Source organism: Orcinus orca, chromosome 2 (assembly GCF_937001465.1).
Source record: "Orcinus orca chromosome 2, mOrcOrc1.1, whole genome shotgun sequence".
Taxonomy (NCBI): domain Eukaryota; kingdom Metazoa; phylum Chordata; class Mammalia; order Artiodactyla; family Delphinidae; genus Orcinus; species Orcinus orca.
This window is the reverse complement of record NC_064560.1, coordinates 62,729,878-62,949,962: the sequence shown is the minus strand read 5'-3', so window position 1 is coordinate 62,949,962 and position 220,085 is coordinate 62,729,878. Positions and strand designations below refer to the sequence as shown.

General features: G+C 44.3%; 2 protein-coding genes across 6 annotated transcripts; one reads left to right on the top strand and one right to left on the bottom strand.

Moving 5' to 3' along the window:
• The first annotated feature begins 84,145 nt into the window (after positions 1–84,145).
• Positions 84,146–194,310, top strand: ABHD2 (abhydrolase domain containing 2, acylglycerol lipase). Of its 2 annotated transcripts, XM_004278246.3 has the most exons (11): positions 84,146–84,385; positions 108,641–108,739; positions 111,269–111,468; positions 146,302–146,477; positions 149,383–149,550; positions 168,723–168,906; positions 179,309–179,401; positions 181,947–182,057; positions 184,599–184,668; positions 186,157–186,241; positions 188,413–194,310. In XM_004278246.3, exons 3-11 carry the CDS (start codon positions 111,275–111,277, stop codon positions 188,607–188,609), a joined length of 1,278 nt encoding a protein of 425 aa, XP_004278294.1. In that variant the 5' UTR covers positions 84,146–84,385; positions 108,641–108,739; positions 111,269–111,274; the 3' UTR covers positions 188,610–194,310. The 2 variants fall into 2 exon arrangements, with proteins under 2 accessions (XP_004278294.1, XP_033258725.1); XM_033402834.2 differs by lacking the exon at positions 108,641–108,739 and having other exon boundaries at positions 84,253–84,385.
• A 4,210-nt stretch (positions 194,311–198,520) lies between these two features.
• On the bottom strand, positions 198,521–209,273 carry RLBP1 (retinaldehyde binding protein 1). 4 transcript variants are annotated; one of them, XM_049705290.1, is made up of 8 exons: positions 208,511–209,273; positions 206,214–206,306; positions 205,816–205,944; positions 204,375–204,579; positions 202,622–202,800; positions 200,459–200,638; positions 199,403–199,513; positions 198,521–199,081 (listed from the first exon to the last, which is right to left on the bottom strand). In XM_049705290.1, exons 2-8 carry the CDS (start codon positions 206,223–206,225, stop codon positions 198,923–198,925), a joined length of 975 nt encoding a protein of 324 aa, XP_049561247.1. In that variant the 5' UTR covers positions 206,226–206,306; positions 208,511–209,273; the 3' UTR covers positions 198,521–198,922. The 4 variants fall into 4 exon arrangements, with proteins under 4 accessions (XP_049561247.1, XP_033258726.1, XP_049561249.1 ...); XM_033402835.2 differs by having other exon boundaries at positions 200,459–200,617; XM_049705292.1 differs by lacking the exon at positions 199,403–199,513.
• Positions 209,274–220,085: the final 10,812 nt, after the last annotated feature.

Genomic DNA, 220,085 nt, shown 5'->3' with positions numbered 1-220,085 from the left:
AAGGAATTGTTTGTTCTTTGCTTTTTGATTTTTTAACTGTTGGCTTCAGAAAATATGCTAAACCTTATTCATAATAAGAAAAATGCAAATTACGAGTACCATGTTTCAGTTATCAGATTGGCAAGTATCAAATTATTAGCGCACTGTTAGTGCGAGGCTACGGGAACAGGCTCAAGGGAGAAAATGTAAACTGGTTCAAGTTATCAAGAGAGTTGTGTGGTAGTATCTATGAAAACGACAAATGCTGAGACAGTAAGACCTAGCAATTCCACTTACAGGAATTCACTCTACCAAAACTGACACGTATAAAATGACATACACAACGATATCATAGTATATCATAGCGGCATCCTTTGAAATGGTAAGAGACTAAAAAAAAAAAAAAGGAATCAGCATACTTTTTCTGTAAAGGGCCACATAGAAAATACTTGAGGATTTTCAGGCCATAAAGTCTCTGGGGCAACTATTCACCTCGGCCCTTGTAGCAGGAAAGCACCTCAATATTCCAGGAAATGAGCATAGCAGTTGCTCAAGGGGAAGGTAAGCAGGGTGTCAGGGTGGGAAGAGACTTGCTTGTCATGGTTGACTCTTTCCTAAATGATTCTTTTTTATCGTGTGCAGGTATTACATATTTACAAAAAATAATAATAATTTTAATAATAGTGTTCTAGTCAGACTAGACACAGGAAAAAAAAAAAAAAAGAGCAGCCAGATATCTCCCCTACCAGGTATGTTGATACCTAAGTTGGGACTAGAGTCAGACATAACTACTGGCAGGAGGCCCTTCTTAAAACTATTCAGAAGGAAAATCACTACCTATGATCAACTCAATAGCCACAGAAAACGCATTTGGTAAAAAACCGCTTCATGATAAAACAATCAACAAACCAGGAGTAAAAGGGAGCTTTCTCACCTGATATAGAATATCTATGAAAAACTCACAACTAATATCATGCTTAATGGTGAAAGACTGAATGTTTCCCCTACAATCAGCAACAAGATAAAGAGATCTGCTCTCACCCCTTCTATTCAACACTGCAATGAACGTTCTAGCCAGGACAATTAGGCAAGAAGTAGAAATAAAAGACATCGAGGTTGGAAAGGAAGAAGTAACACTATCTCTGTCTGTATTCACAGATGACACACTCATATATAGAAAAATCTAAAGAATCCACACACCAAAAAAAAAAAAAAGTCTATTAAAACCAATAAATGAGTTGAGCGAGGTCACAGGATACAAGGTTAGTGTACAAAAATCTTGTGTAGTTTTTACACAGGAAATGAACAATACAAAAATGTGATTAGAGTTCAGTGGGATGGTATCTCCTTGGCCTGAATACTTTCTTACTCAGTACTAGATAATTTCAGGTCTTAGTTAGTGCTGCAAAGACAACACAACAATATGATGTGATTTGAATAAGGAGGAGGAAAGGGGGACATGTTTAAACAGGGTGGCCCAGAAAGGCCTCTTTAAAAAGGTAATTTTCACACTAACCCTGAATAAGAAGCCAGCCTTAGAAGGATCTGAGGAAGCAAAAGCTCTGAGAAAGGAACAGAACAGAGAGCTCAGAAATTGACCACAATATATACACCGACATGGTCAACTGAATTTTGACAAAGGTGCCATGGCAATACAATGGAAAAAGGATGGTTCTTTCAATTAATGGTACTGGAAGAATCAGATGTCTATATGCCAAAAACATAATAAAAACAAAGTTAAACTTCACATCTTATACAAAATTTAACTCAAAATGGATCATAGACCTAACTCCAAAACAGAAAACTATAAAACTTCTAGAAGAAAGTCTGCATGACTTCTGTTTGGGTGATGAGCTTGAAATGCAATACTAAAAGCAGGATCCATGAAAGAAAAATTGATAAGTTGGACTTTATCAAAAGTAAACAGTTTGCTCTGTGAAAACACTGTTAAGAGAATTAAAGACAAGCCTCACACTAAGAAAACATTTGCAAATCACATATGTTGTAAAGAACATGTATCCAGAATAAAGAACTGTTAAAACTCAAAAATAAGAAAACGCACAATCCAGCTTTTTAAATGGGCAAAAAATCTAAACTGACAAAGGAGGTAAATGGATGGTAAATAAGCATATGAAGAGATGCTCAACGTAATTTTTCACTAAGAAAATAAAAATGCAAACAACCATTTAATACCACTGCAGACCTACTGGAATGGCTAAAATCCAACAAAACTTCATCATACCAAATGCTGACAATGATGCAGAGCAATAGGAACTCTCATTCACTGCCCATGAGGATGCAAGATGGTACAGCCATTTTGGAAGACAGTTTGGTGGTTTCTTATAAAGTTTAATATAGACTTACCATATGACCCAGGAGCAGTTACACTCTAGATGCTTACCCAAGTGAATTAAAACATATGTCAACATGAAAACCTGTACACAAATGTTTACAGCAGCTTCATTCATAGTCATCAAAAACTGGAAGCAACCAAGATGTCCTTCAATAGGTGAATTGGCAAACTGTGGTGTAACCATATGATGGAATAGTATCTGTGATAAAAAGTACTGAGATATTGATTCACACGACAACACGGGTGAATCTTAAACGCATTTTGCTAAGATAGAGAAGACAGACCAAAAAAGCTAAATGTTATATGATTTCATTCACATAACGTTCTGGGAAAAGTAAAACTATAGGGATGAAAAATGGATGAGTGGTTGCCAGGGGTTTGGGGAAGCAGGAGTGGTTAACCGCAAAAGGGAAGTATGGGGGAGTTTTTAGGTGATGGAATATTCTGTATAATACTAGGATGGTAGATACATGATGCTACCCAACTGCCAAATCCATAGACACTATAGCACAAAGAGTGAAATTTAACATACGCAAATTTTAAAAAATCAACCGGGATGCTGGGGGGCACCAGATTGTGACAAAAGAATCTAACTTTATTGCAAATGTATGACAAAACGTCAGTGCGAGTTGTTGTTATATGAGGAGAGAAGTGGAGTGGAGAGGAACTGACCTAAGTAACTTTGGAAAACAGTGTTTTGACTGGAAACTATAAGGCTAAAGACAAACGGAACTTACATAATCCCTGAAACCTAGTCAGTAAAGTCAATAAAAGTCACTAAAATTGTTTTTCATGGGGATTCTGGTTAACACGCGCATGTATGCTGGGGCTTAAACAAGTAAGTAAATGGATGGTTGATGGTAGGAGTCAGACTTCTCACTGTTGGAGAAGGAAGTTATAGATAAGCAAGGGAGGAGGCTGGAATAATCCACATGGTACTACATTAATCAGAGATACCAGTAGGACTTCGTGTTTAACTTAACCTAGATACAGACGGGTAGGTACAGAAATTATTATAGATATGTGTGTATACAAGGGTTATAATACATATGTTTATTTCCTAGCTCTGTCTGCTGAGAGGGACTAGAAACAGTGACACCCCAGTAGCAATGAGCACCTCAGTGTTCAGACCTTGGTCTCCAATACCATTCGCCAATAAAAGGGATGAGAGTTCCTTGGAGAAATGGCTGTTTCTAGGACAGGGAGAATGTAAGATGAGCCTGGAGCATCCAGAAAGTGCTCAAATGCTCTCCAATGACAGCAGCTATGTATGCATTGGGAGGCAGATTGGTGTTGTAGGCAGTGGGCTCCCTGTGACTGGAGAGATTTAAGCAAAGGGCATGTGTCAGGGGGACAGTGTTTGAGAGGCACAGTGAGGACAGGTGATCTCTGAGGTCTACGTTCTCTCAGAGATGCTGGTTTACAATTACGTATTTGTCAACACTGCCCAACTCCATCCAGGTGGAGAGGAAGGAAGAGTTTGCCTGGTCCAGCCCCTCTTCTTCTGCTCTCCAGCTTCTGTGAATGCAGGCATCACATGGGCTGGAGCAGAATAGCACAGCAGTCCCATCCTCACACTCTCCAAATGCACACCCCCTTTCCAAGACCACATGCTCAAAGCACACATCATGATCTATGAGCAAATATCTCAGCCCAGGGAATGAACAACCTCCTTTTGTTTTTAAGCCAAAGGCCAAGGGCCAGGGGCCAGCGCTGGAGAATAAATATGCTTTCAATTTAAAAATGTAAAAGTGTTTTCTCTCTGAAACCAAATGGGTGGGCCAAATTCTGAGGTTCCTTTATGTGATTTTCCTCACTTCTGTTGGGACTTCTGTTGACCACTGTGCTCACTAATTTCCCTGGTGACTTCCTCCACCCTAACTAATTTCCCCTTCTCTGAACTCCTGAAGCTCTGACGCTCAGAGCAGCCAATGGTCTCCTGTGCACAGTTGAGTGGCGCCCTGTGATGCCTCCCCACCTGGTTTGTCTGCTCCTCTGAGACGGGCAGTTGGGTGTTTTACAGAAGATTTAGACCTGGGACCTGGATTTGAGCCCCAGCTTCCCATCTTAGCTGCCTGGTAATTCTACCAAGCTGCTAATCAGGCACATTTATTTTCTTCATTCAAAGTTTGCTTCCTTTCCTCCTTCCCAGGAGGTCAGTGGCATGAAAGGAAGTTGCCTTGCTGGTCCAGAGCAGTTCTACGAGTGAGCATCTTGTGTGGAAAAGAAATACACCCACACCGGGGTTGGGGATTTGGTCTGCAGAGCAGAAAGGACGTGGAAGAAATGCCTTGGAAAGATCTATTTTTAAAGGGCTTTGCTCAAAGCCAGCCGGACATCTGGACAACCCATCTCTTGCCTGCGTCCAGAGCAAGGCCATTTCCGGACGAATATCAAGTCCTTTCTTGGAAATCAACCTAGGGATGGTTGGGCAGATGGTTGGCAGAGCCCCAGGTTGGGCAGGGTCAAGGGGTGGTTAGTAAAGCACAGGCCCAGGAGGGTTTGTCACAGGCTAACCTCACCCCCCCCACCCCCAAGCAACACTCTCTCATCCTCCAGCTGAAAGGACCTCCCTTTAAGGGTAGGGGTTCCTTGTCTCTGACCTGTCTTCTTTCTCCTACTGCTGCCCCCTTTTCAAGTCAGCAGCCCCAGGAGAATTTGTCAGACACTCATTTTGCCATTTCTTCCAAGAAAAAGTCAACCCTCTTGTTAAAAAAATGAGACAACAGGTCCAAAATGGAATCACTTGTGTTAAAGCCCCATTTTAGCAAACCAAGACTTAATACCTAACCCAATTGCAGTTACAACCTCCCCCAGGAATGTAATCTTTAACCAACCTGAAATTACCTGGTCAGCACTAATGAGATATTCCGTTCCCCTTAGGAGGGCAACCTTGCCTGAAACAATGCATTTTTTGCTAATAATTTCCTTTTTCTGCCCCCTCTCTGCCTTTAAAAATCTTTCCTTTTCTCCAGCTCAGCAGAGCTCCTTTCTACTTGCTACCTGGGATGCTGCCCAATTTATGAATCGTTCAATAAAGCTAATTAGATCTTTAAAATTTACTTGGTTGAGTTTTGTTATTTAACTCTCAATGAACTGAGTAGCAGACTTAAAATTTCTGATTGCTTGCTCCAAACCTACTACTCTGTAGCTCTGGCCCCAAAACCTCTTAGCACTCAACTCCCAAGTCCTAGCAGATGTCAGATGAACTTTTGTAAAGTTGCCAAGTGAAGAAGTTGGTCTACCCAGTCTTTGCCAGATTCTAAGTATGCTGCTGAGCCCAGAGGGACCCCAGCTTGGCTGTATGGGGCAACCTTCTCACCAGAGAGGGGAATTTGGACCACACCTCCTGCCCCAATCCCCGGTGTCACACGTGCTTTGCCATCAATCAACATCCTCCCTACCTAATCCCTACTGTGTTCATTCAGTCATTCAAAAATATTTATTGAGCAACTGCGAAGCCAGGTGGTGTGAGGGCCCATTCAGAACCTCAGAGTTGGTATAGAGATTATTTTAAGCTGAAGACGTCTGAAACTCAGTAGATGCAGAAAGAAGCCTTCTTGGAGCTTCCTGATATGACTAAAAGCAGAAAATTTTGAGAAATGAGGATTGCCATAAATGCCCTCTTTGGGGTGGGTCTGCTCCCAGGAAGAGACCAAGAGTAAACCTACCATAAACCCCTCTCTGGAGGAGTTTTAGGGCTCTGAAGAAGACAGAAAGACCACTCACACCTTTCCAGACAATATTATCACCAACATTCTTATGTCCCCTTAGTTCTCCTAGAGAAACCTATTCCTTCCATAGAAGCCTTTTCTCCCTCTACCCTTTCCCCTGCTAAGTTAATACACAACCCCTAATTGTAAGCCCCCTTTGAGTTACTCACCACTGAGCACTCCTGTGTGTAAATAAATTCTTGTTAATCTGTCTTTTGTCAGTTTAATTCACAGGCCCTCAGAAACAGATAAGAGGATAGAGGAAAAGTTTTTTTCCTTGTCATCAATGGTTTGTAATGAATCTTGTTTTACCCTCCAGTTCTCAACAAGACCTAGAGCTCCTAAAGCCCTTACCTAGCACTGCCAATCTCTTGATCCTAAAACATTAAATCCTTCTCAGAGGACCCTTGTGGGGGGTGTGTGTGTGTGCCAGTTCCTAGCCTTGCACCCCTCCCATCCTCACTCTCCAAGTGTTTGCTAACCTCAGCTGAGGAACTCCCTGAGACACAGACCTGGAGCCGGAATCTACTCCTTCCCCAGCATTTCCACAGGTCTAAGCTATTTGTCTTTCTAGAATTACGATTCTAGAGTCTATTTGTCTTTCTAGAATCTAGAATACTGATTAATGCCCTGGGGACTCCTGACAGTGTGGTGGCCTTTGGCTGGGGAAGATTTGGCCCACCAAGCCCAGAACCCTTCAAGGTCTCACGAGCAAGGCGATTTGCAGAAAAGCCCCTTCATTTTCCCATTAATCCAGTGCATCATTGCTGAATCAGATACTCCCAGGTTTCCAAAGGGCAAACATTCGTTCTCAGAAATAGCACCACCCAACCCTTAAGGAGGACAAAACAATGTCCCTAAGGACCCTCAGATACTGAGTTAGAACTTCACACCACCCCGCCCCCAGCCCCTTGGGCTGCCAGGATGCGAAAGCAAGCGTCCCAGCCAGAACAGACTCCTTAAAGGCTGCACTCAGCTACACACACAAAGAGCCGGCTGGAGCTCTGAAGTGACCGCTTGTAAAGGCGCAATTGCATCCTTAACGGAGGGTGGCTCTCCTCCTCCTTCGCCCCTCTATCTCGGGGGTGGAGCGGGGGGGGGGGGGGTAGGGGGGAGATCGTTCTTCCGGTGATCTTTGTGTTTGGGAATGTAAAGCTGAGATGTCCTAAGGCATCCAGGAAGTTGGCAATAAAGCTCCTGAGAGCCATTTGATCCATACAGATAGATGTGAAAATCATCAGCTCTAAGGTGGCAACCCAGGATGTGAAAATGTGGACGTTCACTTGGGGGCAGATGCAGGAAGAAGGCAGAACCTGCGTGCTTTCACCTGCCCAGCTCTGCAAAGATGCTCTCCCTCACCTCAGCCCAGCTTCCCCAGATACTTGGAGAAGAAGGGGCAGGAGGAAATTAAGAGGTTTTGAGTGCCTGCTGGCCTCAAGGCAACATTAGCACACGAGAAGGCCATGGAATTCTGAGTCCTCCAAAGTGAGATGGAACCTGTGGCTCTGCCATTTTTGTGGTGGGGTAACCAGGACCAGCTACATGATGCGCGGGGTCTAGTAGCCTGCAGGAGGCCCCGTCAGATTCATCAAGGTGAGAGTCAGCTGTTTAGGCAGACCTTTCGCATCACCTCTAAACTTGACTTTGCTGCCTTATTATATTTACTAAAAGAACTCTTTTCTACTAGGAGGGGAGGGACTCCTCAAATTACTAGCCACAGTTGATCCAGATTACTTATCCACCCTTGCAAAGTGACCCTGGAAAGTTACAGATGATTCACTGAATTCTCCATCCTCACGCTGAGCATTTAGTAACTGCCAGGCTGGTGCTGAGTGCCAAAGGGACATAAAGGTGACCAGAAGGGGCTCAAAGCCAAGTGGGAAAGCAAGCTTATCCAAGGCTAACAAGGCAGATGGAGACAGGGACCCCGTGACACACTCTAGCAAAGACCACTGTGGCTCTCAGAGACCGGACAAACAGCTGGAATCGCACACCGCACACTCCATGCCTGTCTCCATAAGGCCTCCCGGCTGCAGCTCTAAAGCCTTTCAACGCCAGGGATCTCAGCAGAACTCTGAGAACCCATTTCCTCTTTGAAGTAGCAAGTGGATGCCCACTAGTTGCCAGACCTCCCTGATGAATGTGGAGGGAGGAGTGTCTCAAAGCCCTCCCCCTTCAGCCTTAGCACTGGCACCTGGCTCCTGTGTCCTCAGAGTGACAGTCCCCAGATGGCTTCCCCAGCACTTCCGAGAGAATTCTTGCAAACCTGCTGTCCTGCCATCCCCCCTCCCCGCACCAGAGAATCGACAGGCTCTTTCTTGCCCACACCAATCACCCTGACCATTTTCCCCACTGCTGCTACTGAAATCTCCCGCCTGCGTGACCTCAAGCTGCCACCAGCAGCCCCTTGAAGTGGGCTCGGACCACATCGTGCTGCTCAGTTGTCAGGGGGCAGGCCCTATACTCCAAACACTGGATGCCCCTCCTTGCCATCCCTCAAAGGACAGACTCACTGCTGAAGACGCCTAGGGGTATGTCTCCCTAATGCCAGTTTAAGGACTCACTTCCCCCGGGGGCGAGTGTGGGCCCCAGGCAACACAAAGCCCTCTCCTCTCCCCACCCTCCAGCAGGCCCCCTATTTCTGCTCTTCCAGCCAAACTTCCCCCACAGAGACTCGGGCTGTGGCCTGCCCCCGTCCCCGCTTCATCTGGCCTCCCCCGCAGCCATCAGATCTCCTCATTGTGCCCATTTCACAGTTGGGAGGACAACCCAGACAGACGTCCCACCTGCTGTTTGCTTGGGCACACAGCTGCGGGTGTTTTGCTTGGAAGCCCAGGCTCTGAGGGCAAAACGAATAGATCCTGGTTTGCGACATTGGCTCTCCTGGGAAGAAACCTCATCAGAACCGTCAGCGGTGGGCAGCTCCCAGCCTCCAGCCCGGCCACCCTCCCTCAGCCAGCGAGCTTGGACGGGAGCAGGCTCCCTGGGAAGCAAGTGCACCGGAAGGAAGCCGCCTGCAGCCTCCCAGGGGACCTTTCAGACTGAGTGTTGTTGAGGAGCAGAGAGCCTGGGGGACAGCAGGTGACAGAGAGGCCACCAATGGGGCTCTTTGTAGGGAAAAGCAGAGAAACACACTTAACTACCAAGGACATTTCCTCATCAGCCAGGCTAGCCAGCTCTCTCTGGCCTCCCACCCCCATGCCAACCCCAGAAGTCCGCTTGGCGCAGACCATGGGCACGGAGAGTTCCTTCCCAGCACAGCAATTAGATCCAGACATGGAGCAGATGCACATTCCCAGGGAGGCCAGGTCCCCAGGCCTTGGCAGGGATCCCCGTGGCTGCCCATCGCTGGCAAGGCCATCAAAAGGAGGTAAGGCGTGGGAGCCGGGCCCTTGGAGGGACCACCACAGGACCCGCCGAACTGCCATCAGGTCTTGGCAGGAAGAGAAAACGTTTTTGCTCTTATAGAGAGCAGAGAGAAAGGCAGCGTGGCCGGACAGGCCAACTTCTGCCAGTCTTCAGGGGGAGGAGAACAAAACCCTTTTATCTCCAGGTCCTAGAACCTTCTGCCAGGCTGGGCCACTGGTTGGTTCTTTCCCAGCTCTCTTGGCACCGGGACGTATGGCAATCAGAGCTGCCCAGGCCCATTGAGGAAAAGCCCTGAATAGGCACACCCAGGTGGCCCAGGCCAGTGGATGCTCCCTCCCAGAATCAGCACAGGCTTTGCATTCAAAGAGACCTGATTAGCCATCCAGGCTCCGTAACCCCGGGAATCTCAGGGTCCTCTCATTTAAAATAATGAGGGGAGGGTATATTGCAAAGTAAAGGAGGCGAGGTGCAGACTGCATGGCTAGTGTGACACCACTGGAGAAGGCGGGGGAGGGGACATGATACTTACACACGTTTGCTTGTGTGTGCATGAAGCGACTCTGGAAGGATAAACAAAACGTTGCCGCCAGGAAAGGAAGTTGGGTGGCTGAGGATCAGGGGAGGGAGGGAGACTTTTCAGAGTGTACTTTTTGGAACTTTAAAGTTTTGAATTGTTTCAATTACTATATATTAAAAAATAGAATTTGAATTAGAAAACAACACCCAAGGGTAGCAGTGAGTACCTCGCTGGATTGCTGTGAGGATAAAGTGAGTTAACATAAATAAAATGCCAGCAGGATGCCCAGTGCGTGACAGGAAGTGGTGTTAAGAGTGTGGGGTTTACAAAGCACACGCACGCACACACACACGCATGTGCAGTGGCTCGCACTGCTGAACAAGGAACGGTGCAGAGCAGGCACGGGTGGGACCCTGAGGTCCAGAAGGGACCTGTCCAAGGTCTCACAGCTAAAAGTGATGGATGGCAGTTCTTGGACTGGAATCCTGTTCCCAGGGGCCTTGGGAACCTTTGTAGAAACTAGAAAAACTATTAAGATCTTTGGAGACACCGGCACCAAGTAAAAGTCAGACCCTTCCATGATGACCTGGCTTTCAAGGTCGGCCTTCAGAAGAGCAAGGGGCCCAGACCCTGGCTGAACAAGGCAGGACTTTGGGCTGGGGCCTAACGGCAATGAGGTTGGATCCAGAATCTAGCCTCCTGACAGACCAGGTTCACCCCAGAGGCCCATTTGCAGAGGGAACACATTTCTATCTGTGGTTTCTCCTCCCAACTCCAAGCTCGGCATCAGCTGGAGATGAACCTTTTCAAAATGCCCACGCTCCCTTCCCCACTTCTCCACTGACATTGCATGCCCAGTTAGTTCTAGCCATTCAGCTGTGCCTTGGGGACATCAAGAGGTCTAAGGCACCTCTTAGAGCTTCTAGCTTAATCTGAAGATAGGTCAGGAACAAAGAGGTTAAACGCAGACTAGTATATGTTCTTGGAGTCCTGGCCCTGCCGCTTCCCAGCTATGTGGCCTCAAGTCAGATACTACACTGCATTCAGCTTCCACTTCCTTGTCTGGAAAATGGATTTGATAAAAGCAGCTGCCTGGCTTGTTTTGAGGATTAAATGAGATAATCCATAGAAGGCATGTAAACTGTCCAGAGGAAGCACCTGACCCATAGCTCTATCAGCTACTATTGTTTTGCAAGAGAGAAGGGGAGAAGAGGCATTTCAAGACAGAGAGGACCAAAGGTTGGATGAGTGGTGTAAGTCTATACTGTATAGTTGGGATTCCCAGGGGTGATCTAGCCCCATGAGGAAGTAGATCTTAAATTGAGCCTTGAAGCAGAGAAAAAAAGGAGAGGGCCTTCCACAAAGGAGGATCAGTGACAGCAAAGATATGAGTTGAGAATGAGTTTGGTGTATTCGGCTGGGGAGACCAAGGCAGCAGGCTCTGTCTTTGGGGAATTGGCCCCTCATCCTCCAGATGAGAGTACTGGGGTCTAAAGCCAGCCTCTGCAGTCCTCCCTTAGCAGCATCCAGGATGGGCCAGAGGTCACCCAGAATTCTTGCTCGCAACTCATTGGTGTCAGTTTACCTCTTCCCTTTGGGTCCAGCTGCTCAAATTCAGAGTCAGGATGTTCCATTCCCACTCCTGGGCAAGACCAAGGCAATGGGTTCAGGTGGCCTGATCCTGTGCCCACTGCCCTCGCATTGACTCTACCCCACACAGGAGCATGGCTTCACAGTGGTCAGACTCTTCCCTGGTTGGGCAGTCAATAAAACTGAGCAACATCTTTTCACAAGAATTACATGCTCCTTATCAGGACTTTAGAAAATATGGAAGCATTTTAAGAAGGAAAGAAACAATATCTTAATCCTCTAACCAAGAAGGAACCACATCATCATTCGGCCGCCTGTGTTCTTTTCATCTTTGTCCTATGGATGCAATTTTGACAAAGTTAAAAATTGTGCCCTGTGTGATAGGCAGCCTTCTAAAATGGCCCTCATTGACCCCCACCTCTGGGTGGTCACACCCTTGTGTAATCTCCTCCGCTTGGGTATGCACTGGATCTGGTGACTTGCTTATAATGAATATAGTATGACAAAAGTGATAGAATGTCATTTTCTTTTTATTTATTTATTTATTTTACTTTGGCCGCACCACTCGGCTTGTGGGATCTCAGCTCCCCAACCAGGGATTGAACCCACACCTCAGCAGTGAAAGCATGGAGTCCTAACCACTGGACCGCCAGGCAATTCCCAGAATGTCATTTTCAAGATTAGGTTATAAAGGACTGAATTGCATCTTGCTGGCATTCTCTCTCTCTGGCTCTTCTCATATGCTTGCCCTGATAGAGAGGGCCACCCAGCAAGGAACTGAGGGCAGCCTCATCCCAACAGCCTTGAGGTCCTGAATCCTGCCGACAGCCATGTGAGTGAGCTTGGAAGCAGATCCTGCCACGGTTGAGTCTTTGGATGAAACCACAGCCCTGATTGACACTTTGTAGCTTCTTAAGAAACTCAGAAGCAGAGGACACAGCTAAGCTGTGCTCAGATTCCCAACCCACACAAACTGTGGGATAATAAATGTTTGTGTTGTTTTAAGCCACAATGTTTTATAATAATGTGTTATGCCTTGATACATAACTAATAAACTACATATATAATTTTATAAACGATTTTTAAAGCCTAAACTAATGATGTAAGTATTCTCCTATGTTATCATAACTCTGTAAACATCACATCTGCTTGTTGTCCAATTCTTCATCCATGATTTGTTTAGCCATTCTGCTATTGTGGAACATTTGAATTATTTTCCAGTTTTTACGCTGTAGTTGACATTTTTATGCATAAAGCATCATCCTTAAGATGATTTCTTCAGAGCAGATTACCGTAAGAATGATTGGGTCAAAGAGTATGACACAGGGGCTTCCCTGGTGGCGCAGTGGTTGAGAGTCCGCCTGCCGATGCAGGGGACACGGGTTCGTGCCCCGGTCCGGGAAGGTCGCACATGCCGCGGAACGGCTGGGCCCGCGAGCCATGGCCGCTGAGCCTACGCATCCAGAGCCTGTGCTCCGCAACAGGAGAGGCCGCAACAGTGAGAGGCCCGCGTACCGCAAAAAAAAAAAAAAAAAAAAAAAAAAAAAGAGTATGACACAAGGACTTCCCTGACAGTCCAGTGGTTAAGACTTCATCTTCCAGTGCAGTGGGTGATGGTTCGATCTCTGGTTGGGGAGCTAAGATCCGACATACCTCATGCCCAAAAAAGAAAAATAAAACATAAAACAGAAGCAATATTGTAACAAATTCAATAAAGACTTTAAAAATGGTCCACATCAAAAAAAAATCTTAAAAACTAAAAAGAATATGATACATATCGTTTAACAAGATGAGTTCTGATAAACTCACCACCCTATCTCTTTAAGGTACAGTTTATTCTCTTTTAAACCCTGGATCTTGACAAAGTTGCCGTAAGTTCAGACTGAGACCCAAGGTTTTGGCTGGGGTTACAAGTTAAGGTCTTAGAGAAGCCATAAAACAAGAGGTTCAGGTTCAGTTGTTTTGTTTTGTTTTTCAAGAGCACTTGGTACTGAAGATGACCCAAGGTCACCTTCTAGGTTCTGTTTACCACAAACTCCTGCTGTATGTCTCAGCAAACCAGTGTCTTAGGGTTCCCATCTACTGCTGTGTGACCTCGGGCAAATTACTTAACCTCTCTGTGCCTCAATGTCAGATACAAAAGTGGGGAGTAAAAATAACTTGTACATCACAGGGTTGTTGTGAGAATTAAATGATTTAAAATATGTAAAGTGCTTAGAACAGTACTGGCACATACTCAATGTACATACTCGATGCTACGTGTGTGTGTTCTCATTTGCAGGGAAGCGCAGTGTGACGGTGAAGGGTCAGGCAGAGCTGGCTTTATATTCCCCCTTTGCTGATTACAGGCTGTGTGACCTTCGGCAAATAGCCTCTTGTAGATGTAATTTCTGCATTTGCAAAGCTAACAAAGCTTTGCAACCCTTCATTTGTCAAGGTTCTGGACCTAATTTTGTATTTATTATTATATAATTGCAATTTAATTTTTTAAAGAGGGCCCCCCAAATTTATAAGCTTCAGAGCCTCACAAACCTGGATCCATGCCTAAGAAGAGCAACAAAGTAATAGCTCGCACAGCATGGGGTGGTCGTAAAGATTAACAAGGTAATGTGTTAAATGACTTAAAATCAAGTCTGACAATAGAAAGCCCTGACTGTGTGTAGCAGCTGCTTCCAATTTCCATTTGGAAATGCCTTGAATTTCAGCCTCATCCTCCCCCAAGAACAAAGCCACCACAACTGAACACAGCTGGAGGCCGCATTTCCGGCCAGGGCCTCGTGCAGTGGCCTGCCAAGGAGATGAGCAGACAAGAGTGAGGTCCCTGAATCAGCCGGCCTCGGGCGTACCAGGTCAGAACTCACCCTCTGTCCCTGGGCAGTGTGGGCTGAATGTCCTCACTGTCCCAAAGGCCCTCAAAGCAGCAGCCCCAGACCTGGGCCCTGATAGAAGAGCTCCTCGGAGCATCTCCCTGTGACCAGATGTTCCATGATGCTGGGGGACCTGACCTGAGTCCAGAGGTCGACTGAAATTCTGGGTCAATCCCTGGTTCCCTGGGAAGGGGTGTCCTCTGGGGATAGAAGCGTGGGCCACCACATCCTTTCCAAAACTGCAGAGCCCTCCCTAGTCTCAAAGTAAGGCCCGAAGGGGTCTGTGGCCGAGCACACCCTGGACTGCAGTTCACACCACCTAGCAAACAAGATCATAGCTAACCCTTATATAATAGTCGCTAACTCACCGAGCACTTGGCAAGAGTTCTGTTTTTTAAGTGTGGTATTAGTTTCCTGTGACTGCACAAATAAATAAATAAATAAATATAAATAACAAGCCACAAACTTGGTGGTTTAAAACAACAGAAATTTATTCTCTCACAGTTCTGGAAGCCAGAATGCAAAATCAAGGTGTTGGTTGGGCCACGCTCCCTCCAAAGGCTCAAGGTTGAGAGTGCATCCTCGCCTCTCCCGGCTTCTGGTGGCTCCAGGCATTCCTTGGGTTGTGGCTGCATCACTGCAAGCTCTGCCTCCATGTTCACATGGCTTTTTCCCTGTGTGTTGCTGCCTCTTCTGTCTCTTATAAGGACACTTGTTATTGGATTTAGGGCCCCTGTGGATAATCAGGGATGATCTCATCTTAAGATCCTTACCTTAAATACATCTGCAAAGACCCTTTTTCCAAATAAGGTCACATTCACAGGTTCTGGGGGTTAGGACGTGCACATGTATATTACATGTATTAAGGCTTATCAACCTCACGACAACCCTGTGAAGATGTGCTTATTTTTCTAGATGGAGAACACAGGCACAGACAGTTTAAGGAAGCTGACCCAGATCACACAGCTAAGAGGTGGTGCAGACCACATTTGAACCCAGATGTTAGCAATCACTATACTATGTTACCTCTCCTGTAGGTCCCAGGACCTCAGACACATGATCCTCCGACAGTGATTGCGGGGCAGGGACATAGTAAGCCAAAGCTTGTGAAATAACCTCGCAACCCCATACACACCTAGCCATTTTTATTGAACAACTGAAGTCATATTAAAATGGACAATGTATGTAGCCATGGGCAGGGGTTCAAATAAAAGGGTAAGTGTCCTTTCATTCACATTTTTTATCCAGAACAGTGCCTAGAATATAATAAGCACTAAATGCATGCTAGCTGTTACCATTATTGTTGTCCAAACTCCCAGGAGCCAGAGGCAGGCCCATGGGGGAGATAGTCTCTTACTGGCCTGTGACTGCACAAATAAATAAATAAAAATAACAAGCCACAAACTTGGTGGTTTAAAACAACAGAAATTTATGCATACTGCATACTCTGCTAGCAGTATGACCTGGCACCCCTGTCCTGACACGTGGCTTGGTATCACTCTACATGTATTCTATGGGGAACTGACATTAAAATTAGGATTCGAACTACATATCAAAAATCAAACCAGGATTCTTCAATAAGTTAAGCCGAGAAATATCATACAATCCAGCAATCCCACTCCTAGATATATTCCCCAAAGAATGGAAAACAGGGATTCAAACAAAGACACGTACACAGATGTTCATAGCAGCACTATTCACCATAGAGGTGGAATACAGCCCAAATGTTTATCACCTGATAAATGGATAAACAAAATGTGGTATATTCACGCAATGGAATATTATTCAGCGATAAAAGGAAGTGTAGTACTGATACACGCTGAAACATAGATGACCCTTAGAAATACTATGCTAAGTGAAAGGAGCCAGTCGCGAGTAGCCACGTATTGTATGAGTCTGTTTATATGAAATATCCAGAACAGGAAAATCCACAGAGAAAAAAAGCAGATGAGTGGTTGTCAGGGACTAGGGGACAGGGGAATGAGGAGTGGCTCCTTAAGAGATAAAATGTTTCCATTCGGAGTGAAGAAATGTTCTGGAACTAGACAGTGGTGATGGTTGCACAACATTGTGAATGTACTAACTCCTACCGAGCTGAACACCTTAAAATAGCGAATTTTATGTTATGCATATTTTACCAATACAAACAAAAAATATCAAACCAGAATCACAATTCTGCTCCTTCAACTCAGAAGTGTAATTGGTGGCTATGCCTTTCCAAGCCTAGATGACAGGACCCTACCTTGCTTTTCTTTTTTGTAAACATCCAAATGACTTATTTTTCTTTTCTTTTTCTTTCTTTTCTTTTTTAAGAAAGTCATGGAACGAAGAACCAAAGAAGGTCAGTGTCACTCATAGTAAAACCCCTGGTGATAACACAAGACAATAATGAGGAGGTTTGAGAGCAGAAGTAAACAACAGTAAAAGGAACAATGGCTGATGGAATGTGGGAGGGGAGGACGCAGGAGAGGGGCGGCCCAACAGCGGGTCAGCCTGGAGGCTCAGCATCCCTCCACCCGCCGACCCCTAGTGGAGGCTGGGCTCACAAGAGGGACACGCCTGGTAAACTGGTCAGGATCCAAGGGTCCCTGGAATCCCTTCCTGCACCTGTTCTCTCCCTCCCTATGGCCCCTCCTCCACTTCCAGCCTCCCTTGCTCAAGAATCCAGCCTCTTGCCATCCTAAACCAGAGCCTGTATGAAGAACCCATCTCTCCCGAAGTCAGGCATTTCACACCCAGCTCTGTCCACCCCTCCTGCTTGTGTGGTCCCTTCCAAGCATGCCCACCTGATCTCCAGCTGCACCCACACTTTCTAGACCAAAGAGATCCCCCAAAAGTAAAGATTCCAACCCAGCGATGCTGGGTGAGACAGTGGCAAGGGCACTGACACCTGGGCTCACATCCCCCTCTCCCTTGTGTGACCTTGATGGTGTGACCTTGCTGAGTCACATACATTCCTCTCTCAGCGCCATAAAATGGAGGAAGTGACACCACCCGGCCCACCTTACCTGAGTGTCATGAAGATGAAGTGAGTTGCTGTGTGGGAAAGTGTCTTGCAAATGAAAAGGTGTGTGACAAAGACACATTGTGGTAATAGATTCCCAGCCTGACGTGACACATCCACCTCCCGCAGTGACCTGGAAATACTCGGGGGCCCTCTCCTGTACCCCGGGTGTGTCTGTACATCCCAGGCCACGGCTCAGCGAGGCTTCCTCAGTGCCTGGTTGGACAGTGTCTGGAGCACATCCTCTGACAGCCAGCTCCATGGGACCCAGCTCCCCCACTCCTCCTGACTTCCTGCTGATACCCAGCCCCAGGACCAGAGCCACCCAGGAGGCAGCTCTCTGATGGCACAGACCCAGGCAGGGCTGAGTGTCCCCACAGAGAGAGAGATCCACTTCCCAAAGAAAGGGCTCAGAATCGCTGTCTTGGGACTTCCCTGGTGGCACAGTGGTTAAGAGTCCACCTGCCAATGCAGGGGGCACAAGTTCAAGCCCTGGTCCGGGAAGATCCCACATGCCGCGAAGTAACTAAGCCTGTGCACCACAACTACAGAGCCCGTGCGCCACAACTACTGAAGCCCTCGTGCTCTAGGGCCCTCATGCTGCAACTACTGAGCCCACGTACTGCAACTACTGGAGCCCGTGCTCTGCAACAAGAGAAGCCACCGCAGTGAGAAGCCTGCACACGGCATGCAGAGTAGCTCCGCTAGCCATAACTAGAGAAAGCTTGCATACAGCCACGAAGATCCAAAGCAGCCAAAAAAAATTAAAAAAAATTTTAATTCTTAAAAAAAAAAAGAATCCCTGTCTCACACAATGCTTCAAAGCATAAAAAAAGGGGTTCTATAGTTGGAAAAGAAATTCTGCCGACCCAGGTCTAACCTTCCCCTCTTTCCCTTCCTGACCCATCAAGGAAACACACCAAAACCTGTGGAATTTGGACAACACAGTGGCTAAGGGCATAGTTGGTGGTGTTTTTTTTTTTTTTTTCGGTACGCGGGCCTCTCACTGTTGTGGCCTCTCCTCTTGCAGAGCGCAGGCTCTGGACGCGCAGGCTCAGTGGCCATGGCTCACAGGCCTAGCCGCTCCGCGGCATGTGGGATCTTCCCGGACTGGGGCACGAACCCGTGTCCTCTGCATCGGCAGGCGGACTCTCAACCACTGCGCCACCAGGGAAGCCCGGTGTTGGGTTTTTTTAAGGCAATTTTCATATACACACAGTGAAGTGAATAGTAAAATTAAACCCTTTGGATATATCATCCACTTTCAACAATTATCAACATTTAAGAAACTGGGAAAGCAGGGATCTGGGAATCAAGTCGCTGTTGGAATCCCAGTCTAACCACAAATTAATGCTCGGACCCTGGGCGAGTTGTTCAATCTCTCTGAGCCTGTTTCTTCATGCATTAAGTGGAACTATTACCTCACACCTAAAGGGATTGTTCCGGAGTAAATGAAATAAGGTAGCTCTAAGGCACTAGCCGAATGCTCCCCCACTCCCACTCCCAAGGTAAGCGCTCAATCAATAGTGATAATCATTGCTAGAGGTAATGTGATATAGGCTGAGTGTGGGTTCTGGAGCCTGACTGTCAGGGTTCAAATCTCAACTCTCACTGCCTTCTAGCTGTGTGACCTTAGACAAGTTCCTGACCCTCTCTGTGCCCCAGTGTTTTCATAGCAGTATCTACGTTATGGGCGTTTTGTTAGGTAAGTACATTTAGAGCATTGGGAATAGTGCTTGGCAGGTAGTAAGGGCTCAATAAAGATAGGCTTTGTTACTGTTAACACAACCTGTTGAATTTTATTTAATTTGGCATTTCCTACATTCCATTCCCACCTGTACGCATTCACCTTCTGAAGTGGAATCTCAGAGCACCAGCTTTGGGAAAGTCTGGATGAAGGAAATAGAAGTAAAGTCTCAGAGTCTCACTTCCCCCAGACCACAACATTGACACTTCTGCCATTTCCCCACCAGAAATGCCAGACCCATAGGCCCAGGAGTTAGTGTGCTGATTTGCTTGTTGGGTATGTGGGTCATAGATTATTCACAGGACATCCAAAAATGCTTTTCCATTGAGTTGACACAATCTTGAAAAGCTGGAGTCACAAATCAGGAGAGGCATCACGGTGCCCTTCCCCACCACTAGGTAAACAAAAGGAGGACTCTCAGATCTTGAAGACCTCTACACTGCTGCCTGGTCCTTCACTGGGAGCCCTGTCGCCTGGGAGTCCTGGAGTGGGATCCATGGATGAGTCCACCTTGTTATTCTCTCATTGAGCAAACACAGACCCAGTACCCACTGGATGCTGGGTCCCCAGGGTGACGGGATGCAGCAGGCTCAGTTTTCCCTGGGAGACCTCAGGCTGGTCATGTACCATATCTGGGCTTTCTTTTTTCAATAGGCTGCACCCAGATGATACCCAGCGTCCCTTCCAATCTTACTTTTTATGATTATATAATTCTGCTTTTGATCTGAAATTCTATTCTAACAATCTGATTCTTTTACCAAAATAAGGGGGCAGGGGTGAGGGGAAAACGATAGAGAGAGCGGGGCCTGTGGCTTCCAAAGAGTGCGGTTCTCCTCTCCGTCTGCGTCTGCCCATAGCACCAACTGCATCCAGATGTTTACAGCAGTCCAAACCACAGCACTTCCTGAGGTTTCAGACAGTGTGGCCAGCTCATCCTTTCTGTCCCCTCACTTTGTTTATCAGGGAAAAAAATACCCAAAAGAATCCTACCACCAGGGTCCCAGACAGACTGAACCCATAACCCCAGGGAGGGCAGTGCCCTAAGCCCAGGCCAGAGGGAAATCCCAGTAGCCCCAGGAGGGCTGGGCCTCCTTCTGACACCCTGGCCAGAATATCAGGAACTGGAAAGAGAGCCCTCTGCCCAAGTTCTGACCCTTTCACCCAGTGCCTGTGAGTTAGGCTGGGACCTGGGACCTGGGACCCTTCGCTGCAGTGCTTGCACCTGGACAAACATCTCCTTGAGCAACAAAACACAAAGAACTATAAGGGGCTAAAAATCACAGTATACATGCACAGTTAGGGCAAATTATGAACGAGATACGGAAAGGCCAAAACCCAGCTGCCATTTGTGAGGTGCTGAGAGCAAAAGCTGGGTCCTGTGCGTGATCCCTGCACACAGCACCACAAAGAGGGTGGGCAGACCCCCTAAGCTGTCCCTCCAGCCAGACCCACTGATCCGCCTCTACCGTCACCCCATTTAAGGGACCAGCTCATCCCCCTCCCTCCAGGGAGCAAGCAAGGGTCCTGTTGCTTGTTTTCTCTCCCTCGTGCTGCAGCCAGAGTCCCAGTAAAGACTTGCCTAAATTTCTCATCTGGCTTCTTATCAATTTCTATTGGTTAAAGAGTCCAAGGACCCGGGTCAGTAACACCTGGTTTTATTACTGTGCTCCCTCCCACGGCCTCCCTGGCGTAAAATGATTTTCTTCACTGTCAGCTGTGTTGGTTAAATTATGCTGTTAAAGAGGCCAGTTGTAACTCTGAGAAGCAAGAGGACTGGGCCTGGGATACTGTGCTGTGGTTCCCATTATCTACTGCCCTCCCTTCCTGTGAAAGGATTGTTATCCCCACCATGAAGGGAAGAGGATACCTTCCCCACCACAGTGTCAGACGCGGCCTTGTGATTTAGCACCGCCCGTGAGATGGGAGTGCAAGTGACTGTTGCCACCTCCGAGCAGGGCCCTGAAGGGCCATTGCGTGTTTCTTGCAGCAACCTTGCTCTTTTTTTTTGTCGTGGGAATACCAGGTTCCAGATAGGAGATCCTCCTTCAGCGTGGGTCCTGGAATGAGCAGTCACATGGACAGAGCTGTAGCCACGGACATGTAACGTGAGTGAGGAACAAGCCGTGGCTGTTCCAAGCCACTGAGATGTGGGTGTGGTTTGTTACTGCATCATAACCCAGTGGAAGCTGGCTAACCCAGCAGTGTTCCCCCAAGGTGGTGTTATGGCTTGCCTATTGGCCTATCCTTCCTACTCCTATTAAAATTCAAACACCGGAAATAATCTGAGTCTCCATTCCATCATTATCCAACATCCAGTTGGAAAGCACTGATGCTGGAAAAGCATCAGGGCTTCTGTGAAACCAACTAACCGGCGTTCAAATCAACAGGAGCTAAACCTCAGGAAACTGCTTGACTATCATTCAAAATGGTGAGTCATGTGAAGACACTGCTGTTTTCCACTCCACGTGATTCTCTGCTGCCTTGAAATAGAAACACAAAATCTGCTTGTTCTATTCCCCACCTTACCTACAATGATGGTTAATTTTATGTGTCTACCTGGCTAGGGTAGAGTATCCAGTATTTAATCAGACATGAATCTAGGAGTTGCTGTGAAGCTATCGGCTTGGCCAAAAAGTTCGTTTGGGTTTCCGTAACGACGTATGGCAGACCCGAACGAACTTTTTGGCCAGCCCAATATTTTGTAGACATGATTAACTAGAGTCAGTTGACTTTTAGTAAAGGAGATGATCCTCCATCCTGTGAGTCAGCTCCAGTCAATCAGTTGAATGTCGTAGGAGCAAAATCTGTTTCCTGGGTAAGAAAAACTTCTGCGGCACCAGTTTCCAGCCTGCCAGCTGTCCTAGAAATTTCAGACCCATCAACTCATTCCTTAAAAGAAATCCCGGGCTTCCCCGGTGGCACAGTGGTTGAGCGTCCACCTGCCATTGCAGGGGACACGGGTTCGTGCCCCGGTCCAGAAAGATCCCATATGCCGCGGAGCCATGGCCCGTGAGCCATGGCCTCTAAGCCTGCGCGTCCGGAGCCTGTGCTCCGCAATGGGAGAGGCCACAACAGTGAGAGGCCCACGTACCGCAAAAAAAAAAAGAAATCCCTCTCTCTGCCACCCTGTTCCTGTCCAACCAGAACCAATCCAGGTTTTCCTGGATTCCCAGATCTCAGCCATCCTCACTATCTGTGGGGCTGCTGGGACTGAGGCCCCTGGTTCACATTAGGGATGTGAGGGGGGTTTCGAGAAGAAAGAGGGGCTCCCCTCCCCCCCCCAACTTGTTCTAAAAAGCCCTGCACAGAGTGAGCTGGAGAACTCTTTCCCTTCTTCCAGAACCTCCTCTCCCGGACCTCTCTATGTCCCCCTTCCACATTCAGCCCTCAGCATGCCTGTCGCCCTTTGCTGACCTCTTTTCCCCTTTAAGGCTATCCGTGAGAATGATTTTATCCTCATTCCAACAGTATAAAAACAAGTGTATGGATCCAAGGCCCATCGACAGCCTTCCCCCTTCAGGAATGACCCATCCCCCCAGCCTCTAATCTTTCCTCCCTTCCTACTTCCTTCTCCTCCTCGCTCCTCCCTCCCCATCTTCTCTCTCATTTCCACAAAAATGCGGACAATGGAAATAGTGGGACAGAGAAAGGGAGCCCTGGAGGAGATGATAGTAAAGAACCAGGGCAGGAACAGAGCCAGACCCTGTGGCACGGAAAGGGAGGGACAGGTGCTGTGGGTGTAGGAGACTCCCCCGAGGCCTAGGGGACAGAAGCAGGTGTCTGCCAGTGTCTGAGAGGCTGGGTGGGCGGTGAAGCCATTAACTGACACAGGGGACAAAGGATGTGGAGAGAGTTGGCAAAAGGATAGTGTGATATTGTGATTTATGGTAAGAATATATATTTGGTCTTTCCCCATTTCTGGCACAGTGTTCCTAAAACTCCTGGAATTTCCTAAGTGATAAGACCCATCAAGATGCCTTTCGTTATTCATAACAAGCCCCTTTCAATCACACCAGAGTTTATATTAATGAGGAGACTTTTGGAAAGCCCCTAGGATGGGCTGGTTGGCAGGGGAACGAACCCTGTGATCAGAGGATTGGAGCTTTCAGCCCCACCCCCAACCTCTGCAGAGGGGAGAGGAGTTGCAAAGTGCGTTCCATTGCCCATGGCCAGTGATTTAATCAATTGTGTCTATGTAATAAAACTTCCATTAAAAAGCCAAAAGGATGGGTTGATGAACAAGAGTGCATCTACATGCCAGGATGGTGGCACACTCCAAACTCCACGGGGTCAGAGACGCCCGCGTTCAGGATGCTTCTGCACCTCGCCCTATGAGTCTCTTCATCTGGCTGTTCCTTTACCCTTTGTAATAAACAAATAACTAGTAGGTAAACTGTTTTCCTGAGTTCTATGAGCTGCTCTAACGAATGAATCAAACTCGAGGAAGGGGTGGCGAGAACCTCCAATTTACAGCTGGTTGGTCAGAAGCCCAGGTGACCACCTGGACATGTGACTGGCAATGGGTGTCTAAAGGGGGGGGGGCGGTGCTTCACCTGTGGATGCGATGTTATCTCCAGGTAGATAGTGTCAGAATTGAGTTAATTGTAGGACATCTGGCTGGTGTCACAGAATTGTTTAATATGAGAACCTCCCACCCCAATACCACAAACACACATATGGTGACCGGAAGTGTCAGAAGTGTTGTAGTAGCAAACTGAGAGTAAAGGAGACACACAGGAGTGTGTTGTTTTTCTTTACAAGTGGGAAGGAAGTGACTTTCGTTAGGATTTTAAGTTACCTGTGAAATACTGTGTGGACTGAGCAGGTAGAAGGAAATTTGTGTCTGAACTCCTGAGACTTATGGCACTATAGTTTGGACAGGCCTCAAAATACAGGAGGGAGGTAAGCTATGGGAGTAGATGTAATCATCCCGAGAGGAAGTGGTGAGTGACAAGAGACCCTTTGGCTGGTCGCTGGGGAAACTCCAGCACTTGAAGGGCTAGCCAATAAAGAAATTCCAAAACAGGGGGAAAAAAAAAGTAAGGGACAGGAAAGTAGTCCATATGAAAATTCCAGAGAAAAAGGAGAAAGGAAGGAAGGAGACAGAGAGGATGGAAATAATAGAAGAAAATATCCATAAATTGAAGAAAGGCATGAATCTTCAGCTTGCAAAGACTCATGTGTTAAGCAAGATAAACAAAGGAACAAAACAAAACCCCAACAAAACTCCTAGACACAGCCTTGATGATATTACAGCACTCTAAGGATAATGGAAAAAAAAAAAAAAAGAAAGAAATCCTAAGTTTCTGGAGAGGGAAAAACAGGTTACCTGCAAAAGAATAAATATCCAACTAGCCTAAAACACCTCATCAGCAATATTGGATTCTAGAAGATTGAAACAATGCCTTCCAAGTCCTCAGGGAATGTTGTTTTGATTCTATAATTGTATGCCCAGCCAAAAGATCAAATAAATTTTTTTTTTTTTTTTTTTTTTTGCCGTACGCGGGCCTCTCACTGTTGTGGCCTCTCCCATTGCGGAGCACAGGCTCCGGACGCGCAGGCCCAGCAGCCATGGCTCACAGGCCCAGCCGCTCCGCGGCATGTGGGATCCTCCCGGACCGGGGCACAAACCCATGTCCCCTGCATCAGCAGGCAGACTCTCAACCACTGCGCCACCAGGGAAGCCCCAAATAATTTTTTTTTTCAGATATGGAAGGACTCAGACTATTGACTTCCCATGCACCTTTTCTGGAAAAAAGAAAAAAAAATTCAAGGACAAACTCTAGCAAAATGAAAAAGGAATTCAGGAAAAAGAAATGCACAATGGGGGAAAAAAAATCCCAGAATGACAGTTGTCCACAGACCTGTAAATTAGTGGCTCAGTTAGAGCAAGAGGTCCAGGAGTTACATGAAGAATGCTTTCAAGGAGAAAGTAGATTTCAACCAACAGATAATGTTTATGAAAGAGATGCTCTTTTCTCCCCATCAATGAAAAAAAGGGGAAGCAATTTTTAAAACTCTAGGGAAAACAAAAAGTGGTATAAGGGACTTCCCTGGTGGCATGGTGGTTAAGAATCTGCCTGCCAATGCAGGGGACACAGGTTCTAAGCCCTGGCCTGGGAAGATCCCACATGCCCTGGCAACGAACAGTAGCTTCTGCTCGCCACGGCTAGAGAAAGCCCGCATGCGGCAGGGAAGGCCCAACACAGCCATAAATAAATAAATAAATTAAAAAAAAAAAAAAAAAGGGGTATAAGACAGTCGTGATCCATATATAAAGTGCTGGGGAGGAAAAAATTTCCCTCTGCCTTTCTAGGTTCTTCTGGCTGGTCTAATAATTAAATTAACATGTGACATTAACAGGAAAAAATCTAATTTTAATCTGGTATGTATGGGAGTTCATAGAAATATGAGACTCAAAGAAATGACCAAAGCAGGTCAGCTTTTATATCTTTTAGACAAAGAGACAATAAATTTGTGAAGAACTGACAAGACAAAGGAATTTAGGCTTGGGTACTAATTAGTGAAGAAACAAAGTAGAGTTTGTTTACACAGCCTTCTGGGCGCTGAATCCTTATCTCTGGCGACAAGGGTGTCTCTTAACCTCCTGGTGCAGGGAAGGGACCTTTTGTGTGGGAGATTTATTTCCTGTTTTCAGGGGCACAGAGAGGAGGGTCAGAGTGTCCTTGCACCTGCTGTTTCTCAAGTAACTTTAACTCAGTCAACATGCCACAGTGGCATATTTTGGGGCACCCTGCCCTGAACCCCATCAGAAGCTATTTATTTGTTTCATTTAAAATTGAGGTATAATATACATTTGGAAAAGTACTCAGATCTTAACAGTACCACTCAATCAGCTGCCACAAATGTGTAATCTCATTTAACATCACTTATTTACACCACTATCATGATAAAGTACATTTCTATCACTCCAGAAAATTCCCTCATGTCCCAGTCAGTCCTCTCTGACCAAAAGCAACCACTGATCTGAAACAAGCTCATTTTCAGAAATAGAGGGAGTGTCATAAACAAGAATCCATTTGACCTTGATTCTTAGAACATCTCCTTCAAGCAGCACAAGTGTAGTACAAAGAATTACATTTATTTCTTTATGGATCCAATCATAATTTTGTGTCCTAATACTGTAAATGATATTTATTGATGTATTGGCTTCCTAGCACTACTGTAACAAATTACCACAAACTTGGTGGCTTAAAACAACAGAAATTTGTTCTCTCACAGTTCTGGTAGCCGGAAGTCTGAAATCAAGGTGTAAGCAAAGGCCCGAGAGGATAATCTTTCCTTGTGTCTTTCAGCCTCTGGTGGCTCCAGGCACGCGTTGGCTTGTGTCTGCATCACTCCAGTCTCTGGATCCATGGGTAACATTGTCTCCTCCTCTCCTCTGTGTCTTCTCATCTGTGGGTCTTTTATAAGGATGCCTGTCATTGGAAATAGGGCTCATCCAGATAATCCAGGATGATATCCTCCTCTCAAGATCCTTAGCTTAACTACATCTGTGAGGCAGTTTTTTCCAAGTAAAGTCACATTCACAGGTTTTGGACATGGACATATTTGGGTGGGTGTGTTGACCATTCAGCCCACTATAATTTTTTTTTTTTAAACCCAATATCTAGTCCAGTGCTGCCAATAGAAATATAGTGTGGGGCTTCCCTGGTGGCACAGTGGTTGAGAGTCCACTTGCCGATGCAGGGGACACGGGTTCATGTCCCGGTCCGGGAGGATCCCACGTGCCGCGGAGCGGCTGGGCCCGTGAGCCATGGACGCTGAGCCTGTGCGTCCGGAGCCTGTGCTCCGCAACGGAAGAGGCCACAACAGTGAGAGGCCCGCGTACCGCAAAAAAAAGAAAAAAGAAAAAAAAAGAAATATAGTGTGAACAACATTTGTAATTTTAAATATTCTAGTAGACATATTACAAAAGTAAAAAGAAATGGGTGATATTATGGGCTGAATGCTTGTGTCCCCCGAAACTCATATGTTAAAGCCCTAACCCTCAGTGTGGCTATGTTTAGAGATGGGGCCTCTAAGGAAGTAATTAAAGTTAAATAAAGTCATAAGGGTGGGGCGCTAGTTTGATAGGATTGGTGTCCTTACAAGAGGATGAGATACCAGTGCACTTTCGGTTAGAATGTGCAGCCACTATTGAAAATAGTATGGAGGTTTCTCAAAAAGTTTAAAGTAAAACTACCTTACAAACCATCAATCCCACTTCTAGGTATAATATTTATCCAAAGGAAATGAAATCACTATCTCAGAGAGATATCTGCCCTCCCATGTTCACTGAAGCATTATTCAGAATAGCCAAGACATGGAAACAACCTAAGTGTCCATCAACAGATGAATGGATAAAGAAAATGTGGTTTATATATACAATGGAAGATTATTAGACCATGGAAAAGAAGGAAATCTTGCAATTTGCACCAACGTGGATGAACCTTGAGGGCATGATGCTAAATGAAATAAGTCAGACAGAGAAAGGCAAATTCTGTATGTAGAATCTAATAAAAGCTGAACTCATAGAAACAGAGAGTAGATTGGTTGTTGCCAGGGGCTGGGGATGGGGGAAATGAGTGATGGTGGTCAAAGGGTACAAACTTCCAGTTATAAGATAGATAAGTTCTGGGGATAATGTACAGCATGTTGACTAGTTAACAATACTGTATCACATACTTGAAAGTTGCTGAAAGAGTCAATCTTAAGTGTTCGCACATTGAAAAAAAAAGTATGTGACGTGATAAAAGTTTTAACTAAGCTTTTTGTGGTAATCATTTCACAATATATTTGTGTATCAAATCATGACATTGATGATTTGATGATAAGGTGATCATCACACCTTAAACTTATAGTGTTGTATGTAAATTATATCTCAGTAAAAGGAGGGTGTGGGGAGGAGATACCAGAGCTCTCTGTCTCTCTCTCTATTCACTCACACAAAGAAGAGGTCATGTGGGACTTCCCTGCTGGTCCAGTGGTTAAGACACTGCTTAACCAAGCGGTGTCTTACAGCGCTTCCACTGTAGGGGGCGTGGGTTCGATCCCTGGTCGGGGAGCTAAGATCCCACATGTCGATGATGCAGCCAAAAAAAGTAAATAAATTTTTAAATTTAAAATAAAGAAAAGAGAAAAGGTTATATGAGCACACAGAGAGATGGCAGCCACCTACAAACCAAGAGAAGAGGCCTCAGAATGAAGCTTGCTGGTACCTTGATCTTGGACTTGCCAGCCTCCAGAAGTGTGAAAAAATAAATATCTGTTGTTTAAGCCATTCATCCAGTCTGTTAGTATTTTGTTATAGCAGCCCAAACTGCTTAATACAGGTAAAATTAATTTTAATAATCTATTCATTTAATCAAACATACTCAAAATACCACTTCAACATTTAATCAATATTAAAATTATTAATGAGATATTTTACTTTTCTGTTTTTAGCTCTAAATCTTAGAAATCTGGTGTGTTTTTACACATATAGCACAAATCAATTCAGACTGGCCACATTTCAAGTGCTCAATAGCCACGTGTGACTCATGGCTACCATGTTTGACAGAGCAAAGCTAAATAATGCAGAGAATACACTGCACAGAGTAGGTTTGTATGCACAGAACAGTTTATCATAATTATAAAATAGAACGTACCTTTTTTAAACATTGACAAAGTAGAAATAATGATACAGTCACAGAGGTTGGGAAATGCGGGGGAAAGATCAGTGTCTGAAAAAAAAGTGCACAACTTAAACTTACTGAGGACTTTAGCCTGGGATATAGCGTTTCAGATAGCTTAGAGGGACAATTCCAAAGAGGTAAGGGAAGAGCCAGGATATATAGCAGTTTTTCTGAAAAACAAACAAAAAAACCCCAACCATGTTGTGGAACATCAAAAGATTACTGCTAATCATAAAAACAGACATCTCATGTTAATGACTTTGGTGCTTTTCTATTTATGGAAACATGCAAGAATCTGGGCTTATTGAAATCATTCTTTTGACATGCATCTTAACTATCTAGAGCCAGTATCCTGTTTTTCTCCAGCCTGAATCCCCTCAGACTATACCCTTGGGAGCAGCTGCAGTGGCTGCTGGCTTGATGGCCACAATATCCTTTGTTTAATGAAATGGCAGGCGACATTCTTTGTCCACAACAGGATGAACAAATTTTATGTAGTGGGAAGTGAATCGATAAATAGAAGTTTAAGGATAGAATTTAAAATTATAAATTAACCATGTCTTTCAGTTACCTATTGCTGTATAACAAACGGCTGCAACATTTAGTGGCTGAAAACAACAATCATTTTATTTGCTCATGATTCTATGGGTCATGAATTCAAGCAAAGCGAGGTTGGGCGGCTCTGCTTCCCATGGCATTAGCTGAGGAGCTGGGATAGCTTGGTGCTCCAAAATAGCCTCCCTCACGTGACTAGCTGTGGGCGCTCATTGCCAGCTTAAAGCTCAGCCGGGGGTCCCGGCCAGGGGCCCCTCTTCTCCATGTCAGCCTCTCTAACGTCTGCTTTGGCTTCCTCACAGGATGACGGCTGTGTTCCAAGAAGGAACATTTCAAGAGGTGAAGACAGATGTTACAGATCTCTTAATGTCCAGCCTTGGAAGATACACATCATCACTTTGCTTGCATTTTATAGGTCGAGATAGGTCCCAAGGCCAGCCAAACTTCAAAGGAAGGGAAAAATAGACTCCATCTCTTTATGCAAGAAAGGTAAATTAATATTGCCAGAGAGCATGTGGGATGGGAGATATTGTTGCAATCAACTTTGAAAACACAATCTATCATACCACTAGGAGAAAACAAATAGATAATCAACACTGGGGAGAGGAAAGGTGGGAAGGGAGCTGAGAGTGTGAGCTTGAAAAGTACTTACCCCATATATAGTCAAACGTTGATAAATCAAGAAATATGAAATGGTGGACACAGGTCATTATAAATATGTCTAAACCCATAGAAAGTCCAACACCACAAGTGAACCCTAATGTAAACTGTGGACTTTGGGTGATTATGATGTCAGTGTAGGTTCATCAATTGTAACAAATGTACCACTCTGGTGGGGGATGTTGATAATAGGGGAGCCTATGCATGTGCAGGATGTGAGAGTATGTGGAAAATCTCTGTACCTTCTGCCCAGTATTGCTGTGAACCTAAAACTGCTCTAAAAAAACCCCAAAAAAACAAAGGCCCCAAGACAGAGCCACAAAACAGAGATGTCAAAATGACTACCTCTGGGTTGTGGGTTGGGGAACATAAAGCAGAAGACATTGATATTTCATGTTATAATTTGTTATACTGAAAGAATTACTATTTCTGTATTGTGTACATGAATTATTGTTATAATGTAAGTATATTTTAAGAAGCTGGGTAAAAACTAATCTATTAAGAAAGTAGGTATATGACCTAAAATAGAAAAAAAGAATGCATAGAATCTAGCAACGTACAAAAAGGATTACCCAATATGACCAAGTAGGATTTACCCCAGGAATGAAAAACTGGTTTAACAATGAAAATCAATCAACATAATGCACCATATCAATAGAATAAAGGACAAAAAAACACACACAATAATTTCAACCGATGCAGAAAAAGCATTGGACAAAATCTAATACCCTTTCATGATAAAAATACTCACCAAAGTAGGAATAGAAGTGAACTTTCTCAACCTAATAAATGGCATACACACACACACAAAAAAAAACCCACAGATAATATCATATGTAATGGTGAAAGAATGAATGCTTTCCCACTAAAATCAGGAACAAGGATGTCTGCTCTCACCACTTCTATTCAGCATTGTGCTGGAGGTGCCAGCCAGAGCAACCGGGCAAGAAAAATAGATAAAATACATCCAGATTGAAGAGGAGGAAGTAAAATTATCTCTATTTACAGGTATTCAGAGATGACTATCTCTATTCACAGAAAACCCGAAGAAATACACACACACACACACACACACACACACACACACACAAACTATGAAAACTAATATACTCAGCAAGGTTGCAGGATATAAGATCAATATAAAAAGAGCAACAGTATTTTTATACAATAGAACTAAACAATCAAAAATGAAATTAAGAAAATTCCATTTACAGTAGCATCAAAAAGAAAAAAATACTTAGGAATAAATTTAACAAGAAAAGCACAAGACTTTTACATAAAAAAACTACAAAACATCATTGAAAGAAATTAAAGAAGACTTAAATAAATGGAAAGACATAGCTGTTCATGGACTGTAAGACTTCTGTTGTTCTATTGTTAAGATGGTAATACCCCCCAAATTAATGTACAGGTTCAACTCAGTCCCTATCAAAATTCCAGCTGCCTTTTTGCGGAAATTGACAAGCTGATCTTAAAAGTCATATGGAAATGCAAGGGATCCAGAATAGCTAAAACAATCTTGAAAAAGAACAAAGTTAGAGGGCTCACACTTTCCAATTTCAAAACTTACTTTACAAAGTTACATTAATTAAGACTGTGGTTCTGGAATAAGGATAGACATAAATCAGGGGAATAGAACTGAGAGTCTAGATGTAATTCCACATATTTATGGGAAACTGATTTTCGACAAGGGTGTCAAGACAATTCAATTGGTGGGGACTTCCCTGGTGGTCCAGTAGTTACCACTCCACTCTTCCAATGCAAGGGGCTCGGGTTTGATCCCTGGTCAGGGAACTAAGATCCCACATGCTGCTCTGCATGGCCAAGAAAAAAAAAAAAAAGACCATTCAATTGGGGAAAGAAAGTCTTTTCAACAAATGGTGCTAGGATTGGTTGATATCCACACGCAAAACAAGTTGGACCCCTAGCTTATACCATATACAAAAATTAACTCAAAATAGATCAAAATCTAAACGTAAGAGCTAAAATTAGAAAACTCTTAGGAGAAAACATAGTAGTAAATCTTTGTGAACTTGGGTCAAGCAATGGGTTTTTATGTATGATACTTGAAGCATAAGCAACAAAAGAAAAAAGATAAATTAGGCTTTATCAAAACTGAAAACTGGGCTTCCCTGGTGGCGCAGTGGTTGAGAGTCCGCCTGCCGATGCAGGGGACACGGGTTCGTGCCCTGGTCCGGGAAAATCCCACATGCCGCGGAGCGGCTGGGCCAGTGAGCCATGGCCGCGGAGCCTGAGCGTCCGGCGCATGTGCTCCGCAATGGGAGAGGGCACAACAGTGAGAGGCCCGCGTACCGAAAAAACAACAACAACAACAAAAAAAACTGAAAACTTTTGTACACACACACACACACCACATCTTCCTTATGCATTCATCTTTTGATGGACATTTAGGTTGCTTCCATATCTCAGCTATTTTAAATAGTGCTGCTATGAACATTGGGGTGCATGTATCTTTTCAAATTAGAGTTTTCCTCTTTTCTGGATATATGCCCAGGAGTGGGATTGCTGGGTCATATGGTAGCTCTATTTTTAGTTTTTTAAGGAACCTCCATACTGTTTTCCATAATGGCTGCACCAATTTACATTCCCACCAACAGTGTAGGAGGGTTCCCTTTTCTCCACACCCTCTCCAACATTTATTATTTGGAGAGTTTTCTGGGTTTTTTTTTTTTGCCGTGCCGCTCGGCTTGTGGGATCTTAGTTCCCCAGCCAGGGATTGAACCCGCGCCCCCTGCAGTGAAAGAGCAGAGTCCTAACCACTGGACCGCCAGGGAATTCCCATTCGGAGGCTTTTTATTGATGGCCATTCTGACTGGTGTGAGGTGATACCTCACTGTAGTTTTGATTTGCATTTCTCTAATAATCAGTGATGCTGAGCATCTTTTACATGTGCCTGTTGGCCATCTGTCTGTCTTCTTTGAAGAAATGTCTGTTCAGGTCTCTGCCCATTTTTTGATTGGGTTGTTTGTTCTTTTTGATATTGAGCTGTATGAGCTGTTTGTACACTTTAGAACCTAAGCTCTTGTCGGTCGCACTACTTGCCAATATTTTCTCCCAATCCGTAGGTTGTCTTTTCATTTTGTTTATGGTTTCCTTTACTGTGCAAAAGCTTGTAAGTTTAATTACCTTGTCTATTACATGCAGAGCACGTAAGTGTTTCTTGACCCAGCAGAGGTTCTGTAGCTGCTTATTCAATAAGAAGGCAATGCGTTCTCCTGATTTAGAAGGGGTGTGGGGTTGAGGATTTTAAAAGGGAGAAAGTTTCCTTTGACCCTTCTAAGCACAGGGGAGCACCCTTGGTGTGTTAACTATCCTGGGCTGGGGTGGACCATAGTCTGTTGCCCAAAAGGCGTTTTAAGGGTCAGGAATCCTTTTGATGTCTTCTACATTGGGTTGCCTTGCCAGTGACAACATCAGGGCAGCAATGGAAAAAGACCTACTTCTGGTTCCCTGGTAAAATGTCTCCATAGTCTTGGCGAATAAATTCTTTTGCCATTTTCCCAATAAATGACTCATTGTCCTGGAAGCAACTCTGTGGGCACTTCCTGGACACCCACTCACCTGGAAAAACTGAGGTTGCCCTTCTCCTGAAGCAGGTCTCCTGCTGCTGCCTTCAGTCAAGACAACAAGGCCATTGTGGGTTTCTATCTCCTTCCCCACACTTACCTAATCCCCTCACTGCCTAGGGGACCTGCCTTCAGTGCCTTAATGAGACAGAAGACACACAGATTTGGCTTAGGGGCTGGACAACTGGCTAGGACAAAGAAGCCCAATTTAGAATTGTAATGAAGCTAAGACACATCCCTAGGGCTGCTGGAGCTTAACCACAGAGGGGGAACTTCCCTGGCCTTTCCTGGTAGCGGAAGCCATGAAATGCCCAAAGCACAGTACTGGGTGGTGCAGCTCTGTTCCCACTCATTCACCGCTGGCCCGTACCTTGCTCTCTTATCTGTTAAAGAGGCCCTTCCTCTGGCCTTCTAGATGCGGGGAGGGAAATGCGGCGCTCACCCAAATTTGCGATGTCCTGCTCCCCAGTGCCCTCTAGTGGCTAACAGGGCCCAGTGCTTTCTCGCCTCCCCTTAACCACCCCGGCTGAGGTTCTCGGATATGTGGGACTCGCAAGTCAGAATACTTCACTGAGGGTATCACACCCTCACACATCCACCCGCACCTCCACACATGCCCTGACAGTAAATATGCTTGAGAAAATGTTTTTGAAAAGTTGCAGTTACATAAGTAGATAAAGCATGTTATTTGTCTGCTGACAACGTGTTTGGTGTGTGTACATGTGTGTTGTGTGTGCACCCAGCTCCCTCGCTATAATATCAGGAGCTTCCCAGGACAGGAGCCACTTCTGGCCAGGCCCTTCTGGTCCTTGTGTTAAAAACAGACTGTGGCTGTGGCCACCGCGATTCCTATTTAGGCTCTTACTGCGCAGGGCTACTTTCTTGGGGAAAATTCCAGAAGCTGCTGTCCTCTTTAGCCGGGACTGACTGAAATTCCCTGGCGAGAGGGAGGTGCTGGGGGAAGTCACGTGTACTCTCAGCTTCCAGGGTGGACTCCCGGCAGAAGGGTCTCTGTTGCCATGTGACCTTGTCATCCGTGTGACTCGCGCTGTCAGTGGTGCCAGCGCACACAGCGTGTTTGAGAATGTTACAGTGCACGAGGTTAGCAGGCTTCTCTTCTGATGTGGTCATTACCACCAGCTCAATCCCCAGCATTTTGTGAGTTCTTACTGTGTGCAAAGCACCTTTCAGGAACTTTTAAAAAGTAGGAAACAGTGTCCTCGTCCTCCAAAAACTGTAGTTTTATGAGAGAGGGGGCTGATGACATGCATCCATAGGAGAAAATAACTAAAATTCTGTTTAATTCTGTCAAAACTAGTTGAGTACATGTGTAAGGAGTTGCAGAAGGCATTTTAAAGGTGCCTTAAAAGAGCTTAGCTAGGGGCTTCCCTGGTGGCGCAGTGGTTGGGAGTCTGCCTGCCGATGCAGGGGACACAGGTTCGTTTCCCGGTCTGGGAAGATCCTACATGCCGCGGAGCGGCTGGGCCCATGAGCCATGGCCGCTGAGCCTGTGCGACCGGAGCCTGTGCTCCGCAACGGGAGAGGCCACAACAGTGAGAGGCCCGCGTACCGCAAAAAAAAAAAAAAAAAAAAAAGAGCTTAGCTAGAATCTTGTGAGGACAATGAGGACAAGGAATGGGACAGTATTAAAATGTAAGAATCAATATGATACAAAGTAGTGTAAGTTCGTGCCTATACTAACCAGGACTTATGCTGCAAATGCCAGTTATACAAACTCACACAAACCAAAAAAAAAAAAAAAAAAAATTGGCTCATTGGACCAAAGGAAGAAAGGGTAGGAATGGGCTAGCTTCAGGGACAGCTGGATCCAGACCTGAAATGCCTGGAGGACTCTCTCACCCCTTCCCCTCACACATCCCACCCCTCCCAATCTCCAGGCTTCTCTCTCCCTGTGGCCTACACAGAAGGGCTTTCTCTGCAAAGCCAGAAAATGGCCCCAGGCAGATCTGGATTCACATCCTTGGCTTTCTACCAAAGAGGAAAAGAAATCTTCCATTCTGGTTCCATTCAAAAACAGAAGAAAACAAAAAGGACTTGACACCTCATTCTTCTCAGCGGAGTATTTTTATTGGTAGCCCATTTAGAGCCTAATAGTTGAAGTCAGGGAAGAATGTCCTCTGAAAGAAGGGGGGAATGGTAGTCTTGGCAGACAAAACAAAGTAAGCCAGTATAAGCCATGTGTTCATTTTTCTGGAATGAGGGTCCACGGTTTTTAACCAATTAGCAAAAGGATCCCTAACCCCAAAGCTCAGCTCTAGAAGGAGAGTTGGTGACCAGCCAGTTCAACTTCCCCATTTTATAGAAGGGCATACCAAGGTACAGAAAGTATAGACAGTTTGCTCAAGATCACACAGCTATGGTGGAATTCTACATTGATCTGATGGAGGTTGGGGAAGGGGAAGTGTGAGACGGAAGAGTCAAAACCTGATCTGAAGTTTAAAGTCAAGACAAACATTTTTCAGATGATGACAGAATATCATAAGAAGGGAATGTGAGGGAAAATAAAGCACAGAATGAGGTGAGGTTTATTTTTAAATAAGAAAATTTTAAAAAATCCTCTAAAGTCAACAAGGGCTGCTTTGGTTACATTCTAAGCCCCAGCAATGTTTGTAATCTTTAAGGAATTTTTAAGAATGGGTGAGGCTCCACCTAACTGGAAATAGGAAAATGTTCTTCTAATTTTCCAAAAGAAAAACAAGCAGACTCTAAGAACAGCAGGCTGGTAAACTGGACAAGACTGCACTGTGGGCGTGTTAAGACTGGGTTATGCCAGACAGACCTTGTTTCCATTTTTGAGAAAGTTCTCCCCTGAAAGGTTACTTGGGGGGAATACTCTAGACTCCAAGACTCCTGGCTTGTTAAATCTGAAAAGGATCTTTAGGGATTAAGAAACCAGGGGTTTGACAGGGATTTCACTCAAACTAGTGACTCCCAGCTGAATTCAACCCTCACGTGCTTAAACAAATGAATTTCCCATCAAATCTACCTTTCTGGCTTCATGAGGATACTGGCCTACATTCCTGCCGGGCAATGGGTATCCCTGACCTCAATAGACAAAGCATGTGCTGGCACACTCCAGTTCACCCCAGGCCCCGTCATTCCCTGTTGCCTCACCCATCGCCAGCTTCACCCATCGGTAATCTGCCTACTCCAGCAGGCATTGGAGTGTGTGACCCTGATCTAAACTACCTCCATTATTTTATAGAGACGCTGAGGAAAGGAGTGCAGGGGTGGAATTACCTCTGATTCCTTAAAAGGTGGCAATCTAGCGTGGGCTATGGGTGTCTATTCACAAAATTAATGTTGGAGAAACCGTAGAAGCAGAGAGAAGCTTGGATCTGAGAAACAAACCTCAAACCTTGTGAGCTCCCAGGAAGCCCAAAGGCTGTGGTGAACCAGTATGTGTGTGGTGGGAGTTTGGAGAGTGGGGAGTGGGATATCAACGGGGGGTAGAGAGGCCTGACACATCCATGGGAGAATGGGTTGCAAGAGATCTTTTCATCCTTCCTCTTGCTTCTTCCCCACATTGATTGGGACGGTCATTGCTGCCCCACTCCCTCTGTGTGACAGGAGCTGGAGCAATAGCTCTGGCTTCAGGTGTTGGTAGGGTAATATCAGGGCACCCCAGTAGCTCTGCTGGGGTGAGAAACTGGTGGAAACAGGTGTGGTTGACCAGCTTCCCCCAGACATTCGTTTCTCCCCGCTTCTCTGTCCCACCACCAGGGCTGGTAGTGTTCCGGGGGGGAGCTCCCACCTCACAGCACTGCTTCTTTCTAAGTGTTCAAAAGCGAATCCCTGAGCAGAAGCTTTAGTTGGTGGCCCTGCCACAAACAGAGAGGGGAGAATGGGGATCGGTAGTGGTTGCATGGTGCCTGGGGCTCTATGCCTGGCTTCATCCAAGCCACTCTCCTTAAACTCATCCAGGGGCACAGACTAGGGCATGAACTTGCCCAAAAGACAGTGTTAGATACCACCATGGAAACATGGACTTCAAGGCCAAAATACCAGCTACCTGAGAGGTACATCCCATCAAAAAAGGAACACACACACACACACACACACACACACACACACACACACACACACACAGAAAACAACAAAATATATCCGTTGAAGCAAAGTCAATATGAATTTATTTTAAGAATCTTCAAAGAGTTAAGAGAGGATATTAGTAGGTTGGGTGGTTTTTAAATATGTGTGTAACTTCTTTGATAATCCTCTCTTGAAGGGGTGATTGAGTCCCTGCTCCTTGAGTGTGGATTGGACTTAGTGGCTCACTTCTAATAGATAGACTATGGAGGCAGTAACAGGGTGTGACTTCCAGGACTAGGTCATAAAAAGCATTGTGGCTTCTTCCTTGCTCTCACTCTTTTGGATTGCTTGCTGTGGGGAAAGCCAGCTGCCATCTCACGAGGGCACTCAAGGAGCCCTATGATGAGGCCCATGTGGTGAGGAACTGAGGCCACCTGCCAACAGCCACCTGCCAACAGCCACGTGAGTGAGCAATCTTGGAAACAGGCCCTCAAGCCCCAGCCGAGCCTCCAGATGACTGCAGCCCTGGTTTACATCTTGACTGCAACCTCATGAGAGATTATGAGCCAGAATTACCCAATCAAGCCACGCCTAAATTTCTGACCCACAGAAACAACAACAGTAACAAAAAGGCGGAATTCTTGAAGACCTAAAACATAAAATTGGTAAGCTTGAGCTATTAGGTTATGTAGAACTCTACAACCCAAATCAGAGAGCACACATTCTTTTCCAGCACATATGGGATATTTACAAGACATTTCCTGTGTACTTGGCCGCAGAGGAAGCTTTAATAAATACCAGAGAATCATCATCACACAGACTATGTTTTCTGACCAATAACAATTATAATTGGAGGGTAGGAGAAATAAGTGAACTGTTTTTGGTTGTTGTTGTTTTATTTGTTTGGTTTGTGTGTGTGTGTTTTAGTTTAAATAAATTGAATTTTGGAAAAAAAAAAAAAGAAAGAAAGAAGATGCTTCTCCTCTGTCACACTCTAACCATTTGGACTGGAGTCATGGAAGCTGCCATGTTCTTTCTTATAGACCCCACCCTTCTGGTCAAAGTTGATTGATCTGGGATGGAATCTGATCCAGGTGGCCAGCCAATCAGCAACTTTCCCAGGAGTTGTTGAATTTCAGAGAGAACACAGCTGGTCTTTCTCTGGTGCATGTGCAGTGAAAGAGAATGAAATTGATACACAGACAGAAGCAGAGAAAAGGGTGGTGAGAGTTCTGGTGGTTTTCAAGTCCTTGGTTGGAGGTTTTCTAAGTCTCAGTTTCCCCTCTGACCTTCCAGGGACTTGACTATGTGACACACCCCTATGTCCTTCTGATAAATTCCTCTTTTGTCTAACCTATTTCAAAAACAAAAAACAAAAAAAAAAGTAAAACATAAGTCTTTAAAAGTGGAGAAATCTTTCCTAGCTGCATCAAAGACATGGCAGCATGAGAACGATTTGATGCCCTGTGCTGCCTCTGAGATGCAGAGAGCTGTTTGCAAGCACCAGAGAGAAGCTTCTTTAAAAAAATCAATCACAAAATGATGACTAAAAATCTCATGTTTGGAAACAAAATAACATACTATTTTAACACCTTGGGTTAAAAAATCATAAGGGAAATTATATAATACTTACAACTAAATGACAATGAAAACATTACATGTCAAACACTAAGTGACATTGCTAAAAACAGTATTTGGAGATGTAAATATATAGTTTTACTTATATTTACCAGGGAACAAGAAAGGTTTAAAATAAATGAGTAAACATTTAGCTCAGGAAGTTGGAGAAAGGGAGCAATAGAGTAGGCCTAAAGAAATAAGAAGGAGTCAAAAATTTTTATGTAAGAGAACAAAAGAAATAAAGAAAATGAATAAAACCAAAAGTTGATTCTTTGAAAATATGTATTAGTGAGAGAAGCCTATGGTGGGAATTATCAAGATAGAAGGAGAAAAGATAGAAATAAATGAAACATAGATATATTTTTTTAAAAATAGGCCAATGTATGCATAAGAACTCAATATATAATAAATAATCACCACTTATAATGCAGAAAAAGCAGGGTATTTAATAAAATTGTGCTAGGAAAACTGACTACCTACATAGAGACAAATAAAATTGCATTGCTTCCTAATACTATACAAAGCTGGAAATCCAGTGGATTTGATATCTAAATTTGAAATGGAAAGTAATAAAGCATGAAAATGATAATATAGGAGAATGCAGCGACAGGGAAGCATAGCCATAAGCAAAAAAAAATGGACAGATTATAAAACTAAGGATTATGATTCAATGAGAGACATCATGAAGAAAGTTAACATTCATCTCACAGTCTGACAAAATACATATGCGACGTTAAAGACCTAAAGGGTAGTTATAAACATATAAAAATTCCTTCTAATCAAGTAAAAAGAATCCTATAGGAACTCGAAAGGAAAAATGGGCAAAAATTGTAAATAGCTCAATTCTAAGATTAAAACCCAAAAGGCTAACAAACATTTAAAGAGATGCTCAAACTTATTAGAAATTGAAGAAATACAAAATTAAAACAATAATACACCCCACTGGCATCCCCATCAGAAGGGCAAAAACTAGAAAGCTGGCTAATGTCTAGGCTTGGCAGGGATTTGGAGGCAGGAGAACCCTGATTCACTGTTGGTAGGAGTGCAGACCGATGCAGGGGGGCCAATCTGGTACTACTTAGTTGAGTAATACGCACACTCCATAACCAGCAATTCTGCTCCTAAGTAAATTTCCCAAAGAAATTCCCTTATTATTCCATCTATAAGGATGTTCATGTTAGCATTGTAATAGCAAAGAGTTAGAGGCAATCTAGGTGCCCACCACTGGGTGAGTAAATATGTAAAATGTAGTAAATGCATCCATCAGAAGTAACAAATTAGAGGCATATTTTGCAAAATGGATGCATATTAAAAACAGACTGTTGAGTGGAAAGAAAAGAAATAGAATAAGGCCTATAGCACAATAACATCTATGTAAATTAAAAGCAGATGCCCGTAAAACAACATGATATCTTTTGCAAGAACACACACAAATAAAAGTATACACATCAAACACATTAGAACCCTATTTATGGAGAGAAAGAAGAGGGTGGGAGTGAAGAAGGGAGATAAAAGCAAAGGTCATGGATTCCTCTAAACCTCACCCATAGGCTATTCTCCTTTCCTCCCAAACATGTGGGAGGATTGCACTTCTCTGCCCACCTTCACCCAGAGTTGGGCAGGGTTGTGGGATTAGTTCTGTCCCAGGAGTTGTGAGTGGAAGTCATGTGTGCCAATTCTAGACCAGAGCATTCAATTTCTTGTGGGAGGTCATCCAGTGCTCTGTTTCCCTACTGCAAATGCTCAGGAAAGCACAAGTTGAGAAGAAACATCCATCAGCCAGGATCCCTGAGTGAAGACAAGGTCATGACCCCCTCCCCTCCCTCCACCCTGCCAACCTGCATGGAACAGTTAGTTTTAGTGAGAAATAAACTTTTGTTGTTTTAAGCTTCTGGGACTTGGGGGTGTTTGTTACTGCAACAAAATCCTGGGCTATTCTGATTAGCAAGGGAACTAATCAATTAAATAAAACAACGCGTCTTGTTTGGTACCATTGGTCTGGAGAGGGGTCTTTCAGGGACCAGTGATACCAACCAGAATGACTAACTCAAACATGTGCACCTGAGCTTTCCCTGCCCCACCCAAATGTAATGGAAGAAGACAAGGCAGTTGCCTAAGATCACACAGCCTTGAATTAGGGCATGACAACAACCCTCAAAAGGATGAACAAGAATGAACACTGGGCTTGCCTAGATTTCAGCAAGATTTTCACAGAGTTCCTTGTGCTGTTTCCAGGGACAGGATGGAGACTTACAAGCTGAAGAGTATGGTTATTGGCATTCTCGCTGATAGAAATCCATCATATCCCACGAGGGCCAGTGAGTGGATCCATGTCAGTCTGAAGTGCCTTGCTGCAAAGCTGCGTCCTCAGTCTCTCCCAGTTCAACCTTTTATCAATGACTTAGATGAAGATACAGAAAACAGGCTGGGAGGGACAGCTAATACATGGAGAATGGCATCATGACTCATAAGGACAGGCTAGCTAGACCGATGGTAGAAGTGTACTCCACAGACTAGCACCATCAGCATCACCTGGGAACTTGTTAGAAATCCAAATTCTTGGTCCCCACACAAGATGGACTGAATCAACTCTGGGAATGGGGCCCAGATACCTCTGTTTTCATAAGCTCTCCAGGTGGCTGTGATGTGCAATAGAGTTTGAAAACCATAGTTTTAGAAAAATGGGCTGACACCAACAGCATCCTATTTTACAAGAATAAATATAAACTTCCTCCCTCATCCACCTATCCCTCCACATTCAAAACAGAAGAAAAGGGACTTCCCTGGCAGTCCAGTGGTTAAGACTCCACACTCCCAATGCAGGGGGCATGGGTTCGATCCCTGGTTGGGGAAATAAGATCCCACACCACGCAAGCCATATGGCGTGCCAAAAAAAAAGTATGGATAAGGGACTTAGAAGTTTTAGAGGTTTTGTTTTCTTTTGTTTGTTTTTTTACTATAACCTTGAAATGAACTGTTAGTATGTGAGGGAGCCTGCCAAAACGCCAATTCAATCTTAAGCTACATTAAAAACACGGTCTACTACCACTGAGGAGCCCAAAGGTGACTTGGAGATTTGGGGCTTGGGTCCTGGAATCACAAAGCAGGTCTTGTTAAGATTGGAGCCAGTTAAAATATAAACATATATATATGTTTACATATGTATGTATGTATATGTATATATATATACATATATATATTATATGACATGTTATAAATTTGCAAGGCTCAAAACTCAAAATGCAAATGGGTATACAATGCAATGTCTCTCTCCCAGTCATTCTCCAGCCATCCTGTTCCTTTCCCAGAAGCAACCAATTTTGTCATATTTCATTGACTTTTTTGGGGGGATGTGTGTTAGATTAGGGTATTGTTTAATTTTCTTCTTTTTTTTGAATTTTATTTTATTTAGTTTTTATACAGCAGGTTCTTATTAGTCATCCATTTTATACATATCAGTGTATACATGTCAATCCCAATCTCCCCATTCATCCCATCCCACCCCCATCCCCCCACCCCCCTCCACTTTCCCCCCTTGGTGTCCATATGTTTGTTCTCTACATCTGTGTCTCTGTTTCTGCCCTGAAAACTGGTTCATCTGTACCATTTTTCTAGGTTCCACATATATGCGTTAATATACGATATTTGTTTTTCTCTTTCTGACTTACTTCACTCTGTATGACAGTCTCTAGATCCATCCATGTCTCTACAAATGACCTAATTTCGTTCCTTTTTATAGCTGAGTAATATTCCATTGCATATATGTACCACATCTTCTTTATCCATTCGTCTGTCGATGGGCATTTAGGTTGTTTCCATGACCTGGCTATTGTAAATAGTGCTGCAATGAACATTGGGGTGCCTGTGTCTTTTTGAATTATGGTTTTCTCTGGGTATATGCCCAGTAATGGGATTGCTGGGTCATATGGTAATTCTATTTTTAGTTTTTAAGGAACCTCTATCCTGTTCTCCACAGAGGCTTTATCAATTTACATTCCCACCAACAGTGCAAGAGGCTTCCTTTTTCTCCACACCCTCTCCAGCATTTGCTGTTTGTAGATTTTCTGATGATGCCCATTCTAACTGGTGTGAGGTGATACCTCACTGTAGTTTTGATTTGCATTTCTCTAATAATTAGTGATGTTGAGCAGCTTCTCATGTGCTTCTTGGCCATCTGTATGTCTTCTTTGGAGAAATGTCTATTTAGGTCTTCTGCCCATTTTTTGATTGGATTGTTTGTTTTTTTTAATATTGAGCTACATGAGCTGTTTATATATTTTGGAGATTGATCCTTTGTCCGTTGATTCCTTTGCAAATATTTTCTCCCACTCTGAGGGTTGTCTTTTCGTCTTGTTTATGGTTTCCTTTGCTGTGCAAAAGCTTTTAAGTTTCATTAGGTCCCATTTGTTTATTTTTGTTTTTATTTCCATTTCTCTAGGAGGTGGCTCAAAAAGGATCTTGCTGTGATTTACGTCATGGAATGTTCTTCCTATGTTTTCCTCTAAGAGCTTTACAGTGTCCAGTCTTACATTTAGGTCTTTAATCCATTTTGAGTTTATTTTTTGTGTATGGTGTTAGGGAGAGTTCTAATTTCATTCTTTCACATGTAGCTGTCCAGTTTTCCCAGCACCACTTACTGAAGAGACTGTCTTTTCTCCATTGTATATCCTTGCCACTTTGTCATAGATGAGTTGACCATAGGTGCGTGGGTTTATCTCTGGGCTTTCTATCCTCTTCCATTGATCTATATTTCTGTTTTTGTGCCAGTATCATATGGTCTTGATTACTGTAGCTTTGTAGTATAGTCTGAAGTCAGGGAGTCTGATTCCTCCAGCTCCGTTTTTTTCCCTCAAGACTGCTTTGGCAGGGTCTTTTGTGTCTCCATACAAATTTTAAGATTTTTTGTTCTAGTTCTGTAAAAAATGCCACTGGTAATTTGATAGGGATTGCACTGAATCTGTAGATTGCTTTGGGTAGTATAGTCATTTTCACAATATTGATTCTTCCAATCCAAGTACACGGTATATCTCTCCATCTTTTTGTGTCATCTTTGATTTCTTTCATCAGTGTCTTATAGTTTTCTGAGTACAGTTCTTTTACCTCCTTAAGTAGGTTTATTCCTAGGTATTTTATTCTTTTTGTCACAATGGTGAATGGGATTGTTTCTTAATTTCTCTTTCTGATCTTTCATTGTTAGTGTATAGGAATGCAAGAGATTTCTGAGCATTAATTTTGTATCCTGCAACTTTACCAAATTCATTGATTAGCTCTAGTAGTTTTCTGGTGGCATATTTAGGATTCTCTATGTATAGTATCATGTCATCTGCAAACAGTGACAGTTTTACTTCTTCTTTTCCAATTTGTATTGCTTTTATTTCTTTTTCTTCTCTGATTGCCGTGGCTAGGACTTCCAAAACTATGTTGAATAATAGTGGTGAGAGTGGACATCCTTGTTTTTTTCCTGATATTAGAGGAAGTGCTTTCAGTTTTTCACCATTGAGAATGATGTTTGCTGTGGGTTTGTCGTATATGTCCTTTATTATGTTGAGGTAGGTTCCCCCATGCCCACTTTCTGGAGAGTTTTTATCATAAATTGATGTTGAATTTTGTCAAAAGCTTTTTCTGCATCTATTGAGATGATCATATGGTTTTTATTCTTCAATTTGTTAATATGGTGTATCACATTGATTGATTTGCGTATATTAAAGAATCCTTGCATCCCTGGGATAAATCCCAGTTGATAATGGTGTATGATCCTTTTAATGTATTGTTGGATTCTGTTTGCTAGTATTTTGTTGAGGATTTTTGCATCTATATTCATCAGTGACATTGGTCTGTAATTTTCTTTTTTTGTGGTATCTTTGTCTGGTTTTGGTATCAGGGTGATGGTGGCCTCATAGAATGAGTTTGGAAGTGTTCCTTCCTCTGCAATTTTCTGGAAGAGTTTGAAAAGGATGGGTGTTATGGGTGTTAGCTCTTCTCTAAATGTTTGATAGAATTCACCTGTGAAGCCATCTGGTCCTGGACTTTTGTTTGTTGGAATATTTTAAATCACAGTTTCAATTTCATTACTTGTGATTGGTCTGTTCATATTTTCTATTTCTTCCTGGTTCAGTCTTGGAAGGTTATACCTTTTTAAGAATTTGTCCATTTCTTCCAGTTGTCCATTTTATTGGTGTAGAGTTGCTTGTAGTAATCTCTTATGATGCTTTGCATTTCTGTGGTTCTGTTGTAACTTCTCCTTTTTCATTTCTAATTTTATTGATTTGAGTCCTCTCCCTCTTTTTCTTGATGAGTCTGGCTAATGGCTTACCAATTTTGTTTATCTTCTCCAAGAACCACCTTTTAGTTTTATTGATCTTTTCTTGCTTTCTTTGTTTCTATTTCATTTATTTCTGCTCTGATCTTTATGATTTCTTTCCTTCTGCTAACTTTGGGTTTTTTTTGTTCTTCTCTCTCTAATTCCTTTAGGTGTAACGTTAGATTGTTTATTTGAGATTTTTCTTGTTTCTTTTTTTTTTTTTTTTTTTGCGGTATGCGGGCCTCTCACTGTTGTGGCCTCTCCCGTTGCGGAGCACAGGCTCCAGACATGCAGGCTCAGCGGCCATGGCTCACGGGCCCAGCCACTCCACGGCATGTGGGATCTTCCCGGACCGGGGCACAAACCCGTGTCCCCTGCATCGGCAGACGGACTCTCAACCACTGCACCACCAGGGAAGCCCTTTCTTGAGATAGGCTTGTATTGCTATAAACTTCCCTCTTAGAACTGCTTTTGCTGCATCCCATAGGTTTTGGATCAGCGTGTTTTCATTGTCATTTGTCTCTAGGTATTTTCTGGTTTCCTCTTTGATTTCTTCATTGATCTCTTGGTTATTTAGTAATGTATTGTTTAGCCTCCATGTGTTCGTGTTTTTTACGTTTCATTCCCTGTAATTGATTTCTAATCTCATAGCATTGTGGTCAGAAAAGATGCTTGATATGATTTCAATTTTCTTAAATTTACCAAGGCTTGATTTGTGACCCAAGATGTGATCTATCCTGGAGAATGTTTCATGTGCACTTGAGAAGAAAGTGTAATCTGTTGTTTTTGGATGGAATGTCCTATAAATGTCAATTAAATCTATCTAGTCTATTGTGTCATTTAAAGCTTGTGTTTCCTTATTAGTTTTCTTTCTGGATGATCTGTCCATTGGTGTAAGTGAGGTGTTAAAGTCCCCGACTATTATTGTGTTACTGTCAGTTTCCTCTTTTATAGCTGTTAGCAATTGCCTTATGTATTGAGGTGCTCCTAGTGTTGGGTGCATATATATTTATAATTGTTATATATTCTTCTTGGATTGATCCCTTGGTCATTATGTAGTGTCCTTCTTTGTCTCTTGTAACATTCTTTATTTTAAAGTCTATTTTATCTGATATGAGTATTGCTACTCCAGCTTTCTTTTGATTTCCATTTGCATGGAATATCTTTTTCCATTCCCTCACTTTCAGTCTGTATGTGTCCCTAGGTCTGAAGTGAGTCTCTTGTAGACATCATATATATGGGTCTTGCTTTTGTATCCATTCAGCAAGCCTGTGTCTTTTGGTTGGAGCATTTAATCCATTCACTTTTAAGGTAATTATCGATATGTATGCTCCTATGACCATTTTCTTAATTGTTTTGGGTTTGTTTTTGTAGGTCCTTTTCTTCTCTTGTGTTTCCCACTTAGAGAAGTTCCTTCAGCATTTGTTGTAGAGCTGGTTTGGTGGTGCTGAATTCTCTTAGCTTTTGCTTGTCTGTAAAGCTTTTGATTTCTCCATCGAATCTGAATGACATCCTTGCCAGGTAGAGTAATCTTGGTTGTAGGTTCTTTCCTTTCATCACTTTAAATATGTCATGCTACTCCCTTCTGGCTTGTAGGGTTTCTGCTGAGAAACCAGCTGTTAACCTTATGGGAGTTCCCTTGAATGTTATTTGTCATTTTTCCCTTGTTGCTTTCAATAATTTTTCTTTGTCTTTAATTTTTGTCAGTTTGATTACTATGTGTCTCGGCGTTTCTCCTTGGGTTTATCCTGCCTGGGACTCTCTGTGCTTCCTGGACTTAGGTGGCTATTTCCTTTCCCATGCTAGGGAAGTTTTCGACTATAATCTCTTCAAATATTTTCTCAGGTCCTTTCTCTCTCTCTTCTCCTTCTGGGACCCCTATAATGTGAATGTTGTTGCATTTAATGTTGTCCCAGAGGTCTCTTAGGGTGTCTTCATTTCTTTTCATTCTTTTTTCTTTATTCTGTTCCACAGCAGTGAATTTGACCATTCTGTCTTCCAGGTCACTTATCCATTCTTCTGTCTCAGTAATTCTGCTATTGATTCCTTCTAGTGTATTTTTCATTTCAGTTATTGTATTGTTCATCTCTGTTTGTACTTTAATTCTTCTAGGTGTTTGTTCTTTAATTCTTCTAGGTCTTTGTTAAACATTTCTTGCATCTTCTCAATCTTTGCTTCCATTTTTTTTCCGAGGCCCTGGATCATCTTCACTACCATTATCCTGAATTCTTTTTCTGGAAGGTTTCCTATCTCCACTTCTTTTAGTTGTTTTTCTGGGGTTTTATCTTGTTCCTTCATCTGATACATAGTCCTCTGCCTTTTCATTTTGTCTATCTTTCTGTGAATGTGGTTTTCCTTCCATAGGCTGCAGAGTTGTGGTTCTTGCTTCTGCTGTCTGTCCTCTGGTGGATGAGGCTATCTAAGAGGCTTGTGCAAGCTTCCTGATGGGAGGGACTGGTGTTGGGTAGAGCTGGCTGTTGCTCTGGTGGGCAGAGCTCAGTAAAGCTTTAATCTGCTTGTCTGCTGATGGGTGGGGCTGGGTTCCCTCCCTGTTGGTTGTTTGGCCTGAGGCGACCCAGCATTAGAGCCTACCCGGCTCTTTGGTGGGGCTAATGGCGGATTCCAGGAGGGCTCACACCAAGGAGTACTTCCCAGAACTTCTGCTGCCAGTGTCCTTGTCCCCACAGTGAGCCACAGCCACCCCCCACCTCTGCAGGAGACACTCCAACACTAGTAGGTAGGTGCAGTTCAGTTTCCCATGGAATCATTGCTCCTTCCCCTGGGTGCTGATGTGCACGGTACTCTGTGTGTGCTCTCCAAGAGTGGAGTCTCTGTTTCCGCCAGTCCCATCAAAGTCCTGCAGTCAAATCCCGCTAGCCTTCAAAGTCTGATTCTCTAGGAATTCCTCCTTCCATTGCCAGACCCCCAGGTTGGGGAGCCTGAAATGGGGCTCAGAACCTTCACTCCAGTGGGTGGACTTCTGTGGTATAAGTGTTCTCCAGTTTGTGAATCACCCACCCAGCAGTTATGGGATTTGATTTTATTGTGATTGCACCCCTCCTACCATCTCATTGAGGCTTCTCCTTTTTCTTTGGATGTGGAGTATGTTTTTTGGTGAGTTCCCATGTCCTCCTGTCGATGATTGTTCAGCAGTTAGTTGTGATTCCGGTGCTCTCGCAAGAGGAAGTGAGCGTATGTCCTTCTGCTCTGCCATCTTGAACCAATCTCTCGTTGACTTTTAAATACACAAAAAATAAAATAATAAATAAAATTCATTAATTAATTAAATAAAATTCACATTTTCCCCCAATTTTAACATCTCTGAAATCAGGCTGTGTTTTACAATAACTGTCAGCCAGGTGGCTCTCATCACGTGGATGCCATTGCTGGCACATGTGCAAACTTAGTTTTTGTACTGTCAGCACTTCAAAAGATTTATATGCATTGTGGCTACTACACATGCTGAGCTTAATTGCTAATGAAAGTGTCTTCAGAAGGATTATACTATGATTTGGCATTGAAATGAAAGGTCTTTCTGGATGCAGAAAGTCACAGAAATAGCAGTAAGGTACAAAATTGATATTAGTGAAGCAAATGCATACATTGTTGGAGAAGTGATCTCAATTCCCTATATTGTTGCAGAGCAATCCCAGAGTGCATTTCTTTCTTTCTTTCTTTCTTTTTTTGATGTGGATCATTGTCAAAGTCTCCACTGAATCTGCTACAACACTGCCTCTGTTTTATGTCCTAGTTTCCCGGGCCACAAGGAATGCGGGATCCTAGCTCCCAGGATTCAAACCAGGGATTGAATCCAGAACCCCCACATTGGTAGGTGAAGTCTCAACCACCGGACTGCCAGGGAAGTCTCTCCAGAGTGCTTTTCTGCAGCAGTGCTTCTCCAGGTGCAAAGTGCACATTGAATCCCCTGGGATCTGGATAAAATTCAGATTCTGCTTCGCTAAGTCTGGCATGGGTCCGAGATGCTACATTTCCAATAAGTCCCTTTGTGATGTTGATGCTGCTGGTCCATGCTTGGTCCACTTTGAAGACCCAAGAGAGGAAGATACCCAAAGTAAGTGAAGAGCCATTACATATGGAGATTCATGCAAGAGCCTTGCCAGACAACACAATTTAAGGCCAAGGAAATTGCCAGATCTTGCAAAATAGTTGCCAGAAGTTTCAAAGCAATGAAGGGCTGGTGTGATCAATCATGTGTCATGCAGGACTATTGTTATGGCATCATGCCATATAGTTCATTGGCAGTCTTTTATTTATTTACTTACTTACTTACTTATTTATTTTTGGCTGCTTTGGGTCTTCATTGTTGCACGTGGGCTTCCTCTAGTTGCAGAGAGCAGGGGCTACTCTTCGTTGCAGTGGGCGGACTGCTCATTGCAGTGGCTTCTCTTGCTGCAGAGAAGGGGCTCTAGAGCACAGGCTCAGTAGTTGTAGCTCCCGGGCTTAGTGGCTCCGTGGCACGTGGGATCTTCCCGAACCAGGGCTCGAACCCGTGTCCCCTGCATTGGTAAGCGGATCTTTAACCAATGCACTACCAGGGAAGTCCCTTTTTTTTTTCCAATAGACTTTATTTTTGGAGCCGTTTTAGATTCACAACAAAATTGTGAATAAAGTACAGAGTTCCCCTGTATCTCTTGTCCCGACACATGTACAGCCTTTCCCACTATCAACATTCCACTGGCCTACATTTGTTACAATCAATGAACCTACACTGACACGATATTATCACTTTAAGTCCATAGTTTACATTAGGGTTCACTCTTGGTGTTATACATCCCATTGGCTTTTAACAAACACATAGGGACATGTATCCACCAGTAGAGTATCATACAGAATAGTTTCACTGTCCTAAAAATCCTTTGTGCTCCATCTTCTCATCCCTTACTCCCTCCTAAGCCCTGGAAACTACTGATCTTTTTACTGTCTTCATAGTGTTGCCATTTCCAGGATGTCATATAGTTGGAATCATACAGTACGTAGTCTTTTAAGATTGGCTTCTTTCACTTACTAATATGAATTTAAGGTTCCTCCATGTCTTCTCATGACTTGATAGCTCATTTCTTTTTTTTTAACTTTTTATTTTATATTGGAGTATAGTTGATTAACAATGTTGTGATAGTTTCAGGTGTACAGCAAAGTGATTCAGTTATACATATACATGTATCTATTCATTTTCAAATTATTTTCCCATTTAGGTTGTTACATAATATTGAGCAGAGTTGCCTGTGCTATACTGTAGGTCCTTGTTGGTTATCCATTTTAAATATAGCAGTGTGTACATGTCAATCCCAAACTCCCTAACTATTGCATATAAGAGGAATCTAAAAAGAAATGATACAAATGAACTTACTTACAAAACAGAAACAGATTCACAGACTTAGAGAACGAACTTAATGGTTACCTGGGGGGGAAGGGTGGGGAGAAAAGATAGTTAGGTCATTTATTTTTAGCACTGAATAATATTCCATTGTCTGGATGTACCACAATTTATTTATCCACTTGCCTACTGAAAAACTTCTTAGTTGCTTCCAAGTTTTGGCAATTATGAATAAAACTGCTATAAACATCTGTGTATAGGTTTTTGGTTAGATATAAATTTTCAACTCATTTGAGTAAATACCAAGGAGCATTGCTGGATCATAGAGTAAGAGTGAGTTTGATTTTATAAGAAACTGCCAAACTATCTTCCAGAGTGGCTATACCATTTTCTCATTGCCACCAGCAATAAATGAGAGTTCCTATTGCTCCACATCCTCACTAGCACTTGGTGTTGTCGGTGTTCTGGATTTTGGCCGTTCTAATAGGCAAGTGGGGACTTCCCTGGTGGCACAGTGGTTGACTCCACACTCCCAGTGCAGGGGGCCTGGGTTCGATTCCTGGTCAGGGAGCTAGATCTCACATGCATGCCACAACTGAGTTCACATGCCACAACTAAGGAGCCTGTGAGCCACAACTAAGGAGCCCACCTGCCACAACTAAGGAGCCTACCTGCCACAACTAAGACCTGGCACAACCAAATAAATAAATACATAAATAAAATAGGCATGTAGTGGTTTCTCGTTGTTTAATTTGCATTTCACTGATGACATATGATGTAGAGCATCTTTTCATATGCTGATTTGCCACATGTATATCTTCTTTAGGGAGGTATCTTTTCAGGTCTTTTGCCCACATTCAACATCAGGTTATTCGTTTTCTTATTGTTGAGTTTCAGGAGTTCTTTGCATATTTTGGATAGCAGGCATTTATCAGAAATGTCATTTGTAAATGTGTTCTCCCACTCTGTGCCTCTTCTCATCCTCTTAACCGTTCTTTCACAGAGCATACATTTTTAACTTCAATGAGGTCTAGCTTATCAATGATTTCTTTCATGAATTGTCCCTTTGGTGTTATAGCTAAAAAATCATTGCCATATCCTAGATCATCTAGTTTTCTCCTGTGGCATTTTCTAGGAGTTTTATAGATTTGCATTTTACATGTAGGTTCATGATCCACTTTGAGTTAATTTTTGTGAAAGTTTTAAGGTCTGTGTCTAGATTCTTTTTTTCTTTTTTTTCCATGTGGTGTCCATTTGTACCAGAACCATTTGTTGAAAAGACTATCTTTCCTTCATTGTATTGCCTTTGCTCCTTTGTCAAAGATCAGTTGACTATATTTATGGGAGTCTCTTTCTTGGTTCTCTATTCTTTTCTATTCCATTGATCTATTTGTCTCTTCTTTCAACAATATCACACTGTCTTACTACAACTTGTAATAAGTCTTGATGTCAGGTAGTGTCAGTCCTCCAACTTTGTCCTCCTTCCGAATATCATGTTGACTATGATGGGTCTTTTGCCTCTCCATTTAGCAGTCTTTTTCATTTCTTTTTTGTACACAAAACAATCAAGCAACTTGCAATTGATGGTACCTTATATTTGATGGACTATGATAGTTCTTTATAGATATTTCCAGAGATATCTTGTGCATATAAAAGCAAATACACAAATGTTTTATTTTTCCAAGTCCATTTTAAATGTCTATATTGTGGGACAAATATTAAGAGTCTTTGAAAGAAAATGAGAGTATAATGGGGAAATCTGCCCCCTGTTGGGTGCCCAGGGGAATATTTTCTTGTCAGATATGGCTTTTTTTACACTTATTTCACACTTACTATGTGCAAGGCTCTGAGAAAAAGAATTCCTGGCCCATTAAGCTTACGAACTAATAGAAAAGACACAAAAACATAATAGATTATAGTTCTACATGTTCTCTACTACAAGTTTATACCAAATGGTGCTAAAGCATAAAGGGGAGCGATTAATCCTCCCTAGGACTGAGACTCAGAGCAGAACTCACAGAGTGAGTGCTGTTTGACTGGGTTCTTAAAATATAAGTGGTGTATAGCAAGCAGAGAAGGCAGGAAAGGGCACTACAGACAAAGGGAGCAGTTTGCTCAAAATATCAAAGGGCAAATGCTAAAGGACATGCCATGAGCTTAAAAAGGTGAGATTGACTGTGGAGTTGGTGGAAGAGAAGAAAGTATAATAGGGAATGAGGTTGGAAAAGCAAGTTGGGGGCCTGTGAGTCTGTAAATTGTTTTGAATGTTATTCTAAGTGTTTGGATTTTATCCTGTGGACACTGAGATGCGGCGAGGAGTTTTTAAATGGGGGAATGAAGTGCTCAGGTCTGAGCTTTAGAAAGATCCCTCTGGCTGCAGTATGAAGGGCTGATTAGGAAGAGAAAGAGCAGGGAGATTGGTGAGGAAGCTACTGGAAAAGGCCAAATCACATGATTAAGGAAAGTGTCAGCGACTGGTGGTTGTCTCCTCACATCCATTCTCTTCTTTAAAAATAATATTTTTTACAGAGCATCGCTTGCTGAAAGCTAAGTGTCCTAGGGTGGTTTAGGCTTCTTATGAATATATTCTTTTTCTACTTATATTCAAGAAGAGTATACTATTGTATATATTTATTTATACGTCCATAAGAAGTACATATTCATAGTCATTGAAAACATTAAAGACATTTTCTTTCAAATGGGCAAATCAGGAAATTCAGTAAATTTGGCAAATTGGCTTTAGGTGACCCTTTCTGCTTCCAGAGTCAACAGCTCTTTGAAGGATTTTGAAAGTGAAGGAAAGGAGACAAAGCAGTAGCTTGAGGGAGAAGCAGGACTGAGGGAAACTGTTTGGAGACAGCTGTGATTCAAGTGGTTTGTTGACTAAAAGGGGCGATTCAGTAAAGAGGAAGCAGAGGCTGAGGTGAGAAAGAGACCACTGGGTAGAGCAACGTTTCAGAGGAGTCTGGAAAGGAGGGTGTCAAGTGCACAAAGGGGGAAACTTAGGAAAAATAAGTGGAAGTTGACTGCCGCTTTGGTGGTTTCCAATAAGCCATTCCTCCTGGTATTCAGCCTGTGTGTAAGCCCCCCTACCCTGACTCTGGGCTTGGACAGGTGACAAGCTTTGGCCGATGGGGCATTAGCAAAAAGATGCCAGCAGAGACTGCAAAAGCGTTTGAACACCTGGCCCATCCTTTTGGAGGTGTTCCCTCTCAGAACCCAGCTGTCAGGCTGCAGAAGTCTGATTTAGCTATGTGGGGAGGCCATGCGGAGGAGGCGCCCTGGGCTGACAGCCCCAGCTGAGCCCCAGCCAACAGCTGGCATCAACTTCCAGCCAAGTGAGTCTGCCATCCTCCAGCCTCAGTCAAGCGGCCCCAGACGATGCCATGTGGAGCAAAGATGAGCTGTTCCTGCCAAGCCTGGCCCACGTTGCAGAATCGTGAGCAAATATGAGTTTTGTGGTTTTAAGCCAATGAGGTTTTGGGGTATTTTCAGTGGCATAGAAAGGATTGCTTTTCTTCTGAGTTTTGGGTTAAATTCTGCTTTATTATAATTTATTATATACTTATGATAATTCTGTCTTGGCCCGTCGGCATTTGCCTGCCAAGGGCCACTAAGGCCCTAGAAACTTCCTTGATATCTGGATCTACTGCAGTGGCTTTACGGCAATGGGTAAAAGCCAGACTGCCGGAGTTTGAATCCAGCCTTCGCCGTTCATTGTCTGTGAGATCTAGGTAAGCCTGTGCCTCTGTCAGCCCTTCTGGGTAGATGCCTGGGAATATCACTAAGGAGAGAGCTGAACCAAGTGAGAAGTGGAGCTGGGGAAGCAGCTCTGCCATCACCTGCTCTACTGACCCGTTGTGACACTCCACCTCCATGAGCAGGGCCCACCTCTCCCAGGCCCTGCCCCTGAGCAGCAGGGAAGCATAGTTCAGGGCAGCAGATGGTCACAGAATAAGGAAGCTAGATCTGGAAAGGCCCAGGCATTTCCCCCTACCTGGAATCAGAGACTTAGCTGGAGTCTAACATTAGGGGTATGTGGAGGAGGGCCAGAAGGGGTTTGTGGCCAGAGGTCCTCTTGGGTGTTTGGTTGGTAAGGGAGCCCAGCATCATATTCATCATCTTCATCATCGCCATCATCAACACCAACATTGCTGACGTCTAATGAGCGGTTACTAGGTGCTGGGTACTAATCTAAACTCTTTCTTACATGTATTAATTCATTCGCACAGCCACTTGATGAGGATTATTATCAGCTACACGTTGCAGCTGAGGAATCCATGGGCCAGAGGGGGTTTGTGATTTGCCGAAGGACATGCAGCTGGTGAGTAGCACAGCCAGGATTCGAACCCTGGCAGTCTGGCTCTCAACCGTGCTCAGAACTACTTAGTAATACTATCCAAGATTTTGACCAGCTTCTCCATAACCCCATGGTTTTGCTGTTACTCTAGCCTCTCAACATCCTTTCACCAGGTCAGTACTTTAGCTGAAAATTTGAAAAGCTGTTGCTTTTGGAGCAAATACTCAAGGTGCAGTGCACTGCCCATCTCCCCTCACTCCCCACCCCGGCTCCCCAGCCAGGCCACTCCTGTATCCCCTGCTTCCAATCACATCTAAATCACACTGAACGCCACCTCCTCCATGAAGACTTCCTGCTTACTCCCCTCCTAGAAATTCATCCCGTCTTTCTTACTTTGCCTAGGCTCATGGGTTTCCTCCCTCTTATCCAGGGCTTCCACGATCTGTTTTTCTGCCTGTGCTGACCACTGGGATGAGACCCCGGGCTCTTTTCAGCACCATCAGGGTGGCCATGAAAGTGAGCAACACGGCTGTGGACAGACAGCAGTAGGACATAGAGTGTCTCTCTGAAGGTGGCAGCCCACCCTGCCTGAGCTCTTCCTGGTGCCATAAATCAAGGTATGTTTGCTATCGGTAGAAGAGCTGGGGTCAGGGGCAATCTATAATGTTGGGATAAATGTTTTGATATATTCATCTGTGAGTTTTTTCCCTCCTCCTTGTATTGTTCTCTTTACCATCCTTCCAGAGATACAGGTGTGGGTTCGTTGTCTCTGGGCAGGGCTATGGCAGAAAACAAAAGTCACCCACTAAATACCATCTCCCTTCCTGGACTGTTGCCATGGCTCTTGTCTAAGACTCTGAGGTGGAGAAGATTTCGTGGAGGAGAAAAAATGTCTTGGAGGAAGAGGAAGGCAGCTGGGCATCCCCTCCCTGCTAACACGAGCCTGGGAGGAGGGAGAGGTCATGGGTCCCAGAAGCAGCAAAGACCTGGCCCCGCTCCCAGCAGACCGCCAAAACCTCATACGTGACCCCTGGCACAATGGCTGGAGACTGTGTCTAGGTTGGGGGGGGGGCTAGTTGTGATGGAATTTGCAGTTTTAGAGGCCAAGGGGAGGGATTGTGGACATCTCAGCAGTAACCGTGTGGACATGTGTCCAGTGAGACAGCTCAGCACAGCCTAAGATGTGGGAACTGAAACCAGCCATGGAGTGGGGCAGAGAGCAGGGAACTCACCTCCAAGAAGAACTGGAGTTAAGCTCCCCCCAGTTTAGCAGAGTGCTTGATTCATGAAAAACAAAGTTAAACCTCATGTGCACCTGAGTTTGCAGACTGAAATTTCTCCCCAGCGCACCTGTTCTCACATTGTGAGCCCTGGGGAGACAATCTGTTCCTGTTCTCCTTGGAGCAGGGGAGCCAGCACACTCACTGGAGCCCATCTGCTGAGGTAGGAGGTGGAGAGGAGGGGGCTGGCTTTCCCTCTGACACCAGATGACAGTTCCCCAGGGAGCGAATCCTGCCACCTGCCTGGTTCCCTCAGCCCTGAGGGAGGCAGGGGGAGCTTGAATAACCCATGGGTCTGGGAGCTTGGGAGAGCAGACTCCAGGGGCCAGGAGAAAACTGGGAGAAAGAAGTCTTCATGAAGTTTGTCATAGCAGGGGATTCAATCCATTTAAGAATTATACACTGAACATCTAGTATGTGCCCAGTCCTGGGCTAAGTGCGGGGGGATAAGTAAAAGAAAGTATGCAAGAGTACTGTTTCAGAGCCTGGCACATAGCAGGTGCTTCATAAATGCTGTATCCCTCATACTCTTCCTGGAAGGATACAAGGATGAAAAAAATAGTCTTGCCCTCAAGGATCTTAAGATCCTGTAAGAGGGACTTTCCTGGTGGTACAGTGATTAAGGATCTGCCTGCCAATGCAGGGGACACGGGTTTGAGTCCTGGTCCAGGAAGATCCCACATGCCGCAGAGCAACTAAGCCTGTGCGCCACAAATACTGAGTCCGCGAGCCACAACTACTGAAGCCCGAGTGCCTAGAGCCCATGCTCCACAACAAGAGAAGCCACCGCAATGAGAAGCCCACGCACCGCAACAAAGACCCAACGCACCCCAAAATAATAATAATAATAATTAACTAATTAATTTTTTAAAAAGATCCTGTAAGAGGTCAAGACCCTTGCACACAGTTCTCTAGAACCCAGTCAAAGCAAGGTAGGCACTACAGCCCAGGCCCAAAGGTCCAGGGGTTCAAGGAAGGAGAGAGAGGGTCTGGTTGAGACTTCACAGAAGAGGTACCATCTGAGGGTTGAGTGTGTATAGGGGAGGTGGGAGGTGAGGAAGGGGCCAGGGGACGGGACTCGTGGGGAGCTCTCAGAAGGCTGAGCTACAAGAGAACACATTCTGGCCGTCCCTAACCTCCAGAGTGAAAGTTCATGTGCAAATCAGTTGTTTGGAATTTGGAATGCATTTTCCCATGGGAACAAGGCCATAAATGGAGGCTAGGTTCTTGGGCCAGAGGATGGAAACAGATTTCCCCCGCAACTAGATTACTCAGAGCTAGGCCCTAGTTTAGGGTTCAGAGAGATGGGAGCCCTGTGGCATAACTTCCTTCTGGGAGGCTGGGCTTGCCATAGGCCAAGGACTTTTTGTTGGGGGTTTGTTATGGTTTAGGAAGAGATTAAACCTGAGAAATAGTAAGGCTAGTTTTAATTGTATTTAATAACAAAGCTATCAGCTGACATACATTTATGATTACATATTGAAGGAATAGTCCATTTGTAGGAGGTAGAGACGAAGTAAATTCTAAATTACTATCAAATCAGCAGGCAGGCTAGTCTTAGAATTTCATAGTGGCCAAAGCAGTTCTGTTTGTTGTAAATGCCTCCTAATCCCTAATCCAATATGACTGGTGTCCTTATGAAAAGGAGGAATTTGGGCACAGACACGCACACAGGGAGAACACTGTGTGAAGATAACGGATGTGATCGTGGTGATGCTGTAAGCCAAGGAACTCTAAAGATTGCCAGCAAACCACCAAAATGAGAGAGGTGTGTACAAGGTTCTCCCTCACAGCCCTCAGCAGGAACCAATCCTGGTGACACCTTGATCTCAGACTGATCTAGCATCCAGACATGTAAAACAATATATTTCTGTTATTTAAGTTTGTGGTACTTTGTCACGGCCGCCCTAGATAATGAATACAGCCATTATAGTAGTCACAGATAAGTGACATGCAGCATAATCCCACCACTTTTGTGACAGCTGACCGGGTCAGGGATCTCTAACAAAGGCTGACCAGTGCCCTCTGACCCGGACTGGTGCTAGAGCTCCTGATACTGGCCACCCAATCAGACTGTCTTTCTTGAAGGGTTTAAAGAGAGTGCAAGACTCTCAGAAAAGGGGGACACAGAGAGGAGCTGACACCGGGTATAAACAGAAACCATGGAGGAACTGGTCAGGAGCAGATCCTTCAAGCAGAGAGGAGAGTGGGGTCAGGTATTGGGAGCAGCAACAGAGACGGAGACTCATGGATGAAGCAGAAACCAAGGCAAGAGGCCTGGACCAAGATGCACTTATGAGGGTGTCCCTCTGAGCAAGAGCACCTCCACAGCCCTTGAAGGCTGAGAAGAAGCTCACCCCACCGCTCCCGGGGGCTGCCAGAGACAGCGTCATCCTGAATAATGTGTCAGCCTCCCAGACACCTGGTGTCCTCACCTTTCTGGTGGAGCCTTAAAATAACCTCACCCCTGCCAGGTGAGACACCTGGTCTCTGCCCCCCTGCAACCGGAGAGAGCCTAACACATTACTACACAAGCAACACAGGATCCCTGTAGAAATTTTAGAAAATATAAACAAGGAAAATAAAGGTCATTTATGACCTCACTACTCAGAAATGACCACTGTTAATATTTCAGTGTTCTTAAAATCTTTTATTCTATGCACATATTTTTACAAGATAGGGTAATACTATATAACATGGCTTTTCTCTAAATATCATCTAACAAACATTTTTCAAAACCAATAGAGATTTGTCATTATTTGTAAGGAATGTTCCTTTGTGTGAGATGCGCGCTAATCAAACTCCTACTGTTGGAAATTTAGCTTGTTCCCAGTTTTAATGAGCATGCACTTTGATCCTATGATCCTACTTTTAGGAATACATCCCACAAAGGTAAAGCACTGGTTTCTAAAAATATATCTACAGAGACATTTATTGCAATATTATTGACAATAGAATAATCGCTAGAAGCAACCTGGGTGCTCACCAATAGGGGAGTGATTGAATGATTTATGGCACATTTGTACTATGAAATTTTGGACTGCTATTAAGAATGAGATAGCTCAATATTATTTGTAAAAATGATGATGGTATATTGTTAAGTGAAAAGTAGTTCACAAGCTAATCGTATAAGGGGATTTTTGCTTTTGATTAAAATTTTGTAAATGGCAGTGGGGAACTCCTATATGCATTTTTACAAATTTGCATTTGTATCTCCATAGAGAAAATAATAGGAAAAAAACTCACAAGACTGTTAATATTGTTCACCTTAGGAGGTGCTGGTGGAGATATTTAGCTACAATAATATGTATTGATTTTGCAACTTGAATCATGTGGTGGAAAGCAGTTTAAGAAGCAACAGAAAAAAAGAACACCATGCCCTAGTGCAGCGATTGTGGCAGGGATCTGAATATTTAATCCCTTCTGAGATGCTTGCAGAAGATAGAACAGTGTAAGGAAAAGAGAGAGATCAGGCAATGCTCCTTATTACTGAGTGACCTTGAGTAAGTCATTAATCTCCCTGGGCCTCAACTTCCTTGTCTGTAAAAGGAGAAACATCACAATCTCTACCCGTCAGGGCTCATGTGAGGGCAATGCCAGGAAAGATAGCAAGATTTATATTTTTCACTTAAAATAACGTTCAGCGGAAGGGGGGAAAGACCTATTTAACTCCCTCTGCAAACATGTGAGCTCTGCTTGAGAGGCTGCCCCCAGGACAGCTCTCCTAAGCTACCCAAGCCTTCATCTCTAAGTTACATGGGCACTTGGCGGGGTGGCGGGGGGTTCTGGTGATGAGAAGCAGCAGTGGTTATACAGGGACCATTGGGAAGTTAGGAGCTGCATTCCTTGGGAGCTCTGAGGACTGACTTTTCACCATTAGTAAACAGCTGAGAACCCCTGGGGAGCTTCCATGAGGAAACCGATATTTTTGGTAAGAAAATAAAAAGTAAAACCTCTAATGTAGCTGTGGCTGTGGAATCAGGAAGTGGCAGATCTGGTGCGTCAGGCTCTTAGAGGCCGGCCCCCTTGGGAATCACGCAATGATTCCTGCTGCAGTTCCCACTCTGGCCTCAGGGTGGCACTGCTCCTCTTCAATGATGGTCATTTATCCCTGCTATGCTGTAAGCTGTAAAAACCAACTGGGACTTTCCAACAAGACCGTCCTAAACGCTGAAGAATAACAAAAGGAAAATAGTCTCAGAGGGCACCATGTGTCAGAACTCTAGCTTGCCAGGTTTAGCTTGTTCCCTGCAGCTCACAGCCCTCTTCCCAGTGCACCAGTGACCCCAGGACTACGACTCCCTAGTTCCTCACCTCCAATTTCAGGCCCCACTACATTGGTGGGGTCCTTGGCAAGAGGACAAATGGAGGGCTTGGTGCCAGTTGGTCAGGAATTCTGGGATCCTGGTACCCAGAGTCTAGTCTGAGAGTGTGTATTAGTTTCCCAGGGCTGCTGTAGCAAAGTACCACAAACTGGGTGACTTAGAAAAACAAAAAAATATTGTCTCACAGTTCTGGAGCCTAGAAGTCCAAAATCCAGGCATCAGCAGGGCTGTGCTCCCTCTGAAACTTGTATGGGAGGCTCCTTCCTGGTCTTTCCCTAGTTTCTGGGGGTTTGCGGAATCCTCGGCATTCCTTGGCTTGTTACTGCATCACTCCAGGCTCTGCTGCATCTTCTCATGGCCTCCTCCTCCCATGGGTCTGTGTCTCATGTTAACTAATTACAACTACAACAACCTATTTCCAAATAAGGTCACAGTCTGAGGTACTGGGGGTTAGGATTTCAACATATCTTTGGGGGCATCTCAATTCAACCCATCAAAGGATGGGTATATGGACTCTTTTGCCTGTGGGAAGGGATGCAGCCAGAGGAGGTACAGAGCAGGGGCTTCTCTTGCTCTGGGCCAGGATGGTCCTGGGAATGGGGGCAGGGAGAAATGACATCCTTAACCCCCCATCATGGGGCATGCCCCAAGACATCTGGACTCCTAGAAATCTGGAATGAGAGAGGCCAAGTCCCCTCTCTCTTCCTCTTTTCTGCTGTGGACCCGCCTTGTGTCTAATGATTGGTACCAGGAGAGACCTCACCCTCAGGCAAGACCACAGTAAGTGACCTCAAAGCCTTTCTCTCTCCGCCCTCAATAGTATCTCAATAAAACTGCAGCCCAACCTTCCTGTGAATGATAGAGGCCTACAGTAATGGGGGGTGGGGTAGGAGCTGTCCTTCCAGGAGCACAGAGTGCCCTTCCTCTCTCAAGGGACAGATGATTCCACCTTAATGCAATTCTTCATCTGCTCCATCTCTAGCTGCTGTGAAAGCAGGCTCCCAAAGCAGTCCCAGTGACAGATAAGGGCTCTTTGCCTGAAATGAAAAATTCATGAAGGAAGACTAAGGATGGGGCACTCGGATAGCAGCCAAGTTGTTGTGCTCTGGGGACATGGCAAGAAGCTGGAAAAGCCAAATGGAAATTTTCTCTCCTCTCCAGCACCTCCCTTCAGGCTCCCCTTCCATGTTCAGTAGGGCTCCTTTCTCCACTGTACCCGCATACGCCTCCTCAGTCTCATTTGAGACTCCAGGCCAGCACCAGCAATGCCCATATGCCAGGGCATTCAGGAAGAGGGGTACCTCTCCTTACCCAGACTGGGCATCTACCAGCAGCCTCAACAAAACGTGCGTTGTTTCTAGGACAAGCTGGCACAGTCCTGACCACCTGCACCCCCAAAGCTGGAGGAGCCACAAACTGGCTATCATTTGCCCCTGGGAGGACCCCTCCCGATTACTTCCTGTTCCAATTCCCTGACCCACAAATCTGACCAAAGTTCATAAGATCGGTCAGATGATGATAACTTACAAATTGGGGGGGAAGCCTTGGATCTGTTGTCACCATGCTGGACAGACAATGGTTTCAATAAAAGGGAAAAACCCTCGAACCCTCAGAGTTGGAGAATTTGACTCTAATGTAGAGATGGGTTGAGAAATGTGACTGGCTGGCCTGTGATACGCAAGATGCATAAGATTCGCAGATGCTAGTGCAGAGACGGTGAGCGCTGGGGCAGTGGCTGACCCCCAGAAATCAGGTAGAAGGGCAGGCTGTCATCTCAGGGGAATCAGACTCCACCGTCAGTGGGAAATGGGGAGCTTGAGTTTCCTGCTGCAGAGCTGCGGTGCTTCCTCCTAGTCACAGGTGCCACGGGAAAATCTCACTCCACCATCCCTGCCCAGTCCAGCTGGGGCACTCCATCAGGCAGAGCACAGATAGGCCTATCTGCCCCCACGCAACATAAACAGGCGCCTCTGACAAGACATCAACAAAAAGACAAGTTATGTTTTCCATGTACCACCCTGATGTACTTGAGAGCCTAGCCATTCAGACACCAAGTCCAAGTGTAATTGAGTCATTTCTTCTTCTGTGTGTGGAAAGTCTTGGAGCTTTTTCCTGCAGATGATAAAAGGGATTTGTACTCCCATGGAACACTTGAAAAGTATAAGTATGAAGACAAACAGGGGGAAAAAATGTACCTGTAATCTCACCACCCAGAGGCAAATTATTAATATTTTGACATATTTCTTTTTTATTTTTGTTCTATGACTTTTTTATTTTACTTGAAATCATACCAAATATATCACTTTGAGCAAGCGTACTTTTCCCCTGGCATTAATGATACTCCCCAAACATATTAATGGCTGCATAACTGTCCACAATAGGCATATGCTATAATTTGCTTAATTTGATCAATCTTCTGCTCTTGGACATCTAGGCTGCTTCTGTTGTTTTGCTAACTTAAATTATGTGATTCATATTTATGCTTTAATCCTTGTCCATCCATTTCCTTAGAAGAGAGTCCCAGAAATGGAATTATAAGGTCAGAGTTTCAAAGGCTATAAATATTTTCAGGATCTTCTTTCAAATTGCCAAATGGCACTTCTGGAAGCTTGTATATCCCAGTAGTTTATGAAAAGCCTGTCTCTGCAAGACTTAATTCTAAGCTTCACCTGGTCATAAGGCCAAAGCTGCACAGTAAGGGGTGAGTGGGGCATGACTAAACTTGAAGTGAAGGAAGAGTAGACCCAGCCAAGAGGAACTGGAACAGGCAGAGCTAGCAAGGCCGAGGCTCACAGAGAGCACCAAAATTTGAGGACACTTTTAAGACATGATTTCTGGAGGATGCAGCCACAAATGGAAAGAGAAAAACCTTTGGACCCAGGGCTGGAAGGAAAGACAGCTGGAGTCCGGAGGCCAGGCTGAGGTCCAAGAAAAAGCATAGAGTGTGAAGAAGGGTGTTGAGGGCCCCAGAGCTGTTGCTCATTCAGGAATATTAAAGTTGTTTGGGCATGACGCGCACTAGGGTAAGTCTGGAGGAGGTTGAGGAATTGATTTTAAAGAAAAGACATTTAGGAATGGATAAAGAGAGGTGGTTCCAATGCTGGCAAAGAGAGGATAAGCGTAGTTTCAGATGTTCTATTGTAAAATAGGAATGAATATGTCAAAGAGGAGATCTGAAGCTGGCCCATCTCACCTTATTGATTTCTACTGTTGACTGACTGAATGAGTCACTTTTATTGGAGAATAATTTCCTTTTAATTTTTTTAATCTTGCTTATTTGACTGTGTCATCTCTTTAATCAGTCACATTGCCGCTTCTTTTTTAAAAATTTATTTTATTGAAGTATAGCTGATTTACAATGTTGTGTTAATTTCTGCTATACAGCAAAGTGATTCAGTTAGATACCTGAATACATTCTTTTTCATATTCTTTTCCATTATGGTTTATCACAGGATAGTGAATATAATTCCCTGTGCTTATCCATTCTATATATAATAGTTGGTATCTGCTAATCCCAAACTCCCAATCCATCCCTCCCCCACTCCCCTTTCCCCTTGGCAACCACAAGTCTGTTCTCTATGTCTGTGAGTCTGTTTCTGTTTCGTAGATAAGTTCATTTGTGGCATATTTTAGATTCCACATATAAGTGATATCATATGGTATTTGTCTTTCTGACTTACTTTATTTAGTCCTTCCATGTTGCTGTGAATGGCATTATTTCATTCTTTTCTTTTCTTTTTTTTTTTTTTTGCGGTACGTGGGCCTCTCACTGCTGTGGCCTCTCCCATTGCGGAGCACAGGCTCCGGACACGCAGGCTCAGCGGCCATGGCTCACGGGCCCAGCCGCTCCGCAGCATGTGGGATCTTCCCGGACCGGGACACGAACCCATGTCCCCTGCATTGGCAGGCGGACTCTCAACCACTGCACCACCAGGGAAGCCCTATCTGTAGACTTTTTAATGATGGCCATTCTGACCAGTTGAGGTGGTACCTCATTGAAGTTTTGATTTGCATTTCTCTAGTAATTAGCAATGCTGAGCATCTTTTCATGTGCCTGTTGGCTATCTGTATCTCTTTGAAGAAATGTCTATTTAGGTCTTCTGCCCATCTTTCAATTGGGTTGTTTGTTTTTTTGTTACTGAGTTGCATGAGCTGTTTGTATACTTTGGAAATTAAGCCCTTGTTGGTTGCATCATTTGCAAATATTTTCTCCCAGTCCATAGCTTGTCTTTTCGTTTTATTTTTGGTTTCCTTTGCTGTACAAAAGCTTGTAAGTTTGATTAGGTCCCATTTGTTTATTTTCGCTTTTATTTCTATTGCCTTGGAAGACTGGCCTAAGAAAACATTGGTACAGTTTATGTCAGAGAATGTTTTGCCTATGTTCGTTTCTTTTTTAAAAAATTAATTAATTAATTTTATATTTTTGGCTGCATTGGGTCTTCATTGCTGCATGCGGGCTTTCTCTAGTTGCGGCGAGTGGGGGCTACTTTTCATTGTTGTGCATGGGCTTCTCAGTGTGGTGGCTTCTCTTGTTGTGGAGCACAGGCTCTAGATGCACGGTAGTTGTGGCACACGGGCTCAGTAGTTGTGGCTCGTGGACTTTAGAGTGCAGGCTCAGTAGTTGTGGCGCACGGGCTTAGTTGTTCTTTGGCATGTGGGATCTTCCTGGACCAGGGCTCGAACCCATGTCCCCTGCGTTGGCAGGTAGATTCTTAACTACTGTGCCACCAGGGAAGCCCCTATGTTCATTTCTAATAGTTTTATGATGTCATGTCTTACATTTAAGTCTTTAAGCCATTTTGAATTTATTTTTCTACGTGGTTTGAGGGTGTGTTCTAAATTCATTGATTTACATGTAGCTGTCCAACTTTCCCAACACCACTTGCTGAAGAGACTGTATTTTCTCCATTGGATATTCTTGTCTCCTTTGTCAAAGATTAATTGACCATAGTGTGGGTTTATTTCTGGGCTCTCTATTCTGTTCCATTGATCCATATTGTCCAAGAGCCAATACAATGCTCTTTTGATTACAGTAGCTTTGTAGTATTGTCTGAAGTCTGGAAGGGTTATGCCTCCTGCTTTGTTCTTTTTCCTCAGGATTACTTTGCCACTTCTTGATGAAACATGGGATTCCTTTCTTTTAAAATCAGATTTATTGTTTTCCAATTACACATGTAAAATTTACTCATAGCCAAAGAACCATAGTATATAGAAAAGCATGAAGTAGAAGAAAGAGAATAAAGATCATCTATGACCTGAACAACAAAAGATAAGCATTGTAGACATATTGATATAAATTCTGCCAGATTTTTTTCTATACATTTTCCTTCTCTCTCCCTCCTCTCTTTCTCTCTCTTATACACACACACAGAGAAAGGTAATTATATTATATATTATAGCCATTTCTTATTGTGGTAAAATATACATAACATAAAATTTACCATTTTAACCATTTTTAAGCATATAGTTCTGTGGCATTAAGCACATTCACATTGTTGTACAACTATCACCACCATTTATCTCTAGAACTTTTTCATCTTCCCCAACTGAAATTCTGGACCCATTAAACATTAACTCCACATTCCCCTCCACCATCAACACCCAGCCTCTGGAACCACCATCCTTCTTTCTGTCTATGAATTTGACTCCTCTAAGTATCTCATGAGAATGGAATCATACAGTATTTGTCCTTTTGTGACTGGCTTAATTCACTTAGCAATATGTCTTCAAGGTTTATCCATTATAGCACATGTCAGAGTTTCCTTTCTTTTTAAGGTTGAATAATATTCCATTGTATACCACATTTTATTTATTCATTCATCTGTCAATAGGCACTTGGTATATATAATTTTTAAGCTGTCTTCCCCCTGCCCCCTACCCCGCACTGGGCGGCACGTGGAATCTTAGTTCCCCCACCAGGGATCGAACCCATGCCCCATGCATTGGAAGTGCAGGGTCTTAACTACTGGACCACCAGGGAAGTCCTAAGCTGCCTTTTTCATTTACTATATTATGGACATGATTTCATATCAATAAGGTAAGATTATGTTATTATTTCAATGTCTTGTTAGTATTTCATTAAACAGATATTTTATGTTATTTAACCAGGCTGCTGATAATGAGCACCTGATCGTTTCCAAATTTGTACTTAATAAACCTCTCAGTGATGAACAATCTTTACAAACTTTTATTGAAAAATACTTCACACATGAGAGGATATAATATATATGTAAAGCTTAAAAGATAATAATAAAATGAACCCCTCCGTACCCCCCTCCCTGCTTAAGAAACAGAGCATGATCAGAAGCTTAGAAGCCCCCTGGAGTTCCTGCCCCAGCTTATCAGACTCTCATCCTCCTAGAGGCACTACTATCTTGAACTTTGCATGAATCATTCCCATGCTTTTCTCTATAATTTTATTCTATGAGTATTTATCCTCCACCCCAATAAACTAGATCCTAAGTATAAGCCTACAGGATAAAATAAAGAACAAGAGTGCTGGGCTTCCCTGGTGGTGCAGTGGTTGAAAGTCCGCCTGCCGATGCAGGGGACACGGGTTCGTGCCCCGGTCCGGGAAGATCCCACGTGCCGCGGAGCGGCTGGTCCCGTGAGCCATGGCCACTGAGCCTGCGCGTCCAGAGCCTGTGCTCCGCAACGGGAGAGGCCACAACAGTGAGAGGCCCGCGTACTGCAAAAAAAAAAAAAAAAGAACAAGAGTGCTACGGGCATCTTGATTCCTGGCCTTCCTTTCTAGACTAGGGACCCTGACTTAACTGAGCTCTACAGTCACAGCCTGGAACTTACTATATGATCAGCAACTGTTTGATGAATGAATGAATTTGTAAATGAATGAGTGAGTGAGTGAAAGAACCAAGTTCAGTGGAACTCTCGCCATAAAGACTGACTAAACTTCTACTTTCTTTACCAAGGAATAAGGGAGAATTTCTTTCTCAAAGACCTTGGCCCTAGACTTCATGACCCTAGACTTTTCCCCTTGTAGGACCTTTCTTGTCAGGGCCCCTGCAGGCCATTCTGTGGGCCACCTACCATCTAACATATGCAAACTCACTTTAAAAAGGCCCGTGAAGAGATTTTTATACAATAGATAACTGACACAGTTTTTTTATGTGTATTTCTTAAATTGTTCCAGTCATCCACTGTTACATAACAAACTCAGTGCCCCAAAACAAGCATTTTATTATGCTTATGAGCTCTGTGCATCAGGAATTGAGACAGGATCTATCAGGGGTGGCTTGTCTCTGCTGCCTGATGTCTGGGGTCTCAGCTGGGAAGACTCGGAGGCTGAGGATATCCCAATGGTTGGGGGCTGGGGCCAACTGGAGGCGTCTTTACTCACATGTCTGGCTGTTTGATGCTGGGTGTTGTCTGGAACCTCAGCTAGGCTGTCAGTTCCAACACCTACACGTGGTCTCTCCACGTGGGCTAGTTTGGGCTTGCTCAAATTAGCTTGTAGCTGGGATGAAAGAGAAGGTGTACAAGAAAGCAAAGCACAAGTGCATGCCATTTTCATGATCCAGCCTTAGAAGTTACATAGCCTCCCTTCTTCCATACTATTGATATATTGACTGAAGCAGTCACACAGTTGCCCAGGTTCAAGGTGTGGGGGGGGGGGTGGCAAGTTTCTAGAAGGGTATGTAAACAGGAGTTATTGTGTCCATCTTTGGAAAACATAATCTGCCATGCTTTTGCTTTCGTTTTCTTTAAATTGCATAATCTACACTCAAAAGAAGAAATATAACATCTGAAGAGTCTAAAACTCTCCAATCATGTCTGTCTCCCTTACCTTCAACCAAAGGGAACCACTCTCGTGAATTTTTTTTTTTTTTTGAGGTACACGGGCCTCTCACTGCTGTGGCCTCTCCCGTTGTAGAGCACAGGCTCCAGACGCGCAGGCTCAGCGGCCATGGCTCATGGGCCCAGCCGCTCCGCGGCATGTGGGATCTTCCTGGACCGGGGCACAAACCCGTGTCCCCTGCATTGGCAGGCAGACTCTCAACCACTGCACCACCAGGGAAACCCAACTCTCGTGAATTTTGTGTTAATTATGCTCTTGTTTTCTTTATAATTTTGCCACCCCAGGTTTGTTCCTAAATAATATACTGTTTCGTTTTGCCTGTTTGCAAACTTTACAAAAATGGAGTCATACAGAGGTATACTTATGTAATCTTGTTCATTTACTCTTGTGTCAGGCAGGATTGGCCTGGTTATGCTGTGGTAACAAGCACCACCCAAATATCTCTGGCTTACTACTCTAAACATACTACATATATGTTGAGTTGGCTGCAGCTCTGCTCTGGGATCCAGGCTGAAGGAGCAGCCCCTATCTGGAACATCACTAGTCTCGTGGCAGAAGGAGAAGAGAAGATGGTGGGCCACGAGCTGGCTCTTCAAACTCCTGCTCAGAAGTGACAATTGTCTGTTTTACTCACATTCTATTGGCCAAAGAAACCACGTGGCTAAGCCTAAGGTCAATCAGGTTGCAAATATAATCCTCACGTAGATAGGGACCCCAAAGAGAGTAGCCCTAGAGGGGCAACAAATATTTTGGATAATAATACAGTCTACCCCAACATTCTCCTTTGGTCACAAATATTTATTTCCCTTTTTTCTGTAAAATAAATTCACTCGTCTCACAGGAGACAACCTAAATTCTCATCTAACCATGGCACCAGACCTTTTTTTTTTTTTTTTTTGTCTGCGTTGGGTCTTCATTGCTGGCTTTCATCTTGCAGGCTTTCTCTACCTGTGGTGAGCAGGGGCTACTCTTCATTGCAGTGCACGGGCTTCTCATTGTGGTGGCTTCTCTTGTTGTGGAGCACGGGCTCTAGGTGCACAGGGTTCAGTAGTTGTGTCATGGACTCTAGAGCACAGGCTCAGTAGTTGTGGTTCACGGGCTTAGTTGCTCCGTGGCCTGTGGGATCTTCCCGGACCAGGGCTCGAACCTGTGTCCCCTGCATTGGCAGGCGGATTCTTATCCACTGTGCCACCAGGGAAGTCCCTGGGTGAGTGTTTTAAAGCCTCCAATAGTGAGGGACCCATAGAGAGGGGGAATGAATATTCTGAATACTAATACAATCTACCGCAGAAAGCAAGTCAAAAAACCTCACAGCCCCCAGGAGGGCGTATGCCCTCTCTAGGAAGAAAATAGAATAAGAAGGACCTCCAAGATGGCAGAGGCAAGAACTATGAAGGACAATGGGCTGACAAATCCCCTCTTCCCCTGAGAGCAGGACTAAGACCTAATCAAGAAACATTCCCTCCACCTAGGGTCCAGTGGTTAAGAATCCGCCTGCCAATGCAGGGGACACAGGTTTGATTCCTGGTCCGGGAAGATCCCACATGCCGCAGAGCAACTCAGCCCGTGTGCCACAACTACTGAAGGCCATGTGCCCTAGAGTCCATGTGCCCTAGAGCCCATGCCACAACTATTGAGCCCACATGTCACAACTACTGAAGCCCGTGGGCTCTAGGGACCACATGCCGCAACTACTGAGCCCATGTGCTGCAGCTACTGAAGCCCGCACGCCTAGAGCACTTGCTCCACAACAAGAGAAGCCATCACAATGAGAAGCCCTCACACAGCAACAAAGAGTAGCCCCTGCTCACTGCAACTAGAGAAAGCCCACGCATAGAAACGAAGACCCAACGCAGCCAAAAAAAAAAACTCACCTGATTGATGACAAACTTGGTCGTGTGACCTTTTTGGCCAATGTAATGTGAACACAAGTGACATGTGTCACTTCCAAATAGAAGCTTTGTTAGGGTGACCAAACATTTTGATTTGCCCAGGACTATTCTGGTTTTAGCACTGAAGTTGTGTGTCCCAGGATACCCCCATTCCTGGGCAAAATGGGATGTTGGTCACCCTAGCTTTATGAATCATTACATGGCCAAGCACTCTCTTTTTATCCTTTTTCATGAGACCAGAAATATCATTAGAAACCTCCCATGAGCCTTGATCGCAGAATGAAGAGGAGATGCAGCTGACCTCTGTGGACATGTAACATGAACAGGAAAGAAGTCTTTGTGGCTGTGAGCCGTGGAGATGTGAGGGTTGTTTCTCACAGCAGCCTTAGGCATAACTTAGCTTATCTGACTGAGAACACTGGACATGGTGTTTCTGACATTCAGCCATTCATTCATCTACTTCTTGTTGATGTCCCGGCAGACCCTGCCTCTTCTTTCCCTCCCTAAGGTTATACCAATTTTCTCCTTGAAACTCTGGTACTGTTGTGAGTAGGGTTGCCAAACAAAATACAGAATGCCCAATCCAATCTGAACTTCAGATAAACAATGAATAATTTCTAAACAATTTTTACCAAATTTAAACTGATCAAATTTATACCTTTTATTAGTAAATTCACTAAATTAATTTTTTACTATTGAAAATAATTTTAATAAGTATAATCCCATGCAATATTTGGGTCATACCCATACTAAAAATTTATTTACTATCTGAAATTCAAATTGAACTGGGCATTCTGTAATTTTATTTGCTAAATCTGGCAAGCTAGTTGTAAGGAAAACACCTTCTGAGGTGCCTGGGACAAGGAGTATACTCAGAAAATTTCCTCTTCTGCAGGGAGGCGGCATTGTGAAGTGGAGTGGTCCCCAGACTTACTTGATCATCACACTTATGAGGAACTTTAAAACAGGGACCTACGGCTTCCCTGGTGGCGCAGTGGTTGAGAGTCGGCCTGCCAATGCAGGGGACACGGGTTCGTGCCCCAGTCTGGGAAGATCCCACATGCCGCGGAGCGGCTGGGCCCATGAGCCATGGCTGCTGAGCCTGCGCGTCCGGAGCCTGTGCTCCGCAACGGGAGAGACCACAACAGCCCGCGTACCGCAAAAAAAAAAAAAAAAAAAAAAAAAAATAGGGACCTACGTATGACCTCAGACCTAATGAATTAGAAACTTGGGATACCTAGGGAATTCATACTCTAAAAAACAAACAAATAAAACTCCCTAGTTAATTCTGGTTGTCAGCCAGGTTTGGGAATTACTGGTCTTCTCTCTTTTTTTTTTTTTTTGCCACACCACGTGGCATGTGGGATCTTAGTTCCCTGACCAGGGATCGAATCCAACCCACACCCTCTGCCTTGGAATCAGAGTCTTAACCAGTGGACCGCCAGAGAAGTCCCTGGTCTTCTCAAATTTTAAAGTGCATGCAAAGAACCTAGGGATCTTGCCAAAAAGATTCTGAATCAGTGGATCTGGGGTAGGACCTGAGGTATGGCATTTCTACCACATTCCCAGATGATGCTGATGCTGTGCGTGTGTACATCACAATTTTGTTTGAGTAGCAAGGCTTTTAGAGCAGTGGTTCTCCAACCTGATTGTGCATCAGAGCTACTGGGGGGCTTGCTTTACCAGATTGCTGGGCCCCACCCCAAAGTTTCTGATTTAGTAGGTTAACAAGTAAGTAGGGCCCCCGCTTGCTAGAAAAGTGCCGGGGACCTCACACTGAGAACCACTGCCCTAGGGGAAAGCATTCGGGCTTTGGAATCAGACTGACCAGAGTTGAATTCCATCCCAACATGTGGACCACCTCCAGCAAATTCCTTACGATGGTACTCCACTCTGACTATACATTAGAATCACCTGAAGAACATAAAAAATTCAGATGCCAGCATCTTATCCCAGATCACATTAAATCAAAAAAGCTGGGAGACCCAGAGCCACAGTTTACAAAGCTCCTTGGGTGATTCTAATGTATAGCCAGGGTGGAGAGTCATTGAAATGCTTTGAGCCATTCTCCTCATCTGAAAATGAAGACTGTGGGGATTAAGTGAAATAAAAGATGTAAAGGATCTGGTACAAGGCAGGCACTCCAAGCAGCTGCTATTACTCCTTCTCTCTCTATTGTTGCTTTCTTCCTTGCCTTCTACCTTAGAGGAAAAGTTGTCTCCAGGCCAGTCCAAGGCCCATCTGGTCCCCCTCCCCCACAAAAATAAACCTAGTCGCCTTTGTCATTTTGCTTCTGTCACTGCCCCCTCTCACCAGCCTCTTAAGTCTATTTCCCATGGGCTCCTCTCTATGACTTTTAAAATACTCTGAACACCCTCATCCCTCAATCTTGCTGCCATCCTGTTTCCTGCCCCTTCTCATGAATGTATTTTTTAAGCACGTGGCCTACAACTGGGCCAATTCCTAGGTTCTCCTTAACCCCTGGGAACAAGGGACTCATTCTCTCCATCCCTGAACCTAAATTTTACCACACAGACACCCAAAGATTATCACGGCTGTTTGAATGGTCAACCCCAAAGGTCTTTTCTGAGTAATTATTCTCCTTCACTTCAATTGAACAAACATATTTAGTGCCGTCACTGGGGTACAAAGGTGAATGAGTCACCATCCTTGCCCTCAAGGGGTGGGGTACAGGAATGGCTATTTATGTAAATAAGTCAATAGTATTGATGAGATAAGAGCTATGATGTAAAGTGTGAACCATGTGGATTCTTGACTTAGCACTCAGACTTAGTTAAGGGCCTTGAGCATAAATATTTTTTGAATGAATTAATGAATGATTGAATGAATTAATGAATGATTGAATGAATGAATGAACTCCACAGGAAGGTGAGGGAAGGCTTTATGAATGAAATGACCTCGCAGCAGTGTCCCAAAGGATGAGTAGGGTTTTCCAGGTGGGGAAGTGTATAGGTAGGTGTTCCAGATGGGGTCAAAGGTATGGGAGCAACAAATAGCATGACACATTCCAGAAATGGTGATGATGTAACTGGCTGACAGGGAGGTGTGAAGGGGAATGGGAGGAGGGAAGGCTGAAGAGGGAAGGTGGTTTGGAGGTGGAGGTGTAAAGAGATGCTGAAGGACATCCTGTGCCTCCATGAGAGTTTGAATGTTATCACTTAGGTAATGGAAACCATTCCTGGGTTTTAACAAGGGAATAGATTGATTAAAATTGCATCTTGAAAGGCAGCCTGGCAGCCACTTAAGCTACTGGGAGAGGATGAAACCCTTGGCAAGAGTATATGGGAGAGGAGCAGAGGGTTTAGGAAATAACTCATGGCTGAAGAGTCAGACCCAGGAAGGAGAGTCCACAATACAGACTAATGGGGGAGGTAGGGAAAGCAGAGGTTCCTGCCACCAGAGTCCCAGGCTACCAAGAAGTCAAGAAAGGGGGACTGAAAGCCGACTTCCAGATGTGGGAGTTACAGTGACCTTGTCAGAGCTGATCCCGTGTCTCAGGGATCTGTCTCAGCAGGGGCAGAGACAGAACTACAGCAATGGGCATCACAAGACCACTCCCTGCCCCTGTGATCTCTGTGACCACATGCCTGCTCTCTCCTTGTCTCTCTCAACGGAAGTACAAACTTAAAAATATGAAGGGCTTCCCTGGTGGCGCAGTGGTTGAGAGTCCGCCTGCTGATGCAGGGGACACGGGTTCGTGCCCCGGTCCAGGAAGATCCCACATGCCGCGGAGCAACTGCGCCCGTGAGCCATGGCCGCTGAGCCTGCGCGTCTGGAGCCTGTTGCTCCGCAACGGGAGAGGTCACAACAGTGAGAGGTCCGCGTACCGCAAAAAAAAAAAAAAAAAAAAATGAAGCCACGGGAAGTAATTCCTTTGCTGGGACATTGAATGTAAGTTTTCTTCTTTTTAAAAAACTTCTTACCTAAAAAATGTTCAAACATATACACAAGTAGAGAGAATGTTACACAGAAACCCAGGTAGCTAACTTCCACCTTCCAGAATGATCAGCTCCTGGCCAAGGCTATTTCACCGCTACACTCATGCCCAATGAGTGTAGCAAATCCCAAACATCACATCATTTCATCTATAAACATGTCATTACCTCTGACATATAAAGACTTAAAAAAATTAACAATACAATTAATATACCTAAAATCAACAATTTATTAATATCATCCAAAATACAATGTGTTCAAAGTCCCCGATTGTTTCATTATTTTATTATTTTTACAATTTGTTTTAATAAGACCCATGTGTTGCATTTGGTCAATCTCTATCTCTTACATTTCTTTTACCTTTCTAATTGTATAGGATCTCCTCTACATTTTTCTTTGCATTTTACATGTTGCAGAGGAAACAGGACACCTGCTATCTTGACAGCTCACGGTTAAAAGGGCATGTCCTCAGATCACATGGCCTACTTCTATTTTGCTTTCTTTTGTATGAGTAAACTTTTTATTGATGTATTACCTATTACACAAAAGTATATAAATCATAAGTGTGCAGGTTGATACATTTTCATAAAAGAACACACCTGTGTAACCACCACTGAGATCAGGAAACAGGACATTATGGGACCCCTTTCATGCCCTCTCCCAGTGTCTACTACCCCACAGATGTGACCTGACTTATTCACACCATAGATTCATTTTGCCTCTTTTTGAACTTTATATAAATGGAATTATACAATATGTTCTCTTTCAGAACTGGCTTCTTTTGCTCAACATTATGTCCATGCTGTTCCTTATGACAAGGGTTTGTTCATTCTCAAAGCTGTATAATATTCCACTGAATATGAATATACCAGTTAGCTTACCCATTCTAGTGTTGATGAACATTTGGGCTGTTACAAACAGTGCTACCATGAACATTGGTGTATGTTGCTTTGGGTACACACTTTGGTATGAATGTTATGCATGCCTAGATTTTCATTTTGGCTCGACTGCATACCACTTGTGTGACCTTGAGCACATTATTTCCCCTCTCTAGCCTCAGTGTCTTGATTCGTAAAATGGGGACAATAATACCCACCCTGTGGAGTTATTGTGAGGATTAAATTCAAGAAAGCATGTAAAACAGTTCTTGGCTCTTAGTAAGGGTTTAATAAGGGTTGGCTATCATCATTCCTACCTGTCTTGTGCTAACTTCTCAATCTCCTTACTGTTTTCCTCCTCCTGCCTCTTAAAAGTCCATTTTCCCAAGTTTAAGGTAAACTGGCCTGGTTTTCTCTCTCTGAAACTTATCTATTCTCATGACTTCCACTATCATGTATGTGGGCAACTTTGCAAAGGGTTACATAAAAACTTTGACCCAAAAACTCTTGCCTTGGGTCTTCCCTGGTGGTGCAGTGGGTAAGAATCCGCTTGCCAATGCAGGGGACATGGATTCGAGCCCTGGTCTGGGAAGATCCCACATGCCACGGAGCAACTAAGCCTGTGTGCCACAACTACTGAGCCTGTGCACCACAACTACTGAGTCTGTGCACCACAACTACTGAAGCCCGTGCGCCTAGAGCCTGATCTCCACAACAAGAGAAGCCACCGCAGTGAGAAGCCTGCGCACCACAACGAAAGAGTAGCCGCCACTCATCGCAACTAGAGAAGGCTTGCGCGCAGCAACAAAGACCCAGTGCAGTGAAAAATAAAAATAAATAAATGAAAACCCTTGCCTACAAAACTCAACCTTTCCCCTAATCTCCAATCCTGCCTTTCTAGTCCCAATGTACTATTTGCCCTTTTCCTTGCATATTATCTGTTACCACGATCTCACCAGACCTAAATAAGACTTGTCTTTCCTCCTCCATATTACCATCACCTTGGAATCCTCTCTGACACTTCCTTTCCCCTCGCACCCCAGATTTAACCTGCAGGAAGTCCTGATAAATCTTTCTGTAATCACATCACTCCTTCCTTGCTTTTCCTTCCCTCTGTCAAGTTCATATCTTTATCACTTTACACCTAAGCTAATCAATCGCCTGCTGTCTCTTCTATCTGGCTCCAGTCTCTCCCACAATAAATTACCCTGAACATTGCCTTCAGACTAACTTGACTAAGATAGTACTTGATGACAAATAATCATAACAGAGCATATGACTGCTGGAATGGTGCCATGCAGAGCTCCATGAACCCTCTCCCCAGTGAAACAACCATAATTGGTGAAAACTATTTTAAAAAATTAAAACCCCAAATGCAACAATTTGTAGTCTCTGAAATTTGTTTTAAGAGCACACAGTAAATTAAGAAACTTTTATTCAAGAAAATCTAAATCTTAGCAAGAAAAGTGAGAGTTGTACAACATAATAAATACAATTAACACTGTTGTATGTAATATATCTCCACTAGAATAGTCCAGCCAAGTCACTAAACAAACAAGCAAGCCAACAATAACAACAAGCCCCAAAGAGGAGAGGAATCCATATCCAAAGTTACTACATTACCCAAAATATCCAGTTTTCAACAACAAAAATTACGGTACGTGCAAAGAAATAGGAATGTATGACCTATACACACAAAAATCAGGCATCAGAAACTGCCTTTGAGAGGGCCCAGTTGTCAGACTTACCAAAGCCTTCAAAATAATTGTTATAAGTATGGTCAAAGAACTAAAGGAAACTGTGTTTAAAGAAGTAAAAGAAGGTCTGATGACACATTCTCTATTTATTTATAGAAGTATATTTATAGAAGTAAAGGAAGGTCTGATGACACATTCTCTATTTATTCTCATTAAATAGAGAATCTCAGTAAAGAGAACTTATAAAAGAGAACCAATGGAAATTCTGGAATCAAAAGTTCAATAAGTGAAGTGAAAAATTCATTAGAGTACTCAGAATAGCCAAAACAACCTTGAAAATGCAGAGCAAATTTGGAGGACTCACACTTTACAATTTCAAAACTTACTACAAAACCTCAGTAATCACTGTGTAATATTGGCATAACGATAGACACATAGATCAATGAAATAGAATTGAGAGTCCAGAAATAAACCTATACATTTCTGGTTAATTGATTTTTGACAAGCAAGGGTGACATTCAGGGTGAAAAGTATAGTTTTTTCAACAAATGGTGTGGGACAACTGGATATTCACATGCAAAAGAATGAAGTTGGGCATCTTCCTCACATCGTACACAAAAATTAACTCAAAATAGATTATAGACCTAAATGTAAGAGCTAAAACTATAAAACTCTTAGAAGAAAGTATACAAGTAAATCTTCATGGATCTTGGGATAGGTAAAGTCTTCTTAAATATGATACCAAAAGCACAAACAAAACTAAATAAATTGGACTTCAAAATCAAAAACTTTCATGCTTCTCAACCATTTTTAAATGTACAATTCAGTGGTATTATGCACATTCACATTTTTGTACAACCATCACCACCATCCATCTCCAGAACTTTTTCATCCTGCAAAACAGAAACTCTACCCATTAAATAATAACTCCCATTACCTCCTTCCTGTGGTCCCTTATAACCACTGTTCTTTCTGTCTCTATGAATTTGACTTTTCTAGGCTCTTCATATCAATGGAATCATACAATATTTGTCCTTTTGTGACTGGCTTATTTCACTTAGCATAACGTCTTCAATGTTCATCCATGTTGTAGCATGTGTTAGAATTTCCTTCATCTTAAAGGTTGGATGGTATTCTATAGTATGTATATACCACACTTTGTTTATCCATTCATCCATCAATGAACATTTGGGTTGTTGCCACCTTTTGGCTATTGTGAATGTTGCTATGAACATGGGTATACAAATATCTGTTGGGATCAAGTAGCATGTGGAAGAACATTTTAAAATTTAATAGTTATGAAATTATTATAATGTGGAGTAGAATAACTATAACCAGCACACCAAGCTTGCTGTATTATAGATGTTATTACTTAGGTCCACAGGGATTCTCAACCTCAGCACTACTGACCTTTTGGGCCAAATAATTCTTCATTGTGGGAGCTGTTCTGTGTGGCAGCATCCTTGGCCTCTACCCACTAGATACCAACACCACTCCCTTCAGTTCTGACAACCAAAAAATGTCTCCAGACATTGCCAAATGTCCCTTGGCGGGTGAAACTGCCCCCAGTTGAGAACCACTGATTTAGGATGATACAGAAGAAGGTATTTAATATAAAAAATGAATGAATTTAATGAAACTATTAAGTAAATAATAAGCAGGTAGTAAAGAGATAGGGTCAAAATGATGAAGGTGATATGCAGGTGCCTGGAGCTTAGGATGCCTGGGGCATGCCATGCACTGAGCTAGGATAGCCAAATCCTCAGGCAGCTAAGAGGAAGCCGTCAACTTAGATGAAGTATTAACTAGCCTCTGTCACGGGCCCACTCTATCTTTCCATCTTCTCGCCTATTGATTCTCCACTTGGACTCTTCTCTGGACAAATCAACTTGTATTCTTCCACTTAGGGGCCTCTGTCCCTGTTGTCCTCCCCCAACTGGAATGTCATGCCACCCCAGCCTGACTTCAGCCCATAGACCTTCAAGGGCCAGTTCAAATCTGTAAGAATCCAAATCAGAAGAAATTTTTCCCTCCTCAGAATAATTGTTCATGTTGATTACACTTTATTGCTTACTGCTCAGTCCTTTTTAGTCATCTCTTCAAGTATTTCCCCTTGCCCTACAAAGGGATGGGACTTCACTTCCTGGTTCTCTCTCTCTGATACTAAATGTCTTACTTGGTAAAAATATTTACTTTCTTGTTAACTCAAATATTTGGTAAAACAATATAGGGATCTCTGGTAGGATGTAAACAGCTCAAAAATAGCTCAAGAGGGCTTCCCTTGTGGAAATAAAAAATAGCTCAAGAACATGAAATTATGCAGGAAATGATTGTAAAGCACTTACTTAAGGCACAAGTTTTACTGATTCCTCTTGAGTTAACAGCATGAACAACTCAATTTTTATTACTGTAATTAAGGATGACGTCAAGAAAAGGAATACATGGTGACTAAGAAGTCATCTTTAGCCAACCACCTGTCTGACACTCTGCAGACATTATAAGGCTACAACAGCTTTGTGTGTGTGTGTGTGTGTGTGTGTGTGTGTGTGTGTGTGTGTGTGTGTGTGTTACATGAGAATTTTCAGTTCTGGGTCCTATGTATGTAAGTGTAAAAGTTACCACCCAATTTATCTTTCAAACTGAGACCACTTGACAGTGAAAGACACTCTTTCAAATTTGGGGGACACTATTCAAATTTTGCCAGGACAGTAGGCATAAACCACGACTGTCCTGGGCATAAAACCACCCTATGATTTTACTATAGACAACTTCACATGTAGGTTTAAGGAAGCAGCCTGAATCACAGACAAGGTTATTGTTCAGCACTGTTTGACTAGCCAGAAGGAAGCTTTCCTAATAACAAAAGAGGCTAAACCCTTGAATTTCACCATAGTCTGTTCTCGTGGAACTACTGCATACTGGCACTTAGAACTTCTAAACAAACTTCATCTCTGTTATCAATCAGAAGCTAGCCAGGAGGCCTGGCCCTGGGGCATTCTGAGCTCACTGCCTAGACTTTACACACAGGCAGCACTTGGTGTGACAGACAATAAAGTGACAATTTTGGAGTCCTCAGAGCCTAAGGTATCTCAGGCCTTGAGGGGAATCTCATGAACACCCAGGTTGCAGCTTTTATCACTATTCTCTCAGCTACAGACTTTCCCATTTTCCTCAGAGTGATTATGCTGACGAGGTCTGGTCTCAAAAACCTTAACTTATGGTGGGAATGTAGATTGGCAGCCACTATGGAAAACAGTATGGAGTTTCCTCAAAAAAATAAAAATAGAGTTGCCATATGATCCAGCAATCCCACTCCTGGGCATATATCTGGACAAAACTATAATTTGAAAAGATACATGCACCCCTATGTTCATAGCAGCACTATTCACAATAGCCAAGACATGGAAACAAACTAAATGTCTATCAACAGACGAATGGATAAAGAAGATACAGTACATACATAGAATGGAATATTAATCAGCCATAAAAAAATGAAATAATGCCATTTGCAGCAACATGGATGGACCCAGAGATTATCATACTAAGTAACGTAAGTCAGAAAGAGAAAGACAAATACCATGATATCACCTATATGTGGAATCTAAAATATGACACAAATGAACTTATCTACAAAACAGAAACAGACTCACAGACATAGAGAACAGACTCGTGGTTGCTAAGGGGGAGGGGGAGTAGGGGAGGGATGGATTGGGAGTTTGGGATTAGCAGATGCAAACTATTATATATAGAATGAATAAACAACAAGTTCCTATTGTAGAGCACAGGGAACTATATTCAATATCCTGTAATAAACCATAATGGAAAAGAATATGAAAAAAACCCTTAACTCAGTCCTCTGAACCCTCTCTGGTAAGGGTATTCTGAAGGAAAAGCTTCTCTCACTAGGTGGTAGATATAACTAGTAAAAAAAATCCTGCATGCATTGGGGCAATAGGTAAATGAGAACTTTCTGTACTTGCTGCCCAATTTTACTGTGAATCTAAAACTATTTTTAAAAATAAAGTCTACATAAAACCAAATCCTGAATCCTGTGACCACTACTTCTGAGGGACAGAACTTAGAAAATGAGTTAGCACTTAGAGGAAAAGAAATTTTTTATATTTCTTTTTTTTTTTTTTTTGGCCTTCCCACAAGGCATGTGGGATCTTAGTTCCCCGACCAGGGATCGAACCCACACCCCCTAGCATTAGAAGTGCAGAGTCTTAACCACTGGACCACCAGGTAAGTCCCTAGAGAAAGATTCTTAAATGGGTTCCTACAATAACTAGGGCAAACATTTATTAAGAGCTAGATATGTGGCAGGCACTGTTTGATGCACTTTACATCTATTAACTCATTTGCTCCTCACAGCACCCCATGAGGGAAGCACAAATACTGTCATCTGAATTTTATGGGAAAAAGTGGGCACAGGGAGGTGCGGCACTTGCCCAAGGTCACAAGGCTGGGAGAGGTGGAGTCAGGATTCAAGCCCCAGCAGCAGAGGGGCCAAAGCCCATTGCTCTCAATCATTCACTAAGGATACAGAATAATGAAAATGACAGGCTGAGTGAATCACTGATTTTGCTAGGAAAGAATAAATAGAGCTCACTACCTTCTCTGACCTCTGCTGCTCGCTATCTCTCTGAGGACCTCCAGGACTTTCACAAATCCTGCTGAGAGGCCCCAGGTGAGTTTAGAGCCACTTCTACTTCGGTAAATTGATGGAGCTTTAGTCATTCCGGAACGCGAGTGGGTGCACACCCTCTCCCTTGTTCCCTTTATAACAAGGCACTCTTATGCTTTCAAAAGTGTACTTCATAGCCACGTCCTAACCACTGGTTATCCCAAGCCAAGCCTCACCAAATCCTCAATCCCAACAGGCTACTAAACTTGAGTCCATTCTGTCTCCTAAATGGCCTCCCACAGAAACTCTTTATAGAGGGAAATAGTATGATTCAACAGAATATGGCAAGAGCCAAAGCAGAAGAGAGGAAACAGAAACCAGAGACTAATAAGGAAACAGTTCTATGTGTTGCAAATGGTAATGGTTATTTAAACCAGCCAGAGCTGCAAAGGAGAAGATGCACGTGTCCTTCCCCTCTTTCTCCTCTGCCTGGCCTCATTCTGCACCTCCCTTTGAGCCTCGGTGACACAATTGTGCTTTAGAATTCCCGAATTGGATGGACATCCCTTTCTGGAACTCTTGGCTGAACCTGTGTTCCTGACATGAGTGGAAAAATCCATTGGCACAATGATAAGTCCATCTGCAATGTACTCCCAACAGCTGCTTTCTGTGGCTCTGAATCAAGCTGGAGAAATCTTCCCGGATATCAGGAGCCACTACATGCTTTTCAAGGCCTAACAAGACATCTCAGTCTCCTTCAGCAAACACAAGCAGGAGCAAACCTCTTTCCCCAGCACGCGTGCAGACGTATGTATGGCCACCAAGCAGTACTATTTAAAGACACAACAACTGGAAAACTGTGGAGCAGAACCAAGTGCATGAACACACACGTGCACACACACACGTGCACACACACACATCCAACTGGCCACAGATCTAAAGCTTTTTTCTGGAAGCTCAAACTGTTTTAACACAGAGTCGGAACTATGGGCGTCCCTCACTAAAATCCTTTGGGTTTTTCTTTCCTAAAATAGACGAGAATATAGAGGAATAAATAAATGCTGAGGTAAAAAAAATTTTTTGACAACGGAATGACAAAAATACAGCAATGGCAAAGGATTCTTTCTCCTCCTTCACCCTAGAAAACCACAAGTGTGGGTTCTCTCAAAGGCAGATCCAAAGGATCTAGGGCTAAATTCAGGCTTGAGAGTCTATTTCTGTTCACATTCTAGGACTTCCACACCTTCAGAGTGGGCAATGGGCTTCAGGAGTTCCTGACAGATAGATTTTTATGCAGTGGTTTTTGGTCCAGTGCCGATCAGCCTTCAAAGGGATGAAACATGAGCCATTGGACACTTGGATGGGTGAACAGGAAAAAGGAAGCTCCATTTTTTCTTGTCATAATCCTGAAATGTGTTGGAAAAAATTTAACATTGATACAAATACCACTTCCCTTCTCTGGCTAAATGGCTACTCTCATCTCAACCCCTGCTCTTGGTAGGGTGGCCCTGTCTGCTCTAGAGCAGTTGGCCTTTCAAGACAGTCAAGTGTTCTATTCGTGGTAAAAGCACATGCCATTGCAAAAGCAGTTTCAGACTCAGAATTTTAGAACTGAACCTAATTCCATAAACCAATGTGTAAGTGGGTGGGGAACTAGTCTTGAATGAATGCCTACTGAGTGCCAGGCACTCTTAGCGTTTACCGGAGTTATTTAATCTTCTCATCAACTACTATTGTTACTCCCAGTTGCCAAATGAAAAAAATCAGGATGCAAGCAGAAAGGTTAAGTGACTTGCTCAAGGCCGTACAACCTGTATATGCCAACAGGGAGTTCAATTCTAGATATGATTCCAAAGGCTACATTCTTCCAGGCTGCCTCCAACTGGGAGAAGGTCGTCTTAAGGGCTGAAAGAACAGTGGGACAATAACTGAGGTCCACACTGCCTGGCACGGCCCCATCACCCTTTCCTACCTGGAAGGGGCCAGAAGCCGCTGCCTCTTCATCCTTTCCTCTCCTTGAGGCTTGGTGACTCACTAACCTGACTCCTCTCCCCCGGGACACGACCCCAAATTTTGCCCCTGGTGTCCTGGACTACAGGTGAGTCCACCTGTCGGCCTGGAGCCATCAGACCCGGCAGCTGAACTACCAGTCAGCCTCCCTCCTCCCAACCCCAGACGACACCTTACACCCAATCGTCCAACCCAGCTTGCGGTCACAATTGCCTCCTCCCTCTTTGCAACCCGCCAGTCAACATCAAACAACACCCCTCCAGTAGCCCTCCTCTCTTTTCCCTGCCCCCTCCGGGCTGGCTTTATCCTATAGTGTCTCGGCCAACGGGCTAAAGACGTGAAAAATAACCAATTGTCGTGGAGCTCTTCGCTAAGGGCTCCGCCTCCGCTCTGAGGAGCAGCTCCGTTGACCAATGGGCTACCCTCAGGGTACAATGGAAGTGCGGGGCTAGTAGAGCAGCGGCTGGGCGGCCCAATGAACGGGCGGGTTTCCGTGGCTAGGGGCGTGGCAGAAGCGGTCGTCAGGGGCGTGGCGGCAGTTGCTTGGGCGGGGCCGGTAGCGGCGGGAGCTGCACTGGCCAGGGGTTCCGGCTGCATTTCCATGAGCGCCTGCGGCAGCTCCTGAGCTGCGGGAACCTGACTGGGGGCGAACTGGGCCGCAGTAGTCAACCACAAGCAGGTAAAGCCACGGCGGAGCGAGCTCCGCTAAGCCGTGATTGAGCCCCCCGTCAGTCGGGCCAAACCCCTGAGCCCCGCGGTCCCTGTCGTGGCTCGGCCCATCGCGCCGCAGCCTGAGCGCCCCGGATCCTCGGGGGGCCTGTCACCTGTCGCCGCGGTGGTCCCCAGGGCCGGCGGGGAGGGAGGCAGCCTGGAACGCATCGGGTGGGATACGCCTTCCTGAAAGCCCTTTGTCCCCTTCAGCCTCAGATACCGAGGATGGGGACAACCCCGACTGCGGCCTCCCTACCGGTCATCCCTCCATCAGTGCGCACTCTTGGGACCTCTGGGGTCTGGGGAGGGGCTCTTCCAGCCTTGGTGATGGAGATCCGGGTTCGGCACCTGCAAGGAGAGGGCCGAGGGACCTGATTACAGCCCCGAATATCCGAGGGGCCTCTGCGTTTCTGGGCTCCAAGGGGGCACCCAGGAATGATGGGTTCAAGTTGTACGGAGGCAGCTTTTGACCCACTTGGAGGCACACTTATTTAGCTCGCCCACGTGCCAGGCACTGTTCTAGGCGCTTCGTGGTCTTTCCCCACAGTGAGAACTGTCCAGCAGCGCAGGCCCTGCTAGGCGAGGCAGCCAACACCGCGACCTTGGAAGTGACCAGGCAGAGGCCAGGTGACAGCCACCTGCCAGGGATGCTTAGAAGGGACTCGCAAGGGAGGACTGCATGACCCACCTGTAAGGCCCTTCTCCATTCACAGATGCACTCTGACCTTTAATGCCTACCTTGAGAAGAATACTGCTGGGGGCTCATTAGTTTGAAAGTGGGTGTTGAATTCATCCACAATGAACTTGTGGTCTCAACTCTCAAGAGTGGGTGTTAGCAAAGAGAACGGACCATACCAAGAAGATAAGGTTTCTTTAGCCATTATGAAACCCTTAATTTGAACTACTGTGGGCTGTGTGCGTCTTTTGGTCTTCCTGATTCCTCTCCTTTGGTTGCTTCACCTCCAGTGTGTCAGTTTCACCTGCATTCCAGTAACCAGATCCAAAGGCAGGCTCCAAAATCAGACTCCTGAGAGGTGCCTGGGTGGGACTGTAGGTTTGGCAGAGTTAATGTGATCTGGCCCAGAGCTTTTCGAGGGCCATTTTATTGCAACCACACGAAGTAGAGTACAAAAGAAAAACCATGCAGTACCCCTTTCACTACCCTCTGTCATTTGCCTGAATAGAGGCATAATAGAGGAATAATCTATTATTATTAGAGTAATATATATATATTATATATATAATATATAATTATATATATTATTATATAATAAGAGGAATAATCTTCTGAAGGTCAGGAGGCAGAGGAAGAACCTTAATAGCAAGTTTGCTGCTTGTTTTAGGATGAATTAACCTTCGAATAACCCTTCAGAAAGCAGACCTGTCCATATACTGCTGATTGTCGCATGAACTTGCGGCATTTTAGAGCTGAAGACACCTTAGGTAGAGCTTGTCTAATCTGTCTTCTCAGTGCACAGGTGAGTGAGGAAACGAAGGCCTGGGGAGGTCACAGGACTGACTGGTCATCACAGAACCATGATCTGTTGACCCTGGATCTAGCCAGTGCATGACTTGTATTTCACTCCTAGACTACTTATCTCGCTCTCTGTGTTGAAATTCTAGGGGAGTCTAGAGAGGTTAAGAGCACAGATTTTGGGGTCAGAGTGTCTGGATTTGAATCCTAGCCCTGCTTCTTACTAGCTGTAACCTTGGGCAAGTTACTTAACCTCTCTGTGCCTCTGTTTGTTCACCTATGAAACAGGAATAATAAGGTACTTAGATTAGAAGGTTGTTTTGAAGATTACTATATCTGAGGCATTTAGAACAGTGCCTGGCACACAATAAGCACTATAGATTTGCCAAATACGATCTTCTGTTGCCTTTTTATACAGCTTTTCTTCATACCTACCACCCAGTATTTTCTATCAGGAGCTAATTTTTTCCCCTGCTTCCTCTCCCCCAGTTCATTAAATATATTTCAGATTTCATTGTATTTAGCACATATGTCTGTGGGGTTTTCCAAGTCACGTCGCATTTCATTTCTTATTTTTGTCTTTTATTGAATCAGGTAATTCATTTTCTCTGTTAGTCCTCTCGTTGTAATTACACTCTTCTTAGACTCCAAATCTGATTCTCTTTAAAAGGGGGGTGGGGGAAATCCCTCAAAATGATAAACCAAGTCCCTGATGATACCAATCTCCACGGCATCCTTCCAAATATCTATTCCCTCTGTTTGGCCCTATTTCCCAGTTGTCAGTGTGCTGCAGTGTGATTATAAATGGGTGAACGTTTTTAGATGAAGATTTCATGAGCCACTGTATTAAGTGCTTTTCGGAAGTTCAGGGATCGTGTGTCAAATGCATTGAAGTAAGTTACTTAGTCATTGGAGCAGGGGGTGCACCAGCAACGCCTGCCTTGCCTGGCAGAAACACAAGTGTATGACTGATTCTTGCTGGTAATCTAGCTCTTTCACTAATTTTACTGCATTTTTCCTGTTCTTTTCTTGAGCTTGAAATAAACCAGATGGGACGTGCAGCGGAACGGTCTTTTCTCTCGTTCTAGTTGGGGAAATTCCCTTTCTTTTCTACTTTCACCTTCATTCTCTTTATCACCTTCATGGTTCTGATAAATATCTACTCTCAGTCTGCCATCCAATTCTCTTTTAATCAGAAGATACCTGTCACCTTTATTTCTTGCAGGAATCCGGTCACTTTGGGTTTTCCCTTCTCTGTTTTTACATGTTTTCTAGAATGAAGCAAACTATTTATCGATTGGCACTTTCCTAAGAGTTGATTCTGAGTTTGGGTTTTTTTGTTTAGGACATTCTGGAACTCAGCCATCTTAGAATAATTGTTTTAGTTTCTTTGTGTATTAATAAGGGCCCCTTTCTCTCTCTTGTTCTCTTTTCTCATAACGTCTTGGTGAAAGGGCTTCTTATTTGCTGTTATTCCTTACTTCTACCACTTCCGCCTTCCTCCTGGGAATCTCTGGCAGGGCCCACGAAGAGTGTAGTGGTTCCCCACTGCCCTTGTTCCAAGCTCCTGTCCAGAGCACGAAATAATTTCTTTGGTCCTATGGAAGACTGGGGTGAAGTCTGCCTTGTTCTTTGCCTAAAACCTGGCTCTTTGAAAAGCCCTAGGAGAGAGAGCCTTCCAATATAATGGAATTCACGTGGCAGAATTTCTGCTCTAACCTACTGCTTACAGTTTTCCGATTTTCATTGCAGGGTGGGTTTTGAGTACTCTTTGACCAATTTAAGAGCATAGGTGACTGGGGCAAGGGTTGTTTAAGCCTTCCTGTTTCATCTTGGGCTACGCTGTCCCTAGAGCAGAGCACAAGGAGTTCAGGCCGCCTCTTGATGTTCTCTGGCATTAGGATTTTATAGCAGCTCTGCATGTTCCAACCTCTTTGGCCAGTGCGTGTTGTTTTTAACCCTCATGCTGCTATTTCTGCATTGATACCCTGCAGGTGCTGACATTATCTCCCTTCAGGATCATTTTCATATCTGCATGTTTGTTTTTGTGGTCTTGGTTCCAAGGCATCATGTTTTTGGATTAAACATTTTCTATTTATAAAATGACTGGTGTGGGCAGGCCACCAGACCTATTGTTACCCATGAAGCTTGCGCACTGGACCCAGTTGGGTGCAGGGCTTGTGACCCAAGGACCCATTTTCCGATCTTTTGCGATAGTTAAGTAGCAGACAGGTAAAGAGCTTATTAGAGAATTGGAACACTGATACCCTTGGGTTTGCCTGGTTTCTGATTTTCTTTTGTTGTCTTTGAATGGAGCTTCATTAAGTTCAACAAACTGAGCATCTGGTGTGTGCCAGGAAGACAGCTGTCCAGATTAACAAGGGTGTTTGGTTTGCTGCAGAAAGACTATTTTGTTTTTATTTTACATTTTAAAATTTTCAGTGTTTTTAATTTTAAAAATTGTTTTAACAGGTAATGCATTTACATGATGAAAGAAAATATTCGAAAGGCGCAAAAGTGAAGTAGTAAATACATCTCTGTCCACCCCAGACTCCTACCACCTAGTTTTATTCCTTAGAGGCACCAGCGTTACTGATTTCTTCATCCTCCAGAGGTGTTCCAGGCACAGCCGAGATATTTCATAACATCTATTAGCAAATCCATTATGATTATCTTTCCCTTTAACACAAATGGTAGCAAACGATACATGCTATTTGGAACCTTGCCTTCTTTCACTTAGTGTTTCTTCGCAGTATGGAAAGAGCTTCAGCCTCATTTTTTACGAAGGTGATCTATTTTAGATATTCGATTCTGTTTCTAAGGCTGCTAAGAACCAGTCTTATTTAAGCAACAGCTTCACATGGAGATCCTAAAGCATTTTGTGGATTATTTGGGGGCAAATATTTTTCTTCTCTGTCCTGCAGCTCTGAGCCTGAGAAGAGGCCGTGTGAGGGGGAGGGCCTCTCCTGAAGGTCATCCTATGAGGGGAGAGCGGGGACATTACAAAATGAGGAGCACTGGCCCTCAGGCTTTTCACCTGCCCTCTGGGCAGAATGTGCTGGAATTGCCTGGGAAAGCTTGCTATGCTTTCTCTGGTCTCCAGTGAAAGCTCCCGGCCTTCCTGATACACCTTTCAGCATCTCTACCACGTCGAATCCTGTCTCCTGCACCCCAGCCCCGGCTCTGTTTGTTCTCGCCCTTGGGCATCAGAGAGGAACCCTGCCCTTCATGACGGGACTTCCTGCCTGGAAAGCTTTGTTAAGGGCCCCACCCCTTCCTTTCTCTCACCCCATGAAAAACCAGCTCTCACACCTGTGCCTCTGTGAAGCATTTTTCCCAAACAACATTTGGGAATATGATATTTGTTGCTCTCCTTAGGAGTGTTTCCCATTCTCCATATCACTTGACCAAGGTCTCTGAGCCTCACATGACCTTGCTAAGCTTTTGCTGATGACTATTCTAAGAAGAGAATTTAGGGGGTCTTCACATTTGAATTTTCTGTGGCTGCCCTTATGTTTTGGATAACCACGCTGGTTTAAACATGGTCTCATGGTCTTCTGTGGCTCCCAGTGGTTGCCTGTTGCTTTGTTTCTCACTTTTATTTAAAATGTGTCTTGGGACTTCCCTGCTGGTCTAGTGGCTAAGGCTCTGTGCTCCCGATGCAGGGGACCCAGGTTCGATCCCTGGTCGGGGAACTAGAGCCCGCATGCCACAACTAAGAGTTCATATGCCGCAACTAAAGATACCGCATGCCACAACTAAGACCCGATGCAGCCAAATAAAATATAAATAAATATTAAAAAAATAAATAGAACACAATCCTCCTGGGAATAAGCTATAAAAAAAATGTGCCTTAATCTTCATCTTGTTTTTATTTCCCTCCCAATCTAATTTAGAGTGTTGAATTGCATTGAATCTTTATGGTGTTAGTCAGCCAGTCTATTGAGAGTCATTACTTTCTGATCTTTGCTCCTTGCTGGGTGTCCACGTCATCAATCAGTTGTACCACAGATGCTGTGTTATGTAATATGAGGAGAGGGAGGTGATGTTATCAGTCAGCCTCTTCCCAGTCCGTCTGGGGTAGAAGAGATAGAAGCTTTGAAAAATCTGCCCCATTTCTGCACAGTCACTCCAGGCATGTATTTGTGTACTGTTTACTAAGTCATGTCAATGAGAGCAGTAGAAAACGAATCAGCAAGTCCAACATAGGATTGCCAAATTTTAAGTTTTTCAAGTAAGGCATTAAAAAAGCCCTGTCATCTCCCATCATCGCCATCATTTAAGAAAAGACTTTTTAACCCCAAAAATGTGGGAAGGTCCGTATCCGAGGATAAAGAACAGCCTTCTAAACAGAACATATTTAGATTGATAAAAAGGTCGAGCTCATGGAAATCGAATTGTGGCGTTTGAGTGGGTCTGAGGTAGAGGATTCTATTCAAGGAGGGTTCCACTTTTCAGTTTCCTTAAACAGTGCCAGCTGTTCTTTTGCTGAGAAACCAGGCCATTCACTTAGCCAGCTAACCTAGCCATGGCATCATTTGATGTGGTTTTGTGCCCAGTGTTTTTTTTTAGATGGTATGGACCACACAATGTCGATGTGCAGTTGTAGCATCTTAGATTGATGTGAGCTGTTGGTGGGAGTTGTTCTCAGACTCAGCAGGGGCTGGATGTGTTCATGTCTAAAGTGCTCTGTTGGGACTTCCCAGGCGGTCCAGCGGTTAGGGCTCTGCGCTTTCGCTGCAGAGGCCCTGGGTTCGATCCCTGGTTGCGGAACTAAGATCCTACAAGCCACGTGGCGTGGCCAAAAAAAAAGGTACTAAAAAAAACACAATAATATAGTGCCCTGTTGTAGTTGTTAACAATGAGGAGTGAGGGAAATTGGGGTGGGACCTCCACAACTTGGAATGAAGCCATTTGATGAGATGGGTTTACACATCAGGCTTTTGAAGCGTCTGCTTACACTCCTTAAATTCTTGATGTAATGTGTCAGGTGGTGGCTCCCGTTGTTTCTGAGATATAATGTGACTTATCACCTGAGTCCCCATGGCACCTTTTGCTCTCCTCCAGCAAAAGTAAGTACCACGACATTCCTTCTGTGTTATGGGTATTTCCCAGTCCAAGGCCAAGGGTATATTCTTGAGTTTCTTTGAGTTCTCCTTAAATTCAGAACACTCAGACTTTTAGGTTTCATGTTAATGATAACTGGAAATATTTTAAAAGCATGTCCTGGATCACGGGGATGACCTAATTATATCCAGGTCCAGGCACACACCACCTCAGTGCCCCTTAGGTGTGTGTGAATTTCTGATGAGTTAGAACCAGGCTAACCTGCTATGAGAAAAATACAGAGATGGACTTAGCGTGAAGAAGAGGAGCTAGCATCAGGTGAAGCCAAGTGTGCAAAGGAAGGCTGAAACGGGGGTCCCAGCAGAGGAAAGGGGTGCGAGAACAGTCACCACACTGCGCCTGGTACTCATACAACCTGCCCAGGAGCGGGTGGGAGCACCTGACGTTGTCTTGGGGATTTCAGGTCTGAGAAATGGCATCAGCCTCATTACGTTAGTGTAGTTAACCTGAATTATACTGTTTGGGTAATTGTATTTGTATTTATTTGTACATTCGTTTTAGTCTCCATAATTGTAAAAGTGCTAAGAAAACTTTATGTCTGGTTTTATGTTCGTACATTTTAAGAAATAGTATAAGAAATAATAATCGAATGAAAGTAATTCAATTTAAATTTAAGATTCGAATAAAAAGTCCCCAGAGGATCCGGCGGGACCGTTTTTTTCCTGTAGAGGGGGCCAACTAGCACTTGAGTTTGAAAGACCCCAGCGTAGGAATCTAACCTCATGACTGAGGTTTCCAGTCATGTTTGTGTCATGCATGGCTCCTTTCCACGTGTTGAACACTTTAGAAATATTCATTGAGTCGAAATGAAGAGTTAGTTTGCATCATTGCCGTGCCGCCTGAATGAGATCCTGTTTGTATGTGCAGTCCACACTAAGTGTCCGTCCCAGTGGAGGGGAGCCCTCCAAAAGTAATGTCTTTGATTCTTTTTGTTTAATTTTGGAATTAGTGATAAAGTTTTCTTATTGATATTTACATGACCCACACACTTACCAGGAGGGCCATACCTGGGAGCAGCCTGAAGCTTATTCACCACAAGTAACTCATCAGCCCAGGGACAGTGGAGATTTGACCATAGCTGAAAGCCAGGTGTAAACTTGAACCTCAGTGACTACTGAGACTGTTTGTACTGTGGGTAAATAATCATTCATTCACTTATTAGCTTTTATTATGGGATTTTAAAGGTATACAGAAGTAGAGAGAATCATATAGGGAGCTCCCGGGTACCCAACACCACTGTTTCCTCTTTACCAGCCACTGCCCCAGCTCACATCAATTTTGAATAAATCCCAAATATCATACAGTTGTATCTATATGTATTTCTGTGATATCTCTTAGAGATAGGGATTCCTTTATTAAACCTAACTACAGTACTATTATTACTCTTTAAAAAGTTAACAGTAATTCTTTAATATCATCAGCTATCTAGTCATCGTTCAAATTTCTAAGTGTCTAAAAATGTCAGAAGTACTTTTCTTCAGTTTAACATTTTTGAATCAGGATTCAACTAAGGTTCACACACTGTGGTTGGTGGCTCTGCCATTTATGTCCCTTTTAAACTACAAGTCCATTTCCTTTTCTTTTTTTCCCTGCAGTTTTTTGGAGAAACTGGGTAATTTGCCCTGTAGACGTATTTATTTATTTATTTTTGAACAGGTAATACACTCATACAGTATAAGAGTCAAAAGCTATGACATAGTAAACAGTAAAAAAAAAACCTCCCCAAAGCAATGAATGTTACTAGTATCTTATATATTCTTTCAGAGGTATTTTATGCATATCGCAGCAAATGTATGTATATCTCTATCCTGTATCTTTCTTTTTTCTATAACTGGCCACATATTGTGCTTGTTGTTCTGTTCCTTGCTTTGTTCGCTTAACATGGAATGATGGATTTTAGCAAATCTCCATATGTATTGTTTGGCATCCTATTAACTTTTCTCAAGTATCCGATTATGACATTACTGCTTTTGAAAAATTGAGGGAAGCACAATCATTCCCAGGATGATGTGATTGCACTGGAATCTTTCAACATTTATTGAGCCCTCTCTCTGCTGGGCCTCTGCCATCCAGGCTCTCCCCTGAAGCCTGGACACCCTCTGCCCCACCGTTGGCCCATGCTTAACCCAGAGGTGGTTTTCCATGAATGTTTGCTGAGCTCCCAGCCCCTCACAGCTAGCTAGCTCCCTGTGTGGCCTGGAATGTATTCACACCGGAGACTTAGCTTCTCAGATTCCATATACCCTGGCTACAATTCCCTTCTGTATTCCAATCAGATAAATAAAGTGCTCACTCACTCTTGTCAATGACATTGAAAAATGTGCCCTTCTAAATAGTAAGATGATAGAAAATGCCAAGGAGATTATAGCCAAGGATATTTTTCCCAATTTAGAAAATACAGACCATTTCCCTCTATCATTAATATCACCCATCAGTCTATTTATTGACTCCCCGTAGAAAGCTGGATGTTACACTGAAATTGCAAGAGAAATCTTGACTTTGCCACCAAAGAGTTTATGAGAGGAATGCAAATTTCTTTAAGGCTCTCTTTGGATGGGAGAGGACTTGCAGAGCGTCTGTCAATGGGGCAAAAGGGATCAGGATCCATCCAGCTGTGTGACAGGTGCCTTGTTTCTTTGTATTCCTAGAGCCTTTTCTAGACCTGGCCCAGGGTGGGTCTCCAGGCCTCAGACTCCTCCATGGCATTAATAATAACTCACAGAACTGTCATAAGTACCAAATGAGGTAATGTCTAAGGGCATACTTTGTAAACAGTAAATTACAGATTGGTTTCCATGTCAACACCAATGCGCTTTGTGACATGTTTCTTTTTTTTTTTCTTTTGGCTGCGTTCGGTCTTCGTTGCTGCGTGTCAGCTTTCTCTAATTGTGGCGAGTGGGGGCCACTCTTCGTTGCAGTGCGCGGGCTTCTCATTGTGGTGGCTTCTCTTGTTGCAGAGCACAGGCTCTAGGCACATGGGCTCAGTAGTTGTGGCGCATGGCTTAGTTGCTCCGTCACATGGGATCGGACCAGGGCTCGAACCCGTGTTCCCTGCATTGGCAGGTGGATTCTTCACCACTGTGCCACCAGGGAAGCCATTGTGACATGTTTGAGGAATTACTGAGGTCATGTATTTAAATCACAAGCCTGTGATAAACTGTTGAGCTACACAAATAGGAATTTTATTTTTGTCTAGTTCTGCTCCTTCCTTTTGAAAATATGGTGACTTGTTAGTTGGCATTAGCCAGAGAGCACTTACTGGTTCCCAGGATGAGGGTTTGACCCCTAACCTGTGGTTCACAGACTTAATATTTTCTCTGGGCGGCTGATAGATAAGCTAATGGTCTGGAATGGATGCAGGAACTTGTAGTACATCCGTGATCTACTCATCACCTGCAGAAGATGGTTAAATTGGGGTTGGTAGTGATCGCTCATAGGCAAGTCCAGGACCTGGACTAACCGGGCTTGAAGACACAGACTTTGGTCTCTGCCCTGGGACCCTCTAGCCCTGTTGGATAAAGTGAGCCCCTCTTCTGCCATGTCTGGTGGACACACCATTGCCAAAGATTGTGTTTGCATTTAAAATTTTCATTTTAATAATAAGGCACTCTTTATCATCCCCGTTTTAATAGGTAAGGAAACTGAGGTGCAAAGAGGTTAAGAAATTTGCCCAAAGTCATACAACCAGTAAGTGGTACAGTTGTGATTCAGGCCAGACCTATCTGTCCCCAAAGCCTGTCACCCTACTGTGAGTGGCCTTACTACCCCACCATCCGTGCACACCCACAGGAAGCTTCTCAGTGAGGTAGAAATCTTTGTAACAAGACTTGTTCTGACCTATTTACATAAACCTGTTTCAGATACCACAGATACTTAAGGAAGGATTTTCCCATTTTTCTTAGATATTAAAAAGGATCCCTATTTTTTAATTTCCACTAACCTCTCAATCTAGGTTAACCTTAGGATTAATTGTACTCAAATTTATATTTTCTGGATCAGATAAGCTCACATCAGTTGGAAAATGCCATAGACAGTTTTGTTGTACTGGATGTTTTGGAGTGAAAAGTACAAATCATGAGTCTTCTAATGGTATTTCAGTATTTATCTGAATGCCAACAGTCAATGGATAGTTTTCTGCCTAACTTCTCTTTGGGCATTTTTCCTTCCTTCTGCCACATAGAACAGCCTGTTTTTGCTTTGAATTCTCTTTCTTTCTTTATTGGTGAGCAGTTTCTGAAGTAGATTTATAACTCTGTGAAACTTTAGATAAACAGGGGAAAAGGTGAAAAGAAATATGGCATTGGACGTGAGCTTCTCTGAGTGATGAAAAGTGGAAAACTTTCACTTCGGTGGATAACTATTTGCCTGAACTTCAAAATGTTCTTTAAAATATCCAAAAGCTACTCACAGCCCAGGTCACACTGAGCTTCTTCTCTTGACCCACGGTAGTATGGCAGTTACTCATAATGGCCCTTACCTCTCAGCCTAATGTAATAATTTCCTCATGAGAAAATTCTGCTCAAGGGATCAGAATGGTGATGCGTTGGGCCTTTCCCACAGGCTCAGTCAATCAATAAATATTTACAGAGTGCCCACCCATGCTCCACACCCTAAATTTAAACTAGTATACAATTTTACACTGAGGATTGAATTAGCAGGGCATAAACCGGAATCCCCAACAGAGATCAAAGGGATATGAATCATCACTTTTATGTGGAAATGAGGCTTGCTGATTTTCTAGTTATGAAAGAGTATTTGCAAAATGTGAAGGGAGGAAACAGGATGATTTTCAGGGTCTGGAGGGGATGGCCCTCAAATGAAGACTCCTGTATAGTTGAGCGATTGTATGAAAACTACTTAGCTGTCATGGCGGCTTGGGGTGATTTTCACGTGGTGAATGACAATGTTTGTCCAACACCCCACGGGTCAGGTTACACACAGCCAAACAAAGCCTTCTCACACTTACGAGGCCCATCAGTCGCCCATTGGGCCAGCACAGTAGGCTCTACCAAGGTGCCATCTTCCAGGTTGATGTCTGGAATTCCCCCGGGAGTAAAAACCCTGAAGCTTCTTCCACAGTGACTCACTCCCACTGCTCCCAAACCTGTCCCTCTTGCCCTGCCTGCCACTCTCCTGGCTGCCCAGCATCCTTGGCTGGCCTGTGAGGCTAGCTTGAGGTCTGCACCCACCCCTCCTTTTTCTCTTCTTCTGTTCCATCCCTTCCCATGGTTCTCCAGCTATCTGAGCCCATCTCATTCTTTCTGCCTCCTTTGTTTGAATTCCTCTAGTATTTATAGTTGGAACTTCAGGATTTCATTCTGAATTATACATGGATTTGCACTGTTTGCTAATTATTTCCTGGATGCCATGTATTATACTTCTTTCATAGTCCCCACAGAGCTTAGAATGAAGCTGGTGTCTTTGGTACCCGTGGGGAGCAGGGTGGAATGTCAGAAGCAGGATGTAGTTTTGCAAATATCTCCCCCAGTGGTATTAACACACTTTTTTGCAGGGGGAGGTCTATCCTCTTCTTTTACAAACCACTGCTTTATCCATGAGGGTGCTCCAACTTATACAGGTAAATCAATTTGGGGGAAATGGGATCACTTTCCTGATGATGGAGAAGCATTTCCTTCCTTTCCAAGGAAATCTTCCTTGATGGCTAGTTCCCTGCCTCCCAAGAAACGTGATTGGCATCACATATGCGTGGGGAAAGCCTGGCAGAGGAAGACCTCCTGTACAGTGAGCTCGTGGCTGAGTCTCTGCTCCATACGCGGCTCACCTGCCTTGAGCAGAGGTGGAGATGGACTCAGAGAAAATGCCTGCCTGATACAGGCAAAATTTAGACAAAAACCAAAGGAGGAAGGCTGCTGGGCAACTAGGAGTAATGGTGGGGACTAGCCCTCAGGCTTTAAAGTAAGCCGAGAAAGCTCGCTTCCAAAGTGGGAGGACAGGGGGAAGGCCCAGAACAGCATTGGGATGTTTGCGCTGGATGGACCAGGAGACAAGAACTTTCGAGGGTGTGAACCTAATTCTGTCTCTTTACTTGGAAAAACCATCTATTTAGTTAAGACACCAAAATATATCAACCCAGAGGGCTGCCCTTTCTATCTCAGAGCCTTTGAATTTTTATTTTTCTAGATTTTCAGTGTCCTCAGTAGAAGGGTCTGATGAAGTCCAGCTCAAGACTGCCTGGGGACCAGTTCCCATGTCCTTCATGTGTTGAAAATTCCCTAGCTGTTTCTTTAAAACTGACATTTTTATAATCTTGAAATATGTAATAAGGCAGTTTTCCTCTAAAACGCTCAAAGCATTTTGCAAACCTCATCTTGAGAGTATGGGTATTTTATAATTATAAAGAGGTTTTTTTTACCTACAAAATTTCATCAGCTTCTTTCCCTCAATAGTCTGTAAGGTAACCTCCCCTACCCCGTTTTATAGAAAAAAAGGAAACTTTCACAAAATTTAGGTAGTTCATCCAAGGTCACTTGGCACAACCTAAGCTCAAACACAAGTCCTCTGACTCTAAAACCTTTGTCATTTGAACCTGATTAAAAAATGGGCAGAGGCCCTGAATAGACGTTTTTCCCAAAGAAGACCTACAGATGGCCAACAGGCACATGAAAAGATGCTCAACATTGCTTATCATCAGAGAAATGCAAATCACAATGACAATGAGCTACCACTTCACACCCGTCAGAATGGCTGTGATCAAAAAGAGAACACATAACAAATGCTGGAGAGGGTGTGGAGAAAAGGGAGCCCTCGTGCACTGTTAGTGGGAATGTAAATTGGTACAGCCACTATGGAGAACAGTATGGAGGTTCCTCATTATTATAAAATTATGAATAGAACTACCATGTAATCCAGCAGTTCCATTCCTGGGTATATATCCAAGGAAAAAAAAAACACTAATTAGAAAAGATAAATACACCCCTATATTCATTGCAGCACTATTTACAACTGCCAAGATATGGAAGCAACCTAAGTGCCCACCTAGAGATGAATGGATAAATAAGATGTAGTGTATATATATATACTATATATAGTATGGAATATTACTCAGCCATAATAAAGAATGAAATCTTGCCATTTGCAACAGCATGGATGGACCCAGAGGGTATTATGCTAAGTGAAATAAGTCAGACAAAGACAAATACTGTATGATTTCACTTATTTGTGGAATCTAAAAATACAAAACATAAGAAAAATGAGCAAACATAAAACAAACAAAGTTAGATACAGAGAACAAACATGTGGTTGCTAGAGGGTGGAAAAAATAGGTGAGGGAGATTATAAGAGTACAAACTTCCAGTTGCAAAATAAATGAGTCACCCGTATGAAATGTACAATGTGGGGAATATAGTCAATAACTATGTAATATCCTTGTATGGTGACATAGTGTAACTAGACTTGTGGTGATCATTTTGAAAAGTATGGAAATATTGAATCACTGTGCTGTGTAACAGGAACTAACATAGTGTTGTAGGTCAATTTTACTTCAAAAACGGACAGACAAACAAACTTAGAAAAAGAGATCAGATTTGTGGTTACCAGAGGCAGGGGGTGAGAGGAGGGGAAATTGGATGAAGGTGGGCAAAAGGTACAAACTTCGTTATAAGATAAAAAAGTACTAGGGTTGTAATGTACAACATGATAAATATAATGAACACTGCTGTCTGTTATTTATGAAAGTTGTTAAGAGAGTAAATCCTGAGTTCTCATCACAAGGAAAAAGATTTTTTTTTCTATTTCTTTAATTTTGTATCTGTGTGAGGTGATGGATGTTCACTAAACTTATGTGATAAATTTCATGATGTAAGTCAAATCATTAGGCTGTACACCTTAAACTTATACAGTGCTGTATGTCAAATACATCTCAATAAAACTGGAAGAGAAAAATATAATCTTTGTCATTTGATTATAGCACACAGGCCCTTAGGGTAAGTTTCAAAATCCCCAGAGAGGGCAGGTGATATGCCCAGAGCTACACAGCACAGCATACTCAGAGGGGAGAATAATTCCAGATACCTTTGGAAGCAAGCTGTATGGAGACACAAATGGGATTCCCTCCCTCTTCTGACATCCAGAATCCAGCACGTCTGGGTCCTTCCACTTGGGTTGTGACCTAGAAGTTGGGGACGAGGCTCTGTCTAGCTCTCAGAATCGGCAGGACTGATGGCAGAGGCTGGGTAGGGGCTCCCTGGAGGCCCAGTACTGGGGCTGGCTTGTTCAGCCCCAGAAGGGTGACTATCTCGCATTAATATCATGTCCTTCATTTTTAGCCTAAGGGTGTGAGTGTGAATCAGTCCTTCATATGTATCTGTATTTAGCTGGTAGAGTTTGTCTTCTAGGACTTGGGCACTTGTCACAGTGGAGTCCGTGTGACCTTTAAGCTTACTACTCCAAGCTAGCAGGAGATACTCTTTCTAGTCACAGTGCCCAAGGTATATAAAACAGAAATAAAGCATGCCTTAAAATGCCATGCATGCTGCATACCCTTGCCCCTAGAACCTTCTCTCAGTCTCGGAAGGACAGGAAGCCCAGAACTTTTCCTGCTTTCTAGACTGAGCCCTGAGGGGAGCTACTGTCCTCACTACTGGCAAAATACATCATCAGAGAGCCCAGAACTGAGAGAGGCGGGGGGTGGAGGAGATCAGCCCTGCCCCTGGCCTTGCGAGTGGGCAGGAGTGTCTCTCCCTGGGGGAGGGGTGAGGGGCTTGATCTGTGGCTCTGGTCTCCTCACAGATCTACTTCTTGCTGCCTGTGCAGTGAAAAGCAAGTGTCAGGATTATAAAGGGCTGCTCTTGGTAATGCTCACATTACAGCTTCCAGCGGCACTGTGCGCCATTTTGGCTCTGGGGCCCTTGGGACACCCCAGAATGCTCAGGAATGGGGACTGCTGATTATTTTTATTTTCTCATTAACTGAAGGTAGCTGTAAGTGCTTTGTTTTGCAGCTCTAGGTGAAACTTTCTTCTCTGTTTTAGTGAGTTCCATGGGGTCAATGATTTTTAGCCAAGGGCCGTGCCTCCCACCCCATCCCCAGTTTCCTCTTTCTGGAAGCTTTTTGCTGGTGAGATTCTAGCACATGCCCCAGAAAGTTTCTTCTGTGGAATAATTCTGGAGATGCTCTTCTCTTCAGCTGTATCTATCTGTTAAAAATTCCAGTAAACCGGGCACTTGAGTTTGTTGGGTTCAGGCAAACTGGGATTTTCTTTTGATATTACAGATTTTAATTGCAGTGTATGGTTTTTTAAATTTATTTATTCATTTTTGGCTGCATTGGGTCTTTGTTGCTGCACGTGGGCTTTCTGTAGTTCCAGCGAGCAGGGGCACTCTTTGCTGCGGTGCGCAGGCTTCTCATTGCGATGGCTTCTCTTGTTGCGGAGCACGGGCTCTAGGCGTGCGGGCTTCAGTAGTTTGGGCTCGCAGGCTCAGTAGTTGTGGCTTGCAGGCTGTAGAGCACAGGCTCAGTAGTTGTGGCGCACGTGCTTAGATGCTCCACAGCATGTGGCATCTTCCTGGACCAGGGCTCAAACCCGTGTCCCCTGCATTGCCAGGCTGATTCTTAACCACTGCGCCACCAAGGAAGCCCTAATTGCAGTATATGTTTTTTAAGACAATGTTAGAATTATCAAATCTCTCCATTAAAATGCCTGTCCTATTAGAAAATTCTCTCATCTCCATAGAGGAAACACCTGGCTTAGGATTTTTGGTTTGTTCTCAGGTGTGCATTGAATGGTTTCTTGATGGTAGAGAAAGCAATTTTGCTTGTGATTTTACTAAGTGCTTTTACCCATTGTCCTCCACTTGAAAGTACTACTCTTTGAGCAAGACTATTTGCTAATGAGAGAGGCCAGCTGCCTTTCAGTAATTTAGTAAATGCATGTAAAAGTGCCCAATTAAATGTGCATGCTTAACTGGTGACTCAGTCTCCAGCTATTTTTAATTTAGTGACTTTGTTTGTGAAAGTTGTGGGTTAGTAGCCATTCCTGATATTTAAACAGGAGGTTCATATTTTCTCTCATAGGGTAACTTTCCTCTTACTAGAAACTTGTAGGACATTTTCTGAAATTTCAGCAGGATGAATGTGTGGCCTTATGACTTTGTGGAAGAATATGGTTAAATAAAACTATTATCACATGAGTGAGTTTGCACAAAAAGGCAATTTCAAGCTCTTAAATTTGAATGCAACTGTGAGGTTAACCTAAATGTATTTAATTATCTGTAAATTCTCTTCTCTTTACCAAATTGTGTGTGACTTAGGACATTCCCTTCACCTCATAGGACCTGATTTGTAAGGGATGTGGGACTAGATCTTGCTCTCAGTCTCCCTGCCACCACCCACATCCCAGTGTCATAACCTGGTCCCAGGCCCCCAGGGCTGCTCCCTGGTTTGATCTGCTGAAGGAAAGGGTCTGGGTACTTGATGCTTAATGTTCAAAAATTAATTAATTAATCAATCAATCAGTGTCTCTTGGCATCTCTGGAAAACAGGGTTTTGGCCCCGTCGTTGCCAGGGCTCTCCATCATTTGGGGCTTGAGGTAGTGGCGGTGGTGAGAAGGGGAATTTCAAAACCCAGTTACCCTGAAGACTCAGCCAACAGGACTATCCCTGGGAGAAGGACACGCAAGGACTAGAACAGCCTGGCTGTGCTGAGAGGCGGTGCTGTGAGCTGCTGGCGGAGGTGCTCACCCAGGGAATCGAAATCTCCCTGTGAGATCAGAGTGGGGCCCAAAGCGGCCCAGGTTATCAAGGGTACGCAGGCCTGGGTAGACTAGGACATACCTCAGAACCTTCTGGCCATGCCTCTGACTCTGTCCCAGCCCCGTGGCAGTGAGCACTTAACAAGTGCAGAGAAACAGCTCAGTGGGGGTGGTGGGGCTTTGTCCTAGCAGTCTGCTCTGGGCTTGTTTCTCCCCTTCTGTGGAGTTACTTTTTTCTGTGTGTGCAATAGCCCTGATTTCTTTAGTTAAATGGCAGATAAAGGGGTGAGAAACTGGCCCTTTTCCTCCCTGCTTTCTCCCCAAAGGTGTCATGTTGCCTACATTTCGGGTTAACTACTTTTATCTAAGTTGCCACCAAGAAGGCTGACAGATTGGGATGACGTGAGGTTTTGTCTGCTACACTACTCATAGGGCATTCTTGAGGAAGGAAGCCTGCCTGAGGCTTACTATGATGGCGTAGGGTTTTATTTCAGGGCATTGAAGAGGTTTGCTAGGAGAGTGGGGCCAGACACGAGTGGTTTTACCTGCAGGAAGGAGGTGCAGATGAAGGAACGGTCTCTCTGCGGGAGAGGAGGGGTCCCTTGGCAGGAGAGAGCTTGTGTGTATCGGAAGGAGGGGGTCCAGGCTGTGCACCGCCAGACCCCTTTCAGCACAGAAACGAGAACACACCTTGGAACTGTTAATGGACCTTGGTGATGAACACTTACTATCCAACAATTTATTAAGTCTAACACGGTTCCGTGTTAGAAGAATCAAGAGTGTGTCCTGGGATTAATTTTAAACTTGTTGGAGGAGACCCAAGCAGTGGATCCACTAGTTATTTCATTGTTGATGAGGCCTGTCAGCTGGGAAAAAAGTATCTTTTGTAGTAATTTCTGTCAGATTAGCGTTTACTTAGGCAAAATGGAGGAGAGTTTAATGGTGGGGATGGGATGGCTTATATTTGGGGGACGGACACTTATTGTATGTCAAGGATTGTTTTAAAATAATTTCTGTGTATTAACACCTTCAGTTTGCAGAGGAGGCCCAGAGGAGGTAAGAAACTTGCCCAAAGACAAACACCAGAACTGTCGGGGCCAGGATTTAACACGGGGTTACCTCACTCCAGGGCCTGAACCTAAACATAATCCTTTTCAACCTGATTGGAATTGGAAGAGAGAAATCCTTTAGGAGTTTGGTTTGGTTTTCCTTGAGGAGTATTTGCCATGGGACCCACGTATGTATTGAAGTTTGCTTGTCAGGTCCTTTGGGTGGCAAGGGAAAGAGGGCCCTCCCCTCCTAGCCCGTGATGTCTCCGTCTCTGGGCTCCCTCACTTTCCTATAACAGGAGAGGAAAGGATGGTCCTGACAGCTGAATCACAGAGGCAAAGAGGCCAAGCTAGTAAACATTTGTGCACAGAATACAATTTGCCTTGTGTTAACAAGTAGCCTGGGAGTATCTTGTTGTTAGCTGATTATTGGTATGTATTGGTTGGAGTTTGTCTGGATAACTTCCGAAAGCATGTGGCAGAGAGTCTCTTCAGCCTCTGAAGAATAGGGGTGTGGAACAGCTGAGTCATGAGAGGTCATTTGGGCTTATTCTGTCACAGTTCTGGAGGCTAGACGTCTAAAATCAGGGGTCGGCAAGGTTCTCAGTGTCAGCCAGGTTCTTGAGGGCTCTGAGGAAAATCTGTTCCCTGTCTCTCTCCTAGCTTCTGGTGGTTGCTGGCAATCCTTGGTGTTCTTGGTTCAGAGATGCATCACCCCAGTCTCTACTTCCATCTTCATATGGTCTCTCCTCTGTGTTCTGTGTCCAAATTTCTCTTTTCTTACAAGGACACCAGTCATGGGGTTAAGGGCCACTCTAACCAGTATGACCCCATCTTAACTTGATTATATCTGCAAAGACCCTATATCCAAACAAGGTCACATTCACAGGTCCCTGGTGAACGTGGATTTTGGGGGAACAGTATACACCCCATTATACCAGGTAATGAGTCTTTTGTGTTTGAGGTCTCTGCTTGTTTTTTTCTTCACTGTAAGTTTTAGATTTTCAGTGAACATTAACATTCCAAGGCTGAAATCATCACTCACCCATGGAGGTGGAATGAATATGATGGAATTATTGGCATAAATGGCACAGCTGAAAATATAGAACTGTTTAACTTATTTGAAGGAAGAACAAAGGCCCTGAGGGTCGTTAGTTCTTATGAGTTTTACTGTTTAATGGTCCATGTAGTAGGCTGGAAAACAGGGCTATCTTCTGTTACAGAGCACAGAGAGAGTGTTCCTGTGCTCTTTAGCCAAGGACTGCAATTCTATCCCTAGAATCTCAGAAATTTTGAGCTGAGAGAGACACCTTTGGTATCATTGACTTCTAATCTAATCCTCTCATTTTACAAATGAGTTCTTTAGGGCCCAGAAAGGTTCAGGGACTTGTTCAAGGTCACCAACTGAGAAGGGGCAGAGCAGGCACGAGGACCCAGGTCTCAGAACCCCCAGACTGGGCGTCTCTCGCTGAATCTGTCCCTCCATCTTAAAATAACACTCTTAGTCATGGGGAACAGTGAGAAGCCCAGGCCCTCGCACTGGCGGAGATGCTAGTGGAGCCTGTCTTAGAGACTGAGGGCAATACCGAAAGTTCCTTTACTGCTGGGCCTTTGACAGCACCTTGGATTTCTTCGTTAATGTCGAGAAGACAAATGGAATTTTAACTATCATTTACAGCACCTAAATCTCACTCAAAAGAAGACTGCGGTGGGAGCAGAGAAGGGTGGAGGAAGTGCTGATCGGGTGCGTGTGAGGTGTGGGTGGGGAGATGTCTCCTTTCCATCTTCCGCATACCTGGCCCTAAGCTGCTTGAAGTGCACTTTAACTGGATTTCACCTGCCCAGAAAGGGAGAAGGGGCACACAAAATAGCACAATAGAAGCTAAGTTTGTTATGTCTGGAACAAGTGCAGAATATTAATTTTTAGTGGCAGGTCAAACTTAGATAGAAAGAAGACCATAAAATAAAATGCAGCAAGATAAGTTAAAATGAATATCAAGAGTTTTATTCTACAATTGCCAGTTAATTCCTTGTTTAATGTATATCGTGCACACGCACACGCACACACACACACACACACACACACCACAAAATCTCTCTCCCACAGACTTACACACACTTCTTCTAAATCTGTACTTCACTAAGGTGCAGTTCTAGTTCTAGCTTCTCCATAAGTCCTTTCCCCACTTATTTTTTTCCTGGACTACTTATTCTTGTCCCCAAGTTTCTAAAGTATATGTAGCCCTAACATAAACTTCTTTTCTTTTTCTCTCCAGTTAAAATGAGAATTCGACTTAACTGTGGTTCTACATAATACTTAGTACAGAGCCAGGCACACAGTAGGTCATCAAGTCCTTAAGCCCACTGAAGTTCAAGGAAGGTGGCCCTAGCAACATGCGGTAGAACCGCCCTGCTCCTCAGGACTTCAGCTCAAGGCTCTGTATCTGGACCGTAATAATTAGAAACCTCTCATAGGATTGCCTTCACCGAATCAAATTCAATTTTAAACCGTTGGCATTTTTCAAACGTTGAGGAAATTAATTCTCTACTTCATTTGCTATTAAAAAAAGTTGTAGGAGGACATTACCTATCACATCACTCAAGGTCCCCATATGTAAAGTCCTGCAGAATTTTTTTTTATAAATCTGTGCCAGAAGAACCCTGTTTTCTTTGAGTATCTGTCGTGTTCTCTGGAGGTAAGAAGAGTGTACTACGGATTAGCTCTGCATTTTGGAGAAACCATAGGTCTGACTAGGTTTCCCTTTTCCCCCTGGCAGTCAGAAAGCTCAGACACATTCTAGGCTTAATCGTATGTTTAGTTGTATATCATTTATATATATAAATTTATTTAATTTATTTATTTTGGGCTGCATTGGGTCTTCATTGCTGTGCAGGCTTTCTCTAGTTGTGGCGAACGGGGGCTACTCTTCCTTGCGGTGCGGTGCCTTCTCTTGTTGCGGAGCACCGGCTCTAGGCGCGCGGGCTCAGTAGTTGTGGCGCACGGGCTTAGTTGCTCCACGGCATGTGGGGTCTTCCCAGACCAGGACTCGAACCCGTGTCCCCTGCATTGGCAGGCAGATTCTTAACCATTGCACCACGAGGGAAGTCCCAATTGTATATTTTGACCTAGGTATTTTCCTTGTTCAGAGTCTCTTAATTTCTTTCTAGATTTTGTTAGTTGCTATTTTAAAGCTTTTTTTTTTGGTAATAAAAAAAAGTTTGTAGTCATTATGAATTTTGGAAAAGAAAAAGAAAAATTGCCTGTGCTCTAATAATAACCCAACCAGTGTAGCATCCATAAAGATTTGGGGAGATAGTACTTCCTCCTGTGTCATTAGAAATTACAGACTACAAGAGTCTAGAAATAACAGTGGTTTAAACATGCAAGGGTTTATTCTCTCACATAAGAGAAATCCTGAGGTAGGCAGTCTGGGTCTGACATGGTGGCTCCATGGAATCATCAGGGACTCCAGGTCTCTGTCTTTCTCCTCTGCTGTCCTCTCCATGTGGCTCCTAGAGTGACCTCAAGGTCACTTCACGGCCCAAAATAGCTGTCGGAGTTGCAGCCCTGTCGTCTGCATTCCAAGGAGGCAGGGAGGGAAAAGGGCAGAAGAAGAGTTAACTCCCTGCCTTTTAAGGATTCTCCCCAGAAAGCAGAGCAGCCCCCCCAGAACTGGCCAGCATTTAGTCACGTGGACTTGCCTACCTGCCATGGAGCCTGGGATCTGTAGTTAGTTTTTTCCAGCTAGGCGCATTTTCCAGATTTGTGTTGAAAGAAAGGAGGAGAGACTTCTTACCAGGAAGCAATCAGCAGTCAGCCACATTTCTGAATCTTTCTCTGTGTAAGTCTATTCAGCATTCTTTTTTTGTGTAGGGGGCATGTGGGATCTTAGTTCCCCAACCAGGGATTGAACCCGCGCCCCCTGCAGTGGAAGCATGGAATCTTAACCCCTGGACCACCAGGGAAGTTCCCTATTCAGCGTTCTCTTGAAGCTATCTCAAATAGTTTGTGGAAAAGAGTGAAGGTATAAATAAACATCAGTGTGAATATCAATAAATAAAACATACTACATCTTGTTATTTGCTACTCTGCCTTCCCATAATTGTTTTTTATTAATTTATCGTTTATACATATACTGATAATGTTATGTTTTTAATATTCAATCAATATAGACTTATCCAGGGCTAGTAAGGACCTTAGATTTCTGCAAGGTTTGCACATTCGGATGCCTTCAGGGACCATTCAGGTACCAGCAATGATTAAGTAGGCCAGAGGTCATTGTTGAGGGCCATGATAGGGAGTGGTGGGAACTGTGGCAACCAGGAGGGAGCATGGCCTGTCTAGAGGGGCAGCCCCGCCCAGCTCCATTCATTGCTGCCATGTGAGAATGCTGGATCAGTGTTGCCAAATCTTCAGATTTTTTTCTCAAGAGAAACCAGAGATCCAGATTTTTATCTGAAATCTCCTGGTGTTTATAACTTAGCAGCCAATAAATTCATTTTTTTAAAATGCCAGTTAAATGCACTGCCATCCCATAGGTTGCCAGTTTAAGGTCTCTGATCTGGCACATCCCTTGTTTTTTAGTTGGCAGCCGAGCCCTGGAAAGGTCAAGTAGCTTGTGATGTGGCTGGAGACATTGCTCTTTAGTCCCCTCCCCAAAAAAGCCTGGTCCTCTGTGGCTAATTTGTCTCAGAATGTGAAGAAATAATAAAAATTTGAAGTTGAACAAGGCTACTCGGAAGGTTAATTGAATCTCCCCTTCAACTGGCTTTCATTTTCTTTTTAAATCATTTTGGTGTGATGGAATCAGAGAAAATTGGGCTTCAATACCAGCTCTACTATTTTACAGCCACATGAACTTGAGCAAGCTTTTGGTGTCTCATTTGTGTTTTCAGGTAATATCCACTTTCTTTCTTGTTTCTCTCTTTCTTTACTTTTCCTGCTTTCACACAGCGTAGTGGTTAAAAGCACGCTCTTCGGAGCCTGGTATGAATCTTGGTTTCTCTGCCTACTCGCTGTGTGACCTTGAGCAAGTTACTCAGTTTTCTATGCCTCAGTTTCGTCATCTGTAAAATGGGGATAATAATAGTACCTACCTCAGAGGTACAGTTAATAGCGTTAGGATGGGTAAAGTATGAAGAGCAGAGCTTGGCACATAGATAGTGCTATATAAACACTGGCTGTCCCTCCCCCACCCCTTTCTCTCTTGTGTTTCCTCTGCTGCTTTCGAAGCCACAGATCTTTAGCCCAGTGGGCCTGGCTCTGGTTCCCCATCTCACGGTGAGCACTTTTAGCTCCGGATGGCCCTGAGTAGCCAGCCTCCAGCCCCCAGTATGGACCAGATTTGACAGGTGTTACGGCTCCCCACTTATTACTTTCAGTTCTGTTCTGTTTCTGGAACTGTGTTTTTGAGCCCATCTGTGCCCTTTTACTTTTCTCAGCTCATATTTTTTCCTGTCGTTGCTGTATACCTGGGAGAGATGGAACAAGTCAACTGCCTGCTGTCTTGACCTAAACCTGGCTAAGTTATTTCATTGGTCACACAGAGATGGTACCTGTCAGGTGTTTCTGAAGATTACGTTACAAGTTAAAGGACAAAAGCAGTGTGAGTTTGCGTTAGCCAGAGTTTTGAACGCAGCAGATAACTCGTCCTGGAAACCACAGAGAGCCCGTCAGTCTGTGGATTCACAGAGGCTTTGCCAGCAGGTCTGTCCAAACAGCCAAGAGTGCGTCACATGTGTTAATTAAAGAAATTGTCTTTTTCCCTAAAGGCTTTAAATGCAGAAAAACTTAGACTATGCTTATATTTCAGTTAAATTGCTTCTTTCTCAGCCTTTAATAGATCACCATCCGATCTTTTCAGCTTTTAGGTTAAATCGAATGAGATCTGACCTGACTGGCCCAGCTGTACAGATTTTCAAGAACAGTTCATATTCGCAGTAGAGAGGAACAGGTGACGTAGGTACATATTGGCGAGACTCTTATTTTTGCTTCTTCTCCCCACCTTCCCTGACATTAGTAAGTAGGAGTGGAAGTGGGGACAGAGGGACTTCTTGTACGTTTTTAATTCAATAAGTCTACTCTAGACCAGCCAGGAAACTGGTCAAGCCATCCAATGCATTCCTCTCCTCTCTTTGCAACCAAGGGGATAAGAAGGATGTCTGTTTCAGTTCCATATCACCAGCATCATGTCAGAGAAACTGGAATTCCTGCTAGGTTTTGGTTTTGGCCCTTCACTAACTACACTTAAAAATCCCTATTAAAATTAACACAACATTGTAAATCAACTATACTTCAATAAAATAAATTAAAAAAAAATCCCTATTAACAAGCTGTGTCATCTTGGATGTTTGTTTCTCGTCGGTTTGACTGGCATAGGTGGCAGGGCTTTGGAGAGATGAGAGACAGGGGCCACAGGTGGAACCCCTGGGGCATCTTTGAGTGCAGTGCTGTGTACTTTTTAGGTCACAGGCCCCTTGAAGAATCTGATTAAGTCTGCAGACCCTCTTCCCAGAAAACTTTCAGACACACACACTTTCATGTATAATTTCAGGGAGTTCCTGGACCTTAGAATTCCATAGGGAACCTACAGACCCCAAGTTAAAAGAATCCTTGTTTTAAGGGTTTGAGGAACAGCCTTTGGGGAACATGGCCCTAGGAGTGAGGTGACATGTCCCCAGAGGTTAAGTTTTAAGGAAACTGTCAGCTCATAAAAGGTCAAAGTTGATGTAGGTGAAAAGTATATTCTGAGGTCCAGCCTTGATTCTAAATCATGCCAGATAAATTTTAAAAAATTATTTTCTTGCCCTGATGGTGAGTTAAGGAGCTGGGGTCTTTTTTTTTTTTTTTAATTGGGGTATAGTTGATTTACAATGTTGTGTTAGTTTCAGGTGTATAGCAAAGTGATTCAGTTATGCATATACATATATTCATTCTTTTTTAGATTCTTTTCTCATATAGGTTATCACAGAATACTGACTAGAGCTCCCTGTGCTGTACAGTAGGTCCTTGCTGGTTATCTGTGTTATATATAGTGGTGTGTGTGTGTTCATCCCAAGCTTTTGATTTATTCCCCCCCCCCACCCCCGCGCTTTTCCCCTTTGGTAACCATCGTTTGTTCTCAATATCTGTAAGTCTGTTTCTGTTTTGTAAATAAGTTCATTTGTTTCTTTTTTTAAATTAGATTCCACATATGAGTGATGTCATATGATAACTTGTGGGATGTTTAATTGCCTTTCCTCACTGAGTTGGAACCCCTGCCAGAGATCGTCTACAGTGTGTTTGGGTCCTGTATTTGCCAAAATCACCTCGATTTTAGAAGAGGGCTTCTGAGACCTCTCTGGCCTGGCTGTAGGTCTCAAATGAGTTCATTCGGTTATGCCCCAAACACGTTTTTGAGAGATTGTTTTGTCCTGCCTCTTCTGTCTGCGCCGTTGGGCACCAGAGTTCTCATACTGTTTTTAGCAGAGGCTACTTGAAACCATTCCAGGGGAAGCTGTTGCCATAGCTACCTTGGCTGCCAGAGTTACCGTTTTCTCCTTTTTGTTAGCTTGTGGTTTCCCTGATTTTTAAGGTAACAGCTGATGTTCTGTTTTCCTGCCTTGCAGCAAGGAAAAGGATGGAGTTTTGTTGCTGTTGATGTTTGGTTTTTTATGTTTGAAGTGGTGTGTGTGTGTGCGTGTTCTGTGTACAAAATAAAGCTACCTGAGAAGATGAAAAGCCAGATATGCATGTACATTTTCCATACTCCAGTTTTTAATTTTGGTCTAGCAGTTGAATTTGGTCCACTTTTAGCCCAATTTTGGACTAACGGCTATAGTCAGTTGCCTTCGGTGGGGAAAAATGTGGCCAAGTTCCATTTCACACTGCCTACAACTCCCAGGAGCAAGAACCACTGCGACCTGGGCTGAGCCTGAACTTGGCTCCAGCACCAGGGCTGCCTCCAAAGGAGCAGGTGGCTGAATCAGGCCCTTCCTGCTCTGAAAACAGAGGTGAGTCCAGCAGGCAGTACAGCCTCACCTGGTGGCAACAGCAGTCCCATCTCACATCTCTGTCCAAGGCTGTAAACACAGCGCCTCACGTGCAGCTGGTGCTCCAGGTGCAGGTTAAGTCTGCAGAGAGAGTCAAAATTGCCTGGTAACAGAAATCAGAGCTTGCCTCCTGGTCCCCCTTGTACCTCTCCGACTGGACTCCTTTCTCCTGCTCTCAACAGGACGCTATTCACAGCATTTTCCAATTCGCTCATCTTAGAAATAAATGTTCATTAGATTAAAAAAAACACCACCCAGCCCAGTTTATTAGTGCTCAGGACTGTTCATGATCTGGGTTGTTGCCAGTCTGTTGGCACTTGTAAGGCACCGATGGGAATCGGCCAGGGTGGGTTCTGCGGACACATCTGGATCGTGACAGGTGATCGCTGGCTTTGTCTCTGGGTGGTGGGCTCCTCCCCTCCCCACGTGCTTCTAAACCTGCCTGTACCCCTGCTCCCCAGATCAAGATGAATGCCATGCTGGAGACCCCCGAGCTCCCGGCTGTGTTTGACGGGGTGAAGCTGGCCGCAGTGGCTGCTGTGCTGTATGTGATCGTCCGGTGTTTGAACCTGAAGAGCCCCACGGCCCCGCCTGAACTCTACTTCCAGGACTCGGGGCTCTCATGCTTCCTGCTCAAGTCCTGTCCTCTTCTGACCAAAGAGTGAGTAGACCTCAAACACACCTGTACACCGGCCTGCTGATCTGTCTTTGCAGTGTTCAAAGAAGAACCTTCTCACAATGTGTCCTCAAGGCATCCATGTAAAATAGTGTCATTGGTGTTAAAGTAGCCACCGTCTCAATAGGAGCCTGGCGTTTGAATCCTGGCGGGCAGGAGACAGCCTCAGATCTTTGTTGCCTGGAAACATCCCTTCCTCCACGGGGTGGTGTCATCAGCCATGACAAGGACTTTGCAGAAAACAGTTGTCATTTTTAGGTAGATGCAGAAAGCTTAGACAATATTCTAGCCCTTTATCAAATGCTGTGTTGCCAGTTCTAAGATAGAGAAATCATCCTGACCCAAAATAATTAATGAGCAAAAAAAGCACAGGCTCATTCATTGGGTACTGTCCCTCTGCCTTATTGAAAAATATACTGAGCATTAACTAAGAGAATCCACTTAAAGAGAGGGTTTTCATTGCAAGTGAACCAGATTTCCCTGCAGAAGCCCCAGGTCTGTGTTTTGGGGGTGGCAGGGGTGAGCACTGCTTCTGATAGAGGAAACCGTAGTTGTAAAACAAAGGGTATCATCACACGTGCTGTTTTCAGGAGATGCCTCGTGAAATCTTCCCCTGTTGACGTCTTCTGAATAACTCCGTCTTCCTGCAGCGCTTGGGACAAGCCTCTCACGTGAAGCAGTCCACGCTCTCTGGGGTCTTAGTTCCTTCCTCCTTCCTCATCATTGCTGCTTCACCTTGTTTGTGCCTCTTCAAGCTTAGTCCATTCTGCCAGGTGTGGCTTTCCAGATGGATGCTGCTTGGAGAGCTGTCTTATCCCAATCGTGTCCCTGGAGCGCCTAACAAAGTTTCTTATACTCAGTGGACAGTAGCAGAAGCTCTTCCCTCTATCCCAGTATAACCTCTCACCGCCTCTGTTGGGTGAATGGTTCCCTTCTAAGAGGAGATGGGCAGCAGAGACACCTGAGAGTTTGAGCTCTTGCTTTGTCCTCTTTGGTTGTCTAGTTCATTTTCATGTGCTGTTACCCATGGGTGAAGAGCTGTGGGCTGCAGGTGTTTTGGGTGTTTGTGTACAGTTTGCTCATAGTTGTAACAATAATGCCATGACTCCAAAAAGTTGCTATCAAGTCGAGAGAGACTTATAACTCCGTCATATTGCCTAACACCTGTGGACTGCCATGTACCATATAAATGTCATCATAGTAAATTTGGACCTGCCCTGCTGAAGGGACTTTACATTACAGTAGGCTCCACAACCATTATCAAGGATGTAGTGTTCTTAGCAAGCAGTGTTTGCATTGAAAACGCTCCTCTCTGAGGAGCGTGCACAGAATCAGTATGTTTTCAAAATTGTCCAGCATTTTTCTTCCATACTTAATTTAGATAATTCACTCATCTGGCAAGGAACATTTGCACCCGGTTTCAGATTGAGTGGGACCCAGTTAGACCCAGTTCCCAGGTCTTCTCTTTGTAGAGAGCTTTTGAAAACCAAGATATTAAAAGCCCTACAAGATTATAGGCAGCTGAGTACACATTTCGACCCAGCATTGCTTCCTAAGTAATTAGAGGAAGCCCTGGGAAAGTTGCTCCTGTCCAGGCTCTGGATAAACATCACGTAAGGTTTGATTCCACAATAATTGTTAAAAGTGTTCAAAAAAAAAAAAGAGCTGATTTTGGCAGGTTTTTTTTTTAACCTCTTTTCTTGTTTTTCTTTGAAAAATACCCCAGAGACATAAGTCCAACAGTTTCTCTTTGCTTTTTCCCCTTCCTGGCACTCTTTCTCGATGAGCCTATGGAACTGTCCTGGCGCTACGTGACCTCTATTGCGATTGCCCCCACCCTCCCTCCTGGGATGGAAGTGCATCCCTGGTCACAGTCTCCTTGGACCTCGTGGCTCTGGCCACTCTCTCCCACCACCCCCTTCATTAACCAGTTGCCATGCTCCTTCCTGGTGAAACCCAAATCAGGGAGAGGTGGAGGTCAGCCTAGGTTAAAGGCAGAGCTGGTGCATGTTTAGGACTTAGCTATGGTTTGAAGGTGGCTGTGAGAGGACAATTCCCCAGAAACTATGTACTTCCAAGACCTGTCCTGTTGAGCACAGGACCAGCCCTCCTAGAGCACGTTGGAACATTACTTAAAACAGCTAAATGCCAAACACCCACATTCTCTGACTTGATCGTGACAAATGATTATTAAAGGGCAAAAGGATTCACGTTTCCCCTCCATCTTTTAACTAGGTTCTTATTTTTTATTTATACTCTTAATTTTGGGAAAAACTATATCCTGTGTTCACGTAGCATATCACCAAAATGTTTTCCTGTTACTCTCATCCACATTACTGCATTTAAAATTTTGAGTATCTCTCATAAGCATTATGCCATTTAATCCTCTTAACAACTTTGAGGTTAGATTCATTTTTCCTCTCATTTTAAGGATGGGGAAATGAGGAGTAACAGAGGCGGAGACTGGACCCAAGTCTGTGACCCCAGAGCTGGCTTTCTTCCTATCCACAGGGAGTGGGACAGAGACCTTTCTCAGGGTACAGGTGAGAGAGAGGAAGCCGATAGCAGTGAGGGGCCAGCCCACGACAAGAGTCTCTAGCAGGACTGGCCCCAGAGTGGTCTTCCGATTCCTGCATGACCCTCTTTCTATTTTAATCCCTGTCGGAAGCCAGTGGCCTTGATGTTCTTTCTCTGTGTGGCGTGTTTGTAACAGCCTTCCATATATTTGAAGCTGAGGGCAGGAAACATATCTGTTATGGGTAAAAGTGCTTCTCCTGGGACTTTGAAGATTTTTTTCCCAGAGGAAGCCTGTCTGCAGCCTTCACAAACAATCATCTAGGCTAGAAATGTCAGTTAATTGATTTACAACAAGCTAATGGTGTTACTCAGTAACCCTGACTGAAAGTGGCCAGTTACTATGACTCATGTCCGGAATCAGGACATAGTCTCTTGCTGTTCTGGTGTAGAAAAAAAAGTCGGTGAAAGGTGAACATCGAAAACCTGTTAGGAGAATAGGGATTTTTTCCCCTCCTTTCAGCACTGAAGTCAGTTTTTAAATCTGTTTTGAGATCACCTATCTAAAGATACATTAGAAGTGAACCTTTTAATGTCTGGAAGAAAACTTTTCTAAGATGGGATGATATGTCTCTTGTTCACTTAGCAACAGATCAATATTTACCTAGCAATTCCTTTTTTTTGTTCTCAAGAAGTGTTTGCTTTCAGTGAAACAAGCAAACTAAAAGATCAAATCAGTATTTAGAAAATGTAGTTGACGATACAGATCTCCGTTTTTTCCCGAATAAAAAATTTAATGCATATTCATTTTTTTAAATGGAGAATAAAGTGAAACATACAAAAGTCTTCTGTAAGTCTCCTCCTCAGAGATTCATATCATTACTACTTTGGTCATCACCCCTGTGGGGTTTTTTCTGCTGCAGATATTTTCCCCCAACAAAATCAGGGGCATATATAGCATTTGGTAACCTGCTTTAACACTTCGTGTTCCCTGGGAATGTTCCTGGCGGTCCAGTGATTAAGAGTCTGCACTTCCAATGCAGGGGGTGCAGGTTCAATCCCCTGTGGGGGAACTGAAATCCCACATGCCTTGCGGCGCAGTCAAAAAATTTAAACAAAACAAAGCACTTGATATACCATGGACATTTATCCACGCTGCTACTTATCTTCTAATATTTGATTTTTAACAGCTTCAGAATTATGTCAACCATTCAGATTTCCTAATGGCCGCTGGCAGCAGTGGTGTAGAGAAAAAGGCTTGGTTTGAAATGTAGATTAGGATACAAACTGAGGTCTTCTTCTAAACTAGCTGCAGAACCCTGGACCAAGTGACAGGCCCTCTGATCCTTGGTTTCCTTGTGTATAAAATGAAACAGTCTTACAAAGCTACTTCTCATCATGAAGCTATGATAGGAAAGTACTACCCAAGACAGCATCAATGTTCTTTTTATTTATACATGTGGCAGACACCGCGTAGACTTCTAATACCCCAGCTTTTTGTTGGGGGTGAATGACTCAGTGACTAGAAGTCACAGAGCCATGAAGAGGGGAACATTCTAGAGCTGTGCTTTACATATATCTCTAGTTTTAAGCCATGAAGAAAAGGTTGAGTGTTTCTGATGGTAATTCTTTAACTGTAATGCATGAAAAAAACAGGGCTGATTAACCCCATTATTCTGGCTGTGTATACTGCCTCTTTTCCCATTCTAACTCACATTGAACCATCCCAGTGTGGCTTGGGAAATGGGTTGTGCTATGGACTGAATTGTGTCCCTCCCCAAATTCATATGTTGAGGCCCTAACTCCTGATGTGATGATATTTGGAGATGGGACCTCTAAGAGATAATATGGGTTAAATGAGGTCATATGGGTGGGGCCTTCATGATAGTATTAGTGCCCTTGTAAGAAAAGGAAGAGATACCAGTGCTCTGTCTCTACCATATAAGGACACAGCAAGAAGGTGGCCTTCTACAAGCCAGGAAAAGAGCTCTCACCAGGAATCAGATTGGCTTACACCTTGATCTTGGACTTCCAGCCTCTAAAATTGTGAGAAATAATTTCTGCTACTTAAGCCAGAAAAAAAAAATTAAAATTAAAATTAAATTAAATAATAAAATGAAACAGGTAGCTTTCCTGCAGTACCCTTTCAGCACTAACATCCCCTGAGTCTAGGACCACTGCATTGTCACCAAGCACCAGAAGAGTTTCCTGCAGGAAGGACCCTGGGGTTGGGGAGCCCTGGCTACAAGGTAAGGGCAAGAACCCAAAGAGAAGGATTCTCTTGTGTATCTGCCCTCTCCTAACTATTCCCACTCCCCTTGCTCTAAGACAAGGGAACACTGAATCCCATGGGCTTTTATTTTTTTTAAGGACTTTTTTGAGCTATCATTTACATATATTAAAATACACAAACCTTAAGTATACAGCTCAGGGCCTTTTGCATATATATTCACCTGTGTAACTGTCACTCCCTTGTGCTTTACAGGAGTGTCCCGAGTCACCTCCCTGCCTCTGCCCCACTCTGTCACAATACCACTTGAGTTGGGTTCTTCAAGCAGGCCAGCACCCAGGGTGCTACAGTGTGACCCCAGCCTACCTGGCCCGCCTTACCACTCATGGCGTTCTCCCATTGCCTGTTAAGTGCCTACCCCTTAAGTGTTCATCCCTGGCTCCCCCAAATCCCTTCTTTCTCTCTCCACCAAGATACCTCCTTACCCTGTAAGAGAAACTTTAAATAGCTTCAATTCTGAGAAAATTTGCCTGACTTCCTCCAACTCCTCTTCAGCCAGAATGAGGCCCTCTTCCATCTTCCTACCCGTGTTTCCCCAGCATCTAGCTTCTGTGTCCATTTAGCCCATTTCATTTTGTTCTTTAGGGATCTGTGTCTGTCTCTTTTCTTCATCAGTGGAGTACACGTACCTCCACATCAAGAGCCATACTCTTGACCAGACAGAACAGGTTTCCTAGCAATGCCAGATCTTTAAGTATAATGCCGTTCTGTCTCTCGTTTTCCATAGACAGGTGTAGATGAGGGATGTTCCCATTTTGGTGAATGCCACGTGCTCAGGCGAAAGAAACCACACTGTTTTCAGCTTATGCAATCAGTGCTGCTCAGGGGCGCTCCAGGGAATCAGGTGTACCTTCAGCTCTGATCAAGTTTTGTTTATTAGGAAGTCACCATGCTGTCTCTGAAAGTAGATAGATTGGTTGTTTGGTCTTAAATTAAGTCAGGGCAACCCCAGGTCTATGCAGAAAGGCAGTTTGCAACCTCTGCCCTTCCCTTGTATTTTTCATCACCAGGTCCTCATTAGAAAACGAAGACAGGAAGCAGGTGCCCCATCTCTGGAAGCCTGCTATTAAAATGTATATATTCCCCGTGGGAAGCCAGGCTTCTACTTTTTCACTCATTAGCAGACCTGTCAGTATGGGTCATGGTATAGCTGAAGATGAAGGCATTTAGGAGGAATGTGATGGAGCACTTAGCTAATAGACAAGCCTAAAAGCGGATAGCTGAGGTGTTTTTATTGGATGCAAGAGACATCTGTGAGTCCCTACGGGGTCTGGAGAAGGGAAGCAGTGTGATCAAAACCTCAGCCACATGTTTGTGGGTCCTTTCTTCCACAGAGACAAAAAGGTAATGGGTTTCTTCTGCAACCAGCTGCCACCGGTATTAATAAGAACTGGATGTTATTATTCTCTGTGAGTTTGAGAGATACCTGAAACTTGAAGAAGAGGGTCACACCCATTCCAACACCACGTCAAAAATAGTAGTTGACTCACCTATGCCATGGTGCCCTTTCTGAGCATTTCCTCTTTGAAGCTGCTTCAGACACTGATAAGAGAATGGCAGAAACCCCATGACCTTTCCATGGATCGTAATGGGTTCATCTTCTGTGCTTTTTTTCTGTTTCTCTCCTCACTCACCAAGAGTACAAACTCCAAACAAGAATCCTATTGAAATGTTGTTCTCATCATAATTAGTCCACGTTTTTAGCTTCCTGCCAGTGGTCCTCCGTTAGTCTTGGTTAATGAACATTTGAAGACCTACTTCTCTGAGACTCCATTGTTGGGAGGTATTTTTAAAAGGTCATTTTTAAAACCTTTTTCATTGTGAACAAAATTTTTAGGGACTTCCCTGGCGGTCCAGTGGTTAAGACTCCAAGCTTCCACTGCAGGGAGTGCAGGTTCGACCTCTGGTCAGGGAACTAAGATCCTGCATGCCACACGGCACAACCAAAAAACAAAAACTAAAACTAAAATGTTATTGGTTTCTGCACAACTGTGCTTCCTAATTATTTCTTCTCTCAAGCAATACCAATTCCCTCTCTGTTGCAGTCATACACATTCCCTTCCTAACAGTAATATTCATTTTTCTTTTATGTACCCCAAATAAAAGCCTGATTCTATATATAAAATTACTATATATATATGTATATATATGCAAGATACACTATTTTTGTCCTAATTAGAAGTACTCAACAGAAAATCACTAATTCAGATCTCTCTGATACTGCAGTATATGGAATTATTTTCCAAATCTAAAGAGCAAAGGACTCCGTATATAAACTCCTACTCCCTTTCCCATTTCCTTCCTTGCCTCCTTTTTATTTTACTGTCTATTTGCAGGGGCAGTGTCACAGGGGAAGCTAGGGCAAGGGTCTTGGATATAGACAATTGGTGTTTTCTCAGTCTTAACTAAAACACCATGCAAAAGCAGCTTCACACGTCCCCTTCCAGTCAGATTGCCACCCCTAGGCCCCTCCTGGGTAGAAATTCTGGAGCCAGCACTGCTTATTTATAGTGAGTTAAAGTTGAAAAGAATTTGATTATCTTGGGCTTAAATTCTTAATTCCCTCTTTTGCTCCCAGAGACATTCCAAATCAGATTTAGATCCTTTCCTCCTTGGCTGAACACTAAAGCTTTGTCCTGTTTATAGGATAATCTCCTAATTGCCAAGTCTTAATTCTATTGACCTGATTTTACCCATTTTAAGAACTGTGCAAATATTTCCTTAGATGCTTGTGGTAAATCATTAACAATTGATAAGTGGATCTGTAGCGCTCTGGTGAGCTTATTATGTAAGCACCAGACCTTCAAGCACATTTTGGGGAAACTTACATTGCAAGAGAGTTCTTGAAAGATGAAAGACTCAAAATCATCTCTGTTGAGACTGATTATTGATGGTTAGCCTCAGTGAGGACACGTTCTCAGGTGACTTCATCTTAAAATTCCTTGTTTCTGATGACATGGCCCAAACCAAAGCGGTCAAGGTGAGAAAGTTGAGAGTTGTTAAACCTTGGCTACCGTCCTCTGTTACTAGGCTGACCAAACATCCCGGTGTTCCCAGGACTGATAGGTTTCCCAGAATATGGAACTTTCGATGCTAAAACCAGGGAAGTACCAGACAAACGGGGGTGCGTTGGCCACCCTCTGTTACTGTCTTCTGCCCTCAGATGGTGAGGTTTTTATAAGGGGGTATGCATTAGGGGTAGGTGTTCAGTTCGCCAGTGGTCAGGTTTAATTTAACTCTTGGATGTTGCCCACCTGTACTGTCTCTGCCCTAGCAGGTCACTTATCCAAGAGGCCAGGAGGAAAATGCTACCATCTTTGAGGCCTCTTGTATTGAATTAAGATGAGCAAGCTGAGCCTGTGGAGAAATTCATCCACTTTCTCTAACCTTGGTACAGGTTGTAGCTTCTTGTTAGAGACTCTGTGCCTTCATGCAGGAATTGCTGAAAGATCTAAAAGCTTCCAAATCCAGAATATTCAAGACTTCTTTGATTTAGTTCAGATGGAAGGCAGCACATCTCCCATGTGCCGTGCACTCCTTAAAGCAGTCAATTTCAGTTGCCAAAAACGTATGACCAACCTATTCCCCTGTTCATCATGCCTGAGTTTATTCTTCAGGGCTCTACCATGCCTTCAGAAAGGCAAAAGAAGCATGTGCTACAGCTGATTCCATCACAACGGTGTCAAACCCAGCACATATGGATGGGCAAGTGGGCCTCTGCTCCGTGCAAGGCCGGTCCCATTGCCAAGTCACCCTCTCTTTCAGTCTTTCCCAGACTAGGCTCCAGCGACCATCTTTGTCCACCAATCATCCTTAATTTTGCTTAAACAACTTAACTAAATCCAATTTACTTTACAGGATTTGCCTGGGATCAGATCCACGTTTCCGGTCCTTCTCAATATGTAGTTGACTGAAAATCAGTCCAATATCCAGGAGCAGGAAATGGGCCTCATTATCTAGAAACTCTAAAATTTCCAAGTGTAGCCAACTTTTATCAGTTTCTTATGTTCTACTGATCCTATAAATTTAGTGCTTACCAATTTTGATGTCAAACTAATCCTTTTGTCTGCCTGCTCCACGGCACGGCTCCCTTCACTATGACAGTACACTCGATACTGCAAAGCAGTATATGCTTTACTAGTAAAGTATAATTAAGACAGCAACTTGACTTTGAAAGTGTGTTCTAGAGGGTTAATAAATATGATTTCTAAACTCTAACTGCCCCTGTTGCCATCCAGCGGTGTAGAGGGTTAAGAGCTGACTGCAGTTTTACTTCATCTTTGTCTGAAGCAGCCGTGTGTGAAGCGACCAATTTTGGAAGCCCCCAGTTCTCTGCAGCAGCCTCAAGGATACCTTCTGAGCAAATGGAGTCTGTTGGGGGGACTGGGTTTTAGGATCAGAATCTGCTTGGTGGTTAACTCAAGGAAAGCATCTTCCTGGATTTCTAAGGAAATCTACCCCTCCGTGAAATTCTAGGAAGCAAAGCTTTTACTCATACAGAAAGCTGTAATCCTTCACGAATTGTTGTTTCACATGATTGGATGAGATGCCATCCCTGTTACCACCCCAAGTAACTGTCTGCCAGGCTGAGCAGTGCCCTCTCTCAAGAGCTGTGTCCTCCTCAGAGCAAGCACTTCCTCTGCCCAAGGCGGCTGCCTGTGGTGCAGTGTCACCACAAGCCCTGGAAATGAGTCAGCCCTTGTGGCAGCTTGTGAACCACCCTAAATCTCCACCCCATGTCATTTCTAATCATAGAGTGAGGACTCTCGGTCAGCGAGGGTGCCTGGCGTCAAGTTGGAGGGCTTAATTTCTGAGGTAGACAGTAAGAGTCTATAATCCGGAGCATTTGGGAAACCTCCTAGCCTGGAGGTCCAGTGGTTGATCCCAAACCATCTCTGGCCTTGTGGGAACGGAGAGGTCCACAAGAAGCAGCAGGTTGTGTATTTTTCCATGTTTCCACTGAGTACTAATGCCATTGCCAACCAACCTGACTTTCCTGTTGACACGTGGCACCAGATTCTCCAGAACTAGTATTTTCAGCCAGATAACAAAAACTTGAACAGTAATTCCTTATTAATATAAAGTGAGAAACTCCATGTTTGTTTGTTTGTTTAATTTCTTTTTCTTTTATTTTTTTGGCCGTGCTACACGGCTTGTGGGATCTTAGTTCCCTGACCAGGGATTGAACCCGGGCCCACAGCAGTGAAAGAGCCAAGTCTTAACTGCTGGACCACCAGGGAATTCCCCATGTATGTTTTTTTTTTTTTTTTTTTTCCCATGTATGTTTTTTAAACTTGAAATCTGCCAAGCCGTAACAGTACACACTTTTCCTTCCTTAGCATTGCAATAAAGGATGATTCTTCTCAGTGAATACATAAATATGTATTTTTTAAAGTTAGTTAATATTTAGTAACCTGCTCTTCCAGTCTGTTCTCTGTGTGTATACCACACTCGTCCCCTCCCACACACACAGAACCCTTTTTCTCGTGTTTCCATCTCCTCTGCGCGTCAAAGTCCTCTTCGTCCCTCAGGGCCTCCCCACATCCTAGTTCTTCCAGCATTCTCAGACTTGCAGTCTTCTTCTGCCCCTTTGGCTCCTACCTAACAACAGGGATGTAAATGATATCTTTCCATGTGTGTATCTCTCTTCTGTATTCTGAGAGGCTTAAGGACAGACACCATCTTAAAATTTTCTTTATTCTCTATGGCTGCTACTTTGCACAGAGTCAGAGCACCCTAATGTTTTTAGGTAGTTTTGGTAGGAACTCAGGTGATTAAGTGTCAGAATGAGTAATTCAGGTAAGTGATAAAGGAGTTTAGAGAAAGAGGGAGATGGTACTATGGTGGCTTGGATGTTGAGGTCTTGTGTGATCCTGAAAGATGAGTTGGTTTGGAAAGAAGAGAAGATAGAGAGGTTGGTGTGAGCGTGAGCCAGTGAAATCCATCCTTTAAGCAAATGCTTCCGGTAGAAAACCGACTTTGCTCTCCGGGCCAGCACTCTTCACCCACCCACATCTCTCCCCTTGTCCTGCTAACCTCCCAGCCAGCTGGCCTGCGTAACAAGATGATGGAGTCCTCACCGACTTGGCATGTTTCCTCATTGTCACTGCTGTGCCCTGACCCCACAGCCCCTCTGCTCCTGTCGCCCCACTTCCAGGATCTTCATTTGGTTGGACGTTGACCATCTCTCTTGCAATTCCCAAACATCTTCTTGGTGCTCTTTGTGTAGCCTTTGGACCTGCCGCCCTCTCTGCCCTTTGTTCATTGTGCCCTTGATTTTGTTTGCTAGTGTGCTTTGGCCCCATCACTAGCCTAGTCTCCATAGCTGCTTCCCGGCCAGCTCTTTGCCAGGTCCCTATGCCATGATCTGGTGTGACAAGAGCGTCTGATTACAGCAGAGAGCCCCAGGTCTTCAGGGGAGAAAGAGGAGGTCAGATCACATGGATTCTCAAATTCCCAGAAAGGAGGTGTTTGGACTTGATCCCACGACCACTAGTGGTGGTAGGAAAGGGAAGGATGGGACAAATTCCAGATGCCTTTCAAGGTAGAATCGATAGAATCAATCAATCAAATGTTGGTGAATAATGGAATGGCCTTGGGCATTGGGCGGGAAGGGCTGAATCACAGAAAATGCAGAGGTTACTGAGCAGTTGAGAGAAGAATAGAATCATTGACAGAAATAGAGAAGTCCAGTAGGGAAGCTGCTTTCTTGGGGAAAGCTGTTTAGTTTGGGGCAGTCTGTAGGATGTACCTGTGCCCAGGTGCAAATGTGGCAACAGTGTGGCTTAGGTGTGGGCATAAGGCCCGACATGCAGATCCCAGAGCGGCTGCTGGCGGGGGAGAGAAAGACAGAGGGGCAGAGAGAGCTGAGGACTGATGGCTGTGGCAGGTGAGGGTGGGAGGAAGAGCCAGTGAGCAAGCCAGAGATAGGCAGTCGGAAAGGTTAGAGGAGAGCCAGGAGCCCCGGCTGCCACAGAAGCTAGAGAAGGAAGGCATGGCACGAGACAGTGTCAGAAACCACAGAAAGTGAGGAAAAATGAGGGCTGACCAAAGGCCTTGGAGCTCGGCCAGAAAGAAACAGGGATTTTTAAAAAAATCTTTTGGCTGCACCATGTGGCATGTGGGACCTTAGTTCCCCGACCAGGGATCGAACCCGCGTCCCCTGCACTGGAAGCACGGAGTCTTAACCACTGGACCACCAGGGAAGTCCCAGAATCAGGGATTTTTGAGGGTGAGTTTTTAGTAGTAGGGTCAGAAAAGAAGTCAGCTCATAGAAACTGAGGGGGAAAAAAAAAATGAGTGTGGTAACCAAAGCTGAGAAAGAAAGGAAGGGGAAAAAATAGGAAGCTAGAGGAGAAAGTCAAATTGGATGAAGGTCTTCCTCAAGATTGGGAAGGTGAGTGCCGGGGCGCCAGGCAGAGGGAGAAGTTAGCAGCTGTTGCTCAGGGAGATGTGGAGCCCGGGCTCCGTGGTGAGACCACCTGGGCTCAAATGCCAGCTCTGGCCCCTCCTGGCCAGGCCACTTCACCTTGCTGAGTGTCTGTTTCCTCATTCCTAAAATGGGCATAAGAGCACTTATTTCATAGGTTCAGTATGAAAATAAAAAGAGACAGCAATGGGAAACGGTTTATAGGCCGCTTAGCATGTGTAAGACTTCAGTAAGTATAGCTGCTTTATTGTAGCTATTTTCATATTAACATTGTTAGCTAGATCAGTTATACAAATGACAAAGGGCATCATGTACACCAAGTTCATACAAGAATATTTGGACATATGTAAGACCTCGGTGGATAAGTGGGTAAAGGATATGACTAGATAATTTCCACAAGAGGAAAGACGAGTAATAAATACCAAATAATGTTTAGCCTTGGTAGCAATGAAACTTTTAAAAATGGAGTATTGTTGGATACTCAGAGGAAAATCTGGCAATATGATCAATATGAAATTAAATTGGACACGGCATTAGTCAAGATAGGCTGGTTTACGCCGTGGTAACTAATTACCCCTAAATCTCAGTGTCTTAAAACCACAAACATTTATTTCTCACTCCTGCTACATGTTTACTTTAACCAGCAGGAGGGCTCTACTGATTGTATTCCCGATAGGACCCCAGCTGATGGAGGTGTCATCTCCATGTGTGCTTCCATGGCCACCACGGAGGTGGGAAAAGGGCTGAGACAACTCACTGCTACCCAGAAGGGACCCTCAGTCATTTTCTTTCCCATTTCGTTGGTTAAAGCAGGGCTTATGGACACGCCTAACTTCAGGCACACAGACTCACCCTGTATCCAGGAGGAGGGAGTATGATGGTGACCACAGCCGCTGACTCGTATCAGCTCAACCTCCTCAGTCTGTCTCTCCGCACCATCCCATTGCTTCTGCCTCAGTTCAGGGCGTCATCAGGTCTTGCTTGGACTGATCCCATAGCTGCACATCTATTCTCTACCCTTCTAACCACCTTGCAGGCCACCAAGTTGTCTTCTAAAGCACAAATCTGGTCATGTCATGCCCCTGCTCTAAGCAGCCTTGCTGCTTCTCTCCCACCCACATGCCTTGTGTTCCCGACACATCAAATCACTCCACATTTCCTGATACCCTGTGTTCTCTCTGGCCTGTGTCTCACACTTGTCATTCCTTCTACCTGGAATCCTTCCATAGCTTTACACAGACTCCTTATTTGAGAGAACACAGATACCACCTCTTTGAGGAAGCCTTCCTGGTTATCGTCCTCCACACTCGGAGTGAGTTGTTGGTTATCTCACAGCATCTGGGACTTCCATTATAGAATTTACATTCATCTGCATTAAAATTATTTACTAGTTGGTATTCCATGATAAATTATGAAATAACTTACTATTAACAGCAATAACAACAAAAATAACAAATACCATTGTCTCTTGAGTGGCTACTATCCACCAAGTTCAGTGATTTCAATATATTTTATTTCATCTTTAGAACAACCCTGCAAAATGGGTGTTATTATTCTTCACCTCTACCCTCCAGTTTTTAACTAATAAGTAAATGCAACTCAACAAGGTGAATTGACTTGCCCAAAGGTGCAGAGCTATAAGAACTGAGATTGGACCCTGGTCTGTCTGACTCCCTAGTCCTTGTTGTTTTCTCTCTGCCATGTGTCCTCACTGCCCAGGATCATGTCCAGCACACACTAGGTGCTCCATAAATGTTTACTGAGCAAATACATAAAGACACAGATCATAAATAAAGGAGCAAAAATGTTGATTCCACTGCTATGAATTTAACACAAAGAAATCATTTAAACAAAGAGAAAAGCTAACAGGCTTGATTAACAGTGGCAGATCGAACACATGTTTATCTTCACCTCTTCTTGAATCCCCACTAAAATGATAATAAGGGGAAAAAAGGCACAAATTCTCAAGAACATAGAGAATAGGATAGGAGAGGGGAGAGTGGAAAGCAGATGGACAAGTAGAAACTAACTTAGAGGAGCAGAGACAGCTGAAACCCCAGCCTACAGAGTGAGAACTCTGCAAGAGTCAGGCTGATTTGAAGACTCAGGAGCGAGGCATCCCTAAGGATGGGGCGTGAAAGATGTCTGAAACCACGAAGACTGGTGGAGAGTCCCCCATTCTCTTCCCATCCCACACAACCAGGTGACTGCCCTGCCTCCGCCCTGGCAGGAGACTGGCACATTGAGAGTGGGAGTGAAGCGCCAGGCCACAGAGTCTGTGCGTGGAAAGTCCCAGCCATGACCAGGTTCCCCAAGGAGGTGGAAGGACTCCCCTCTGGGGAAACTAACCTGCCCAAGGGAAAAGTCCCAAAGACTGCTATTTGGGGGTCCTGTAACAGGCTGGAAGCCACAGATTGACAAGCCTGGCCTATATAGACAGATAGCTGGGCATCAACTCTCCTGCCATAGAAGCAGACCACCAAGAGTTGCTGGACATGTAAGGAAAGCCTTGAACATGAAAGGCAAAGATATAAAGCAAGCAGATGAAAGGAAGGGGAGGAAACACAATGGAGGGAACCAAAGTAAACTGGAGAAAACCTGTCATGAGCATACTCAGAGGGAAGAGAAGATGTACATCCTAGTGGCAAGAAGAATTGCATCGTTCAGAGAGCAGGAAGAGCTTTTGGAGCACAAATGGAGAAGATTAATAAAGAGACTAGAAGATTAAATGAAGATCTCTTCCAGCAGGTAGAATAAGAAGTCCTTATAACTTAGTATTAATAACAGTAACAACAAAAATAACAAAGAAAAGTGGAAGAGATATTAGAGGATCAGTCCAAGAAATCCAATATCCAAATTGTCGTAGTTCCTGAAAGAGGCTAGAGCAAGAGAAGGGGAGGCAATTATCAAAGAAGTATCCCAATAGCTATCCCATAAGTATAGGACCTGAAAACTCCAGATTGAAAGAACTTCTGAAATCCTAGCCCAGAGAATGAAGAAGACCTAATCAAGGCGCTTGTGAAATTTTGGAACACTGGCACTAAAGCAAGATCCCAAAAACTTGCGGAGAGTAAGGAAATAGAGCACACACAAGGACCAGGCATCAGAATGACACCAGATCTCAATGGCAGACCAGAAGCTGGAGGACAGTAGAGCAAGGCCTTCAAAATCCTGAGGTAAAACGGTTTTTAACTTGGACTTATATACCAGACAAACTAAACCTACTGTGAGGGTAAAATAAAGACATTTTCAGATATGGAGAGTTGGTCTCAAAAACTTTTTTTTCCAATTTACTTTTTCTCAAGAAGCTAGTGGAAGCCAACTTCCACCAAAAGAAGGAAGTTAGCCAAGGAGTGTGGCCATGGGGTCCACAACACAGGAGAGAGGCAAAGGGGCCTCGCAGGATGGGGGGAAGGGGAGCCCTTCCAGAGGGAGCAGGCACAGAGAGCTCCTTGAGCAGTGTCTCCAGGATCAAGCAAAACAGATGATTGTCTGATGTCTTTGACTGTCCAGTGACTTACAGGTCCTTTAGAGTTTGGAAATAAGTTGGTGATTGGTGCCAAGAAAACTAAACTAATGAGGAAAAGATAAAAGTGGTAACCTGAGGGAAAATGAAGAGTCCTACAAGAAAAATACAATATGTGACTTAGTTGTGACTGATATTTACATAGTTACAATATAAATGCTGAAAATTAATTCAAACATGTTGCTATAACAATATTGAAAAGAATGGGTGGGGTGGTGGAGAAAATGCATGTTTTGGGGTGGTATAAGAGAGTAGGGACAACCAACAGAGTTGAAATACTTGTCTTTCAGAAGCAGGAATTGGGAGTGGAGAAGGGTAAGGAGGCATCTTGTCGGACTTTTTTACTGTGTTGAAAAAAATGAAAAAAATTCTAGAAAGGTAAAAACGAGACGTGGAAAGATATTCTACCAGCGTTGTTTATTGTAGTAATAAACCTTGGGAACAAAAGGATCCCCAATGGAGGCAGCAGTGGTATAATGCAGGGGGAAGAACGTGGGTATCAGGTCAGAGATGTGGAATTCAAATGCAAGGTCGACTGCCTGCTGGATCTTTAGACACTGTTTCCTGGTGTGTAAAGAGAGGTCCTGATAATACATGTTGCTGTGAGGGGTAAATTACATTATGTAATGTGTCCATAGAAGGTGCCAGATAAATGTTTGCTCTCTAAACTATAGCTAATAAACAGGTTAGAATTTTGTGCAGTCACTCAGAACTTAGTATTATAACTATATGTAAAAACAGGGAATAAGTGAAAAAAACAGAGGACAAAATTATATATCTACATATTGATATACCAATATTATAACTGTATCAATACTCTATATTCAAGTAGATACAGGTAAAAAGGAAACAAAAGTGAAAATCGTTTCATAAGGGTTGTGAGGATATAGATGATTTTTATTTTGTTTTTTTGATGATTTTTAAACTTTTGATTTCTTCTAGCTGTTTTAGATTGATATGAAATAAAACTGAGGACTCTGAATATACGTTTCATCCTTCATAGTTTTGAAAGTCGTTTGTAGTTCATTGCTGATAATAGGTATAAGCAGTGACACCAGCCATTGTCTTTTGAATCTGTCCTTCATGTGTAAAGAGAGATGTGCTTTGCTTTAGCAGAACTTTCTAGAATATGCTTATCTGTATGATTTTGTGATGCTCTCTTGTCCTGTGGACAAGTATGAAGGTTTGGTGCCTAAGTTGCTGTGAGTTTTCACAAGGATGGAGTCGTTGACTATTTGAGGAAATATTTATCTGTTCTCACGTCATAGCAAAGGGCTGCCATTTCAACAGGGCTAAACCACAGCCTTCAACAGTGGCTTCTTTCAGCCTTTTGGAACTGTGTTCCTCTTATTGAAAGCTCCAGGGCAGCTGCATCATTTCCTTCCTTTTACATTTCTGCTCAAGAAGCAGTGTCTGCATTTGCCAGTAGTTCTCTCATCAACCAGCAGAGTCTATGACCTTGTTCTGTCCTTCAGTGTTGCCCTTGTAGGCTCTGAGGTTTATCAGAGTAAATTTATTATAGTTACACATATCATAAACATCCTCAATTCCTGGATTGAGGAATGGATTGAGCTTATATTTATATTTATTTTTAAAAGAAAGGTTACATTCCCATGAAAAGATTCCCCCAGACATCATCAACCAATGTTTCCCTTCAACCAATGTTTCCAGTTTCTTGACTATTTTTCCAGACATATTTTATGCAAAAACAATTACACACACACACACACGCTTCTTTTCCTTTTATTGCACAAATGGTAGTATTCTGTATACTCTTCTGCATTTTGCTTTTCTTCATGAAATACCACCGAGGGATTCTCCCATATGAATGTAGGAAGAGCTTCCTCCACATATGTCTTGACTTCTTAGTATTCCACAATGGACCGTCATTTGTTTAATTAGTCTGCTAGAGGGAGGTTTCATTTATTTCCAAACTTTTGCTTTCACAGTGCTGCAACAGATAATTTTACATTTACATCATGATGCACACGTGTCTGTGTAGGATAAACTCCTGGAAGTAGAATTGCTGGGTCAAAGAGGATGCGCGTGGAAAATTGTGTTAGCTAATGCCCTCAGGGCTATCCTCACAAGCACCGGGAGTATGAAAGTGCTGTTTCTCCCAAACCTTGCTAACAGAAGGGGTTCTCCTACATTTTTATATCTGCCAATCTGATAAGCAAAAAGTATTTTCTCACTGTGGTTTTAATTTGTATTTCTTTTATCAAAGAGGCTGTGCATCTTTTTTATATTTAAGAACTGTTTTTACGTCCTTTTCTATTAACCTCCTATTGGTAGCCCCTGCCCGATTTTCTGATGGTCATTGGTCTTTTCAGAATCACCTGAGAGAGCTCTTTAAGTACTAGGGAGATTAGCCCTTTGTGGTATGAGTTGCAAATATTTGTTCTCGGTTTGTCATTTGTCTTGTGACTTTGCTCATGGTGGTATTTGCCATGCAGAATTTTTTTTAAACGTTTGCATAGTCAAATCGTTGGATCATTTCTTTTGGCTTCTGGGATTTCTATTTTCCTTTGAGAGGTCTTCTTCATTGTACAATTATTTTAAAAAACACCAAACTTTCTTTTGGCACATATATGCTTTCATTTTTTACTTTGAAATGTTTAATCTCTCTGGAATTTGTCCTGGTGTGAAGTGTGGCTCCAACTTCATTTTTTTCTAGATGGCTACCCTTTGCCCAATGCCACTTATTGAACAAGTCATCTTTACCCCATTTATTGAAACACCACCTTTTTCTCCTGCTAAGTTTCCTGGATGCATTTAGACGTATTTCCAGTCTGTTCCATTCTGGTGATAATCCTGAATATATACCATAAGCAGATTTGTAGCTTTTTAATACGTTTTACTCTGGGCAGTGGGGTTGGTTCTGCTACCCCCTCACTACTCTTCTTTTTCATAATTTCCTTGACTATTACAGCTCGTTCATTTTTCCATATGAACTTTAGAATGCTTGTTTAATTCCAGATATAAAAATCCTGTTATTTTTACTGTGTCTCTGTGACATTTATAGATAATTTAGGGAGAACTGGCATATTTGCGAGGCTGAGTTTTCCAACGCAAGCTCGTTTGTTCCGGTCTCCTGAGCCCTAAAGAGCTTTATACACTTCCTTCTTATCCCCTTCTCGTGACTGTGAACTCCTTGGGAACAAGAACAGAGCCAGGTTTTGAGTGTGGGGCAGTAGTAAGGATATATATAATTACTGACAATAGAAGCATGTTTTTAATTAACTATTTTAAGAACCATCTTTTTTCTAATGTCATTGTTTGCCATTTTGTGAATTATTTTCTGCATATCAAAGAAAGGCAAGATATGTGCCCATGTTGAATGCTAACATTTTAATTCTTACAGTAATCTCTTGATTAAAGTGTTCTTAAAAGGGGCATTCCATGTAGATAATCCAGGAACCTCACATGTAGCTATTCCAGTTCCTCCCACACTAGGAATAGTAGCAGATACGATGTGATATTTCAGCTCTTATCTTCCTGCCTAGCCCTGGAATAGATTTTTGAGGTGATCTTGGCCTGAGACGTGGCCAAAAAGGGTTGGGCAAAGAGCAGACCACTGACATTTCTCTGCGTGTCCTCCAGACAGAAGAGGGCTGAGCGGGGAGACAGGGACAAAACGAAGGTGTTCTGTGTGCTGTGCATCACCATGCGCCCTGTCTGGTCGGCAGAGGCAGTTTTTTCAAATCCATGATTTAGCGATAAGAAAGGTAAGGCGGGGGAACAGTTTAGCATCTTGAGTGCCAGACTCCAGGAGCTGTGATGTAGTCCCCTAGTTAGGTAACTAATATTTGACTGGGTCTTTGCAGGACTAGTTCTTTAATGTATGGTATTTTTTGGTGGAACCCTGGAGCCTCGTAATAAACTACGAGCCCACTTAGAGCATAGTGTCCAAACCAGGTTGAGATATACATGAGGAGAGAGGACTGTGCTTCCTCCCTTCTGTATACAGAGGACTGTGACCAGAGCTAGATGTGCAGGAAGATTGGGACTTCCCTGGTGGCCCAGTGGTTAAGACTGCACGCTTCCACTGCAAGGGGCGCGGGTTCGATCCCTGGTCAGGGAACTAAGATCCCGCATGCTGCATGGTGCAGCCAAAAAACAAACAAACAAACAAAATATGCAGGAAGTTAATGGGATCAGAGACCTTTAACATGTGAATGCAGTTCTGAGGGGTTTTAACTGGTTTTCTTTGAACTTTAAAATTGAGTTTATTTTTCCTCAGAGCAAAAAATGTGTGGTTTCTTTTTAAGTGGTTTTATTGTCACTCATGCGCTTGTTCTTGCTAACATTTGCATTTCATGGCTTTCACAAGGTACACAATGGGTCGTAGATGGGCCAGTGTCCTGTATTTATTTAGAAACCAGTCTCAGGAACAGAAGCTGATTTCTCTCATTTCCTTAGGCCACTTTTGGTCATTTCAGGCAGAAACAACCCGCTCTGCACTGGAATTTTCCTGTGCATCATCCTGCAGTTCAGGAATAGAGCATCTAACAACAGCAGTTTTGAAAATGTAATGTGTGACAGCTGTGAAGAACTGTTTACCCCCCCCCCCGTGGGGAAAATGCTGTGTTCAAAGCGTATTTCTTTCTTTCTTTCTTTTTTTTTTTTTTTTGATGTGGACCATTTTTAAAGTCTTTATTGGATTTGTTACAGTATTGCTTCTGTTTTATGTTTTGGTATTTTGGCTGCGAGGCATGTGGGATCTTAGCTCCCTAACCAGGGATCGAACCCGTACCCTCTGCATTGGAAGGCGAGTCCTTAACCACTGGACCGCCAGGGAAGTCCCCCAAATCATATTTCTGATGAGCCTATTAATGGGTGTTGGGGAAGCTGAATATGCCACTTGACATTTTGAGATAAAAGGCCCAAGGTGTTTGTTTCCAAAGCTAAAATGATGAAGTCCTTTCCCAGCCTCAGCCTTGCCTCCCCAGCAGGACTGGTGTCATGTGATGCAGGGTCTCCTCCACCTCTGGCCTCCTGCAAAGAAGGGGCTTCCAGGGGCCTGTGTCCTAGTGGAGAAGGGTAAGGCCCAGTGTTGTAGGCACACAAAAGACCATCTGGCTTCAGGCCAGCCAGGCTGGACAGGGGAAGAGAGGCCACGAAGGGAACCAAAGGGATCTGTGGTAGGAGCAGCAAGAGTCCTGGGTTCAAGGTCTATGAAGGGGAGGCTCTGGCAGTTCAGGATCCAGGATAAGTATCTACAAACTGTTCCCCTAAGTCTAAAGAGTTCTGCCCCTTCCCTGCTCCCTCACCTCCTCTGTGGGGACACAGGCTTGTCCACACACACACACACACACACACACACACACACACACACACACGGAGGCGGAAGTCAATTTTCTGACTTCCGGAGCTGCCCCGAAGCTCTGTTCCCAGTATTCCCCCCACCCCAACCCCCTGCCCCACTGATCCTTGTCCTGATTAATTTATTCTCACTCATTAAAGTAGGTAAAAATGCTTCCCCAAACCAAACATCTCATGCCTTTCCAGAAGTACCTCTAGCCTCTTTATCATCACTCTTCTGGGTCTCATTATCTTTGGGGAGCTATTCAGTATGAGTTAACATTCTGGCCCCATCTTGAAATAATCAATGTGAATATCCAAATTAATTACCCTCCAGATGGATCTCCTGCAGAAAAAAAAACTTCACTAATCTAAAGAAGATGGTTACAGTTGTGAAAAACATGTAAAATCAAAGAAATGTTTTTTTGTTTAATGTACGTGAAGAACACCAAAGACAAGTTCCAACAAATTCAGTTATCAATTTGGAAAAACATGATTTAATATAACATTCTGCCAGTTGATCAGACAGAAAAGAGCAGGCACAAAAATGTTTAATTGTTGTTCTAACTTGTAGTTGAGGGAGTTGATGGGTCTCGAGTGTGGCGTGGTAAGAAAAGCTCTGGACAGACATCAGAGATCTGTCCTCTAATCCTGACTTTGTGATATCAAGCAAGTCAAGACTCTACTTTTCTCATCTGTAAAGTGGGGGGGCGATATCGTCGCTCAGAGGTATTGTGAAGATTGAGAGACGTGACCAGCCCAGTCCTTGACTCAGAGGTTGGTTGCTCAGAAGCTTGCCCTCTCTGAGAATCTTAGACTTCCATCTTAGTCAGCTCAGGCTGCTATAACAAAATACAGTAGACTGGGATGCTTAAACAACAGATACTTATTTTTCAAAGTTCCAGAGGCTGGAAAGTCTAAGATCAAGGTGCTAGCAGGTTTGTTTCCGGGTGAGGGCCCTCTTCCTGGCTTTGCAGATGGCCACCTTCTCACTGTGTCCTTGCATGGTGGAGAGAGAGAGAGAGAAAGAGAGAGCTCTGGTCTCTCATCGTCCTCTTATAAGGGCACCAGTCCCATCACGGGGGCTCCACCCTCATGACTTCTTCTAAGCCTGATTATGTCCCAAAGATCCCACCTTGAAATCATCACATGCGGGGTGGCGGGTAGGGCTTCAATATGTGGATGTTGGGGGGACACAAACATTCAGTCCTTAACACTCCCCATCATGTACTGAGTTAAACTCGTGCTTCTCAGCCTCGTGATTGTCTCCCCATTACCATCCTCCCATCCTGCCTTTCTGCCCGCATTGCCCACTCCTTCTCACTGTGACAGTAGTTGTCTGTGTTTCCCTCATGCGCTTCCACCCCCAGGTTGTGAACCCTACAAGGTCAGGCACTGTGTCTTGCTAATCTCTGAATTTTATTGACTCAACATGTAAGAGCCAAAAGAAAACATAGGCAGAGGCCAGCTCAGTTCCGATAATGTCTCTGGTTTGGTCCCAGCTGCCAGCCACGTGTTCCTAGAGGCATTCCTCATCCGTGTGCTCACTCTCCAAACAAATCTCTTGGTCTGAGTAAATCTCTTCTCAGTGGACAAATATTTTTCCTGAAATGGAAAATTTGTTTTTCTTTACCTGAGACTGTGCTTTGAGTAGAGGGCCTGCTGGGAAGGGGAAGCTGAGGAAACATCCTGAGCCCTTGTCTCCTAAAGAGTCCCAGCACCTGCTCTGACCCCTGGCCGGCATCTTGGCTCAAACCCAGGGAAAGACATTATCAGCCACTTGAAAGTGAGGTTCTCAGGAGAGAAATGGGAGCAGCTGTGAGGCAGCGCTCTGTGGGGCCGACGCAAAGGGAGCTTTTCCCTTGGGAGGGCTTCCCAGGATGACATGACCCCTCTGCTTTCTGCCCATCACTGAAGTGTCCCTTGGGCTTGGGCTTTGCTGAAGGAGAGGGAAGCCGAGGGCAGACCCGTGTCTGTGGAGCGAACCTCTGTGTTGGGAACAAAGTCAGGGCCATGGGCTGGTTGGGCTTCCAGTCAAGTGCTGAGTTCCCAGATGCTGACAGTCGAAAGTCACCAACCCTTGAGAAGGTGGCCGCTCATTTTGCCGGATGACCTATTAAACCTCAAGAGTGAGTCCTAGGTGAATCCCGGAGGTAGCTGTGGATGTCTGGGGGAATCCTGCAGACAGATGGCTCTGCACTGGGTGTTCCTTCTTCTGCCCAGTGCCTGGAATTTAGGCTGGGGATAAATTAAATTACTACTTTTTTTTTTTTTTTTTTTTTTTTTTTTTTTGCGGTATGCAGGCCTCTCACTGCTGTGGCCTCTCCCGTTGCAGAACGCAGGCTCTGGACGCGCAGGCTCAGCGGCCATGGCTCAAGGGCCCAGCCGCTTTGCGGCATGTGGGATCCTCCTGGACCGGGGCACGAACCCGTGTCCCCTGCATCGGCAGGCGGACTCTCAACCACTGCGCCACCAGGGAAGCCCACTACTTTTTTTAACATTACAATATTTAATTATTATCCTGATATTCTTTCTAGTCTTCAGTGGAGTTGTATCATATGTGACTTAACTTGTATAGATCCAAGTCTTTACACCAAGAAAGACACACACAGACACACACACACACTTCCTTTGTGCTGGCCCCTCAACCGGCCTCTCCACTCAGACAAGTGCAGGCCCCATGGTGTGTGAGCTGGGAGCCTCACATCCCCGCTGGTAGTGCCAGGGCCTGTGTGCCTCTCCTGCGAGAGGGAACATCGTGCTGCATCCTCTCATTTAAAGATTTGAGTTTGTTTTTTTTTAAATTTATTTATTTTACTTTATTTTTGGCTGCGTTGGGTCTTCATTGCTGTGCGCGGGCTTTCTCTAGTTGCGGCGAGCAGGGGCCACTCTTCGTTGCGGTGCGCAAGCTTCTCATTGCGGTGGCTTCTCTTGTTGCGGAGCACGAGCTCTGGGTGCACGGGCTTCAGTAGTTGCAGCACACAGGCTTAGTAGTTGTGGCACGCAGGCCCTAGAGCACATGGGCTTCAGTAGTTGTGGCACATGGGCTCAGTAGTTGTGGCTCTCGGGCTCTAGAGCGCAGGCTCAGTAGTTGTGGTGCACAGGCTTAGTTGCCCCGTGGCATGTGGGATCTTCCTGGACCAGGGATTGAACCCTTGTCCCCAGTATTGGCAGGCGGATTCTTAACCACTGTGCCACCAGGGAAGTCAAAGATTTGGGGGTTTTATATTTCACAACACAGCCCTAACCTCAGGCCACCAGTGCCATCTGTGTTAATGCAGTCCCAGCCATCTGCCCGGCACTGGACAAGAGCTACCTGGGCTCCGCTTACAGACAGTGTGTTCCTTCCTTCCTGTAGGGTATTCTGGGGGGTGATTTGACTATAGTTGATGGCTTGACCTTTTAAGGATCCTCGAGGATCCTTGAGGATCAGGCTACGGGTGAAACGTGACACCACTACACTAACAGAATGACCCTGAGGAGGAGAGAGCAAGGTTAAAACAGGAGAAGGGGTCACTCCCGAATGACCCCTTTGTCGTGACTGTTGGGCTTGCTGGAGGCCCAGGTCGTGGTCTGAGTGTTTGTCCTTTCTCCTGTGTGTTGCCAGCTTCCAACTCAACAAGCAGATTTGTATCAGGAGTGACCTCCCGGGGCTCCCCGTGTTGCTGAGAAGCCCCTGGTCGGCCATAGCCTTAAAAACAGACAACTCTGGAATACACGTATGCTAATTTGATGTATTTTTAAAGCTAGAGGCTGGTCGTTGACTATTTAAGATACCTTAAGCCTCATTTACACTGGTTCTAGATAACTAATATTTTTAAAGGATGACTAATAGAGTCATAGGAGTCTCCGGAATGAAAGCATCTATTTTCCTCATCACGCCTATTTTATCATCCAAACAAGCACTGGACGCAGTGGTCAAGGCCTCAGTTGAAGTCCTAACTCTGCCCTTGATTAGCAGAGTGACAAGTGGCCATGGCCAAGCCTTTCACTCTCTGGACCGCAGGGTCCCCATGGTTGACAACAGCTGCCCATTTCACAAACTTGTTATCAAAGGCAAATGAAAGCAACAAGGTCCTGCTGTATAGCATAGGGAACTGTCTTCAATATCCTATAATAAGCCATAATGGAAACAAATCTGAAACAGAGTATGTATATATGTATATAACTGAATCGCTTTGCTGTACACCAGAAACTAACACAACATTGTAAATCAACTATACTTTAATTTAAAAATTTAGTTAATTTAAAAAGTAAAAATAAATGTTTTAAAAAGCAAATGAAATCCTATACAGAAAGGACTTTGAAAAATTGTGAAGTGCTATAAGTAAATAAAATGTTTTGTGTTCAAAGAAGGAGGTAAATAAATAATGGTGATGGAGCCATGACTAGTACCTCAGATGCTCCTGACTTCCTTTGGTAAAGGGCTTGGGGAACATCCTTAATGTGCCCAAAGTCATGAAGGGAGAGGCCCTAGGTTTCAGTCCAGGTGATATTCCTTTGCTCTAGTAAGGTTCCAGCGACCTTTGTCTTCAATGTATCTCAACTCATTCTTGCAGATAATTAGAGCATGGTAACCCTTCCCTCCTGTTTCCTTTTTCTCTGTGAAATCATGAACCCTATTACTTCCTTGTGAAGGAGGAGAAGCAAGACTTCTCAGATGACTCCCACGGATCTCCACAGCCCCTGAGTGGACCCTGCATTTGGGATCTTCTCTTCCACATGGTTCCTTTTCAGTTCATATCATCTCCTTTGTTGGTCCCGAGTCATTTGTCGGGATTGGGCTGGGAAGGAGGACCTCTAGTTGAATTCTAACCACCTGCACTCCCATTGGGAGAAGGCTCAGGAGAGGTTGAATCCAAGGACATTTTAAATACAAGTATCTTCATTAGAGTTGTGCTAACATTAAAGAGTTTTAGACTATTTTCAGGAGCAAATCCTACTGAGCCAATTTGACTCCGTGTTGATTTTTTTAATATAATACAGTTAAATTTTATCTTCATCAGGTTTATTTTCCATTTAACTTTTGCTACAAAGCTTGGAATCAGTTTTTGTTCGTATTGTATGTTACTGACCGTAGAAAGTTCTCTTATGGCTCTCCTTTTCATCAAGACCAATTCTCTAGGTTAAACTTTGCAAGTCTAAATGCTTTTATGAAAACTGGATTCTTTTGTCAAAATTTAGGCAATACTGGATTATACCACATGCTGTTTTAACTGTTACCAATTTTATTCTGATTCGATTCTTTCTACCAGTAGTAGCCGTTGTGAAGTGAACAGGAGGCTAATAGTATACATTTTTTTTATTTTATTTATTTACTTTTTAAAATTTATTTATTTATTTATTTATAGCTGCCTTGGGTCTTCGTTGCTGCACGTGGGCTTTCTCTAGTTGAGGCGAGCAGGGGCTACTATTCATTGCGGTGCACGAGCTTCTCATTGCAGTGGCTTCTCTTGTTGCGGAGCTTGGGCTCTAGGCGTGCGTGCTTTGGTAGTTGTGGCACACAGGCTCAGTAGTGGTGGATGGGTTTAGCTGCTCCTCAGCATGTGGGATCTTCCCGGACCAGGGCTCGAACCCGTGTCCCCTGCATTGGCAGGTGGATTCTTAACCACTGTGCCACCAGGGAAGTCCAGTATACATTTATTTATCAACTGGTTCATCTTTTAAATTGTGATCAGTATCACAGACAGAGATAGAAGTAGAGATAGAGTGGAAGAAAATAGCCTAGAGTCAAAATGGTAGGGCTGTTCAATGTCATTAATTATTAGGGAAATGCAAATCAAACCACAAGAGATGCCGCTTCATACCCACTAGGATGGCAGTAATAATTTTTCTAATGGAAAATAACAGGTGTTGGCAAGGATGTGGAGAAATTGGAACCCTTGTACGTTGTTGGTGGGAATGTAAAATGTTTCAGCTGCTATGAAAAACTGTTTGGAGGTTCCTCAAAAAGTTCAGCATGGAATTACCAGATGACCCAGAAATACTACTCCTTGGTATATACCCAAAAGAATTAGAAACAGGTATTCAATCAAAAACTGGTACACAAGCATTCATATCAGCACTCTTCATAATAGCCACAAGGTGGAAGCAATCCAAGTGTCCATCAACAAATGAATGAGTAAACAAAATGTGGTATATCCATGAAATGAAATAAAAAGGAATGAAGTACTGACACAGACTACAACATGAATTAACCTCGAAAACGTAATGTAGGTGAAAAATCACAAGACAAAAACTCACACGTTGTATGATTCCATTTACATGAAATATCCCGAATATGTAAATTCATAGAGACAGAAAGCAGATGAATGGTTGCCCAGGGCTGGGGGAAGGGGAGAATGGGGAGTGATTGCTTAACGCATATAGGGTTTCCTTGTGGAGTGATGAAATATTCTGAAAGTAGGTAAAGGTGATGATTGCACAATGTTGTTAATGTACTAAATGCCACTGAATTGTATACTTTAAGATGGTTAATTCCATGTTATGTGAATTTTAACTCAAAAAGATAGTGGGGGCAAAATGATGGGCTGCGTAAAATGTACTATTTTACTCTAAGACCAGTAAAGATCATTGGCCAGGAGTCATAAAAACTCTACTTTGCTAGATGTCTCCTTTAAAGAAAATAACACAAACTCTTTTTTTTTTTTTATGAAATTAGCTTTTAGAAAGATGGCTGTGTGAGAAAAAAAAAAAACAATGCTTGAGCAAGTAGATTGCCTGTTTCTGATCTATGTTGTATTATAGGTGAAGCTTTTCTGAAGAGGCTCTAAAATATCAATAGATACATTTTAGAACGATGTGAAATACTAAGAGTTGGGACCCGGTTTCAGGGAACAGTGACAGAAAGAAAGAGGAGACTTTGGAAGAACTAGAGGGAATACTGTGATTTGATGGGGGCCGTGGAGTGTCAGGGGCACTGAAAAAGCTTTTTGAACCAAAGACATGTCCAGCTAAAAACCTTGTAGGGGACATTTGTCACTTTTCTGCTGCCCAGCATCCATTCTTCCTCTCCAGGGGCACACAAATTTCCTTTTGGGGAAGTTCCTCTCTCCCATTGCATGTAGGTAGTAAATCAAGGTTGCCCTGCCCACCCACTCTGAAATTCCCTGCTTCTAGACACCTCACTCCTGGGATATTGACTCTTTCCAGGTGGGTGGGGGGCAGTGATGTTGCTGACTGTGTAAAGAGCACATCGCTAGAGCAGCCCCCTGGTTTCCTTCCTGGATCCTGTGCTCTTCAAGCCTGGTTCTCCAGACTCTTGTCCATTTGGTGAGCACCCCAGCATCCCTGTAATATAAGAGGAGTTAAGTTAGTTGGAGTTGGGTTTTGTTGCTTTAACCAAAGCAGCCTGTTTGATACAAATTTAAAATGCCAAGGAGTAGCGGCTGATGGGCATTTGGTTCACTGGGAAGGACTTGCTGGGAGTTGGTGGGGGGCTCAACCGCAGACAACATATCCTAAACACCTACTGTGTGCCAGGCCTTGGGCCGATTTGGTAGAGAGGTACTGGAGAGGATCAAAGGGAATAACGGCTAAGTCTGGGTCCCATAGCTATAAAGTGGTTTGATCTACAACCAAGGGACCCAAGTCCCATAAGGAAGAATTGGTCACCCACAGATTTAGGGCAAAGATGAGCATTAGTCGCCTTTTTTTTCAACTGTCTTATAAACAGCCCAGCAACCATCTGTCCTTGCTCGTGTGAACTCCATGTGCCCAAAGGCAGCATATGTGTGTGTGTGTGTGTGTGTGTGCACGCGCGCGCATGTCTGGAGGGATGTGGGAGGGAGGGAGGTCCAGATTGTCCCTTGTGGTCTTTCCCTTTGGGCAATTCCGTTAGCATAGCCAGATGTTGATTATAAGTAGGTTCAGAAGATAAAGACATGCTGGCCTCTAGATTTTGTTGTGATCTTCTAGCTTCTTTCTTAGTAACAGGATTCATTAACCACTGACCACAGCATGACATTGGACAAAATACCATCTAGATAAGTAAAGAAGTAGAAGACATCGCTTCTGCTTTCTGGGAGTCAGGAATAAAACATGCCCAGATGCTAACTCTAAGAATAGCTTTTTAAAATGTAGAAAGGCATGCAAATTACTGTAGTAAAAAATGAGTATTGAAACGTGAAGCAAGACATAAAGTTTTACTATAGGACATAAATACCTGAATAATGGAGAGATACACCATGTTTGGTTTTGGTTTTTGTTTTTGTTTTTTGCGGTACGTGGGCCTCTCACTGCTGTGGCCTCTCCCGTTACGGAGCACGGGCTCTGGACGCGCAGGCTCAGCGGCCATGGTTCATGGGCCCAGACGCTCTGCGGCATGTGGGATCCTCCCAGACCGGGGCACGAACCTGTGTCCCCTGCATCGGCAGGCAGACTCTCAACCACTGCGCCACCAGGGAAACCCCCATGTTTGTTTTTTTATCTTTTGGCCGTGCTGCGTGGCATGTGGGATTTTAGTTCCCCAACCAGGGATCGACCCCTACATTGGAAGTGTGGAGTCTTAACCACTGGACCACGAGGGAAGCCCCTCACACCATGTTTTTGAATGGGACAAGTCGAAACTGTAAAGATGTCAGTTCTTCCCAAAGTAGTATATGTTTGGTGTGTTTCCAATTTAAAACTCCAAAATTTTTCATAGAACAAGCTAATCCTATAGTTCATCTGGAAACTAAAATGTCAAAAGTCTGCCAAGAAAATTTTGAAAAAGTAGAGTGAAGTAGGCCTGCACCATCAACTTTCAAAATATTCCATAAAGCTGTATTAATTAAAGTGGTGCCATATTGGCATAAGAATAGACAAAGAAATCGATGAACCAGAATAGAAAATGCAGAAACAAATCCAGATATTTAATTGAGAACTTGGTATATATTTAAAATGACCGTTGAAATCAGTAGGGAAAGGATGGGCCATTTATGGAGTAAGGACAATTAGCTAACTAGTTGAATTAGATTAAAAATGAATTAGATCTTTACTTCGCATCATTTTCAAAAATAAGTGACTTCAGGGTAATACATTTTTAAAAACTATAGGAATAATAGAAGGAATATTGCTGAATATATTTATAATTGGGTGTTGGAATAGCCCCTTTTAAAGCAAAATGCAAAACACAAAGGTTTTAACAGAAAAAATTAATAAATTTAACCACAAAATATAGAAAGCTATATAAGATGAAAAATAAAATTAAAATATGCAATAGACTGGAGAAAACCCTTGCAAAATATAATATATAATGACTTAATGTAGGAGTGATAAAAATAAAAAAGGAAAAAGAAAACTATAATAGAAAAATGGACAAAGGATATGAACAGACAATTCACAGAAAAGAAGTACAAATTGCTAATAAACACATGAATCAAGGAAATGCAAATTCAAGTAAGAAACTTTTTTTCTGCCATAGATTGGATCAACCTTAAGAAACACAAATTGAAATATAATACCCATTTTTTGCCTATCAAAGTAGCCAAAACACCAATTTTTTTTTTTTTTGCGGTACGCAGGCCTCTGACTGTTGTGGCCTCTCCCGTTGCTGAGCACAGGCACCAGACGCGCAGGCTCAGGGGCCATGGCTCATGGGCCCAGCCGCTCCGCGGCATGTGGGATCCTCCTGGACCGGGGCACGAACCCGTGTCCCCTGCATCGGCAGTTGGACTGTCAACCACTGCGCCACCAGGGAAGCCCTAAAACACCAATTATTGATGAGGGTGAGGAAGACAGGTACTTTCATACACAATTGGTAGGAATGTAAATTGGTCCCTCTCTTTTGGGAGGCAGTTCGGTGGTACTATGAAATTTTAAATGCACACAGTTCTTGGTTTTATTTCTCATTCTCTAGCCCCCCTCCGTTTTTCCCTCATCACTGGGTAGTCAAGGCCTGGCTTCTTTATAGCATAGCACCAGACTTCCAAGGAGGTATTATACAAGCAGAAGCTGCCAGGCTTCTGAAGGGCCAGGCCCAGATCTGCACAGCAGGCCTCCCACCACGTCCAGCAGACCGGACAAGTCACAGGCCAGCCTAGATCCATAGGGGTGGGGTAGGGGAGGTAGGAATCTAGCTCCTGATGGGAAGAATGGCTTGTGGGGGCAGGAATAGGTGGAATTATTTGGCGGCTCTATTTTCAGACAAACTACCCCATAGGTAGTTAGAGTAAAACATATTCCTCCATGTACCACTTCAGCAACATCTCTTAAATGTTTCCAGGGACTTCCCTGGTGGCGCAGTGGTTAAGAATCTGCCTGCCAATGCAGCGGATGCAGGTTCGAGCCCTGGTCCGGGAAGATCCCACATGCCACGGAGCAACTAAGCCCGTGCGCCACAACTACTAAACCTGCGCTCTAGAGCCCATGAGCCACAACTACTGAGCCCACATGCTACAGCTACTGAAGCCTGCACGCCTAGAGCCCGTGCTCCGCAACAAGAGAAGCCACCACAGTGAGAAGCCTGCGCGCCGCAACGAAGAGCAGCCCACACTCACCGCAACCAGAGAAAGCCTGCACACAGCAACGAAGACCCAAGGCAGCCCAAAATAAATAAATTTTTAAAATTAAATATTTCCATATTTATATAAATTTCAAAATATTCTGTTGTTTTGGTCCAGATTTCTTCCCTGAACTGAACCACGTGAGTGGGCACCTATTCTGGTTTTTACTTTCTTTTTTTTTTTTTTTTTTTTTTGCGGTACGCGGGCCTCTCACTGCTGCGACCTCTCCCGTTGTGGAGCACAGGCTCAGCGGCCATGGCTCACGGGCCCAGCCGCTTCGCAGCATGTGGGATCTTCCTGCACCAGGGCACGAACCCATGTCCCCTGCATCAGCAGGTGGACTCTCAACCACTGTGCCACCAGGGAAGCCCTGGTTTTTACTTTCTTAATGTTTTTCCTATGATCTGTGGATCAGTTATGAAGACAAACAAAAACACAATAAAGCTCCATCACAGTAAATGCTATGCAAAAACTCAATCTTGTAAGCCCTGGTGTTGGGTTACTGTGATGTTAATTAAAAAGTGTTTTATCAGTAGGTGGTATTGTCATAAAATTATAGACAGTGAAACTTCCACTGTGTACAACTGACCTTACACTGAACTGAGAAAGTCCCAGGCAGTCACCTGTCCACACACCATGCACGCACGCATGCACACACACAGGAACAGCTTGAGAATTTCATCCCAGCCCAGTCTGAGAATGGTGCTGAGTAGCCTGGAAGGAGAACAACAGCCAAACACCAATGATGCCACAGCCAAGTTCACATCATCCTGATGCATATGATTTTTTAAGCATATCTTTGTCTTTTCAGATTTACTAAGTGGGTCTGTATTCTGTTCATCCTCAAGTCCTCCCTACGTGCTTCGTGTGTTTCGAGTGCCCTGAGGATAGACACAAAGGAGAATGAGCCCAGGCCCTGCAGGTGGCAGGGAGGAGTGTGCTTGAAAAAGGTGTATTTTAATCAAGCCTCGTGGGTGCTAGGGTGTGCAGGGTGCTTTTCCAGGGGGCACAGAGGCAGGGAGCTTCCCAAAAAACCTGATTGGAAGTGACTCTTGAGTGGACGGTGGTTCAGGTTTTTTGGAACTTAGGCAAAAGAGGTAAGCAGGCACCAAGGTGGCACCTCCTAAGCCGAGCTACTAGGACTCAAGCAATAGAGGGCCGTGGCCAGGTTTGTGTGTTAGTTATCCCTCCACTGGTGGGGGGATGCCAGAGTCGATGGCAGCAAGACTAGAGGCTGAGAGGCCACTTGGGGGGCAATTGCCAAGATTCAGAGGCGGTGACAGGACCTTGAATCTGGAGCATGGCATCAGGATTGATCACCTGTGTCATGATTATACAGGAAATCTGAGTAGCCAAAAGGAAATTTTATGCTTTTGTCATCTTTTCTATGATTATATTATATTCTAAATGAGATCAGAGGATAAGTAGATGAAATTTAACCCATTCTTCTGACATTTTTAACCTCAGCACATTTCTGTTTTTAATTTGTATTGTAAACAAAATTTTCTCCGAACTTCTCCTCCAGGAACAATCAGAAGTTTGGTTTCTTGGACCACTCCCCTCCCCGTATGCACAGTTTATTGTCCAACTTAGTAGTCTGAAACCCTTTATAAATTGGGTTATCTAAATCTTGTATAGTATTCAGCTGTCCTATTGACATTATTTTATAAGCTTGCTTTTTGTTACTGTCATAATCCACTTATCTCTTAAAAATGCCTTTGCCTGCTTTCTAAAGGCCGTGGTCTCTGCACTGAGATTTGCACCTGTGGTTGATGCTGGCAAGTGGTTTCATGTCCATAGGTCTTAAAAATACTCTTCCTTGGGCTTCCCTGGTGGCGCAGTGGTTGAGAGTCCGCCTGCCGACGCAGGGGACGTGGGTTCATGCCCCGGACCGGGAAGATCCCACATGCCGCGGAGCGGCTGGGCCCATGAGCCATGGCCGCTGAGCCTGCGCATCCGGAGCCTGTGCTCCTCAACGGGAGAGACCACAACAGTGAGAGGCCCGCGTACCGCAAAAAAAAAAAAAAAACTCTTCCTTCTCCTCCCTGCCCCCAGAGAGGAAGCTTATCTGGGAACTGGCTTGCTTAAGGTGATGACTTCCCTTCTCTTAAATTTGTGTAGATTTAATGAATTGCCAAAAACAGAGAGTAAATCTGGTTTAATTTAAGAAGAGGGTCTGGGATCATCTGGTCTGATAGAAATGATAGGCACAAATCGGCAAGCAGGTTAAGGTAAATTCTTAATAAAATGTTCACCACTGTGATACACTACAGAGGTGAAGGATTGATGTCATTACCATTTTATATTATGTCTCTAGTTTAATACAGAACACAAATCCTGCTCACGCATCAAGCTTGGGCTCAAAGCTGAAGAAGAGAAACCAATAGCAGTTTCAGTAAATGGGATCATCTTGCCCTGTGGTTGTGAACTATAATCATTTCTTAATTGTAACTTGGAACACCTTGTTTTCCCAGTGATTAACTAGTTTGTGATTTTTGCACTTCCTACCAAGGACCAGAGTCACTGTGTTTTCACGAAGGACAGTTGTTAGGGTGGTATCATGCCTTGCTTATGCTAACAAGACTTTATCCTTCATTAATCCAACAAATATTTACATTGCTCTGCCCTTCTAGCACATTCTCCAGAGCATACAATGTGCCCCCCAGCACACACACACACACACACACACACACACACACACACACATGGACAAGGCACTTAACAGACTCTTAGGAGGCTTTGCAGCCCTTCCCAGTTTAACAAGGTAGCAGGTTTGGTTCATGGGGTAACCCCTGCAGCTGTGGCCTGCCTTATTGGGGGAAGGCAAAGAAGTGAACATTTAGTTTGCATAGGTGCCGTGCTAGCTATTTTATATACAGTAGCTCATTTGATAATGAGGCTAACCCTGTCAAGTAGCATGTGTTCAAAATGTATTAGTTGCTTTCTTTCTATTCTACATTATGGAAATAACCCGTGTTGAATTAATTTATTATGGCAATAACCCGTGTTGAATTAATTAACACCTTAAATTTGAAATCCTGTCTATATAAGCATGCCCTGGTTGATTTCTAAAGCTAATCTGATGCATTAAATGGGAAAAGGAGATAAATCATGGCATGGGTATAAGGTTTAAAAAATCTCATATTTGTGCTTAGTGAACAGAATTTGTCAGGAAAAAAAAAAGAGGTTGAAAAGCTCTTGCTCCAAAGTTTTTTTAGAGCATTATTCAAGGAGTGTGGGAAAATTGACCTCTCCTCTCCTTCTTTCTTAGATATATTCCACCTTTGATCTGGGGGAAAAGTGGACACATCCAAACAGCCTTGTATGGGAAGATGGGAAGGGTGAGGTCACCACACCCGTATGGGCACCGGAAGTTCATCACCATGTCTGACGGAGCCACTTCGACCTTTGACCTCTTCGAGCCCTTGGCTGAGCACTGTGTGGGAGGTAAGCAAGTTTAGGTCATATGATTGGGCCATCACTCAGGGAAGGGGAACTAGTCCGTGAGGGAGCCTCAATATAAATGCTCGAGCCATTGATACTTACCATCGCATTCAGGGTCCTGTAGGAAGTCTGCTGAGGTGCATCACTTAGGAGCAACTGGCAAGGACTGGCTCCAGCGTGTGCTTGCCGGGCGTCCTGTAGGGCTCTTCAGAAAGCATTGTTGAACACAGTTTTTTAGTCCTTTTGTGAAATAGAAAAGCTTGGTATAAGAACTTGGAGCCCAGGACCAGGCCTTTGGTTTGATGACAGCAACAGAAGCTGGACTATTTTAAGTGCTTTATGTATGCTATTATCTCATTTAATCCTCACAACAACCCTGAGAAGTCAGTGCCTTATTATCCCTACTTTACTGATGAGGAAACTGAAGCTGAGAGATGCAGTGTAGCTGGTCTTGTTTGTTGGACAACAGCAGATAACAAAGGCTCTCATATACCCTCTGCTTAGGTTTCCAGAGGTCTGGGACACCTATATCTCAGAAACAACCACGGTTTCTACTGGTGATTAAACTCTCATTGCTCTGTGCAGACTGCACAATAAACATTCATAAAAAGCTTCACAATGAGGACTTCTGAGGAAGTGGAGTTAGATGGCTGCATCCTTTGAATGCTGTTACTACTGGAAGAGGACATGTCTTTTGAGTTCTGTAGTATTCAAAGGCACCTAGTTTTTTACAGGAACTCAGTCAATATTTAGGGGTAAATTCCAGTAAATGTAATATAGCTCTCAGTTATTTAAAGCACTTAGAACCTCTGAGTAGCTAGTGACAACTTAGCTTATGTTCCCTCTGTCTGGAATGCTTGTCCCAGACCTTCACACAATTGCCTCTTTGTCGTTTAGCTCTCAGCCCCGATGTCACCTCAGAGGGATGGTCCCTGACTCCTCTAACTAGTGTTTCCTTCCCAGGAAATCCATCACACCTTCCTGCTCTAGTTCTTCATGGTACCTGCCACTCTCTGAGCTTATTTGCATAGTTGTTTATCATCTGTCTGCTAGAATGTAGGAATCCCCAGAGTCGAATAAACAGTCACAGAAGTGAATAAATGAATAGATTAGGAGTTCACATTGTGTTTCTAAGCCTTGTAGCTGATCTTTCAAATATTTATTTCTCTACCATTTAAAAAAGTTAAATATTTTTTCCCTTGCTTCTAATGCTCTGACTTCTTCTACTATTAAAGTACAAAATTTAAGCAATTTAATTTAACCTGCTCTTCTAGGACTGAGGTGGAAAGTTGAAAAGGACAAAACTGATTCTTTTTTGTGATTGTCTGTGTCTTTCTATCACCCCTGTGCCCAGAAAGGATTGATGAAGGTGGTTCTGGAAGGCAGAAATGCTTCCAGGAAACGCTCTAAGAAAAGCAGCCGTTTTTCCTTTTTAATGATTTCTTCCTGACAACAAAAGGAATAAATACTCACTCATAGAAAATGTAGATAATGTAGAAACATTTAAAAAAAAAGAAAAGAATCATCTATAATCCTACACCCAGCATACCACTGTTAGCGTTTTGTTCCATTTACCTTCGGTTCTATGCAAAGTTTTTCTAAAATTTAAATTACTACACATTATATTATAAATTATAATATAAATATTTCCCCATATAGTTAAAAGTCTAAAAGTCTTCAATAACAAAAGTCTAACAATTGCTTAATAGTCTCCAATGTGGTCATACCATAATTTAATCATTCTGGTTTTGGGCATTTAGCTTGCTTATAATTTTGTTGCTCTCAAATAATCCTTTGATAAGCATCCTTACTCATAAAATTTAAGGCAAGATTCCAAGAATTGGAATTACAAGGTCAAGGTTTAGAAAAAATTTTAAGTTTCTTTATGCATATTGCGTACGAATTTTAAAATTGTTCTTAACTTTCAGAAGGAAAATTTGTGATTAGATTTAATAACCCAAACACCACTTTTCTTTTAAAGAAAAACACATATTCATATTTTTAAGTAGGTAGTTCATGCTCATGATAGAATATTCAAAATGTACTAAAGGATATACAGTAAAAGTGTAAGTCTCTCTCCCACCCTAACAGTGGTACCCACTGTTAGGATTCTTGTGTTTGATTCCAGAGCTAGTGGATGCGTTTATAAACATAGATGTCTTTTCCCCCCAACAAATAGTAGCATATCATAACCCTTTTCTGCACCTTGCTTTTTCCACTTAATACATATTAGAGAGCTTGCCATATCAGTGTATGTAAAGATGTCTCATTATTTTTAAGGGCTACATAATATTTCATCGTTTGGATATGCAAAAATTTATTTAAGCAGACCCCTATTTCTGGACATTTATGTTATATTCGGTCTTTTGCTATTACAATCTATACTGTAGATATATTGTTTTGTGTATGTACAATGTATCTGTAAGATAAATACCTGAAAGTAAAATTGCTGGATCAAAGAGGTCTAAACAAACACTGCTTTTTATTTTTTCATTCATTCATTCATACAGAATTTCATATAGAAATTAAGAGTAATGCTTGGAAACTTGTATAAGAATTTGACAGAGTGATTTTATATCCATTGACTCTAATAATTAAAAAATTGAGATTTGAATCTTTTTCATTTCATTTTTCTAGTAGTTAATTTTGATTATATTTTATTTTTCAAAAGCATCTGTCCATAATGGATTGGAACTTTTAAAAACTGACCCTTCACCACAAATAATTTGAGAAACACTGCTATAGAGAGTTCCAGCTAGAGGGAAAGATATTCTTTCCCAGAGAAATGAGTGACAAGATGTATGTTAAATTCTCTCCTACTGTTGGCTAAGCCAATGAAGTGTAGTTGTGACCATTTATCATGTCACTATTTATTGGCTATCTCGGAATCTCCTCCTCCACCACATAGATGATGTTACCATGGTCATCTGCCCTGGAATTGCCAATCACAGTGAGAAGCAGTACATCCGCACCTTCGTTGACTACGCCCAGAAAAATGGCTATCGGTGTGCCGTGCTGAACCACCTGGGCGCCTTGCCCAACATTGAACTGACCTCGCCACGCATGTTCACCTACGGTAAGCTTGGGGCACAGCCAAGTGGAGAACCCCTTATTTCTTTTCCTACTCCAAGTGTGCTGCTACTTCTGCTTCTGCCTTACTTTTCTAAGTTTAGAATTTGTGCCCATCTGAAAGAGCTGGTGGGGCACACAATTGTAACAGCAGCCCATGTGTACTGGGCATTTGAGAAGCCATGCCTCACATCAGCCTCTCAGCTGGGCACTGGAACAACCCCTATCTCAGCCAATCTCAGAGGCAGAAACTAAAGCTCACAGGGGAAGGTCTTGCACAGCGCCCCCTGCTGGTAAGTTAATGCCCTTCATCACTATGCCCTCCTGATGCTCATTCCTCAGGACTCTTGTGAGTGGCAGGCCAGCGCTGTGATGAGGCATGTGGATGTTAGTGGGAAGGGAGTCTAGCACAATAACAACTCAGTGGGTTTCAGGCTGCTTGAGGACGGGAATTGGATCTCATATTTAGACACATGCTTCTTGAGTTTCATCGAAGTCCTTTGTTAGGTAAGGCTCTGTGTTCTGGACCGCTCGTTCTTAAATCTTATTTAACTCTCCCTTCAGATTAACTGAACACACATAAATAATAAACATTAAAATATGTGTCTGTATATGTACCAACATTTGTGGTGTTTATAACCACATCAGTTATAAGGTGTTTTCATGGGAAACAAATGAAAATTACATTTATAATCTCACCATAACTAATTTTCTCTTTCTTCATCCTCCCATTCTTTTATCTGTGTGCACATAGTTTTTATTTAGATGCAGTCATAGTGTGTATATCTATGGTAACTTAATTTAAATAACTTTATATTCACTAACATAAAGATGCATAGTCATTATATTTAATCTTTTTAAAGAGCCGCATTGCTGTGATTACCCTGTTATAGTTTATTTAACCATTCCTCTTTGTAGCCATTTAGGTTATTTAAAGTTTTTCAGCATTTTAAATAATGATGCTATAAATATTTTTTCATAGAACTTTTTTCTTCTCTTTAGTGTCTTCTTGGGAGTAAATTTCCAGGAGTAGAATTTCAGAGTCAGCATTTTTTATGCACGTCTTGTACATATTGTCAGATTGTCCTCCAGTAATATTGCTCCAGTTTTTTCCACCCTTGGTGGCATGTGAGGGTGGGTAAGGAAGCGTGAGCGGGGGCACCTGCTCTGTGCCAGGCTGGGGGCTCCCATCCGACTGCTCCTCCGAGTGCACTCCCACCTAAAGACACCCATTTTACAGCCTCCCTTCTGTTCAACAGTTTGGTCAGTAGCTTGAAGATACAGGTGAAGCTCCAGATTTACACGTAACACAGGCACATGGGGAGTAGTGAGTAAGTGAGAGACAGGTTTGGATCAAAAGGCAGAAACAGGCAGTATCTAACAAAAATGAAAACAATGGAGAACAATTATAAGGTCCTGTACTTAGATATACAAATTCGGGTGCACAAGTAGAGGATGGGGAAGTGTGGCTTGGCCGCAGGGTCTGGGACGGGAGTGCTACCTAACAGCACGAAGTGCCAACAAGACAAGAAATGCCAGCGAGAACACTTAACATGTGCCCAGCACAGCACCGCCGTTTCCCATGGACGTGATCTCTTCCATCTCCACAGCAGCCCTTGAGGCAGTGAGTGAAATTGTGATGGAGAGACTGAAGCACAGAGAGTTTAAGTAATTCGGGCAGGGAGAGAACCCGTAAGTGGAAGAGCCAAGATAAGAACCTGAATCTTGCCGCCCTGGCCTCCAGAATCCTAGGAGAGGAGCTAGGCCTGTGTAGTCCAGGCCCCCGCCCCTCAGAGTGCTGAGCTATAGAGACAGGAGTCTAGACTGGGGGGCACTCACACACAAGTCGAGGAGTCTGGTGGCTAAAGGAGCAGAGACGAGTCGGCTCAGTGTGGGACGTGGTCACAGAGAGGCTACCCAGCCCTGCCACTGGCCAGCTGTGTTACCTTGAATTTGCTTAACCTCAGTTCCAGGTTCTTCAACTGCAAAGTGGGGGTTACAGTTTTACAATTAAATATGGGTCACTAAGGACTTAGCAGGCAATTGAGTGCCTAACGTATAGTATCCACTTATGAAATGTTCGACTTATTCAAATACTTGAAGATCCTATAATGCTAGTGAAAGATTAGCAGTGCTCTGTGTGGCCCAGATAAATAAGACGTGTTCTGCAGGGGAAGATGGGAATATCAACAATAATTACAATACAGTATGATGAGTGCACCAGTTGAGAGTGTCTGGTGGGCGCGCAGAAGCAGGGTGGAGAATCCAGCCTGTCTCCATGGGCAAGGGTCACGCGTGGAAGGAAGGGTCCTCCCAGAAAAAGCATTTGAACTGGGTCCTCAAGGTGAGGAGGGGTTGGAGCTCAAAAATAGAGAGATGGGGGCTGTGGGGTAAACAGCCCTACAGCTGCCTTTTAAGAGAGTGGCACATCTGGGCTGGCAAGCAGAATTTGAGAAAGGAAAATCCGTGGGGTGAAGTGAGTCCATCTAGGGTGAGCTCAGCACCCACATCTTTCATAGTAATTTAACTTACCCTTTTTGTTGTTGTCACCGTTTGTTTCATCAGAATTTTAGAAATAAATTCCTACAGTTTATTTTAGTAGTTTTCCAGAAAGACAGGTACCTAAAGATATGGATGATTTTTCTAGCTGTGCTATTTAGTTCATTTGTTTATCAGTACATCTTTTAACTGTTGAGGTGCATTGTTTAACCATCGGTTAGTAAGGTCAAACAAATGTGACCTGAGGTCAAAAATCCAGAACTTAAGGCACTTGAAATCCAAACAAAAAAGTCTCTGGGGGCTTCCCTGGTGGTGCAGTGGTTGAGAGTCCGCCTCGATGCAGGGGACACGGGTTCGTGCCCCGGTCCGGGAAGATCCCACATGCTGTGGAGCGGCTAGGCCCGTGAGCCATGGCCGCTGAGCCTGCGCGTCTGGAGCCTGTGCTCCGCAACTGGAGAGGCCAGAACAGTGAGAGGCCCGCATACCGCAAAAAAAAAAAAAAAAAAAAGTCTTTGGTAGCCTAGAGAAGGTGTTAGTACTTCCTTAAGTGCTATTAATATGACTTTAGTTTAAAAGAATGGGTTTTTAAAGAATGAAATTTTGCTGTTTGCAACAACACAGGTGGACTTGGAGGGCATTATGCTAAGTGAAATAGAGACAGAGAAAGACAAGAAAATAGAAAGAAATAGAGACAGAGAAAGACAAGTAGTGTATGATATCACTTATATGTGGAATCTAAAAAATACAACAAACTAGTGAATATAACAAAAAAGAAGCAGATACACAGACATAGAGAACAAACCAGTGGTTACCAGTGGGGAGAGGGAATGGGGGAGGGGCAATATAGGGGATTAAGAGGTAGAAACCTCTTATTTTGTACCTTAGGTATAAAATAAGCTATAAAGGGGAATTCCCTGGTGGTCCAGGAGTCCAAGGACGAGGGTTCAATCCCTGGTTGGGGAACTAAGATCCCACAGGCCGTGCAACACGACTGAAAAAAAAAAAAAAAAAGCTACAAGGATATATTGTACAACATGGAGTATTTTCAAATATTTTATAAATATAAGTGGAGTATAACCTTTAAAAATTGTAAATCACTATATCGTACATTTGTAATTTATATAATATTATATATCAACTATACTGCAATTTTAAAAAATAAAAGAATGGGTTTTTAATAAACGGTTCCCTGGACTGGTGAATAAGGAGCAATCCTTCAACAAAGCTGGCCTGATACATTAGAGCAAAGCCTATGTTTGTTACTTTTCACTGGTAAAGTGAGGCAGCTCAACTGTTAACAAGCTAGAACTGAAAAATCTTCATCACACTTAGTCCTGTATTGACTAGTTGCCTATTTATGGACTTTCTATACTTCAGTATAAATATATTTGTCGACTTTTATTTCTACACCTAATATCATTCATTTTTAATTACTGTTGCTTTGTGATATGGCCTAATATCTGATAGGATTCACCCTGACCCATTGCTTCTTCAGCGTGTGCATTTGTCTCTCTGCGTGTTTATTTTTTCAGTTGAACTTTAGAATTACTTTGTCAAGTTCTGTGTTGAGTTTCTGTACCAGTCAAGACGGACTCGATTATGCTGTGGAAACAACCCTCAAATCTCACTGGTTTAAAAACAAAGATTTATGTCTTCCTCACATGACAAATCCATCCTGGCTTGGCCGGGGGTGTCCTATGTCCCATCACCATCCTCACTCAAGCACCCAGGCTCATGGAGCAGCCCCCATCTGGAGCATTACCCGTAGAGGTCACAATTTATTGGCCAAAGCACATTACATGGTCAAATCTAACTTCAGTCGGGTGGGGGAGGTGTGTTGTTCCCAGAGAGGGAAAGTAGATTTTGGTGAACTCTAGCACACTGTATCACAATTTTTGAATAGAAATTTTATTGTATAAATTAACTTGGAAAAGTTTGTTGTTACAGTGTTTTCTTATCCAGGAATGTGGAACTTCCCTTCAAGTCTTCCTTTATTTCTCCCATAAAGAACTTCTAGTTCAGTGGTTATCAACATTAGAATTCCCCTGGGAAACTTCTGAAAGATACCAAGGCCAGGGGCCAGCCCCCAGGAGTGTAAGGTTCCCCCCGCCCCAGGCTGAGAGCCACAGATGTAGGTCTTACACATTCTTTGTTTCCTCTTCAGTTTTTTTCTTTTACCTTTTTATTACAGAAATGTTCAAAATATAGAAAAGTAGAGAGAATAGTAAAATGAACTCAGAATAAACCCCTCTGTACCCATCACTCAACCTCAACAAGTACTCAGCTTCTGGCCAATCTTATTTCATCCATAAACCACACCTTTCCTGCATCCCCCTTCCAAGATTGTTTTGGAGCAAGTCCCAGACAGCCTATCATCTCATCTGTGACTGTTTCAATGTGATGCTAAGGTACATGGACTCTCTGTAAACTGTTTTAGTTTGCTGGGGCTACCAAAGCAAAATACCATAGCCTGGGTGGCTTAAATTAAAGAAATGTATTTTCTCACAGTTCTGGAGTCTAGAAGTCTAAGTTCAAACTGTTGGCAGGTTTGCAAAGGCTTCTTTCCTTGGTTTATAGATGGCTGTCTCTCTGTGTGTCCATGTCTGTGTCTCTGTCTGTGTCCTAATCTCCTTTTCTTTCTTTTTTTTGGTCAAATATCCATACCATTTGTTTTGTTTTGTTTTTGAAATTTATTTATTTATTTATTTTTGGCTGCGTTGGGTCTTTGTTGCTGCACGCGGGCTTTTCTCTAGTTGCAGGGAGCGAGGGATACTCTTAATTGCGGTGCGCGGGCTTCTCATTGCAGTGGCTTCTCTTGTTGCGGAGCATAGCCTCTAGGCGTGCGGGCTTCAATAGCTGTGGCTCGCAGGCTGTAAAGCGCAGGCTCAGTAGTTGTGGCGCACAGGCTTAGTTGCTCTGCGGCATCTGGGATCTTCCCGGACCAGGGGTCGAACCCGTGTCCCCTGTATTGGCAGGTGGATTCTTAACCACTGCAGCACCAGGAAAGCCCTAATCTCCTTTTCTTATAAGGACACCAATTATATTGGGTTAGGGCCCACCCTAATGACTCCATTTTAACTTAATTACCTCTCTAGAAGCCCTGTCTCCAGATACAGTCACATTCTGAGGTACTGGGGCTTAGGACTTCTACATATGAATTTGGGGAGGACACAATTCAGTCCATAACATAAACATAGCACAGTACCATCATCACACCTAAAACTTTAACAGTATTCCTTCATAGCAGTTCAGTTTCCCCAGCTAACTTCTTTCTTTGTTATTTTCCTTTTTAATTACAGTTTGCTCAATTCGGGATCTAAATCAGGTCCCATATATTACAGTTGTCTCAAAGGTTTCTTAAGCCTCTTTTAAATCTCCTTCCCTTCACTTTTTTTTTCTTTTTTTTGGCTGTGCTGGGTCTTCGTTGCTGCGTGCGGGCTTTCTCTAGTTGCGGCGAGTGGGGGCTACTCTTTGTTGCGGTGCACGGGCTTCTCGTCGTGGTGGCTTCTCTTGTTGTGGAGTACAGGCTCTAGGTGCACGGGTTTCAGTAGCTGCAGCACGCGGGCCCTAGAGCACATGGGCTCCAGTAGTTATGGCTCGCGGGCTCTAGAGCGCAGGCTCAGTAATTGTGGCGCACGGGCTTAGTTGCTCCACAGCATGTGGGATCTTCCCGGACCAGGGCTCGAACCTGTGTCCCCTGCATTGGCAGGCGGATTCTTAACCACTGTGCCACCAGGGAAGTCCCTCCTTCCCTTCACTTTTAATAGACCCAGTCAAGTCAGCCTCTTCCATGTGGGGTAACTGGATGTGACATGAAGGGGGGCCAGATCCCTGGGACATGGCACAGCCCATCCAGAACATACGTGGGCACCAGGCACTGGCCTGAGGGGCCTGCTGACCTCAGGTCTGCCCAAGTTCTGTGTGGAGGGCCCTTCTCTTGTCTCACCAGGTTTCACCTTGTCATGCAGGACTCAACCAAGATGGCACCTTCTTAGAGAACCCTTCCAAGACTCCCCTCACCCCCAGTCATTCTCTATCTAATCCCCCTCTTCACATTCTTCAAGGCACGTATGGTTTGATGAAATGTTGTATTTGTTTACATGTTTATTTCCTGTCTCTCCATCCCCAATTCCCCTCCACAAGTGCCCGGGGTCTTTGTGCTCCTCTTCTAGCCCCACAGGGCCTCGAACCCTTTCTATGCTTGGCCCATAGAAAGTGCTCACTAGGTCGGTGTTGCCTGAATGAGGACTGAGAGGAAGGGTGCGAAATGACAGTTTGTGGATGGAAGGTGATGTTGTGCAGACTAGCGTGCCTCAAACAGGTGTGCCTTATGGTTGTATGACCTGTCCTTATGTAAACCGTGTCGCTCTGGAGCAGATGGCAGGCCTTCCAGTCACTGTGATACTCTTGGGGCCTTTGGAAACTGTGACCTTGACCAGAGCAAACTAAAGAGGGCATCAGCATGAAGCCCTCATTCTTCATTTCCTGTTTCCCCCCCCCACACACACACACCTCTCTTTCTGAGAAAATTGCAAAAGACCTTTTCCTGCTTATCAAACTAACTCTGTTCTAAACCACGTAAGCACTAATCCCTTGTTATTGGGCATCTTTGCTGATGTGATTAGAAATTGTTGAAAATAGATCTCTTGAACAGAAGAATTTCCTAAATGGATAACCTTACATTCTCGTGACTTAGAATCACATGAATCCTTAGTTCTGCCTTTGAAAGATAAATTCATTAAGGAAAATCCTGCATGACAGCAGTTACCATTTATCTCACACTAACAGTGCCAGGCATGTGCTGAGCATGCACGGGTATTACTTCCCTTGATCCTCCTGATGCCTCGGGGGTAGGCGTTAGTTTCCCCACTTCCCAGGCTCAGGGAGGTTAAGTACCTTGCCTGGGGTCACACAACCAGTAAGTGGTAGGACCAGCATTCAAACTGCGTGATTCTTAACTTCAACTCAGTACCACCTCTGCCGTAGTGTTCATTTCCTATTTATGATATTGCTTATTAGAATAAAGGGGAGCAGGGAGATAGTTGAGCATTAAAAAGATTTGTCCCCACTATGGTGGTAGTGGTCATTACTGTTTTTATTAGTAGCTGTCGCTTACATTGCACTTGTTGTGTGCCAGGCACTGTTCTAAGTACTTTATAGGATGTATTAAATCAGTCATCCCCCTTTTACAGATGAAGAAACTGAGGCCCGGCAAGGTTGAGTAACTTGCACATACTGTATAGCACAGGGAACTCTACTCAATACTCTGTAATGACCTAGATGGAGAGAGAATCTAAAAAAGAGTGGATATGTGTGTATGTATAACTGATTCACTTTGATGTGTACACCTGAAACTAACACAACATTGTAAATCAACTATACTACAATAAAAATTTTTTTTAAAAAAAGGTTGAGTAACTTGCTCCAGATCACAAAGCTGATGAGTGGGTGATCCAGGTTTCCATCCCAGGCAGTCTAGTCCTGGAGTCCATGCTTTTGAACAACTACATAGCCTTTCCATGTAAGGGACTGCATCCTGCTGATACTTCTAAGGAGTAAGGAAATAGTTCCCAGTCGGATACATGTTAGGTTTAAGGCAAAAGAGCAGCCAGGAGCTTCTCAGAGCCACAGAAACAGGCCTGTTGGGTTTGGGCTCTGGTTTTTGTTTATCTCACATCCTACAGACATTCATGAGGCCAGACCCTGTGATGAGAATACAGGTGGGAATTCAAGTCCCTGCTTTCCGGAAGCTCCCATTCTAGTGAAGAACAGCTCACCATCGAGGGAAGGGGGGGAAATAGTCCCAATCAGTCTGCACTTACTGGCTGGGCTTGTCCAAAAAGAATATTTACCAACAGCAGCCTTTTTAAGGACAGGGGCCAGATTTTAATATTCAATTTTTATATTATGTTCTTGTTAATCTCCTGCATATAGCGTACACTTAGAGAGAGTTGCTCAGGGAATGCCTGCATAAGGAAAAGGCAGTGTTTTAGAGTCCAACAGATGGGAATTTGAATTCCGCAGTTGGGGAAGTTAACATTAATATAAAAGTACACAGCATGAGGCCCAGCAAATACCAGTAAATGCCAATGATTATTGTCTTTATTAGTCTTTCACTCTTACTTTGTGTTTTCTGTGAGCCCACTTAGAGGAGAAAAGGTGAAAGTTTACTTGAACAATTAAATGGCCTAGCCTCTATGTCGGCTTCAAACAGTTGACTGCCTGTGAACTGTCATAAGGGCCAATTTGAGAAGCAGTGCTCGTTGAGCATAAATTTCTGTTTTGAGCTTGGTCTGAGTTATGACTCTTTTTACAGGTATGGCAAGGCCCCGGTTATTTTGAAGGGTGCAGTGCTTGCTTTCTGGCTTCATAACCTTCATTACTGGCTCCTTGCCAAATCTGGTGGGCCCAGGCTGAGGGTAGGGGGGGTGGTCACACACCTCCAGCTCAATGTTACTGGCTTCTATATTCAAAATCAGTACTGGAAAGTTGTTTTTATTGTAGTACATGTTTATTAGCTATATTTTAACTTTCTAAAAATTATTTTCATTCTTTAAAAAATTTCCTTACCACTTGCCTCAGAATAGTTCGTAGATTTTTTTTTTAACCAGCAGATATTAAAGATTTCCCTTTTGATGAGTTACATGACATTATCTGATCTGACCAAAGACAAAATGTGAAACTGTTAGGATGACTAGTAGAACCCACAAGGGTAGAATTTAAATTTAAATTTAAATTTAAATTTCTTATTTAAGTACGATACTTTGCTGGAACAGACCGGGGGTCCATAACCCTATCTTCTGGATGAGATCAATGAATAACACTTGAAAATGAAGGAAAACATAGAAGTCTTGAAGATTTTTTTGAAGTGTATTTATCATACAGGGCCTAATCTTTAATTGGAACACTGCGGTAGTGAACAATTGACTTAACTAATTTTTTACCTAGGCAGCGTTAGGAATGTGAGTAATGTCGTCAGTGATGCTGCAGGGGACCAGTAAATTCAGGAAATATTCTGCTCCATCTTTATCTTTGGCTAAATGCCTTATCCCAGCAGTCCAGTATTCATATTCAGAGCAAAGTAGAGCTGGATCAAGTCCACCAGCCAAGGAGACGAACTAAAAACCAGAATGATCCAGTTGTGGTTATTCTGACCTCCATTTCTAAGACTGACCTTGAAGTCTTATGACCAGAAAGTTAAGAGCCAAGTTAAGAGCCAAGTGACAAAGGGTCTATGAGTTTGATCTTGATTAGAGGAAAAATTTAAGATTTTTAAAAAGTCTTTTCTATATCAGATGAAAGGAATAAAAATAATAACCTTGCATTGGTGACTCAGTCAATAAGATGACTGAGTCCCTTAGAATCATGAGCCTCCTAAGAACTTAGGACCGAACACCAACCTAGGACATTTTGACATTGAAAATGGTCTCAAACGATTTAAATTGCCTTTTCCTGTGAGTTTAAACAGTGAAGTGGGCTCTTCCCTTATTTCTGAACATCTGGCTTTCTTACATTAGACATCAAGCTGAGAAGAGGTACATGAAATCACAGCATCATCTTCTGTTGCTTGGAGGAGGAGCTCATTAATGTCCAATTGGGTTTAATACAGGATTTTTTTTTTTAACTGTCTTTTGGAACCTCAATGTAAGATCAGAAAATTTTGCCTTGCTTAGGGGATAGCATTTCCATCTTAGAAGGGAGGGAAGCCCTGTACCTGGGGTCACCATATAATTTAGCAACCCAACTGGGTCACTTATGAGAGTGAAAAAGGACCTTACTAATAACTGCATCAGAATAACAGACAAACTCCAGGACTCTCTCAGGCAAACTAAGGTGTATGGTCACTCTGCTATACAGCATGCTGTAGAGGTCACCCACATGATCCAAGGCATTTTGCCACAAAGAGTTGCAGACAGTGATTTTTAAGAAACTTCTACTTTGTTAGAAGTAGAAGTAACTGCTCAATCTAGCTGAAGATATTTGATTAGATCATGAACATAAATGTTTCTGTAAGCTTTTCATGTCTACCATTTTAATTGATGCAGACTCCATTTTAGTTTTTTTTTGAATTTTATTTTATTTATTTTTTATACAGCAGGTTCTTATTAGCTATGTATTTTATACATATTAGTGTAGATATGTCAATCCCAATCTCCCAATTCATCCCACCACCACTGCCCCCAACCGCCACTTTCCCCCCTTAGTGTCCATACTTTGTTCTCTACATCTGTGATGCAGACTACATTTTGAATCGTATTCATGATTCCAGATGACAGCCAGGAACTGTGTTGCCTCTGCAACAGTCGAGTGTTATAATGGCAGAAGGACACTGTGGGAAGGGAGGAGGTAGGGGGAGGTGGGTGAAGAGAGAGGGAGAATGGGGAAGCAAAGGTAGTGAATTTGCAGAAGCTCAAGCATCTTAGTAAAACATCTGACAAGACCATCTGCTGAGAGTCATTGAGCTTGGAGAGGGTGCCCAGGGAGGGGCCCAGAGTTTAGGGACATGTTGGGGAGTAATACTGCGAGCAGAACTGTGGAGGAGCCTCGACACGTCTGTGCTTTCTGGATGAGATCTGAATATTTAACCTTCAGACAGAAGAGGGCAGTTTTCAGCATCCTGTACCCCGGGAAACAAAGCCAACAGCACTCATTTGCGAAAATCTTTGTTTCAGAGTTAAAGACAAGGCAAATTCATATGGTGGGCAAAGAGGGCTCTCACTTTATTTCCACAGCTGTTTTCTTCCCGAGTGAGTCAGCTTTGCAGCAGCTTGCCCACAGCTCTAGGAAATGACTCACACACCTTCACTATGAAAATGCTAGGGGCTGCTAGGCCCCCAACAGTCTGCCAGCGAGCCATGTTGTTAGCTGACCACTCTCTTGCATTAAATTTAGTGGGAAGGACATTTAGGTTCTTCTTTCCCGTCCCCTGCTCAGTCACGCTGGCTGATACTGTGTGCTTTCATGCCGCATGATTCAAACTTCCTTCTTACCGAGCTCCATCAATGGCACGCCCACCATGTGCCTGGTGTGGAGGATACAGAGATGACTCAAAGTCTCCATCCACAAGGAAGACCACGTCTCTGGGTCCTTGTATTTGAGCTGACTGAGTCATGATAGTGCCATTTTGGGGGAAATGGCTTTTGAAATAGATGGTACAAGAAAAAGGTCTCTCCTGTCCTCGGCAGTTTGCTTTTCCAACATAGGCCTGTGGTGCTCATCTGTCTAAGGCCAGGTTAGTGCCTCCTATTTCGTCGTCTTAAAAAGCTGCAGCAAGGGCTTCCGTGGTGGCGCAGTGGTTGAGAGTCTGCCTGCCGATGCAGGGGACACGGGTTCGTGCCCCAGTCCGGGAAGATCCCACATTCCGCGGAGCGGCTGGGCCCGTGAGCCATGGCCGCTGAGCCTGTGTGTCCGGAGCCTGTGCTCCGCAACGGGAGAGGCCACAACAGTGAGAGGCCCGCGTACCACAAAAAAAAAAAAAAAAAAAAAAGCTGCAGCAAGATTATATAAGGGCCTACTGTATAGCACAGGGGGGAGAAAAAGGTATAATCTGTTTGCAGGACATATATTAAGTTAACCTTAAAAATGCATTCCAATATACATTTGTCTGTAGACAAATACTGTTTGATTCCACTTATACAAGGGACCTAGAACAGTCAAATTCATAGAGTCTGAAAGTACATTGGTAGATGCCAGGGGCCGGGGTCGGTGGCGGGGTTGGTGAGGGGGAATGGGGAGTTACTCTTTAATGGGGACAGAGTTTCAGTTTAGGAAGGTGCAAAATTCGGGAGATGGATGATGGTGAGAGTTGCACAACAATGTGAATGTACTTAGTGCCACTGAACTGTACACTTAAATATGATTAAAATTTTTTTTAAAGTGGGCTATAGAAACATTTAAAAAAAAGATTATATACCTAAATCTTGTTACTGGTGCTAATCCTTTAAGGATTAAATACATAGAACCTCATTACAATCCTCCTAGTATTAAAAAAACAGGTAGCTGCAGCTCTTAATAAAAGAACCCAGGGAGGGGTTCCCAGACACTGAGGGTGTTTGGTAACTGACATCCGGTGGAGATCCCGGGAGGACCCTGCATCTACCAGCAGGCTGATCCTGGAGCTGGGCAGACACCATGTCCTTGCCTTTCCCTTGCCTGGGAGAGATGGCAGCTCTTCACAAAACACCCAACAGCTTGTCTAGGATTATGTAGACCTGGCCTTTTATCCAGATCAGAAGTGCTTGAATCTAATTAAACTGAGGCTCCCAAAGTGCCTACACGATTAGCTGTAATTGCTCCTCAGTAGTGTAGCAAATCCGAGTTACAAAATCCAAGTTTTGTAACTGCCCCAGTGACATCTGAACATCTCCTCTAGGTCTCAAATAATTAGTCTCAGACCTGGATAAAGATAGGTAGGTCCAAAAGGCATCAGATGGTGAAAAAGTAAGACTTTTCACAATTGAAAAATAAATCGTGGCCGTGCAATTACTTATGTAGATTTGGGATACAAGACAAAGGACTTGGGCTATGGGGTTAGACATGGGTCCAAAGCCCGTTGCTCCCACTCACTCACAGGGCCTAGCACAGGGCCTGGAACGTAGTGACTCCTTCCCGTTCGTTTAGATGATACAGACTGAGTGCCCGCTGAGTGCCAGGCCCCACAGATACAGTGGTGAACAACACCAGGAATATCTTTGCTTGATGGCGTTTATAGTCTAATAGAGAGGCTCATTCAATGGTAGAACAAAACTTAAAGATACAAATAATTAGCCAAGGGATGAAAAAATTAGGCAGAGTCCCAAGGAAATGGTGGTAGAAACAATTGACAATAAGTCCCTTAGTACCATTTCTTGTACAGGCAAATAATGTCCCCATCACAAGCTGCACACATCACTGCCCCAGCATGAGGGATGTGTTGGGTGTATTTAACATAGTTGAAACTGGTCTAAGGATATTTAAACATCTTTTTAAGAAATTATTCTTGATTTTCACTAGATTTTTTAACTGGCTGGATTTTTATTGAAAAAGTAATGTATATACACAGGAAAAACATTCAAATGGTGCAAAAACCTGTATAGCAATGAGTCAAACTATGTCTTCCTCCCATCCTAGCCCCTGGTTTTCCTCTTCAAAAAAAAAATAATAATAATAACTGCTATAGTTTTTCAGCAAATATTCAATCAGATATGTGTACACATATAATCCCTTTAAAAACACAAGTACACACAGGAGATGGTGCCATCCCACTGCTTCGCTCTTGTTTTGGCCCCTCAGTAAGCTGGCTCAGGGTCATTCCACATCAGCAGACCGGACTCTACGTCATTCTTTTTCACAGCAATTTAACTAGTCCTCTTACTGGTGGAAATTTAGGTTATTTCCAATCCTTTGCTGCTGCAAACAGTGCTGCAGGAAACATTCTTGCACATATATCTTCGCACACATCTGCAGTATAAAGTCCCCCAAAGTGGAACTGCAGGACCAGAGGTTTGTCCTTTTGAAAGCATTAATAAATGTTACCACATTGCCTTCTGAAGGCTATTCCAGTGCCCACTCCCACATCAGTGGATGGACCAGCAGTCCTGGTACCCACACCCTCCCCAGTGCTGGGTATCGGCAAAGTTGATCTTTTCTAATATGGGCAGTGGAAAAGGATTGTGAATTGTCGTTTTAATTTGCATTTATTTAACTGTGAGTGACATGAAGCATCTCTCTGAACCGCCCTTTTAAAAGACAAAAGAGGGCTTCCCTGGTGGCGCAGTGGTTGAGAGTCCGCCTGCCGATGCAGGGGACATGGGTTCATGCCCTGGTCCGGGAAGATCCCACATGCCGCGGAGCAGCTGGGCCCGTGAGCCATGGCCGCTGAGCCTGTGCGCCCGGAGGCTGTGCTCCGCAACGGGAGAGGCCAAAAGAAACAGAAAATTGAAGATTTTACCCACCTTTCCTATCAACTCAGACAGGGGTTCTCAAAGTGTGTTCCCTGGACCAACATTGCCTGGGAACTTGCTAGAAATGAAAATTCTCATCCCACCCAGACCTCCTGAATCAAAGATTCTAGAGGTGGGACCTAGCAATCTGTGTCTTAATGAGCCCTCTGTTTAGACCCCACCCCTAGAGTTTCTGATTCAGTAGGTGGCGTGAGGCATAAGAACTTGCATTTTGAACAATTCCCAGGCAATGCCAATGCCGCTGGGCCAGGGACCGCACTTTGAGAACCGCTGGGCTAGCGCATTTTTCTTGCAGTAATATTTAACCTCAATGCAGCTTTTCTGATCCACTCTACAAGAACGATTACCATAAAGCAGTTGTGTGTATTTAGGGCTTTAAAGATTGTTTTTGTTAGGAGTTTGATGGACCCGGTAGAGCTGCCCTGTTGGGTTGAGCAGGGGTTCACCCACTACAGAAACCTGGCTTTGAGGATATATTTGGAAAGCAGCTACCAGGGCAACAGCCCTGCTTCAGAAGCTTCCAAAAGGCAGGGCAGTGCCTCCGTGTGGGCAGGTTGCTTACTGCAAGTGGAAAGGGAAGTCTGAAGAGGCTGGTCCAGAGACCAAGTGGGAGTATGCCTTAAAGAATGCTTTCTCCTATTAGTCTGAGCCAAAGGGATCCTTGTTCCCTAGAACAGTGGTTCTCAGCCGTGGTTGCACTTTGGAGTCCCCTGTAGATCTCATAAAAGAACACCCATGCCCGGGTCCTACCCTCAGATAGTCTGATTTCATTAGTTTGGGGAGGGCCCAGGCATTAGTATTTGTTGTTGTTTTACAAGATCCTCAGGTAATTCTAATGTGCAGTCAGATCACAGAACACTGCTTTGGAGAAAAATCTAGAAATCTAGATTGGCCTTTTCAAGGGTTAAGCTACAATCCCTTGTTTAAATGATTTTTTTTAATTGTGGTAAAATACACAAAAATTTACCATTTTCATCATTTTTAAATGTACAGTTCAGTAGTGTTAAGTACATTCACATTGTTGTGCAATCAATCTCCAGAACACTTCTCATCTTGCAAAATTAAAACTCCGTACCCGTTAAACAACAACTCCCCATTCCCCCTCCCTCCAGCCCCTAGCAACCACCATTCTACTTTCTGTCTCTGTGAATTTGACTACTCCTGGTACTTCATGTAAGTGGAATCCGACAGTATTTGTCTTTTTGTGTCTGGCTTTTTTCACTTGGCATAATGTCCTCAAGATTCATCCATTTTGCAACATGTGTCATAATTTCCTTCCTTTTTAAGACTGAATAATATTCCATTGTATACATGTACCACATTTGGTTTATCCATTCATCTGTTGATGGACACTTGGGTTGCTTCCACCTTTTGGCTGTTGTGAATAAAAACTGCTATGAACATGGGTGTACTTAAATAATATTTTTAAAAGAGAAGAGAAGTAACAGTTATAATAATAGTTAACATTGAATACTTACTATGCCCTGGTCTAAGCCTTTTACCTACATCACTTTACTCAGTCCTGCAAACCAACTCTGTAAGGTATTCACCATTATTACCTCCATTTTACAGATGCAGAAACAGACCCAGAATGGTTTGGTAACTTGCCCAAGGTATTTTCCAAAGTTCCCTCAGGATAAAAATCATTTGGAGTATTTGTTAAAAGTACCCATTGCCAGACCCCATGCTGTATCTGTGGACTCTGAACCTCCAGCAGGGAGCCCAGAGGTATAGATTTTCCTTGTACCCCAGGATTTGCTTGTCATCATTGGGAAGTTGAGAGCATTGGGGGCCACTAAAGGGGCCTACCCTAAACAGTGTGACCACAGAGCTCTTTCACTCAGCCATGGGGCCAGACTGCCTCATTAACGCTGTGTTTTTAAGGCCTCTTATGGCCTAAGAGAGGTGAACAAATGTCTCTAACAAGAGTTCTGAATTCTTTATTTGTTGCATGCCTGAGCAGCCGTGATATCAGCTGAGTGTGTTTGAAGACTCCCCCCTCTTTTACATCACATCTCCCCATTTTAAACCTAGCGTTTCCCAGAGATATAACATTCCTTCTATTGCTGCCTTTTTAAAAAGAGAAACTTGGATAAATAACCTAGGTGGGGACAAAAGTCTGGCATTTCAGATTCCTAAGTTAAGAGTCAGGGTTCCCTCTGGACCAGCTTTTTGTTGCTCCAGGAGGCTGTCACCAGGACCCATCAGAGGCCTTCAGAATCCACTCAATTCATCAGCTATTTATTGAAGGGCTGCAAGGTGCACCACCCTCTGCTGGGTGCAGGAGGGAGAAAAATAGGAGACTTGATCTCTTATATCTCAATGGAGAGAGAGACGTACTTCCTTTTCAGGGTGACGCCTGGGTCTTTCCATGTTGGGAGGGAGCAGCTCTTGGCCCCCAGTTTTTCCCCTAGTCTTAAGCATCTTTTGCCACCTTCCAAGCCTCAGGAGCTCCGAACACTTTCAAATTGCAATCGTTAGTCAAAGTCTGGGGGATCTTGTCTGGAAAGAGGCGCGAGGGGGCCTCTAGGAGTGTCAGGAATATTTTCCGTCTTGATCTGCACAGTGGTTGCATGGGTGTAAATGCGTAGATTCATCGATTGTGCACTTTCCTGGGTGTATGTTATACCTCATTAAAAATAAAAATAAAAAAGAAGGCAGCTTTATGTGTATTGTTACACAATGGCTTCCGAAACATATTGTTAAAAAAAAAAAACAGTGCTAAGCAATATGTATGCTGCCATTGGTTTTGTTTTGTTTTGTTTTGTTTTGTTTTTGCGGTACGCGGGCCTCTCACTGTTGTGGCCTCTCCCATTGTGGAGCACAGGCTCCGGACGCACAGGCTCAGCGGCCATGGCTCAGGGGCCTAGCCGCTTCGCGGCATGTGGGATCTTCCCGGACCGGGGCACGAACCCATGTCCCCTGCATCGGCAGGCGGACTCTCAACCACTGTGCCACCAGGGAAGCCCTGCCATTGGTATTTTTAAAAAGAGTATAGGAAAGTACCTTTTACCACATCTTTTATGTCATTTGAATTTTGTACCATGTGCATGAATAACTAACTCAAAAAAAAACACATTTAATGCAGATTCCTGGGCCTGGCCACCATCTTACTGAATAAGCCTCTTTAGGGGTGAAACCCAGGAATGCCCGTTTCTAACACCCTCTCCAGGTGATTCTTTGTGCCCCGTGGGCTGAGAACCCCTGCATGGGGTTGTGCTGGCCTTCCACTGTTAAGAGGAAGACAGATCCAAGGGGGAGCTTGTCCCGGCTCAGAAGGTCGTGTCCCTCAGGGTTTGTGGGTTAGAAGAGGAGCCGTTCAACTCTCTTAGGAATGTCCAGCCCTCTGAGCTGGCTTTGATAAGCAGGAAGATGTGGAAGAAGTCTGTTTTCATTTTTTTTTTTCAACGAACAAAATCCATACCGTCTTCATGCTGGTCTGTCTCGTACATGCCTCTTGGCAAAGTCCCTCACTTTCCCTGTTAGGTTTTATTTTAAGTTGTCTCCCTGCTGAGTCTGGGGCTGGGCCTTAGAAGGATGTGATGAACCCCTTCATTTGTATGGCCACTAACCTTCTCCTCTTCGCAAAGCTGCTGAGACATAACATGACTTCACCAACTTCCCAAGGGGACACCAGTTGACATCATCCCTCCTGGGCAGACTGGGCCCAAACACCCTCTCCGTTCAGAAGTCTCCTCTGTATGTTTCTGAATGGGTCTGTCTCCCACGGCACCTGTCCCTATGTCACCAAGAACATTTTATCCTAATCCCACAGAGCATCTTGGCCGTCCCTCTGGACTAAAGTTTGTCTCTCCTTCCCTTCCCCACATTGACAAGGCAGTCCTGTAAATAACATCCACTTGGTACTTTTCTTAACACCATGAATCATTGTACATGTGGGTGTAACATCCTATTTTGTAGCCTAAGAATCTAACCCCAAAGAGTATTGCTCTTGCTTTTGTTTACCTGTGTGTGCAAACACAGGTGCTCATGTACACCCTGAATATCTGTTTTAATTTCCATGAGTATCCAGATAGGTTTCTTACAACCCATCTTTAAAGGAGCATTGTACAAGCGTTTGATACATGGTCCCTTCCCTCATGGGCACTACTAATGTCGTGTTTCCTCTAATACTGAGGGGCATCTGGGAACTTCGCTGCAGGCAGCCAAAGAGAAGTCTGCCTGTCTGGCTGAATGTATGTGTGTCTCTCTCTCTCTACACACACACACACACACACACACACACACACACACACACACACACACACACACACACACACACACACACTCCTATACAGTCATCCCTCAGTATCCTCAGGGGATTGGTTTCAGGATCCCCACGGATACCAAGGTCCACAGATGCTCAAGTCCCATATATAAAATGGCATAATATTTGCATATAACCTATGCACATCCTCCTGTATACTTTAAAACATCTCTAGATTACTTATAATACCTAATACAATGTAAATGCTGTGTAAATAGTTGCTGGTGCACGGCAGATTCAAGTTTTGCTTTTTGGAACTTTCTGGGATTTTTTTTCTGAATATTTTCAATCTGTATTTGGTTGAATCCACGGATGCAGAACCAGCAGATACAGAGGGCTGGCTGCGTACGTATATATTTCTCTCTCTCTCTATTAGAGTCTTAACACCCACTTAGTAACCTTCCAGCTCACATTTTCTCCAATCTTCGTTGCACCCGAAATGACCAAGTCATCTTACCTCTCTGCCCATAGGCTGCACCTGGGAATTTGGAGCCATGGTAAACTACATCAAGAAGACATATCCCCTGACCCAGCTGGTGGTCGTGGGCTTTAGCCTGGGCGGTAACATCGTGTGTAAATACTTGGGAGAGACCCAGGCCAACCAAGAAAAGGTTCTGTGCTGCGTCAGCGTGTGCCAGGGCTACAGTGCACTGAGGTGAGTGATCCCGGCCACATGCTCCCAGTTCTTTCTGCCGTTGGTCCTCCAGTTGGCGCTCGTTTATTGAGATGCCCCAGTGCACCAGACATTGGTCCATGAAGAGCAGGGGAAATGCTGGGGCAGACTGAGCAGAAGTTTCTGGGTCTTGGATTCACCTTGTTTTGCTTCCACATCGTACACTGGATTTGTCTTATCAGACCCCTTAAGCCTGGGATATGCAGCTCTATTTTGGGATCAGATCTGTAATTGAATAAGCCAAAGCCCCCCTTAATAGCTGCTGTTCCCCTTTGGAGTCTCTGTGAGACGACTTAACTCTGTTCTTGCTCCAGGAGTTTTGTAGAACTGTGGGTTTATGAAAACAGAGGAGACTTGGTGAACCAGGGTCTGAGAACTGGGCCTTATGACCCCAGATTCCTCCTGTCTACCAAAGAATTGAGTCTCAGGTGGCATCTGGAAGGGGTCTTTAGAAACCATTTAATCCATGCCCTCACTGTCAAATAGTCATCTCTCTCAGGCATCCCAGAATCACACACAAGAGATGACCGACTGGGTAAAGGTTTACCTCTCCCCTTAGTCTCCCAACAACAGAACCCTGAAGGAGGAGTCCTAGGAGGGCATTATCGTCTGCTCTGACCTCCCACCAGATCAGTGTTGTCCTAGATCACTCCAGAGTCACCACACACACACATTCACACACACACACACACACACTCATACACACCACACTCACACACACATCTTTCCAGACTCTTTAAATGCATTCATATTTTTTCCTGTACTCACTGCTCATGATAATGTCTTTTGTATTACCAGTGGGTATGACCAGTTTATTAAAGAACTCTTGAAATCCAAAATCACACCAAAAAAGTAAAAACAAACAAAAAGCTCCCTGATTGATCCAGTCTAATGCCAAAGAGTCCTTATAGTTAATAAATGAATCCTTCCTTTTTGCCTCACCTATATCTCTCATGGTGTAGTTTAAACCTATCTTGTCATTTTCTAATGGATAAGGGGCTACGTTATTTCTAAAAATATCTGTTACTGGAATGTGAAGTCAACACATCCAAAGGGCAAATGCAAGCTCGGAATTCAGCCTCTGCCTGAGCCTTAAAGCTGGCCAAAACGGAGAATTTTAATGTACCCAAAAATAGACATGAAAGACATCCCTGCTGGAACCTTCCCTGAGTTCCAGCGCCAGGGCCTAGGTTCCGGTTGTCCTCACCTGCAATATGCAGATGACGGTAATAATAAATGGTACCTACCCCATGGCGCCATTGTGAGGGTCAAATGAGTTAATGGGCATGAACTACTTGCAACAGTGCCAGGCATGTAGAAAGTTAAGTCAGTAACTGTTAATTATCATCGTTATTCATTGTAAAAGGAGAAGTGGACTAGATCAGTGGATGACAAAGACCAATCTAGTGAACTAGCGACTGCCTCACTTCATTAAGAATCACTTGGAGGATCGTGTTAGAAATACACTCATTTTCTTGGGCCCCAGCCCTGGAGATCCTGATTCATGCATCTGCGTCACAGGGCCGGGAATCTGCGTTTGGACACATTTCACAGGTGACTCCTGAGATTTAGCCACGTTTAGCCGTCATTGGGCCTGGGGACCTCAGCGGTCTCTCCAGCTCTAATATTGCAGGACTAGGTTAGTCCCCTCGTCCTCCTGATGGGAATCCTCCCGTTCACTCCTCTCTATACTCTGGTGAGCCAGGACATGTTCCTTTATTTTGGCTTGGCTAAAAATATTCAACTCCCAATTCATAGCCATTATGTAACCAGAGTTAACCGAAGTCCCATCCTGCCCAGTGACTGGAATATTAGAGCAATGAGCAAAGGGCCCGCCACAGGATCCGAGGGAGGGAGCAGGGCCTGGCAGGAGGCCCTTGTCACCTGGCAAGTGGTCCCGTTTTTGGCAAGGCTTCTAGCATCTGTAAAAATCAGAATCGCTGAAGTCCCCTCCTAAACCAAGTGCTGTCAAATTACTGTGAACACTGACTTTGTGTTCAGAGAGCCCTGGATTTGACAAGCAGGAGGATGTAGGACAAGTTTGTTTTGATTTTTTTTTCAACGCGCAGACTCTTCAGCAACAGCCTGATTTCATTTTGCTGCAACAGCGCCATCTGCTGCTGGCCAAGCACACGACTCACGCGTTTGCCGATCCACGGTGTTCAAACTAAGGCAAAGGTTTAAGCTAGGAAACTGACCAACATCTGTGAGGTGCTGAACATTTTGCAGGCGTGGTCTACACCACTTCTCTTTGAGACCTCAAAGATCTTGATACTCATAATCACTGTCACATCAGCCTCCTGCAAAGAGGAGAGAAACAGGCAACTTTATCCTCTAGAGCACAGAGAACTAATGCTAAGGCTAAGATCCTGTGGCCCTACACACAGGAACTGGCAGCAGGTCAAGGAGACACCATCGCCTATGTGCACCCCCAACATTTTAATGAGTTCAGGTCCCCCCAACAGTTTAATGAGATCTACTTGCTAAATGACAGTGGCTTACTTTAAACCAGCATAACCTTTTTTTTCCTGCCAAGGCTTGAGGGCAATGAGCCTTTTCAGCACTGGGATGATGGCAGCCATGCTTCCTATATGCCAAGGTGGAGCGGGGAGGGCTCGTCTGCCTCTGCAGGGGCCACACAGGAGTTCATGCTTCCGGTAAATTCCTCCTTGTTGAGTCTACACAACCGCTTGTCAGTGATCCATCCCCTCCCTCTGGCTTCTTGTCCCTATAGCGCACCTCCCCACTAGCCAGAGCCAGTTCTAGGCTCAGAAGCCAGCGCCTGCTTGCTGTAGTTAGAGCAGACTAGCTGCTGCTAAACTAGCTCACCTTTGATGAGGTGCTGAACCAGTGAAGGAGGGAAACAGATGTGCCAAAACTACATGATATCCAGCTGACTTAACATGTTGCCTCAGGATAAAGAGCAGCCAACTAACTAGCCCTGGAAATGTGTGTGGTCAGACTCAGCCTAACTCTCTGGTTTAATTAATCGTTTGAAGCTGTCATGAAGACCTTCATTATAAATGCATCCAGTGAATAGCAACCAGACAGAAATGCAAGAGGGAGAAGTAGTGATGCCTAAAGATTACCCGTGATTAATTCATTCATTGATTCTTTGATTCATTCAGCAAGACACCCTTCTAGGTAATAGGACACAACTGTGAACAAGGCCAACAAATTCCCCACCCTCGTGGAGCTTAAAGAAAAGGGAAGGGAAGGTCTTGTAGTCTCATTTCAGGTAAAATCAAGTCGTCATTGCTGAGGAAGCCCCCAACAATCTTGCACTGAAGAATCCGCCAATAATAATATGAGTAAATACAAGCATTCTGTTGCCGTTTGGGTGTAAGAGATAGTCTGTACCTGCCTAATGGCAATAGAATGATGTTTACACAGCAGCAAACCAACAAATAAATGTCACTAATGGGGACACGCTAGGCATATGGGTGCCAAGGAAGTCTTCAGTCAAGTGGGGAGTCAGTGGGGAGGGATTTTTGGAAGGAGGTGAGGTGGGGCCAGAGGCCCCTTACAGGGCAGTGGAGGAACCATCAGATCTCCCTAAATGCAGTATGTTTCTGGCTAAGTGAGTGCATGAGCACCACTAACTCGTAGCCACTTTAACAGCCCAGCATTTTTAGCAGGGCCTTCCTGTCACAAGGAAGAGGCAGGCCCCACTTTTCCTGCCGAATTATGCATATATTCTCTCTTTTGCAAATGGGCAAACTCCAGACTATGGATAAGTTTATGACAAAAGCAAGCATTATCGTTCATAAAGTCCCTCTGTAGAGCTGTAACTTCATCAAACCTGTGTTCATAGTCGAGCTGTAAAATAATTTTAATACTCAGTAATTTTTTTAACAGAGCCCAGCAAAGGAGGAAAATCTGCTGAGTTTAGACAAAACTCCATGGACAGAATTCCAACCTTAAGAAACAGCTTAAGGGCTTCCCTGGTGGCGCAGTGGTTGGGGGTCCGCCTGCTGATGCAGGGGACACAGGTTCGTGCCCTGGTCCGGGGGGATCCCGCATGCCACGGAGCGGCTGGACCCGTGAGCCGTGGCCGCTGGGTCTGCGCGTCCGGAGCCTGTGCTCCACGCGACGGGAGAGGCCACAGCAGTGAGAGGCACGCGTACCGCAAAAAAAAAAAAAAAAAGAGCTTAACTTTGCCACCACTGGGTTATGAAGCTAACCAAATGTTTTGTCCTTGGGGATTTTTGTTTACTTTTCATTGTTAATTTTTGTAATCAGAAAAATGAGGGTGTATGATATGCCGTTTGACCCATTAATCCCATTCCTGTAAAAGTGCATCCTAAGGGAAAATATTCTGATAAGGAAGAAAGGGGGTTGGTGGGTGGCCATCCCTACCCTTGTCTGGCCACAAAGCCCAGACAGGCAGGTGTGAAGAGTTCTGGGCCCAGTCCCTAGTAGGGTACGGAGAGCTTTTCTTTTGCTTGCAGTCTCAGGCTGAAGTAGCTGGAGGTAACGACCTCTCCACAGGTCAGCCCTGCCCCTGAAGGGCAACCAGCTGCCAGCCGGGAACCTTCTGCTGGATGTCTTGGGCACAGAGGTGCCACCATCTTCCTCCCAGAGGCCACACTGTTCAAGGCTCGTCCTGGTTTTGCCCCACTGCAGTATGACTCTCTTGTAGGGCCAAATTAGAAATAACCCACGTGTCCAGCAAGAGGGATAGTTGTAAGCTATGATGTACCCATTCAGTAGAAAACAAGGCTGCTTGTATTTTTTTTAATTAAGAAAATATATAAAATGGCAGACTGTGTATATTAAACGTAGGGGGGAAGGTAACTATGCAAAAATATGACTGTAGGGAGAGAGAAATGGAGAGTTGTCATTTAACTGGGTATAGCGTTTCAGATTTGCAAGATGAAAGAGTTCTGGAGATCTGTTATATAACAGTGTGAATATACTTAAGATTTCTGAACTATGCGCTTAAAAAGGGTTAGGATGGTAAAACTTATGTGTGTTTTACCACAATTAAAAAAAAATTTTAATGATTGCATATTGGCAAAGCCTGGAGGGGAACCCCCTCCCTTCGCAAATAAAAATATTGGTTATATTGGTGTGGAAGCATTCTGGGAAAATACTTAATATACTTTAAGGTTTCATTGGCATATTACTTTCAAGCTATTTTTTAATATTGCCTAGGACCGTATTTAAGAAATTCCTCACCAATCTTAATTTGTGGTGCCCCTTTTTGGAATGTGAGAGTCATGCTTGCCCATCCCAGACGTATAGAACCTGTCTCTCATTCTCATCCTCCATATTTTCTCAAAGACCACAGGAAAGCTATGTGGTGTTCTCACAGTCTCCCAGCACTCTGAGATGAAATTTATATGCGCTAGGAGATTTGAATTTCTTTGGGTGTTAGATGCATTCTTCTCCCAGTTCATTCTCTTCCAACTTTAATTCCTTTTAATGGATGCCTTGTCCACTCATTTTGCAAAGTATGAGTTGGAAAAGTTGAGCTTTCTCTGAGCAGTACCCCAGGAGCATAAAGCAGTTGTCTCAGCTCTTCCTTGCCTAATTGATTGTTCTGAACATAATTACAGACCCCTGTTTTGTTGGGACCCTTTTCTAAGTGATTTAAAAATCCATCTCCTGGGACTTCCCTGGCCGTCCAGTGGTTAGGACTCCACGCGTCCATTGCAGAGGGCTCAGGTTCGATCCCTGGTCTCAGGGAACTAAGATCCCGCAAGCCGTGCATCACGGCCAAAAAAAAAAAAGAAAAGAAAATATCCATCTCTTTCCACAGCACCTTTTAAAATTCTTTTAACCCTGCAGAGAGAAATCTCTCACCAGCAGATGGCTGGGAAACCAGTACAGGTAATATCTTATTAATGTTACATTGATTAGAAATAACAGCATTTTAAAGAACTTTATTGGTTTTCATAATAGATAGGTAGATGGATGGATAAAGTTCTTTAAAAATCCATACATGTCATTCTGGAATAAGACTCCCAGTGAAACCTTACTAGTGTTTTGAGGTACTGTCTTTTCTCATTTGCCATCTCAATGACAGAATCATTTTTGAGGGCTTTGCAACTCTCAGGGGGCATCATCCCTTTTGGAGTCATCTCGTTCTTTCTGAAGTCTATGAAACCTGCCTTCCTTCCAACAAGGGTTCACTTTGGATTATACAAAGGCTTTCCTCCCTGTAATTATGACCTAGCTGCATTCTCCCAGGTTCCACACATCTCTGCTGTGTCCTCAGCCAGTTTCTCCTGGTGGGCCAGTATCTAGCTCAGCCTGGGAGCAGTTCCTGCCATCCCTTCTCTCTTCTGGAGAACATAGCTATTTAGAGGCAAGTCAAGAACTTGGATATTCTGCTGTGTGGCCAAGTAAGGGATTCTTTCAGTGTCTAGAGAGCTGAAGTCCCCTGGTTTTGGTGCCCATTTAGCATCAAAAAATGAAAATTCATTTCTTCCATCTGACGTGGCAGATCTCACCCAAACATTCCCCACATGTTTTTCCACCTTGGTCTCTGTTTTCTTGTCATATAGCACTTTTCTGCTTCTCCTTGTCTACCTTATTTTAAATAGCTACACAGTGTCCATCGCAGGGTTCCTTCCAATCCTGCTCTCATCTCAGCAAGTCTCACTGATACCTCTCATATCTTATGACTCTGCCGAGTTGAGTTCACCTGTGCGTGCTCTTTCCATTGGCATACCGGTATCTGAGGCTATAAATGTCATCTCTCCCTCCCCGTTCTTTCCCGTTTGTTCTCATGACACCACTATGCTTATCACCCTGTCATACTTGAAGTCTGTCCGCCATGGTACCCTATGTTATAGTCTCATCTGAGTGTTCTTCCCCTACCACCACCACCATTCTCTTTAAACCTTCTTGACTGAGTCATCTGGTTTCCAGGCAGACATTCTCTTCATCCTCATGAGATGCATGCCCAGGAGCCTGCCCATCCCTCAGGTCTCTTCAGCCGAGGCCAGAATTCAGACCCATTCTTAACACCACCGGTTGGCCGGCTCCCCACTCACAACATCCACCACTGTCAGCAGAAGTCCATCCACCATTAACAGAAGCAATGAAAGCAACACCAAGGCCCCCAGGGTGGCCTCTGTCAGGCCTGTGATAGAACTGTCTACCTACCTCAGCCACAGAGCAATCTGGGTGTGAAAACTGCTTCTCTAGTTCAACCTTCTGATTTGACAAATAAGGAAACTGAGGCTTGGAGAGGTGAAGTGGCTTCTGCAGAGTTTGGTGAACTACCCAGTGGGGTCAGATGGGCCCTAGTTCAAGTCTCTGCTCTAACTCTTGCCAGCCAGGTGGCCTGGACATCTTGTTAGACCTTCATCCCATCACCAGCCCCAAGCCCTGGGCTCGTTTGCCCCTCTAGCCTGGTTCTGCCTCCTGCTTCCTCTCACTGCAAAAACATGACAGATAAATTGGAGTTTGGCTTCAGTGGGAGCTGCATGAGTGAGGTTCTTGACGGGCCATGTATATAATGGTTCCAGACCACCTGCTGGTCTTTTGCCATCCCTGAAAATGGTTGTTGAGGCTCAGGGTTAACAGTTAAAACTGACTTTGATCTTTGGCTGTCCTCAGCAGGGTAAATAATTTTCAGTAGCTCATAATCCAAAAGATTTTCTATTTTCTATCTTTCTTTTCCTCCTCCTTCTTCTTCATTGTTACGGAACATTTTAGACACATACAAAATAAAAGCAATAGGATATTGAACCCCCGTGTACCCACCACCAGCTTCAACCATGCTTAGCTCTTGGCCACTCTTGTTTCCTCTGCACCTCATCCACGTACCACTCCCCCGTAAACTGGATTATTTTCAAGCAAATCCCAGACGTTATGTCATATCACTTGGAAATATTTCGCTAAGTAGCACTAAAAAACTCTAAGGACTTTTTCTTAAACATAATCACAATACCATTATCACACCGAAAAATTAATAATTCCTAATATCATCCCGTTTCTAGTCAGTGTTCAGATTTCCTTGATTGTCTCATGGAAGTTTTTTTAACAGTCAGTTTGTTTGAATTGGGATCCCCATAATGTCCACACATTGCATTTATTGATTTGTCTCTTCAGTTGCTTTTAGTCTGTAGGATCCCCCTCTCTTTTATTTCTTTTCAGTTTGTTGGTGGTGGTGGTATTGAAGAAACCAGGTCATTTTTTAGATATATGAAATGAATGTTTTTATAATATGTTGGTCTTGATTATGTTTCCTTAAAACTAATATAAAATTAAGTTTCAATCCCTTAATTTTATATTCAGAGGTAGTGAAAGACATCCCTTAAATATACTGAGTGGTAAACCGAAGATATGAGGAATCAATGTTGGCCAGCGTTGACTGGGTAAAACATTGGTCCCAGCCCAGTCCCTTGAGCCCGGGGCCCCCGTGTATTCCCAGAGCCTTTCAGTGAGTGGCACCTCTGGGGTGATTCAATCAAGGAATCTGCAGCACTGGAGCATCTTCTCATAGCTTAAATTTATGGTCAGTGCCCCCTCCCTTCCCAACCTCCGCAGTTCCTCTAATATGAAGGAGATACTAACAAAAGCAGTTAGAAGGTCAGCAAAGGGAGAAAAGGATGAGGGCAAGAGAAAGCTGGGATTTTGAGACCATAGGCTTTCTGAAGAAGGGACAGCTTGGGTCCAAGGTCAGAGGAGGGAGACCTGCCCTGGCAGCAGGCTGTGGGTCACAGATTGGGTGACCCCCCTCCTCCCTCAGACCAAGAGGCAAGTGTCCACAGTCCTGCCTTAGCTGGGGCCCTGCCCATGGTGATCCGGCCCGTCCTTTCTGCTCCTACAGTGTTCAGGGAGCCCCCCACAAAAAACCCGTGCATTTATAGAATGACCTTTTGACCTTTGAAGGCAGTGTTAGTCTTCACTGTGAGCTTTAGCCCATGTGTTATGAGCACATCATAGGCCGTTAAATCCACAAACCCTTTCACTTTTAACTTCCCACCAGTTCTGATTTTTTAACCGCGATGTTATGGGAAATGTTTGTTATTCCAAAATTGAAGTGTGGCAGTTTTGGGGAAATTACTTTTGTAACTCCCTGGATTTTTAAAAAAAATACCTATGTACCACCCTCTCTCAAGAGTCCCCTCTCTGGCCACCTGGGAGATGAGGCCAATGGAATCTGTACGGGAATAGTGACACCCAGACTCATTCCCAGGATGGAATCAGGCCTCAAGACTCAGAAATCTGCAAAATGAAGGTTAGCGTGGCCTCCATGGCAGCTGTGTCTGGGTTCACACCCCCCGAGGGAAGAAAGCATGAAGTGGGGAGGGCTGAGCGGCAGCCTGGGAATGACAACATCGGTGTTTGTTCACCTGACACGTGGGTGAGGAAATCTGGCCGCAGAGGCGAGTAGAGGAGGGATAAGGTGATGGTGGCGGAACACACGTGCTGGAGCCAGGCAGGCCTGGCTTAGACTCAGCCATACCTGACCGTTCCAGTGTGACCCAGGGCAGGTCGCTTGACGTCTCTGAGCCCGTGGTCTCCTGATCTGGAAGCAGGGGTGTTGCCTGCCTGGTGACCCCACACGTCGGTAGGCCTTGCCGTGCCAATCACACACTAGCTCTAGAGGAAAAAAGACTCAGGACCAGCCCCAGCAGCTGGGCCTAGAAGGGGTTGATGGCCTCGCTACTTCTTCCGTTCCTTGCCCCTTGAATATGCTAAGGCTAATCAAAAGAAAGCTCAAAGTATATGATTTTCCTTTGCCTCACAAATGGCAACAAGTGTTGGTTTTTTTTCCCGTCCCATTTTTTAAACTGTTATTGAATGATTGTTTAAATTCTATAGTGCTTTACCATTTTTAAAAGTTTCACACACGATTTCATACACTCCCATAATAACCCTTCCCCCCACGGCCCCTTCCCCCTTCCCTCTCCCCACTGATAGCCACTAGTTTATTCTGTGAGTCTACTTCTTTTGTGTTTTATCCACTAGTTTGTTGTATTGTTTAGATTCCACATATAAGTGTTTTCAGGTTTTTCCGTGCACTTATTTTCTCCACACACCCCCTCCCTTTACACACTCCTGTTATTAAGCCAGAAAAACATGCTTGCAGGGTAGGAAGCCGAGTAGCGAACATGTTCAAATGACAATTGAATAGGTCCTGTGACGAAGAGAAGACCAAGGTGATGAAAGGAGGGCGTCAGGAGTGTCAGCAACAAAGCCTGTGGCCCCAGAGAGCTTTCTGGCTGGGGCCTCATGTTCAGCAGCATTCAGCTGTTCTGGTGTCTCTACAGGTAGTTTGAGGACCACGCATCCAAGCCCACGTTCCAGCGTAGGGAGCCGGCGCTCTCCAGCGGCAAGAGCTCTGCCTCCTGCCCTCGCCAGCCCCATCCTCTCCTCTCCAGGACACAGTCCCTCTCACTGTCACTTGTGGTTCTTCCAGGGCCCAGGAAACCTTCATGCAGTGGGATCAGTGCCGGCGCTTCTACAACTTCCTCATGGCCGACAACATGAAGAAAATTATCCTCTCGCACAGGTGTGTTGCCTTCCCTATCCCTTGGGAGACAGTTCCTTTCTGAGCTTATTTCACTAAAAGCCAAAATTCCTCTTTCTCCAGGAAAAAAAAAAAAAAGGCAGAGGTGGTACACATTGTCTGCTGACCGTTTTGTGACTTGGTTAGAAACAAACTTGTCCCAAGCTACCAAATTCACCAAATCGCTTTCTGCTTCCATAATTTTCAAAAAGTCCAAGAAGAAAGAGAAACCGTTTCCACACCATTCTTTCCCAAATGCGGGCAATCCTGAGGGTGGCTTGTCACTGTTGGGGAGCTTTTCTCCTTAGGATGCTTTTGTGCTTGGGGATCCAGAATCGTTCTCTGCTGGCTCTTGGGGTTCTGACCAAGCAGCAGCATGACAGGAGTCCGGCTGCTGATGCCAAGCATGGTGTCCACACTCTCCATGCTCTGCCTGCCCGTCTCCTGCTCAGAATCCTTTGGTGGGTTAGCCCCTGACAAGTGCTTAGAGCAGCACCTGGTCTTCAGTAGCGCTCAAGAAATATTAGTGATGATTTCATCGTTGTGATTATTGTTAGCGATATTGGCTCTCCCTCCTCCCCCATGCCTCCCTCCCTCTCCAGCTGGACCAGGCCGCTCAGAGGCCCACGTGCCCTCTGGCCTCTCCCACACCACTTATGCCCTTGTTGAGGACCCTCTTCCCCTCATCTCTGCTTGTCCAAACCCAGCCCATCCTTTTAGGTCCATCTCGGGTATCTGCCTCTGTGAAGCTAGCTCCTCCCCCAACAAGTCGTTTTTCTGCTGCCTCCGCAGTGTGAGTCCCGCATCATGAACTAAACTGGAAAGCACTGGAGGGCTCGGGCGTGTTTTGATTCCCCCAGAGCCTGGTACATATTGGGCACTCAAAAAGTACAATTTTAGGGGGTTTTTGATGCCATCCTAGGAAAAGCAACCTGACTGAATGATCAGTTTCTTATCCTATTTTTTTTCAGTGATTAAAAGAAAATGTACTGCCCACCTGGCCAGCCAAGCACCCTAGATTGGGCTTCCTGTAGGTGGGGTTCACATGGCGCCTGGGCAAGGCTGGCGCTTGCAGGCCCCTCAGGCTGCCAGGCACATCCCCAGGCCCTGGTGTTGGGTGAGTGGAGGGCACAGGGAGACTTATGTCCCCCAGGCTGGCTGAGTTTCTACTCAGATCGTGGTGTGTGAGCATCAGTTGTGTGCTGGGCCCTGATTCGGGTATGGCTCAGCTGAGGTTTGGATGGATCCAGGGATTTGCTGAGGTTCCAGCAGGGGTGAAACCAGGCCATCAGACACCGATTCCAAGTCCTCTGTCTGTCTTCCCATACCTCTGCAATGGAAAGTGAACTCCTTCCTCCCAGGGAACATTTGTTTTGCTACAGGGCCCAGTCTTGCCATTAATAAATTAGTCCAAAAGGTCCATCTTGTAATTCTTAACAAACTGGCAGAGTCCTCTGGATGTGCTCTCAGGGTATTTACATTTTAAAAATTTACCACAGAAAGCCAAACATCTAGAAATTTTAGGGATACTTTATTATAATTTTTTTTCTCTATCAGCATTGTCTTTTTTAAAATTTTGTTCTAGTTTTATTGGAACACACTTTAAATTGTGAATTCTATCCTTTAAGTATATAATCTTCCTAATACTCTTTTGAAAAAAAAAATTTTTAAGAAATCTGTTCCTCTTCTTTGGAAGAGGTTGTGAATGGATACCAGAGCATTTAGTTTCCGTAATGAATTTTTCCCACTGTAGGGCCAAACCTCAAAGCAAACTCAGTCTTCCTTCAGTTGTGTGAGTGAGAGCCCTTGCTGGGAATGGACGTCTAAATGTGCACATTTTGATCTTTGCCTTTGTTGTCATCCTCTCCAGAAGGATCATTTTCTTACTGGAAATAATTACTCTTCTGAGTATACGTTAGCTTTTTAGCGAACATATTGGAGGGCTGTTGATTTGCCCAAATGCTGAATGGGTTAACCGTTATCTTCCTTGTTAAGTGACACAAAGGGCTCATAAAGAGAAAGGGGTTCTGCTAAAGGGGGCGGTGTCAACACCAGTGTAAAGATGGGGCCTCCACAACTTTAGACTAAGGCCCCCCACTGTTTGGCTGACAGCCCACCACAGGCCACAGAGCCCATCCTGAGACCTCTCTGCAGGGCCAGTTTTGTAACAGTCACCTAGGCTCAAACACAATCTTCAGTTTGTCTAGCTGCCCCTTAGACAGCAGCAAGGAAAATAAGGTCTTGCTGTTGATCCTTCTTCGGTTATTCAAAAGCCAACAGTGCAAGGGTGTCCTCTGGGACATTCTGAAGCCTGAAGGGATTTATTTCTAAGTTACGCGCAGACGCTATGTCGGAGACCCTCTCCTGGCTTGCCTCTGGGCAAGAAAGTAGGCTCGGCTGTGGTTGTTTATCATGTGCTTTAAAAAAAATTTTTTTTCAGCTTTACTGAGGTATGATTGACAAAATTGTAAGGTATTTCATTGTACAGTGTGATGATTTGGTTTATCATCTGCTTTTCATTCTCTGTTTGCTTCTTGTCTCATTGTAGGCAAGCTCTTTTTGGAGACCATGTTAAGAAACCTCAGAGCCTGGAGGACACAGACTTGAGCCGCCTCTACACAGCCACATCCCTGATGCAGATCGACGACAATGTGATGAGGTGTGCCCATGCTCTGGGGCAGGGTGCTAGGCGGGAGGTAGCAGGCCGTTGCTGCCCAGCGCTAGGGGTTTCCTCTGCCCACTTTAGTGTTAAGGGTTTTGGTTGTTTTTTTTTTTTTAATGTCTACTGTTTAAAAACTGAAGATTTCACAGAGAAATCCAAATTTCTAATGTCTCTTAAAAAAAAAGGAAGAGGACTTCCCTGGCAGTCCAGTGGTTAGGAGTCAGCACTTCAAATGCAGGGGGTGCGGGTTAGATCCCTGGTCGGGAAACTAGAATCCCACATGCCACATGGCATGGCATGGCCAAAAAATGTAAAAAAAAAAAAAAAAAATAGGAAGAGGCTCTGACCACTCCTTCTACATTCCTGCATGGCCAACTGAGCTTGAACTGGGGAGCTGGGGTATGCGTGCCCTAGTTGTCCACAGTCCTCAACACCGGGTCGGGGATCAGATGTCACATAAACTGCATGTGGCATTGGAGTAAAAGGAGAAGGAAAATATTTCTTGTACCTGCCTATGTCTCTATCAAAAGTAGAAAAACCAAAAATAGACCGAGAGAGCTGTGTGTTACAAGAAAAATGGACAGAGCCTCTTCCTTTAGGGGCGTAAAGACTCTCCTCTGAGTGTAATATGCAAAGCCCGCCCACTTCACTCGGTTGCCCTTTCCCTGCCGCCCCTCCAGGCCTCTCCAGGCACCTGAGGTCACCACACTGACAGTGTCCTCTTTCCTGGCACCAGTAGTTTCTGACTGAGGTTAGCATTAGCTGGAAGAGGTAAAGTTAATCTCTGACCTCATCGTTCTCTTGAAAAAGTCATCCTTTTTATTTAGAGATCACTTGATACCTTCAGGTGTGGCCTAAAGCAAGCTAGTGTTCATCCAATAGATAGGCACATACTGACCTAAGAGTATGAGATCTGTATTTACTTTCCTTATGGGATTTTAGTAGCCTTCTTACACCAAGTAACTTTGAAATATGCCCATGAACAGCTACTCAAAGGAAATGGAAATTGGGAAATTGTTGGCACGTTCAGAAGGTGAGAATGAATTATACCCAGCCTCACTTACGATAGGGTGTGCAACTTTACTGTGGTGCAGACACTACACTAATGAGAAAAAGAAAACAAAGTTACTTAAATTTCAGTCATCTTCTAAATTTTTTTAATCCCAAAAGAGAGTGTTCTTCAACTCTTCCTAAGACTCTTCCTTTTTTTTTTTTTTTTTTTTTTTGCGTTATGCGGGCCTCTCACTGTTGTGGCCTCTCCCATTGCGGAGCATAGGCTCCGGACGCGCAGGCTTAGCGGCCATGGCTTACGGGCCCAGCCGCTCCGCGGCATGTGGGATCTTCCCAGACCGGGGCACGAACCCGCGTTCCCTGCATCGGCAGGCGGACCCTCAACCACTGCGCCACCAGGGAAGCCCTCTTCCTTTTTTAATAGTGCTCGATAGTAGCAGTTTTCATGATCATAACCAGTTTGGGCAGCCTCCTCATCAACCCGCCACCAGTAATACTGGAGGACGAGAGTGCCTTCCTGGCCCGCTGAGACCTCAGAGGGGCTGATTTCACGGAGACAAATGTCCTAGAGATGATTTCTGCACTCGGCCTCCTCCCTGTCAAGTTTGGCCCAAATAGTCCAACCTGAGGGTCCTTCGCCGGCAGAGATGTCTAAGGAGCCTGGGAGTGGAAGAAATCTACAGCTACAGGGGAGCTGAGCTACCCTGAAGACCCCAGTCAGGACAAAAAACCCCTACTATTCACAAACCAGAGGCCTTAATCTGTGTCAGAATGAAATGAGGTTTCCAGAGATCCTCTGACCTGGGGTTGACTCTGTCTCCTGGTGTCAGAGCTCCAGGCTGAATCGTGCCGGCCTCTCAGAGCACAGGGCAGGGCAAAGCTGCAGGACCTGCCTGCTGAAGCACCGAAGGGTTTGTCAATGTCAGTGTGTCTCTGACTACTGCTCCATGGAGGACAGAGTCGGTAACTTTGACTCCCTGTCTCATTTCTATTATCCAGTACATATTTCATTCCAGTTCACAGTGGTCCAGATCACTCTGCCCGGAAGAATTCTGTTGAAAACAAAGTTCTAGTAAATGTCTTCGAATTGCAGTTTCTTAGTGTCTACAGTGACATCTGGTTTTATGCTGCCTCAAAAAGATGTAACATCCGCTAATAATTACTACAGATAACAGTTACTGAGTAATTACTCTGGGCCAGTCACTGTGCTAATAAAATGTCACTTTAATGTCATAAATCTCACAGTGCCGTTAAAGAAGCTCCTGTCGCTAGCTCCATTTTACAGAGGAGAAGCTCAGAAGGGTTAAACCCTTTGCCTAAGGTCCATAGTCAGTAAGTGACAGAGCCAGGATTTGAAGCCAGATGCCAAAGCTGGGTGCTCTTAACCCCTAACTCTGGTGCCTGTGTATATTCTACTGATATGATGAGCTAGTGTGGGAACTGGCACAGTAATAAAATCAATTCAGCATTCTAATCTTATTTCAAGTGTTGTTTTGTCTTTTTCCTTTGTGTGTGTGTGTGTCCCAGGAAGTTTCATGGCTATAACTCTCTGAAGGAATATTACGAGGAAGAAAGCTGCATGAGGTACCTGCACAGGGTGAGTGACCACGTCAACTCAGGAAACAGCATCTCAGAATTAGTATCACCCCACCCAGCTCCACCCGTGATATAACAAGCATCCCTCCTAAGCTTCCCTGGTGGAAGCTCTCCCAGCATCTGGCTCCAACTGCTCTAGTTGTTGACTTGGGTTTATTATTGAACCAAACTCTGCTCCTCTGTGACCTCCATATAATATCCCAGAGCTGCCCCTTAGTGTGGTGAAAGCCCTTAAAATCGCTACCGCACCCATTTTTTTCTTAGTCTTCCTTTGACTGTATAATCCTGCCTGGTTCCTAGACCATGGTTCCTCCCAGGAAGTCCATGTAGATTTCTTATAATCCTAGACCCTGTTTTGGTCATCGTGTATTTTGTTGGTGTGGTGCCTAGGACTGAACTCAAAATTCCTGCCATGATCTGGCAAGCACAGAGTGAAATAGATGCATTTCTGTATCAGAATGTTAGAGGAGCATGTGTTTTGTCGAAGTAGACTGGTTTATATTAATGCAGGTGTGAGCAGCTACAATAAACTTTGTATTAAATTAAGCTTGTGGCCAATCATAACCCCCATGTTTTTTACCTGAACCACCACCAAATCAGTCTCTCACTTTCTGTCTTTGAACAATAGCCCTTTCTACTCAAACACAGGACTTCCCATTTATCCCTATCAATGTCCACCTGTTGTTTGGTCCACCACTCCCCCAGCTTAAGCATACCATTGTGAATGGCAGTTCTGCCTTCGTGTCATATCGGCCACCCCTCCTACTTTAGCATCATCATCCAGGCTTTTCATGTCTTCATTTAAGCCATTACAGAAACGTGAAGCTGTCCAGAGCCAGTGTCAGGGGCCTCCGGGTGAGGCAACCAGTCATTACGTTCCTGGGCGTGGCTGTTCAGTAATGTCTGAGCACCCCCATCAGCACCACCTCTGCTAAAATGAAAAAGGACGCTTACTGGCTGTTTTGATAAATGCATGTTGAATGCAAAGCTGCCAAGAGCTTCCCGATATCCACCAGCCTGCACCTGTTTTCAACCTTCAGATTCTTCTAGAAAGCCTCCTTTTTCTGGAGTGGAGCACACTCCTTTTTTCCTCCCCACCATATAAATTGAATGAATATGTACATAACTCTGTAAAGTCATTTTTCGGAAAGGTATGGCTAATATGAGACACTGTGCGGACAATCAGAAATATTTTGCCAGTGAGTATTGTAGAGTCTTTACCCGTGCTCCATCAGAGCACGTGGGTCACCTAGGACACCGAGCTTGGCTCCTGCACATGCCTGCCAGGGCTGTGATCACAGCAGCAGTTATCATTCCTGCCACCACCAGGAAATACGAGGTGTCCTGAGTCCACATGTTCAGGAAACGGAGCACTGACCCTCTTCCCTTTGCTTCAAAGACATATCCGGTAGTGTATTTGAGCCTTGGATCAACGGGGTCTAAAAAAAGAGAACTGATCATTTAATTCTGCTTTATTTTCTTGTTTCAGATTTATGTACCTCTCATGTTGGTGAATGCAGCTGATGACCCCTTGGTGCATGAAAGTCTTCTAACCATTCCAAAATCTCTTTCAGGTCAGTGTTTCTTGCTGCTGCTCCCTCAACCGCTCAGCAAATTGCCACAGTATGTCACCTTCATCATGCTTTCATATCCTGGCGATCAGGGTATCTCTTGGCAGTGTTCTTATTTATTCTAGCCTGATAGTTCTGGGGCTGTGATGGAGCCTGGGTAGAGCCTTTTCATGTTCTCTCCTGGTGCAAGAGACAGGATCATCATTTATATCCATAGCCAAGAGGTTCGGGGAGTCCCCTGGTGTTCTATGAAATTATGGCCTCAGGGATGTGGGTCCATTAAGTCTGAGAGTTTGACTTAAAGAGATATTTAGACTTAAAATTTGACCTGAAAAGCAAAACAAAAAAGCCAGTTTTGCTACCTCTTGTGACAGACAGCCTCCCCATCTGCTTTGAGGATAAAAATATAAGCAACTGAAAAAGCAAAGAAGGTTGTTCATGAGAATGTTATCTTGCCCCAGGCTTGCACGGCCTCACAGCATGCTAGGTAGGAGCTACGGGAGAAACTAGAAAGAGGGTAACGGAAGGAAACACTTGGGTCACAATCTAAAGTTACTTTGCATTGTACCTAATCTCCCTTCCCAGTCCTCTGTAATTACATTTCCTCTTGTAAATACCATATGTTAACCAGGGGGAAAAGGGGTACTTCTGATTCTCTCATGACCCCAAGTTAAAGAGTAGATAACATAGCAAGCAGATAAAGGACCCACGCCCAGACAGAGCTCCGTTCTCCGCTCAGAGTGAATGCGTGTGTCGCAGGTGCATTATGTGATAAAAAGCTATGTGTCAACCGTCTATCAAACCACAGGCTCCCTACACAAAAGCAGCCACGTGGGCTGCAGTGAGAGGAAGTAGCCATGCTGGTTTCCTTCTGCATATCTAACATCCATAGCAGTAATGCTGTCACACAGAAACTTACAAAATAGCAGCCGAAAGGGAAGAATAAAGGGGGTCAGACAAGAAAAGAGCCCTTGCAGAGCCAGAAATGTGAGTGCCAGGAAGCGCCTCAGAGGCCTGGAGCAGCCAGCAAGGGACCCGTTGTCACTTATCCCCCTGGGAAGAGAGATGCTCCCTGTGGTACCTGACTACCTGGCTGCCCATTTTGCACATATCTTCGGTAATGGCTTTACCAGCCCATGCGGGACTAACTTAAACGTGGACTCATAAAGTCAAGCTCCAGGTTAATAATTCTCAAATGGCCGTTTAGCACGTGCCATTGAGAGCTTGGCCGTCTTTTAACGCAGCTTTATGTTTTAGCCTTGAAAAATAAAGTTCTGTAGTGAAAAATCATTGACTCCATTGAATTCATCTGGTTCTCTAGTAAATAAAGAGTGTTAAGTGTTACGAGTCCCTCCTCAAAGGCTGGTCCCCACCAGTAGCATCGGCATCGCCCAGGAGCTTGTCAGAAACACAGAATCTGGGGACTTCCCTGGTGGCGAAGTGGTTAAGACTCCGCGCTCCCAATGCAGGGGGCCCAGGTTCCATACCTGGTCGGGGAACTAGATCCTGCACACTGCAACTGAGAGCCTACATGCACAACTAAAGATCCCACATGCCGCAACTAAGACCCAGTGCAGCCAAATAAATAAATAAATATCTTTTTAAAAAAGGAAATGCAGGATCTCAGCTCCTTCCCCAGGCCTATTAAAGCTGAATCTGCATTTTAAGGCAGTCTCCCAGGTGATTTGGATACACGAAGTTGGGAGGTACTTGGCTGTACAATCAAGTCAGCTGGGGAGTTTTAGCAACACCAGCACCTGGGTCCTCCCTCTCTCACCTACCACCCCCCAACTCCACCCCACCCCTCCCCTCAAATCAGAATCTCATTGGTCTGGATGCAACATAGGGATCATAAAAAAAACCCAGGTGATTCTAATATGCAGCCAAGTTTGAGAACCACTTAGAGTTTTAAGGATCTCCTAAGGCGGTACCCATTCTGCTCCAAAGCCAAGCTGCTATTCCAAAACTTGCTAGATCCCACCATGTTGCCTGCCCCACCAAATCTCCCTCCCGCTTTGGTGAATGAGGCAGAGGGAGTAGAAATCAGATGTCCACTTAGGTGACACCTTCGCCTGTGGGGAAAGCCTGGGCCGCCCTGGTCAGCTCACTTTTGCACCTCCTGCCCTGGAGCTGGTCAGAGAACAGTGACTCACTCAGCTGCCTTTCTCCTACAGAGAAACGGGAGAACGTCATGTTTGTGCTGCCCCTGCACGGGGGCCACCTGGGCTTCTTTGAGGGGTCCGTGCTGTTCCCCGAGCCCCTGACATGGATGGATAAGCTGGTGGTGGAGTACGCCAATGCCATTTGCCAGTGGGAACGCAACAAGTCGCAGTGCTCTGACACGGAACAGGTGGAGGCCGACCTGGAGTGAGGCAGCCCCCAGACTCTGGTGCGCACCAGCTGCCCTGGTCACCGGCTGTTTCAGGTCTCCCATCTCCCTCAGTGACCTGGATCTGACCTCACACCATCAACGGAGACCACCCACTAGACACACCTGACTTGAAGTAGGTGGCCGTCCCTGGGAGCTCCAGGCTATTTTTGTGCTTAGTTACTGGTTTTCTCCACTGCATTGTTAGCCATGGTGACAAGCGACGGGGTTTTCACCCTCCTGTCCGGTGTCAGCATCTGATTGCTTTCAAGCCAATTACATCTAGTTTCCCTATTAAAAATGTGTCTGAACAGCAGTTTTGCTTTGCCAATCAGAAGGCTTTTCCCCAAGAGCAGTGAAGGATGTATGTTATTTTGTGGTGGTGTATGTGTCCTGACATAGACCCTAAAAAGAGCCAATGCTGTAGATGCAGCTCAGCTTGGGAGCCGGGGACCCTGGGCCTCCCAGGCCAAGACTGTAGCCTCCTACGTGGCAAAGAAAATTCCCTTGACTCACAAACCAAGTTTCTCCCTCACTGTCCTCTAAGACAGTTTTCCCACAGGTTGCTGCTGATGAGAGTTACCTGGGACGCTTGTTACAAATTCAGCCTCCCGGGTCCCTCCCCTTGGAGAAGCTGTTTCAGTGGGTCTGGGAAGGGGCCTGGGGATTCTAATTTTTGACAAGTGCCCCAGGTGATTCTCCTCACCAGGCAAATTTGAGAAGCACGGTTGTGCAGAGCCTTTAAATTAGAAACATCTCGGTAGTTTGTGTTGTTGAAATTCATAGTCAGAGGTATCTCTTAGATCCCAGGAGCCTCCAAAGCTGCAAGGCCTGTCGTGTACGGCTGCCCTGGTGCGATCGCTATGTGATGTCTCAGAAAGGGCTTGGGCTGGGGGTGAAGACTTCAGGCCATGCCTGACTCTGCCTCTCACTGGCTATATGACCCTGGAAAAGTCCCTTTGAACTTTTGTTTCTTCACCTGTAAAATGGGGCACTTGGGCCAGGTAGATTGCCGATATCACTACCAGTTCTGAAGTTCAATGACAAACTCAGTTTACTGAGGTTTGAGAGAACACCTCTCCAGGGGAGCCTGAGAGCTATTCTAAGCATGTAGACGTCATTTGCCTTTCCTTCTTTTTTTTTTATGTCCCTCATTTCCTATAAAGAGGGGTTTTTTTGGTGTTTTTTTTTTTAAACACTCAGTTATAATTTTATTTTTTTAACCCAGGTCTCTCTAACTCTGGCTTTTGATACCAAACAATTCAAAAGTTGGATCTGAGTTTGGAGAAATATCTTTCCAACTGAAGAGGGTGTGATTTTGAAACCAGATTTTGTAATGTAATAGCTCATATTTGTAGCGTGTTGGACAGATCTTTCCAGAGTGTTATCTTCTCAAATGAAAAGTCACTCTACATTTCAAGTACTCCTTTCCTCCAATCCTGTGGTACTTGAATATCTAAAAACCCTGCACTTTGAAAAATCAGCAGTTGCTATCTGGAACTAAACAGAATTACAAGTGAAATGACCTATAGATACTTTAAAAAAAAAAAAATTTCCCAGCTTCCTCTCCTTTGCTATAGGACAGACAGGAATGTAAATAGTGGGTCTGTATGTGGATGTTTAAGGGGTAAAGGGAGCCACCTGAGGGCCTGGATGCAGACCCTCATGGCCGCAGGTGAATGTAGTTTGGGCATCGGTCCAAGTCATGTGACAGTAATGTCTGTAACCTGAAGAAGTTGTTTTCTGACAATCACCAGGTCATCCTAAATAATAACATCAAAAACAGCCGTATCTGAAGAGACTGAGACTTCTATGGTCTCGACTTTGCTTCGGTACAATTTCTCACACACACCAGATTCATCATTGTGACTTTCCCCCCAAGTTGTTACTTTTCAAGTGCTTTTCTTTTTCATGTTCTTTTAGTACAAATTGGCACTTTATCATCTACCCCTCAATTTCGAAGCTAGTCTCTCCCCTCTGTTACTTTTCCCTCCAACCAACAACCACAGATATAATCTAGAAGGTTCATGGTCATATATCCTGCTACAACCTTCATGTCTCAAGACCTTTTTTTGTGAAATTAGATGAACGAAGCAATAACTTAATGGGGTTGAATCACCATCCCAGGAAGCAAGAGGCTCCTTTTCATTTGCCTTAGGTCACATCTCTTGATCTATTCCGACAAAGCAGTGGCCAGGTACCAGCTCCATTCAGGAGGAGAAAACAGTCCTGTTGTCACACACTTGGCAGGGATGGGGGCAGAAGTCCTCGGAGCCTGGTGTGCACGGCAGTTCTGGTGGCCCACGGAGGAGAGGCAGGGCTCGGGGCACAGCCTTTGTTGCCACATAACCGGAATTTACCCCACGGGACTGTGGAGACCGCCTCCCAGCTGAAATCTTTTTAGTGTGTGCCTCTGAATGGCACTTACATTCCATTTTGGCTCACATGAAATCAACTGAAGGCCTCTGTTCAAGCTCCAGGCTCTCAGGCATGGAAATAAGAGTGTAACTGTGGCTATCTTACAGGAAAATTCTTGTTTGTCCCTGAATGAGAGCACAGAGGCATTGAATTTACAGAGATGCGAGCTCGCCTAATAAACAAGGGAGCAGCATTTTATATGTAGGTCAGCTTTTTCCTTCCTCCAGCTTTCCTTGCTTTTCCTTCGTTCCTGATGATAATGTGAGGGCTCTTCTTGCTACTGAGGTCCTCTTGGGCTAAAACAAGGCAGAATTTTCAAAGAGTATTTGAATATTATATTTTAAAATCAGGTTAAAAATACAATAAAGTCAGGTTAAGGATATAAATTGCGGAAACCTACACAGTTCTATCGCAGGAAGAACATGTTAAAAACCAAGCAGGTTTTTAACAGTTCTCCGGGTTGTTCTCCCTACCTCTAAACAGTTTGAAGACAGTGATGAAGATCCCAGTCAAGTCAGGATTATCTGACTTGAAAAAATGGTCTCAAGTCTCCTTGATGCACTTATGTTAGTAGGGAGTTTAACAGACTTGAGGAAAACCTCTTACCTTCCCGCCCGTGAGTTTGCACCAGTGATTCCAGAGCAGAAGGAAGGCAGAAAGTTGTTTGTTGTCGCTATATTCTTTGAACCTCCCCGCAGCGTTTTATACATGAGAGTGGGAATATACCTGCAAGGGGAGCGTGCCTTTCTTGACATGGTGTTAGGGAACCAGGGTTTGGGAGACTTGGATTCTTGTCCTGTCTCTAATTCACGTTGGATTGTGGGCAATCACTTCACCTCTCCGAGCTCCAATTACCTCATCTTAGACCATCTCTAAGTCTACTTAATCTACTTACACATCATTTGCCAGAACATTCCCGCTGGCCTTCTTACAGCCCTTGCAAGTGGAAACAGATAAGTCAAGACTTCGGGCTGATCTTGAGGGGACTTGGAGAGAGGAAGCTACTGCATTCAGCCTTTGCTGGTGAAGACCCTTGATTTTGCCCAAAGCCCTGTGTCTCTGACTGGCTTCTCTTCAGAGCCTCCATTGTCATCTCAATATTCTTTCTGTACTGAGGGTGGTCTTATGACTGGGACAGGTGCTGACCGTTGGAACGAGGTGAATATCCCCATCCTTCTGTGTGACTCGGGCAAGCTTTGAGAGTTCCCAGGGCAGAAACCCTTCCTGCTCAGACTTTCATTCTAAAACTACAGTCTTCATTAAAGCTGAACTTTCTGGGTAGCTGAGCTTATATGCCTGGCATCTGAATGAGAGCTCTCTTTGTCACTGTGTGGCTTGAGATCCGTTTTGCCAGCTCCGGGGAAACAATACACGTGTTCTTGTTTGTGTTTGCCGGGCAAGCAGATGTCTGAGCTGTGAGAGGCTTTTCTTTTCCCGTGGCATTTCTTCTGACTTAGTGCTAAAGTGAAGATCACTGAAACATCACGTTGAGTTGAAAACTCAGGTCTTTCTCGTCTAAGGCAGGACAGGAGAGTTATTAAGAAGCATTTCACTGCAGCATCCGCTCACAATATCATCTGGAATTGTTCTCGTTGCCCAGAAAGCCTTAACTTGCCTCTAGAATATCCCCTGGTGGTACAACACTATTGTGGCTTTGGAATTCAAATTATTCTGCTGTAGAAGTCTGAAGCAAAGCTACAGCAAAACCTGAAAATGTCTCCATGTGGCCTGTATGCTCCTTATTACATTAGGTGCCCCCACCCCTTGACAATAAGAGCAATCCAGAACTGACCAAACACCTCATCTCTGACGCCTTTCTTCCTTCTTGGCCTCACTCTGTTGTTCAAAGCCACTTTGGATGCTTCAAAAAACCATGAAAAGTGGCCTGCCTTTGGCATTTAGAGGCCAAGCAATTGGGGGAAAGGTTTTCTTCTCCCCCCTGTTATCAAAGCAGAGGGAAGTGCCCCCTCTTCATAAACTAGGATTGCTTTTGCCAAATTCTATTTGAAGGGGAACGGGCCCATACTCGCAGTGAGAACTGGGATGCTATCCAAAGCTACAGCTGCTTCCTCTTGCCTATGTCACTGCTGCAACCGCCTCGGACGCTGTAGCCCAGGCATCCCCCCGAAGTGGCCCTTGGAAGCAGCCATTCTCAGACCCCAGACGGTAGACAGCTGCCCCTTTTGAAGGAGTCAGCCCCCTACACACACCACGTTTTCTGAACCGTTTTTCCTAGCATGTATTGTGGGTAAAACATTCACCTATCTCTAATGAATAAGCTGAAGTTAATTTCCAACCAGTGAATTAAGTCCTTTAACTCGACTCCTGTCAGTTAGTAATAAAACCTATAACCTGCCGTCTCCCCGTTCTGGTCCCCATTAGCCAAGAAATCTATCGCCGTAAGCTGGGGACAGTCCACGTATAGCACCTGCAGAAATACCCTTCATCTCAATAGGCGTTCTCCTTCCAGACCACCCACATGGAGCAGCCAACAGTCACGTAGAATAATTGCTGAGCCCTCAGTCCCAGCGCCAGCCACTCCCTCCCAGTGGGTGGACCGAGTTCCTGGGTGTGGGAGTTAGGTTTGGTTTGGTTTTTGTTTTGGCCTCTTTAGTTTTCCTAAAGCACAAGTCCATGTAGAATCCTGTCACCTCTCCACACCAGTTTCAGGTGATCTGGGTCTCTCCCACTGCCTCAGGAAGACCTTCACTGTACCTGAGCTTTTGACTTCTGCCACTGCAGCTGCCTTAGCGACACCAGGGGCTGGGGGCTTGGAGGGGGTAGCCAGTTTGCATCTCCCCCTTTCCTGGTTAGACTTCCATGAACCCCATTCTTCTGTTGGCAGATCTGCTTCCAGACTGATTTTTGAGAACCATCACTTTCACATTCCTAATTTTTGTTTGTTTTGTTTGATTTTTTTTTTTTGGACTTTCTGAAACTTCAAATGCTGCCCTGAAAATAATGTATTTTTGAGTTTGTGTTCTGAAAGCCTCCGTGCTGGTGGATTGGGGGTGGGGGAGGCAGAATACAGGATCCTCCAGCACTGAGGTGTTTAAGATTTGCAACTAGCAATGCAATTTTTTCTAAATATGAGGATATTTACCTTTATTAAGAAATTATACTAAACAGTGGTGTCCTTGATCATTTTATGTTCTCATATTACTTTTGGTTCTGTTTTGATTCTGTGTGGTGGTAAACAAAGATCATTACAAACAAAAACTGTAATTTTGTTATCTTTGATTCAATGGAATTTCTTTACTTAAAAAAATAAAAGGCTAAAAATGTGGCGTGGCTGTGCGTCCTTTGTAGTGGAGATTTTCTATCTAAAAGGATTCTTCCTGTGTCTTCACCGAAGCATGAGCTTGAAAGAAATGGACAAAACACCAAGTTCTTATCACAACTGATTTTAACCCAGCCTTGCAAATACCAAGGAAATGAGCGGCCCACAGGTGTCTTTACAAGCCCATCCTCTCCAGGAAGAAAGCCAAGGCCTGGGAAGAGTGAGATATCAGCACTTTAAATACTTGCTCTATAAAGTGAACCATGTAGACAGAATGTAAGGTGAGATGTAAATGGTGGTTGCCACGCATGAGTCCCTTCCTTTTCTAATAGTGTTCTTTGAAAAGACTGGGTGAACGTGACCTAAATTAAGGTTATACTGGGTTGGTTGAGTAATGGTGGTGTTTTCTTCTCCTTTGCATCTGTCAGAATCCAAGCTAAGGGTCTCCAAGGGCCAAGCCCTGGCCCAGCCAGGACAGTTGTGCCAGTCCGTGCTCCCCCCACCCCAGGGACCTTGCACTCAGAGTTTTCTTCCCTCCTTGGCCATGCAAAACCTTTGACAAGCTAAGTGGGGTGGGGAGTGTTGGTTTTGGAGGACATGCATTAGTGAGGCCTAAAAATGCCCAATATCGAATTCCAAAGTGTATCCCTTGCTGGTAAGCAAGCTTCTCCCCCAGCACCAACCCCACCGCCCCACTTCCTATCACCCACAAAATAGCCAGACGACTTTGATCCAAGAAAACCAACTTGCAAAGAATACTACCTATGAAAAGTACCACATGAAAGAGATTTCAGGTCCAGGGTGTTAGGCAGATCGATGCCAACAGCTTGCCAATGTGGTCAGCGCACAGCTGTGCCTCTCCTGATTCTACCCCATAGATTTGCTGTCGGTGACATTTATCTACAATCACTCGCTGACCCAAGGGTGCTGATGTCTTTTTTCTTATACCTTCCAATAACAGGCCTCTCAGCTCTAGCTCTATAGGGAGTACTTTCCCATGTTAAGGACCAAACACCTAACTGGATGGCCCTCCAGCTGTATGACAGCCTCCCTCCTCATTTCTGTCTTGGTGTATCCCCCCTTAGAGAGGGTCACATGTAGCTGAGTGGTTGGGATGACCTTACCGGTGGTTTAGCCTTGAACTGCTCAATCTCTCCCCAAAGAAAAGTTAAACCTCTCTCTCTCTCTGTGGCTATGTGCACTCAGGACTTATATTTGATTCGTGCTGTCTACCCCATTTGGAATTACCCCAGCATCTCTACTGAAGACCGTTTGGTTTCCCCTTAAAGTTATTTCCTCCTTTATCTGATGATGTTGGTGAAATTGACCTGGAATAAATGAAGCTCTAATTCCATGGTTCCTCTGCCCCACCTCTACCTACATTTCCTCTATCCCCAGAAATAAACATTTGAGACAAAGCATTGGTAGTAACAGAGCCAAGGGATTTGGAGCCAGAGTTGCTGGGTTAGGGTCCCATCCAGGCCACTTCCTAGCTCTGTGACCCTGATCAGTATTGGACCCTGGGTTTTCCTTTTTCTTTTTTTTTTTAACCCCTAAGATGAGAATAATTTTAATAAGAATGCCTGTCTCTAGATATTGAGAGAATCAAATAAAATAATGTTTTTCAAAGTGTTATGTTGAGCAGTCCCCTCCTGGGACCACACTTTGAGTAGTAAGTCTCTCTGGTATCCTGTGAGCTTCCAGACCCTGCACTGCTAAGCTTCCTCAACACCAGAGCCACGCCCACCATTGAAAGTGGGATGAAAGGTGGTCCAGTTCACCCTGAAGGTGACTCTTCAGCTCTTTTCCTGGTTGACTTAAGACCTGGGCATCCCTCTTCCAGGAAGACTTTGCCAGGATACCAGGGAGCATTGGCCTCCTACAGCGTCCCTTACATAAACTCAAGGCTCTAAGCAGTGACCAGTCTTGCTCAAAGGCTCTCTGCGGCTGATGGCCCATTTCCCTACTGAGACCTCCATCCACACCTTAACAAATGCTTCCATCTGCTAACAGATAGTATTTCCCCAAAGGGCCACATGACGCATCACTGTGACTTCCCAACCTTTGCTATGCTCAAATTACTTTCACATGCAGAACCCCTGCCTCATCCCAGACGTCTCCAGAAAGGAAGGTGTTCTGAGCAGCAAGTGGTCCCCCTTCCCATATTTGCTGGCTTTCAAGAGTATTTTACTGTCCCTCTTCCTCTCTCATTAATGCGGGGGTTGTGGCCACTTGTAGGAATACAGCATATGTAGGCAGCTCGGATTCTGTGAGACTGAGCACATCAGATTTTAACATTAACATTCGTGGTCTTCTGGCACCTGTTCCCAAAGGTGGCAGTACCACCTTCCTGGCAAGGTCTGGCTCGGCCTGCCCCTGGCTAGTCTGTCCCCGGGCATGGAGGGGCAGTACCACGGCACGGCCAGCAGGGGGTGGTGGCAGCCCACGGTCAGAACCGACTCGCTGGGTCCCAACCCTCTAGCTTCTTCCTCAGAAAGCCCCTGGGCTTTTACGTCAAACCCTCCCTAAGCTAAGGCCCTAGCCCTGCTGACTTTAGGAGGGACACCAGCATCCGTTTGGATTTGAGTAAGACAAAGCTGCCCCAAGAGCCTCTGCCTGCAGTTTTTTCCATATCCTGATCTCATTTATAAATTAGAGCTCCCACAAATCAGAGGGTGGGACTAGGAGGGCTCCTGGCAATTAGGGGCCAGGGGAAAGATGGGAGTCATCCAAGAGGAATCAGCCACTGTTTCCCTCAAATTTGGGACACAACTCTTTTACAAAACAATTATAAGTGTATCTTGAAAGTTTAAAAAATGCTCGCTACTTTAATTTTTTAAACTCAGCCTCATCCCTGCTCCCACTCCACCAACACCTGTACTGTCGACTCACCAATGCCCTCTATCTTGGCAAACGCAAGTCCCCATTCTCTTATCACTTGCCCCCTCAGCGGCATGTTTGTGCCCTCACACTTGAAATACCTTCTTAGCTCCAGATGTTCTAGGAGATCTCTCGGGGTGAGGCTGCTGAGCCCCCTTCAACCATATCACCTCCACTCTTTTTAGGCTTAATACTAGAGTTCCATGTAAGGTTTGATTTGGAAAAGTTTCAAAGGGTTTAAAGAAGGGTTTGGGAGAAATCCTCACTGGCCAGCCACCCACAATAATTTGCTATGATTCCTCCTCCAGCTCTGGAGTCGTATGTATATCATTTACGAACATAGATTGTTGACTGTGAACGTCATAGAGAAGGAAATTACTTGGCTGATGAGCATACACTGCAAACCCTAGAACTGAAAGAAAAGATATAAGAAGTAAATGCATATATATGTACAGTCACATATATATGTACATGTACACAGCCACACTGGAAAACGAGAAAGAGAATTCAGTGGTTCAGAGAAATTCCTAAAGGCGTGAAAACAGACTGCATTGGATTGAACCCACAGCCCAGGAAACAGCTGAAGGTCCTGCCCCAAAAGGTGGGTACAGCACCAAGGGTGCTTCATGCCCAGAAGGAGGCAAGAGCAGAGAAGTCTTGGGATGATTATCAGGGTACCTCGTGGAGGCAGCCAGGCCAGGTGACCCTCACCCACCACCATGAGCCAGACAACAGGAACAAGTGTCTGCCTCCACTGGGAAAGTCAGTGTAGGATCTTGGGAAAAGAATCTGTCAGTGCCTATGAGCCCCATGCCCAGAAGAAGCCAGGCCTTCCCCAAGACAGAGCAGCATGCCCAGCACACACTCAAAAGTCACCAGACACTTGAGGAAAGGCAACTGCACAGAAAGGAAAGCATTTATATTTGTCTAAATATGCAGAGCTTGAAAGTAGAAGTTCATTTCTATAAGGTGTCTGAGACTGAAGACAAAGAAGAGCTTTCATTGTATAACTTGAGGACTGGGAGAGTGCTCAGAGAGGATACCATCTGTAAATCTAAGTAAAACCATCCGTTGAGGCAAGGGGTCTGGAGGAGAGAGCTTTGGTGGAGAGACCCCACAGACAGGAGGGGGACACAACTGCTACCCTTGAAGGAAGTCCAAGCTCCTGACCACCACTGCATACATCAGACTGCACCTGACTGAGGGGCCCAGACCACCCCAAAATGGAGCTACTTCAAGGCTGCTTCCACCCTGGAATTACACGTGGAAAGCGTTTCACCTGCCTACCAGCCACCAAGATCACTATACTTGCCAGATCATTTTCACTTATATTCCCCCTCTCTTATCTTCTTTTTTATATTTTTAGGGGTGGGAGAGACCTTTAAACCAGCCTCCTTGCCTATTTTCACAGACCCTAAATAGTAAAACTATTACAAAGAAAATCACTGAGAAGCTTGATTAGAGTCTTTGACACTCAACCCCACACAAGTCTCCATCCTAAAGCTTCAGAGGCAGTAGGAATATAACTGCCCTCACTTCTTCTTGCTCAAGGGAATTCCCCTGCTTTTTTATTGCCCCCCAGCTTGGGAGGAGGGTGACACCTGAGCTCACCCAAGCTTAGGAAGGTTCAGAGGAACCACAATCATCCCAGGCAGCCCTTTTCCCAGCCTTCTGGGTCCAGGGCAGCTGAGGAGAGGCCCAGGGACACTAACTACAGATCAGATGGCAGGGGATGTTCTCAGAAGGCTGTGTTCTCAGCTTGGACCCGGGGACCAAAGAGCTGTTCAGCAACGACTTTGCCATCATACTTGGGCAGTGTGCCCCCAAAGTCGGAGGGCAGGATGTCCTCGTTGAACTCCTGGTAGAAGCTGGAGAGGTCTTCTCCATGGACAAAGACCTGCAGGGAAGCGGAGGAGATAGAGCTGAGCAAGGGGGTTCCCTTAGGATGAGGGCTGGGAGGAGAAGAGGGACAGGACAAAGGCACACATGCCATCTCTGCCTGGTGATGGCCTTCTCAAAAGTCCTCCTTGTTGTGCTGTCTGTGGGATCCACTTGGTTCGGAACCTTGGTACAGAGCCTGAGGAGGGCTCAGGCGGGGTGCCCTCCTCCTCCACCTTCATCCCTCTTGTCTCCTGAACCCTTTCCTGCTACAACCCCCTTCACTCACTCACACACCAGACAATCACCGGGCACCTTCCCTGCGTGGCCACGCACTCACCCTCTGGAGCAATTTGCTCTTCAAGAAGGGCTTGACCACGTTGTAGGTTGTGGTGAAGTACCACGGCTGGTGGATGAAGTGGATGGCTTTGAACCGGGCTGGGAAGGAATCCTGCAGGGACAGACAGCACCCCACCACATGCCCCATGACCTCAGAGGTTCCCACTCACTCTCCCACTGCCTCTCCCCATGACAAGAGGACAGAGTTGTCATCACTCGGTTGCCCCAGAGGATAGCCCACTGAAGGTTCCATCCCCAGGCCAGCAGCTGGGGAGCCCTGGCTTCACTGCAGCTCCAAACTGAAGGAAGGATGCCCCAGAGGCCACGCAACCCAACACTCATCCTGCAGATGCACAAAACCTTGTAATTAGGTGGAATAAGGAAATGAAATGGTAGCCTTGCTTGGTTTTTAGGTGACCAAGGTTTTTCAAATCCACTTGCCTTCTGAGCGGACTGCAAACTATTATAGACCAGAGGTACACTATTGTCATGCCTCATTGTCCTCCCATGTCCTCCCATGACTCCCACCTCCCATCTCTCCTTTCCAAGGCAAAGCAGATTTAAGATTAGATTAGGTCTAAGAAAGGACTTCTGACACATGAGTATATAGGAGTAAGTTGTCAGGAGCATTAATGACATCTCTTTCTCAGGAGAAATTCACATCCAGAGGGAGGCAGCATGACATATGTGGACAGAGAATGGGATTCTAGGTCAGAAGGTGTAGGTTCAAGTCCCGCCTCTGCCACTTGATAGCTGTGTGACCTTGAGAAGTCACTCAAATCTCTGAGCCTAGATTTCCAGGTTTGTAAAGCGAAGCAGGGAAGCAGAGAGAGAATGCTTTTAAGAAGTTAATAAATTAATGAATGTGAACACGTGGCAAACTGTTGATCACCACGAAGTGTTTGTGGCTGGGGCTGTGGTTGTCATTGCTCTTTTGGGCACTAGGCAGCTGTCTTCTCAGGTCCCTGCTAGCATCATTAAACCGGGAAACCCGGCCCAGCCTCCCAGCCTTCCCACCCGTGAGAGGCTCCTGCAGGACAGGGTTCTGTGGCCTCACCTGGAGCATGTCCACCATCTTCCTGAGATCTGAAGCCCGAAGTCCAGCAGCCTGCTGCATGGTAAAGCCCTTGAAGTTCTCAATGATGCAAAAGCCATTAATTTGAGTTTCCTCATTCTCCAGTAGCTTCTCCAGGATGAAACAGTATGCCTGCAAGATCTTGGGCACAACGTGAACGGGCTGTAAGATCCAACCCACAAAGACAGTTAAGACTCAAGGTCCTAACGGGAGAGCTAACTGGTATACCCCTTCCCAGAGGTAATTTGTCACAGGCTTTGAGCTGGGACAGTCCACCTCTGTGAATGTATGCCAAGAAAATAATCTTCAATGTCATATCCACGGTTAGACGCCAGAGTGTTTATCCTTGTACCCCTATGATAGTGGAACAACCTAAATGTCCAGCAATAAGGGACTGGTGAAATTATGGTGTATTCATGCCATGGAGTATTCTAGAACGGTGATATATAAGACTAATGATATAGAAAGATATCCATTCATGGTGTATTATTGTAGCATACAATCTCATTTTTATAAGAAAAAATATGTATGTCTGTGTGCATATGCGTTCACATATGTTTCTAGGTTTCTAGAAAAAATAGGCTGGAAGGATGTCAGTGGTAGAAATCTCTGGATGGTAGAATTGTGGATGATTTTAAATTTGTGATTTTTTTGGTATTTTCTAAAATGAGTAGATATCACTTATGTAACAAGAAAAAATATTTGTAAGTCTCTTCCTTACCATACGTATGTATGCCTCAGTCCTAAAGCCAGTATCTTATTCAGTAGCAAACACTACAGGCATCCCTAATACGATCAGGAACAAGATAAGCATGTTCACTTTCCCCACCACTCTTCAACTCTGTGTTGGAAGTAGTGGCCCGTGCATCCAAGTTGTTTTTTTTTTTTTTTAAATCAAGGGTATAAGAACTAGAAGAGGAAAAGAAAAAATGTCCCCCATTTACAGATAATATGACAGTATTCTTAGAAAATCTGAGAGAGTCATTTATATGAGTAACATAAATAACAGAAGAATTCAGTAAAAATACCAGGATATGAAATTAACATACAAAACCAATAATCTTCATAGATACAAAAAATAACCAAGTAGGAGATATAATGGCAGAGAAAGTCCCACCTATAGCAACAATAAAATAAATACTTAAGACAAACTTATTGACAAACATGCATAAGGTTTGAAAACTATAAAACACTCCTGGAAGCTCAAAATGTAAAAGGGAAGGCATCCCTTTTTTGTGGATAGTACCACTGGCCATGGATTTTGCATTCATAAAGATGCTGATTCTCCCCAAGTTTGTTATTTACATTAATGTTATACCAATAAAAATCTCCTGACATTTCTCCTAGAGCTTAATAAATTAATTCTAAAGTTCATAAGGAAAGGTAAACATGCAAGAATAGCTAGAAAAGCCCTGAAAAAGAGGAGCATTAAGGACAGAACTAATCCCAACAGATATTAAACATTCTATACCATCTCTATAATTAAAACAGTGTGATATTGAAGCATGAAAAGACAGACTGATGGCACAGAATAGAAAGTCCAGAAATAGATCCAAACACATATGAAGATGCAGAATATGATAAAGATGGCATCTCAAGCCACTGGGGAAAACGATGGACTTCTAAATAAATGGTGTTGCGACTACTAGGCAGCATTTTCTAAAATGAGTTTGTACTTTTTTTTTAAGGCCTGGTGGCACATGCCAAAGTTCTCCCAAGATAAACCCTAGTTCCCCCGCTAGGACAGCTCTCTTAAAGGCCTGACAAGTGAAATCACATATATATATATATATATATATATATATATATATATATGGTCTGTGTCTCTCTCAGCTTTCAGCATTTGGCAGGGCTGATCCCAGCTTATGGCCCACAGCTGTCACTCCCACTTGGCAGGGGTACCAGGGGCTGGCAATGTACTGGCCAGTGGGCCCTGCCTTCAAAGCTGCTGGGTTTTCCAGCTGCCATGGCACATCCTAGGATTTCTCCTCCTGCCGGGAAAGGGCCTGGTGCCATGAGCTACTGGCCATTCCCCCACAAACCTCGCCTCCTGGGGAGCCAGGAATGAGGGTCCAATAGAGGCCAGGTTTGGAGGAGGGAGCCCAGCCCAGGGGATGGGAGGGAGCCAGGCGAATCCCCACTGACCTCATCAAAGGTGATTTCTTCAGAGTCCCAGTTCTCAATATTGAAGAGCATGACCACTCGGCCATACTTGTCCCGACTGGAGAGGACACCAGGGTAGCCAGCCTCGACAGTGCAGCGGACAGCCTCCAGGGACAGGCTGTCAAAGAGCTCTGGGTACTGCAGCCGGAAGTTCACATAGCCTGGCAGAGGGGGAGCAGAAGAGGCCCCTCAGGGAGCCAGCCCATCCTGAGGTGGCACATGGTGGGCATCCAGAGACCCAGGCTCCTGCCTGGCTCCTCCACCTACATGCTATGTGTAACCCAGCAGGATACTCAACCTTTCTGTGCCCCATATTACCTCTCCAAAAAATAAGACGATAATATTGGCCTATCTCACCAAATTGCTGTGGTAATCAAACAAGATTCCAGGTACAGACGCCATGAGTAAACTGTAAAAACACAAGATGGAATCCTAAATCTAAGGACAATTACTATTTGGTATTTTTCTCTTTCCCAACGGGAGAGGCACAGGTTTCTCAGTTGGGCACAGGGTTAGCTGAGTGGCGGGGTGGGGAAATGACCCCCAGATAAAACCCAAAGCAGGACACAGAGGCCCTCTCTGACTCCAGCGGCACTCCCACCACCCACTAACCCCACCCTGACCCATCCTGAACAGGTCCCCGCCTATCTGCGATTGTCTCTTCCACCAAACCCCGGAGGGACCAGGCCCAGAGGAGGTTTGGGGAGGCATTTGCCAAGGGAAAGCCACTGACCTCCTCGCTGCTCCTCCAACACTCCAGGCCCGTTCCCACCACCTAGCCTTCGTCTTTGCTGTACCCTCTGCTCTACTGCTCTTTCCCCAGGCATCTCATTTCCTTCGAGTTTTTCTTTAAGAGTTCTCTTCGCACTGGAGCCTTCCTAGCCTCTTTACCTGAAACTTCAACCCCTCAGTCCTTTATATCCACCTTCTTTATTTTTCTCTGTATATTTTTATTTTATTTGTCTGGTTTATTATTTCCACCATTAGACTATAAGACCCACGAGGGCCGGCAGTTCTTGTCTGCTTTGTTCTCTGCCACATCCTTTGGCCTAAAACAGCGGTTGGCAAAGCAAAGCAGAGAATTACCATTTGCGGAAGGAAGGAAGAAGTAAGGAGAATCATCAGCCTGCATAGGGGCTGCTCAGACACCCCTTCCCTCCACCAGCACCAAGGACTTGATTTCCTTAAGACACTGGTCTTCATCCCGTGGGCACGGCCAGGTTGGTTCTGTCCTTGGGACTCACCCCCAGGGCTGGCACCATCTTCAATTCTACTATGCTTGAGGTTTGGGTACCTGAGGGGAGTCAAGCTCATACCCACCTTCCCTGCAGTGCTCCAGAGCCAAAACCTAGGCTGGGCGGGTGGGGAAGGGGAGAGCAGGGGTGAGAGAGGAAACTACCCCAATTTGGGTGACTCAGTTCTGCTCATTGAGACTCAGGAGAGTGGAGAGGCGGGGCCAGACCTCTAGGAATCTGGTCCTGCCAGACTCATCCATTCACTGTCAGAGCTGAAAGGGATCTTGAAGGCTATGTAGTTCACACACCCATTTTACAGGGAAGGAAAAGGAGGCTCAGAGAGAGTGACTTGTATGGCACAGGGAATGGGAGGGAAGTGAAGGAGTCGGTCTCAGTGCCCGGGTGAGGGTCAACGCCCTCCTCGTGACCTTCCCCCCTTCCCCCCTCACTCCCCACCCCCCGTAGCCTTCCCAGGGCCACCCATCTGGCGCAGGCCTCACCTCTGAGCAGCTCGTAGGCTCGGCCCACGTGGAATTTGCGCGCGCGGATGAAGCGCAGGAAGAAGGCGCTGTCCTTTCCCTGCACCCTCTCCGCCACGGCCACGGCCAGCTCCTGCCCCGAGGCTGCCTCCCCCTGCACCAGCTCCTGCAGCTCCCGCACCGCCTCCTCCCGGGTCTCCTCCCTCTCATTCAGCTCGTCCTTGGCCTGGAACAGGGATGGGGTGCAGGCACGAAGTCAGGTAGGCGCGGGTGCGGGAGGCTCCTCCAGGTGCCAGACCGGCTGAGGGGCAGAGGGCACGGCAGCTGGGGACATGGCTGCTCTGCCCGCAGGGGCAGCTTCTGCACTGGCAGCACCTCAGACTGCCAATTACATTTGGAGAAAACTAAGTCAAACTTTCATCCTGGGTTTGTTTGAGGAGACAGCCAGAGAGCTAAACGTTTCTAATCACAACAGCCTACTGGAGCCCTGACTTAGCACACTGCTAAGTCCTTTAGATGCATTATGTTTTTAAATCTTTGCCACAATCCGTCACAGGAAGGTTGTCATCTTATCCCCATTTCTCAGGGTGAGCAGACTGAGGCTGAAAGAGTCAAGGTATTCTTGACCAAGGTCACCCAGATAAAAAGGGGTGAAGCTGAAACTCTTACTCAGGTTGGACTTTTAATCGCTTCACTCTGCTGCCTCCCAGGCTCATTTCTGATCTTTCCAAAATCAAAGATACCAGGCAGATGGCAGCCTGTCCTCTGCCTCCTATTCCTCCCCTTGGCTGAGCCTGGAGAACTCCTCAGCATGCCAGGGGCAGCTCTTTCCTTGGATGGCATGAGGGGGAAAGGCAGGTCTGGGGGAGCTCAGAGCATCTTTCCCTTGAGACGCCCAGGGAGCAGAGATGGAAGCCAGGAGCCCGGGTCCAGCTCAACCCCAACACAGCTCCGCCACCCTCCACAGAGCACAGTCTGATAAACTCTGAACTGGTTCAACAACTTTCTTTCACAGGTACAGAAAGCAAGACCCAAAGAGGGAAAGAAGTTTGCTCAAGGTCACACAGCAAGTTGGAAGTCGGTCTGGTATTAGAACTCAGGCCTTTTCCTATCCAATGGGGGCAGCAGGTGGATCCCTGTTCTCCAAGACCATTGCAAACCAATGTTCCTCATATCTGAGTCTAGGATGATCCCTGGTCCAGAAGCCCTAGGTCTCGGCATTGGTTTCAGGGAACACTGTTGGTGCCATAGTCTTGGAATAGGCTGGCCTGGACATCTGGTCACCCCAACTGCTGCCATGGCCCTGACCTTCAGAATAGCCCCTAGAACAAGCCAGTCCTTTAGGTCCAGAATGACCTGGAAAGCTGGTGCTGGACCCTTTCTACAGGAGAGAGGATGCTATCAACATTCCCCCTTGTTGCCTCTCTACCCTGTCCCTCTGCACACCCCGGGGCCACCTCACCTTCTGCAAGGTGTGGCGGGGCAGCTGGCTGCACTGGCCAAAGACAGGTCCGTGGTCTTTGGTTGTAAGCCGCTCCAGTTGGGCACGGAGCTCTTGTTCCTCTTCAGGGACCATGCGGAATGTGCCCGCCTGGGCAGAGAGAAGTCAGGAAAAGACAGGAAGAGACCCCCAGCAACCTGAGCAAGCCAGTCAAATGGGTCTGCTCAGACCCTAAACTAGTGCTTTTGCCCAAGGTCACCGTTGAGCTTCCTCCCTTTGGGTGGGGTCAGGGACCGCAGAGAGGTTGTAGGGGTGAATGCCCATAACCCTGCGCAGACCAGATGACAGAGAAACAGGAAGGGAGAAAGGGAAGGAGGGAAGGTGGATGGAGGGGAGCCCCAGGGCACAGGGGTACTCACCCCCTCTGACATGCTGCCTCTGGAAGACTCGGAGTGCTCGGAAAATGAAGGACCCCACTTCTTCTGTCCTGGCCTCTCCAGGCAACCTCCTTCCTAGGAGAGGAAGTCAGGGCTGCAGTGGTATGGAGAAACTGTTCTGTTATTGTCTCAGAACAGTGGATCTCAAACTTTTGAGTGCATCAGAATCACATGAGGCATTTGTTAGAAATGCCGATGCCTGGGCCCTGCACCTGTGATTCTGACTCAGGAGGTCTGAACTGGGGCCCGGGCATCTATACTTTAAAACAGCACCCCCGGTGGCTCCGAGGAAGGTGGTTCTTGGGCTACACTTTGGGAAACCCCCCTTTGAGAAGGAACACACACAAAAATACCTCAAACCTCAGTTCTTAAGATGAGTTGGCCCAGCCAGGGAAAAACTAGGAAAAACTAGGATCAGCCTCCATTCTCAGTTACATGATCACCGCAGGATAAGGCAATCCATCCTCCCATTTGTGACCCTCCTTTTCCAGCCCAAAGGGGCACCTCAGAAACTTCCCAGCCTAGTGGATGGCCCCGTTCCAGTGAATTAACTCTCGAGAGGGGTGGTGGCTAGTTACATAACCATAACTGGGTGCGTGTTCTGTGCCTTGTGATGCGCTATTTTCAAACCCATTGTCTGGGAGCCAGCATTATTATTCCCATTCTACATAGGAGGAAACAGGCCCAGGAGAATAAGTGACTTGTCCAAGGTCACACAGCCCTCAATAGCCAGGGATCGGGACTTAAGACCAAGCTGTGAACTTTCCATCAGCATCAAGAGGCAGCCTGTTGTGGCAAAAGTTAGACCTGGGTTCGAATTCTCTCTTCCATTTGCAAGCTTTGTGATTTAACCTGTATCTTGGCTGTCCCCGGTACAAGGGAGATGGAAGTTTATGAGGATTTAATTAAATAATGAACACAGAAGCAGTGCCTGACCACCATAACCAATTTCACTGTGCACATGACAACCCACTGAGTATTTTTGGAGACAACTCTTCTATTTCCAGATTTTCCCCTCTCTTACCTAAATGTCCCCAGACCCGTAACCACCCTGCTCCTGCCTCTGACCAGGTTTCCGTTGGTCAGTTCTGTCATCTGTTCACTGTTGATTAGTAGCAGAGGTGGGACTTGAACCTATGTCTGCCTGAGACCTAGACTTGCCTTAACACCTAGAGCCAAGACATCTCCAGGCAAACTCCCTAGGAGAGCTGGTGTCACAGAAAACCCTTTAGGGTCAGAGAGAACCAGGTTTGAATCAGGCTTTGTCATTTACCACCCATATGAGCTAGGGCGGTAGGTTATTTAACCTTTCTGAGCCTCAGTTTCCTCATCTGCAAATTGTGGATAATAACCACACCTACCAAATAGAGTTGTAATGAAGATCCTATAATTTCTGTAGGGTACCTAGCACAGTGTTTTGCTCTAAAACATAGTTCCCCTTCCCTTTCTTAGCATCATACTGATCATTACCCCAACTGGCACAGAGAGACTTAGAGGATACCAGGGAATATCTGAGGATCTCCCATTTCCTGCCTCTCCCACTCCACAGACCCAGCAGGGCAGGGAGGTTCTGGGGGCTGTCATCCACCAACAGGAATAAAATCTAAGTCAGCTTTCTAGCAGGTAGACTTCCAAATATGCAGGCATAGATACAAGACAGACTGAAATATGACTGTGCTCTCCCTTGGATTTTGCTGGAACAGAAAGGGAGAGGCTGATAGAACTCCCTGAGCAAGGGGCTCAGACAGGAGAGACAGTGGCTAGACACCCCCAGCCAGTTAGGCAGCTCATCAGGACAAGATCCTAGATCTTAGAAATGGAGGGTTAAAGTAAATACAGCAACTCTTTTTAAAATATGCCCAATCTACTAACTCTGATTTTTTAAATATTGATTTATGAGCTGTATACAAGAAAATATACCCTCACTCCGTGTCGAGGCTGTTCCCTGCCGTCTAGGGTTGCCAGTTAAAATGCAGAATGCCCAATTACATGTGAGTTTCAGATGAGCAAAAGTTTTTTTGAAGTGTTTAAGTATGTGCCATGCAAATTTGGGACATACTTATACTAAAAAAGTATTTGTTGTTCATCTGAAATTCACATTTAACTGGGTGTCCTATATTGTTATTTGCTAAGTCTGCCATCAGGTTGGTCTGGCTCAACCTGAAAAATGGCTAGCTGGTTTCGGTTTTTGAGCAGCCTGAGATGTGGTCTCCCCACCGCTGACTCCTCACTCTAGTCCTGGGCTTCCTGGCCCAGCCAGGCCCCTGCTACTGACTTACCTGCCAAGTCAGCGGCTCCTCCTTGGGACACCTGGTGCCTGTGTCCTCCAGGGCCTGGAGGTTGCCTCCTCTGGGGGCGTGGTCCAGTCAGCAGGTTGGAATTAGCGTGTCACAAGGAACTTCTCACGGCCCACAGTTTCCCGTTAAATCAGGCTCACAGGGAGGCCCAGATTGGGGCAAGTGACGCACCAGGGGGGGAGAGGGGATCAGCCTGGGCCTGGCTGGAGCCACCTCAAAGCCCTCCTTTGTGTGCGTCTGCTCCAGAGTTCCTGCTCAGCCATGTGGAAGCCGGGCTGTGGGGATGGGATCTGGGCCAGCCCCATATGCTTCTCCCCGTCTTCTCTCTCATAGCAGGGAGGTCTGAGAAAGCACACCCCTGGGTAAGACATGCTCAAGATGGAGGGAAATTTTAAATGTGATTGTAGATGAAATGGCAGCTGTGGAGAATCCTGGCCTGTCACCCTCTCCCCAAGCCCAGCAGGGCCTGGCGTGGTCGGGCAGTGAGTGAGGCCAGCTGGGAAATGTAGCTGGTTAAGATTGAGTGTGGAAAGGACAAGACAGGCTGACCCACTTTTAGGCTGTGGCGTGCAGTGATAGGAGCCTGCTTGGGCACCAGACTGACCACTTTTATATCCTAACTCTGTCACCTTCTAGCTGTGAGACGTGACTTCACCACTCAGTGACTCAGTTTCCTCCTCTGAGAAGTGGGAATAATTAGAGGAAGTCCTATCTCCCAGCATCTCAGAATGGGACTGTATTTTGTTGTTTGTTTGCTTTTGTTTTCGTTTTTTTTTTTTTTTTGGCCTCACCGCGTGGCAAATGGGGATCTTATTTCCCTGACCAGGGATCGAACCTGAGCCCCCTGCAGTGGAAGCGTGGAGTCTTAACCACTGGACCGCCAGGCGAGTCCCAGAATGTGACTGTATTTGGAGATAGGGTCTTCAAGAGGTAATTAAGGTAAAATGAGGTCATCAGGGTGTGCCCTAATCCAATATGACTGGTATCCTTATATGAAGAGGGAATTTGGACACCGACAGTTACAGAGGGAAGACGATGTTAAGACACAGGAAGAAGGCACCGTCTACAAGCCAAGGAGAGGGGTCTCAGAAGAAAGCAGCCCTGCGGACACCTTTACCTTGGACTTCTAGCCTTCAGAATTGTGAGAAAATGAATTTCTGTTGTTTAAGCCACTCAGTCTGTAGTACCTTGTTACAGCAGCTTTAGCAAACTGATGTAAGTGGGTTGTTGGATTTTTTTCCCAGGTATTTCACAGAGTGTGAGGCTCATGGGAGATAATGGAGGTGGAGGTGAGGGCTCAGGCTCCCCACAGGAAGGAACTATGGAGGCCACAGAAGAGGCTTTGTCAAGCTGGGTGATGGACTCTAGCACAAAAAAGAACGCTCCTGTGCACCAAGAACACTTTCGAGTTGATGGCATAGCCCCGACGGAAGTGAGCTACTGTTCCCAGAGATTTTCAGGATGCTGGCAGGCCGCGAGGCCCTGTTTAAAGAGCAGAGCTTTCTATGACATTCCTCTGCTCACAGCTTTTCTCTGCCTCTGCCCTGCCCTTCCCCCTCCCAAGAGTCACGTTCATGTCCAGTCTCTCTGGCTGGAACAATAGTACCAGTGTGTGAGCAGAGATGCTGCCCTCATTGGCCCAGACACCTGTGCTGGCCACATTGGCGGACTCTGTGGGCTCCCTGGCTCTCTCTGCCAGGCTGGAGGGAGGGAGGGAGGGGGCTTGCATTTGCTGTGCCCCCCATTCTGTACAGTGGCAAGAGCCTTACCAGAGTTATCTCATCCAGTCCTTTCAGATGTGAAGTAGAGAGTAAATTCCCCGTTTCCACCGAATAGGGAACTCAGAGTCAGAGAGGTAAGGAGACCTGCCCAAAGCCACACAGCTGGTAAAGAGTCAAGTCCTGGTCTCTCTAAAGCCCTGTCATTATTCAATGCACAAGGCTGCCCCCTTCTCCAGAAGCGAGAGCGACACAGGTGTGACTGCCCAGAGAAGTCACACCTGCCCCCTGGCTGCTGGGGAAGGTGACATCACCTCACCTTCCTGGGAGCAGCTTCAGGGGGCAAGAGTCTGGTCATTGCCATTCCCTCTTGGCCAGTACTAATACTCCTGGGACAGGGAGGACCCCAAGGGGTGCCTGGGCCTCAACCCCTCCTTTGAGAGATGGGAAAACCCAAGTCGAGGAACATTCTGCACCTTCCTTAAAATTACCCAATGGTATTGAGTGCCCCGACTAGCATGGGCTGACCCACAGGGCTGGCAGCCACCTCGTGCTCTAAAAAGCTCCAGTTCCTCCAGGAGCCATGCTCATTCCATGAAAAAGAGTCTGCCCTGTGGCAGTGGGGGAGTGAGAGGTGTCAGAGATTAAAGTAATGAGGAGTAGAACAATAAAATCAATCTGTATGCTTGTTGAAAGAATATTTTCTAACTAAGTAGGTTTAACAATATGAGGAAAAAACAGTTGGTGCTTTCAGATGGGAAGTTGGCTTTAGCTCCCCACCACTAAGAAAAAGATGTAAGTGTTTGCTATGGACTGAATGTTTGTGTCTCCCACCAGATTCTTATGTTGAAGCCCTAACCACCAATGTGTTGGTATTAGGAGGTGGGTCTTCTGGAAGGTGACTAGATTTAGATAAGGTCATGAGGGTGGGGTCCTCATGATGGAATTAGTGCCATTATTAGAAGAGGAAGAGACACCAGAGCTCTCTCTCTCTCCACATGAACACATGGAGAAAGCCCTCATGAGTACACAATGAGAAATCTGGCAATCTGCAAGCTTGGAAGAGGGTCTTGACCATGCTAGTCACCTGATCTTGTGTAGTGAAATGTAGTGGAATAACTGAGGAGATGTGACCCATGAACCCCTCAGCAGACCGAGGGCTGGCGAATAAGCCAGAACCCCTCGGCAGACCAAGGGCTAGCGAGTAAGCCAGAAGTGCTGGCAGTCCTGGATACTTTGGGCGCTGATCCATGAAATGATCTCAGTATAATCAGAATGATGGGAACACAAGGAAATGTCCTTGTGCTACTATAGTATAATCAGAATGTTGGGAACACAGGGAGATGTCCTTGTGTTGCTTGTGAGCTCAAGGATGAAGCACAGCATGTCTTCAAGAAAGCCCATTGTTGCTTGTATAATCAATAAAAGCATATGTTGCTGCTTTGGCATTTCTGGAATGTTAAGAAAACAAGTCTTAAGATGTAAACATAGATAATGCCTAAATAAAAGCTACCACAGCAGGACAGATGGCGCTGTTTTGCCTGAGCGAGCGGCAGCCCTCTACTGCTGTGTTTCGGCACAATTCATCTCGTGTGATGAGCTTACTTTCGGCCCTGTCATAAGAAAACTACAACATCTTGTGCTTCCAGCCTCCAGAACTGTGAGAAAATAAGTGTCTCTTGTTTAAACCATCCAGTCTATGGTGTATTTTTATGGCAGTATTTATAGGAAGGAAGCCGTAGAAAGGGAGAGGTTAAAGACTAAGGTCAGAGAGGGGTAAGTGATAGTAAGTAAGGTTCTTGGTGAGAAGATGGAACAGAGAGGGAGTCATTGCTCCAGCAGAAGTACCAGCCTTGGCTGGGTTGGTCAAACACTCTCCCATTGCTACAGAAAGCTAAAGAGAAGAATTTGTGCGGATGACAGTGAGTTTAAAGGTTTGGTGTAAAGTTAAGCTCACCTGCTGTGAGGAAAGGAGGATATAAGAAAGTTTGAAATAATTCTCATGAAGAAAAAAAAGGTTAAACTTACTAGGGAAGATTGGCTGTGTTGAAGGCTTGAGATTGGTTACAATGACTTCTTTTCAAACTGAAGTATAGTAGATTTACTATGTTGTATTAGTTTCAGGTGTATAGCACAGGGATTCAGTTATATATATCTATATATTATATATAATATATATATGTATTATTTTTCAGATTCTTTTCCCTTATAGGTTATTACAAAATACTGAGTATAGGTCCCTGTGCTATACAGTAGGTCCCTGTTGGTTATCTATTTTATATATAACAGTGAGTATATGTTAATTCCAAACTCCTAATTTATCCCTCCTGCATCTTTCCCCTTTGGTAAGCATAAGTTTGTTTTCTATGTCTATGGATCTATTTCTGTTTTGTAAATAAGTTCATTTGTGTCTTTTTTTTTTTTTTTTAGATGCCACATATGAGTGGTATCATATGATATTTGTCTTTCTCTGTCTGGCTTACTTCACTTACTATGATAATCTCTAGGTCCATCCACGTTGCTGCAAATGACATTATTTCATTCTTTTTTTAATGCCTGGGTAATATTCCACTGTGTGTGTGTGTGTGTGTGTGTGTGTGTGTGTGTGTGTGTGTGTGTATATATATATACCATATTTTCTTTATCCATTCATCTGTCGATGGACATTTAGGTTGCTTCCATGTCTTGGCTATTGTAAATAGTGCTGCAGTGAACATTGGGGTGCATGTATCTTTTTTTTTTTTAGCATCTTTATTGGAGTATAACTGCTTTACAATGGTGTGTTAGTTTTTGCTGTATAACAAAGTGAATCAGCTATACATATACATACATCCCCATATCTCCTCCCTCTGTGTCTCCCTCCCACCCTCCCTATCCCATCCCTCTAGGGGGACAAAAAGCACAGAGCTGACCTCCCTGTGCTAGGGGAGGACACAGTGGCTGCTTCCCATTAGCTATCTATTTTACATTTGGTAGTGTATATATGTCCATGCCACTCTCTCACTTCGTCCCAGCTTAACCTTCCACCTCCCCATGTCCTCAAGTCCGTTCTCTATGTCTGCATCTTTATTCCTGTCCTGCCCCTAGGTTCTTCAGAACCTTTTTTTTTTTAGATTCCATATACATGTGTTAGCATACGGTACTTGTTTTTCTCTTTCTGACTTACTTCACTCTGTATGACAGTCTCTAGGTCCATCCACCTCACTACAAATAACTCAATTTCGTTTCTTTTTATGGCTGAGTAATATTTCATTGTATATATGTGCCACATCTTCTTTATCCATTCCTCTGTCAATGGACAATTAGGTTGCTTCTATGTCCTGGCTATTGTAAATAGAGCTGCAATGAACATTGTGGTACATGACTCTTTTTGAATTATGGTTTTCTCAGGGTATATGCCCAGTAGTGGGATTGCTGGGTCATATGCTAGTTCTATTTGTAGTTTTTTGAGGAACTTCCATACTGTTCTCCATAGTGGCTGTATCAATTTACATTCCCCCCAACAGTGCAAGAGGGTTCCATTTTCTCCACACCCTCTCCAGCATTTATTGTTTGTAGATTTTTTGATGATGGCCATTCTGACCAGTGTGAGGTGATACCTCATGGTAGTTTTGATTTGCATTTCTCTAATGATTAGTGATGTTGAGCATCCTTTCATGTGTTTGTTGGCTATCTGTATATCTTCTTTGGAGAAATGTCTATTTAGGTCTTCTGCCCATTTTTGGATTGGGTTGTTTGTTTTTTTGATATTGAGTTGCAGGAGCTGTTTGTATATTTTGGAGATTAATCCTTTGTCAGTTGCTTCATTTGCAAATATTTTCTCCCATTCTGAGGGTTGCCTTTTTGTCTTGTTTATGGTTTCCTGTGCTGTGCAGAAGCTTTTAAATTTCATTAGGTCCCATTTGTTTATTTTTGTTTTTATTTCCATTTCTCTAGGAGGTGGCTCAAAAAGGATCTTGCTGTGATTTATGTCATGGAGTGTTCTGCCTATATTTTCCTCTAAGAGTTTTATAGTGTATGGCCTTACATTTAGGTCTTTAATCCATTTTGAGTTTATTTTTGTGTATGGTGTTAAGAAGTGTTCTAATTTCATTCTTATACATGTAGCTGTCCAGTTTTCCCAGCACCACTTATTGAAGAGGCTGTCTTTTCTCCATTGTATATTCTTGCCTCCTTTATCAAAGATAAGGTGACCATATATGTGTGAGTTTATCTCTGGGCTTTCTATCCTGTTTCATTGATCTATATTTCTGTTTTTGTGCTAGTACCATACTGTCTTGATTACTGTAGCTTTGTAGTATAGTCTGAAGTCAGGGAGCCTGATTCCTCCAGCTCTGTTTTTCTTTCTCAAGATTGCTTTGGCTTTTCAGGGTCTTTTGTGTTTCCATACAAATTGTGAAATTTTTTGTTCTACTTCTGTGAAAAAATGCCATTGGTAGTTTGATAGGGATTGCATTGAATCTGTAGATTACTTTGGGTAGTATAGTCATTTTCATATGTTGATTTTTCCAATCCAAGAACATGGTATATCTCTCCATCTATTTGTATCATCTTTAATTTCTTTCATCAGTGTCTTATAGTTTTCTGCATACAGGTCTTTTGTCTCCTTAGGTAGGTTTATTCCTAGATATTTTATTCTTTTTGTTGCAATGGTAAATGGGATTGTTTCCTTAATTTCTCTTTCAGATTTTTCATCATTAGTCTATAGGAATGCAAGAGATTTCTGTGCATTATTTTGTATCCTGCTACTTTACCAAATTCATTGATTAGCTCTAGTAGTTTTCTGGTAGCATCTTTAGGATTCTCTGTGTATAGTATCATGTCATCTGCAAACAGTGACAGTTTTACCTCTTATTTTCCAATTTGGATTCCTTTTATTTCTTTTTCTTCTCTGATCGCTGTGGCTAAAACTTCCAAAACTATGTTGAATAAGAGTGGTGAGAGTGAGCAACCTTGTATTGTTCCTGACCTTAGTGGAAATGGTTTCAGTTTTTCACCATTGAGGATGATGTTGGCTGTGGGTTTGTCATATATGGCCTTTATTATGTTGAGGTAAATTCCCTCTGTGCCTACTTTCTAGAGAGTTTTTGTCATAAACAGGTGTTGAATTTTGTCAAAAGCTTTTCTGCATCTATTGAGATGATCATACGGTTTTTCTCCTTCAATTTGTTAATATGGTGTATCACATTGATTGATTTGTGTATATTGAAGAATCCTTGCATTCCTAGGATAAACCTCATTTGATCATGTTGTATGATCCTTTTAGTGTGCTGTTGGATTCGGTTTGCTAGTATTTTGTTGAGGATTTTTGCATCTATGTTCATCAGTGACATTGGCCTGTAGTTTTCTTTTTTTGTGGCATCTTTGTCTGGTTTTGGTATCAGGGTGATGGTAGCCTCGTAGAATGAGTTTGGGAGTGTTCCTCTCTCTGCTATGTTTTGGAAGAGTTTGAGAAGGATAGGTGTTAGGTCTTCTCTAAACGTTTGATAGAATTTGCCTGTGAAACCATCTCATCCTGGGCTTTTGTTTGTTGGAAGATTTTAAACCACAGTTTCAATTTCAGTGCTTGTGATTGGTCTGTTTATATTTTCTATTTCTTCCTGGTTCAGTCTCAGAAGGTTGTGCTTTTCTAAGAATTTGTCCATTTCTTCCAAGCTGTCCATTTTATTGGCATATAGTTGCTTGTAGTAATCTCTCATGATCCTTTGTATTTCTGCAGTGCCAGTTGTTACTTCTCCCTTTTCATTTCTAATGCTCTTGATTTGAGTCTTCTCCCTTTTTTTCTTGATGAGTCTGGCTAACGGTTTATCAATTTTGTTTATCTTTTCAAAGAACCAGCTTTTAGTTTTATTGATTTTTGCTATCATTTCCTTCATTTATTTCTGATCTGATCTTTATGATTTCTTTCCTTCTGCTAACTTTGGGGTTTTTTGGTTCTTCTTTCTCTAATTGCTTTTGGTGTAAGGTTAGGTTTTTTATTTGAGATGTTTCTTGTTTCCTGAGGCAGGATTGTATTGCTGTAAACTTCCCTCTTAGAACTGCTTTTGCTGCGTCCCATAGGTTTTGGGTCGTCATGTTTTCGTTGTCATTTGTTTCCAGGTATTTTTTGATTTCCTCTTTGATTTCTTCATTGATCTCTTGGTTATTTAGTAGTGTATTGTTTAGCCTCCATGTGTTTCTATTTTTTACAGATTTTTTCCTGTAATTGATATTATTCTCATAGTGTTGTGGTCGGAAAAGACACTTGATACAATTTCATACTTCTTAAATTTACCAAGGCTTGATTTGTGACCCAAGATATGATCTATCCTGGAGAATGGTCCATGAGCATTTGAGAAGTGTAATCTGCTGTTTTTGGATGGAATGTCCCATAAATATCAATTAAGTCCATCTTGTTTAATGTATCATTTAAAGCTTGTGTTTCCTTATTTATTTTCATTTTGGATGATCTGTCCATTGGTGAAAATGGGGTATTAAAGTACCCTACTATTATTGTGTTACTGTCAATTTCCCCTTTTATGGCTGTTAGCCATTTGCCTTATGTATTGAGGTGCTCCTATGTTGGGTGCATATATATTTACAATTATTATATCTTCTTCTTGGATTGATCCCTTGATCATTATGTAGTGTCCTTCTTTGTCTCTTGTAATAGTCTTTTTTTTTTAAGTCTATTTTGTCTGATATGAGAATTGCTACTCCAGCTATTTCTATTTGCATGGAATATCTTTTTCCATCCCCTCATTTTCAGTCTGTATGTCTCGCTAGGTCTGAAGTGGGTCTCTTGTAGACAGTATATGTATGGGTCTTGTTTTTGTATCCATTCAGCCAGTCTATGTCTTTTGGTTGGAGCATTTAATCCATTTACATTTAAGGTAGTTATCAATATGTATGTTCCTATGACCATTTTCTTAATTGTTTTGGGTTTGTTATTGTAAGCCTTTTCCTTCTCTTGTGTTTCCTGCCTAGCATTTATTATTATTTATTTATTATTATTATTCCTTTAGCATTTGTTGTAGAGCTGGGTTTGGTGGTGCTGAATTCTCTTAGCTTTTGCTTCTCTGTAAAGGTTTTAATTTCTCTGTCGAATCTGAATGAGATCCTCGCTGGGTAGAGTAATCTTGGTTGTAGGTTTTTCCCTTTCATCACTTTAAATATGCCCTCCACTCCCTTCTGGCTTGCAGAGTTTCTGCTGAAAGATCAGCTGTTAACCTTGTGGGGATTCCCTTGTATGCTATTTGTTGCTTTTCTCTTGCTGCTTTTAATATTTTTTCTTTGTATTTAATTTTTGATAGTTTGATTAATATGTGTCTTGGTGTGTTTCTCCTTGGATTTATCCTGTATGGGACTCTCTGCACTTCCTGGACTTGGTTGACTATTTCCTTACCCATATTAGGGAAGTTTTCAACTATAGTCTCTTCAAATATTTTCTCAGCCCCCCTTTTTTTTTTCTCTTCTTCTTCTGGGACCCCTATAATTTGAATGTTGGTGCGTTTAATGTTGTCCCAGAGGTCTCTGAGACTGTCCTCAATTCTTTTCATTCTTTTTTCTTTTTCTGCTCTGTGGTAGTTATTTCCACTATTTTATCTTCCAAGTCACTTATCTATTCTTCTGCCTCAGTCATTCTGCTATTGATTCCTTCTAGAGAATTTTTAACTTCATTTATTGTGTTGTTCATCATTGTTTGTTTGCTCTTTAGTTTTTCTAGGTCCTTGTTAAACGTTTCTTGTATTTTCTCCATTCTATTTCCAAGATTTTGGGTCATCTTTACTATCATTACTCTGAATTCTTTCTCAGGTAGACTGCCTATTTCCTCTTCATTTGTTTGGTCTGGTGGGTTTTTACCTTGCTCCTTCATCTGCTGTGTATTTGTCTTCTCATTTTGCTTAACTTACTGTGTTTGGGGTCTCCATTTCGCAGGCTGCATGTTCGTAGGTCTTGTTGCTTTTGGTGTCTGTCCCCAGTGAGTAAGGTTGGTTCAGTGGGTTTTGTAAGCTTCCTGGTGGAGGGACCTGGTGCCTGTGTTCTGGTGCATGAGGCTTGATCTTGTCTTTCTGTTGGGCAGGACCATGGCCAGTGGTGTGTTTTGGCGTGTCTGTGAACTTATTATGATTTTAAGCAGCCTCTCTGCTAATGGGTGGGTTTGTGTTCCTGTCTTGCTAGTTGTTTGGCATAGGGTGTCCAGCACTGTAGCTTGCTGGTCGTTGAGTGGAGCTGGATCTTAGCATTGAGATGGAGATCCCTGAAAAAGCTTTCGCCATTTGATATTATGTGGGGCTGGGAGGTCTCTGGTGGACCAATGTCCTGAACATTGGTTCTCCCATCTCAGAGGCTCAGGCCTGACACCCAGCCAGAGCACCAAGACCCTGTCAGCCACATGGCTCAGACGAAAAGGGAGAAAAAGAAAGAAAGAAAGAAAGAAAAATAAATAAATAAAATAAAGTTATTAAAATAGAAAAAAATTATTAAAAATTAAAAGTAATAAAAAAAGAGAGAAAGAAAGAAGAGACCAACCAAACCAAAAACAAATCCACCAGTGATAACAAGCACTAAAAACTATACAAAAAACAAACAAACAAAAATGGACAGTCAGAACCTTAGGACAAATGGCAAAAGCAAAGCTATACAGACAAAATCACACAAAGAAGTATACACATACACACTCACAAAAAGAGAAAAAGGAAATATATATGTATATAAAATTTAAAAAGAGAGTAACCAAATCAATAAACAAATCTACCAATGATAATAACTCTAAATATTAAACTAAGATAAATATAAAACCAGAAATAAATTAAATGCAGAAAGAAAACCCCAAGTCTACAGTTGCTCCCAAAGTCCACCACCTCAATTTTGGGATGATTTGTTGTCTATTCAGGTATTCTACAGATGCAGGTACATCAAGTTGATTGTAGAGATTTAATCTGCTGCTCCTGAGGCTCCATGGAGAAATTTCCCTTCCTCTTCTTTGTTCGCACAGCTCCTGGGGTTCAGCTTTGGATTTGGCCCCGCCTCTGCGTGTAGGTCGCCTGAGGGCGTCTTTTAGGAAGTCTGAGGTCTTTTGCCAGCGTTCAGTAGGTATTCTGTGGGAGTTGTTCCACATGTTGATGTAGTTTTGATATATTTGTAGGGAGGAAGGTGATCTCCACATCTTACTCCTCCACCATCTTGAAGGCACCCCCCATGTACCTTTTTGAAGTATAGTTTTGTTCAGATGTATGCCCAGGAATGGGATTGCTGGATAATATGGTAACTCTATCTTTAGAGTTTTCTACAATGACTTTTAGGGTCCCCATGAACACAGTCACGTGAAGCCTCCAGCACAACCCAAGCAATCCAGATATAGCCACAACAAAGAATATGGCTGGCCTCATACAGGGTTAGGATTTGCCAGATGGGTGGGATGGAAGGACAGACAAGGGGGCAAGTTGAATTCAAGATGAAGGAGGAGTGAGGGACAGCAAAAATTAGAGAATAGTTAAGTGGGAATAATTGAGCATTGAAACTGGACTAAGAGGAAGCTGCTGTCTGAGTAGTGATTCTGCTCAGGCTGTGTCCAGGAGAGTAAGTGGCTGAGGTGACATAGATGAGGAAGTCAGGGAGATGGGAAGAGAAGCACCAAGAGGCCTCATGTAGGATGGAGGATCCACCTCAGTTTTGCAGCCATCTAGGGTGACAGCAGAAGAGGGTCACGTGAAGTGGAAGATGAAGAAGAGGCATCTACCTGTCGTCATCAAAGGGGCAGAGATGGCTGCTCAAAGTTTGCTGATTATTTACAAGCCAGAGCAGATCACTAGGTTCACAACTGGCCTGATTTTTTCAAAAAACTTTTTTATTTTGTC

Bases quoted from the DNA above. Each gene is read 5' to 3' on its own strand.
- ABHD2 (XM_004278246.3), top strand. From the start codon at position 111,275: ATGAATGCCATGCTGGAGACCCCCGAGCTCCCGGCTGTGTTTGACGGG. The intron at 111,469-146,301 runs GTGAGTAGACCT...CTTCTTTCTTAG, and splicing joins TGTCCTCTTCTGACCAAAGA to ATATATTCCACCTTTGATCT. The intron at 179,402-181,946 runs GTGTGTTGCCTT...GTCTCATTGTAG, and splicing joins AAAATTATCCTCTCGCACAG to GCAAGCTCTTTTTGGAGACC.
- RLBP1 (XM_049705290.1), bottom strand. The intron at 199,514-200,458 runs GTGAGGCCACAG...CTGTCCCTGCAG, and splicing joins AGATGGTGGACATGCTCCAG to GATTCCTTCCCAGCCCGGTT. The intron at 199,082-199,402 runs GTGAGTGCGTGG...GCTTCCCTGCAG, and splicing joins AGAGCAAATTGCTCCAGAGG to GTCTTTGTCCATGGAGAAGA.